The sequence below is a fragment of the Meles meles genome, chromosome 8 (genome assembly GCF_922984935.1).
Source record: "Meles meles chromosome 8, mMelMel3.1 paternal haplotype, whole genome shotgun sequence".
Lineage (NCBI taxonomy): Eukaryota > Metazoa > Chordata > Mammalia > Carnivora > Mustelidae > Meles > Meles meles.
The window spans coordinates 9,782,688-9,996,528 of NC_060073.1; the positions used below are offsets into that span (position 1 = coordinate 9,782,688).

The following is a 213,841-nucleotide window of genomic DNA, read 5'->3' on the forward strand; positions in this document are numbered from 1 at the left end:
TGTCAAAAGCCAGTGACTATATTTATGTGGGTCTATTTCTAGACTCTATTGTGTTCCATTAATCTAATTTGTCTATTATTTTGCCAATGCTACACTGTTATAATTAGTGTAGCTTTATAGTTATGTCTTGAAATTATGTTATTTTTAATAATATTACAAGAAATGTTTGTCTTAAAAATCAGAAAATATAGATAAACAATTTTTAAAGACAAGGATTTTAAAACATTTTTTTAAAAATCTTATCCTGTCCACCTAGAAGCAACCTCCTTTACTAGCACTGTGAGCATTCTTCAAGATACGTGTGTGTGTATAAACACATGTATAATTAAATGGAATAGCCCTAGTCTCATGGAGATCCCAGTATGGAGGAGACACAGCACTACACAATAGTCACAAGATAGTGAGTTTATAAGGAGATAATATGTTCTAGACTGACCTGAGAGCCCCGAAGGTAGGTGAAAAGGGATTGAGGTGTGATAGCAAAATGTTTTTGGAAGTGAGAAGAGACTACTGAAGGCACAGAAGTGAGAGAGAACTTGGCAGTTATGAGGATCTGAAAGAAGTTCAGTAGGTCTGGAACGCAGAGACTAGTCAAGGGCTGGAGGAATGGAAGGGAGAATTTCTGGCAAGATGAGAGGGAAATGGGGCTTAAAGACTAAGAAGGATTAGCTCACAAAGGGCTTTGCAAGTTATGTTAAGGAGTTAGGCTTTATCTTAAGGCGGTGAACGCCAGGAGGTTGACTGGCCATGGAAAAAAGGGAATTAGAGAGTGGGAAGACGGGATGTAGGAGGTAACCCTCCTTCATTCCACAAATATTTATTGAATACCTACTATATGGCAGGTACTGTTCTACATGTCAGAAGCAGAGCTATGTACAAGAAAGAAAAAAGTCCCACTCTCGTGTTCTTTATATTTTAGTTAGGGAGACAGATAACAAAGAACTAACTTCAGAGAAAAAAAAAAAGTGCTGTGAAGAAACAAAAATCAGAGAATAACTGACAGAGGGTAGGAAGAGATAGGGTGCCAAAGGGAGACGGATTATGCGCAGTATTAGAGAGCTGGAAGCAAAGATATGGTTCATCCCTTAGAGGAGGATGCAGTCTTGCTGGTACAGAATATGGTTAGGAACTAGCAGACCAGTGTGTATAAAGATGCCCTTAAATGGAAGCACATAGATTGTTAGTGTAGCCTTCCCACTTGGTGACGTAAGCCTGAGTTTAAAAAAGCAGTGATGTGGGGCGCCTGGGTGGCTCAGTGGATTAAGCCTCTGCCTTCGGCACAGGTCATGATCTCAGGGTCCTGGGATCGAGCCCCACATCGGGCTCTCTGCTCAGCAGGGAGCCTGCTCCCCCCTCTCTCTCTATGCCTGCCTCTCTGCCTAGTTGTGATCTCTGTCAAATAAATAAATAAAATCTTAAAAAAAAAAAAAGCAGTGATGTGGCAAGAATCTGGTTTTCTTCTCAATTCTGGCAGGACCTTCCTTGTGCGGTGGGATCAGGGAGGAAGTGAAAAGTTGAGACAGATGGGATGTCCACTCTACAGCTACATCATTTCCTACAAATCCTGTATCATAGGCTACATAAATTAGGAATTTAAAGTAGAACTGTATGTCTCTGTGAATGTGTGTGCATGTGTGTTCTCTTTTTGCCAGTCTCTTATCTAATTTGGAACACTGCAGGAAGGTCAGGAAGACCTTTTTGAGATAAGCACATTTATTTAAGCTAAGAACTGAGTAAGAAGGAGCCACATTATAAGATGTTGAGGGGAGAGCATTCCAAGAAGAGAGAACAAAAGGGTGGTGAATTTGGAGCATCTAGGCTACAAAAGGAACTATGAGGCTGGAATATATAGTGACTGCATGAGAACCAGCCGTAAATGTGGTTTGAGAGGGAAGCAGTGCCCAGAACACTCAAGATCTTAAAAGTTTTGACAAGTATTTATATTTCAAGTACACTGAGAAATGACTGGAGGATTTCAAGCAGGGGAGAGGAATGATCTGACATTTTTTAAGACAATTACTTTGGCCTATATGTAAAGAATGGATTGTAAAGTGGGAAGATTGGAAACATGGAGCCAGATTCAGAGAGTACTGGAGAACTCCAGGAAGAAGATAGAAGTGGCTTTAATAAGGACAGAAATGATGAAGATGTAGGAAAGTGGATAAATTCAAAATCTTCTGGAGGTACAATTAAGACCTACGAATGAATTGGCTGTACCGGGGAAGCAGTGGCAGTGATGATGGTGGTGGTGGTGGTGAAGGAGTAAGAGAAATTGAAGAAAACTTATGGACTTTGGCTTAAGAACTAGGTAGATAATGACACCATTTACTGAGATGGGGCAGTGGAGCTGTTGTAGGTTTGAAAAAATCAAAAATTCCATTTTTAAAAAATTTTTTATTTATTTATTTTAAGGTGGAGGGGCAGAGGCGAGGGAGAGAGAGAATCTCGAGCAGACTCCCTGCAGAGTGCAGAGCCCAATGCAGGGTTCAACTTGGGGCTTAAATTCATGACCTTGAGATCATGACCTGAGCCAAAATCAAGAGTTGGATGCTCAAAAGACTGAACCACCCAGGTGCCCCCCAAATTCCATTTCTAACATTCAGTTTGAAATAACTATTAGACATTTACATTATTGCATATATTATTAAGTGTGTATATATAAAAATACATAAAATATATATTTATATATATATATAATTTTTGGATTTTTATTTCTTCGTGATGAATTATTTATTAAGAAAATCCCTCTAGCAGCACTCTTAATTTCACAGTTTATTTTATCTGCTATCAATTAATATAGCCACTCCAGCTTTCTTATGATTAGAATTTGCATGGCATATCTTTTTCCATTCTTTTACTTATCTGTATCAGTATATTCAAAATGCACTCTTGTACATAACTGAGTCTTGCTTTTTTTTTTAATATTTTATTTATTTGACAGAGAGAAATCACAACTAGGCAGAGAGGCAGGCAGAGAGAGAGAGGAGGAAGCAGGCTCCCTGCAGAGCAGAGAGCCTGATGCGGGGCTCGATCCAAGGACCCTCGGATCATGACCTGAACCAAAGGCAGAGGCTTTAACCCACTGAGCCACCCAGGCGCCACTGAGTCTTGCTTTTTTGTTCAGTTTGATGATCTGGAATATATGGTCCATTTACATGTAGTGTAACTATTGATATGACTGAGTTAAGTCTATCCTTTCATTATTTGTTTTCTCTTTGTCTCTTCTATATTTTGTTCCTTTATCCCCCTTTCTTGCTTTTTTTCCTTTTGTATTTCATTTTATCTCTTCCACTAGGTTTTTAGATATACTTCTTTCTTTTAAAGGTTGTGTCAAGAAATACAATATACATCCATAACTTAGCAGTCTATCATTAACTAATATTTAATATTGTATCTCTTCACATGTAGCGCAATAATCTTACATTGTTATAAACCTCACAATATAGTATATTTTTTTTCTTTAAACAGTTATCTTTTGAAAGAAACAATAAATGAGAAAAATTTTTAACTACCCACACATGCACCATTTCTGGTGCTTTACATTCCCATTTCCATCTTGCATCCTTTTCTCTCAACCTGACGAACCTGCTTTACTATTTCTTTTCTTTTTTTTTTTTTTGTAATGAAGTCCTACTGGTGAATTCCATCAGCCTTTTTGTATGAAAATATTTTTATTTTGCCTTCATTTTTTAATAAATTACTTGTAGTTTTAGGTTCACAGCAAATTGAGTAAAAAATAGAGAGTTCTCTTATATCCCTTAAACACCCCCACAACCACTATTGGTCTTCATTTTTCAAAAATATTTTCACTGGGTGAGGGAGGAGTCAAGATGGTGGAGAAGTAGCAGGCTGAGATGACATCAGGTAGCAGGAGATCAGCTAGATAGCTTATCAAACCATTCTGAACACCTACAAATCCAACAGGAGATCGAAGAGAAGAGCAGCAATTCTAGAAACAAAAAATCAACCACTTTCTGAAAGGTAGGACCGGTCAAGAAGTGAATCCAAAGCAACAGGAAGATAGACTGTGGGGGGAGGGACTGGTTCCCAGCAAGCAGCTGAGCAACAGAGCACAAAATCAGAACTTTTAAATGTCTGCTCTACTGAGGGACATTGCTCCAGAGGCTAAGCTGGGGTGAAGCCCATGCGGGGACAGTGTGGTCTCAGGTCCCATGGGATCACAGAAGGATTGGGGTGTCTGAGTGTCACAGAGCTCACAGGTATTAGAGTGGGGAAGCCAGCTACAGAGACAGAGCCGAGGAGTGAGCTCTCAACTCGGGGTTACCTTAAATTTTGATCTATGGCACAGGCCACTGCTCTGTGAGCGGGGACCCCACAAGACACGGGGAGACTCCCCTGGAAGAGCACAGGGATCTGCAGGTTCAGAGACTTCAGGCAGGGCTGTGTGCCAGAGACAGAGACACTTGGTCACAGGCTGGTTGAGCTCGGAGCACAGCCAGAGGCCAGGGAGATGGGAGCACTTTTCGCTGAAGGCACACTGAGGAGGGGCCCCCCAGCTCTCAGCTCCTCTGGGCTGGAGATTGGGAGGCCGCCATTTTCATTACCATCCTCCGGAACTCTACGGAAAGTGTTCAGGGAACAAAAGTTCCCTAAAGGAACCCCAGCGAATTACTTAGCCCTGCCCCTGGTAAGGGTGGTGCAATTCTGCCTCAGGCAAAGACACTTGAGAATCACTACAACAGACCCTCCCCAAGAAGATCAGCAAGAAACCAGCCATGACCAAGTTCACTTACCAAGGAGATCAACAGAATTCCAGAGGAGGAGAAAGCAAAGCATGGAATTCATGGCTTTCTCCCCATGATTCTTTAGTCTTGCAAAATTAATTAATTTTTTTTAATTTTATTTTTCTCTTCTGCTAACTTTTTAAAACTTTTACCCTTTCCTCTTTAACGTTTATTAACTAGTTTATCTTAACAATACCTTTCAAAAAAAATCTTTTTTTATTATTATAAAAATATAATTCATTATTATATTCATTATTATTCATATTTATATGAATATATTCATATATATTCATTATTATATTCATATTATATTCATATTTTATTATTATTCATTATATATTATTATATTCATATTTTATCTTTCCTTTTGTCTCACTTTATTTTTTGTACACACATAGGGGTTGTTGTTTTTTTTCCCCCTAAAAAAATCTGGGATACAACTTCTTCTAATAGATCAAAATATACCCTAAATCTAGCACAGGGCTTTGTTCTAGTCTCCAGCCTGAGCAAATTCTATGTTCTTTTTCTTTATTCTCCCAACCAACTCATCTTATCAACTCCTTTTTTAGAAATTAAAAAAAAACATTTTTCATTTTATAGTCATATTCCAACCCTTCATCATGTTGACCTTTATATATGTTTTTCACTCCTTAAAATTTTGGGAGGTAGTTTCTTCTAAGAGATCAAAATTCTCCCAAAATTAAGTGGGTGACCCTATTATATTCACCAGTTTAATATATATTTTTTCTTTTTTATATTTTTTCTTTAATTTTTAATTTTTTTCTGAACTTCTTTTTACCCCTTTCTTCCTCCCACGATTTGGAGTCTCTTCTTTTTTGGTTAAAGCACATTTTACTGGGGTTTTTGCCACCCTTTCAGTATTTTATTTGTTCCTTCATATATTCTTATCTGGACAAAATGACATGGTGAAAAAACTTACACACACAAAAAAAAAGAACAAGAGGCAGTACTGAAGTCCAGGGACCTAATCAATATGGGCATTGGTAATATGTCAGATCTAGAGTTCAGAATGGATATTCTCAAGGCTCTAGCCAGGCTTGAAAAAGGCATGGGAGATATTAGAGAAACCCTGTCTAGAGAAATAAAAGCCCTTTCTGGAGAAATAAAATAATTAAAAACTAACCAAGTTGAAATCAAAAAAGCTATTAATGAGGTGCAATAAAAAATAGAAGCTCTTACTGCTAGGATAAATGAGGCAGAAGAGAAAATTAGTGATAAAGAAGACCAAATGACAGAGAATAAGGAAGCTGAGCAAAAGAGAGACAACTAACTACTGAACCATGAGGGGAGAATTGGAGAGATAAGTGATACCATAAGATGAAACAACATTTGAATAACTGGGATTCCAGAAGAAGAAGAAAGAGAGAGGGGAGCAGAAGTTATATTGGAGAGAATTATAGTAGAAAATTTCCCTAATATGGCAAAGGGAACAAGCATCAAAATCCAGGAGGCACAGAGAAACCTCCTCAAAATTAATAAGAATAGGTCCACACCCCATCATCTAATGGTAAAATTTACAAGTCTTAGCGACAAAGAGAAAATCCTGACAGCAGCCCGGGAAAAGAAGTCTGTAACATACAATGGTAAAAATATTAGACTGGCAGCAGACTTATCCACAGAGACCTGGCAGGCCAGAAAGAACTGGCATGATATATTCAGAGACTAAATAAGAAAAATATGCAGCCAAGAATACTATATCCAGCTAGGCTATCATTGAAAATGGAAGGAGAGATAAAAAGCTTCCAGGACAAACAAAAACTAAAAGAATTTGTAAACACCAAATCAACTCTACAGGAAATATTGAAAGGGGTCCTCTAAGCAAAAAAAGAGCCTAAAAGTAGTAGATCAGAAAGGAACAGAGACAATATACAGTAACAGTCACCTTACAGGTAATACAATGGCACTAAATTCATATCTTTCAATAGTTACCCTTAATGTAAATGGGCAAAGTGCACCAATCAAAAGACACAGGGTATCAGAATGGATAAAAAAACAAAACCCATCAATATGTTGTCTATAAGAAACTCATTTTAGACCCAAAGACACCTCCAGATTTAAAGTGAGGGGGTGGGAAACAATTTTCCATGCTAATGGACATTAAAAGAAAGCTGGGGTGGCAATCCTTATATCAGATCAATTAGATTTTAAGCCAAAGACTATAATAACAGATGAGGAAGGACACTATATCATACTCAAAGGGTCTGACCAACAAGAAGATCTAACAATTTTAAAATCTATGCCCCTAACATGGGAGCAGTCAACTACATAAACCAATTAGTAACAAAATCAAAGAAACACATCAACAATTATACAATAATAGTAGGGGACTTTAACACCCCCCTCACTGAAATGGACAGAACATCCAAGAAAAAGATCAACAAGGAAATAAAGGCCTTAAATGACACACTGAACCAGATGGACATAAACAACCTAACCCTACACTTAAAGGAGTTGGAGAAAGAACAACAAAGAAAGCCTAAACTCAGCAGGAGAAGAAAAATAATAAAGATCAGAGCAAAAATCAATGAAAGGGAAACCAAAAAAAAAAAAAAAAAAAAAAAAGAACAAATCAACAAAACTGGAGCTGGTTCTTTGAAAGAATTAATAAGACTGATAAACCCCAGGCCAGACTTATCAAAAAGAAAAGAGAAAGGACCCAAATAAATAAAATCATGAATGAAAGAGGAGAGATCACAGCCAAAACCAAAGAAATACAAACAATCATAAGAACATATTATCAGCAACAATACGCCAGCAAAGTTGACAATCTGGAAGAAATGGATGCATTCCTAGAGACATATAAACTACCACAACTGAACCAGGAAAAAATAGAAAATCTGAACCGAACCCATAACCAGTAGGGAAATTGAAGCAGTCATCAAAAATCTCCCAACAAACAAGAGTCCAGGGCCAGATGGCTTCCCAGGAGAATTCTACCAAACATTTAAAGAAGAATTAACTCCTATTCTCCTGAAACTGTTCCAAAAAATAGAAATGGAAGGAAAACTTCCAAACTCATTTTATGAGGCCAGCATTATCTTGATCCCAAACACAGACAAGGATCCCATCAAAAAAGAGAATTACAGGCCAATATACTTGATGAATACAGATGCAAAAATTCTCACCAAAATACTAGCCAATATGATCTAACAGTACATTAAAAGGATTATTCACCACGACCAAGTGGGATTTATTCCAGGGCTGCAAGGTTGGTTCAACATCCACAAATCAATCAATGTGATACAATACATTAATAAAAGAAAGAACAAGAACCATATGATACTCTCAATAGATGCTGAAAAAGCATTTGACAAAGTACAGCTTCCTTTCCTGATCAAAACTCTGCAAAGTGAAGGGATAGAGGATACATACCTCACTACCATCAAAGCCATCAAAACCATCTATGAAAAACCCACCACAAATATCATTCTCAATGGAGAACTACTGAGAGCTTTTCTGCTAAGGTGAGGCACATGGCAGGGATGCCCGTTATCTGCTATTCAACTAGAATAGTACTAGAAGTCCTAGCTTCAGAAATCAGACAACAAAAAGAAATTAAAGGCATCCAAATCAGCCAAGAAGAAGTCAAACTATCACTCTTTGCAGATGATATGATACTATATGTGGAAAACCCAAAAGACTCCACTCCAAATCTGCTAGAACTTGTAAGGAATTCAGTAAACTGTCAGGATATAAAATCAATGCACAGGGGTGCCTGGGTGGCTCAGTAGATTAAGCCGCTGCCTTCAGCTCAGGTCATGATCTCAGGGTCCTGGGATCGAGCCCCGCATCAGGCTCTCTGCTCCACGGGGAGCCTGCTTCCTCCTCTCTCTCTGCCTGCCTCTCTGCCTACTTGTGATCTCTCTCTCTGTCAAATAAATAAATAAAATCTTTTAAAAAAAAATCAATGCACAGAAATCACTTGCATTTCTTTACACCAACAAAAAGACAGAAGAAAGAGAAATTAAGGAGTCAATCCTATTTACAGTTGCACCCAAAACCATAAGATACCTAGGAATAAACCTAACCAAAGAGGCAAAGAATCTATACTTAGAAAACTATAAAGTACTCATGAAAGAAACTGAAGAAGACACAAAGAGCATGTTCCATGCTCATGGATTGGAAGAACAAATTTTGTGAAAATGTTTATGCTACCAAAAGCAATCTATACATTTAATGCAATCCCTATCAAAATCCCATCCATTTTTTCAAAGAAATTGAACAAATAATCCTAAAATTTGTATGGCACCAGAAAAGACCTCGAATAACCAGAGGAATATTGAAAAAGAAAGCCAAAGTTGGTGGCATCGCAATTCCAGACTTCAAGCTTTATTACAAAGCTGTCATCATCAAGACAGTATGGTACTGGCACAAAAACAGACACATAGATCAATGGAACAGAATAGAGAGCCCAGAAATAGACCCTCAACTCTATGGTCAGCTAATCTTTGACAAAGCAGGAAAGAATGTCCAATGGAACTAAGACAGTTTTTTCAACAAATGGTGTTGGGAAAATTGGACAGCCACATGCTGAAAAATGAAACTGGACCATTTCTTTACACCACACACGAAAATAGACTCAAAATGGATGAAGGACCTCTATGTAAGAAGGAATCCATCAAAATCCTTGAGGAGAACACAGGCAGCAACCTCAGCCTTCTACCTCAGCCGCAGCAACTTCTTTCTAGGAACATCACCAAAGGCAAGGGAAGAAAGGGTAAAAATGAACTATTGGGACTTCATCAAGATCAAAAGTTTTTGCACAGCAAAGGAAACAGTTAATAAAACCAAAAGACAACTGACAGAATGGGAGAAGATATTTGCAAATGACATATCAGATAAAGGGCTAGTATCCAAAATCTATAAAGAACTTATCAAACTCAACACCCAAAGAACAAATAATCCAATCAGGAAATAGGCAGAAGACATGAACAGACATTTCTGCAAAAAAGGTATCCAGATGGCCAAGAGACACATGAAAAAGTGCTCCACATCACTTGGCATCAGGGAAATACAAATCAAAACCACAATGAGATACCACCTCATGCCAGTTAGAATGGCTAAAATTAACAACTCAGGAAATGACAGATGCTGGTGAGGATGTGGAGAAAGGGGAACCCTCCTACATTGTTGGTGGGAATGCAAGCTGGTGCAACCACTCTGGAAAACAACATGGAGGTTCCTCAAAAAGTTGAAAATAGAGCTACCCTATGACCCAGCAATTGCTCTACTGGGTATTTACCCTAAAGATACAAATGTAGTGATCTAAAGGGCAAGTGCACCCAAATGTTTATAGCAACAATGTCCACAATAGCCAAACTATGGAAAGAACCTAGATGTCCATCAACAGATGAATGGATAAAGAAGATGTGGTATATATACACAATGGAATACTATGCAGCCATCAAAAGAAATGAAATCTTGCCATTTGCGACAACGTGGATGGAACTAGAGGGTATTATGCTTAGCGAAATAAGTCAATTGGAGAAAGACAACTATCATATGATCTCCCTGATATGAAGACGTGGAGATGCAACCTGGGGGGTTTGGAGAGTAGGAAAAGAAATAATGAAACAAGATGGGATCGGGAGGGAGACAAACCATAAGAGATTCTTCATCTCACAAAACAAACAGAGTTGCCGGGAGGAGGGGGGTAAGGAGAGGGTGGTGGGGTTATGGACATTGGGGAGGGTATGTGCTATGGTGAGTGCTGTGAAGTGTGTAAACCTGGCAATTCACAGACCTGTACCCCTGGGGCTAATAATACATTTTATGTTAATTTAAAAAAATATTTTCACTGGGTGTAGATTCCTAGGTTAACAGTATTTTTGCCAATGTCCTCTGGGTACCATTATTTCTGGTGAAAAATCAGTGATAATTCTATTGTTGTTCTCCTGTCTGTAATTTATATTTTCTCCTCTAGGTACCTTTAGGATTTTATTTTTTACTTTTAGAAATTTGACTATGTTTTTGCCTAGGTGTGATTTTATTTGTACTTTTTCCTGCTTGGTGTTCACTGAGCTTGTCGGATCTGTGAATTGTTATTTTTCTTCAAATTGGGAAATATTTCAGCCATTATTTCTTTAACTATTTTCTTCTACCTTAATCTTTTCTTCCTCTTATTGTAGGACTGCATTTATATATGTTAGGCCATTTGATACTGTCCAGTGGTTATTGTATTTTTGTTTGTTTGTTTTCCTGTTTATTTTTCCCCTCTGTGAGCATCACTCTGGATAATTCTTATGTTTCTATTGGGGGGCATGGGTGGCTCAGTGGGTTAAGCCTCTGCCTTCGGCTCGGGTCATGATCTCAGGGTCCTGGGATCGAGCTCCTCATTGGGCTCTCTGCTCTGCGGGGAGCCTGCTTCCTCCTCTTGTGATCTCTATCTGTCGAATAAATAAATAAAATCTTTTAAAAAAATTCTTATGTTTCTATCTTCAATTTCACTGATTTTTCCTTCTGTAGTTTCTATCTGCTATTAATTCTCCCCATTGAATTTATATTTCAGAAACTATATTTCTCAGTTCCTGAATTTCTATTTCTATTTTTTTTATTGTTTCTATTTCTTTAGTAAGATTTTCCATCAGCTTACCCAGTATGGAAATCTTTTCCTTTAAGCCCTTAAGTATATTTATAGTAGCTGTTTAAAAGTTCTTGTCTTCTGTTTACAACATTTGTCATCTAATGGGTCAGTTTCTATTTTCCATTAAAAAAAAAAAAAACCTGGTTATTGGTCACATTTCTCTGATTTTTTTCATGTCCAGAAATTTCCAATTTTATGTTGGACTTTGTGAATGCTAAATTATTTTTAGTGTCAGGATTTAGTTGCCTTCCTTTAAAAGACGTTCTTTTTATAATTTTTTTTTTTTTTTTAAAGTAGGCTCCATGCCCAAGACGGGGCTTGAACTCACAAAGAGTCCCATGCTCTACTGACAGAGCCAGTCAGGCACCCTTCTTGTATCATCTCCTAATCAATAGTTAATTTACTGGCAGGTAAGCCTGATTCTTTTGAGGCTTTTTTTTTGTTTTGTTTTGTTTTGACAGACAGAGATCACAAGTAGGCAGAGAGGCAGGCAGAGAGAGAGGAAGGAAAGCAGGCTCCCTGCTGAGCAGAGAGCCCGATGCGGGGCTCAATCCCAGGACTCTGGGATCATGACCCAAGCCGAAGGCAGAGGCTTTTAACCCACTGAGCCACCCAGGCGCCCCGAGGCTTATTTTTTTTTTTATTTGTTTATTTACAGTATAACAGTGTTCATTGTTTTGGCATCACACCCAGTGCTCCATGCAGTACGTGCCCTCCCTATTACCCACCACCTGGTTCCTCAACCTCCCACCCCACCCCCCCACCCCCCCCACCCCATACCCCCCCCACCCCTTCATTTATTTTTAAACTTTATTGGAGAGGCACTTAGGTGGCTCAGTTAGTTGAGTGTCTGCTCTCAGTTCGAGTCATGGTCTTGTGGTCCTGGAATCGAGCCCTGCAGTGGGTTCTCTGCTCAGCAGCAAGTCAGCTTCTACCTCTGCCTCTTCCTCTCTGATCTCTCTCACTCTCAAATAAATACATAAAATCTTTAAAAAACAACTTTGTTGGTAAGGTCTAGAATGACACATAGCTTAGGGCAAAGTACTGCTACTCCTAAAGCATGGCCTTTCTGGGTCCTCAGCTAAATGCACAGAATATTTAGGGAGGTCTCTTGACTCTGGCTAGTAGGGACTCCTATGTCCACCAGTACTATGAGACCAAGTAGCTGTTCTCTGCCAGACTTGTGAAGTTTCATCCTGTACATTGTCTTTAGTATTTGCCTAAAAACTTAAGACCCATATGCAGATTTCTGAATTCTCTCTAATAGCATGACCCACAAACCCCAGCTGTCTCATGTTTCAAATGTTAAAATAAATCTCTGCTGTGTTCTGCTTGGATTCCACCTCATTACAGCACCAGAAAGTATCATCAGACAGAAAGCCAGAGAGACAGTGGGGTCGCCTTTGTATATCTCCTTTCTCTTGGGCATCACAACCTTGCATTGCCTATTGTACAATGTCCAGAAACAATCACTTCATATATTTTGTCCAGCTTTATGGTTATTTATGGTGAGAGGGCCATACAGTGTAGAATTTCAAATGCCATATTTATGTAACTTGTTCCCTACTTTGATAGACATTTAGGTTGTTTGAAATGGTAGTGTAGCATTAATGATTAAATATGTAGCTCTAGGTTAAATTCCTAGTTGTGCCACTACTGGCTGTTGCTCCTTGGGGGAATTTACCAGCTAATTTCCTCACTTAAAAAATGGGATATAGGGGCGCCTGGGTGGCTCATTGGTTAAGCCTCTGCCTTCGGCTCAGGTCATGATCCCAGGGTCCTGGGATCAAGCTCCACATCCGGGCTCTCTGCTCAGCAGGGAGCCTGCTTCCTCCTCTCTCTCTCTTTTTGTCTCTCTGCCTATTTGTGATCTCTGTCTGTCAAATGAATAAATAAAAAATCTTTTTAAAAAATGGGATATAATGAAAACAACCACTTCATCTGAGATGCTTAGAACAGTTCCTGGAACACAGCAAGTACTAAAAAATTATAATTACTATAATTACATAATTAATTATAATTAATGTAATTATATAATTAATTATAAAGTTATATCATATTCTTACTATTACCAAAAAAAGCTACAATGAATACTCTAACATTCTTTTTGCATTCTATGCAAGTCTATCTCTATTATTCCTGGGTCAATGGATATATGCCTTCATGATTTGATAGATATTTGCCAAATGCTTTTTTAAAACACTGCACTAGGGGTGCCTGGGTGCTCAGTAGGTTAAAGCCTCTGCCTTCGGCTCAAGTCATAATCCCAGGGTCCTGGGATCGAGCCCCGCATCAGGCTCTCTGCTCAGCAGGGAACCTGCTTCCCCCTCTCTCTCTGCCTGCCTCTCTGCCTACTTGTAATCTCTCTCTCTCTCCGTCAAATAAATTTTTAACAATCTTAAAAAATAACAACACTGCACTAATTTACCATCTCATAATGTTTTTTCAAACTCTAGCCAAGTCTTAGAGATAAGCCAAACCTCTAAATTTTGCCAATCTGATACAAGTGCGCCCCCTCTTTTAATTATGGGACGGAGTACCCTTTCATGTTTATTGGCTCTCTATACATTTTTTTCTTATGACCTCCTGTTGGTGTCACTCATTTTGGTTTATTTTTTTCTTACCGATTTTATTCATTCACCCAACTAATTGTATTGAGTACATATTAGGGATACCACAGTGAGCAAGACAAAGCCTCTCCCTCATGAAGTTTATAATACAGGCAGGGAGATAGAAAACTGGCAGAGAAGGAATAAAATAATTGCAAATCTGGGAGCACCTGGGTGGCTCAGTTGGTTGGGCGTCCAACTCTTGACCTCAGCCCAGGTCTTGGTCTCAGGGTAATGAGTTCAAGCCCCACACTGGGCTCTGCATGGGTCATGGAGCCTACTTATAAATTAAATAAATAGGGGCACCTGGGTGTCTCAGTTGGTTGAGTGTGTGACTCTTGGTTTCACCTTGTGTCCTGATCTCAGGGTCATGGGATCTAGCCCCAAGCTGGGCTCCAAGCTCAGCATGGAGTCTGCTTAAAGATTCTCTCCCTCTGCCCTCCCTGCCCCACCTCCCAGTTCTCTCTCTCTAAAATAAATAAATAAATAAATCTTTTTTTAAAAATTAAATAAATTAGGGGCACCTAGGTGACTCAGTCAGTTAAGTGTCAGCCTTTGGTTTATGTGGTAATCCTGGGGTCCTGGGATCAAGCCCTGCTCAGCATGAAGTCTGCCTGAAATTCTCTCTCTCTCCCTCTGGCCCTCCCCCCTCCTCTCTCACACACCCTCTCTCTCAAATAAATAAAATATTAAATAAATTATAAATATTATAATAAATTATAAAAATTTAAATTTTAAAATAAAAATTTAAATAAATTATAAAAATTTTTAAATAAAAAAATTACAAGCCCTATGAAGAAAACAGATGATGTTAAAATCATGAGAAAGCAGCAATAGGCAGAATGGGGAAACCACCTCCTTTAGAAAGAGTAGGAGTCATGGAAGGTGCATTTGGAGAAATGGAATTGATACTGGGAACAGATGGTTGAGGAGATAAACATGTGAGCAACAGTGGGGGCGGGGGGGGTGTCCCACTACAGGCAGAAGGAATAGCCATATGCAAAAGCTGTAATGAAGGAATGCACTTAGCCTGTTTCAGAAAGAGAAAGCTCACTATGGCTGCAGAGTACTTGGTGAGGGAAGAAAGCCATCAGATGAGACTGGAGAGGTAGGCGAGGGCCACAGGAGTAGGAATTTTATTTCAAGGGCTATGGGAAACCAATGGCAGGTTTTAAGCAGGAAACTCACATTATCTTAAATTCTTTTTTTTTTTAAATTTATTTATTTGACACAGAGAGATCACAAGTAGGCAGAGGGGCAGGCAGAGGGAGAGGGAGAAGCAGGTTCTCCTCCGAGCAGAGAGCCTGATGCAGGGCTTGATCCCAGGACCCTGGGATCATGACCTGAGCCAAAGGCAGAGGCTTAACCGACTGAGCCACCCAGGCGCCCTACATTATCTTAAATTCTTAAAGATCATTCAAGCTCTTCAGTGAATGGATAGGAGGGAATCAAATGTGGATAAAGCAGGAAGCCTAGTTAGGAGACTATTATAGGAATCCAAACAGGTGACAATAGCTTGGATAAAGTGGAGACCCTGGAGATTGAGGAAAGGGAGGAGATTTATGATATTTCTAGAGGTACAGCAGGCAGGACTTGGGATGGATCAACCATGGGGACTCATGAGAGTGAAGTTTCAAAAATGAGTCCCAGGTCTTAACCTTGTTCACTGAGTGAAAAGAGCTTTTACGGTGATTGGAAAGACAGGTTTGGGAGGTGAAGTGGGAGATTGGAAGGTTTGGGCCTAGACATCTTCATCTGGATATGATGTTATGACATCCCAGCGGAAGTGGAAAGAAGACATTGGATATATGAGTAGAGGCTCCAAAAAGTGCTCTGGGCAACACATACAAATGTATTTCATTTCATTTCATTTCATTTCAAAGACTTTATTTCCCAGAGACAGGGAGAGGCAGAGGGAGAAGCAGGCTCTCCACTAAGCAAGAAGTCCAATGCGGGCTCCATCCCAGGACCCTGAGATCATGACCTGAGTGGAAGGCAGACGCTTACCCGATGGAGCCACTCAGGTGCTGAAAACATATAAATGTAATGAGAAATGCTCTCCATGGGGTGTTTGTGTGGCTCAGTCAATTGTACGTCGGCCTTCGGCTCAGGTCATGATCCCAGGGTCTTGGGATTGAATCCCACATCTGGCTCCCTATTCAGGAGAGAGCCTGCTTCTCCAGTCCCCTCTGCCGTTCACTCTGGTTGTGCTCTCTGGGTTTCCATAGTTAGCCTTTTTGGATGAAAGCTTTTGTTTTGGTTGAAGTGTTGGGGCTACCTGGGTGGCTCAGTGGGTTAAGTCTCTGCCTTCGGCTCAGGTCGTGATCCCAGGGTCCTGGGATCGAGCACCACATCGGGCTCTCTGTTCCGCGGAGAGCCTGCTTCCTTCTCTCTCTCTCTCTGCCTGCCTCTCTGCCTACTTGTAATATCTGTCTGTCAAATAAATAAATAAAATCTTTAAAAAAAAAAATGAAGTGTTGAGCACGTTGTAAGCGTTCAACTCAATGACTCACTGCTAGGATTAACATTAGAAAAAGGACCCTGGCCTGAGAGCCAGAGGTTTTGGGTTCATTTCCTTATTCCTTATACTAGTATATAAGAAAAAAAAAAGAAATGTATTGGCTCACCTAGCCTGGAAGACTAGCCAGACAGATCACAGAATTAACCAGCCCCAGAAAGCATGGTCTCTGGAGGCAGCAATTCAATGTCTCTGCTCTACTTTCCCTGTTGCCCAGATTCTCTCTCACTGTAGAAAGATCTCCATGTGACAGAAAACTCGGCTGTGCCTGCGAGCAACCCTGGCAGAAAGAATGCTCCTCCACCCCCTGCTTCCATGAATCAATCCCAGGGAACGACTCAACTGTCGTGGGCTGGAGGTCACATGTCCAACCCTTGGGCCAATGACTGCTGTCAGGGAAATAAGTCGGTTGGCCGGGTCTAGGTCAGAGATCCAGCCGGAAGGCACTTGGCTTCTTCACCTTAGACAGGAATCTTGAGGCCAGAGTAGTTGACCTGACGACCAACATTATACAGCAGGACGTGAGCAGAGGACGAGGTCCGAGGCCTTTGAAAGGCTAGTCTTTATCTTTTCTATTCTACCATTGCCTCCCTTCCTGGCTACATCCTATTGGAACTTGATGGATTCTTGTCTAACTCGGAAAGACATTTAGAATAGAATTTGACTGTAGCCGGGTATCATCGTTATTGGGATAGGATGAGGGGACTGGAGATTTCGGAGGGAGACCGAGCTTGTCATGCTTCATTCCTATATGTGAGAAGCTCACAGGATGGGTGGGGAGGCAGCTGGTCCGAGAGCAGTTCCTTTCCTGTTCTACAGATAACAGCTGCAGTGAAACCGAAGAACACATAGTAAGTTCTCGATACATAGACTTTGATGACAAACTATCTCACGACGAAAAAGGCCTTAAAATGTTCTTTATCATTTGATCTCCTAATTGCACAGAGCTTATCCTGATGCTCATAATATAAACGAGTATGTTTGGTTTTTAAACAAAAGTTCATCACTGGCATATTTATGCAAGCCACAACTTCTAAATTAATGTCCAACAATAGGGAAAAAACTGAATATATTAAGGCGTATGCATATGATGCCTTGCTACACTGAGGCAAACCATCTTGTCATCATGATTCTAAGCTTAGCCTTTCTCTTTGATTTGATTTTGTTTTTTTTTTTTTTTTTTAAAGATTTTATTTATTTATTTGACAGACAGAGAGAGATCACGAGTAGGCAGAGAGAGGAGGAAGCAGGCTCCCCGCGGAGCAGAGAGCCCGATGTGGGGCTCGATCCCACGACCCTGGGATCATGACCTGAGCCGAAGGCAGAGGCTTTAACCCACTGAGCCACCCAGGCGCCCTGATTTTGTTTTTTAAGATTTTATTTATTTGACACAGAGAGAGAGAGAGAGAGAGAGAGAGACAGCAGCAGAAGCAGCAGAGGGAGAGGGAGAAGCAGGCTCCCTGCTTAGCAGGGAGCCCGATGCGGGGCTCGATCCCCGGAACCTGGAACCATGACCTGAGCTGAAGCCAAATGCTTCACGGACTGAGCCACCCAGACACCCCAAAATAGAGACCCTTTATACTGTAAAGCATGGCATTAAAAGACCAGCAAAAAGCTGACCTGCATGCCCAGGAGCAGTGTAGACCAACTCCCTGGGAGGAATCTGAAGCTCTGGGACCTACCTTTTAGACCTGCCTTCTCCCATTTCACAAAGGTAAGCCAGAGGGCCCATGAGGAAGAAGGCACTCCAGACAAGGAAGGACAAGCCCGCTGACCCCGCCACATCTTCTCTGAACCGGGATGGCCTTATATCAAACACATGCATTGAACCTACCATTTAGGAACTAAAGTTATAATTAGGTCTAGAGGTACATTCCAGCTCCAGATCTCCTATTTTTCTATGTGTGACTGCAGCTCTTTGGATCTCGGTAGCCTTACCTATTAAAGAGTGGGTTTAATGTGTCTATCTGTCAGGTGCTTATACTCTAGACAATCACAAGATCCATTTAGAAAATTCCACAAGCTCATCCTCTGTGGGTCCCTGGCCCCCCAACCCCACTCCCATGTTCTTAGAATGCAGTAAACTGAAAGAATATTCTTTCTAGACATCCCTGTATCTCTAATAAAAGTGTGATCTCAGTGAACCATGAGAGACTATGGACTCTGAAAAACAACCTGAGGGTTTTGAAGGGGCGGGTGGAGGGAGGTTGGGGAAGCAGGTGGTGGGTAATAGAAAGGACACGTATTGCATGGAGCACTGGGTGTGGTGCAAAAACAATGAATACTGTTACGCTGAAAATAGACAACAACAACAACAACAACAACAAAAAGTGTGATCTCGGGGCACCCGGGTGGTTCAGTGGGTTAAGCCTCTGCCTTTGACTCAGGTCATGATCTTGGGGTCCTGGGATCGAGCCCTGCATCAGGCTCTCTGGTCTGCTTCCCCCTCTCTCTGCTTCTCTGCCTACTTGTGATCTCTCTCTCTGCCAAATAAGTAAATTAAATCTTAAAAAAAAAAAGAAAGTGTGATCTTAGGACTCTTTCTCTTTGGTTCAAGCACTATACATCATGATTTTTTACTGATGTAATACTTGATGTAAGTTAGCTATGACAAGTGAGTTTTTGGTAACACAAGGACTGATTCACTTAATTAGCATCTACTGTAAGGTATTATTCACTGCGTCCCCCAGAATTATCTAATTTCACGGCAACCCAACCACTAAGAAGACAGCTTTCATCGTTCAAGGTCTGAGGCAATGTCAAGGGACAAGAGGCTACAGAGGAGCCAAGCACCGCTGATACACTTTCTCCTCTACTTGTTGACTTTGTGAAGGATTCCGTCCGTTGTCTATGACAGCTGTGACTCTTGACAAAACACGGCAAAATCTGAACACACACCTCAGGTGGTTCCAATGGCCTTTCACAGTCATGTTACTGAAACATGGCCTGATGAGAACTGGCCTTAGGGCCTTCCGCCGATTTCTCTATTTCCTTAGTCATTTTTAGCCTAAATGGTTAGAGGAGTATTCCCAAGTCCCAATCTGGAAATACACATAGGATTCATTTCCTGGATAAGGCAAGTTAATGGGATCAGCAGAGGCCAGGAGGCAAAGCATTTGTCCAGTTAGACCCTGGGTCAGCCTGGGGATGGATTTTTTTTTTTAACCTCAAATTTAAATGGAAAAAATTTTTTAAATTTATTTATTTCTTTTCAGCGTAACAGTACTCATTGTTTTTGCACCACACCCAGTGCTCCATGCAATACGTGCCCTCTCTATTACCCTCCACCTGGTTCCTCAACCTCCCACCCCCGCCCCTTCAAAACCCTCAGGTTGTTTTTCAGAGTCCATAGTCTCTCATGGTTCATCTCCCCTTCCAGGTTCCCACACCTCCCTTCTCCTCTCCATCTCCCCAGGTCCTCCATGTTCTTTGTTATGCTCCACAAATAAGTGAATCCATATGATACTTGACTCTCTCTGCTTGACTTATTGCGCTCAGCATAATCTCTTCCAGTCCCGTCCATGTTGCTACAAAAGTTGGGTATTCATTCTTTCTGATGGAGGCATAACACTCCATCGTGTATATGGACCACATCTTCCTTATCCATTCATCCATTGAAGGGCATCTTGGTTCTTTCCACAGTTTGGTGACCGTGGCCATTGCTGCAATAAACATTGGGGTACAGATGGCCCTTCTTTTCACTACATCTGTGTCTTCGGGGTAAATACCCAGCAGTGCAATTGCAGGGTCATAGGGAAGCTCTATTCTTAATTTCTTGAGGAATCTCCACACTGTTCTCCAGAGTGGCTGCACCAACTTGCATTCCCACCAACAGTGTAAGAGGGTTAGACTGGGGATGGATTTTTTCCAATCTCCATGGCCATGTATGTAGGAGTACGAGCACAGGGAAACGAGAGGGCAATAGGGTATCCACCTGCTGGTTTATATGCCTGCTAACCTGTTATTTTTTTCAGGCTAGAACAATCAGTTATTTCCACAAATGTATCGATTCCACACAGAACCCCAAACTAGGGTACTTTGAATATACCAGGTAGCCTGAAACAGAATTCATAGTCCCTGCCCTGGATTAGAATCTAGTTAAGGAGGTAGCCAAAATACAGAACACTGACATAAGAACACTTGCAAAGGAAAGAAACACGAAGGCAAATCTAGGTCATACAAACTTCTTAATGTTGAGAATTAGAAAAAGGAGCAATTTGCACCTATCCTCTTGACTGCTAATCCCTAATTTGTCTTTCTTCTCCAGTGGCCTTAAACTAGGCATGATCCATAGGATACTGGACTTTGTATTCCCCGTGCCTACTAAAATAACTGACAAAGAGCAGATACGCCACAAATGTTAACGAAACACTTGATGAATGGTTTTAGGAAGGTGGGTTTCATCAAAGAATCACCCTAAAAGTGGCATTTTAAAACAATAAACATTTTTTTCCGAAGGTAAAATACTTGCTCGTAATAAAAAAATTCATAAAGTGTTAAAGAAAATATCAATGACTTTGTTCCACGCATCCAGAAAGAGTTACTATTATCATTTCCTACTAGTCTTTTTCTAGAGGGATGATGATCTCCTCAGCCAGTAAAATTTCATTGCATTATTTTTAATGTCTGCTTAATATTCCACTGACCGGCATATCGGGGGTTGTCATTTTTTGCTGTCATAAATACTGCTTCAATGGATATTTTTTGGTTATAAATATTTTTCCCCAAAAGATTTCCTTAAAGCAGAATCAGATCTATAAATATAGAGAGCAAACTGGTAATGGCCAGAGGGGAGGAGGCTGGAGACTGGGGTAAAATGGGTGAGGGCAAGTGGGTAGACAGGCTTCCAGTTATGGAATGAATAAGTCATGGGGATAAAAGACACAGCATAAGGGAAAAATTCCCTTTGGCTATATCCCGAAACATGAAATTACTGGAAATATTTCTAAGGTTCTAAATAAAGTTGCCAAACTAGTTCTCCAGAAAGTCTCATCAATTTACATTCCCACAAGAAGTATATGAGACTTCACTACAGGAATAATGGTTGTAACAAGGTCTTCCTTCTTCTTCAGTGAGATCAAGCAACTTTACAGAAAAACAAAGAATGTTAAGTTATGAAATGCTTTCACCTTTGGCAGATTCTTTTCCTCTGTTTAATACCCATGGAACTGTTACATAACTTTAGTGAGTATATACTACTCTGGGTTCTGCTCTTTTCACTGAGAAGTACTTTCTACCTATAAACATAGTTCACATCATGGTCATTTGTTGTTTTTTTTTTTAAGATTTTACTTATTTATTTGACAGAGAGAGATCACAAGTAGATAGAGAGGCAGGCAGAGAGAGAGAGAGGGAAGCAGGCTCCCCGCTGAGCAGAGAGCCCGATGCAGGACTCGATCCCAGGACCCTGAGATCATGACCCAAGCCGAAGGCAGCGGCTTAACCCACTGAGCCACCCAGGCACCCTATCATGGTCATTTTTTTTTTAAAGATTTTATTTATTTATTCAACAGAGAGAGAGAGAGAGAGAGATCACAAGCAGGCAGAGAGGCAGGCAGAGAAAGCGGGGGGCGGGGGGGAGCAGGGTCCCTGCTGAGCAGAGAGCCAGATTTGGGGCTCAATCCCAGGACCCTGAGATCATGACCTGAGCCGAAGGCAGAAGCTTAACCCACTGAGCCACCCAGGAGCCCCATGAGGGTTTTCTTACCATTGGGATTTGTAGCTGTTTCCAATCTTTACTACTAAATTAGCAATAAACACCTTCATAGTTTCCCACTCCTCACTTTCCCAAGAGCAAAATTACTTGATTGAAGATACAAATCATTATATACCTCTGGTTACAAACTGCCAAGCTGCTGGGCAAGATTTGTTTCATAAAAAGGAAAACTGATGAACAGAGGGGCAGCTGTCTATCATTCTAGAACAAGGTGCAGGGCCCCGGAATTTTTTTTTAATTTATTTATTTCTTTTCAGCGTAACAGTACTCATTGTTTTTGCACCGCACCCAGTGCTCCATGCAATACGTGCCCTCTCTATTACCCTCCACCTGGTTCCTCAACCTCCCACCCCCGCCCCTTCAAAACCCTCTGGTTGTTTTTCAGAGTCCATAGTCTCTCATGGTTCATCTCCCCTTCCAGTTTCCCACACCTCCCTTCTCCTCTCCATCTCCCCATGTCCTCCATGTTCTTTGTTATGCTCCACAAATAAGTGAGACCATATGATACTTGACTCTCTCTGCTTGACTTATTTCACTCAGCATAGTGAAATTGGATTTCATCCAGTCCCGTCCATGTTGCTACAAAAGTTGGGTATTCATCCTTTCTGATGGAGGCATAATACTCCATCGTGTATATGGACCACATCTTCCTTATCCATTCGTCCGTTGAAGGGCATCTTGGTTCTTTCCACAGTTTGGTGACCGTGGCCATTGCTGCAATAAACATTGGGGTACAGATGGCCCTTCTTTTCACTACATCTGTATCTTTGGGGTAAATACCCAGCAGTGCAATTGCAGGGTCATAGGGAAGCTCTATTCTTAATTTCTTGAGGAATCTCCACACTGTTCTCCAGAGTGGCTGCACCAACTTGCATTCTCACCAACAGTGTAAGAGGGTTCCCCTTTCTCCACAACCTCTCGAACACACATTGTTTCCTGTCTTGCTAATTTTGGCCATTCTAACTGGTGTGAGGTGATATTTCAATGTGGTTTTAATTTGAATCTCCCTGATGGCTAGTGATGAGCATTTTTTCATGTGTCTGATAGCCATTTGTATGTCTTCATTGGAGAAGTGTCTGTTCATATCTTCTGCCCATTTTTTGATATGATTATCTGTTTTGTGTGTGTTGAGTTTGAGGAGTTCTTTATAGATCCTGGATATCAACCTTTTGTCTGTACTGTCATTTAGGGCCCTGGAATTTTAACCAGAAGCCAGGACATCTGAGCTTCTTCACAGGCACTTGGGAAGTCCCTTCCCCGGAAACTCAATTCTCTTATCTATAAAACGAGGTATTTGGATTGAGTGGATTAAGGTCCTTTTCTATGAGAAATCCAGTCATACTTTTCCCTGACTCCTAGAAGCTCAGTGCATGGGACAAGGCTCTGCTTCCTTTCTCTTGGCTGCAGAGTCCCATCAGAGTATCCAAATACTAGTGTCCTCAGAGGACAGAGAGCAGAGCCTAGGGGTTCAAAGTGCAGGCTGGTTTGAATTTCCGCCCTGTCACTTGCTAGCTGTGTGACAAACCACCTAAGGTCTCCTCTGTCTGTAAGGTTAATACTAGTTTCTACCTCGGTGGGTTGTGTTGAGAATTACATGAAGTCTTGTTTGTAAGACACTAACAGTGCCTGGCACATAGTAAGTGATTTATAGTGTGTTTGTTGAATAAATAAGAGAAAATTCAGCAGTAAACTCTGGGTCTCTCCATACTGCAACATGGAGAATTTAGCAGTAAACTCTGGCTGCTTCCTCACTCCTTCCTAAAGCCCAGAGGTCTGAGCCCCAAATTCTTCTACTTAAAAGGGATTTTAGGAAGGTGGGTTTAATCAAAGAATCATCCTACAAGTGGCATTTCAAAACAATAAACATTTTTTTTTCTGAAGGCAAATACATGCTCATAATAAAAAAAATTCAGAAAGTATTAAAGAAAAATATAAATGACCTTGTTCCATGGCTCCTCCTATGGTTCTGGGGTGCCTCCAGGACAAGGTAGGGATGCCTCTGCTTGAAGACCCAGGTTCTCCACACACAACCTCCCTGAAGTCAGGAGATGCTGAAGACATCCTTTTATTTAAGGATCCCAGTTAATTCAGAACAGACCAAAAATTAAAACAAAAAAGATAAACAGAAGTACAAAAATTGTGGGGGCATTTTCAACGTTATTTTGGGCAAAATAAAGGATTAACATGCCCCGAACCCAATTAATCATAATTATAACCGCCAAGGGTTCTCACACTGTTGTTTCCGGGCCCACAACCAGGAGCGCCTTGGTGGTTTATCAGATGGATCTGCCTTGGGTCGGCGATGAGACTAACAAGGGCGCACAATGGGCCTGCGGACCAGTCCTCTGGGGCAACCTCGACAGCCCCTCCCCAACCACCCAAGCGCCGCAGAGACTGTGATCCAGCCCGCGGGGCCCCCGAGAGCCATAGCCGCGAGTCGGGAAACTGAACCCCGCAGCGAAAACTCCACCGAGTGGGCGCGCCCACCCTCATCCTCCCCTGCGGGCCCGGCCGGAAGGCGGGGGCTAGTTCCCCGCGCCACGCGGCTCGACCAATGGGAGCGCGCGCAGCAGGGCTCAGTGGCCCGCGCCAGCAGGGCTCCGCGGTCCGCGCAGAGGGTGCTGAAAACCCGGCGCGCGTAGGCGGGTCGGATCCCAGCGCACGCGGAGACGGCGCGTGCTACCCACACCCGCCTGCATCGCGGGCCTCACCGCCCCTGCCTCGATGGACTCCGAGACCCCTACCCAGGCGCCCGCCCAGCGCTACTTCACGTGGGACGAGGTGGCGCAGCGCTCCGGGCACGAGAAGGAGCGGTGGCTCGTGATCGACCGGAAGGTGTACAACATCAGCGAGTTCTCCCGCCGGCACCCCGGGGGCTCCCGGGTCATCAGCCACTACGCGGGACAGGATGCAACGGTGAGCGCTGCCAGTCCGCGACACGGGAGTGGGCGGGGCCGGGCGGCTGTCGCCGGAGGTCGAGTGCTCGAGGCAGGAAGTTTGGCACCCAGGGACGAACTCACAACTCATTCGGGGAGGAGCCAGCAGGCGCCCAGCATACCCGTTGCCCACGACTTAGCACGGGATGCAAGGGCAGGAGAATGGCCGTGGAAACGGGCCAGAATCAGGACAGTGGGGATGGAGGCCGGCAACGTGCCCACACAAAGGACTGCGCCGCCCGCGCGCGTGCGTTCGGTCTCTGGCCGCGTCCTTGGTCGCCAGACGTAGGCAGACCCCAGAGCAGGACAAGCAGGGAGGAAAGGCAGCGTGCTGGGAGCCGGAGATGGCGGTGCGGCTGAGGCCGAGGGAGGAGAGGGGTCAGTGGCAGGAATAGGGAGTCTCGATCCGTCTCGGTGGGTGGGAAGGAAGAGCAGAGGGCGCCTAGGCTGCGCGCGCCTGCTTGCGAAGGGAAGCGGGAGAGGGAAGCGTTCTCGGGGCCGAGGCGGGAAGCCGCCAGGTGCCGGCTGCGGTGGGAACCCCCGTACAGGGTGAAGGAGGGGCCTCGCCGCCGGAGAGGACTAACCGCTGCTGGTGCACAGTGGGTCATGGAGCGGCGTGCAGAAGGTGGGGGAGCCTACGTCAGCTTACACTTAAGAGAAAACCCGAATCATGGTGGAAGGTCACTCGGCCGCAGGCCAGCGGGGTCTCCAGCTATTGGCCGCAGCGGACAGCTGTTTGCACTCCTGGGCTGTGGTTCCCATCCTTTCTGGCCTCACTATGGGGGTCAGCGCGCCATCCAGACCCAGTGTTGCTCTTCCCTTTCTAGACCACCTGCTCTCGGACGTAAGGCAACTGGCTCCTCCTGCCGTGGTTGGAGAGCAGGCGATCGCCTCGTGGGACCCTGTAGAGACTTTGCTCCGCCGCGTCCCCTCCCCCTACATCGTTCCCGGGCCCAGCGGCATGACCACTTCCGCTGTCCCTACCCTCTGCCTTTGCCATCCGGGAGGGTGCCTGGGCCCACAAGAGTCCCCGTTATGTCGCAACGGAGCATAGACGTATTGGCCTGAGGACCCGGAAACCTCCCTGCGAGGCGACCAGGCGGGGGCGGGGGGCGGGTAACGCAAGAGCTTATAGTGGTGACCCTGAGTGACCACTCGGAGGCCGGGACTGCCCAGTGGAGCGAGGATGTGGGCTAACGCATGCGCAAACGAAGGAGGCACCGACGCAGGGTCCTCACGCAGTGTGCTTTGGGGCGGGGGCTGGGGCCGGCGGCAACGGGGATAGCGATTGGTCCAGATGTGTGGTGCCACCGGCCGCCGGCTCCGCCCCGGCTCCCGTCTCTAGTGCAGCCTCCGCGTTTCCAAGGCCTGGGGCCGCCTAACCTAGCCCACCTCACCGAACCAAAATGAGCCACTCTGGGGCAGGGGGTGGTCAGAGTCTTAGGGGAAATATGGCACCCTACGAGGTACAGCGGCAGAGAGAAAGAGGAGAAATGCAGAAAGTCCCAGTTTAGAGGTAGGGAGTCTTCCTAATGACGTTTTATGAAGAACTCTGGCTCAGAGAAGGTCTGTTAAAAGTCCCACGGGTAAAAACAGAAGTCTCCTAGCCCCACCCTCCCCTTCTAGTTATTTCTCACCTAGATCTTAAAATCCTGTGCAAAAGCTGTCCATAGACACTCCTAGAGGGCAGGACAGCCCAGAGAGAGAGGTCTTTCTGTGGTCCCCCTACCCACACTTCCTATTCCTTGCTGTGGTGCCCTTTTCACTAGAACACATGCTGGGTGTTCCTGAGCTGTGCACACCTGGGAAAGGTCTTAAGCACCCTCAAAGGACAGCTGACTGGAGGGAAGTGCTGTCTCTTTGAACCTGGATACAGCCTCTTTGCTAAATTAGGAGGATGGCCTCTGGTGTGAGCCCTCCAGGATCCCGGGGAGCCCCGGGCTGGCTTCCTAACCACTCTGTCTTCTCCTATCCTTGCAGGATCCCTTTGTGGCGTTCCACATCAACAAGGGCCTTGTGAGGAAGTATATGAACTCCCTCCTGATTGGAGAACTGTCTCCAGAGCAGCCCAGCTTTGAGCCCACTAAAAATGTGAGACTCTGCTGTTTGGAGACACTTTGGTTGTTGAAGGGTAGCGGGGAGAAGGGAGGCCTGGATAAGATCACAGTTGATCACAGTCTGTAGTGTTGTTTTGTTTTGTTTTTTAAGGTTTATTTTATTTGAGAGGGAGAGAGAGAGAGCAGGAGTGGGATGAGGGGCAGAGAGAGGAGAAGATTCCCCACTGAGCAGGGAGCCTGATACGGGGCCCGATCCCGGGACTCAGGGACCATGACCTGAGCTGAAGGCGGATGCTTAACTTCCTGAGCCACCCGGGTGCCCACACAGTCAGCAGTTCTTGTGAAATTTTGAGGTACCTGCTTCTCCCAGTCACTGGGACGCAGGTCTAAGGGAGCAGGGCTTTGAAATGCGTGCCTCTCACAAGGCTACCACCACTAGCCTCATCCAGACCTATCAAACACTTAACTCCGCGTGCGCTGTAACCCCATATAACCCGCGCACATTTACAGATGAGAAAACTGGGGCTCAGGGAGGGTGAGCCACGCGGCCAAGAATCACAGGGTTAGTCAATGGTGGAGCGGGGATCTGAAGCGAGTCTTTAACTCCAGAGACCACGCGCTCTTAGACCTGACCCCACAGCACCTGTCCTCTTTCCTCGGTGTCCTGGTAGCTTTACCTAGGATTATGGACTTGCCACAGCTATCTGGGGGTAGGGGGGCCCTGGAGCGAAAGAGGCCCCTTGTCTCCAGCAGTGTTGGGTTACAGCTGGAAAGAATGACAGCCCCTCCCTCTCTACTCTTCCACAGAAAGAGCTGATTGATGAGTTCCGAGAGCTGCGGTCCACAGTGGAGCGGATGGGGCTCATGAAGGCCAACCATGTCTTCTTCCTGTTGTACCTCTTGCACATCCTGCTGCTGGATATAGCTGCCTGGCTCACTCTTTGGGTCTTTGGGACATCCCTGGTGCCCTTTCTCCTCTGTGCAGTGCTGCTCAGCGCAGTTCAAGTGAGAGCTCTGGGCTCGTCAAGAGCACGGCCGTGCTCAGCATCCTTGGGGAAAGGAAGCTCCTTGTGCACCTCAGGAGGCCAAGGAGTCCAGCCCTGTGACCAGGGCAGCTGAGGATGTGGGGGAGAATTCGTGCACAGAGACATCTTATCATCTGCGCCTTTTACTCGCTCCTTGGCCACCTGTGCGCTCTCGTTTTGCTCACCCAAGTGTAGGCCAAGTGCGCCAAGAATCAAAATTCTGATTTCTCGAAAAGCTTGGCTTTTTCCTCACCAGCACGTTGCCCAACACACTCACAAAACTTGGGCCCTAATGATCAGAACCCATTTGCCAGGCCTGCCCCTCGCCTCTGAGTTTGTCACTGTGTCCTTTTTTGTAGTCTGGATATTCACTCCATCATAAGTCCGAGAACTCCAGGGAGTTCTGTGGGGGCTCTTCTAGGGAAACTGAAGACTAGGGAAAGGAGAGTGATTTGCCCCGTCTCTCGCCTGAGTCAGTGGTAGAGCTAGAGTTAGGACCCAGGCTTCCTGACTCCTTTCCCGACATGCTCGAGGTACTGAGGCAATGGCAGGGCTAAGGTGGGCAAAGGAAGGGGATGAGGCAGAGGAGACACTGAGGTCTTTGAGAGGGAGCCTGGGCTAGAGGGCGGCTCTCAGCGCTAACCTTTCTCACTCAGGCCCAGGCCGGCTGGCTACAGCATGACTTTGGGCACCTGTCTGTCTTCAGCACCTCTACGTGGAACCACCTGCTACATCATTTCGTGATTGGCCACCTGAAGGTCAGTGGGCTGGGGAGGGGCGCTTGAAACTCCAGTCAATGAAGGGTTTTCTTGGGGGGTGGGGGGAATGCTAGGCGTTCGTGCTCATGTCCCTGCTTTTCTGTAGGGGGCCCCTGCCAGTTGGTGGAACCACATGCACTTCCAGCACCATGCCAAGCCCAACTGTTTCGGCAAAGACCCGGACATCAACATGCACCCCTTCTTCTTTGCCCTGGGGAAGATCCTCTCTGTGGAGGTGAGCAGAAATACCCGTGGGAAGGTCTTGGGAGAATGGCAGCCAGCCAGAAGGGAGGGCTCTGGGGAAATGCTCACAGCGCGGTCAGTGTGGGTGAGACGCTGGGGCCAGGCTGGCTCCCAGGCAGTTGCGGGAAGCAGCAGGCAGTAAATACGCTGCCCGGGACAGAGTCATCTGTTCTCCCTGGTGAGTGCAAGCCGATGGCTATTGCGTAAAGGCACCTCATGCTGCAAAGGATCCGAACGATGATCAGATTACTGTGCAAATCTCTGCCAGTCGAATGGGGGATGCTTTTTAGGCACTCCTACCCCAGGTAGTCACCCCCGCCCCTTGCAACCTTGATACCCTACTGTGTGCAATCTTCCCCTTTAAGGGCTGGGCCCACCGTCTTACTCTTCTTTGATGCCCAGTGCCTGGAACATTCATTCAGTCGGTAATTCTTCCCACCCGTCTGACCCCAGCCCGACTTCCGGGGTGGTCAGTGTTGGGTCTGAGTTATCCCCTGGGGCTATGAGCAAAAACTGCTGGGCAGCTACTTAAGGACGAATGCCTGAGGGTAGAGAGCGGGAGAGCTTCCGGTGAACAGGAGGCTTTGAATGGCCAGCAGAGTTGTTGGTAAAGTTACTTTAAAAGCCTTTGTGCCCAGGCTCTAGGCTGCAGTCTGAGTCCCACCAGGTCCCGCTCCCCACACTGTATGAGACTTCAGCCTGCCTGGAATTCAGCCGTTCAGGACTGCTCCATCCCAGGCACGAGTGAGTGCAGGGTCGGCTGACTGTCCTCCCCCTCTGGCCAGGAGAAGGACTCTGTGGAAAGGCTTTTACAGCATTGGCTGTCTTGGCACAGGAGCCCCTTGTTTGAGGCTTATGCCCCACCTGTCCACAATGTCCTAACTGCCCTACCTTCTAAGCAAGGACTTGGTTTGTGCGCGTCCGACACTGTGGTATGGTCAACAAGTGCGAGGCTGGTCAGCCAGCCCCGGGCCCCCCTGTGTGGGGAATTTGTTAGAGCATCATTCCTGGTAGCACTTCAACTGTCACTCTATAGGGTTTGGAAAAAAAAAAAAAAAGTGGGAATTTAAGTGGAAGAGACCCTTCTCACACCACTGCCTTTATTGCTTCTGGGTACTAAGGTTTTCAAGAAACTCCCATTTGCAGACACTAAAAATATAAAGTGATGTAGGATCAACAGACATTTTTCGGTCTAGTTCTGAGCCTGAGGATGGGCTGCCTATTAGTAAATGCCTTGGCTGCAGGCTGCCTGGCCTTGGCTTTGGCCCCTCTGGATGCTGATCCCCAGGCTGGCCCCACGGCATCCACCTCAGTGCCTCCCGAGTCTCCGGGGGAACAAGAAAACGCAGGGGACACCTCACCCTAAGCACAAACTTCCTGGCTCTGTCCGAGAGTTGAAACACGACAGGGCAGTTATAAGGATCAGAGCAGCATCTGACTGCCATTCAAGGAGGCAGACAGTTCCAAAACAGGCCAGTGTTCTTCCCAATCACCCCCACAAACAAGACAGGGGCTCCTTTTCTAGTTTTCCCCTTAGGGGATGGGGTGAACCTCACCCCAACATCCAGTTTATCAGGAAGCCTTGTTAATACTGTCTCCAAAACACCCCAAGTGCACTGACTTCTCCCAGCTCCACGGCTTCCCGTCTCTACCCATGTCCATCTTGGAGCCTGATTCCTGCTCCAGCCTCTTCACTGCTCTCCCTGCAACTCTACCTCCCCCCTACAGTTCATTCTCGACTCCCACAGGCAGAGTGAGCCCTTCGAAGTGCAAAGCCAATAATGCTACAGCTGTTGAAAGCCCTCCTGTGGCTTCCCATCACCACGGGAATAAAACCCAGGCTCGGAATAAAACCCAGGCTCGTTACCAAGGTCTTCCCTGGGCTCTCTAAGGTCCACTGGGAAGTGGCCTTCCCTCGTTTTCCAGCCTTACCAGTCCTTCTCCCCTGTTGCTTACTGTTTGCAGCCACACTGCCCCTCTTGTCCCTTAAACATCCCATGCTTTTGTGCTACCTGTTCTGCCTGCATTGAATGCTCTTGCCCTGAATCTCTGCTTTGCCGGTCCCTTACCATTCAGGTGTCAGTTCCGATGGCAACACCTCAGAGAGACCATATCTGAACAGCGGAGCCAGGACGCTGCCCCCTCACTTTGTCCTGTCTTCCTGTTTGTAATCTGTAATTACCTTGAGTTCTGTCCACACGCTGGTCACCAGCTTCCTCTCCTCAAATCATAAACTCTATGAGAGTAAGAACGTTCGTGTTGTTCACCTCTATCTTCAGCACTAGAACAGGGCCTGGTGCATAATAGGTGCTCAGTAAATACTTGTTGCCTTCCGTCAGTTAATACAGAAAGAAAGCTTCGTCTAGCCCAAAGGCCTCGCACAGAACAAAGAGGAGCTGGCGTTGCACTTGGGAGTACGGGGCCTCCGGGGCTCTGGGTCATCCGGTTGCCAGAACTTCCTGGGGCAAGCGGGGCAGAAGGAGCCATCGAGCGAGACAGCAGAGCTTTGCTGTCGTGATTTGGTGCGCCCATGCTAGGCCTTCAGGCTGACTGACTTGACGGTACCCGCTTGTCTCTTCAGCAGCTAGGCTTGCAAGAAATCACTACCCTTCGGGAAAAGCCTTGCCAGAACCTTCCGATTGTCAAGTTCTGTTCCTTTCCACGGATATTTGCCGAACTCGACTTAGCAATCAAGGGATTTTATAAAGCTCACGTTGTAGTCAAGAGACCACAAGAGGGTCTGGACGGATGGATGTAGAGGGAATACTGGCCTATGTAGGGTTATAAATGGTTGTCTATGGTCAGCTCGGTTGGTCGAGTGTCCAACTCTTGATTTTTGGCTCAGGTCATGATCTCGGGGTCCTGGGATCAAGCCCCCAACCAGGCTCTGTGCTCGGTGGGGAGTCTGCTTGGGATTCTCTCCCTGTCCCCGCTCCTCCGCTCACTCTCTAAAATAAGTAAACAAAACTTAAAAAAAAAAAAATACTAGATGGGAAAAGGGGAAGGATGTGGAGAGGCCTGGAAACCTTATGACTTACGTCTCTTTCGATGGACATGAGGTGTCCTGAGGACCTGCAGACTGTTGTGCTCGTGCCTTGTGTGGGCAGCGGCCACGGAGCGGTAGGCCATGGTGTGTGCACACCAGGCCCATCACAGCCAGGGCCTCCCTGCGCCGGGCGCTAGAGGCAAGGCCCGGCCTGCTGGAGCAGTCTAACAGCAGCCACAAGCTCACCGTGGAGTAGGCCTAAACTCCTGAGCAGGGAAAAGCCAGGCTCACAGAGGGAGGGGAATGGGGTGACTGGTCTGCGGGTACTGATTTGTTTGCGCTTTTCCTCACAGCTTGGGAAGCAGAAGAGAAAATACATGCCATACAACCATCAGCACAAGTATTTCTTCCTGAGTGAGTGCTTCTTCCTGAGTGGGCATCCGGCACAGGGGACTGTCTCGGGATGGGGTCGCTGAAGGGACGTGAGGAAGAAATGACTTTCTGAAGGATTGTGGTCTTTCCAGTAAAGACTGAAGGAAGCACCCTGTCTCCGACTGGGTTCCTCTCTGCCCGGGAGCAGGTTTCCATCTCAGCTGAGCGAAGTTTCCAGGCTAATGTTTGGTCAAGGGTCATGGGTATCCAGGGCGAAGGAGGTCTTCCACAGGAACACTGCGCGGTCAGGGGCAGCCATCTTGAGTAAACCTTAGACCCTGAGAAACAGACTTGGGCCAAGATGACTCCGTGGAGCAGTCCAGCATCCAGGGGGATAAAGGCAGACATGGCTATGGGAGGACTGGCCTCAAAAAGGCAGTGGAGAGGCTGTTAGAGCTGAAAAGGAGGACATTTCTGTGGTTGTCTTAAGCTCTCTCTGAAGAATGCTCTATATTCCTTACTTTTCAAAGTCTTCATCATGCCTAAAATTTGAGTTTTCTATTTCCCATAAAAATTCAAATTTTTACAGGAAGGGAAAGGAGGATTCCACGGATCCCATTTTAGTTCAAAGGAATTTATCCTGCCTATTACGAACTATCACTCCTGGAGAAAGGGGAACAGGTAGAAGGGTAAAGCAGAAACGTCTGGAAGAATTTTAGAATCCGTGGCCCAGCGGGATAGAGGAGCCGTGGGTGAGCACGGTCCTGCGGTGATTATAGGGAGCGTGAGGACCGTGCAGAGAAGGGATACAGGAAAGGAAATGGCACAGCATTAGTAGGGGACCCCTTCTTCGACTCCCAGCGTTCAGAGAAGCCCGTCAGCCCCTTCCCAGGCCTGCCCTCCAGGGCTTCGGGTTGGGCGGTGCCGGCTCATTTTCCTAGTCGGAAAAAGTAAGCTTTCAGCCCACGAAGCCTCAGCAGGGCCTCCTGCTTCCCTCCCTTCACCTGCGCGGCAGAGCAGCGGGGAACACAGGGCAGGTGAGCGCGAGGACAGGCAGCAGGGCAGGGTCTGTGCGTGGAGCTCCAGTTTCCCCAGGCTGCCTCGTTCGTTCCCCTGGAAGAGAATGGCACTCCCACCCACACCCCCCTGGCGTCCTCTTGGGAGGTCTTGCCTTCTTCAGACTTGCATTCGTGCCCACCTTCCGGGCCTGCCGGTTGCAGTGCAGCAAGGAAAGCCAAGGCAGCTGGAAGGGGCTACAGGACGAGGCGGCAGGGGCAGCCCCAGGCCAGAGGCCACCCCTCCGGCGCAGAAGTGCCCTCATGCTGCTCACACTCCCTCCCTGTCTCCATTTCCTTCCCAGTTGGGCCCCCAGCCTTGCTGCCTCTCTACTTCCAGTGGTATATTTTCTATTTTGTTATCCAGCGGAAGAAGTGGATGGTGAGTATCCATGGCCCCCAAGTTCCACATCCTTTGTGTTCAGAATCCCGAGGGAAGGGAATGGGGGTTCTCCAGAGGAAAGCTCACGGAAATTTACTCCGGGCCTAATTTAGAGCAAAGTTAATAGAACCGAACACAGACCTTCCACTCTAGGTGGACGACCTGGACTCAGCAGACAGCCTAACTCCCAAACCCCTATTTCTTTTTTTTTAAGATTTTATTCATTCATTCCTCTGTTCACGAGAGAGGGAGAGAGAGAGTGCACACGCGTGAGCACGCACAGGCAGGAGAAAGGGCAGAGGGAGAGGGAGATTATCTCTGCAGTAGATTTGGTGCTGAGCGCGGAGCACCAGGCTCAGGCCCATGACCCTGAGATCACGAGCTGAGCCGAAACCGAGAGTCGGGTGCTCAGCTGACTGAGCCCCCCCACCCAAGCGCAGCCCCCGCAACCCCATGGCCTGTTTCATTCAGCCGGTACCTCCTGAAGTTCTTGTGCTTGGTATAAAGCCAGGAGCCAGGCTTTCGGGTGGGGAAGAGGTCAATGCAGAAGGTTCTGGGATTCTAAAGTGGCCCTGCCGGCTCCTGGCTAGATAAGAGGCATCAGAAAAGGCTTCCGGCGCGAAGTCACTTCTGTAGCTGGCCTTGGAGGGTAGGCAGAGGTGGGGTCGGGGGAGGGTGGACTCTGAGCAGAGAAGCTGGGAAGTGAGGGGCAATTTTGGCCACTTGGACGTGTTGTGCACTCGTGTCAGGGGAGAGTTGTGATGCCGAAGGAGAGCTGGATCAGGGCACTGGCACAGACCGGGCCGCCGTCCTGGGAGATTGATTTGGCAGCTTGATGAGGGGATAAAGAACGTGGACAGGCTGGGAGGAGCTGGAGGCCGGGAGAGCCTGGTGGCCTTGGCACCTGGGAAGGAAACAGGCAAGAAGGACTGGGGGCCACCACCAGGCATGGAAGGAAGGTGTGGCGGCCCGAGAAATCGCAGGACTAGGTCGATGAAGAGACGCTGCGGGTGACAGTGTTCCAGTCCGGGTCCCTGGCAGAGTGGCTGTACCAGGGAAACAGGTGAAACGGAAGGGAGAGGAGGAAGTGCTTTGTGCCAGTCATCGAGCTGTCTGCCTCTCCATGCAGGACTTGGCCTGGATGATCACCTTCTACGCCCGCCTCTTCCTCACCTACGGGCCGTTGCTGGGACTGAAAGGCGTTCTGGGCCTTTTCTTCGTGGTCAGGTACTCTTTGACGGGGAAGGAGCCATGGCAAAGAAAAGCCGACATGTGGGAGAAACAGAGTCTGGTCTGGGGGCTGCACTGGGGCTTTGGGCGGCAGGGGTGTCTCGGGTGTTGGCTTGGGGAGATGGCCAGGCCAGAGCTGTTACCTGAGGGAAAAGAAGTCTAAGTCGTACTGTCTTTGTGTGCCATATCCACCAGGTTCCTGGAAAGCCACTGGTTTGTGTGGGTCACGCAGATGAACCATATCCCCATGCACATCGATCACGACCGGAACATGGACTGGGTCTCCATCCAGGTAAAGGACGGTCACTTGGAAGACCTGGGGATGACACGACTCAGGAAAAGGATGGGGGCGGGGGCAGTTAACAACTCAAGTCCCCAAACAGCACTGCCTCGTTGGCTTGAAGCTTCACTCCTGCCACCATGTGGAGTGACCAGGAACTGTCCCACACTCCCTCCTCTCAGCCAGCTTTGCCTGGAGAAGGTTGCGTTGGCCTTTCCATCTGGTACCCAGAGCCACACTCTCCCCTGCCCTCTTCCTCCAGCTCCGTGCAACGTGTAATGTCCACAAGTCTGCCTTCAACGACTGGTTCAGTGGCCATCTCAACTTCCAGATAGAGCACCAGTAAGTGGGGAGACCTGAGAAGCAGGGTCCTTGGGAGGGTCCCTGTGGGGAAAGTGGGGAGGTTGAAAGTGCGGAGTAGGAGTCACTGACTGTCCCCTTCTCCCTGAAGTCTTTTCCCCACAATGCCGCGACACAATTACCATAAAGTGGCTCCCCTGGTGCAGTCCCTGTGTGCCAAGCATGGCATAGAGTACCAGTCCAAGCCCCTGCTCTCAGCCTTCGCCGACATTATCAAGTGAGTACCTGAGCCTGGGAAGATGGCTAGTAGGGTGGAAAGAGGGCAGGCAATGGGGTGGGTGATGTGTGGGGTTTCCCAGGCTGCTGGAATGGAGGCCACCAAGACAAAGGCAGGATGCTCTATTGGTCTTGTGGCCAAGTCAAGCCTTTGTTCCCAGTGCCGTGGCCCGAGCTATTTCTCAGAAGCAAAGGGGAGGAAAGGGGCCATATGGAAATCGGCCTCCATTCCCCTGTAAGAGCCTCACTACTCCATGTTTTAGGGTGGTTTGTTTGGCTTTCGGCCCTGGCTCTGCTCTCTTTCACTTCCTGCTCCCATCTTGCCCCCACAGCTCACTGAAGGAGTCTGGGCAGCTCTGGCTAGATGCCTATCTTCACCAGTAAACAGCGGCCCCATCTGGAAGAGATGCCTGTCTTCGATGATAATGCCAGCCCCTCTGGGAGATGATTTTCTGGCAGAGGGGAGCTTGAGGGAAAATGCCACTTTATAATATTCAGAGGGGGTGGGTGTGAGGCGATAAAGGCTCACCTCAAACCCCTCCCCTTATCTTCCAGGCACAGACGTAAGACCCAAAGACAAGCAGGGCCCCTGGAGGGAGGGGTGGAGCTATTGGGGCAGAGATGTAAGTTTCCTTTCCTTTTTCTAGTTTGGCAGAAACTGATGCTTGGTGAGCAAAGAGGGAGTCCAAGGGTGTTGGAAGAATGGGGGGACCTACCAAGCCCCCAAATCAGTAAGAGATTTAGCATTAAAATTCCAGCCACGAAAGAGGTGAGCCCATCTCACTGGTCTGCTTCTCAGTGCCTTCCCCACCCGCTACTGTCTGAGAAGACGGAGCAACTGGACCTTCTGAGCAAGACTTACATTTGAGGCCTGGTGCAGTGCGCTGCCTGGGAGGCTCGGCTCACTCTACAGCAAGCTGGGACCCAGGTCTGCCTCAGGCTCCTGGAGAAGCAATTTTACCCCTTCTAGAAGCAGGCAGAGCAAAGCCAGGACTGTGTTGCTGGAGCCATCTGACTTTGAAGGCTCCTGGCATTATTGATTTTGAGCTTGTGTTCCACCGGGGAGCATTAGGTCCTAGGTCTTGCCAAAATAGCAAGGAGAGTTACTGGTCATTCAGAATACCCTCCACCTTGGGATCACCTCTTACAATCACCACCCAAGGCACAACACACTTCTAGGATGGAGAGTCTACTTCTTGATTCTTATCCATAAACAGCCGAACAGACGGGACAACTTCATCTCCTCCCTAGAAACAAATGGAGGTTCCCAGCGGTTGCCCTTTGTCTTCCTACCTGTAAGTCCAAGTTTAATAAAGTAGTAGCACAAGTGAGCACATTGGGAGACCCTAAATTATCAGTTAGGAGGCAAACACAAAATTCAGTCCAAAAGACTATAGGGGTTGCTAAGAAATTTCCTAAATTTCTTAATTAGAAATTAAGAAGCAATTTCTTTTTAATTTCTTAGAAATTTCTCAGAAGAAGCAATGTATTGCTTCTGAGTAGGAAGTGAAGTAAATAATCAGTTCACATTCCTAAACCAGAGATAGGAAGATAAAAACAGTTTGTGAACTATGAACTCTGCAAGCGTCTTCTCAGCTGGACACCAGGTAGGAATTTAAGATAATCTCTTAAAAAGCCTCCCCGCCTAATACTGAAATACAGTTTTTTACAAAATCTTCTGGTTCTTAAAAGGTAACGATTTATCTCGTGTCTCGAGCAAGCAAACAGAAGAACGTGTCCAACAGTCTTGCCGTAAGCCCCAGGGCTTGTCCTCTGCTTTGGCAGCCTCTGCCCCGCCCCACAGCCACAGCTTTCCCTTGCAGGTGAGGGCGTGATTTGCCTGTTCAGGAGAGCACCTACTCTAAGCATATTGCAGATTTTGGATCTGGAAAGGAGGAAACTCAAACTAGAAGGAAAAAGCAGAGCCACAGTTTAGTTGAGTCTACGTTTAGTTGTGGGAGAGAACAAAGGTCATGTGAAAGTGAGCTGCAGTGGGGTTAGAAACACCCCTGTGGAAAGGCTGCAGGGATGACTTTCGCGGTTTGTCAGAACACAGATTAAATGAACAGCACGAGGGCAGGCCGGGTTACAGAAGAGTTCAGCTCTCCTCCATTTGGGCAGGACTTGGTTTGAACCCACCTGGATAGAAAGACTAGAAGCAGGACTGAAAAGTTCTACTTTCATTGGCTTCCTCACACCAGAACAGGTGCTGATCCTGCCCCGTCCCTCTGGTCCCTACTCCCCAGGGTTTAGGGAGTCCTGTCACCAGCCTGTCCAGCCACCTGGCTGCCAGTTGGAGCAAACCCAGCAAGGCTTACTGAGCCAAGCCTTGCGAGCATTTCACCACTGTGGCCTTCTCTCCTTAACTTAGACTAGGGTGGTCTCACAGACCACAGAGGGACACACCAGCGACAAAAAGCCTCAGACTGTTTTAACAGTACAATGAGTGATCTCAAATCCAAGCAATGACATGAGAAAAGAAGCTTAAAGAGGACAATCTGTGACCTCCAGTCACAGATTGTGGCAAAACTAACATCCGAACTCAGTGTTTTAGAATTCCAACTACATGTCTGTTACTCTCATCTTCCCACCACGTTACTGGAAGCACTTTAACTGGCCCCCACATCTGCATCCTTTTTGTGTGTGCTAATTTTGTTACCACATCCGGATGAAGTAAAGCTGCAAAATAAAGTTAATTTTGCCCAAATGAAGGCTATTCTATTCACTTGTCGCGACCCACGATCTTCCGCACATGCCAATGGGACGCCCTGGGCCTGTGCTGTAAGTTACTACCTACCTCTACGGCTGGAACTTTCGGACCAGGAGTTCCCAAATGGACTCTCCTTTGCACGAGGCCTTTGGGCAGAGGAGCAGCAGGACCCTCCAGAGGGACACCAGGGCACAGGTAGACCATGGCAAGGAGAAAGCAAGCCAGCCCCTTCTCAGGACCCCCCATGTTCAAGTGCTCACTAGCCAGGGGCACATGCTTCTCCTTTCATGAGGCAACAACCTCACCCTTTGTCCTTGTTTCTAGTCTCAATACAGAGGGTCCCTAAAAACCTCTTGTTTTGCCTGAATCTCTCTCTGCAGGTGCGGTGCTTCAGAGCTGGACTACGATGCCTTTTTAACCTCAGTCTTGCTAGAACAGCTCCCTTTGAACAGTAACATTAAAACATGCTAGGTAAAAAATTGCAGAACTGGTCTTGCCTGCAGTGTGCAGTAGTTAATCAACTAGAAAAGACCAGACAACTCAACTTGAAAAACCAAGAGGAGGGGCGTCTGGGTGGTTCGGTTGGTTAAACGCCTGCCTTTGGCTCAGGTCATGATCAGAGTGCTGGGATCAACCCCCCACGCCCACCCCCGGCAGGCTCCCTGCTCAGTGAGCAGTCTGCTTCTCCCTCTGGCCCTCCCCCACCCTGCTCATGCACACATGCGCTCTGTCTGAAATAAATCCTTTTTTAAAAAGATTTTATTTATTTATTTGAGAGACCAAGAGAGCATGAGAGGAGAGAAGGTCAGAGGGAGAAGCAGATTCCAATGCAGGACTTGATCCTGGGACTCTGGCATCATGACCTGAGCCAAAGGCAGTTGTTTAACCAACTGAGCTACCCAGGTGCCCTGAATAAATTTTTTAAAAAAGAAAACACCATGGGGCACCTGGGTGGCTCAGTCGGTTAAGCATCTGCCTTCATCTGCCTTCGGCTCAGGTCATGACAGAGTCCCACATCTGGCTCCCTGCTCAGTGGGGAGCCTGCTTCTATAGCTTCCCCTGATTGTGCTCCTTCTCTCTCTCTCTCTCTCTCAAATAAAAATCTTCAACAAAAAAACTGAAAAAGAAAAAAGGAAAACCACTCTACATGTCTGACTACCAGCTACAGCACTGAGGCCATCACTCCCTCCCTAAGAAAGTCTTTCCATCCCTGGGTCTGAGAAAACCCATTCCGTCCAATGATGGATACAGCAGTAACCAAAACCAAGATCCCTGCCCTCCGAATAGAACTTTCCGTCTACACCAGTGGTCTGGGAGTCCCCTAGTTATGAGAGCACTGCTGGGGAGACTAGGTCCCACTCCTCCTTCAGCCAGAGCAGCTCATATCCTGAGGTTCCACATAAGATTGCACTCGAAAAATGTTGCCCCGTGAGAAATTTTGAAGGCCACCAAGTCTTTAGTCTTCTGCCTGCTTAATCTGTTAGAATATTGGCAGTTCAACTTCAGATTGCTTAAGTGTGCCTGTTCAAAGGGCAGTGACAGGAATGCTAAAAAATGAGAAACTCCCCGCCAAGGTTTGTCAGGATTATAAAACTGTTAAAACATTCCATCTCCATGGGAAACAGCAACCTGAATTTGATGTCACAAAAGAAACACAAAAGTAATTCCTGAAGTGTCGTTTTTTCACAATTTAAACTGGTAAGGAAAATGCCTGGATGCTATGCAGTAGCTGATCAAAACTGTGAGGCTTTCTCAAAGGAGCTCTTTTCTCTCACACAGTAGGTGGGAAACTAGAAACCCATTCAATTTATTCACATTTCTTCCCTGGTTAAGTTAAACTAGGCCATTCTCCAAATGGCTTAAGTACGGTCAAAGCTACCTTAGCCATTCTGTGGGGTGTGGCGCCACCTGGTGGCCACTCTCAAACCTCTTGTACCGGTACACTTCCCGAGTGTTCTCTTCAGCGCGAAAAGAACATTATACTGCCTGAAGACTGGGGACTCGAGATGTTTTCAAACGTTGTCAGAGAACATGACATTCTGGTTGGTTTTTATAATTTTATTGACTCTTTTCTCGGATCTTTAAAACAAAAATACAGCACATGAAAATAGCATCTTATCCCAAAGTCTCAACTCTGCTGACTGCCTCAGGGAGGACATTAGAATTTCGCCATCTTATGCCTCTAAATAACCACTGTGAAGACTCAAGTTACATAGCAAGTTCAAGTTTCTGCCCCCACCCCAGGACACACAGTAATCGGACCCTTCTTGCCAACTCCAGGGACTCCAGCTCTCCCCATCTGTTAAGGCTCCGTCTTCCTGATGGCTGTCCACAGGGTGGGTCAAGGCTGAACCAGAGATTAGTGCAGTCCGGTGCCACACCCACTCCTGTCAGCCACCAGGTGGCCAGCCAGGAAATCATTTTTGTCCAGTCGGCTGTCTCTACGGTCTATCTCCCACTCCCTCCTCATTAACAATAGATTCAGTGTCCCTTAAATTGCCTGAGAGCTGTTTTGAGCGGGACATACTCTCCTGAGCTAAAAAAGAAGAAAACAAAGTAGCTCTGTGGCGTTCCTGCCAAAAGATCAAGTACAAAAGGGAAAAGCACTTCCGAGAAGGCTAGAGCTAGAGAAGCAATGCAATCCCCTCCCCGCCCCCCGCGGGTTCTCTAGCGCTAGTTCCCGAGGGTACGAGAAGGCAAACATTCTGGGGTCAAGGCGCTAGGAGGGGAAACGTATTTATTTTCCCCTTTTGAGCTTCCCTGCTGCCCCAGTCTTTGCCTTCTTCTTAGCAGATCCCTTGGGCTCTGGCTCCTTGCGCTTAGCTGAAGAGAGAGAGCCAGTCACCTTGAAGAAATCATCCAGGCGACCCTGGGTGCTGCCTTGGCGGCTCTTGCTCAGCCGCCTGACGCCACTGCGGATTCGCTCCTCAGAGAACTGCTTTTCGCCACACATGAACTTGACGAGCTCCTCTTCATTTGGCTCGCTCCACTTCAGCTCCACAGACTCTGGGTCAAGCACCTCGGGCTCCAGGAAGAGCTGCTGGGCCTCCTTGTGGAGCCAGTTTTCCGGCACCGGGTACTTGCTAGGGTCAAGCTGCCGCACAATCTCCTCGATGCTCTTGTGCTTCTGGATGAGGCCCACGGCCCGCCGGGGCCCAATACCCCGAATGCTCTCGCAGTAGTCGCTGCCCAGCAGGATGCACAGATCTACAAACTGCTCCTGGCTCAGGCCCAGCTCCTGCAGAATCCGGCTCAGGTGGAATTCCTGGATGGGCAGCTTCTTGGCCTCGCTGGCAGTCAGGTGCCGCATTAGCACGGGGCTGCCAAAGGTCAGGCAATCCATGTCCTCGGTGGCCGCGGCATAGACTTTGCCAGCCTTCACGAGGGCAGCACAGCTGGCCTCGGCCTCACTGGGCGCATCAAGGTACGGGACGCCCATGAGGCTCAGCAGATGCTTGCACTCGTCATTGTGCTGCTTGGTGACCTTTACCAGCCTCTTCGTAAACTTTTCCACCTCCTCCTCGGCCCCAGCAGCCTGAGCCTGCTGCAGCTGCTTCTCCGCCTCTGCCCGCCGCTCGCTGCGTTTGGCCAGCTCCCCCGACTTGAGCTGCGGTGGCTTGCCGTCGAAGACATACACGGGCTTGATGCCGTTCTCCATCATGCGGATGGTGCGGTAGAACATGCCCATCAGGTGGCTGGTGGTCTCACCCTCCTCATTCTGCAGCACATCCCCACCCTGGCGAACAGCAATCAGGAACTGATAAATGCTCATCGAGGCATCAATAGCCACCTTGCGGCCAAAGTAGCTCTTGATGTCATTCTCCCGGATGGCACCGGGGGCCACATCGGCAATCAGTTTGGCCAGGCCTTGAATTCCCATAGCAATACAGAGAGGGACAGCTGAAAAAGAAAGGAGCAAAGTGAGAAGAGGAGGAACTTAAAAAGAATGCAAAGGATCACGGTGCTATCCCACCAACTTCATGCCCTCGACTGAACAAATGGAGCACAACAAGAAGGATGCCAATTTGGGACCGCAGAAGATGAAAAGGTGAACAAGACAAGGTCGCCATTAGCGAAAAAACTTACCCTCTAGCAAGTGAGGCCACTCAATTAATACTAAGGCTTCCTGGGTATCGGAGGGGAAAACTGGGTGTTAAGAGGAATAGGATCCTGCTGGTGTTGAGGGATTTAAGGTTTCATGGATAAGGCAGTAAAAGGGCTCGCACGCAGTAAGGGCTACCACTGGCGTGGGCATCGAAGACCCCACAAGTCCAGAGGAGGGTGCCTACCCTGGCCTGACGAACCCAGGGACCATCATGACAGAACCATGCCCTGAAGGACAAGCAAATACTGGCTAAACAGAGATGACGAGACGACACAAGTACAAAAGCGACCATAACAGAAAGCTGAATGTGCACAGTGGCCAAATAAACACAAGTTTTCTATCGTCTTGCCATCTCACTGACAACTCACACATTCCTCCTCTGTACCTTTATGCCAGTCACTGAACACCCCCAACTCATTCCTCTGGCGCCCCGCCTCTTCGCAGCGGTGACGGTTAGTTTTATGTGCCAACCTGGCTAGGCTGCGGCGCCCAGTTATTTACTCTAACACCTGGCTAGGCTGCGGCGCCCAGTTATTTACTCTAACACCAATCCAGGTGTTGCTGTGAAGGTGATTTTGTGCCATCACATGGGTGGGCCTCATTCCATCAGCCGTAAGGCCTTGGCAGCAGTAACGGTTTCCCAAAGAAAGTCTGCCTGAGGACTGCACCATCAACTCCGGCAAGGGTGTGCCAGCCCCATCATTTTCAACCTTGCCATTTCATTGATCCTTGATCATTTCAACCTTGATCATTTCAACCTGCAGTCATCTGAGCCAATTCCTTAAAATAAATCTCCTTACATCTGTCCATATCCTATACCTTATTGTTTCTCTGGGGAATCCTGACTGATACAGCAGCCCTAAGAAGGACTGGCGAAGAACGTACGTGAACGAGAGTTATGTGGCTTTCTCACACACTGTGGCTCAAGTCTCCCTTCAGGGCCCCCTCAGCACTGCACCTGGTTTCTACTTCTACCACGATGTTGCTAGAAATTTTAACTCTTTCCCTGGTATTTTCTCCCCACCACTATGTCTGAAGCGTGAACCCCATGGCTCCTACCTGACCCCAGGTCCTGATCTAGCAAGCTGGCAAGCTGGAGTTGCTTATTCCCACATGGTACTTCTGTGGTTCAGGCCCCTTCACGAGTATGTCCTAGGGCAGTGTTTCCCAAACTTCGGTCAGACCCAAACCACCCTCACAGATTTTTCTGGCCACTCCCATCTAAAACCTGTACTTTCATTCACATAATATTTTCTTTAAAGGGACACCATTGTTTTAAAAACGAAGGTAAGCTGAAAAAGAGAACTCCTCTTAAGCAGTAATGCCTGTGCCATATCAGTTATAGTTTAACGTGTCAAATGTGTGACTGTTAAAAAGGATTTTTTGGATGCCATTTAAAGTCATCGTGTGGGGCGCCTGGGTGGCTCAGTTGGTTAAGCGAACGCCTTCAGCTCAGGTCATGATCCCAGGGTCCCGGGATAGAGCCCCCGCAGCCCCCGAAGCTGACTCCCTGCTCAGCAGGGAGTCTGTTTCTCCCTCTGACCCTGTCCCCTCTCATTCTCTCTCTCTCTCTCAAATAAATAAAATCTTAATAAATAAATAAAGCCATCATGTGTCCACTGGTGGCATGTGTCCAACACTACAAGAAAGAAACTAGACCTTTTCGCTGCTCCCACTTTTCAGGATTCCTTCTAAAGCATCATAAAGCTACGACCCCTCCCCCCCACACTTAAGTCCAAACACCTCAACCTGGCGTCAAGATCCTCCGTGCTTTGCTTCCCAACCTACCTTCACAGCCCGGGTTAAAGCCCTGCCCTTTCTCACTGCTGCTCAGCCGTGCCCTCCTCCCGCCATCCTCTGGCTCCTGCCATACACGGGGTGCCCGGAACCGTTCCTCCCGCAGAAGCCACTCGATCATCGGGTCCCGCCTCAGGCCGGCTGCTTTGCTAGAAGGCTTACCGAGGGGTCCGTGCCTACCGGCCGGCTAGCCCCCCCACAGTCCCCCACAGCGGCAGGCGGGAAAGAGATCTAAACCAGTTAAGTCTCCAAAATGCTTCTCATCCAGGATCTTGGTCAAAATACCCAACGGCCCCATACAGTGGAAGCTATCTCCCGCCTTCCACAAATGAAGGGAGGTTAGGCGACCGGTCCGAGTCGCAGAGCGGGAGGGTGGCGGGCCCGCGCTCTGGCCTCCGCCCCGCGCGCAGCAGACGGCCCCCCGCCTCTCGCCCCCCGCCCCAACACCCAGAGTGAGGTGGACCCCGCCGCCCTCGGACACACTTCCCACGGGGTCTCACCTCGCCTTTGGAGCGCGAGGCCTCGACAGGGGCGCTGGGTCGGGTGCTGCCCAGGACGCCGCTCAGCCCCGCACCCTGCTCAGCTCCGCCGCGGATCCTGTCGCGCTCCGCCGTCTTCCAAAGCCCGCGCTCCCGTCACGTGACCGCCGCCGCGCACAGCCTCCTGGGAAGTGTGGGGCTGGACCCGACTCCCTCGGCCAGTTTCCCTTGGGCCAAACAGTCCCGCCGGGGGAGAGCGAACCCTCTCAGCGGCTCTGCGGTACCCTTGCCCCAGCTCCACAGCAGGCGCCCACAGGCCGCAGCCCGCTCTACACCCTAACCCACAGGCCTACAAATCCCACAATGCCACTCGCGCGGGGAGCACTTCCTCTTCCGCAGAACAGTGCGCCTGCCCCTGCCGACGTGTTATTCCGGTGGCGGAGCGGTGGATGACCCCGTGCCTGGCAAAATGGTGAGGGGGTTGAGGGGCGTTCTGGACCGGTCTGGGAGGACCCCTTGGGGCCCGTTCCACACTCGGTTTCTCTCGCGAAGGCCTCAGACGCCCGAGATCCAGACAGCAGGAGGCTCCTGTATCCTCCGGCTTGGGCTTAGGGGCGGGAAGGGAAGCCCCTTGCCTGGGACTCGTTAGGCTGAGGTTTTCATCTCTTGACTTTTAAGGGGTGAGGCGTGTGAGGTGCATTTTTAATACCTTGAGCTTGTATCTCTGTTACCTGTGATTAAGCTGTTCTGTGTGGAAACTTCTTCCTCCTGTTGAACTCCTACTCATCCTACGAGGCCCAGGGCAGATGTTCAACCTTCTTGGGGGTGGACGGCCGACTTGGCCGCTCTCTCCTGGGAGCTCCCACAACCTCCGTACAGACTTCTTGCCACATGTCACGGACTTCTTTGTTATCTGCCACGCCTCCTAGTGACCACCGTCTGACGTGCCTCTAGCTCTGGGATGATGTCTATTCATCTTTGTATTCCCAGTGCCAAACACAGGGCCTGCAATTGGAGGCCCAATGAATGGCAGCGATTGTCTTTATCATTTTGGGGGGGAGGGGGGCCAGAAATGTTTACTGAATTGAATTCCAGTGTCTCCTAGAACAATGAGGTCAGTTTATTTCTCTAGAGTTGTTATGTTCTGGACATTAGGAGCGTTGGCTGGTGATTGACAATGGACATCAGCGTTTGTACAGAACTTTATCGTTTACAGCCCTCCTTCCCCAGCATTATCTCACAATCTTCCCCGTAAGCTTGGGAAGGAAACAAACACTTTTTTGAACGGCTGCTCTATGCCAAGAAGTGAGCTAGTTGCTTTGACGTTTGTCATCTTTCTTAAATCATACATCAGCTCTGTGAGTGGTGTTATTATAACTGTTTTACTGAGACTCGTGTTATTCAGTAGAGCCAGATTATTAACTGAGGTCTTTCCTCGTGGAGCCTGAGATTCCGTTAATAGCGAAGTGGGAAGAATACAGGTGTAGAAGTTGAGGTTGGGTCCCGGCCCAGGCTCTGAATTACAGCAGGATTCTGAGCTTGGTGTCTACAGACATGGGTCCGTAGAGTTTCTAAAATTACAGGCAAACTTTTTCTTGCTTGTGGTTTACCCTGGGCGGGGTCCATACTTTTTATCCCATTTTTTTCGTAGTCATCAGTGGTCTCAACAAATGTTAGGGACCACTGATGGATAGCCAATCAGTCATCTTCTGTGTCAGCCTCTGACTCTCGGCTGCCGTTCTTCTCTCATATTGAAAAAGCAAAAGTTCCACCTTTAGTTTAAGATACCATTGATATCATTTCCAAATGGAATTGCTTGATGTTGGTTCTGGAGGACTTCTTTATTTCCCAGGCTTAAACAGACCTTTTACAGTCCTAGAAGGAGGAGGCTCCTTGATGACCTCACACTCCCCGCGCCCTCCCCCCCCCCCCCCCCCAGATTGAAGTCCTGGGATTCTTTGATAGCTCTGATCTCATGTCCTCCCCAGGAGCTCGAGGCCATGAGCAGATACACCAGCCCCGTGAACCCTGCTGTCTTCCCTCATCTGACCGTGGTGCTGTTGGCAATTGGCATGTTCTTCACGGCCTGGTTCTTCGTGTATCCTTTTACTGAGCAGCCAGTGAGGCCAGAATTAGCAATGTGGGGAAACTGAGGGAGAAACGGTGCTGGGTATATGCACCCTGCCAGCTCTGCTCCGGTGTGGGGATAGGGGGAAGGAAAGGAAGTTGGAGAAAAGCTGTTGATGTCCAAGGTCAGGTGCTGGCCTTATTTCCCAAGTTCAGAGAAGCTCCGTTTGCTCTTCGGATTTCCAGGATAGTGAACAGAAGACCTGGCTGGGCGGGAGGTTGGGGAGAGGGGATCTGAAGTTGGAAAAGTGGCAGAAGAAGGATATGCTCAGGCGGCAAGAGAGCTGCGCAGACTAGTTGCAGTTCCACTGTCCGCTAGCTGTGTGACCTGGGGCAAGTGACCTAACCCCTCTGGGCCCGATTTTCTTCATGGCTGATTGAGAGCTGGTATGAAGCAACAGAGCCCAGGTCATCTCTCAGGCCCCACTTCCTGGCTACCCTGAGCCAGGCAAGCCTTCTGGAAGGCTCACTGTGTACCTTTTTCCTGGAGCTGCACTGGCCAGGCTTCCTGTCCTACCCAGTGCATCCTTTTGCTTCTCCTTAATCACCCTGTCAGTTATGAGGTTACCTCCACCAAATACACCCGGGATATCTACAAAGAGCTCCTCATCTCCTTGGTGGCCTCGCTCTTCATGGGTTTTGGAGTCCTCTTCCTGCTGCTCTGGGTTGGCATCTACGTATGAGCTCCCAAGGGTAAGAGCTGTGACAGGGTGGGCACCAGAGAAGTTTCCCACATCCCCATTAGCGGGGTCCTCAGTCCTGTGCGACACTTTGGTTAATGGTGACAGACTGCAGAGTGGAGAGGGACACCAGGCACGTGTGCCTCTCTCCCTGTCCCAAATGAGGATCTGTGCCCTGTGTTGTGATTCTAAGTTCTGCACACTGCCCAGGGCCTTGATCGGGCTTTGGGATATACTTTGTAGGGCTGTGGGCGCAGTCTTCCCATGTTAGACATTTGCCTCCTTACACATCATACACCGTTGACCTGGCGAGGCTTGCTTGGGAATGGATTAAAAGGGGGTCAGAATCTGGCTGCAAGGAGTACCATTGTGGTTAGTTTGAATGTTTTCAGTCATTAAAATAAATCTTGACTAAGTGATTAAAAAAAAAAAAACCCAAAACCCTTGGTGCAGATAATCCACCAAACAGGTCACTGAGAATTGGCTTTGGTGGCCCAGCTTCAGAGCTGTGGGCCTCCCCAGTGAGAAGAGGAGGTGGAAAGAAGGGTCATAGTCTCATTTTGATACCTCCTTCTCCTCTTTCAGGTTCCGCCAGGCGGCTTCACTGAATTCCTGCTTTTGTAAATTAATTTTTTTACTGTCGCTGAAAGTGTCCCACCCGCTGCTCCCAATAAAGGCAGATGTGTGACCGCCCCGTCTGGTGCCCATTCCGCAGAGGTGGGAGGGCAGTGGAGTTGTGCCAGGCCCCAGGTGCCTTCCCCGGTCCCACCCCTTCCTGTTTTTCTTCTGCCTTTCAGTTGGTTCCTGCTGCTGGGAAGCCCTGCTTTCTCTACCTGTGAGGGGTGAGGCGGGTATGCGAGGGGTGTCTGTCCTTGGAATTTAAAGCTCTGTGGATAGGAAGGGGCCGGGCCTATCCTTCTGCTGTTTTGAGAGCAGACTTCTCTGGAAACTCGCACCAATCAAGTCTGCCCTGAGCCAATCGCATCCTCTAAATATAGCCACCCTTCTGTGTGCTGGGGACCTTCCCAAGGCTCAGCTTGTCCCCAGAGGAGTTTTACCCTAGGATGGCTCCTTTAACCCGGGTGGGCCAGCGGTAGGTAGGTCCATGGGATGTGGCTAAGGGAGGGGGCTGCTGAGTCCTGTTCCCAAGCCTAGCGTGAAGCTAAGAAGGATAACGGGATACAATGCATCCATCTGGCCCAGGAACCCCAGAGACTCCAGCTGGTCTGAGCCCCACAGATGACTCCATCTCCTAGCACAACAGTCTCAAGAAGAGATGGGGAGGCGAGGTCAGATACAAAGCCATATTTTTACATTTATTTATATACGTATATTTACTTCGGAAGAAAAGGACAGGAGGAGGAAGAAAGCAGGCCCAGGGCTGCTTCCCTCTGCCCACTGCAGAGTCAGAGTTGGTACACGATAAATAGAGGAGTCAGCACTCAGGGATGGGGGCTGGGGGTTAACCGGGAGGGAGGGGCGCTCTATGCACATGCAGGCCTTTGTGGAGGGAGAGGATACGATACGGGCAGAGAGACTCGTGCATTGAGAGGCCCTATGTACAGCTTGAAGCTTGGGGGAGATTAGCCCAGTGGCTACAGGAATAAATGCCAAAGGGGAGAGAGGAAGGGAGGGTTGGCTGCTGGACCCCACGTAGGGAATGGAGCCAAGACTCCCACTTACCAGTGCCAGCCAGGCAGCTGTCAGCCTCCAGCAGGTGACCCACTCCCCTTCCCTGAAGCCCTTTTACCTTCATGGGCTTAAGGCAACTTTGGTCCGAGGTTGACCCCCCACCCACCCACCTCCCAAGCAGCTTGGAGCCCCAGCTTGGCCCCGATCCTTGCACTGAGGATCCCTCCCCAGGCATGGAAACAGCCAGCTGCTAACCAGACTGGGGCTATGCTGTGGCCAGAAGGGCTCCAGGGGGCAGTGGAGGGTCACTTTCCAGTTAAGGACTGAGGGGCCACAGTCCACGGACAGGCACCCTCACTAAGGAAGCCCAGAATCCTATTACAAAGGGTGGGGTTCACCAGTTTTAAGGCATTTCAGGAGGGTCGCCCCCCCGCCGCCCAGTGTGGGGGGATAGAGAACAGAATAGTCCTAAGTAAGGCCCGGGCCCCCTGCATGGTGTGGGGAGCCATGCAATTCCTATGTCAGAATGAGGGAGCGCAGCCACACTGGGGAGGGAGCTGGGAGGTGGGGTGTCCCTATCCCCCAATTCCCCTGAGGATAAGTGCTTTGAGACCCGTGGCCAAAGGGGGCCTGCGCCTCACAGGCTTCTCAAAGATTTCCATTCCCCACAGAAAGGTCTCCCACTCAGAGCTGAGAATGAGACGTCGGAGAGGGGTAAGGCCTGGTTCCCAAAGAGGTGGCAGAATACCGTGGGGCAGGGACGGCGATTCCCGTTCCCCTTACCGAACCCGTGTAGATGGACCTAAATGCTTCCCACACTCCTTCTGTGAGCCTGGCTTTGGCCTCAGAACGCTCCAGGCTCCCACTCCCACTAAGGACGGTTCCTGCAACACGGGCACTTGAGTTAAGACTTCGGTAACACAAGCCCACTGCTCCACCTCCAGGGGGAGAGGGCGGAGATGGAGTCTCCTGCCAGCCGTGGGCTAGTCGAGCCCAACGTGGGAGCCCTCGGTCTGGGGAGACAAGGTCGCCAGCAGACAAGAGAGGAGGGAGAAGCCAGAGTGGTGGTGGTCGGGAGTGAGATGTGTGTCTGAAGCCTCCCTGGGACAGACCAGAGCCAGGGCCCTATCTGGTGAAGTGTCTCCCGAGAGCTCTGTACTTCTCCAGCCTTTCCTTCTCCATCCTTCCACTCCTGCCCCGGCTTAAGTGCATTTTAGTAATTACTTCACTAATAACAGCAAAAGCTTGACTCCACGTACCAGCCAAGACCAGCCCGCCGCCTTGCAGGGATTCCCGCTCCTCTGCTCAGAGATAATGATGGGTCCCAGCTGTGACTATAAGCTCTGGAAGCTTCTAGGAGCCCAGGCCGTGGGGCTGCAACACTCATGTGGGGCGGGGGAGGCTCACGGGGAACTTCCCTTCCAGGATACTCCAGGTTCAAGCGTCCAAGGCTGACCGGGCCCCCTGGTCCCCCGCACTGGTTCAGCCAGGCACTAAGTATACGTAAGGCACATGGTCGGTCTTTCCAGCCCATCCAGGGCTGGCTTCAGTTGCCCTGGGAGCTCTCGGGAGCCAGTGATCCCAGGGAGAAGAGACCTCCTGGGCCACACTTAAAGCTTCAAAGTCCCAAGTCCAGCGTAACAGACCCCAAAAAGTCCACCACCTCGCCACCCCCCAGGGAGCAGCTTCGAGGGTAAGAGCTACATATTCTCTGCGGACTCACGGATCCAGCCAAGTCTTTTAGGGCTCCAGCCAAGTCAAAGGCAGCAGGTCCCCACTCCAGAAGAGGGGTGGCTCACAGTCTCAAGAGGGGAGAGTAGGCGGATAGGCTCTGGACAGTCACAGGCTTACCCTTGCCTCCAAGACCCCTGCAGCCAGTCCTCCAACCACCGGAGCTGGACAGACACAGAAGGACTGGTCCTGTCCCGGCCCCAGGAGGTCTCCCTGGCTCCCCATGCAGCGTGTGAGGGGCGACCAGCAGGAACAGCAACTCCAGTGTGAGGACTTCCAGTTTCCCCAGTCGTGTAGAGGGCCAAGCCCAGATCAGTCTCTCCAAGGGATGTGCCAGTGAACAGCAGAGAGCTGGCCGGGTGGCAGGCTCCAGGGTAACGCGGCCGCGTCCAATATGGAAGGGGCACACGGGGCCCCGGCCCGGCTGCGGTGCCGCCTCGGGGAAGGCAGCTCAATCACACAGGCGGTAGAAATGGAAGTAGTAGTCTGTGGCTGGCCGGGCCAGGGCCTCCGCACTGCAGTTGGCCTGACCCTGGGTGAGAGGGCAGCAGGAACAGGTGAGGTGGCTCTGGGGGCGTGGGGCAGGAAGCACTCCCCTGCCCCCCGCCACATTACCCGTCACCATGCCCCAAGTCTTGCCATGTGCTCCGGGAATCCCCATGTCCTTTTCCCAAGCCCCACGCTTGAGATGCAGGGGTCCGGACCTCTGGGGGCAGAGGGCATGCCTGTACTCACCAGGAGTGCCACCCGGAAGTGGTAGGTGAATTCTCGGAAAGACAGGATCGTTACTGGCCACTGGTGGGAGGTGCCCTGGAGAGGGGAGAGGGAGGGGTGAAGACAGCCCTGCGGCCCTATCCCGACCAGCAGCCCTGAGCATGGTCATTGCAGCCCTGGGCGCCAAGGCAAGTGTTACAGAGGCTGGAGTCAGAGCTGGGAAGAGAGAGGGGAGGCAGCACCCCTTTATGCAGACTCTGTGCGGGGCACCCGTAGGTCCACAGCAGCCCTCCCCTGGTTCCTGCCTCGTCGCTTGCTGCCTCCCCTCTGCATTATACTCCAGGCACAGCAAGGTATTTCACGAAGCCCATGCTCATTCCAACCCGAGAAGATGACGCCGCGTACAGATGAGGATGCTGAGCTATTGCTTGAAATCACAGGCACTGCGTGGCAGAGCGGGGACTGATACGGGTCCCCGCGCTGTTGTGCTCTCCCCCTTGCAGGGAGACTGAGGCTTGCCAGTGTTCCTGCTGAGGCTTTGGCATGGCCTCCCCATACGTGGAGTTGGGCTTGAGCTCCACATGGTGTGAGCAGCTGGCTGGGCTCGCCCCCTCCTTTCAGCCTCCGCCTGAGCCTCTTGGGAGGCTCCCCCCCCCCAGCCCCTCCTCAGGTTACTTTCTGCACATCTTTTCTCCCCAGCTAGGGAGTGCATTGTTCCAAGGCAAGGACTGGGTCCATCCCTGCCTCCCACTGTGTCCCCGAAGCTGGGCCCAGCACAGGGCCTGGGACAGAGAGACCCCAACACATTTTCGTTGAATCAACATAAATTGGTGAGGAGATATTCCCTTCGCTTGCACGGAGAGTCACAACTTTGGGTCCCCAAGGGGGTCACGTGGCCAGTGAGGAGCTGGACAAGGGAAGGGTCAGAGGCATTTGGCAGGCCTCCACAAGGTAGGGTGAGGGGTCTTCCGGACAGGAGGACTGAACCACACCGCTGCCCAGCCTGAGCTTGAGGACCGGGCTCCTGTTTCCCGGCTCCTAGCGGGACAGGCTGCTGCGTGTCCACCTCAGCCGGAAGGCCACACTCTCCCGGGCCTCCCCACCTCTGCACCTGCCCTTCTGCTCCTGTGACACTGGCCTCTTTTCTTTCTCCAGGCGACCCCAATGACCTCATGCTGCAGGTGTCATATTCATTAAACCTGACTTTCGGGGCGTCTCTTCTGACCCTGAGCACAGACAAGGTTAGCTCTCCCTGCCAAGGACCCGTAGAATACCCTCCCCATTGCCACCACTGCGTTCATCCCAGGTTAGTCCTGGGATGAACGCATTTTTAGAACTGTTTTCTTCCCTGGGGCTCTGGGCAGGGCAGGGCTGGGGGTGGGAGATGCTCTGCTCCTGAGGCCCACGGCCTAAAGTGTCCCTTGTGGAGATGCCATCCCTCTGCCTCCCAGCCCTTTCTCTTCACCTGTTTGGGGGCCCAGTTGTGCCAGGGACGGTGAAGCTCTGGGGCCTGCCTGGCCCACAGCTTCCCAGTTGCCTCCTACCTGGGTGTCCTGGTGGGTGTGCAGGCTCTGTGGGAAGCCCCCCTCCTCGCACGGCTCCTCCTTCGACGTCAGGCTGCACAGCGCCACAGACACGGGAGACGAAGAGCTGGGGGAAGGCCGATTAGCAGGGAAGTGGGGTTCCAAGTTCCTCAACCTGCCCTGCCCCCAGGCAGCCCTCCCTCGCCACCTCCCCTGCCCTGCCCAAACAAGCCACGAGTCCTCACACAGCTGGAAAATGAGCCCTACCGGTCAGGCCCTAGACCGCCGCCCTTTCCCATCTACCATCCCGCACGGCCTCCACACCCCTGCGCAACAGCAGTTTCTAGATGAGGAGCCCAGAGACCGCCAGGGTCACACAGCCAGAGCAAGGGATAAAGTCTGCATCCCTCCTCAGACCCCTTCCCTGAGCTGCCAAGGCCCCAAGCGGGCACTCACTTCATCTGCAGAGTCAGGCTGAGGTGTAGCGGGGTGCTGCTGCTGACAGGGATGCGGTAGGTGAAGTTTCCAGGCCTGCAGGGGCAAACGTGGCTCCTGAGACCAAGGCTACCCTGCTGGAGCCCCTTGCCTGGATACCCCAGCCCCCCGGTCTGTACTGGAGCCCATGGAAAGGGGCTGCCCCACCTTGGGGCAGGGTGGGGGAGGGGGACGGGAGGGGGACAAGACGGGGAGGACATCTGGGCCTCCGCTCTGCCTGGGCTCATGTCACCTGAGGGAATCTGTCCTTGGGGTGAAGGGAAGGAGCCAAGCCCACCTGCAGGCATCCCCTGGAGCGCAGTACTGGGAAGTGATGGGCATTGAAGTCTCCAGCACCTGGATGGAGGTCAGGGAGGGCACTGGGTCTGCAAGGAGAGAGGCTGTGGGGGGCAGGGAGGAAGTGACAAGGTGGGATACAAATAAGCAGCAGCCAAGTTGTTCCTTGCCAAGCTCGCATTCAGTCACTCACACCTTAGCATAAATAAGTTCCAGGTTATTCTTTCCAGACTCCCCCACAATGGGCAGGGTCATGCCACTCTTTTCCGTGGCAGCACTACAAAGAGCCACTTCCCATGAGCCTGAGGTCTGCCTCCTCGGCAGAACCCAAACCCCAGGAGCAGGGAAGGGTCTTCATGTCCTTTCCAGAGGCATACAGGAGCCCGCACGCAGCCCAAACACGTCTCTTCACGTTCAGTTCGGCGGCATGAAGTTGGTAGCCGGAAGTTAGCCGCGGTGGGAGTATTCACCACAGATCAGGACTCTTTCCCCAAGAGCCCAGTGTTAAACACCTCCCAGTGCCCCACTCATGAGGGCTTGTGGCCTTCTGTGGAGGAACCCCCGACAGATGGCGGGCTGGGCCGGTGGTTCTGAGGTGTGACATGGCAGGTGAGGGAGACAAGGCTTTCTTGGCCATCTACGGGCTGGCTGCTGCCTGACCCGCACCCACTCCCCCACAACCTAGGAAGGGGAAACTGGGTCCAGAACATCTGCTGGACCGGACACATTTTTGGCTTCGTGAGGCACAACCCAGGCACGCAAAGACCCCCACCCCTACCCCGCAGGATCCAGTACGCCCTTGGGTCACGGACAGATACCAGATAAAGAGAAGATGGAAGGTACCCTTCTCATTTCTCTTCTGGGCAAACTGAGGTCCTTCAGAGACTCAGCTCCAATGTCGCCTCCTCCAGGGAGGCCTTCCTGATCACCTCCCCACCTCAGCCTGGACGAAGTGCCCTCCCCAGTCACCAAGCTGCTAGCGCATCCCCTCAGTGCCCTGTCACGCTAGTACACTACTGTGTTCTCAGGTGTCTGAGCCATCTGGGGTCAGGGCATGTCTGTCTTCATCACCCCAGCACCCTGTACAGAGCCAGCCACAGAGCAGCGGCCCTGGAAATGGCTGGCCCGGTGAGCAGCCCCCCGGTGGGGTTTACCTATCACTTTGTACTTGAATCTCAGCAAGTCACAGTTTCAAAGCTTTTTTTTTTTTTTCTTTAAGCCACAAAAACCATCAAATGAAAGCTGATAAGGAGGCCCCTTTCCAAGAGCAGAACCACTGGGCTGAAGCCCGGGAGGCCCCTGGCCTCTGTAACGTCCAGGGCCCTGGCATCAGGCAGACGTGGGGTGGGATTCCAGGGCTGCTGCTGCCCCGCCACACGACCCGGCTCCGGTTTCCCCATCTGACCTATGGGATGATCTCTTCTTTGCAGGGATGCGTGAGCCCTGCATGAAGAGAGCTACATAGGCTCCTGGCCTGATGGCGGGACTTTGCAATGCCCAGCAAACGTCTGTGGACAGTCCTGCGCTGGGCCTTCTGCTGACTGGGCTGAGATGCGCCCAGGCCAGTGAGCCTTGCTGGCTGAGCTGAGATGGTGGGGAGTGAGGGGGGGAGTAGGGCAAGTACCTGGCTGGCTCCGGGCCCGAGTGGGCTGAGCAGGGCTCAGGCCAGGCTGGGGAACCCCTCGGCGGGTCCGGCCGTGGAGACCAAGGCTGGGGCTGTTCTTGGATTTGCCCTGCCCTCCAGGGAAGGGGACCACAGGGCTGGCCAGAGGCTCTGAGCTCTTTGGATGCTTGGAGTGGCCAATACCATTGGCTGACAGGCTCCACGACTTGGCTCTGATGTTGGTGACTGGCAGCAAAGCCATCTGGCTGGGGCCTGTGGGGAGAATGAGGGATAAGCTGAGAAGAGGGACCTGGCTGCCTCCTGTCTGGCTTTCTCCAGGACTTCACCAGACTCTGGGTGACCCCCATCTGTCTCTTTATCCCCTCAGAGAGACCCACCAACCTTTCTCCAGACCCTCATTCTGGGCTCCAGGATACCCTCCCCCCAATAAGTCTTTGGGGCCTTTCTCCGGACTCATATAAAATCCCTTCAGCGCAAACCCTGGAGCCGAGAGAGCCATACCTGAGCTGTTGGTGGAGGGGCTGGGACTGGGGCTGAGGCCGTGGCCAGGTTTAAAGCTGGGGCCAAGACTAGGAGCTGCGGTAGGGCTGGGAGTGGCCGAGGAGCAGCAGACGACCGGGCAAGGGTGGCTGGAGCAGAGGTCCAACGTGGGGATGACTGGCCCCGGGGCCGAGCTGGTTGGGCCAGTGGTAACTGAGGAAGCCAGAGGCTGTATGAGCCAGAGATGGGCAGCTGAGCCCCCTCCCAGAACACAGCTCCCTGCCCCCATCCCCACCCTCCAGACCCACTGCAGGCACGCACCCAGCAGCAGAGAGGGTGGTGTGCCTGGCACCCCAGTGGTCACGGGGGACTGTCGGAGCTGGGTGGTCCCGAAGCTCTGACTGGACCTGCTGGGGAGGGGTGGGCAGAGCTCAGAGGGACTGCAAGAGCCTGGACAGGGAGGCCTGGGAGTCCCAGAGAGGTGGACAGGGATGGCGGAAAAGAGGCAGGGAGCCAGGAGCCAGAGGTAAGGAGGGAGGGGGCTTGGTCCAGACACGTACCATGGGCACATGGCCTCGCTCCCCCCAGGGTGCTGGGGCCGGAGCAGGGCCAGAAGACAGGAAGTGGACACGGCAAAAGAGCTAAGGAGCGGCAGAGAGGAAAAAGAGGGGGACAGGTGCAGGGGAGGAGAGAGAAAAGACATGGTCAGAGAGAGCCCTGGAGCTGAGGTGAAAGTGGGCAGACAGAGCCCAGGGTCCCACCCTGGCCTTCCTTCCCCGCCGACTCCCCCCTTCCAACCTGGGCCCTTCAGATGCCCCCTGACTCGCAGAGGCCCAGCTACCTCAAGGAGCACTGAGTAGAAACGTTGGCTTCAGCGGGGACCATGGCTGCCCCTTCTCCAGGGAGACCTTCCCCACCCACCCCTGCAAGCCCCAGCAGGCTGAGAGCCAAGGCGCCGTCCCTATCAGAGAAGACAGCTTCCACGGCTCCCCTGCCCCCCGGCTGCCCACCAAACCCCTCCTGTCCTCGCAGCTTGGCCGGCAGCCAGGTCTCCAGGGACATACCCATCGGTTTCTACCAGGTCCTCCTCGGTGCGCAGGCTCAGCACATACAGTGTGGACATGGACACCACGCTGGGAGCCACAAAAAAGGGCCATGGTTAGAGCTGGAGCCATGGTCCTGGCCCTCTCCCTTGGGCAGGGTCTTTAGTCCTTGGCTCCAGGGGCTGGGCTCGGGAATGAGTGATGTCTCTCCACGGGTCTCCCCAGTCCCAGGGCCACAGGACAGAAAGAGGCAACCCTCTTCCCCCTCTGAGACCTCAGGCAGGTCTCATCTCCCAGCCACATCTTCCTCTTCCTCCAGGCCTGGCCCCAAGGGCAGCTCAAGTTCCCCAGCCAGCCACCCCTGGAGCCCAGGGCACAAGTCACCTGAAGGCCATGACCACCACCAGGGCGATGATGGTTCCCTGCAGAAAGCGCTGGCTGATGCAGGCCTGGTCTGGGACCACAGAAGATGGCTGAGGACCGAGAGGAAAAGGGGAAGAAGCAGAAAAGGCCCAGACTTAGGGAGCCCATGATGTCACTTGGTGTGGGCTCTGCTGTCGGTGGGGGTGCTAAGGCCTATGATTCCTACAGTGGGGGGTGGGGGCTGGGGAGAGGAAGGGAGAGGAAGGAGAAACGGGGCCAGAGAGCCCGAGCTGGGAGAAGGGAGGAGCCCTCGCAGTTGGCAAGCCTGGAGAGGGAGGGCCCAGCCCAACCTGCCTCCCACCTGCACCCAGCCTCACCTTGCTGGCCACCTTGGGGGGCCTCTTCTTGTGGGGGACACTGCCCGCTCGGCTGAACTGGCTCCCCGCATGGCTGCAGCAAGAGGGCCAGGGTCAGAGGTGCCTCTGGGAAGGGGGTGTCCCCCTGCCTGGCCCACGCCCGCACCTGAAGGCGCCCGAGCTGCCGGTGGACTTGAGGCTGTCCAGCCGCCGCAGTCTGGCCAGCCTGTGGCTCCAGCGCTCCAGCTCGTCAATGCGCGTCTCCAGGTTGTCGGTGAGCTTGCACAGCTCCTTCACGGCCCCCACGTTCTCCATGAAGATGCGCTCCTGCCGCGGGCCACGGGCGAGGTCAGCCCCCCGGGAGCCCTGGGCAATGGGGCGGGGGGTGGTGCCCTCCACGCTTCCTTACCCAGGCCAGTCCCAGCGCCCCCACCTCCCCGTGCCTGCCTCCAAGCGGCACCCCCACCTCTGCCCCGTTGCTTGGGCCATCTGGCCCACCAGAACTGCGCTTCCCACCCCTAACCCCCGTCAGAACACTGTCTCTCGGAGGTGCCGGCCTCTCCAATCTCGTGAACGTGGGGTCTCAGGCTTCGGCTCCTCACTATTCAGCCTAGGCGAAAGCACAGGACTTCATCCTCACCATAAGCCACACTTAAGTTTTGCAACAGCCACCTGAGAAGCTCTGGGCAGTGACTATCTTTAGCCTCCTTTCCAAGGGGAGGAAAATAACGCCCCACGGAGCTTCCTCTTGCTGTGGACCACACAGAGTGCCCCCAGTCCCCGGGCCCTGGAATGCGACCCTCTTCCGTGAGGGGTGGGGAGGGGGCTCTGGACACACAGTGAGAAAAGACCGGGCTGCCCTCACCGGCTCCACTGTGCGGGAGTTGAACGAAGCAGGAGTTAACCGCCCTCCAGCTGGCCCACCCCTGCCCTTGGGCTCCTGGGATCCTCCCACCCCCACACACCTTGTTCACCACCAAGAAGTTCTCGATGGTTTTCCCATTGGCAAAGACGACGTCTCCAGTGTCCTTTACGGCCTCCGGCAGGATCTCCTTCACTTCCTGAGCGATGACACCTGGGGGGTTTGGGGGGGTAGGGTGGAGAACACCCACAGAACCAGCATGTAAGGAGGGGGCCCAGTTTGAGGAGGGCCAAATTCTAGGGGCCAGAGATTTGGGACCCAAGGTGCTCTGGAGCAGGGGGCCCCATTCCCCGGCTCTGGTGTGGGGTTCCCCGGACTGGAGCAAGGGTGGACTCCTGGGAGGAAGGATCCCAGTGGAAGTGGACAGAGATAAAGGCAGGATTCACCGAAGGAGCTCAGGATCCCGGGACCAGGATTCTGAAACTTCTGGTGTCAAGGAGGGTAGCCACCCAGCCCGGCGGGGGGGGGGGGGGAGGCCCGATTTTCCAAGGGCTGAGGGCCGGGTTTCTAGAGGGCGGGATTCCCTGGGCAGGAATTCCAGGGAGTCAGGGGGAGGAGTTCCTGGGAGTGGGGTCTCCAGTGGGCTGGGATAGGGGGCGGGGTGACTGGGGACCGAGGTTACTGGGTCCTGGACCCCAGCCCCAGTCCACGCAGGCCGGTCCCTACCTGTCTCTGGCGCCGTGGCCTCGATGCCCGCCGTGGCGGCGAACTCCGGCTTGTATCTGTAGTGCACCAGCCGCATGCGCGAGATCCTCTTCAGCTGCTCCGTGGTGTCCACCTGCGCGGGAACCAGGACCGAGACTGAACCCCTCCCCAGCCAAGGTGGGCCCCGGAGCTCAAGATGGAGGCAGCTCGGGCTCCGCTATGTAGCGGAGACCTTGCAGCACCAGGGTCCAGTGACGCAGAAATCTAGGGCCTGCCTCCCTCACCAACTAACCCTGCCGTCCTGCCCTTCCACCAGGCCCGGCCCCTCCACGGGCCCCACCCCCACAAGCCATCGGCCCCTCCCGCAGCTCTCCCTGCCCCACGGTCCTGCCCCTCGTCCACAGCCCCGCCCCCACCTCCTGCACGTGCTCCTTGGCCCGCAGGTCCGACGGGTGCATGAGAGAGCCCATGACCTTGACGTTGCCGTGCACGACCAGCGCCTCATCAGGCCTGTCGGTGTTGATGCCCACGCGGCCATGGTGGAAGACAGTGTCGGGCACCTGCGCCCGCTGCCACAGCACGTCGCTGTCACTCTCAAACTGGCCAGGGTTGGAGGCCTACCACAAGTTGGGGGTGGGGTTGGATCAGTCCCAGGGGACGAGGGACCTGCAGTGACCCGGCAAAAGGGGAAACCGTGCAGCCACCCCTCTACCTCCAGGCCAGGATCCTCACCCCACCTCGCCCAAATTAAATTGCCCCTTGCACTGTGGCACCTTTCAGTCCCTTGCAGGATCTCAGAAGGCTACCCAGGCCTTGTCCACCTCCCCCCTTGTGAAGGAGACACTGTGGCTCAGAGGGTGGGAACTTGCCCAAAGTCACCCAGCTAGGGCCCAGCAGGATCAGCACTCTAGCTCCCGACTCCCCAGAGCCCCAGTATTTTTCCTGGCTGCTGCTTTTCCCAGCTCTTGATCCCCTGGGAGGAAGGAGCCCTCACCCTCACGATGATGCGTTCTGAGATCTGGGCAGCCAGCGTGTAGTTCTGGTTCTGTGCGTGGGCCTGGAGGGCCACCACCAGCATGAAGTACCTGGGGTGCACAGGGGTTTAGAGGCACCCAAGGTCCTGCCCCACCTGCCCCCATCCCAGGTCTGGGGTACAGTGCCCAAGCTCCCAGCACCCCCCGCGGGAAGAGGGCATTAACACCTTAAGTCTCCACTAGGGGCAGAAACTCCCCAGGGCCCACTGCTAGGACCCCAGGGAGCTGCTAAGTCCATTAGCCGTAGGTGTGAGGCTCAGGTGTCTCTTCTGTACAATGTGTCAGTGTGTGGGACACTGCGACAACGGGCGGTGTCTTCCTGCCCCTCCTGCTCAGACCTGGAGGGCCTGGCCAGGCCGGGGCGCAGCCCGCTCACCTCTGGTCGGGGTTGGGTTTGCCCTTCTTGCGCATGTTGTTGGCAGTGGTCTCGCTGAAGTGCAGGCGCCCCACGGTCACCTTCGTGACCTGCTCAGGGGGCAGGTTGACCCTGCAGACGAGTGGCGGGGACTCAGGAGGCGGGGAGGGGGCTTCAAAGAGCCAGGCCCACAGTCAGGAATGTGTAGAAGGCAGGTACCGTGGCCCCCTGGGCTCCCAGGCCAGCTCCAGGATTGGCCTGCCCAGCTAGAACCACCGCCCAACCCCCAAGGTCAGACACTCACGTGACAGGGTTAAAGGGTCGCTTGCTCCGGTCCGACTGGGACTGCTCGATGTTGATCGACTGGTTCAGGGCCTCCAGCTGAGAGAGAAGCCGAGGCCGGTGACCCATCAGGGCCAGGGTCCCTGCCTGGTTCTGCCTCCCTTTAGCCGCTCAGCCCAGGCCTGGCCCAGCCGGCGCTCCCCCGTAAGTTGAGGCATGGCCCTCCCCTCAGTGAGGGCACAGACAGTCACACGGCTCTCCCAGCTCCGCACGCACCCACTCACGCCTTCCACGGACACACGGCCCCCACCTCCACACACGTTCCCCAAGCCGACCTCCATAAACACCCGCTCCCACCCAAACCCGCGCACTCCCCAGACCCTCTCCCACACCCACATCCCTGCAGCCCCTCCATGAGTGACGGCTGAGCTGCACCAAGGCCAGACCCGGCCTGGATCCCTGCCCTGAAGGAAACAGGCAGCTGTGTGCCCCCAGGGAGCTCACGGGCTCCAAATCAACCACTCCTGGGGGAGGGGCGCTAGAGAGACCCCAGGGAAGGAGCCTCAGGACAGTTGTCCCCAAGGACTAAGGACTGCAGCAGAGGGAACGGAAAGGCCAAGGAGCGGTCTGCCAGGAGAGGAGGGGTGGAATGGGCATTCTCCGTGTGTCCCAGAGAAGGGGAGCTGCCTCAGCAGAGCAGGGGCTGTGAATGGGCACAACAGGTCTGGGGCACAAGCTATGGCAGGGCCGCAGGGAAGGGCTGGTCCCAAAGGCCTTTGTGGGCTAAGCTCAGAAGTCAGGGCTTTGCTGGGAAGGCAGCAGGAGCTCTGGAAGAATGGCAAGTGTCAGGGGTGCCTGGGTGGCTCAGTGGGTTAAATAAAGCCTCTGCCTTCAGCTCCGGTCATGATCCCGGGGTCTGGGCTGGGGGTGTAGCCTTGGGGTCACTGGGCAGAGAAGGAATCAGGAAGCACAGCTGGGAAGGGGGCTTTGCTTTGGGGTCTTTCAACTCCCCAAGGACTCCTGGTTCCCCTCCACTCCCCTCCCATCCTTGCTGAGCCCCCAAACCTGCCTTCACTCCGTGCAGTTTCAGGTAGAAGCAGTCAAGGGGCTTGAGGCCTTCGGGCGTCTTGACGTACTTGGGCTCGCCCAGCAGGCCGATGTACACCGTGACCTGGAAGTGGTTCTTCTTCTGGCACACAAACGCGTCATCGCCCACAGAGAAGTTGAAGCCCTTGTCGGCGTCTACGCGGTAGGTGAGCATGGGCCTAGGGGCAGGGGAGGGTACTCGCCAGAGGCTCCCCCGGCCAAAGCCAGGCCTGGAATGTCCCTCTCCAGTGTCTGCCTTCCGAAACGGTTTCCTATCCGGTAGCCACCCCCCGGATCCTCAGACCACGCATGGGGCTGCCCCCCACCTCTCAGAAGTGGAAACTGAGTCCCCGGAAGGATCTGAGCTCAGGTCTGCCAACTCTTGGGCCAATATTCTTTCCTCTGTGTGGCTGGGCCCAGCCCACCCTGGTGATGGGGCACATGGGGCGACACCCCTGAGGCCCACCCAAGGGCAGTGGACTCCTGAGGAGGGGGCTTCGCAGCCCCTCATCACACTTGGCTCCTTCCCAGAGTGCTGCCTGAAGCCCCCTCCCTCGCAGGAGACCGGGGTGAGAGGGGCTGCGTCTGCAGAGCTTCAAGGGCCTGACAGCTGGTTGCCATGGAAACGGTGGGACCAGGCGCCGGCTCGGCACTGGCCCAGCCCCAGCCCACTGGCTTGCTCAAGCCCCCGAAATCCTCGTCCTGACTTCTCCAGCTGCCCAGGTGGGGAGAGGGGCGCTCTGGGCAGCGCAGACTCAGCCTCGGTCTACCCATCTGTCGCCGGGCAAGGATTCCAAGCATGGATTCTCTGGGGGGGACCTCCGGGTGGCAGGAGAGGGGGCAACTATTGGCCCATCCTCACCCAGGTCCCTAGGCACAAGCAGTGCTCCCGATGCCCGGGGTCCCCCGGAAGGAAGACGGGCAGAGAACGAGTCCAAACCCGGGGGAAGAGGATTGGGGGCCTGGCTAACATCTGCAGAAGGCCTGGGGCTCCACCCACCTGCCGGCCCCGGGGGAACACCCAGGAAGTACACTGGGGCCCCCAGCTGCCAGCTTCCTGGCCTTAGGGCCTGAGATGGCAGGGCTGGCCTGAAAAGCGTGGTGGGAAGAGTGGGGGGATCCTCCCCAGGCCATAAGGGTGGGATCCCCGAAGACCTCTCCCCCCCAATCCGGACAGGATCTCAAGGGAGCCTTCAACCACGACAGCAGCTGGATCCCCCACCCAGCCCCAAGGGCTTCTGGCTTCTTGCCCTCACAGCCTGGGGCACCCAGCTCCAGGAGGCTGCTCTCAGCCACCCTGCCCTGGCCTGGCAGTGTCCAGAGAGCCTCGCCCTCACCCCCACCGGACCTCTGCAGCAGTGAGGGGAGTGGTCCCACAGTGCTGCTGGCCTGGTCCCAGGAAGCCGAATCCAACATGGGTGGGTGCAGAGGGAGAGCTCGGAATGCCCGCCCTAACAGCCTGTCCTCCCCCACCCGCTCCACCCTCTGTCCCAGGGAGGGGGCTGCTGGGAGGGCTCTGCCAACACAGCTTCCTGCTACCTTCCTGGAATGCAGAAGGAGTGGGGGAGGAGGAGCCAGAAAACACCCATCCACCCGCTTCTCCCTCCCTAGGCTCCCACTGGCCCCTCCCTGACAGACACCACCTCCTTAAGGAGGCCTTGGGTAGGCCCACAAGTCCGGAACCCCGAGGGCCTGTCCTAGTTCTGCCCTGAGCCTGCTGCCCTCCTGTAACCGGGGCCCATGTGGTGCCCAGTGTGCTCCCAGGCTCTGTCTGGGGCCTTGACGCTGGGGGGCGGGGGGTGTGGCATGCCCCTGATGTGGCGGCAGGAGGGGGGTGCGGGCCACTCACAGCTCCTTGTAGTTTGCGTCGTACAGCGTGGCCCACTTGTTCTGCTGGTGCGGTTGCCACTTGATGGACTGGTAATTGGGGTCCAGGTAGGAGCCACTGAGGCTATCACTGTCCTGCAGGAGACCTGGAGGGAGGGAGCGACCACGTGGGCCCTGCGCCCCACGCCCCCACTGCAAGGGGAGCTGGCCCGCTGTGAGCTCCGGCAGGCCAGGCACATACCTGGTGAAGGTGCCCCTGGCGGGTGCCAAGGCGGTGTCTGGACCCGGGCGATGCTAAGGGGCAAGGAGCCGGGCCCCGGTGAGAGGGGGCCCTGGGGAGGCCAGGGTGGGGATGGGGCTCGAGCTGGGTGTGGGGGCAGCGTCGCTGCGGTCCCGGGCTCCTGTTTGATCATTCCATTCAGCATCTGGGCATTGAGGGTGTTGGAAGGTGATTCGGAGTGCTTCCTCTTCTTGGAGGGGTGTGCGGGGAGTCTGGGGGTGACACAGAGGCCATGGGGGGCTGGCTCGTTCCTGAGCCCCTTCCCCTCCTCCGGGCAGTAGCCCCCTTCCCCTCTTCACCCCATTTCAGCAAGATATGCCCAATCCAGAGGACACCCCTCCAGAAAAGGCCCTGGGCTTTACCTCCTCAGGGCTCCCCCATCGCTCTGTAAGGCCATTCCCTGCTTCTGTGACTCCTCTCCAGCCCCCGGATCATGGGACCAGGAGGGCAGAAGCCACACCTGACTTGTCTGTGTGTCCCCATCAGGCCCGCTGTGGGCCTGGTGCACAGAGTCCCCGATAGTCTGTGGAATGAACAAGCCGGTCCCTTCCCTGGGGTGTCATCCTCAGGGCCACCCTTGAGAGTGGGGACTCCACAGAGAGCAGCCTCCGAGGCTGGAAACAAGCCCCACGGGGCGCGGGCTGCCAAAGCTGGGAAGGAGAGTTTCTTGGGGAAGAGGCTGTGGAGTCTTGTCCTGAACTAAACCTTCCATGACATCTGGATGTGTCAAACAAACAGATAAAAGGACAATTCCACTGTTTGGGGTCAGAGCTGGAGCCCCCGACTCCCTGAGAAGGTTGGAAAGTCACTGGTGTCTGGGGAAAGGCACAGCCCGAGGTTCGTCCCGGCTCTGTCCCATCCTAGTTCCATGCCCCTGACAAGCATTTCCTCCCCTTGGGAGTCTCAGTTTACCTATCAGGGCAATGGGGGTGGCCATGCTCGCCAAATAAGGTCGTCAGAAGCACATGGCCACAGCTACAGAGCTGTTGAGTGGGCACCTCCATAGGCACACGCTTACCCCCATCTCGTGGGGGCAGAGCTCACCCCAGACCCCAGCACCATCTCTGCCCCGCCCGGGCCCCCACCCCCCAAACCCACCTGCCCCGGGCTTACTCAGCTCCGTGCTGCTGCAGCAGCTGGTGTAGCATCTGGGACTGCTGAGTGTGGTGCAGATCGCTGGGCACGAGCCCCTGCCCCATGGCAGCATAGGAGGGCATCGGGGGCTCAGCCTTCATGTACAGGTCCCGCGGCAGGACGGGGTAGTGAGGTGGGGGGGGGCGGGGGCGGCGGGGGGCCTGGGAGGTGGGCCGGAGGCGGAGGCGGGTGCTCCAGGCGAGGAGGCACACCCACGTGGCACAGGGTCTCAGGGGTTATGGTGCGCAGGAGATGGGAGTCTGCAGGAGAGATGGTGGAGGGTGGGCATCAGAGACCTACGTCACTCAGGTCCCTGGGCACAGGGTTTCCCACCTTCTCCTGAGACCAGCCCCACAAGGGAGGCGGGCTAGGCAGCCTGAGGCTGGCCACTAGAGGCCCCGGCAGGGAGACAAGCCCCTGTCCAGGGGCGGGATGGGCAGCTTTAGCTTCTGCCCTCTCCACCCCCCCACCCCGCCCCTGGCCATCCTAACTGGCTCCTTCCCCCCAAGCCTGGCTGCCCAGCGTCTTCCCCTGGCCCCTCTCAGTCCCGATCCTCCTCTGGGCCTCAGGAAGGAGTCTCAGGGGGACCCCAGCACAGTCCGGCGGCAGCCCTCCTCCATCCGGCAGCCCCTCTAGCAGGCTCCCAGGGGCCAGCCCCCCAGCTCCCTTTGTTCCCCAGGAGGCATTCCAGAAATGTTTTTGGTAAGATAAACAGAACTCTTGACCCCTTTCTGGGCTGTGGGGAGACAGGCTGCTGCCCGAGATCCTTCTGCTTTTGGCCACCTGGGGGCCGCAGCACCCCTGGCACCCTCCCCCACCAGGGGAGGTGGGCCCAGGAGGTCAGCCAGGCCTGCACTCAGGCTGCACCCACGGCCTTCCCCAGCCGTCCACTTACCGCCGAAGGGTGCGTCCATGATGGCGCAGGCAGGCAGGCGGGTGGCATCGCCAGCAGGGACAGGTTCTCAGAGGCCCGGCCAGGCCCCCCACCCGCCAGTGGGGAGACAATAGCCAGCGCCGGGGAGTATTTGACCAGCGATAATCTGGGCCTGTTGGGCGGCCGCTGGCCCCCTCCCTCCCTCGCTCCCTCCCTCCCCGATAAGGCCGCCCCAACCACTTGCCCAAACCCCAGGGGGGGAGGGCGGTGCCCGCTGGACTCACCATTCACCTGCTGGGGGGAGTAGGCCTCAGAACCCGAGTCTGGGGGAGAATCCGGCAGTGTGCTGCAGGGGGAGGAGGGCGCCGTTGGGCAGGCAGCTCGTCTGAGGGGCCGGGTCCCCGAGACCCCAGACACTGCAGGCCTGAGGTTCCCCTCACTGCCCACCCCAAAGGGAATTTTTCTGCGCGAGCCATCTTAGGGTGCCAAGCAGGGTCTGGGGCAGGGTCTTTGGGCTCCTGACCTGTATCCCCTCAGACCTCCCGGGCACTTGGGGACCAGGAAGCAGTGTCCCTGATGATGGAACAGGATTCAAGGACACAAGGACGGCACAGGGATTCAAGGAGCAGGGTCAGGCCCGCTGCTCCCTTCCCAGACCCACTGAAGCCCCACTTTCTGGAAACTCTAGGGGAGAGCTCTCTGGGGCTCTAAGGGACTGGGCCGCCCCCCCAGGGGCAGGTACAGGCTGGGCAGGGAGCTAGCCTCACCAGGTCTGGGTGTATTTTTTTCTTGCAGGTTATCAGCGGTTCAGGCGAAAGAAAAACTCAACCATGAGAGATTAACACCCTGCGTTCGCCCGGTGAGGGGAGGCTGTGGCCCGGCGGGGACCCAGCTCTCTGGCTGTCCTGGTCGCACGTCTGGAGAGACTGCCCACCTCCATGCCCAGGCACCGACACACCCCTGGACTGATTCCAGGGCCCTCAGGCCCCCCTGGATGAGCCACTGGCCCAACCCCTCGGGCTGTGAGAGAATGACAGAAAAAGCTACCCCCAAGGGCTGCCTGGGGCCTCTGCCCTGCGTCCAGCATCTCCTGACTGCTCCCTGCACAGTGGCCATCGGGTTTTCCGGCGTGGAAAGGTCCCTGCTGTGAAACGTCTCAAGTCGGTGGGACCTCGTATTCCTTCCCCACAACTCCTCGTGCTGCTCAATTGTCCCCCATGTGGTGATTTATTGATTAATATGTCCCTCCCCAACCGGCCTGCACGATCCTCCCCAGGGGGGACAGACCCTGGCAGGTGCAGGGGTGATGCAGAGCCTTGGGTCCCTCCCAGGGGGCACATGGTCTCTGCGTAGTTGTGGGCAAGCCCCTTCTGTCCCTTAGAAATGGCCTCAGTGTGCCGCTGGGATTCTGCCGGGGGGCAGCACAGCCTCACTCACAGGCCAGCTGGTTCCGGGGTCCCCCCAGGGGCTGGTTACTTGAGAGGCTCAATGAGCTTACACAAACAGAGCCACAGCGGGGACAGCGGTAGGGGACAGCAGGGACAGCAGTGGGCATCCAGCAGGTGTTTCTCACACGTTCGTTCTCTTCCCTCCCGTCTTTGCCCTTCGGGGTCTGGGCTCAGGGACAGCCCCTCGGCTGGATGTCTGCCCTGCGCAGCAAAAGCTCACCCCTAACACCTTAGCTCACCTCCGCAGCCCTCCCCCAGCAAGCCAGGTGACAGGTCCGGTGCCCCCCGCCCCTCCGCCACTTGCTCTGGGCTTCCTCCCCTTATTTCCACAATCCCGGAGGGCAAGCACTTTGAGCTAACCCTACAGGGTCCCCTGCTCCTGCCCCACGCTGGGGAACCCAGAACCTTCTTCGAGCCCCCCTGCAGAACCCAGCAGACGCATGTTCCTGCCTGTCCTCACGAGCACAGGTCTATGGGTGGCCCTTGAGTCTGGCTGGGCTGCTGACCGCCAGCATCCTGTGGTCACAGCCGGGCCCCCGGTGTAGACTCCTCGGAGAGAGGACAGAAAGGGCCTGGGAGGCTGGCTCGGGCAGGGGGAGCTTTAGGTACCACATCTGTGCCGTCGGGCCGGTCACCGCGGCCCCAGCAAATAGTAGCTAGACGCAGGAGTGGATGGCCCGGGGCAGTGAGGGGACCTTGCGTGCCCTGTGTGTGTGCACACGTGCGTGCCTGCGTGTATCCGTGTAGGTAAGTAGCCGTGTCTCTAGGCTCGCCTCCTCCCATCCCCTTTACACAGCTGTCAGAGAATTTTCGAGTGCTTACATCAGCCCTCATCACTCCCCTGCTCGGAATCCTCTGGGGCTGCCCACGGCCTCGGAACAAAGCCACGAGCCCCTCCCCAGCCACCCCTACCTACCCACAGGGCAGCCAGGTTACCATGGCTGGCCAGGGCACCGCCAGCACCTCCTTAGCCCATAGACCCTGCCCCCTCCCGCCGCACACCTGCCTCCCACCCTCCCCGCCCTCACTCACCCTGGGGCATAGGGAGCCTTGGGCTCTGCCTTGATGGGGGGCCCAGAGCCCCCCAGGAAGGGCTTGGGAGCGCTAGCCATAGCATTGTTGTTGCAGTTGAGCGGGGCGCTGTAGCTCGGGGCGGGGAGGGAGCCGTGGCGCCCCGGGGACGGTCCGCCCCCAGGGGGGCTCAGGTGGTGGCCCCCGCTGGAGCCGGGGATCCCCGGCGGCCCGTGGGGGTAGGAGGCTGCACCGGCTGGAGCAGAGATGTCAGGGAAGCAGCTGTGGAGAAAGGAAGCAGCTCAGCGCCAGCCAGGACCCCAGTGGCTTGTGGACCCAGGGCCGGAGCACACCCCCCAGGTGAAGGGCGGAGGCCGAAGGGCATGGGGGCAGGGCCACTCACAGGTCAGAGGCGTCCTCCTTGCTGATGTACTCCTCCAGGATGCTGGTGTCTATGTTGGAGGGCTCCAGGGCCCCATTGATGTCGTGGCCTGCAGGGGAGGGCCGGATGTGAGCACCCCTGGGTCTCTGGGCCCTGCCCGATAGCTCTCCCCAGGCCGGGGCCTCCCGCACATGTGCCCCCAGGCTCCTCCCCACCTGCACATCCGTGTCCAGGGAGAGTCCGACAGTGCCCATCACCTGACGCCCTCCAGGAGGCATCGCAAGGATGCTTCCCTGGCCCCAGCCTGCCCAGTGTCTCTGAGGAGGGGAGGAACCCAGAGCACAGATCGGCGACAGACAGGCCATTTCCTGTGACGTGAGCAAGTCCTCCCTCTTGTCTGTAAAATGGGGTCATTATTCCCAAGTCTTATGGGGAGCCGTGAGGAGTAACTGAGGTACTCTATGGAACCGAGTGCCCGGCGGTTGCCCACCACCCTTAAAGGCTGGACCCAGACTCAGTGACTCTGTCCCGCCCTGTCTCCTTCCAGACAGCCCAGCTGCCAGGTTCCCCAGGAACATGACACCAGGCTGGCCTGAATCACACGTCCTGGGGTGGGGGTGGGGGGGCAATGAGGCCAGGGAGCCTCCAGCACCCCAGGCCCCAAATGCAGATGGAGAGGGAGTGGGGGCTAGAACCAGAAGTGTCTGGCTCAGCCTCCGGCAGAGCTCGTCACCCCCATAACAGGGTCTAGGGTGTCCAGCCCTGGTATTCCAGAGGAGGAAACCGGCCCAGAGAGGTAAGGGCTTTGCCAGGCTTCACAGCAAGGAACGATGGTGGTCAGAGCTCCGCTCCTCCACGGCCCTCTCCTGGGCCCTCCCTGCTGGCCCCAGCCCCGCGAAGGGGAGGGACTCACAGAAAAGGCACCCAGGACTCTTGGGCATGAGCAGGGGAGGAAAGGGGGAGGTGCTGGCCTTTCCCCTCCCAGGGTCACCTTGCAGGGGGGAGCAGGAGGGCGGGGTGATAAGGGGGCTGACGTAGGAGATGCGTCAGCCCCGATAATGGAGGACGGCCCCACCCACACTGCTGACCTGGGCTGACCAGCCCCACTGAGGCAGGAGGTACCCCTCCCACAGGCCCCTGGAGCCATGAGCCCCGGGTCTGCACCTCATACCTTCTCCCGGGGGAGCCCTGGGAACAGCTCAGGAAGATCCAGGAACAAATCCTTGGTTGTGTCCTCCCTGCTGTGTGACCTTAAGCTGGTCACATACCCTCTCTGAGCCTCAGTCTCCTCATTAGTAAAATGGGGACATGAACAGCTAATACTTTACAGGGCTGACTGTGAAACAAGTTAAGGTATGTAAGGTGCCCGGCGCATAATGGGTGCTCAGCGAACAGACTGCCTGTCCTCACTTCACAGACCCAGAGCCCTGGGGTCCCCACGAGCCCCTGGCCCAGGCCCCTCCCTGGCCCCAGCCGGCATTTCAAGAATGCTGAGCCCCGCTTAGGTGATTAATGAGTGGCTAAGCCCTCCTAGGAGTCACGCGCTGCCCGGGACAGGCCCTCCTGCTGGCCCCCACCCCTGGCTCACCCGGCCAGGAACCAGGGACACCCCCCGAGCGCTGCCAGTGGCCATCCAGGGCACAGCGTGGCCCGGGAGAGAGAAGCTTCTCAAGCTGGGAATGACCAGTCTGCTCATCAAGGTTCTAGGATTCCCGTCTACACTCTGGTCCCCATCGCATCCTTCCCTGTTACCCGAAGATCCCGTTTATTAAATGCCTACTGTATGCCAGGCACTTTGGGAGCCAAAGACGTTAACAACCATAGGAGTTTATTACATGCAAGGCATCCCATGGATTCTTCATGTGCGGTGTAACGCTTAATCCTCCCCGTCCTGAACGGCGATGATAAGAGGACACCGATCTCTGTCTGCAGGACTCCTGCGGACTAAGCGAGCGACTGAGCGCCTGCCTACCAGGTCCCGGCACTATTCTTTACAGTGCTTTACATCATTAACACCATCCCATTTATTCAGAGAGGTCAAGTCTCTTGCCCGAGGCAACACAGCCAGGAGGATTCAAACCCAGGCACAGGGGCCTGACTCCAACGGGGACGGGGACGGGGTGGTTGGTGGTGAATGAGACTTACTTACTTAATGGCTGTTACTTACTTACAGCCATTCTGGGCCACCCCACGTTATGGGCTGGTGGGGGGATCGTTCCCTCAGGGGCTAGAGAAGGAGGGAGCACTGGAGTATTACCCCCGCCCTGGCTGCTGAAGCTGCAGGTTTTCGAGACTGAACTTGGAATCTACAGTGAATGATGGGGTGACAGAATCATGGTGTTGCTATTTATAATACGCCAGGCCCCCTCCTCCCCTCCTCCCCCTCCTCTGGCCAGGAGCGCTCCTAATCACCCCTAATCCTCCTGCCCACCTCCCTTGGGATGGGGGGGCCTCAGGCAGAGGCATCCTGGGAGACCCTAACGAGAACCAGATGTGGTTGAGGGGAGGACAGACCCTCCCGTGCCAGGGGCCGGGAGGACGGGAGGACAAAGGAGGGAGGAGAAAACCACTGGGGCCGGGTGGGGGAGAAGTCTCAGGTTTGGGGAGTTGGTGGGCCTCCTGAGGAACACTAAGCCCACATCTTGTTGTTCTCTGGGACCCCACAAGGCCTGCCTGATGTTCTCCCCACACAGCTCAGCCTAAAGGGTCTGGCCCCCCGGCTGCCCCAAAAACCATACTGGAAACTTCTAATCAGACATTTGGGAGGACAGGGAGAGGGTGGGGGCTTGCTGGAACCCAGAGGTTCCTGACTGGGGGCAGAGCCCCCAGAAACCCAGGACAAAGGCATCAGCACACTTTTGGGTGTCCCCTGTCCTTGACTGCTCCCGAAAAGAGTTCTGGAACATTCTGGAGCCAACAACAGATACCTGCCAGGCAGGAAGCTAAGTGTGGCTCCTGCTGAGCCTCAAGATCTCCCTGGGAGGTGGGGAGGCTGCCCCAGGTCCCACAGTCAGAAAGCGGCACCACCGAGTCACAAACCAGCTTCCCAGTCCACCCCCTCCTCAAACCCTTCCACAACTTTCCACTGCTCAGGATAACAAAGCCCTCCCGGAGGTCCACAGTGGCCCCCTGCCTGCCCCCTCCAGTCTCCTCTCCTAACCAGTTCCCTGCAACTCTCCCTGTCCTGGGGCCTTTGCACATGCTGTTTCCTCTGCTGGAGGAAGCCTGTTCCCATTCACTGGGCTTGCATGTAAGTTTCTCGGAGAGGCACCCTCTGACTCCCATTCTCGTGACTGGCGGCCTCCCTTCTCATTCGGCTCCTCACTCGGCTGCTAGCACAGACCTCAGAGGAGGGTGGAGGGTCTATCCACTGCTCATCCGCTGCCCACAGCTTACTCTCCAAGTAGCCACTCTGTGCAGATACTCTACATGGCGCATATCTCACTCCCGTAACAACCCTCCAGGAGAGGTGGTTTTCTTGCTCTCCATTTTACAGAAGACGAAGCAGGCTCAGAATGGATACAGGCCTTGCCCAAAGTTTACAGGTGTGGGACCTGGGATATGAGGCCAGCCCTGTTCTGCCTCTCTGGGGTATAAGCATCTAAGCATACAGTAGGCACGCAATAAATGTTCATGTGATGAATGAGCAAAGTGGCACACGGGACACTAGAACCAGGCCTTCCGGGGTCTGGGGACCTCCAGCCGGCCGTGTTACGGACAGAGCCCAGGGCTAGGCCGGGCCCCTCCAGGTACCGTCCCGTCCTGTTGAGCTCTGCGCCCCAGCTGCTCCTCGAGGATTAATTAGGGCCTCTATTACCTGCTTTTAACAGGAGCCAGACACTGCCCTGTCCCAGACAGGATGGGATAGGGGCTATGGAGAGGAAGCCCCCTCCCCTCTTCTCTCCTCCTCGCTTTAAGGCCACCCAGCTGGGCAGGAGGAGAACCAAAGGGATACAAGCCAGGCGCAGGATGAAGGCGGGTCAGGGCCCAGGTGGTCCTCCACCCTGGACCCCTCCCTTCCCCCTCCTCATGCTCATGACCACCCCCCCACCAGCTGTGGCCGCTGGCTGAGTCTGAGCCATTGTCCCAGGGAACGGGGGGAGGGTGGGGACCCGGCACAGTGGGAGGCTTGTGCCCTGCCCACACTTCCCCCCCACCCGTCAATGGGGCACTTGTCAATTCATGTCCCAAACATGGCGGAAATCCCGTCGGCCACGTGGCTGTGGGCAGGGGAGGCCAGGGCCGAAGGATGCTGGCCAGGCCTAGCTGATCAGAACCTGGGGCTGACGGGGCTCAGGGCCCAAGTCTGTCCCCCTATTCGGCCCTGAGTGTCCACCCCGGGCATCTGAATCTGAGGGCACCCTGGCTCCAGGCCATGGCTGGGAGCCAGGATGGTGGGCGTCAGGGGACAGCACACCCTAGCACTCCCCATGATGCCCTCAGGGATCCCTAGGGTCAAAGAGGCCAAGCTGCTACTGTGGACCCTGCTTCATTGCTGTGCGACCCTTGGCAAGTGACCCGACCTCTCTGTGCCTCAGCTTCCTTCTCTGTCAAGTGCAGCAGGAACCCCTGCTTCACGGAGTGGTCCTGAGTCTTCAACGACAGGCAGGAAAGCTCCTCACCCCCAGAGGCCATTCCTCAAATAACAGTCATCGCTGTTTTCATCCTCTTGGGGCTCCCCTCCCCTCTCCTGCTCAGCCTGTACCCTTCTCTCCCATGCCTCTCCACCTGACTGCAGATCTGCCCCAGAGTGACTCTAGAGGGGAGGGCGGGGGGCTCCGACCTTCTCCTGAGTCCCTCTGACGCATGACGGGTACCGTGCTATTATTCTGGCACATTCACAGCACAATCCATCTTCCAGGCCTTGGCTATAGCCCCCCACCCCCTACCCCGGTGGGTAAGCCCTTGACTGCCGCCTCCCTGCTCTGGTAGTTCCTCCTTGATCCCCTCAATCACAGCGGGTCCCCAGTACTGTCGCTTAGTTCCCAATGTGGCCTGAGCTAACGGACGTACTCCAAACTAGTTCATTCTGGGACAGGGCACAGTGGGCTCTCGCCTCCTTTGGCTTGAACTTTCTATCTTTATTAATGCGATTTGTGATTAATGTAATAACTGCTAGCCGTGCCCACTTCAGGCTTCAACCTGTGACCAGACCTCCCACTCAAAACCCCTTCCGGTCAGATGCTTGACTTTGCAAGCTGTCCTTTGCATCTCTGCACCATGTCCCCAGTTAGCTGGGGTAACAAGGATATGGCTCCTTAGTCATTGCCATCAGGTCCTTAAATCTGAGCCATGGTTGCCTTTATTTGCCAAAAATGCAAAAGTACCCCATCTCCTCCAGGGGACCTGGAATCTCCGGCCACCCCTGGGCTACAGCTCTGTCCTCCCCTAGACCCCAGACAGCTACCACCCTGTCCTCAGGTCAACACAAGGCTGAAGTCAGAGCCCCAAGAGGCTCCTAAGCCAGAACTGAGCCCAGAAGCTGCAACGTGTTCTGTGGGGACCCACATTGGTCCCCAGGGATCTGCAGTTTTCTCTGGGAGTCCCCCAGCCCTGACGCTACAGGGCCAAGCGAGCTCCCACCTGATGGCCCCACCCCTCTCGCACAGGCTGGGGAAGGCCTCAGCACAGGGGAAGGGTACAGACCCTGCAGCTTGGGGCGCAGGCACATCTCTACGGGTTACCCATGTCCCTCTGGATTCACACCAGCATGTCCCCCACACACGTGTGTACACAGGGGCACACTGCCCCTGACCCACACATGATCGTGTACACACCCACACACACACAGTGGCATACCCTTCCCACACTGACACACATGTGTGCTCATTCATTCATTCAAACAATTACTGAGCATATGCTATGTGTCGGGCATGATGCTTGGCTCTGGAGCTATGGTAATGAACAAAACAAACTTCCTGCCCACGAGAAGCCGATGTTCTGGAGACAAGACAGGCAGGTAAAATTCCATAGCATTTCAGAAGGTAACAAATACTATGGAGAAAATCAAGCAGAGAGCGGGGGCAGGTGGGGCAGGAGAGCCGGGAAGAGCTGCAGTTTTCAGCAGGACAGTCGGGGAGGGCCTCCTGATATCCCACCGGGATATCTGGGAAAAGCATTCCAGGCAGTGGGGAGCCAGTGCAAAGGCCCTGCGGCTTGAGCATCTCTGTGCTTATTCCCATGTCGGCGCACCTCCCAGACTCGAACGCTCGTGCACACGAATGCTCACTGACCCAGCGGCAGGCCCAGGCCAAGAGCACTCCAGATCGGAGTCAACTCAGCGTCGCAGACCCTCGGCAACTCCTACCCCAGGCCACAGACCCCACAAGGAAGAACCACAGAGGGAAAAGAGAGTCCAGGGACTGAGATGGTCAAGAGGAGAGTGAGGAAAGGTCCCAAGGGAGCAAGGGTCCCCAAACTCCTCAGAGGGGCTGATCCTGTCATTGTACCTTATGAGGGCTGGAGGGACCCAGGTCAGACGCAAGACAGTGCTCTCCCACTGATGTGTCCTGGAGACAGGCAGAGGACAGGATGCCCTGGGGCTTCCACAGGCCAGGCCAGTGGAGGCTCTGAACCCAACTCCCCCCACCCAAAGCTGGGGTTCTGCCCTTCCCTCCCCTCCCACTCCAGGCCTTCGCACTCCAGGGGTCTCAGGACTCGGCATCACACAGCACACAGCCTTGACCATCTGAGTGAGGGCTCCAGAGGTCCAGAGAGGTCAAGGGGCTGAATGGAAGTCACCCAGCCCAGCCATCTGTGGTGGATCAGGACCCCTCAGCACTCGAGGAGAGGGCCCCTCCCTGCCCCGCTCTAGACGGACACCCAACTGTGACAGGCGCCCACCACCTTCATCTCGGACCTCAGCACTTCTCTCCTGGAATTGAGACACCACCTGAACTTCCACTGAGTCCCGGGACTCCCAGGAGGAAACTTTTGCAAAAACCTCTGGCCCGTGTATACAGCAAACAAGACAAAGGACCTTCAGCCCTGTCCCCCCTGCTGCCAGCCCGGCCCAAGCTCCCCATGGCTGAGGGGCAGGGAGGGGCCCCAACTGGAGGCATCAGGGCCCAGGAGCCGGCATCAGGGCCCCACAGGGCCAGACCTGCAGGAACCTCGGGCCCTGCCTGCAGAGCGCATCCCATAAGGCTGCTGGTTCCCCCCAATCCTTGGCCCAAACGGCCCAGAGAGGGTGAGGGAATTTCCCAAAGCACACAGCACCAGCCACAGGCCCCAGCCCAGGGTGGGGCACTGACCTACCCCGCGGATCAATACATCCTCAAAGTGGGGGGCAGGCCCCGGGGACAGTAATCACCGTCCAGGGTGACATTTCTGGGGCGTTACCACACCGGGCACTTACCAGGCCTCAGAACACCCAGTTCACCCAACCCTCACAGAAACCCTGAGAAGCAGGTACAGGGGCTACAGCTGTATTCCCATTTTAAGGATGAGGAAGTATAGACACAAAGAAGTGCAGAGATCGGCCCAGGAGAGGGACTGTGGGCACCACTCCGGGGAGTACATAAGGCCATGACTTACCTGATCCCCAGACCAGGGGCTACCCACACCCAGCAGGGGCTGAAGACTTTCATAGGGGAGAGGAACCCCCCCACACACACACAGCCAGGCTGTGAGGGAAACTGAGGCCCAAAAGCAGGTGGGGCGGGGGTGGGCTGTGAGGAGGAAGAAGGCGGGAAGGAAGGGCAGGCAGCCTGGGTAGGGCAGGGCCAACTCCCCATTAATGATCCAGTTAATGATTTCTGCTCCCCGTTCTTATCAGAGGGCAAAGTCCAAGGGCAGCAGCCAATCAGCAGCTGCCAGGGCCCCCCCAATCCTGTAAGCCCTTGAGAATCAGAGAGTGGGGGCCAGGTCCCCAGGAGGAGGCCAGACTGCCCAGAGCAACCCACCTGTCTATCCCGCAAATACCCTGCTTGGCCCTGCCTAAGAACCCAGGGGCACCCTGCTAAGACCCCCAGACTCAGGAGAGGCCCCACGGCAAGCAGGTTGGAGATAGACAGCCGGCTCCTCTCCCCCACCCCCCACCCCCCCACCCCGCACTGACCCCAGGCCCTCCCAGAGAATTGGCTTTCTCAGGGGCACCCCCCACCCCGCCTTTGTTCACAGAGTCATTGTTGCCTCTGCTGACCCTGCAAACGTTTCCTGCACCCCCCCAGCCCCATGCCACCCTGTGCGCCGGGCTGGGTGTTGGGGACATGGGGATGAGTCAGATCCCCCACTACTATTTCCCCTCCAGCTGGACTCAGGACCCAGGGAGGACGGGCTGGGACAGGACTCTGCCCAAAGGCACCCCATCTCATCTTCTCGACAGTCAGGGGCCCAGATGCCTCCCTCATCCACCTACTCCTTGGGGCACCACAGACAGACAGACAGACAGGCTGATGTAGGGCCCAGTGCCATGCGATCACACACCCCAACTCAGCCCCAGACTCCTGTCCAGGGTAGGATATCCTCTCCCAGAATCATCGGGTGCCCTCCCCCTGCGGCCTCCTCCTGCTCTCTGGAGGCAACAGGCTGGTCCCCACCAAAGCCCACCCTTCCTCCCCCAAGGCCCTGGCGGCAGAAGAGAGAGCTGGGGGTTTGGTAGCAGCCCCGGCTGATGCTGGCTAACTCCCTTCTCTTGGAATCTTGGTCCCCTGGGAAAGGGGATCAGTGCCAGCCCCTCCGTCTGTGGCTTTCAAATCAGGATCCCGGGGCTCTGGGGGCTGTGGGGAGCCCTGCCCTCCACAGCCCTTGTGTATTAGGAGGCCACGAGTTTGCCTTTCTTTGGTGGCTAAAAAGAACCTCATTGGAAGCCCCTGGTCTGGTCCCAACCTCCTGCCTACCCCCAGGAGGGGAGATGAGGCCGAAGTAGGGAAGTCACCATCAGGTCTGGAAGGAGTGAATGCCCTGGTGGGACATGAGGCCAAGTGGGGGTCCCCCACCTCTCAGTGGCCTTTTTAGCACCTGCTAGAAGCCCCGTCCTTCTAGGTCTCCGAGTCTTCTTCCAGGTGGCCCTGGAACCAGGGGTCAGCACCCTCTGCCTTCCATGTTCTCACACGGCCCTCCTTCCCAGGGCTGGGAGACGAGGCTCATCAGATCCGAAGGCATCATCAAGACCTTCTCTGTCACCCCCTCCTGTCTTGCAGGTAAGGGAAAGGAGTCCAGAGAGGGTGGGAGCTCAGCACGGGGTCACAAAGCTCTCAGCGGCAGGGCCCAAGCCCGCACCAGAACCTCTAAGTTTCCGTAGGGCTCCTCTGATGCCATCTTGCCCCTGTCCCTGACCGGGCTCCGGGAATCCAAGGCCCCAGCCAGTCAGGATGCTGAGGAGTATACCAGCCACCATGACCCTATTACCTGCCGGGAGCCAGTGCATCGTGCCTGGAGGGTCCCCTCTCTGCAGGCCCTGTGCCCGCCGATCTGGGCGGCGGGAGGCTCCTTCTAGGGGATTAGCAGGGCGATCACGGGGGCCCGGCTGTACCAGCCTCGAGGGGGCCGCCCTGTCCCAGCCTCCCACCCAAGGCCCAAAGCGCCTTAGCCCCCAGCCCACCACCCCTGGGTCGGGTACAGTCTGGCCCACTGCACGGGACAGGACCCAGGAGACAGGCCTGGGGTTCCAAGAGAATGCACCACGGCAGACAAGGGGTCTGGTTTGGCCCCTGCCCTTCAGCAAAGCCTATTTCCGTCTCCAGCGCAGATCTGAAAGCACAGACCCTGCCCCTGTTCCCACTGTCCACGGGGAGTGACCAAGGTCAAGTGAGGACCAGAATGAGAACTCAGGTTCCAGCCCCAAGGGCGAGAGTTCCGGAACAACATACCCACACTCACAACACTCACTGGCGTTCACACTAACAGTCCTGAGGACACCAAGGCCTGGCCCGGAGGCCCCCCCACACCACAGCAGACCTGCTCCCTGCCAGGCGCCCCCCACCCCAAATGCCCCAGAGACTCCCAGAGCCCCAGCACCAGCCCACCTTCCCGCTCATCTCGGGCTCTGGGAACACTGCTTCAGCCCCGGGCTCCCTCCACCCGCCTCAGCCGGCAGCCCCACACCCCCGCCCTGCTCCCCACAGACATTCTTGAGTCTCCTCTTATCTCTCTGGAGGGAGCCGCACAGCCTCCCCGCCAGGCCAGCCGCATGGCTGAGCTGTGGCGTCAGCGCCCACCCCCCACCCACGGCCAGGAGGGAAAGTTTGGCTCAGGAGATGGGGAGCTTGAGCTCTGCCTGGTTCCAGGGTCCTGGGGCAGGCCGCATGGGGACAGCTGCAGGAAGGAAGGGGGCCTGGCCCATGACCGTCCTGGGAATCTAGTGGGTTCAGGACACCCCCAAAACAGCACCCTTTTCCCTCCTTCTCAGGGGCGCCCAGCCCCCACAAGGCCCCTTGAGGGTTCATAAAGGATGAACAGTGTCTAGGGAGAACCAGAGCCCTTGGGACTGACGGGGGCGGGGGTAGGACAGCCTAGAACCCCTCAAACGGCCCAACTGCCCCAGGATCAACCATTTCATCGAGTCCAAGGCCGATTTCTTGGGTCTGGGTCTGCTGGGCTATCCAGAATCCTGAAGTGAGGAGGCCTGAAGCTAGGAGATGGCCTTACCTATTCAGCAACCGGAAGTGGACAAAGGCTGCTAAGCACCCCCACCCCAACCCAGGCACAAAAAGGGAGCCACTGAGGCAAAGGAAGGCATTCCTCTCTCCCTCCAGGACTCGCATCTGGGTCCTAGGCTGGAAACTTGGGCTGTGATCCACGGCCTCGCAGCCCAACAGCCCCAGCACAGCGGTGTCCCCATGGACCACCCCATCCCTGGGGGCAGGTGCACACTGAGGACTAGGCTGTGTGCTTAGGGACTAGGGCGAGAGGGTGAGGACAGAGGCTTGGCTACCCAAGTTGGTGGAGAGGAGCCCAAGAGGGGCCGGAGGGGAGGGAGATGTTCCAGGGAGGGTCTGAGAAGCCAAGTGGGCTGGGACACGGCAGCCTGCTTCTCTGCCTCCCCTTCCCACATTCTGTCCCATTCCTCCAGGGTCCAGCACCTCAGAGGAAGAGGAAAGACCTGGAGGAGGGGCAGAGGCTACCCAGGAAAAGGGGACAGGAGTCTGGGTAGATGTAGGAGCTGACCTCCGAAACCACAGCGTGTGTGTGTGTGTGTGTGTGTGTGTGTGTGTGTGTGTGTGTGTGTGTTGGAGGGTGGTGGGGGCAGGGGTAGAAGAAAACATTGTAGATTGTGTGTAGATGTTTAGATCCCAGTCCTGACGAGGGTCCTATCCGGGTGGAGGTGAGGGTCACTCCTGGGATGGGGGTATCAGCCAGAGGAAGCGTAGCTCCAGGGCCTGGTGTGGGTAGAACAGCCCCAAGCAGCCCCAGAGGGCTGGCAGGATGCAGTTCACCCCTTTGGGAGGGTCTCAGAGTGTGGAGGTGTCTGGCAGTGGGGATGCTGACTTTGAGAAGGTTCTAGCCCAGGGAAAGCATTTCAGGGTTGGGGGGAATCCAGCCCAGGGAGGAATGCTGGGGAGGGGTTCCAAGCCCTGAGTAAGGGAGGGATGGCAGCTTCAGGGGGAATTTCAGCCTTGGGGGAGGGAGCAGCCTTGCAGAAGGTGGGTGGGGTGACAGGCTTGAAGGGGGTCCTAGTCTCAGGCAAGCACAGTGGGGAGGTCTCAGCTCCTAGGGGTCAGGCTGGGCATAGGCTGCCCACCTGAAAAGGGCACAGGGGCCTGAGTCTTTAGGCAGGGGGCCCGACCTCTGGAAGGCATGCTGGAGAGCTGGGGGGCCAGCCTAAAAGGCATGGAAGATCCTAGAAGGCATGCTGGGGTCAGAGCCTCAAAGGGGGTCTGGGAGTCTGGGTCCGTATGAGGTTCAGGGAAGCACGGTGGAGGGTCCCCAAACTCGGGAAGTGCGCTAGGGGTGGGAGGTGTCGGGTTTTAGGGGGCACTGCAAGTCCTGCAAGGCATGAAGAAGGACCAAGCATGGGAGGGGGCACGGATCCTAGGAAGCTGCGTGCTGGGGGGACCGGGAGGGGGTGCCCAGCTTCAGCGGAGGTGAGCAGTAACCTCCCGGGGAATCCCAGCCCTGGGAGCCAGCCCCGCAGGCAGCCGCCAGTCCGGAGCGCCCCGGCCCAGAGGAAGCATTCTGGGGAGTCCCAAAGTGGTCGAAGCAGAGTTGGGGGTCCCAGTCCCCGGGGAGCTTGGCTGGCGGTTCCCAGCACGAGGAGGGTCGCCGTCCTCCACCCCGTCCCCGGCCGGCCCGCGGTCCCTCACCTTCGAAGAAGCGCTGCAGCGCCTCCGTCTCGTCCACCACCTCCATGGCCGGCCTGCCCCGCGCGCGCTCGGCCGCGGCCCCGCTACAGCCCGGCCCGGGGGCGCGGCATCGCCGGCGCGGCCCGCGCGACAGTCCCGGCGCAGCTCCGGCCACGGTCCCGCCCGGCCCGCCGCCGCGCTCGCCCCTCGCGCGGCCCTGGCCCGGCCCCCGCCCGCCCCCCGCCCCTCAACACCCCGCGCCCCGCCCGCCGCGCCCAGCGCCCCCTGGCGGCCCGACCGGCGCGGCGGCCCCCGGAGGGCAGGACACGCGCGGCTCCCCCAGGCGGCGCTGGGCGCGGGGTGACTTCACCGGCCGGGGTAGGGGTCCGCGACCGCGCCCCCGCCCCGCGGTCCTCGCCCTCCCCTTGGGCACGGGAGGGTAGCAGGCTTCTGACTCTTAGCTTCTCAGAAGACGCCCGCGATTTCCTCCCCTGGCCCCCGACCCTACACATCTGGTGAGCAGACCGCTGGCAGGTCTCCCACCGAGGACATACTATTGAGTGCATTTTGCCGACGAGGAAACGGGCTCGGTCTCAGGAATGAGCAGTCCTGTGCTGTCGGGTAGGACTCTGCCTGATGATGGGGATGTTTCTCCGGGTGACCCGCTGATCCAGTAGGGCCGCACTAGCTGCACGTGGCTGCTGGTAAGACGGAGGAACTGGCTTTTCAATTGTATTTAATTTTCAGTAGCTCAAGAGTAAATAGCGACGGGCAGCTACGGTATTGGATCTGCACGGCATGGATCTGAGGCTTTCAAGGTAATTGGGGTCAAAGCGTGCATTCGGAGCCAGATCCTGGCCAAACCTGGAAAGACAGCCTCTTGGTCACTGTTTCCCTGTTTGGTAGTGGGAGACCCACAGGTTCTACCTCCTATCCTAGTGTGCCCAGGATAAACCCACCATCCCCTGTCCGTCTGTCCCCATCTCCGGAGCTCCTCCTCATATCTGTTTGGCCCTACTGCACCGCCTCTGTCCTCAGTGATGGCCTCTAGAACCTCCCAAGTCACTCTTTTTTAAAAAAGATTTTATTTATTTGAGAGAGAGAGTGCACCAGTTAAAGGAGAGAGACAGAAGGAAAGGGAGAAGCAGACTCCCCTCTGAGCACGGAGCCCAATGTGGGGCTCGATCCCTGACCCTGAGGTCATACCTGAGCCATGATCATGCCTGAGCTGAAGGCAGACACTTAACCAGCTAAGCTTCTCGGGCACCCCTCAAATCACTCTTTTTAAAATGTCAAACAGATCACGTCATTCCTTTGCTAAAACCAGTAGTTTCCTGTCGTGTTCAAAACAATATTTAAACCTCTTGTCCTGGTTTCTGAGGCGTTCTATGCTCTGCCCCTGCCCTAACGTACCACTGGCCTCAGCTCCTCCTTTTCTCTCCATTGCTAAGTCATAGCCCCCAAGGCCTCCCTGCCCTCACTCAAACATGCCATGCTCACATCTGCCACATGCTGTTCCATCTGTTTGCAATGCTTGTCCCCGCATGACTGGCTCCTTCTCACTCGTCACCTCTCTGAAGCAATTCCCCCTACCTGCCCTTTTTTCTGACCACATAAAAGATTTTTTACTCAGTTCTTGTGATTATCCTTCTGGCTTTAGATTGGAAGCTCTGGGAGGGTAAGAGGTTTTTCGGGCTTGGTCATTGCCATGGCTTCAACACCAAGACCACCAGCTGGAACGCAGTTCATTCTGAGTAAATACACATGAAAGGAACGGACCATGGTGTCTTCACACCGCAGAATCCTAGATCTCTGAAACTTTGGAAGCAGAGAATTCTGGAATCTCGGACCCAGCGAATCATCTCACTGCGAAGTGGTGCCGCTACAGCCTCCCGGGATCCTCGGATAAGCAGTCAGAGCTAGAAAACTGATCCCGCCCGACCACTGTTTGACAGACGACAGGACTGGGACTGAGACCCCAAGGCCCAGAGGGGCGGGAGGACCCCCAGCTGACTGAGATAGCAGCCCTGGCAGCCAGGAGGGGGCCGCACTGCCCAGCCAAGGCCCCCCACCCCAGAGGAGCACGGGGGGCAAGCCGGGCTGCTCAGTGGGCACGGGGGTGAGAGCCTGTGAAGTTGCTCCCACCCAGGCAGCCCTCCCCTTCCTCAGCGGCCAGCCCTGGGGGAGGGGTGGCCGGTGCCTGAGCCCCAGATGTGGCCCAGTCAGCAGGCCGGTGGTGGCCCACTGAGGAGGGTCAATGCCACAACAGTTCTGGGGCTGGGGGAGGGGGCGCCCAGGCCGGCGGGCGCCTCACAATGAGGTTCTGTCCCTCCAGGGGCCGCTCTCTGAGCATTTGCTCCTCCGTATATAGAATGGGATTTTGCTGGAGGCCCCAGCTGTGTGTGCTGACGGTGCTCCCCCCGCAGGGGCCGGGTCGAGAAGGGGGGAGAGGGCCACACTGAGACGCCTATTCTTTTCCCCGCTGATACACCCCAGAGGTTTTTTCGCCCTCCGCAGCCTCCCTTAAGACAATTGTTATTCTCTGCTCTGCCCCCTCCCCCACCCGGTCAGGCCTGCCTGTGGACAAAGTAGACACCCGCCTACGCCATGTGATTTTTTTTTTTTAATGAATTTATTTTAGGAGTTGCCCGGAACCAGCTGGAAAACTAGCTCCTTTATAAGCCTTCACCTACCCACAGGTCTTTCCAACATGGTTCCACAGAGTGCTGAAATGCCCACCATTTGAGGGCCATGGTGATGAGCGAAGCATTGCCCCTGTGTGGATCATCAAAGGAGTGGGATATGCATATTTTGTCCCCAACACCCCAACTCCTCAAGTTGGATCATTAGGCCTCTGGGGTGGCTTTGAACTTGGATGGGGTGGGACGGAGCTTCCTGCTCATCCAGTGGGAGCTGGCCTGGCCAAGGGTGTTCCGGCCCTACCCTCTCCCCTGATTCCACTAGGCCACTGAGCAAAGGAGGGATTCCTCCAGGGGTTCCCATCTCTGGGTTGGGGGAGAGGAGTGGCTACAGTCCCAGACTCTGGGCCTCAGCCAGAAGCTGAGGTTGTCACCCTCAAAGTCCAGAAGGAAGCCTGTCTGGGACAGGGCTGCAGCTAGGGCTGGTAAGGGAGCCCAAGGGAACTGTGCATTACAAGGACTTTGAGGGAGCCATCCACAGAGAGGAGCCCCATCTGCACCCTGTCCCCACCAGGCCATAAGGAGTGAACAACCTGGACTTCCTTCCTGGCCGAGCAGGGGCAGCTGTCCTGTGGTCATCTCAGCCACCCTCCAGGGCTCGGAGGGTTCCTCTGTAAGTCAGCCTATTAATCCCACCTCTCGGTGAAGGTAAAATGGCAGGAAGTGGTCAGTAAGTGTTGCTCTTCTATCCCAGGACAGTTCCTGGTGCTTAGGGCTGGGCCAGCAGCAGGCAGCACTGGGGAGAGGGAGGCAGGGACAGAGGGTAACCGGAGGCAGAGAGTACCCGGCTGGAGGCCAGGCCAGGAGAGGGTGGGGCTCATCAGCTAGCCAGATGGCCAGGCCTCCCTGTTGTGGGACCCCGACCCACCATGGGCCCCCATGGGCTCCTATAGCCCTGGCACCCGCCCCTTTTGCAGGGAGGAAGGCCCATAGGGTGCTGAGTGGGAACCCAGCGGCAGTGAGGCGGGGGGGCGGGGTGCTGCTTCCCCGGACCTGGGTGAGAGGGCTGGGGGGAGCCCTGCAGGATAAGCTCCCTCCCACCTCCCTCCCAGCTGAGGTGGACAGGCCCGTCCACAGGGCCTGCATGGGGGATGGGAGGCACAGCGCTGCTCCAGCCCTTCCCAGAACTGCCCTCATGAGAGCATTTTCCCACACATTCTGTGTGACCTTGGGCAAGTCACAACCTCTCTGGCCCTCGGTTTCTTCGGCTTCTGCTCCACGAATTGGACAGGACAGTTTGCAAACTCGGTGAGACTGAGTTCTGAGGAAGAACCTTGGGAAACCATCGAGTGAGGGTGGAGGCCAGAGTCTTCAGCCAGGCAGCCCGGATTCTAGTCCTGCAGCTGTCCCCACAGCCCGAGTCACCTTCAGCAGGTCTTCGGCCTCATTGAGCCTCTTCTGTTCAAAGAGGCTGGGGATGAAGCCAGGCACCGTTGTGCCACCAAGTAGGGTCCCTCGGGACTCTCGAGGGGGTAAGAGGGTGGGCAGTACGAGGAAGGGGAAGGTCAAGGTCAGGTCAAAACTTGGCTGGCCCAGGGTCTGGGCCCACGCTGCCATCTCCCAGGGACGGGCTGGAGGAACAGCGCCACCTGCTGCATGAAGGGGGCGGGCGGGCCTGGCCTGGTGTGGGCAAGAGGCCCCAAAAGCTTCCCGCCCACCCAAGGCCTGCAGCGGCCTCACTGTCCTGGAGCCTGCACACGCTGGGGTCCCTGGTCAACTCTTCTGCACCCTTTTAAAGAAGCACTCAGCAAAGGTTTCCAGTGGCCCCCGCCTTTCGGTGCTACGCTGCTGGGGCGTGTTAGGGGAGTCCTTGCTCCTCTGCTCTGGTTCTCGGTATTGGGGGGAAAGGTTGGAACTGTCAGATCAGCGCCCCACATGCTGGCTCTGTGGTCTTGGGCAGCTGACTTACCCTCTCTGTGCCCCAGACCCCTCAGGGAGGAGAAACGGACTAAGAAGTCCCATCTTTCAAGGCCCTGATGGGGTCATGAACATGGATCTCCCAGTACACCTTCCACATGGGCAGGGCTCAGCAAGGGACTGCCCCCATTTGTGTGGGGCTCTGAGAGTCTTCTGGTTCCTCACTGTGGCTCAGACTGTGGTCCTAGACCGGGGTATCGACAACGGCACGAGCCAGTCTCAGGGGGCCCCTCCCACCCCTGAGCTCAGCAGCAGGCCCCCATCCCATGCCCCCCGAGCTGGGAAGAGAGGTCACTCAAGGCAGCCAGCGTGATTCTACACGCAGTTTATACACAGCTCTATACAATATACAGAAACCTTTATATACAGATATATTTATAGAATAAGCTATATTAATTTGTCTCTCCTTTTTACAGCAGTATTAGTGTGGATCTTTCATACAGTAAGTACAAAAAGTTGCGGGAGAATGGCACGGACAGTGCCTGAGTGTCTGGGGCCCAGTTGCTCGCTACCGATTGCATATGGAGGTCACTCAGACCCCAGGGGAGAACAGGCCAGCTCTTGGCTGGGAGTTTGTGCTGCGTTCTGGGAGCAGACTGGTGGGGGGGGGGGGGCGGGGGGGGCGGGGGGGCGGGGTTTGAGCCACCCTAGGCTCAGAGGCCCCCAAGTGTGGCATGGGGAGGAAGGGAGAGGGGCGCAGCAGGCCCATTCTTTCAGGGGGTGTGGTGGGGAGAGGGGAGGTTCCGGGTGGGCTGACCCTCCCTGCGGCATCCAGGGCTGAGTCCAAGCCTGCCCCAGCCCCAGGTCTGGAACCGTGTGTGGCTGCAGCCGTGGGGGTGGGGAGTCTGTCCCTGATGGCTCAGTCCTGGGCATGGGTGGCCACCACGCCCCCTTAGAGGTGCCGGGGGCCACCCTGGCAGAGGAGGAATTAAAAGGCCAGACACCAAGTCTCTCCCTGCAATTGGCTGAGGTGCTTGTTGGAACTTTACTCTGATTTATGATTTTTTTTTTTTTTTCTAAACTCTCAGAGCCACTGATTCCATCCTGCTTCTGCTGGGCCCAGGCTCTGCCCGGCAGCGGGCCCCTCAGCAGGGGCATCCTGGAGTCTTGTGAACGGGGGGTGTCAGAGAGGAAGGGAGGCCCAGCTCCCCGGACTCTGGCTCCATCTGTCGCGGTGGGCAGGGGGTCCCAGAGCAGCATCCAGGCCAGTCCCAGCTCTGTGGGATGGAGGTCAGGACACAGGCCCCCGATACCAGTGATCATGAGATTGGGGGGGGGTGTGGATCTTGGTCAGGGAAGTCTAGCAGCTCCAGAGAGGCTATGGGGTGGGGCAGCATGGGGGAGTCTGCCTCCGGGGAGACGAAGGCACAAGCAGGCGGTCAGCGCTGGGGCACATACCAGTTTTCCAAACACGGGGTCTGAGAAGCAGGTGGGACACGGGGGATGGCAACGTATGAAACTGAGCTTGTCCTGTGCATCCCCCCCTCCCACACCACCGCCCAGGCCCCCATCCTAGTCTATGTTCTTGGTGGGCTGGGAGGGGCAGCAAGCAGGTGGGGTGGGAGCCCCCGCGGCCCCTCCTCAGGGGTGCTTCACATGCACATGCGCACACACGCCCGCCCCCCACGCCGGCATGCACCACCTCCCCCTTGCGTCCCCAGCCCAGCAGGAGGCCTCCAGCTAAGGGGGGAAAGCCCTGGAGCCCCTGGCCCTCCTGCTCCCCCTTTAGCTAGATCTTGCAATACCCACCCCACCCCCCTTGGCTCCACTTCCTGCCCACAGGACAGAGGGGGAGGGTTGGGGGGAAGAGAGCTCCACTGGGGGAGCGCTGGGGCCGGTGAGGAGGGGGAACGGAGGGCAGCGGAGGCGTCTGGCTTCAGACCCCAGGGCCTGAGGCTGCCTAGGCGCTGGGGCGAGGGGATACAGAGGGGCTACATGGGGCCCTCAAAGGAAGGGGGACTTGGGTGTCCTCCTTCTGCCCAGGGCACTGACTCTGAAGCCGGCCGTGGTCATACCTGTGCCTTCTGCCCTTTGAGCGGCCAGGACCCCTGGGGTAGAAGGCAAGACAGGAAGTGATGGGCGGATGGGGCAGGCCCAGGTGCCCAGGACCCACTGCCAGAGGGATCGGCATGAGGGGCACCAAGCAGGAAAGGGGTAGTCTTGACCCCACCCTCCTCCAGGCCCCTCCAGGCCCCGTGGCTGCCTTGGGCTCCGTGGGGACAGGCCCCCTCCCCTCCCTGCTCAGAACCCATGATAGGGTAGGGGTGGGGGGGCACTCGCAAGCCCAGGAAACCTCCTGAGTCTGGCCCAGCAACATCTGTAAACATACACAGCACTGCGGGCCACCTTGGCGTGGGGTCACCCCAGGGGGCTGGCCAGCAGGCACCAGATCTGGGGGGTGGCCAGTGTGGACACCAGCCTGGACCACAGATATGAGTATGTGGGGAGAGGGCTGCTCTCCATGATGGCCCTGGGAAGGCAGCCAGCGGGCAGTGATGGGAAGTCGGCATGCCCACTGCCCGTCCTGTGGGGGACAGGCAGGCTGAGAGGGCTGAGGGCTGCCCAGCCCACCCGGCAGGCCTCCCCAGGCTCCTCCCTGCTTCACATCCCTCCCCCATCCAAAGGACCCTTATCCCGGCCGCCCGGTGGTCCTAAGCTGAGGTAGGGCTGCAGACCCCCAGCTCAGCAGCAGTGCCCCGTGCCTGAGGCTAAACTGGCCCCTGAGCGGGGGGGGGGCTTTCCTCAAAGCGGCCTGGCCCTGGGGGCAGCCACCAGGAGCCCGAGGGGCCCCCTGCTCAGCCCGGGGCCTCAGCTGGCAGCCACACCGGGGTGCTAGCGCGCCGAGATGACCAGGTCGTCCTGCTTGGCGGGGCTGGCCCCGTGGCTGGTGGGGGTCGAAGTCCGGATCTTGTCCATGGCCAGGCACTCCTGGCTGCTGAGCCCCGTGGGCGTCAGGTCCATGAGCTCGCCAGAGGAGCTGAGCGGGAAGGAGGGCGAGAGTGAAATGCCTGAGGAGGGGTCTGCGGAGCCAGCGAAGAGCCTTGGGGGCTTGGGCACCAGGTTGGGCTCAAACTGGGCGCGGAGCAGGATCTCTTGCTGGCTGGGGGACTTGGGGCCCTCGGCATAGTCGCTGGTGGGGCTCTCGGGCACCACCATGCAGTAGAGGTCCTGGAAGGAGCTGCTCTTACTGTCGAGGTTGAAGAGGCTGTCGATGAACTCAGCGAACTCCAGCACCTGGGGGCTGGGCGAGTCCCCTAGGCGCCCGTTGTGCAGGGCCAGCTCTCCCCCGGGGGCTGCCCCTCCGCCGCCCCCCTCCTCCTCATCCTCATTGGCTGCCGCGCTGGGGGGCCGCTCCGGGGTGACGCCCCCACTGCCCAGGGCCGCCTCCAGGGGCTGCGTGTCCTGGGAGTGCTTGGACAGGCTGTCGGCCGCCAGCAGCTCGGTGCGCGAGCTCAGGGACGGGTTCTCCTCCGGGATGGCGGGGTCGATGTAGAAGAGGTGACCCTCGTCGCGCTCCAGCACGGCGTGGAGGCTGGGCGAGCCGCGGATGCTGCGGAAGCCAGACGAGCGGCGGGAGTCGAAGCTGTACAGGGACTCGGTGTCAGACAGGCTCTCCATGGTGGCCAGGGGCGCCCGCCGGGCCTGCAGCTCCGCCGCCAGCCGCTCCTGGGTGGACAACAGCAGAAGCTCCACGGGGTCCTGGCGGGCCGCCGCCGCAGCTGCCGCCGCCGCCGGTGCCACTGGGGACAGCAGCCGCCCCTCTGAAAAGCCCTCCAGGCTCATCTCGGACTGGGACTTGCTCCTACAGAGGGCAGGGCGGGGCTGTGACACTCAGGAGGGGCAGAGACCCTAGGGTTGGGGGAGCCCTCCCACTCCCCGGCTGCAGGGAGCTTGGGGAAAGGAGGAGGTTAATTTACCAGTTGTTCAACAGTGTGACGCTTGTTTTAAAAAAACAGCGCACGAGAGCCCAAGACAGAAGGCAAAAGGGCTGATGCTGTGGGTGGGAGCACTGAAGGCCTAAGGCCCCGCTGAAAGCCCTAGAGCGGCTGCTGCAACATTCTGCACTCAAGGGAGCCTGGGGCCCAGACTGGCTGTCCCAGGTCACTACCAGGCGTTGGTGGAAGGGGAGAGAGAGGAAGGGGGAGGGAGAAAGGGAGAAAGCACTGCCTAGAGCTGTCCCCACTGGTTCTCACACCCTCGGGGCCAGCGCCCCTTGATGTGTCTTGGAGGGGCGGCAGGTGGCCCAGATCACTTTCTTACACGGGCGTTCCTCCCGCCTCTGCCATGGGTTAGTGCCCTCTGCTGGACGGACAGGGAAGTGAAGGGGGCGGGGGCAGGGGAGGAGGATGCCGGACATCCGAGCAGACATGGTCAAGCAGCGGCCACAGGAAATATACAAATGGTAGGGAGAGATGTCCAGGTGTCCCCGCCAAGAGCCTGGAGGTGGCAACCACCCTTTGGAGCAGCCTCCCAGCCACATCTGTGACCTGGCCTGGAAGGGTCCCTGCAGCAGCGAGGTGGGCCAGGAAAACTCCCAACCTCAGAGCCAGCCCCCGTCAGAGCACATGCAGGTCCCAGAGCAGGCACGTGGGGCCCGGTGTTACACGTGTAGCGTGCAGGTGTCTGTCTCTGTCCGTGTGGTTCGGTCTGGGCACAGGTGCAGTCCTGTGCTCACGTGCGTGGCTGCCCACCCTAACGGCCCGTTGGTCCGGGTGGCTTGGCCTCTGACTTGTATGTCCTCTACATGAGCACGTGTGTGAGGGGCTCTGTGTGCTCAGAGCTATGGTTTCTGAACACGTATGTGTATGCACGTGTCAGCATCAGCACGAACACACCTCTGTGCGTGTGTGTAAGTCCACGGGTGTCCACCTGTGTGGGCTAGACGGCTGTGAGTGCATCTGTGTGCTGTGGCTCCAGCTCTGTGCATCCCCAGGCAACCACTCTCCCCTGGGGGCTTCAGTAATGGCAAGTAGGGGGCTGTGGGAGCAGCCCAGGGGGTCCTGAGCAGAGGGTCAAGTTCAACCTTCCTGTGCATGTGCGCAGAGCTTCGTAGACACCTGTCGGCCCAAGGCAGGTGCGGGATCCACGTGCACACAAGCTTTTGTGCCCTGGAACACCTCTGGGGCGTGCGTATCCTTGGGGGCAGGCTGGGGCAGCACAGGCAGGACTCACCTGATGCTGTTTCGGTGGTCCGCGGCGGGCAGCTCCAGGGCGAGGCCAGCAGGCATGGGCGGCCCCGTTGGCAGCGGCTGCTGCTGGAAGATGAGCTCAGGAGTCAAGTCCACCTCAGTAGGGCTCACCATGACCTTAGCAGCGGAGAGCAGGGCCGTCTTCCCCTTGTTGTAGTTCTCCAGCACCTGGGGACAGGTCGGGCAAGCTGGTGGCGGTGGTGGGGGGTGACAATCATGTGGGGGTGGGGCAGCAGGCCAGGCATCTCGGGCCAGAGCCTCATGGGGCCGGCTGGGCCCCGCTCCTGCCCAGGTCCCCGCTCCACCAGGAAGGCCTGGGCCTGCCCCACCATCACGCTAGGCACCGCAGCTGGTGTTCTCCTTCACTACGGTCCCCCTCCCGTGGCCAGGTGATGGCGGAGGGCACCCCCGCTCAGCTGTGTCAGGCCAGGTCCCTGGGAGTCTCCCCAACCCCTTCCCACCACAGGGCCTACATAGCCATGGGGACAGCAGGGGTGCAGGGACCAGAGGACGAGTTCTGGCTCGCTTCTCTGAGCATCCGCATCCTTGCCTGTCGTTCGGGGACGGCGCAGGTGCTCCGGGCCGCAGAGCACAGCGGGGCTCTGAGGAGGCATCACTGCCCAGCCTGCCCGGGGGCTCACCTTGTTGAGCCCCTCCATGACCACGTAGGGGAGGTGCTCGTGCAGCATGGCCGGCGAGATGATCACTTCGTTGAAGGCTTTGTTGTCACCCCAGATGGCAAAGTACGTGGGCTCCTCCTGCTCACAGCAGCTGGGGGGCACAGGGGCCGGAGGGAGGCTGAGGGTGGGCGGCAGCCCGGCTTCGGCCCCCAGGTCCCTGGTCTCCCTGTTGGGCCTCACCAGGACCTCAGCCACAGTGCCTACATAGCCTGCCACCTGCTGGAGGCCTGGACCACGCCTGCCCCGCCCTGGGCAAGGCCTGGCTCACAAGCCTTCTGCCGCTGGGAGGGAGGAGCCAGGCCCCGCCCTCTGCAAGAGCAGGAAGAGGGAGAAGTCCGCTACTGCTGGCCCGGTCCCCTCTCCCCTGTCATCCCCACCCCTGCTCACGAGAGCTGCCAACCAATCCCAGAGGGGATGGCACATAACTGAGGTGGGAGCTGGCTGGGGCCTCAGGGTGACCTCCCCAAGGGCATCCACTTTTACACGGGCCATAAGTGGGGAGAACTGCCCTGGGGGACACCAGGAGATGGCGGAGGGCACGGGGGACAAAGGGTGGGGTCCTGCTCTGGATGGGTCTTTTGTTCCACCTGCAGAGCCCAAGGATAGCACAACGCAGGCCAAGAGTGTCCTGGGCCATCACCTCCCCGCCTCTGCCCCCAGTCCCCGAGGGGTGGGGGGTCACTAAGCAAGGCCAGCCCCATCCCCCGTGCCCCTGGCCAGGGTCACAAGCAGCACCTACCAGCACTGCTCTGCTGGGTGGTTGTGGACCACATGGATGATACGGCCAGGCGGGTAGAGAGGGGTGCTGGCAGACAGGGCGATGGTCAGATCACTGGGGTGGGTCCAGAGCCGTGTGCTGGCGAGGGTGGCCACCTCGACCTCCTCAGGCAGCTCTGACTTGGGGATGCATTTGGTGGCCCCCACGATAATTCGCCACTGTGTGGGGGCAGGGTTTGGGGAGACAGGGAAAGAGTTGAGCAGGGCTGGCTGGTGGGCAGCGGCAGGAGGGGCCTCGAAAGTGGGCTCAGAGGTGACCGGGGGGAGCCAGGATGGCCATGGGGCAGAGGGAAGAACAGTGCCCACCTGCGGAGGCAGTGGCTGAGGCATACGGTGGCCACAATGGCCAGAAAGATGCCAAGGACAGATGACGGGACAGTGTTGAACTTGAGGGCTAGAAAGGGGCTGGAAGACCAGTCACCTCTTCATCTAGAGGACGGGGAGACAGCCCAGCAAAGGAAGGGACTCGTTCTAGGTCATGCGCTGAGTCAGAGACAGAGCAGACCCCAAGTTCATTCCGGCTGCACCTACGAGGCCCGGCTGCATCTGGGGTGGCCTCTGGCCACCCGCCTCCCAGCCCTGATGAGTGTGCAAGCCTGGGTCGGATAGGAGCAGCTCTGCCTCCCAGAACCAGGCTCCTCCAGGCATGCCTGGCCCCCTAAGTTTCTGCTGCCCTGCCCACCCCTGCCACCAGGTGCCAGGCCCAGGGCGCTGCCTGCCAGAAGGTCATGGGCTCCAAGGCTGAGAACAGTCCAGACTGGGCAGAGATGATGGGTGGGGTGGAGTCGGGGGTCAGAGAGGACATAATACTCCAGGGCAGCCCCTTCCTGCCTGCCTCAGGGAACCTGGCCACGGCACCCACGTGCCACGGCGCCCACGCCGGCCTGGGACAGTGAGGCCAGCTTGGCACAGGAAGGCCCCTAGTGTCGACGGCCTGATGGGACAGGAGGTGGGGCTGGGCCAGTCTCTAGCCCCAGCGGAGCCTCAGAACACACTGCACCCAGACTCCCTCCGGCAGGGGCATCTGGACTCACGGAGCCTGGAGAGCCCAGCAGGCCCAGCAGCGGCCTCCCCGTCATGAACTCGAAGCACCGAGCCTTGGGCCTGCCTTTTCGTGACTTTAGGCAGCTCTGGGGGATGGCGTCGGGACTCAGGAGCCCTGGGTCCCAGTCCTGACAGCTTGTGTGAGCAAAAGCTAGTCCCTTACCCACTCTGGGCCTCGATTTCCCGCCTCTGTATGAGAATAGGCTGTGCGGGAGACGAGATGGGTTTGGAGGTGCTGAGAGTTTGATGGGCCAGGGTTCCCGTGACACCAGCCACACATGGCCTGGCCTCACATGGCTGGGCCCTCTTGTGCTTTGTGCCAAGGGACAGGCAGGTGCCCAGGGTCCAGCATGCCCAAGCAGGGTGGGGGGGGTACCGGGGGGGGGCTCACTTTGGGCTTGGTGCTTCGCTGTAGGACGTCTAGGAGCTGTCTGCGGAAGCCTTCCAGCTGGGAGAGGCCGATCCTGGGGAAGGAAGCAAGCCAGGTGTCAGCCTCGCCGGGCCAGGGACTGGGAGGGGTATGGGGTGTGGGGGCAGATAGGCAGGCACACGGCAGCCACAGAAGGAAGAAGACCACGCTGTTGGGATCATGGGGTGGGAGGAGTGGGCAGGGGTGAGTCCGCAGCTTAGCAGGGCCTAGCCAGGGAAGGGAGGTCAGGCACGGTGGGGCCACCTGTCCTCACCCTCTGGGGGCTCTAGGGGCTCTGGGATTCCCCGGGGAGGCGGGAATCTGAGGGAAAGGCCCAGAGGAGGCAGGTACAGCTAGCCGGCACAGTGGTGAAAGGGAGTGACTTGTGACTTGCAACTCGCCTGGGGACAAGATCTTTGCCCAGAACCACAGCCGTCACGAATTCCTTGGAGTACTCCATGGCGTCCTCGCTGCAAAGGAAGCCGGGGGTGGGGGCGCTGAGGCAGGGGCGGTGAGGGAGCCCTGCTCCAGCACTCCTAGGCTTAGTGTTGGGATTCACGGCCTTCTGGGGAGCTCCCAGGGGCCAGGCTGGGCTGCCTGCTCCCGGTCACACCTTTCCTGCCAGTGAGGCTCTGCCAGGCACAGATCCTGGGGTCTGCCTGGCATTTGACGGAGCAGCCCTCCCTCCACTTACCAGGCCATTCCCAGGCTCCCATGTCACCGGAAGTCAGACTGCCCAGGCCAGCTCCCAAGTCTTTGGCCCCCGTCAACCCCAGCCAGCAACCAGGCCCCTGGCCGCTCACCTCAACAGGCCCCCTGGCGGGGAGTAGGCAAAGCACTTGAGGGTAGGGTACTGGGGGCGTAGCAGGAAGGAGAGGATGGCGGCGGTGCCCGCACCCAGGGAGTGGCCCACCACAATCAGGCCATAATGTTTGGTTCCTCGGCCCTGAAAACAGAGAGATGGGTGAGAGCCCCGCCCCACGGACGCTCTGGACTAGTTGCTACCAGGCGGGCAGAGGGGTCTTCCCAGAGTCCTGACACGGAGTCTGTGCTGTGTGGTCCCTGGGGCAGGGGAAGAGCCAAGCTGGACACGCTCAGAGCAACTTCTTGGGGAGAGTCTTCGAATAAACTCCTATGCATCCTTCAAGACCTTGTGCGGACTTCCTGATACCTTCTGATTTTCTGGGAGAGGCTCACTCCCTCCTAGACGCTTGCATCTATACACACGGAAGACCTTTATACATGGTGGTTGTACTCTGCTGTAATAGGTACGTACTACGGAGATTATCCTGTAGAACAATCGTTGGTTCACCTGCCCCCGTCTCTGTGCCCCAACAACTAGACTGGGGTCTCCTGAGGCCAGGGACCGCCTGGCTTTGGGAAGGGCGGCTGCCAGCGCCGTGGGGGTGCTGGGTGGGGGGTAGGATCCACATCGCTCTACCCAGAGCGATACCCTTCCAATGGGCTCTGAAATTACTTCTCTTTGTTGCCTGCTCTGTATTTTGAAGCCCCTGCCCAGAACCATCTCTGTACCCCCAGTGCCCGGCATGGAGCAGGGGGGTCACACCTGGGTGGGGCGTGGCAGGGGAGCCCAAGAACTGCTGGTACAAGAGAGAGGAAGGGGTCACCGAGCAGGTGAGGAGGGGGCTGGAAGCCAGGCATCCAAGGAGAGTGTAGGGGCCTGGCTTGTGGGGCGTTGTGGGCGGGAGGTGGGGGGCACCACCACGCACACACCCTGCCCCCAAGTGTTGCCTCGGGGGCGGCAGCGCGGGCATGGCCAGGGCTCAGCGGCAGGGAGGATGCCTCACCAGGTCTCGCCCAAAGGCCTGGGACAAGACCATCTCCTGCTCCAGCTTCTTCTTGATGTACTCAGCCGAGAGGACCATCCCCTGGGTAAGGAGGAACACAGGTGGGTGTCACAGGGAGGGAGATCTTTTAGGCCTTTTTTTTTTTTTTTGAAAGATTTATTTACTTATTTATTTTGAGTGTGAGAGAAAGCGAGGGCATGCACGCAGGGTGTAGGGGCAGAAGGAGAGGGAGAGAGAGTCTTAAGCAGACGCTGTGCCGAGCATGGAGCTGGACATTGGGCTTGGTCTCACAACCCTGAGATCATGACCCTGAGCTGAAAACAAGAATCAGATGCTTGGGGATACTTGGTGGCTCAGTCAGTTAAGCATCTGCCTTCAGTTCTCCCTCTGCCCTTCCCCTGCTCATGTGCGTGCTCTCTTTCTCTCTCAAATAAATTTTTTAAAAGATTCTACTTATTTATTTTGCAGAGGGAGACAGAGAGAGAGAGGGAGTGCACAGGCAGGAGGAGCAGACTCCTCACTGATTAGGGAACCCAACAGGGGCTTCATCCCAGGAGACTGAGATCACGACCCGAGCAGAAGGCAGACACGAAAATGACTGAGCCACCCAGGCACCCCTTAAAATAAATCTTAAAAAAAAAAAAAAGATAAAAGATTAAAAAAAAAAATCAGAGGCGTAAGCAACCACCCTGCCTGGGCGCCCCAGGAGTGAGGCCTTTTAGGGACCAGCAAAGACGGTGACTGTAAACTCACCAATCCTGTCCCGACCATTTCCCCTTTGGCCTGCCTAACAACCTGGCTGTGGGGGCTGGTACACACTTTATCACAGCATTCCCATTTCACAGATGACAAGACTGAGGCTCAGAAGAGTTGTGCATCTCACAGAAACCAGTCTTTTCCTGTCTGCCTCTTTAGGCTCTTCTGGGACAGGACCTGAGCTAGGCAGGACTTGGGGATCCCGGCGGGTGGGCCACAGTGGACTTTCTAAATGAATGCACGCTCCTCTGACCCATCTCTCTCTGGGGGCCCAGCAAGCAGGGAGGACAGCCACCCCAACAGCAGGACAGGTGTGTGCGCGCTGGCAGGGCAGGAGGAGGCAAGGGGCCTCCGGGGCCCGGAAGGGGGAGTACCTTGTGTCCCAGCCAGGTGCCGTGGTGCCCCTCCACGGGGAGGCGCTCGGCGTCACCGGTCAGGTCCGTCAGGGCATCCTTGTGGACAGAGAGGACAGGTGAGGGCTGGGGTGAGGACAGGAAGAGGAAGGTGGGCAGCCCTCAGGGGCTGTGAGGGCTGGGCTGGGAGCCACAGGCAGCATACCTTGGGCGAAAGGGTTCCCCGGATACTGATCACCACCTTCTTCTTGTCATGGTCCACTGCCACGTAGAAAGGGGTCTCGTAGACCTAGGATGGGGGCGGCTCATGAGTCAAGGGGCCCTGGGATGGACCCGGAATCAGAGAGTGACCTAAGCAGGCCTCCTGGCCAAGGAACCAGCTCCTCTCTGGGCCCCTGCAAGGCTGCTGGGGCTCCCTCTAGGCTCCCCTGCAGCTCAGGCAGCCTGAGTGCTGCTGTCCTGCCTGCGGAGTCTGGAGTGACGGCTGCCCCCTTCCCAGGGCCTCGCTGCTGAGTCCCTGCATCCCTTCCCCCAAGGGCTGGGCCGAGAAGCCCCGGGGCTGGGTGTGGGGCCAGGGACCACTGCCTGGTCCCCGAGGGGATGAGGAGGGGAGGGGGTCCAGCTGCGCCCCTGCAGCCTGCCGAGGACAGAGGCCAGGGTGAGGGAGCGCTGCCCACAGGCCCGGCGTGACCGCTCACCGCGTCGTGGCAGGAAGTGTACACGATGTCCACCGCGGTCATGTTCTCATCTAGGAAATGGCGCCGGATGGCAATGGCGTTGCAGCCGCAGCAGTTGTCCTCCTCGATGGTGACTCCTGGGGCAAAGCGGGGCCGCGTGGGGCACAGGCAGCACCTGGCAAGGGGTGGGGGGCAGGGAGCTCAGAGACCCCCAGAGCAATTGTCCCAGCCAGCCTCCCCAGAACCTCCCTGGAGAAGTCCCACAGCCCTCACCGTACTCGGCCTCCTGGCGGGACGGGACCCGGTGGGCCTCTGCCTCTCCCTGCAGTGCTCTTCCCGCCTCACCCCTGGATTGCTCCTCCCTCACTGCTGGGCCTCCCTGGCTCCTCCTCTGTCGTAGCTACGCCCTCTGGGCTACCGAACCCCCTGACCTGCTCCCAGCCTCCAGATGCTCCCTTCCCACCTCTCAGGGGCTCAGACACACCCCTCGCTGGCCCACCCCTGTGTGCTCCCAGAGTTCCCTGCGCCCTGCTGCTCATTGCCCAGCCTTGTCCCTGGAGCTGGCTTCAGGTCCCCTCTCCACTTCACGTCCCACAGCCCGTGGATGGGTCGACACATCGGCTCACTCTGTCTTCCAATTCAGAACAGACTCCAGCCACTTTCCCCGCGCCCACCCACCCCTCCGCCATCATCTCCGCCTCGGAGCATCATGGTGGCCGCCCCGGTCTCCCTCATGTACTCCTGGTCTCGACATTCTCAATCGGCAGCCAGGGCGACCCTCTAAGACGTTAGCCGAGCCATGTCGCTTCACCGGAAACCCTGCAGTGATGCCTTTCCTGCCCAGGGTAAGAGCTGGGGTCCTTGCAAGGATGCACAGGCCAGACTGCACTCGGGCCTCTGCTCACACGTGTGTCACAGGGACGTTCGCCCGGGACACCCCATCCAGCACCGCCAGCCCCCTGCCTGCGTTCCCCGGCCTGACACCACGACCTGTTTCTATTTCTCCCAAGTGTCCCTCTGCTCCTACAGGCCCCGCGTCCTTGTCTGTGTGCTGTCTGTACCTCCCTCCAGGCCGTGGGTCCCCAGGGCAGGGCCTACTCTGCCAGGGGTACAGCCACGTCCGGGCACGGGGCCCAGTCAGGCCTCCCCCAAACGAACAGCGAGCTGAGCATCTGAGTGGGGGACCCTGCTCGGGGTGCAGCTGCTCCTCAGGCCGCCAGAGGGAGCCAGCGGCCAACAGATGGGCCGCGGAGCCCTTGGCCAGAACTCAAGGCCCCTGTGGGCTTGCTGCCTTGAGAGGACAGCTGAGATTTTTAAGAAGAATCCTGAACTTCAGAAATGCCGAGAGCTTTGTCCTCACCTAAGCCGCACCTAAGGGACTGTTACCTACTTCCCAATGAGGAGAGGCCCCTCTGGGAAAACTCAGGGTTCAGCCGAGTCTGGGAAGCAACGGGGCCTGTAGTGGGTGACCACCGCAAGGCCCGTGGGGGGGCCTCCACCGACTGCAGGGCCAAGTGGGGGCCAGCCTGGGGCTGGGGGCCAGACTCCTGCTCTCAGGCAGCTGCCTCTTCTCTCTCAGCATGTGGCCGCCACTATGCCACCTTCAGGGACAGACACCTGGGCTCGAGGACCTGTCCTCTTGCTCCTCGCAGCCTCGAGAAGCTGACAAACCGCAGTGTCCCCCCACCCCTGGTCTGCAGATCCCCGAGGGCCCTGCCTGCCCACGACTCCCTGGCTTCTGAAATACCCCCCAGGCAGGCGGGAAGGGCACCGCTTGCCCCAACCACGTCCCCAGCCTGCCAGTAACGGAGCAGGGCCCGTCAGAGCCTGGGTCTCCAGACTCCTGGTCTGATACTCATTTTGACAAGCCTCTCAGTGGCAGCAGCAGCGACTCCCGAGAACAGGAGGGGGCACAGGATGCCCGGGCCACTCGCTCTGCAAGCCACTGGGGGATGGGGATAACAAGGTCCCAAGAGCCACACAGCTTTCTGCAGAAAGGAAGGGCACCGCAGGAGGGGTGTGGCTGCCCCAAGGGCAGGGGCATCACAGACAGAACACCAGGCTTTCCAGACCAGGGAGCCAGGGAGCTGTCCTCTTTCTGTCTGGGCCGGTCTGAGGGTGGAGACACCAAGGACGGGGAAGGGGCCCTTCCGGAGCTTTGTCCTTCTCTGGCCCAGTTAAGACAGAGAGTCCTCCCGGCACACAGAGGGGGGTGGTGGGCTGGTCTGGGACAGGTGCCTTGCCAAATCCCTGGGAAGAGGGTCAAAGTCTTTCACTCAAGGGCCTTCTCGATGCCCTTCCAGAGGCCTCCATGAACTGGGCCTGTACTAGGCATGTCCTTTCTTTCAGCAAGGCAGAGCACAGGACACCAGCGGGAAAGAAAGATACAGGCAGAAGGGAGTGGTGTGGTTGAGGGGGGCAGAGAGGGACGGGAGGGGAAGGGAGCTAGCAGGCCAGATGCTCGCCAATCCTCATTCCATCCTCTCAGAACAACTCCAGGACGTACGTATCGCCATCCCCACTTTACAGACAAAGAAACTGAGTCTCGCAGAGGTAGACCAACTTGCCTCTGGCTGCAAGTGACAAAATCTGGATTCAAACCAGACACTGTGTGATTCCAAAGCCCGTGCTCTTCCCCACCTAAGGATAATGCAGCAGTAGAGGGAGGCTGAGGCCCAGAGGTGACCTGGAAGAGGAGCCACGGAAGCCACAGACCCTGGGGGGCTGGGCAGGCACAGTCTGTCCAGGGAGAGTCTCCCACACACTGGCCCTCAGGACCTCAGGACCTCTGCTTGTCTGCACACGCTGGCCAGCCGGACGCACGGGACGGGGGTACTCACGAGCAGGAGCGCGCCAGCTGGCAGAGCCCACAGGCAGGCTTCCGCATCAGGTACATGGGCCACCCGTAGGCGGCCAGCGCGAAAAGCATGTAGTAGCAGACCTCTTTGTAGCGGAGCATCTCTTGCTGGAAGAAAGGAGGTGGAGGTGGTCACTGCTGCCCTTCCAGCCTCCAGCCTCCAGGCCCAAAGGCTCCCCTGGATGGAGGAGGGAGCGGCCCTCCTGGCCTCTCCAGGGACTATAGGCCCCCCACGCTCCCGCCTTGAAGGAAGGACTGCTCCCCTCAGATGATAATTGCATTTCCCTAATTATCTCCATGCAACCAGGGCACGGAACCTCCTGGGACCCGTCCTGCTGCTCCAACCTTAGAATTAATGATTTGGGGACAGAAAAACACTCGGAGCCCTGGATCGATTTCCAGAGAAGGGAAGCGAGGGGGAGGTGTGAGAGGGCATCACAGGCCTGGGAAGGAAAGTTTAACCCTGAGAGGCACTAAGCCCTCCAGCTTGGGGGTGTCCAGGCCTTGAGCAGCAGGGCCAGCCCTGTAGACGCTGGGTGACCTGACAAGCCATCAACACCCTCTCGGCCCACAAGTTCTTTGTCTGCAAATATGGGGAGACTCTCGTTTGATGAGGCAAGTCACAGGCTCCCCAGGGATGTCTGGAGCAGACCGGGATCTCTGTAGAGAAAGGCACCAGTCTGACACCCGGCGTCTGAGGCCAGTGGCTACTGTGATCAGCCCGATGGGCTGGAAGGAGGTGGGAGGCACAGGTGTCCCGGCAAAGCGGCTTCCCGGTGTCCCGGGTGTGCCAGACGCTGGAGGGCTCCTGCACTGAGGGGGAATTAGTCACCTTGTAAAAGTTAAAGAGGGTGATTAGTCATCTTCTGAAGTGAGGCAGGGAGCACCTTAATGAGGGCCCAGAGGGGCGGAACCATTGCCGGGCAGGCTCTATCTGCTCTTTAGGAATGAGCTGGAGAAGGTAATTATCCTCTCCGGCTCCAGCTGGAGGGCGGGGCGCCAGCAGGCAGGACCTCAGCACCTCAAGGCTCCACGGCCTGCCTCTGCTCCCTCCCCCTTCACATGGTGAGAGCGCCCGGGGTGCCTGGGGGAAGCGAGGCTGGGCTGGGCACCTGCTTCGGGCGCCGTGATTGGAGGGGATACACACACCCACCTGGACAGTGCGGACAGATGGAGACTGGAGGTTTATCTAGGCAATTTAGGTACAAGGGAGGAAGCCTTTGTTAGGTCCCCGGCTGGGGAACCAGACTCGGAATGGTTCATTTCCTCCCCACTGGAGCTCTGGCTGGAAGGTGTGCCCAGCACCATTCCCCATGCAGAAACGTCCTCCGAGGGGACGGAGGCCTTGCTCAAGGTCACAGCGACAGTGGTGGAGTGGAAGCCCCCGAAATCGCTTTGCTCCTGAGGACACCGGCTGCAGTTTCGGCCTAGGCAGCACAGTGCCCTTGTAGTGGGGAAGAGCTCCCCTGGCCACAGGACAGGCCCCACCTTGACCTGTGAACGGCGGGTTTCTAGTACAGATGCCTGAGAAAAGGTTCCACCGCTCAAAAGAGCTCGAAACCAGTGTGTTGTGTCATGCTGCCTTCTAGGACAACAGCGGCTACAACCGTCTGAGCAGCTCGCCCCCGTGAACCTCATGATCTCAAGAGGCCGGGGCCGGACATTCGGATGGTGGTGAAGCCGAAACCAGGCTTTTGACAGTGGGACCAGTGTGACAGGGATGGTCCTTAGGAGGAAGGGGAGGTGAAGGGGTGGCGAGGAGGGAGGCGATGGGGAGAGCTGCAGGGGGCCCCAGAGGAGCAGGTGCAGCCCATGCTGTGGGGGCGGCCGGCAGGTGGTCTGCTCAGGCCACCCCCGCAGAGGGAGAGGCACCCGGGGTGGGGGGGGCGGGGGTGTCTGACTCACCGAGTTCTTGAGGTCGAGATACTTGGTGTTTCTAGTTACTGGCATCCCAGACAGGAAGGTCAAAATGTCATTATTCGCCTGTAAAACCAGGGTGTGAAGGTGGCTGTCCCAGGTCCAGGAGGCACGGCTGAGATAGGGGGTCCAGGCCCCCCGGGCTCTGATTCTGTTGCTTCCTAAGGGCCTGAACACCCAAAGGAGGGTGTGGTTTCTAGCTCTTCCATGACCCAGCCATTGTCCCCAAATCTGAGGTCTCCTCACATGTCCAGTTGCTCCCTTTCCACTGAAAGCATCAAACACCCCCCTACTACCCTGTGCCAGGGACCTTCCTGCCCAGGCTGAGGGTACCACGCTTTGGAGAGGATGCTGGGAGACCCCAGCGGGGCTCAGGGTGCTGGTGGGGGGTGGGGACGGAGGCGAGTGCGGAGGGCCGAGGCACCGAGCATCGCTCACGAGGGCCCTGTGGTCAGAAGACTCCGCGGCTGGCCCAGCAGCGAGAGGGTCCTCAAGCCAGAGCCAGGAGGAGAGGAGGCATCAGGGGGTGACCAGAGGGACCCCAGGGAGCGGGCATAGCAGCAGCAGGGCAGTGGGGAGAGGCCCGAAGGAGGGAGGGCGCTCACCTCGTCCAGCACGGCGTTGCGCTTGGCCCGCTGCCGCTGCCGGAGCAGCACCAGGCCGGCGATGATGTCAGATGGCACAATGTCGAGGTCTCGGAAAAACTCAGCAAAGAGGTAGGCGATTTCGGAGTAGGCATCCTGTGAGGTCCAGGGGGAGGGGATGGGAGGTGGGGACAGGGGAGCGGGAGAGAGGGCGAGAGACCGGGCGTGAATCCCACTGGGCTGGGGCTCTGCTCCAGGCTCAGTGCCAGCTCGCCCCGGGCACCTGCTCGGCACCAGCCGGGCCCCATCCCGCCGGGCCTTCTGCAACCGTGACCCTGAGGGCCCTAGCCTAGGCTCTGGGCCGGGCCCCACAGACCTGGCCAGAGCTGTGTGCGACAGACAGCCAGCGAACCTCCACCTCCCGGCCCTCTTCTGTCCTCAGAGCTCCTATGGCACTCACCATCACCGCCTACCATGCACAGACGCCAACGTGAGCCATTTCCTGTTCTTTCCCCAGCCACTAGGAATCAAGGCCTGCTCGGCCCGGCTTGTTTCTCCTCCGCCTGTCTCTCTAGCAGAGAAGCCAAAACTGAGCTCCTGGCTGCCGCCTCCCCACACTGAGTTTCTTCCCACCTCCCACCAGCTGTGACCTTGAAAGGCCTCCTACAGGGCGGAGTCTCTGGGGTGGCATTCTCCTCCCCCTCCTGCCCACAGCTTCAGGCTGGAAGACCCTCATGATGGGCCTGGAGAAGGCTGTGACGCTGGGCTGGCTGCCCCTCTGGCCTCTCTGTAAACCTGGTCCTCGGGCCCGCCTGAGCCCCGGGCAGGAGGCAGGAGGCGTGCAGAGGCCACCATGCCCGTCAGTGGGCCAAGCCTCCTCCCCGCCTCAGGAACCTCTTCCCTAGCTTGTTGGGGAAGGCTGTGATGGGTGCAAACTCACGGCCAGTGGTTCCCTCTCTCGGGGTTTCACCTGTGAGTGCCTGGCACTTGTAAGAGAACAAAACTCAGGGGTTGCAAACTCAGAGGCCTGACGAGGCCAGACAACGCTGGCTACCACCGGGCTCCGCTGCCTGCCCTGCGAGGGGCCCGCACGGCTCCATCTACAAATGCGGAACTGTACGCGAAGGGGCTGATTTGTCACCTTGGCACTCAGTTCGGATTTTAAGCCGCACGGCACAGAGTGATCAAAACGTGCTCTGCACTGCACCCGACCCCCAGCGCTTGATGGGACCCAGATCCTGGGCCACCCCTCCCTGCAGCGCTCTGACATCAGCCCCAAGTCTGCATGTACCCGGGAGGGGTGGGTACGTTCCCCTAGACCACCCCCCAGAGAGGCCCGTAGGGGTGATCCCCGCCCACCAGGGAACCTCGGGGGAGAGGAGGGCTTTCTTATACCTGATTACTCACTCTACAGTTCACCAGGGGCTGCTGGAGGGAAGGAGCCACTCAGGCTTCCGGTGGCTTCCATGGAGGGCACTTGCTGTCTGGCTCAGGGAGGAGTGGTCTCCTGACCTCACTGGTTCTGCCACTAACTAGCTGTGGGACGCTGAGCAAGTCACACCACCTCTCTGGGCCTCAGCTGTCTGATCTGAAAAACGAGGGGCAGGGGGTGGGGGGGGACACTAGATGGTCTCTAAGGGCCCTGCCAGTGTGCATGGGGGTCTGCCTCGAGGACCCCAAGGGCCCTACCTCCCCCCAGGGGCCACCCTCCGCTGAGCTGGCCTTTCTCCAGCAGCACTGGGCCCCTCCGTGCCCTCCTCCGAGCACCAGGTACGGAGGGCTGGCTGTGCACATCTGGGGCTCCGCACCTGACCGCCCTGACGAGACTTCCAGAGGCCTCTGCAGCTGGGAACACGCTGCTTTTCTTTGCTTTCAGGTAACCCTGATTTTTTCGTATCTCCTCTCCTAAACTAAGTTCCGAGGGGGTGGATGAAAGGTCTTGAAACCTTTCCATCCCCTTGATCAAGCCAGGGAGTGGCTGTTCCCCGGGCTGGAGGGAGTCGGTAGGCCAGTGAATGTCAGGTCCTCCCCTTGCTCCTGCTTCAAGTCAGCGCCCTTCTAGCAGCCCTGCTCCACCTGGCTCTGCCAAGGAGCCAGGGCTCCTAAGTTCCCAAGTGGCCGGCAGCAGGACACAAGCTGGTGGGAGGCGACCCCCCCGGTACTTACTGACTGCGAGTCCTTCGTCCGAGTGCAACAGAGGAACACTTTGAGCCGGCGGGACCAGCTGGTGGCCTGGCCCTCCTCTAAGCGGTGCCTGCAAGGGGAGAGAGCTGGTATGTGTGAGGTCAGGGGGTGGGGCCAAAAGGGCCATGACCCAGCTGTGACTGGAGCAGGGCGGCCTGTTCCCATGATCCCACCAAAGGGCTCTCCAGCAGGGAGTCTAGGAGGGACTGGGCCTGGGCCGGGCCAAGGTCCCCCCCTCCTCCCCCGGCGGGACCCCTGCTGGCCTGCGACTGCATGTGGTCAGCCACACTCCCAGCTTCTCACCGACTGAACACCAGCATGCCCCAGGGAGGCTTCATAGGTGGGAGCCCAAACTGGGGACCGCTCTGTGGCCCAGGTGTCCAATGCCTCGAACTAAAAGCCCTGGGACCCTGCAGCAGGGTGCTGGGCCTCTTGGTCAAGTCACTGGAGCAGACCTGTTGGACAGACTTGCTTCCCCTTGGAAGGGATTTCAGATACACAACCCTCTGCACTGGGGGGAAGTTTAATGGGCATGTGAGGTTCTGCATCTCCCGACTCCTTGAATCTGTTACATTAGGGGGGAAAAGGGCCCACACCTGTCATCTGCGTGGCTGACGCCTGTCCATTCCCGCCCCCAGCCCCAATGTGTCTAGCTGCTCTGATGGGGGGTCGGGGAACCCAGGACACTGCACTGGAAGGCGGAGCAGCTGGCCAGTTAGCCTCAGAGGTCCTTCCAGGGCTGGGAGCCCAGAAATTGGTGTGTTCGTTTGTTTTGTTTTTAAAGATTTTACTTATTTTTATTTGAGAGAGAGAGAGCATGCACACACATGACAGGGGCAGAAGGAGAGGAAGAGGGAGAAGCAGATTCCCTGCTGAGCAGGGAGCCTGATGTGGGGCTCGACCCCAGAACCTTGAGATCATGATCTGAGCTGAAGGCAGACGCTTAACGGACTGAGCCACCAGGTACTCTGAAATCAGTGTGTTTCGAGCATAAATTTAGGAGACCCAACATTAAATATGTAAGCTTCCAGACTGAACAAGCTTTTGTGACATGTGCCTCCCCTCCCTCTGGTCCCTGCTGATGCTGCCGCTTGGTGGTCTAGAGGGGAAGGCATGGGTGGCCTTGAATGCCTGCAAGGCACTTAGTATCCATCAGGAGTGACAGGCCAGGCCCTCCTTCCCGAGCCCTCTGGCTTCCCTCTGCAGCAAAGGGCTGCTTCCTTCTGGAAGTGGACCGCAAGGACAGGGAAGGCCACAGGGCTTTCCAGAGCTAGAGAAGGGGTTAGGACAGGATACGAAGGGTACAAGGGAACTGGTGCTTCTGGGATCTACCAGTTCTCGGGGACTTGGGCAGTCTTATCATAAAGAGACATCCCCCTGCCAGGGGCTTGGTGAAGGGAGAGCAAGCTGACAAGCCACAGGCCAGGATCCCAGAGCATCACATTCCTTAACCCTTTCTAATCTAAGGGGCTTTTCAACATTCCAAGAGTATTTCCTGCTGGGCCTCTGGCTGAGGGCAGTGCTGACTATAGGCTTTCCTGCATTCCCCCATACGCCCACCAGGAGGAAGATGGAGCCAGGGCCAGGTTTGGCCTGATGCATCAGTTAGGCAGCAGAGACCAACACAGGCTGAGAAGAGAGTGAATCTGAAGAGCAAGTCCATGGACCCGGCACCCCACTGGGAGTGCAGACACCCCTGCAAAGATCCAAGGTCAAGGCTCCCCGTGAGCAGTGCTGGGAAGAACCCATCTCTCCGGCCCTACCAGACTTCACGGAAGGGAGAGAAGGCCCAGGACTTAAACAGGTTCCTGACTTCCAGATGCTAAAATAACCTGTCAGTGCAGCACGGGTGGGGGCGTGCATCCGTCCCCAAACCTGGAAGTGGATGAAGGGCGGGCAGGCGTGGAAATGTCCTTGTTAGAAACGCTGCTGGTTTCAGAGGGTCAGTGGGGGGCCCGTGGAGACCAGGCTGAGAGGCAGCCGCATGAACCCAGTGGCAGCCAAGGCTGCCCTCCCAGCCCCCCCCGCAGAGAGCTGGAGAAGATGCAACAGGTCAGAGCCCATGAGCTCTGAGGCCTCTTGCTTAGCCCCACGCGGCCCGAAACCGCAGGAAAACTTTCTAATTAAAACGACAGCCCCCAGCTGCAAAGGCATTAGCTTCCCTGGCCCCAAAGGCAATTACCCAGAGTCAGGGAGGGGAATTTTTTTTTTTTTCCCCAGGGCCCCAGAAGCCCAGAAACCAGGTTAGATGGGGGCGTATGCTCAGAATGAGCAAAACGGGTTGGGTGGTGATGGCCTGCTATGCTGGGAGGGAGAACGGGCTCTGGGGCCTTGGCTCAGAGACCTGGTATTTTGGGCTGGGAGGTGGCCAGCCCAGGCGTGGGTGTGGCTCTGGCCGCTGCACTGAACTGACGTGGAGGGCGTAAGGGGAGCTCAAAGCAGAATTCCCACTGGGCCTGGGGGCCTGGGCAGCCACCAAGGTCCCCCAAATCCCCTGTCCTGGGGATGGAGTGCCGGTCTGCTCCCCATCAGCGTGACCTGCGGCAAGTGACCTGCCCTCCCCGGAACTCAGACTCCTCATCCACAGAATAGGCCTCCGAAGGGCACCAGGGTCGGCAAAAGTACTGAATGGACTGATGGCGGGAAAGGGCTCATGGCAGGGCCCAAGTCACAGGAGAAGCTCCGTGCCCCACCCATCTTTTTCTTTCCCTAAACAGGAATTACTGTGACCCTGGATTCCCTCTTTTTCTTTACCACGGCACAGCATTCTCCTTTCTTCAAAACATTGTGCAAAACCTACCCTCTCCAGGAAGCCTTCCTTGAGTAACCTTCTCCAGCCCCCTTAATCCCAGAGGCCACCCAGCCTAGTGGTTAGGAGCAAGGGCCCTAAAGCCAGACCGCCCGGGCTGGGGCTTAGCCCCGCCATTTCCCAGCTGGGTCCCTGGGGCAAGTCACACAACTCCGTGTTCCTGCTCTGTCTGTGTTGAGGGGGTGATGCTAACAGCCCCCTCACAGAGCTGCTGTCGGTGAGGGCGCGTGCTGCTTGGCCTGGTTTAGGCCTGCTTCCTGCTACGATGGTCACAATGGCCCCATTGGCCGAGCACGTACCAAATGGTGAGCAGAGCACCAACCGCTTTGTGCTCATTCAAATCTCACGGCAGCCGTCAGAGGCAGGAGCTGTTGTGATTCCCACTCTACAGACCAGGAAACTGAGGCTGGGAGAGGCTAAGACTGTAACATACACGCATGGCTCGCGCATGGATCCCACAGGCCAGCATGCGGTCCGGCCTGCCGTTGGCGAGGCACGGGGCCAGCCTGACCGGCCCTCCGTGAACCTCCGAGGGGCTGCCCGCCCACCCTGCCTGCTCACCGGAGGTTGTAGGTCCGCAGGTTGCGCTGCCGCCTCTTGGTGGCTCTCAGCTTGACGAAGGTGCGGCCCGTGGGGTCGAAGACGCAGAGGACGGTGATGCAGACACTGAGGATGACCACCCAGTTGCAGACGACCATACCTGCGGGGCAGCAGTGGGAAGCAAGAGACGGTGCTGGGGGAGCCTCCCTGGCCCAGGGGCACAGTTGCCTCCTGCTCACAGTCTGCTTTGGGGCCCAAGAGCGAGGCTCAGCAGCCCCTGGCCCTAGCCTCTGGCCACCTGATTGTCCCGTGCTGAGCCACGACCCCAAGGCCCACCCTCGGCACAGAGCAGGCAGCTCTGGGGGCTCCCGGTGAGGAGCCGAGGGGCCCTCCCCTGCTGCCCACCCCTGCTCCACACCAGGTGCCCCTAAGGGGGCAGGCCGGGCCTGGGAAGAAGCCCACAGCCTCGGCGACCACCCTGCCCGGCGTCCACCCAGCAACCGCTTCCCTTGGGATGTGCCTGAGCTTCCCCCTCTCCCAGCTGACCCCGTCCCTCCCAGCCCTAGAGCCGGCTGACATACCGAGGGTGACGTTCTTGGCCGTGAGGTCGTTGCACGAGGCGTAGTACTGAGTGAGCCAGACGATGCCCACGATGGCATAGATGAACTCGATCACCAGGATGGCTGCGAGGGGAGCAGGGAGCAGGCTGGAGGACGCTCCAGTCCGTCCGCCTGTCCGAAGGACCCTCTGCAGCAGGGGCACCAGACCCCCGCCCCCCAGCACAGGCCCCGCTGCAGAGAGGGCCCAGGGCGCGTGGCTGTCCCACCACCGGTCTGTCCTTCTACAGTGTACCCACCACCTGTTCTAGCTTAAGCACCCTCAGGCCCCGACGCCTCCCTGAGAGGGTGACTGGAAAGGTGGAGGATGAAGAGGCATTTCGCTGTCCTTTCGGGATTTTAGACTTATGTCCGTGAACTCTGGTATCAGATGTATCTCAGGCAAGTTACCTAATCTCCCTGGGCCTCCGCTTCCTCATCTGTAAAATGGGGTGACAACGTCTGCGTTACAGGAGCGCGGAGAATGAGATGAGAGACCGCTATTTCCCAGAGGAGGCTCCGGCACTCGGGGCAGGAGGCGAGAGGAGCCCCAGCAGGCCAGGGGGGCCCCCGGGGGCACGGGCAGCCTTTGAGGCCCCAGCTTCGCAGGCAGCACCTGAAGCAGCTGAGGTCCAGGCTTTGGAGACAGACAAGCTGGGTTCTAATCTCAGCTAGCTGGCGCTCTCTCTCTCTCTCTCTCTCTCTCTTGCTCTCTCTCTCTCTCACACACACACACACACACACACACACACACAGGCCATGTGACCTTGAGGGCGCTAATTAAGCTCCCTGGGCAGGGGCGGGGGTGGCCCAGATTCCTCATCTGTAAAGGGAGACCAGTAATGGCTCCTCCCTCAGCTAACAAGGGGAAGGGCTTAGCACAGTTCCCTGAAGCAGAAGAGAAGTGTTCGCTTGGAAAGATGGGACTAGCAGCTGAACCCCAAGCCCAGAAAAAGGACACAGGCAGGCCCTCTAGGGAGCGGCTCCGGAACCCTGAGGGGTTTCCAGGGAAGGGTGGAGGCTTCCAAAGCAGCAGAAGAGAGGCACTTGGCCTAGAACAGGGGCCGACAACTTCCCCTGCAAGGGCCAGAGTAAATATTTTAGACTTTGTGGGTCCTCGTCTCTGTCCTGACTACTCAGCTCTGCTGCAGAACCAGTGAGTAGGTCAATGAATGAATGTGGCTGGGTGCCAATAAAACTTTATTTGCACAAACAGACGGCAGGCTGGATATGGCCCTCGGGCTGCAGTCTGCCCTCCCCAGTCCAGAGCACAAGCCCGGTAAGTCTGCTGGCTCTCGGCTGGCCGTTGGTGCTGGCCCAGGGCCTGGCCCATCAGATGGGTCCCACAGATGCTGGCCAGCTGAGTGATGGAGCAGGAGAGGGGGGTGGAAGGGAGTGGGGAGCAGCCCCCGCCCCCCGGGGGCGGCCCTTACCCAGGCGCACGTAGAGCACATACTGCATGGACTCGCGGGGCTCTGTGTAGAGGATGCCCCCGCGCATGCTCAGCCAGATGATGGCCATCTCGGCGATCATGCAGCTCAGCAGGATGCCCAGGTAGCCGCGGCCGTGGTCCACCAGGTTCAGGGAGCAGGCCTCGTTCGGGTTGTAGACCAGGCCGAAGAGCACCACAGACAGGATCACAAACCTGGAGAGATGCACATGTGACAGGGGGCCAGGCAGTCCGGGTGCCTCCCGTGGCCCCTGGCCAGCGGGACGCAGCAGGTGGACGGCTGCACTGCTTTGGGCTCAGGACCACGATCCACCCGGCCTCTGAGGACATGGGTGGCCATGGACAGGGACACGAGGGCAGGGAGCTCAGCTGCTGGCCGTGGGGGGACAGCGGCGGCAGCCCTGCCTGGTGATGGTGCCCAGTCTGGCAGGGGACCAGGCAGGGTCTCTGTGCTCCACGTGGGTATTTCCCTAAGTGATGGGTACTCCAGACACCAACTCTTAGGAGCCGGGAGCACGACAGGGTCAGGTCAGACGGCTAGAAAGCCTTCTTCCAGGCCTGCGGCACGGCCCTAAGACTCACCAGGTGGTGTGCAAGAGGAAGAGGAAGATGGCCGGCAGGACGAGGTCATCACTGCCCACAGACCAGCGCCGCCGAAACACCACGATCCCGGGCATGGCTGGCAGCTCTGCAGAGGCTCAGCGGGCCTGGTGCTCACCTCCTGAAAGACAGCGGAGGGCCCTGTGGCTGCCACTGGGGCACCCGGGGCCACTGCACTCCTGGCCGGGTGTGGCCAGCACAGAAGCATCTCTCCCAGGCCCCACAGCCCAGCTGCTTCCAGACCATTGCAAATGCTGAGCCATCCCCGGGCAGGACACATCTCCAACCCTACCCGCCGCTCAAAGCCACTGTAAAGGACCTCAGCAGCCAGAGACAGGCTGCCGCCTCACCCAAAGGCTCTCGTGCCCCCAAGCCTGGAGCCAGCCCTTTGGGATCGGCTCTCCCAGGGGTTACTACAACAGTGCTACTCAGTTCCATTAAAGACCTGGGCTTACCCACCTGCCTCCCCCTCCATGGGGTCAGGGGAGCCCCCAGCTCCCCTGTTGCCTCTTCTCCAGGAGACCCGGCCCAGTGTGTGGAGCCTGGGGGGGGGGGGGTGTGAGGGGGGCTTTCCAGACCAAGCACCAGCAAAAACTGAACAAAACAGGTTGAGGGCTGAAGCACTTGGGGAGGGTGGGGGGAAGGGTACACATGGATCTGGCAAGTACGGAGGCAGGAGAGCGCACCCAGCACATAGCAGGTGCTCAGGAAAGATATGCTGAATGAGGTCTTCAGTTTCTTGCTTTGCTGGAGCCCTGGGACCATGCTCTGGGACTTGATCTTGCACTCACCAGACAGAATGCCCGGCCACAGCTATGCCTCTTGGTAGGGAAGGACACAGCCGGGACTCAGGGTCAGGGGCACAACTGGGGCTACCCAGCCCCTCTGCTGGAAGGGCATTGAGTCCTGCAGGGTACCCTATCCTCCTGGGACCCACATGTCCCGTGTCCACCCTGAGCCATGCACACTTCGCTGCCCGGTTCAGAGCTCTCTGAAGCTGAATTCGAGTCAGCCACAGGCAAGCTCGGGGTGGATCGCCTAAGAGTCCAGGACCCCCATGCCCCAGAGCCCTAGGAAAAAAAGGAGCACTGCAGGCCAGGAGGCTCCCCACACAGGGTGGGGGGGTGGTCCGGGAGATACTGGTGAGGGGCTCCAGGGTTGCCCTGTGCTGGACTGTGCAAAGGAACCCCTGCTGCGGGGGTGGGCGCCCCGCTGCTGGGCAGCTGCCCCCAGGCTCAGAGGCTTACATGGCACCTGGTCCAGAGGCGGGCGGCAAGTCCTCCTCTCCCCGGTGACGGCTCCGGGGAAAGCGAGTGTCCTCGGAGACCAGCATCACTTGGGAAGCAAGTGACCAAGTATCCCCCGGCCGGTGGGCACGGCCCTCAGGTTGGATGAGGGGCCATGGGGCCGGGTGGCCAGCCGGCATGTCCAAGCCGGCCCGTCTCTGTCGTGCTCTTTCTGGTGCGGCCACTTCAGCCAGCCGCTGCCAGGCTGCTCCCTGTGAGCAGGCGGGCTAGGCTGGCGGGGTCGTGCCTACTCCTCCCCCCTCAGGAAGTGATGTCATCCCACTCTCTCCAAGGAGGAGTCAGAGCGCGGATTCTGGGAAGTGGGGAGAAGGATGAAAAGCCCAGAGCCGGAGCCGGAGCCGCGTGGTGGAGTGGCCAGGCAGGGGCGGGGGTCTGGGGCTCCAGCAGGGTGCATCCCTGACAAGCGTCCCTGACCAGCGCTGGCCACCCCCGATGGGAAGAGCCAGGACACCGTGCGGTGGCAGCCTGGCTGGGGCAGGCCAGAGCTGCCAACAGCTGGTGTTTCAGCCCCCGTTTCTCTACAGCCCCTCCCTGTCTCCAGGTGGCTCTGCTGAAAAATGCTGGGCTCAGGGGGCCCCCTCACGTGAACGGGATGACCAAGAGGTCAGGCCAGCGGGGGTGAGGGGGTGGGGGAGGTCCCAGCAGGTGCAGCTCCCAATCCCTTCTAAACCCCTAATCTGAAGGACCCCTGCAGTGGCGGCTGAAGGGGAGTGCCTTCCCGAGAGGGGCTGGGACTGGGGGCTGGAGGCTAAGTGTCCCGCCCAGAACATCTTGTCTACAATCCTCTGGATGGGCACCAGATGTCCCTCCGCTTCACTTCTGGGAGTCCAGACTGGCTAATGCTCCTTCGCCCCATACCTGCAAGCGCACACGGCCCCGCCCTCTCTGCTCCCTGGCAGGAAGGTGGGGAGCGCCTGGCTCCCAGCCCTGCAGACCCAGCTTGAGACGGGTCAAGATGCCCGAGAGATACAGCCAGTGGCAGCCTCTGACCAGGTTCAGGGGGGCGACCAGCCTGAGGCCAGCAGCCGTGGTTAGCGCCGGTGCCCACCTAGATCATGTGACCCCACCAGGTGCCCCACTTCAGGCCTGGGCACCACACCCCGCTCCTCCAGCCCGTCCCTGCAGCCAGCGCACCACTGCAGAATCCTAGGCACAGGCCTGGGTGCCCACACTGCCTGGCTTCGAACCTGGGCCCCACCACCACCCGCTGGCCGTGGGACTCACGATCTGTGCCTCAGTTTCCTCATCTGTAAAATGTCACTCGACCCCGCCTGCTAAAGTTCCGGTGAGGACTGCAGGGGACACCGTCTGCAGAGGCCCCAGACGTGCTGGATAACGCCAGGGACGGCCCCATGGACCAGCCGCCCCTCCCCCGCCTGGGCCAGTGGATGCTCCAGCTGGTCAATGACAGGTCACGGGTGCGTGGGATGGGGGTGACAGGGCCCGTGCTGCTGGGGGAGGATGAGCCACTCCATTCCATGCGGACTCATCCATCTCAGGGCTGCTATTTTTAAGGGCCTGAAAGGCGCCCTTTCTCTGAGACCCCAGCCCTTCACAATGGGGGCCTGTTCCCCTGCTGGGATGTGATTTCATCTGGAGGAAATGTCTGGGGGGGCGGGCAGAGGCTACTTCCTGGTCTGGGGCTGCCACAGAGCACCTCCTTTAGCTCTCCTCCCTGGGGCACAGGGTCGACACCCCCCAACAAATGCATTTATGGGTCACACGGTCTCCCCCATCTGGGGGCACCTCCAGGGCAGGCGTGGTACCCCCTCCAGCAGAAGGGAACAGGGGCACCGCTGGGGGCTCCCCATGTCCCCCAGTTAGACCCCAACTCAGGCAGGTCTGAATGGGGTACCAAGACCCTCCTCACGTAGATAGTTTGACTTGAGTGGCCCTTGGGGGTCCCCTTCTGCCCCCATCCACAAAGCCCCATTTCCCTGCTGCTGGTTCAGGCCCCTAAGTTAAATGTTGGCCATTTGGGGAGTTCCTCTTCCTAAAGATACAAAAGTCTTTTTAAAAAAAATGCACATGCTATCTCCTACTTTAAAAATCTCCCATGGCTCCCCATGCCTGCAGGATAAAGTCCAAGCCCCTCGGGCATTGGCTGAGGGTCTTAGTCTCTGGCTGGCAGGCTGTGCAACCTTGTGCGGGTGCCTGGCCCCCTCTGAGTCCTGGGCCAGAAAGATACTCTCCAACCCCTGGGGATTCAAGACACAGTCGGCTACAAGCACGTTGAAACCACCTTCAGCCGGCCAGCTCCTTCCGGCCAGGAAGGCACTCTGCCCCCTTCTCCTGCTGCCCCACCTTCCCTTCCCAGCTCCCCCCAGAACTTGTTGTCTCCCTGAAAACCCCTCACTGGAAGATTCCACACCTTGCTTACTCCAGGCCAGGCAAAGGCCTACTCATCCTTCCAGGCCAGCCAAGTCACGGCATCTTTGAAACTGTCCCTGACAGCACCCACCCCCAACCCACTCTTCTCACGTCGAACAGGCTACCCCGTATGGGATCCCCAGACTGCTCATCCCAGGGTGGCCCTGGGCACAGTGGCGTAGAGTAACCTTGCCAACTCCTCAATGCCTATCCCCACCGTGGCTCCAGCAGAGCCCCGACGGGCCTGGGTCTTGCAGCCCTGTCTGACTGTGCCCCTGGGGTTTGAACACAACTTAGTTCAAACCAGCCCCTCTCCTCCTGAGCCGCTGCAGAGCCCCAAACCACCGCTCCATCCCCACGAAGCCACTGCAACAGCTCCCCTCCCACCACAATGGCCAGAGACCTCTTCCCGCATATCCTTGGCTTTTTTTGGGAAATGTTCCACCCCAGTGCCTCCCCTGAGCACCATCTAACAGTCTGGGGCTTTGCTTTCTTGGTCTGCAAACCGGGGATGACACTACCCCTCGAAGGGCTATAGTGGAAACTGCCTGGGGTCACACAGTCGATCCGTGGGGCTGTCATCATCGAGCTCCTGGGGGGCTCTCTGGGGACTTGTTGGCAAGGTGATCTGTGACTGGGGGCTGGGGTCTGGCCAGGTGCTGCTGATTCCCACGGTTGGCTCCAGCTGGTGGGAAGGGCTGGCCCGAAGAGATGTAAGCCTGGACAGGCTCACCTGTCCTCACCCCAGGCCTTGGGGGTTGGCTGGTTAAAGCACCCTAGGCTGGGCCTCCCCCCTCTGATCCTAAGGTCCCCTGGGGGGTGGCCCTGGGAGCAAGTTTTGGGGAGAAGAGCCCCTTCACAGGGGTACTAACCAGCAGGGTGCCGAGATCCCCCAGCTGAGGGAGGAGGAGGGCACGGCTACTGTATCTACCCCGCGGATGGCCCAGGGCTGGTGAGAGATGGGAGCCGGGCCAGGTCACTGGAGCCCAGCTGAGCCCAGCCCCCCTAGGAGACAGGATGCATGTCGCGGGCTGGAGAAAGGGACAACCAGCAGGTCTGGGCCATGGGTCCCACCATCAGGTGAGCACCTCCTGTGCCCCGAGTTCAGGACTAATGACCTTCCACCCTCACAGCTGGGAGGCAGGGATACAAGGGCCCTCAGTCCACAGGCTCTAAAAACAGACTGTGCCCGAGTGCTGGCTCTGGACTGACGGGCTGTGTGACCTTAGACAAATTACTTACCTCTCTGTGCCTCAGCTCCTCATTTCTAAGACAGGCTAAGAACAGTACTTATCTCAGAACTGTCACAGGGTAAGATGAGCCATAGGCTGAGGATAGCAGCGGCCACACAGGCAGTGTCCAGCCAGGGCCCCTCCGGCAGCACTACTCCAGGAGGTGGCCCTGGGCTCAGACCCCCCCCCCCCCAACTCCTTCTGAAGAGCGGGAGCCCTGCCGCCGGAGACCCAGGCCATGCCTGCTGCCACCCGAGACTCACATCTAGCGCAGCAACGTCAGGTAGAAGGGGCTCAAAAACAGCCCTGCTGCCCCCTTCCATGGGTGAGGAAGCAGGTTCAGAAAGGCACCTGGGGCTCCCGACTTCCCCATACATCTGCCCTATGGCGTCACGACCTGGACACACAGTCCCAGGGTCCCCGAGCTGGCTCCCGCCCTTCTTCCTCACACACAGCCCACTCCAGCTCCCCACGAGCTCTCCTTCAGGCTCTGACGCGTGACCCTGTCGGAAGCTGGCCAGTCCACGTGAGATCTGTCCCCAAGAAGGCATCACCCACATGTTCCGTTTCAGAGTCGTCCATGGCTGGCTCTCCACCTCCTGTGGCAGGGGCCCCACTAGTCTGCCAATCAACAGGCAAAAGACAGGAGATCTCAGACCCAAGCCCACTTGCCTGGGGCCCCTCCAATTACCCCTGCCTGCCAAGGTTGGCAATGGGGCCAGTCCTAGCCACATTCAGAGCTGCCAGGCCCGGACCAAGAGCAGTGTCTCTGGGGTGCCTGGGTGGCTCAGTGGATTAAAGCCTCTGCTTTCAGCTCAGGTCATGATCCCAGGGTCCTGGGATCGAGCCCCACATAGGGCTTTCTGCTCAGCGGGGAGCCTGCTTCCTCCCCTCTCTCTGCCTGTTTCTCTGCCTACTTGTGATCTCTGTCTGTCAAATGAATAAATAAAATCTTTAAAAAAAAAAAGAGCAGTGTCTCCAGGCCAGAGTGTCACTGCCCCCCTCCCAGACTTCAGTTTCCTCTTCTGGAGAATGAGGAGCCTGGGCTACCAACAGACGGGGTGTGGTTTTGTACATAGGTTGGTGTTCACTCGATTTCACAACAAATGGCTGCGTGTGCCTTAGAGGAAACAGAAACAGTGAAGAGGTGGGGTACGAACTTAAGAACAAACCAACTTCAGCACAAAAACTAAGGCAATTAAAACAGAAGGTGGGGGGAGTTGGTTGCACACAGGCACGAAGACATAAAGGGTCTCATAGACCATGTGTAAAACTAGTACTAGACGCCAGCCATGCTTCCCGGTGGCCAAAGAGAAAAAGGAAACTGGGCAGTCTGTAAGGTTTCTTTGAGCTCTGCGGGGTGTTTTGATCCTTGGTTCCCTGAGGGGAGGGCCCAGGACTCCCTCCCTACCCCACAATGAATGGGATTCCCCATTTGAAAGGGCTTTGAAATGGGAAGGTGCTTCCAGATGGGAGAGGGACAGGCACCTGCTGCCTTCGAGGTTCTCTGGGTCTGATTCAGATGTTCTAGGATTAGAGGCTGGAGCTCTTCTAGTCTTGGTGGGGAAGGGCGTCTGACCTGGGGGGATGACTGCAGTGGGGATGGATCCAGGGCAGCCTGCCGGGTGACTGGTGGCCCCCCAGAGGCTCCATCCTGGCTGGGACGGGCTCACTAATGGGCCACCGCCTTGCCAAACTGTGCTGGCACCAGGGCTCGTGCCCTCTTTAGCAGTGACCAGAGCATGGGCTTCGGTGGTGGTCAGACCCCAACCCTGCCACCTTATCAGCTCCGTGGCTAGTCAGAGAGCTAGTTAACCCTCCTGCTCACTCATGTGGCATCCTCGAGAGCACCTGCAGAGGGAGGGGGTCAACACACAGTAACCTGGCTCTGATTTCCTGAAACTGCAGGCCGGTTCCCGTGTATCAGGCTGATGGGGAGGAGACAGGCTACCCGTAACGTGGGGACCCAGTCGGTTCACTTCCTCTAGCATTTGTCAGTGGCCTACCGCGTCTTGGGCCTGGTCTAAGCCTTTCGTACCCATAACTCAGTCCTCAGAACAACTCTGGGAGGCGGGTACTGCTGCTACCTGTGGTTTACAGATGAGGTGAAGTGACTTGCCCAGGGTCACACAGCCTAATTTCAGGGCCCATGTCTTAACCGCGCCATGCTTCTTCTGGGGAGCAGGCCTCGACTACATGCCCGCTTCTGAACTCACAAGCTGGCTTCAAACCGCCCCCTCACAGAGTGAGGTGGCAGGGCCCTGGAAACCTCAGAGCAGTGTCCAGGTCCCTGCGTGGCTGCAGACTCACCACCGCGTGGGAGAGTGGGTATCGGCCGACCGTGCAGACGCGGCAGCGTGAGCCCCACGGCCTGCCTGGAGGTGAGCAGGCTGCGGGGCCGGGAGAGAGCACCGAGCAAATGCTGTAAATGTGGCCTCATTCCAGCCTCACCAGGCTGTTACCCCAGCCCCACAGATGAAGAAACCAGGGCTCGAGGACGTGCAACATTTGCCCAAAGATCCCACAACAATGTGTTGGGAACTCAAGCAGTCTCCTTGAGTTACTTGAAAGGAAAAAAAAAAAACCAAAAAACTCCTCCTCCTTCTGTCCGACTCCTTATTGCCACGCACAGACACCGAGACCCGCACGGTCCTTCCCTGGCCCCCATGCCCCTTCTCCCGGCCAGGTCTGTGGCCCCACACAGAGGCTGGGCTCTGGAAGGCACGGGAAGGGGGAAGAAGCCAAAGGAGGTGACAGAGAGAAAGCACGCGTGGGCTGGGGGCCGCGTGCGCCACCAGCCTGGGCCCGGGTGTGTGCTACCCAAGTTAGGGGCCCAAAAGCTGTTGCTTTTCACGCCTCAGCTGTGCCCGAGCAGAAGGCAGAGCCGAGCCTGCCCAGGGCTGGGGCTGGGTTTCAGCACACGATGGGCCCTGGGACTAACGCGGGGTGCCTGGCGCGGTGGGGAGCAGGAGGGGCACGCCCCTGCCCCATCCCTTCTGTCCCCAGAGTCTTTGACTAACAAACACCTCTCCGTCCCTCCCCACCAGGATGGCCTCCTCTGCCCCGCACTACAGCTCTGGGGGTGCCATGAGACTGTTCTGTCACCTGAGGGGAGACAGAGCCTCCGGGAGATTACATAATCTACGGAGTTGGGGGCCAAGTCCACCTGCTTGCCGACCAGAGCCCTTCCCACGGAGCAGCGGTCTGGGCTCCCACAGGGCTCAGAGAGGAGAATGAAAAGGAGGAGCCCCCGCTGCTGGGCCCAGAAGTGGCCCCGACAAGTATTTTAACACTTGCTTGTTTGTTTTAAAGATTTATTTATTTCAGAGACAGAGAGCAAGCATGTGAGTGACGGAGGTGGGGGGGGGAGAGCAGAGAGAGACTCTGAGGCAGACGCCCAGCTGAGAAAGGATCCCGAGATTGTGACCTGAGCCGAAACCAAGAGCTGGACACTTAACTGACTGAGTCACCCAGGTGCCCCAACACCTGTTTGTTTATTTTTCTTTAAAACCTTACATAGCGCTTGGTACATGCCAGATATGACAGCGAGTTCACAAATACTGCCTCCTTTAATGTAGTATTTCTAATAAGCCCATGAGGTTAAGGGCTCACCTTACCCCATTTTAAGGATGAGGGAGCCGAGGCTCAGAGAAGTTAAGCAACTTGCCCAAGGTCACTCAGGAAGTGGCTGAGCCATGCCGGGAAGCCGCAGGCTGTGCTCCCAGGCCTCTTGAGGAGCCCCCCTCCGGGCTCCATTTATCACAGAGGCTCCAGCTCTCATCCTGACGCTAATTATTTTCCGCTCTTCTACAACAAACAGGACTTGCCATCTGCCACCGGCCCTGTCACTGACACCAGCCAGCTCCCTGAGAATCAATTGGGGCCTTTGGTCTCCTGCTAGTTGCTCAGGGAGGGAACTAGCTGCTGAGGAATGAGGAGGGAGGGCCCGGGCCCTCCTCTCACCCCATGGCCCTCCCCCGCTCCTCCTTCCCAGAGGTTAAGCCAGGGTCCAAAGGACCCGTTTCCCGTAGTGAAAGGGGTCCTCCAGGTTCCGGCCAGACCAGGTTCTGCTTCTCAGTTCTTCTTCAGGCTATTTTACTGAAATTAGCAAAGGGCCCTTGCCCCACACTCATGCTTAGGCCTGGCACAAAGGTACCCTGGAGGGGCCCAGGTTGCACCTTCTGATGACGCTGCCTGGCTGTCTCCAAGCCCCGGGCCACTTCCTCCTGGGAACCGGGGTGTCTGGGGTGGGGGGTGGCTCAGGCTGGCAGGCTCCGGCCCCGGGCTTGTTTCCACCCAGGGGGAGGCCTTTCCCGACCGCCCCATGGTCCTCCCACATGCTGAAACACGCCTTTTCCCGGCTCCCCTGGAGCCCTCCCTCCCTCCAGTGCTTGGACCTGGAGGGTGATGGTCCCCCAAGGAGCCCACCGCTGCCTTCCCTCCAGCCCTGCAGTGAATCCTAATTCCATCCCTTCCAGGTTTCCGTGACCGTCACTTCTCTGAGCCTCAGACTTCCCATCTGCAGAACGGGATGGTGCAGGTGGCCTGCTTCGGAGGGGGTCGCAAGGAGGAAGTGACGGAGTACACACGAAGCACTCGCTCACAGACAGCGCCAGCTGCCGTCATGTCCTCTATCATCATGTCTCCTGAGTGCTCAGACCTTTTCCTCCCTGCACTGAGCTCCTACCCCCTGAGGTGGGGCAGGGGCGCTAATTTCTCTGCTATCTAAGACGACCCTCCTAAACAGAGGGGCCCAGCTCTATCCCTGGCTACCAGGCTGACCCATATCTCCCTCACCCTTGCAGCCTCCGTGTTGCCCTGGCCTCCCTCTCCTGGGACCCCCACCTACTCCCCCTGAGGCTTCCCTGGCCCGCCTCCTTTACCCGGAAACGAGCCTGGCAGGTGGGACTCGCCATCCCATCAGCTTGTACCATGGGACTGAGCCAAGGATGTGCTTGTGTGCTCTTGCTAGAACTCCCTGCGTCTCTGTGTGGAGTTTCAGCACGTCCCACTGCTCAAACTCAGGACACCCCAAAGGGCAGAGGCCCACTGTTCACACCCCCCTGCCCAGTGCAGCATCCCACTCAGCTGCCCCCTGCCCCTCCCTGTCCAGTCTCACACAGGGCCTGTGTGAAAGCCCCTTGCTGGGAGCCCCCCACCCCCCCACGGTACCCTCTCCCAGGTAGTTCAGCGCAATGCCCGGGTCTGGTTTCTCAGAGCTTCCCAGAGAGGAGATTCCCCGTCCCGGGTGCTGGCAACACCTCTGAGAGGAATTAGCACCTTCTAATTCATTAGAGGTCCCCTCGTGAGGCTGTTAATGAGACTGCTCAGTGGGCCACACCCAGCCCGACAGCTCGCCCCACGCCCAGCGTACCCCAAGAGGCACTGTCCTGTTCGCCTCCTCAGGCTGTGGGCTGGGTCTCGGGGTCGAGCCTGCGCTGGGGACAAGGCCTCCCAGAGTCCACATGGGCCATGGGTCCAGGGCGGGGCCGGCTCTGTGGGCGGCATGGCCATCTAGGGCACAGGACAGCCATCTGGGCGATTGGGTTTCACTTCTACCATTCCCCGGGCATCAAGGAAGCAGACAGGCATCGAGTGACAACGTAACACTAGCTCCTTCCCAGGGGAGGAGATCTGCAGGGTTCCCGTATGTAACGGCAAGAGCCAACGTCCTCTGCCCCAAAGAACCTGGATGGCAGGGACAGGGTCGGGGGGCTTTCAACAGCATAAAGGCCCAAGCCTGGGCCCCGCCCCTAGGGGGCCCTCCACTCCTGTGTCCAATGAAGGGATGTCCATACTATTCAAAGTGGGGCTCTGGAAACCCTCAGGGACCCCCAGATAAGGGGAAGTGGCCAAGCAGGCAGGGCTGGGGCTTCCTGGGGCTGGCATGCTGTGTCTGTCGGAGTTGATGTTAGCTGCTTTACATGTGGGGGTTCCCTGCAACATTTGATTGGAACAAAACAGTCTCGGTGCTTAAAAACATTTGAGAGGCAATGGACAGGATGACCTCTCAGGTCCTCTCTGGCCTTGACTTTTGGAATTCTACCTGGTTTGGGTGTAGGACGCCAAGGAGAGGGTCTTGGGGCTCCAGGCAGGAGCCCAAACTAAAATCCGCCTGGCCTGAGCTCTGAGAGCAAAAGGGGGTCACAGGAAACATGACAGAAGGAGCTCTGACTGGGACCTGCGGCTGACTGGCTCCCTGGCAGACACCCCTCCCCACTCCGGGGGCATGACAGAACTGGACCCAAGCCTCAGCTACCCCCGGGGCCTCCGGGAAGGGGCAGGGGCTCAGAAGGTCCTCTGCCCCTGGGTGGAGGGCAGGGTGAGACGTGCTTTTGTCCTCCACTCACTCAGATGTCCACTGAGCTGCGACCTTCAGGGACCACTTGGCAGGACAAATCAACTACAGAAGCCTCCGCTTCCTCCTTTGTAAACGGGGACAGTGCTGACAGTGCCTCCCCAGGGCTGCTGTGAGGACACAGCTGGGCAGTGCTGAGAGCAGGGGCCGTCCCAGAGGAGGTGTTCGCTGGCATTAGCTACAGTTAACGGTTTTAATGAAATCAACCCCCTCCTCAAAAGCATCTTATGGCTCTGAAATGCCCTTTAAATAAGATTAAAGCTGCCACCACTGGCTGTAAAGCTCCACCAACCGCCCTCCCCCCCTGCCCCCCCAACCCCTGTCCCGCCCGTCTCTGCCCATCGGACAAGCCCATTTCCTGCTCCTGACTCTGTCTCTCATCCGCTGGGAACAGAGCAAGCCCAGGGGTTTCCTCCCCTCCAGCTGGCCCACTCAGTTCAGCGGCCCCTCCCTAAGCAAGCTCAGGGCCCTTGCCCTGCCCTGTCGTGGGCTGGGGGAGCCAGGGCCCCCATTCCTGCGGGCTCCTGGTCTTGTCTGCTGCACCTTCTCCTTCATGCCAGGGCTCCCTGGGAGAAACTGCAGCAGACCCTGCCTCTCCCCTGGCCTGGGGGGATGGGCCTGGGAGCTGCAGCAACAGTCTGGAAATGGGGAAACCCTGGGAGAGGAGCCCAGGCCCCCACTACGGGGGTGACCGCATCAGGCACCTGATAAGCATCAGCCTTCTTCTGTCTGCTCACGCCTGGGCAGGACCAAAGGACCCGCTTTGTATGTGGGTAGGTAAAGGCTCCAAGAGAGCAGGGGCCTGGCTGGCTCGATCCAGGACTCGAGAGTCTGGCGTCACTTTCTTTCCCAGCGGACTCACCCGCAAGGCCTGGGGCCCGAACGTTGTCACACTGTCACTTTGGTGGCCTCTGCTTCCTGGCCTGCTCCCTGGGTGTGGCAGGAGGGAGAGCTGGGGCTGTGCTGGGGACCCCAGGCTGGGATGGCCGCCCTTCTAGCCTGCTTCACAAGGACACAGCAGGGAGGTAACAGGCATCTGGTACAGCCTCTTCCCAGCCAGCGTGGGGCAGGTATCCACCGCCCCCTGAACCGCCTGCTACGGGGAGAAATGAGGCAGGCCTTTCACTGGCCCCTGCCGGCTCCAGGAAGGTCTGCAAAGCCGCTGGGGGCTCCGAGGATGAACGTCTCTACAGGAGCCGACAGCACCGAGAGAGAAGAGCGGGGCCAGGCGCTGAGTGCTAACAGGAGGCCCACCTGGGACCGTGGAGACCGACAAGGTCCTGGCCAGACGGGCAGAGGCCGGGGCTCCTGCCAGGCAGAAAGTGGCACCGCATCTCCTCCAGGGCTTGGGGAGGCAGGGTGACCGTGTCTGCACTCGCAGCGGGCCCAGCCCTTCCCTGCTCGTCCCAGAAAGGCGCCGGCGTGGGGGGGGTGGGCAGTGAGGGACTCAGGGAGAGCCAGGGGACCTGAAGGGGGGTGGCCTGCGTCCCAGCTCCCGCTGACTTCCCCACCCTTGGTGGCCACAGGCTGCTATAAATATCATTCCTGCCTCTGGATGTTGCAGGAGGTGACCTAGAATCGTGGGCTCTGGGGCCTCCCGGCACCCCTCCCTGCCGGTTAGGCCGAGCCTGTCTGACTAGAACATCCTTGCAGCCTGGGAGCCGGCTGACACGAAGCGGGGCCCTGGCCAGCAACGGGAAAGCCCCAACACTGAGGGAGACAGCTGTGGCTTCCGGCCCCCAGCCTCCCATGGCCAGCATTTCTACCATTTTATGGCAAGTGTTGAGGACACCAGGTCCCAGCAGACCAAAGTCTTGGCGGGCCGGCAAAGGAGATGCAGCGCCCCAGGCTGCCGACTCAGCCCCAAGGCCACCCACCTCTGGCCTCAAGCTCAGCAGGGAAGGCTCCCAAACCACCTGACCCCGGGGCTCCTCCCCCACTTCCTTGCTTCCACTGACGCCGAGACTCCACCTGGTTTCCGACTTCTCATCACACTGGAAGCCTCCTGGAGTAGCCCTCGTAGTGCTTCACTAGAAAGTGTTCGTTCTTCCAGCCGCTAGCATGAGCGAGCCCTCTTCTCCATGACGGACCCCTGGCAGGCCCAGGCCCCAAGCCCCTGGCTTGCCCAGCCCAGGAGCACAGGACAGGAGGTGGCCCCGGGCCCCGCAGCTATGAGGACCCTCAACCCTCCCACATGGCCAGGGTTTGGTTCCAGGCTCCCTGGCTTGGGGCAGGGAGAATGCGAGAGGAAGAAAGACCAGGGGGCGCCCCAGGAGTGGGCTCCGGGCAGCACAAACACAGGGGACAGCTAGTTAAAATGAAATGTGTGCGTGCGGCCGGTCCCCATCCACCCAGAGAGTCATCGGAGGACCTGCCACACGGCGGGGCTGACATGGGGCCAGGCCTCTCAGAGCCCATGGGCCAGAAAAAAATAAAGACCTGAAGCTAATCTTTATGTACAGTCAGGGAAAATTCCATGACGCGTGCTCCTAGGGGGCGACCCGTCAGAGCCTGAATGAGGAGGCGAGGACCAGCTGCCTTAAGAACCGGGAGCAGGGGCTGAGGTCTGTAGGACAAGGCAGAGGGAAGAGGCCACAAGGGGAGAGCAACAGAGGGGACGCCCCTCAGCAGGAGGGCCCGTGTAGGAGGACCTGGAAGGACTGAGCAGAGACCAGATGAACAGGACAGAAGCAAAAAGGAGGCCCGAGCTGGAAAGGCCAGTGGGCCCAGTGGGTCTGAGCTTTATCTGGAGAACAGCAGGCGTGGGGCTGGAGAGAAGTGGGGGCCCGCACTGAGGTCCAGCAGGCAGCGGTGACAGATGGGACGGGGCAGCAAGGGAGAGGGTGCTGTCAAGGACGCCCCAGCCAGATGGTCCGGGTAACTGGACAAACACCGGGTGACCCTGATTCTGGGGGCCCCTCTCTCCCTGCAGGTAAAGAAGGATGGATGGCACTCTGGTTTCCCCTGACCCCGGAGGAGCACCATTCGAACCCAGGCCTGGGGCAGCCCTCTCCACCGAAACATCTACATCCTCTTCTGGACTTCCAGTTCAGCCTGGTCTAACCCTCAGGTGGGCAGCAGGCCCAGGTGCCCGCCAGCCCGCACCTGCTCAAGGGGGGTCATTAGCTCTGCTCCCACTGCTCAGGGGGCAGGTGCTGAGCTGGAGTTTGGAGGCATTTCCCCTGAACCCTCAACTCCTTACTCTTCCTGCCACCAATCTCTGATCACAAACACAACCACGGGGAGAGGGGCCTTCACCCAGGCGGGGACCATGGCAGAGCTGAGGCCAACCCCACATAAAGAGGGAAACAGAGGCTCGGAGAGAGGATAACCACCGCCATTTCGTCTCCCCACTTAGGCAATGAAGACAGGGACTCCCCCGAGGGCCTGGCTGCCCTCACCTCCTCCCAGGCCGCCTTTGCGATCACCCCCCAACGATCGGGCCTTCTCTGTCCCTCGCACAGCCAAGTGCGCCGTGTCTCAACAACCAGGCCCTCAGGCCTCCCCTCGCCTGGACATCCCCCCTGTCCCCTGCCATGTCTGTGTGGCTGGCTCTGTGTTGTCACAGTTCTTAGCTCAAACCTCGCTCCCCTGCCCCGTCTCAGGTGTGCCCATCTCTGCCCCTCTCTATCACCTCTCTGTCCCTCCTGCATTTTGCTCCGGACACTCACCAGCATCCAGCACTCTCGGGCTTACAGTCTGTCAGCCTCTTTGCTACCTGCCCCCACCATAGGTGCGGCTCCCAGGGCCGGGGACCTGCAGGAGGCAGGACCCCACCAAGTCCCTGCTGCTGGAAGAGGAGGAGCTGAGCAGAGCCCAGCCCAGAACCCAGGGCTCCTACCCCAGGCCCGCTCCACCCCATCCACTGGCCCCATCTGCTGGACTCAAGCTCCATCCCGAATGGCCCTCCAGCAGCAGCAGGTGGGCCTAGGCCTCCCTGGCAGCTGACGACCACGCCGCGGGTGAGACAGGGGAGAAAGGTACCATCTTCATTTTGCGGATGCGGCAAACTGTGGCAAGAAGGGGGTGTTGGGTGATATCCTGAGGGGACACAGAGAGCGCAGCAGAGCAATGACCAGGGCCTGCCCTATGAGGGGCTCCTCTGTGCCTCCATGGGCCGTTCTCCCTGCCCGTCTGCAGGAGGGGGACGTGTGGTGCCCCACTCCGCACAGCACACGGTGGGGAGGAAGGCAGCACCTCCGTGGGCGCTCAAGCCCTCTCCCAGCGCCAGACTTCCCCGTGGGACCCTTGTGGCCTACAACCCGGGAACCAGCCTGCCCGTCGTCAGCCAGAAGGAAAGGGAGGCTCCGGCTTCCCCTCTAAGAGTCTCAGCATCTTCATCCGAAAACAAGGTGAGTGACCAGAGCATTTCCACTCTCCCCAGGACCTGCCTATTTAGTCCCCGAGCCTCTGGCTTGGGAATGCGGCCCCTCGGAAGACTCAGACGTACTGGAGCCCCTCACGGCACCCCGGGAGGGAGACGTGGCCAGAACGGCCACACTACAGCCCAGCGGTTTCAGCGTACCAGCCTGGGAGGTCAGCCAGAACGAAGTGCAAACCCTAACCAGTCGCTGACTTGCCCGTGACCGAGTGACCGCAGGAAGTCTCTCCACCTGGGTTCCTCTCCAGACGACGCAGACAAGAGTGAGGCTGCCTCCCGGGCCACCGAGGGACCAGATGGCTTGGTAAAGGGCCTACCCTAGAGGTCCTCATTCTGCTTCCCTCCCTATGACCGTCGTCTGCTCTCTGCCCACTTCTTTGGAGTGTGAGAGCAAACAGGACGTAGCTGGAGCTTCCTGGAAGGAAAACTCTATGAAAAGCCCTGGCAATGGGCTGACTTCCCTTGAAGACAGAGTCCTGGGCCTCTACATCCCTGCCCCCATGGGCCTTATGCCAGATGCTCTCCTCCTGGCTCACGCAGGCACGACCCCAGAAGGACCAGAGGCAGGGGCAGCCCGGACGGTGAGGGACTGGTTTCTTGACCCATGGCCCCCTGGACCAGCTCGTCCACCCCCCTCTGCCCAGAACCTCCTTCCACCTCTTCCAGGCCTCGGGAGGATGCATGAGATCACGTCTGGGAAGTGCTTAGAGCTCCCCAGAGAGAAAAGAACAGAGGGATCCAAGGTGGGATTAATTATGTATCAATGTACTCGTTTATTAACACTTCGATTTACTGCAAGGGCCAGAGTGGGACAAGTGTAGAGCCTGGTGTCCGAGAACCCAGGCCTGGTCCTGGGCCCAGCCATGAGTCCATGTGAGCAAGTCGCCACCTCTTGGACCCCGGTTCCTGTGAAAAGGGGATCAGTAACGTCTATGCGATGTGGGGTAAAGTATGACACAGACGGGGTTCCTTCCCTGGGAACGGGGTCACCAGGTATGGGACCCACAGAGTTGCTGGGAGGAGCGACAGTCAGGTGCGGGGCATGACACCCATCAGGGGTTGTTCCTGTTGTCGCAGAAACAGCATGTGGTGTACGAGGACTGTCCATCCTGGGGCAGCACCCATCCCTGACCTGCTGGAGGGACGGCTATGCAGGGCCTGGCGGCTACAGTGACTTCAACAAGTCACAGGAGACCAAGGCAGCCCTTGCTCCGTGCCGGTCATCGTCCCCAGCTCAGAGGTGGAAGGCCCTGGGCTCCCCACAGCTGGGAGCCAGACGCACTCAGCCAGCTCCCCAAGGGCCAGGATGGGAGTGACCAGGCAGCCTCTAGCCAGCAAGCTGTGCCCACCTGGGAAGGCTGTCCCCAAGCCTGAGTGATGACACTCTCTGGGCCACTCTCTGTTTACGGAGCTTTTTGCCCATGGAGGGGGCCACGCAGCCTCTTGGTGACAGCTTGCTTGTCCGCACACCTCATCTGACAGGTGTCAGGTGGTGGGGAGACTACGGGCCAGAGCAGTGGGTCTGCTAAATGCCACCGCACAAAGCAGGCTGGATGCCCCATGGCAGGCCGAGGTTCTGCACCCCTGCAGGACCAGAGCCCCTCCGTAGGCTGGCCGAAGGCAGGACTGCCGGGAGGGAGGTGCTGGCCCCCTACCCAGCTAGGGCCAGTCTCTCCCTGGGGCCCCAGCTGCAGTGAAGAAAGGGCCTCTTCCCTGGGATGCCAGACCCACCCTGCCTCAGTCTACCTAATCTATTCCCATCGGCCGCGAGGACCATGCCCATGGCCTCTTCCCATGGCCCTAAGGAGGCGGCAGTACGTCCGTGGGCAGTGACTGCCCACACAGCAGAGAGCTCAGTCGGAGCCAAGAGACAATGCTGGAAGCCTGCTGTCAGGAGGGCAGGCAGAGAGGCAGGCCAGGGCCCAGGAAGAAATGGTCAAGTTTCTGGGGCTGATTCATCTGAGAAGGGGTGAAGGGCAGGGCAGGGTGGGGCGGGGATTGGCTGAGTCCAGGCAAGCTCTCCTCCTGGGGAGGAAGGGCGGGGACCGTTGAGCAGGAGCAGCTCCAGGAAGGAAGGGGGGCAGATGGCCCGTGCAGGATACTCCTGGCCTGGGCCCCGTGCTCCTGCCCCAGGCACACAAAAGTCCCATTGACGCCGCCCCTCGCCCCCACACTCTGAGGCCAGTGCCCCACATAAGGGCTCTGGGGACCTCTTCTGCTCCTTGCTGCCTGTCCAGCTGCCACTGCCGTCCTGGCACGCCAGGCACGCCAGGCCTGGCCTGGCCAAGTCACACGCTCCGCGCAGGCGAGGCCAGGCCTGGCTGGAGCAGCAGCGGGCCCAGAGGGCGTGGCTCCTACGGACAGGGCGGCCCTCATGGGTCATGCAGAAAAGCTGGGAGCCCAGAAGTGGCGGACCACCTGCTTGCCACTCTCGCCCAGCCTCACCCCACCCCATCCTCCTGGAGGGCAAAGCCCTGGACAAACAGTGAGCCAGGTAACCAACACGGCAGGTGCAAGGCTGGGCAAAGCAAACACCCCCACTCGGCCAGGCCTGCGGCCCTACGGGATGGCCCCGCTGCTGCTCAGGTCCCCGGGGAGGAACCTGAGTGTGAGGGGAGGGGAGGTGGCAGCAGAGGCCAACGGGCAGGGCACAAGTCTGCAGGAAGCCGGGCTTATCACGCTTGGCTGCCAATCCCCCAGTGCCGTGAGCCTTCTCTAGGGGACCGGGAACGTCATCCAGAAGGACGTGGGCTGAGGAGGGTCAGGCTGGCCTGGGCCTGGAGCCTCTGCTTGGCCACAGCCTGGCTGGGGGAATCGGAACAAGTCTCAGGACCTCAGGCCCAGCAGCGTCCGCCTGAGCAGCCCTCGGGAAGGGTAAATGGGACGAGGCCTATGAGGGAAACATGTTGAGTGCAGTTTGGCACAGATGAGGGTCTCAACACAGGGAGGTTGTGCCCAGAGCCCCGCGGATGTAGGGTAGAGCCAGGGCAGGTCCCAGAACGGGGGGCGGCACTCTGGAAGCCGGGGCAGCTCAGCCTCCAAGGGCATTAGCCACTCAGCTACTCTGTGATCCCCTGGCCTCAGCCTCCAAGGCAGATTTGTCCAGGGCGGCTGCTCCCACGGGCCCCCACTCAGCATGGCTGCAAGCCAGGTCCCAGAGTCCCTGCACCACCCCTGCTCCCCGTACAGGGCTCCCCACCCAACAAGCAGCTGGGGGAGCGAGGTTTCCCCTTGCTGACCCCACCCTGGGACTGAACGGCCCCTGCTGATGAGGCAGCTCGCCCTTCCTCTGCTTGGCCTTTTGCCACAGCCAAGCGCACTGCGGGCTCAGAGCTCTTCATGCCTCTGTCCCTTTGCACAGAATCCCCCCTTCTAATACTGCTCACCTGGGAACTCCTCAGTCTTTCAGGGCTTAGCCCAAACACCACAGCCTCTGTGAAACCTCCAGAAGTCTGCAATGCCCAGAGCAGACCTGATTGGTATCCCTCCATTCCTCCTGTGAGCACCCTGGCTCCTCACTATGCTGGGAGCTCCCGGAGGGTAGGGCTGCACCCTCTGCCTGTGTCCTCAGCACCCGGCTCAGGGCCCGGTGCTCAGCAGCTGCCCGAGATAACGTCAGGCCAGACCCCGGGCCCGCTCCCTCTCTCCTCTGAGATCCTGCTGCTGCCCGTTGGGCCAAAGGGACTCAGCACACAGGAAATAGGGCAAGCCTGGCTTCCCTGACAAGCCAATGGGGACTTGTGATCTCCTCTCCTTTGGAGACTGTCCATGCTCTGAGCACCTAGCTTCACCCACAGTCACAGGTGGCTCTGGGGGCTTGTGGGCTGCCTCCCGGACTTGGAGAGCAGACACCAAAGTTAACAGGCGGGGTGAGCAAAGGGAAGGGAAATGCAACCGGCACTGCAGGGAGAAAGGGAGTTGCGGCTGCCATCTGCTGTGAACAAGATGTTTGGGGACACGCACTCCTCAGTTCTGAGGTCTCCCCGCCAACTCATGAAGGGTGGGCCGCTCCTCTGCAGATGGGAGCCGGCGGCTTGGCCAAGCCCAAAAGGTGCCAGGGCCCCCCTCCTGCCCACCCGGAGCCCCGGGCTGCCCCCCCCCCCCCCGACCTCTTGCCACTTACTTAACCTGACCACGGGGCCAAGAAGCCAGCCCAGGACACAAGCCATGCCGCCTCCTCCAGGGAGCCCCCCCTGCAGGCTCTAGGGAGGCGACTCCACAATAATGACGATAACAAGAGTACAATTCCAGCCCGACTACCTGTTTGCAGGAACTCTGGGCCATCATCTCACTTGTCTCATCACCCCAGAGAGGAAGGAGGAGGAGACAAAGAGTCCAAGGGGTCGGGGTGGGGGGGAATCCTTGTCTTGCCCCTCAGTGTGTAAGTACCTGGCTACCTAGGTGCCAGGAGAAGGTCCTGGGGCCCTCCCTGGTTCTCTAATGCTGGGGGCTTAGAAAATGACAGAACATTTGGGTATGAAGGAACCTTCTAAGCCCAAGTCACATACAATCATTTTAGGAAGGAAGGTGGGGGCCAAGGACGCAGATCCCCTGCCCTAGGCAACACGGAGGTCAGCCATAGGCCAGGAGCACACCCTGAAAGCCTGCCCCACTGCCCCGTTCCTGGGTCCTTAGCAGGCTCCCGGGCAGGGCTGTCCTGTGTCCTCCAGAAAATGCTGCCCTTAGAGGGCTGGGCCTGCCCTAAGGGCCTGCAGCGGGTCAGGCCCAGCCTCCCCTGCACCCTGCCTGTCCACGCCACAGCCAGTCAGACTCACTGCAGCCCGGGCCTCTTGGGTGCGCCCCCAGGAGGCTGTCACTCAGGAGGCTGGGCCCACAGGCCACATTCCTTCCCTGGGCCACGGTGCCCTGTGACTGCTCATGGAGGGATTAGTGTGGCCAAAGGGGCCAGACGTGCCTGCAGGGGTTTAAGTAGCCTGTTCATAAGACACACTGGGGCTGCCCTGTGGCACCTGGCCAGCAGAAATGGCTCAATTTTTCACCAGGCCAGGCAGTGAGTAGGGGGCTGAGGAGTCCGTCCACAGGGACGGAGCTGTGCCAGGGGCCCAAATGACACCCCGTGAACCTCAGCCCTGGCAGCTCGGCCCCTGGGGGCTCCCGGCCCCCGTGGGTCCAGCCTGGAGAAGTCAGGGGTGACTCTCCTCCCATCGACAAGAGGAAGGCAGGGACTCTGGGGCGATCATTCCGAACGGTACTTCCCATCCCAACCCCCAGCCAGCCTGCCCCATGCCGCTCTGTGGCCGCCACCCCCACAGGCCCGCTCGCAAGGCGCACGCTCCGCCTGTCCGCCTGCACAGTCCTCCCCCAGACCTCCCCAACACCGCAACTGCGACACCTCCAGCCCGCTGCCAGCTCTCAGCTGAGGGCGGCTCCAGCAGCTGGGGCCAAGGAGGGCCCCTGAGATGTGCTCCAGGGCATCTGTGGGCCTCACAGACTTTTGTGAATTCTTCTGGTGGAGGGCAGGGAGACAGCCTACAGTTTCTTCCCTTTCTCCGAGGGTCCTTGGCCCCTGGCTGGGTCACCGCCCTGGCCCCACTTCCTGCCTCCCACTATCCCCCTCTTCCCCTGGGCGCCTGTCTGTGAAGCGCCTGGGGATGGAGGGAATCAATGGCTTCTCTCTTCTCTGGAGGGAAGGCATTTCACCCCGGGGGGCGGTGAGGGGGACCCTTACAGGGAGGTGGGGGGGGGGAGCCCTGCTGGGGCTCAGACCCCGAGATGCCTCACCAGTCCTCCGCGGTCAGGAGGAGGTCCGGTCGTTGTGCTTAATGGAGAGCTTAGGGTCTCCCGCTCCCTGGGGGGGACAGGCCCCCCTATTCCCAGGACACCCCCCCCACCCCGCCCCGCTATTCAGACACCTTCACGAGTCACTCCTGCCTGGGCTGCGGCACAGCCAGGCCGGGGTGAGTCAGCCAGGGAAATCCCAGCCGGGCGCCCGCCGCCGCCGGGTGACAATTCCGCCGACACCTACGGAGTGGGGCGCCCAGCCCCTCCCGGCAGAGGGCGAGAGGAACACCCGGGCTCCCCCACCCCCATTTCCTGTTCCCTGAGAGGGGAGCCTGGCGGCGGTGGTGGTGGCAGAGAGGAGTCACAGTGCCAAGGAGCCGTGCCTTAAAGCCTGGTCCTCTCCGTTGCTGGGAGGCCTCCTCAGGCCTCGGGGCCCTTACTCTCTGCACAGGGGAAGAGGAAGAGGCTGGAGCGCAGTTGCCACAGCAGGGTGCCGGCTCCTGTCCTGGGACCTGTCCCCCCAACGACTGGGTATCCTGCTGCCAGGGTCTCAGTGCCCCCAGGGTCTCAGCGCGCCTGGGTCACCCCCCCCCCCCCCGCAACCGCTCATGCCTGGGAGGCCCTGGTCCCTGACTCCCACCAGGCACCCCCGCCACATGCTGCCCCACAGCTCAGGGAGGGCAGGGCCAAGAGGGCAAGGCAGAGAACAGGCCAGAACAGGGCCAGCCTGAGAGCCTGAAAGGGGAAGAAGGCCAGAAAGGACAGGCACAAAGGCTGCTCCCAGCAGGACATCCTGTCCCTCAAGAAACCGGGCCTGGTCCCCGCAAACCAGCCAGACCGGTTGGTGTTAGCAGCCACTTCATTGCTGCAGGCTGTCTGAGCACACGGGAGGGGGTCTGCGAGATCCCGCCTGGGACAGCTTCGGGGTGGGTCTGTCCCGGGGCACATTCTGGCCAGTGCCTGCTGTCCACCCCATTCCCTCATTCCCTACCAGTCGGACTCCTGCCCGAGGCACAGGGCGGGGGGTTGTTCTGAGCATGTCCTCCCCCTACCTCAGTGGGCTCCGAGACCGGAGCAGGAGAACAGACCCAGGGCCCAGGACTGCCAGCTGGGGCTTCGGATGCACTCAACGGGACCTTAAGAAGGAGATTCTGGGGGGTGCCTGGGGACTCAGTCGGTTGGGCACCAGCTCTTGGTTTTGGCTCCCATCAAGGTCTCGGGGTCATGGGATGGAGTCCCACAGTGGACTCTGTGTTCAGCGCGGGGTCTGCTTGTCCCTCTCCCTCTACTCCTCTCCCTACTCATGCACACACGCTCTTTCTCAAATAAATAAATTAAAAACGAAAAAAAAAAAAAAAAGGAGATTCTGGGGATCAGAACATGGCGGTGGCAAGCCTTATTCCCAAGCAGCTCACAGTGCGCAAGGAAACCCTCACGCAGGCCAGAGGCCATGAAGCTATGATGCTGGGGACCCCTGTCAGCCCACGGTGGACAGAGAGGGCTTCCCACTGGGGCTGGGGGCTGAACAGATCACTACCAGGAAGAAAAAGGCAGGAAAGTAAGGCTCGCTTGTTCTCTCTTGTCCCATAGAAAGCCTCCCAGGACCCCGGAAGCAAATGCACCTTGATCCTGGGCCAGACCCCAGGCGGGCACAGAGCTCTGCCTCCCTCACCTCTGCCTTTGCAGGGTTGTGTACTGAGCCCCACCATTAGCTCCCAACTCCTGCCTCTGGCTGGGTGACAAAGCTGCTTTCTACAGGCTCCCTGGGCCAGGAAAAACACACTCAGGAGGGCATGAAGGGCAGGCTCACCCTTGGTGTTACCTGGACAGGTGACCCTCCACAGGTGGGGAACTGAAGCTCAAGTTCAGGTTGCCCCTACCCCCCCATCCCCCACCCCTTTGATCCTCCCACACTGGCAGGGCTTCCCCTCTCCACCATTCCTTCTGAAGCTTGGGCCTCTTCCACTCGCCAGGCAGGGAAGCCGGTGGTGGGAGAGGCCCAGAAACCCATCCATTTCTTTGAAAGAAGACTGAAAAGATGTGGCCACACAAACCCCGTGGGTTTTCTTAAATGTCTTTAAAACAAATGGCTTGAATGGATTTCTCCCACCCTCCCCCTCCCTGAGCCACTCACTGGAAAACAGCAGCTGAAAGGGCCAGAGACTCGGCACTGCTCGGGCCTGATGGAAGCAGGTCTCGGCCGCCAAGGCGGGCAGGGGCCACTTGGGATCAAGACAGCCCAGGGCCAGGAGCAGCTGGAGAGCAGACACCAGACCCACGGGCAGCACAGGGGCTACCGGGGCTCACAAGAGACCATCAGATTCAGGACTGCCCGGTGCCCCCTGGTACTGGGGCCTGCTCTGTTTCCCAGCACCACAGGTCCCCTCCCTGCCGCTGCCTCTGTCCCGGAGGCCGGGCCCTGCGCAGCTGCTTGTGCACAGGCTCTCACGGGGCAGCTGGGACAGACAGGTGGGGGCTTCCTGGACAGCACAACTTGCTCAGAAAACCAGGCACAGGGTGGGCAGGAGTGGGAAGGTCCGTGACTCCCCACAGGCTGGAGCCAGAAGGGCCTGGGGGGAAGCAGAATTCAAGCCTCCACAAATCTTAGAGACAAAAACCCTAAGCCCAGAGAAGCCTGTGGGCGTGCTATGCGTCTTGTCCAGTCCCCGCCCGCATCCAAACCACCATTTAACCACGACTTCCCAAACAAGTCCTATGTGCCAGACTCTGCCTGCCTAGGTGATCCCCTGATGAAAATCAAACTCTGCCGGAGGCTTGCAGGCTGGGGCCGGGGTGGGGGGGGGGCGGGGGGGGACGCTCCCCTTGCATGAAGGGCTCTCCACGTCTACCACTGCCAGGGAAGACTCGAAGCAGAAAGGAAGTAAAAAAAAAGTGGGAGAAACACTGGGAAGGATGGGGCGGGGGTGTTGAGGTGAGGGGGACCACGGTGAAGGTCACCTCAGCAGGTTGCTCCAGTGGGAGGAGCATTGTCGTGACAGTCTGTGCCTGTCACAGGCAGAGGTGACCCGAGAACCCTGGGCCACCCACGCTTATCTGTGTCTACTCCGTTCTTCTTATTACCAAATGCATGTTCTCTGTAGAACACAGAAACAAAAAAAATAGGAGAGAAATAGAAGTCACCATGATCCTCCTAGGAAAATGATTAACTATTAACATCCGTCTAATCTTTCCTCTGTCCAAATATGGGATCCTTCTGTACCTGCCACTTTTTCCCACTGAGTAGAGAAGGTGAACGTTTCTCCTCATGACACATGGCCCTGGCCCCGCCGCCCCTCCTCGTTGTAGATCACACCAGGTGCCCGGCGTCCGTGAGTTCATTAGACCAATTCCTGACCAGTGGCTGCTCCCCTCCTCTCACTATGCAAACACCCCGTCACTGGGCCCAAAGCAGAGCAGCTCCAGGCCCCCAGGAGGCCTCCAGGTGGAACAGGCTCCTGGTCCCCACCTAGCACTCCTTCTCTACCCCCCAAGCAGAGGCAAAGCCTCCTGTACAAAGTGGGGACGGGTGGGGCAGGAGGAGGCCCTGCTCTTCTCCACAGTGAGTCCCAGTGACTGTCAGGCAGCCAGCGAGTCCCAGGGTCTCTCACCTGGAACGGCAGTGAGGACAGGGATAAATGCAGATTCCCAGGCCCCGCCCAGCAATTCTGAATCAACTGGTCTGGGGTAGGGCCTAGGGGTCTCTATTTGGAGCAAGCCACACCATGGCTGACTCCAGGCTGTTCCAAGGCTCGGGTGAACCAGCCCGCACTCCAAAAAGCCCTGACCTTGAGGCTGAGGCCCAGCAGTGCCTCCCTGACCACAGCAAACACAAGGAGCACCCGGGAGCTGATTGAAACACAGGTCCCCGGGGACACAGATTCTGTGTCGCTAACTTGTTCCCAGGTGCTGCTGCTGCCGGCCCACGGGCCACACTCAGGAGCACCGAACTAAAGCCAAGAGGGCAGCAGGTGCAGGCGGTGGGGCACTTCGTCTGGGGGGATAATCCTAGCTAGCTCTCACGGAGCTCTTCGATGGGTCAAACACCATGTCCCAGACGCTCAAGGTGTGGTCCATGAGCTGCATCCCTGAAGCAGATCTGGGACCCCAGCCAGCCTCCGTGGGGACCTGCGTTTGCAAGCTCCCCAGGTGATCTGTGTGCCCATTAAGGCAGCGTCATGCTGAGCCGTTAACAATCAGCATCCCACACCAGCCTCCTGACACTCCCCAGAAGTAGGTCAGTGATTCCCTGATTTTACAGGTGAAGCTGAGAGGTTCAATGACTGGGTTATGGTCTCTCAGGTACCAAAAGCCGGAGCCACGCTGGGAAGGAGATGGCCCAGCTTCAGAGCCTGAGCTCCTAACCCTGCCTCCCAGCACTCCCGGGGGGGCTCCGGCTGAAATCTCACCACCCAGGTGGGCTCGAACTCTCTACTCTACGGAGGGAACCTGGAAGACTGGGGAAGTCGCTCTGTAGCTCCCCCTGGGACACAGCGAACCTGAGCACCAGCCCATCCTCCACAGAGTGTGTGCTGGGTGAGGAGGGAGCTGCGTTCCGAGCGCAGGGCCAGCGTGGGGGTCCCCCCTCTGAAGCCCACAGGCCCTGCAGACACAGTGGGGGGGCAGGAAATGGGAAGTGGGGCGGAGGAACCAGGAACTCGGTTTGGTCTGAGGACGTTCTTTTTTCACAGCCAGACTCAGTTCTGTGTGCCTTTTGAAAGGAAGTAGAGAACAGCTGGGCTCAGCCCAACGAGGCTGGCCTCTTTCAACCTTCCAGTTGCTGCCATTTCCAATTACAACTTCAGAGGGCTCCTATAATGTATGCATCCCAGGATGCACTGCTCCAGCTGCTTTATGATGGGAGTTCGTTACACCATTAAGGTTAAACTTTTATAAAGTACTGAGCAGGTGGTGGGTTGGGCGCCGGCTTAGTGACCCACTGCCTGGAAGCCTGCTGAATAGGGTTCACCCGGGGGAGGGAGGGAGCCGGGCTCTCCAAAGGGGCCAAGAAGTGGGGAAGGCGGTTCCAGAGAACAGGGGCCCTCCATTAGCCCATTTACCAGACTGGTACAATAGGGCAGGCAGGCAGCATGGAGAAAAACCGGCGACAGCTCAGTCTTACTGGCAGGGGGCATGCAGGATGAGTGGAACAATTCTGTGTGTGCCAAAGCCACCTGCCAAGACCGAGGGGTAAGGGGTGGTCTGAGGGGGAGGTGGCTGCAAGCCCCTGATGGCCTACGGGGGGGGGGGGGGGAGGGGGGAATGACAGGGCTTCCTGGAGGTGGGGGAGGCTGCTCTCCCAGCAACAGGGTGGCCAAAGAGAGCCTTCCTTTTGCAGGAGCCCGCTCGTCCAATGGCTCAGAGGGTCCCCCAACCCGATGCGAGGTGAGCCCAGACATTTGAGGGTCTGAGTCTCAGTCTGCCAACGACAAATTTACAGCCCTTAGCGGGTCCCTTCAATTCTCTGAGGAAGCTGAGGTCCTTGGCCTGCCCCTCTCCTGCAAAATACGAGGGCCTCCTTCCTGGCGGTGGGCACTGCCCGCGTCAATGGTCTTTGCATTCGACAAACTACTAGGCGTAAAGCACTCAGTACAGCGTCCGGCTGAGAGGACTGGCAGGAAGCGTGTGCTCACGTTGCTTTTATTCCTCTGTCCTGTTGTAGTTCAGTCCCCAATCTGTGAACTCCCAGAGGACGAGGCGACGAGTTGTTACCCCTGGCTCCAGGCACAAGCTCAGCCTGCAGCAGGTGCTTGAGAAATGTCCCAGGGAGGTCCCGGTGGACAGAGGGGGGAAACCGTTCTCCCCAGCGTGGCCCCGCCCCAGGGAAGGAGGTGGAGGAAGACCAAGTTCTTGTCAAAGGTATGAAACTGAAGCAACCTCCGGAGACAAATTCCTTGACTTCCCAGAAGGAAAGAGACTCCAGATGTGCCTGGTTTTCTGGCTCCAAGAACTGGGGGTTGACTCTGGCCTCCTTCTGCCCTTAGAACCGAAGAGGATTTGCTGGGACTGGATCCTCCAGCCTTGGTCAGGGCTTTGGGGCCCCATACGGTGGGTTCCCCATGGCTTCCCATCTGCTCCCTTTGGCAGCAGGGACCTCCTGCAGCCCTGGGAGTGGCTGTCCGTCTGCCCAGCAGGCTCCCAGGCCTGGAGGTGGACACTACAGGAGTCTGAATTCATTGAGGTTGCCAATGCTCTTGGCTGAGGGGGCCGAGTCGTGACCCCCATCCTCAGGATGCACAGTCGGACCCCCGGGCCAGCTTCCCACAGCCGAGTGCAACTGGAGGGGCTCAGAGGCCACCACTCTGCCCAAGAGGGTCAGAGGGTCTCCGAGGAAAGACACTGGTTTCACCCAGAGGCCTCGGGGGAGGAAAAGTTGTACAAAGAAAAGCGGCAGGAAGGAACAGGTGCCAAGGGGAAGGAAACCAACCAGGAGAGGAAACAAAAGGAAGGGGGAGGGCGGGGGAGATGGGAGCCAGCCTAAAAGAGGATTGGGGCAGGAACAGGGTAAGATGCCAGAGGGAAGGTGGGACACTGCCAGCCCTGAGAAGTGGCCCAGAAGCGGGAGGGGAGAGGCGGAAGGCCAGGGGGCCGGCCTGCATTGCAGGAGCCGTGTTAGGGTTGCCTGGCTGCGGAGGAGAAAGGGAGCAGCCTCAGCAAGGGGAGGGTCCTCTCAGCTTCGTGCCTACCTGCGTTGACTGAGAAGAGCTCAAACAGTGGTGGTGATTAACGACAGGAGGTATTGAGTCCGTGCAATGTTCCTGGCACCGGGCAGAACTTCCAAGGTTGTATCTCACTGGAGCCTGACAGTGACCCCAGATGCCATATTCCACGAGAGCCCCCATTTTCGAGATGAAGAAACTGAGGCTCAGAGGTCCTGTGACCTGCCCAAGCAGTAGTGGACTCAAATAAAGCTCCATCTTTATGCTAACGTCCACGCTTGCAGGCCTATGCTACGCTGAATTGAGAGAGCGAGAACGAGTCAGAGATGGGTAACGAAAGGAATCGAAGGGTGATGGCGGGCAGGTGCGCACTGGGAGGCCACCCCTGCAGGGTAACTGCTGCCCGCTGCTGAGCTGGGACGGGCCCGGACAGCCCTGTCTGCTGCCGGGCCCAGGGCTGCTGGCAGATTCTGCGGCTGGCACGAAGCTGCAGCCGGACAGCTATCCCAGGGCCGCGTGGGCGCCGGGATGAGGTGGGAGTTGGCCAAAGGGTGAGCCCGGGGAGCCTGATGTAATCCCCAAAACGGGAAGTGCAGCGGGACGTCACCCACCAGCAGCCCGGCCACAGACTCCAACAGCCATGCCAGGCCAGCCTTACCCCCACCTACTGTCTCAGACCTCTGCCCGCCTCTCCAGGCCCTGGGGGCCCTGGCAGCCCGCGCCGTGCTCCCCAGGCTGATGAGAAAGCAGCGGACTCCTAGCCAACGCCCTGGGAACCCTGCCATGGGGAGGCAGCCAGCCTCACCGCTTTCCGGAACAAACGCAGGGCTCACCTCTTCACCGGGCTTTCCGCATATTTTGAGGGGTGAGGGGAAGTCCAGCAGCTGCTTGGCAAGCTATCCTCCTCCCTCACCAAACCTAGCCTGAATTGGCCTAGTCAGGCTACCCAGACGAGAGGGGTAGGAGGGCCCAGAGCCTCCAGCAGGGTCCCGTGAACTTGCACACAGCCCAAGGACCCAGTGCACGAGAGACCACCTCCAGGGACCCAGGGACTATTCAGCCAACGGGGACACCACACTGCGGCCTGGCACCCATTCTAGGGACCTCCCACCCAGCTCTTGGCCGTGCAAGGGTCCTAGAGCAAGTCCTTGCCAGCTGGCAAGCCACGGAGCGCATCAGTCCACCCAGGGCGGCTGAGAAGGTGGGTACAGATCCCCTGGCCTGCGTTTCTGCGTCCTGGCGCATTCTCGGCCTTCGTGCCCACTCGCAGAACTCACGCACAAGCAATCCAACCCCTGATTCCTACAGCGTCTTTCCTACCCTGCATCACCTTTGACCACAGGCACAGCCAGTGAGGGAGAGAAGAAATGCCACTGTTGCTAAGATCCAAACAGGGCAACTGAGGCTCAGGGGCTGAATGACTCACCTGAAGTTGCCCAGCCGGGCCAGGAGCAGAATCCCGGCCCAGGGCCCTCCACGTGCCCTGCTGTCTCCCTAAAATCACCCATCCCATGTGAGTGGGCATTCCTGGTCTCCAAAGCAAGGGAGGGTTGGCCCCCATGCAGGCCAACACTTCAGGCCAGACGTGAGAAGGAGGACGATGTGGTCACTAGATAAACATACAGACGTCTGATAAACAAACAGGCCCAAGGAGATGGAGAGGGAGGGAATCACTCAGCGCCCTGTATCTCAAGGCTGCCGGGGTCCAAGTTCTGGTTCTGCCACCTATTCCCTGAGTGCCCAGAGCACGGGGCTAACTCATTTACAGAATGGGCTGACATCACCTGCCCCTGGGGGTGGCCATGAGGATTAAATGAGCTAATGCATGACAAGTGCTTAGCGCGGCCCGCCTGGCATCTTTACTCAGGAAGCACTATCTGGTCCTTACTGTTAGTCTTCAATGAGGCCATGGGTTAGGGAGGGGGACAAGCCACCAACATTTAACAACACATACTCTCGGGGGGCGGCGGGCCCCACTGTTAGCTAGGCCGGTACTGGAGTTCGGGAAGCAGAAGAAAGGCTTCATAGGGAAACGGCCGGTGTAGGGCCCAAAGGAGAGGCAGGGATTGGAGAGGGGAGGCGAGGGGCCTGGGCTCACACCTGGTTCCCCATCTCCCTGCCACGTGTCCTCGCTGAGCCTCCTGTAAGCCAGAGAAGTGGAAGAGTGAGCAAGAATGCACCGTGCCCTGTTCGGTCCCCCAGGTTCCTAAAATGAAAACCATTATTATTACTACTGCGTTGTGGCTGAGCAAAGGCTCCCAGACACAGAAGCCCTGGGGTCTGCTCGGCCCCCCAAGACCTGAGAGAGTCTGATGGAAGCCGGGCTCTGTCCCCAGGGGTGAGGGGCGTGAGGACCAGAGCAGCAGCCCCGCAGCGCTCACCCTGCCATGTGGCCGGCCCGGCAGGAGCAGCCGTGTGCTCAAAAGTACAGAATGAATGGTGTATAATGAAGGCACATCAATAATAAATGAACCTCCAGTAAGTCCAGGAACATCAATCATAAATTAATTAAATGGCTTCAGGAGAGGCGACGACAAGGGGCTTTCTCGGGATGAATGAGAAGCGCTGTCCTGCCTCCCCTTCCCCAGCCCCCGGCCCGGCAGGCTCCGCGGCCAGGAGCATCTCTGGGAGCTGGAAGTGGCGGCCCCCGAAACACAGGTGAAGACAAGCCCCGCTCTCCTCCCACCTGCCCCCTGGCTCAGAGAACTCACAAACGCTGCAAGGGTTTTGATGAAACTTCCCAGAATAGTAACCTCCTGGGCTGAACTCAGGCAGGCGAAATTTCAAGGGGTAATTTGGTGAGAAAATGATCAAACGGCTGGAAATAAATGCCAGGAACACTGGAACCCCCTCGATGGGTCCTCAGGGATGAGAACAGCCTTGCAGGCAGAACAACCAGCCTCCTGGGGTCCCTGAGAGCCTCTCCTCCTGCTCCCAGGCCGGAACAGACAGGAATCAAGACAACTGAAAGGCACGTGTGGGAAATGCATCCGGGGCCCAGCTCTGATCCGGGGCCTGGCCTCCGGGCCCGTTCCTGGGCCCACCCTTACTGACCAAACTGACAGATCTCTTGGGTTCTATCTCCCCTCTGTAATCAGGAAGACTGGTCCTTCCCTTTTCCTCCGCAGGGCCCTCCATACCTGAGAACTGCCCTAGCGCCAGCTGGCCTCCTTACGCCGGGCACCTGATGCCAGATGTCTATGGAGGGTGGGGGGGGGGGTACCTGCCTGCCCCTACCTTCTCCCTCAGAACACTTCGGTGGCTCCCCATGTCTTCCACAGACCCAACCCACACCCTTGCTGTCACGCTCCCGGGGACCCAGCTCCAAGTCACTTTGCCAAACCTAGCCCCCCCTGCTTCCATATTGCGCCCTACACTCAAGCCAGACCACAGCCCGGCAGCGCCTCACATTTCCAGCCACGTCTCCCATTGCTGCCACTTCCTCTACCATCACTGGATGGCCCAGATTAAAGGCCACTGCCACCCAAGTCTCTGTTGACCTCCCTAGTTCAAGTTCCTCAATCTCCTTTGACCTCTAGTGGCCCCTCTCCAGGAATTGCCGCAGAGACCTTCACCTCCCTAACTTCTCAACTTCCTAACTTCAGACTTTGAATGCCTGGAGGGCAGAGTCTGTACCTTACAGGCTCGGGGGTGCCGAATTCTTCTCTGTGGCCTCACTGAACCCAAATCACCATAGGTGCTCGAGAGAGGACTACTGATGAATTCCAAGTGGAAACGGTCCTTAGGGGTCCCGACATTACTTCTGTGCAGGATTCTGTGGACAGATAAGCAAGATTCTATCCAGGCCAAGGGTTGGGTGGAGCTACCTTCTCCTTATCAAGAAAAAGGTCATGACCTATGACATCTTCCTTGGTACCAACACATGCAGATCATGATGTAACTGCTTTTCTGTAGAAAACATTCTACTATAAGAGCAAAAATGCCTGTTTTGTGTGTGTGTGTGTGTGTGTGTGTGTGTGTTCTTGTTTCTGGCATGATCTTTCCTCTCACCAGACATTACTAGGTCGTGGAATTCTTCCAACCACCCTGGTTGGAGGTTTTACTGTCCCCATCTCAGATGACAAGACTGAGGTATAGAGAGGAACGAGGATTCGAATCCGGGTCTGGTTGACTGCAGAGCCCCCAAGTCTTAATGCTCCCGGCTACCAGGCTCTCTTCTGCCACCCAAGCGAACCATCCCCAGCTGCCTTCCAGGGCAGCTGGAGCGGGAGCCCGGGAGCAGGCGTGAGTGAGCCCATACCGGTGCTGGAGAGCCACACCTCCAGCTTGGGCTTCCTTCTAAGGAATACGGAGGAAGCAAGAAGGCTCCTCCCGGAGGAATCACAGCCGGAGACGTTCCCCACTCCCCAGCTGGAAGGCACCCCCACCCCTGCTCCCACTGTTCTCTCCTGCTCGGTGGAGACCAGCAACGCCCCGCTCCTCACACCCACTGACACTGGGCCAGCCAGACACAGGAGCCCACAAGCTCCCACACCAACAGCTCCACACCCCCTCAGCCCTCACTTCCCACAGGCAGCTACGGACACACGCGGCTACACACACGTGCAATCCCCAGGCAGCCCCACCCCTGCTCATCTCAACCACCCGGCCCTGGCTGTGGGCAGGGTTTGGGCGGGTCGCCAAACACCCTCACCTGCGGCCACAGACTCCCCTCCGCCTCACCTCCTGGACCGCTCCCTCCACCTCCACGGCCAAGGTCCCTGGGGGTCCTGCCTGCCGTCTCCTGGGTCTTCCTAACCTACACGCACACTCCCCAGTCTGCCCCAGAGAGATCCAGCCCCATCAGAGTCGGCATCAGAAAGGAAATTTGAAAATCAAGATAAACGGTTTTCAGCCTTGCCCGCTGGGGAGGTAACCACATCCGGCAATGTCCCAGGCTGGCTCGGTGGTTCTAAAAGATTTATCTTCCTCTGACCACACGCTCATTGATGTCTCCCCCAGTGCTCCTTGCTCAGTCCACTAGCGCGTATCGGAAAGCGATTCCAGTGCGAAGCTGCATTCAGGTGGGGGCGCTAAGCCAACAGGTGATTCAGCCCGAGCCCCCGTCTGGTCCCTGGCAGGAGGGCTGGGGGAGGAGTGGCTTCCAGCGACAGGCGGTGCCTTTGGCGGTGGCCGGCTGGCCTGGCATGCTCAGCCCTGGTCCAGAATCCTCTGTCCAGAGATGCCCGATTCCCTGGCACCCCGAAGCCGAGGAACCGGGCACCACGATTTATGAGGCAGCTGAGGAACGAGGGCTGCCAGGAGCTGACTTAAGCAACTTTTGGAGAAACATGGACAAAGCAATGGAAACAGCACTGAGGACTGGAGTTGAAAACGTCTCAGCTCCAGAGAGCTGCTTGCCCTTGAGGTCCGCGCCTGTGGGACTGGCCCCCTGCCCCAGCTGGGATCTGCTCAAAAGCAGCATCTGTGCCCCAGAACAAGGGCTGGTGACCTGGTTGGACTCCCCACCGGCTCGGACCCTGAAGACACGGAAGAAAGCTCAGCTCTGCTTTTGGGGAACGGACGCCAACTTCTCCCCGTCTCCTAGCTGCCCTTCCTGCCACCCGGCTCCGCTGTGCAGAGTCCCAGCACCGCAAGCAGATGGCAAGGGGCAGCTGCAAAGGGCTCCCGAAGCCCAAGACCATAAGGCTGGGCCACAAATCAAAGCAAACAGGCAGAGGGCGAGTTGAGGGGCCGTGAGTGCTGAATATTCACAACGGAGAGGCCCCAGGCATAGCCTCCTAACGGGCTTACCCTGTGGAAAGCTCCCCAGGCTGGAGCTGAAGTGTGGGCCACTCCCAGAGGAGGCCGACAAGGGCGCTGCACGGAGCCTGTGAGACCAGCCTCGGACCCCTCCCACCAGCCTCGGAAGGCTGGTGTCCACCCAGCAGCCACGGGGGCAGGGTGAGTCCCACAGCGTGGAAAAGGCAGCTCACCATCCCGGGTCTGGTGGAGCTGTGTCCTCCTTCTACCCACGAGGCTTGACACTGCAGCCTGGACGTGGGGCAAAAAACCTTCTGCCTCGCGGAGCAAGCAGGAGCTTGGGCTGCTGGCTAGCACAGACCCTCGTGCGGAGGGCTTGAGCAGTGGGCCGGAGCCCGTGGGGTCTGCTGTCAGGAACCAGCCCCTGGAGGCAGGAGGCAAAGCAATCCCCAGCCTCCCTCACCTTCTCCATGTGGGAAGGCCCTTCAGAAAAGTGGGGCCATGTGGGGTGAGACGTCCTGGGGAATCTGCGCCACACCCCTCAGAGTGCCCATATTCCCCTTCTCCTTGTCCCCCGTGTCCCCAGCCTCTCTGGCTGGCCCACCGGCCCTTGTGCCCACTCTGTGGCTCTGACCCCCTTTGCTTTCTGCTGGCCACAGCCCCCAGAACGCTGATGCGACGGCTCCCTGACCCCATCCTCAGAACCCGGAGCCAAAGGAAATTCTCAAGAGAGGACACACACGTTTCCAAGTCTCCCTGCCACACGGGTCCCCCAGATCGGTCAGCCACAGACACGTCCCGGCCCTATGCGGCCACGAAGTGCATCTTCAGTGCAAGCGAGGGCTTCCTCTCGCTCAGGCCGCTCCTGCAGGACAGACAGCACCGTTGCTGCGGCCACGTGCTCGGGACCGTCCTCGGGAGACCTGGGGCCCGGTTCCAGCTCAGCAGCTGACTCACAGTGTCAACAGACCCCACTTTTCCCCCACCAGGAGCCTTTACACTCAGGGCCTCTAATTCCCTGTGACAGGCTCTCGACCTTCCGGCTGCCTTCCTCCCCAGTCACATTGCAGGCCTCCGCTTCCAGCGCCTCCCACCCTGGTCACCCTACCTGGTGAGGATCTCTGACCTTTGCTCAGCCTTTCACTGTTTCCATGAGCACCATCTCCTTTCCTCCTCCGCGACCACTTGGTGACACGCATCTGAGAGGTAAAGTCACCCGCCCAAGGTCACACAGCTGAGACTGGAGGGTCAGTCCTCTGGCTCCACGTGCACCAGATGACACGCCCGCTTTAAGGAATCTCAGCAGCGTCTCCAAGCACCCACCTTAGCAAACGAGACCACCCTACTCTCCCACACCCTCTGCGCCGTTCTTCTGGACTCCTAACGGCCTTCCCCAGGCCCAGCCCAAGTTTACCCCATGGATTCTTCTACCCCGTTCCCACTGCCCCCCAAAGAGCCACAAAGTCCTAAAGATGTCCCCCGCATCCAAAGACTTCCCTGGAGCTCTGCAAATTGCCCCTCTATGAGGTAGACACCACATGACGCTGAGTGAGACCCTCACCCAAGGCTTCCCAAAAGACCCGTGGGAGCAGATGCATCCTGGCACATGCCCACTGGGTGCAATGTCATCTTTCAAGTACCCCCCACCCCCAGCCCCGCAACGATCCTCGGGACCCAAAGGCTTCCAAGCATCAAAGAAGAGAGGCAACTCCCAGATACCCCGGAGCGAACCATCAACCCAAAGTGAAGACGGGGCCTGGATAGGACAGACAGATGGTGTACCACCTTTCCCCGGGCTCTGACACAGGTCACCACTCAGTCCTGCACATGTCTTGTGACCCATGTTCAAGTATAGTGATCGTGGCTGAGAACCATCCCCCCTTTCCTCCTTCTCTGAAGCCAGATGAACACATGAGCCCAGGACAATGCTAGTACCTGGTCAGGTTTCCATCTGGGTCACCGCTGGGTTCCTCGTGGTAGAAGCACCTCCTGGCATCTCTCTTTCAGATCCATTATAAAGGACACCGGTACCTTCTCCCAGCCTTTCTCCTTCCTCAGTCCGGTGTACCCAAGAGGCATTAAAAGTGGGCCCCGGTGACAGAGGCCATGTCCCTCATCATCACTAAAGTGGCAGGATGGACATTTACCCTTCCATCCACCAGGCTCTGGGAGCCACGGAGTTTCCAGGCACCATACGGTGCCAAGGCCATCTCTCCCAGTCACACCAGGAACTCCTGTCATGCTGAGGACACCAATTCTCCAAGTCCAAGTGCCGTCATGCCAGACCATGTCAGGCCAGAACCATCCAACACCCTAGCGCCCATACCAGGTGCACTGCCACACGCCTACGAACTAGCCACTGTCACCCCGAATCAGTCTTAGTGCTGTGCCCACCACCTACCTGCACGGAGGACGGCACCCGCCTTACACCTGGGCGGCCACCACCACACCAGGGTGGGGGTGAGTCTTCTGACCCCCGTGCCAGGGAAACCACGCTGCCTGTGCCAGCCCCACGCTGCCCACGCCCGCGCCACGGGTGTCACCATCCCCGCACCGGTGCCAGGAGCTCCACGGATCTCACACCTGCCTCCGGCGCTCGTGGCAGCCGCACCTCTGCCGGCGGACCCGTCGGGTCGGCCACCGCGCGCCCTGGACACTGCCCAGCCCGTCGCGCCGCTCGCACCGCGCCCGCGCCCGGGGCCCGGCCCGCCGTGCCGCGCCCGCTGTCCCCCTTACCTCCCGCCCTCCGCAGGGCTCGGCCCGCCGCCGCCGCCGCGACCGCCACCTCCATCCTGGGCTCCCCAAGGCCCCGATTCACTAACGCCGCTTCCGCAGGGCGCCGGCGCCGGCGCGAAGGCCGCCTCCGCCCCCCGGGGGACGCTGCGTCCTTTACGTAAACCCCACTCCGCCGCCAGCGGTGACCATGGCGACGGTCGTGGGGCGGCAGCGCCCCCTGGTGCCAGGGAGGGGAGCGGCGCCGAGGCCGGGCGAGCCGAGCCCTTCCGCAGGCGCTGGCCGGCTGCGTGGGGGCGGTGGGCGCTGGGCTCGGACGCAGCTGGGGCTCCGTAGGCGGCCAGAGGGGGCAGGACCCGCCGTGCAGCACGCGGGGAAGGGAGCGCCTGGGTCCACCTCCTTCGGGCCCCGCGTGACCGGGTTTAGCGTGGGAGAGGTAAAAAAGCAAGTAGGATCACTGGAGAACTGGTTCATTTAGGGGGAGGAAAGAGAGAGATGGGTTCCACCTCCTCGGGGTGACTGAGTGGTCCGCGAGAGGTCGGAACACTCCATCGCTTGTGTCCTTCCCCCATTCCTCATCCCCCCGGGGCCCAGCATCCTGCCTGGCATCCAAAGGGGCCTGTCGTCAATTGTGAATTCCTGGTAAATGAAGAAAATCTCCCCTCCTATTTGGCCTCACACACACATACCCATTCATTCAAGCTGTAAATCACTTAACACACCTTCCCTCAGAGCTACTCTTGAGATGGGAGCACTATGGTCCCCATGTGCTAATGAGGGTGGGGAGCGGGGAGAGGGAGGGGGCAGAGAGAACAGAGAGAAGCAGAAGCCAGTCCCTGCCGTCAGGAAGCTCAGTGTACAGGGGGGACAGGCGCAATTCTGGTGTTTGCGGGTGGGAGCTAAGCAGAGAGCCTCCTTACAAGGGGCACTTGTAAGCAAGCCCCGGGGGAGGGAGTTGGGTCTGGAGGACTGGATGACTCAATTGGGTCTCAAAGTTCCAGTAGAAATTCTTCAGAGGCAAAAAGGGGAGTAGTGTGTTTCTGCAGGGGAAAGGCCTCTAAAGTGTTTCCTGGGCCCTGGAAAGTGTTTCCCATCCCAGGAAAACAGGGTGATGGGCTGTGGCTCAGTGCAAATGGGAGCCACGGTGGAGAAGAAGCAGCTGGAAGGGGGTCTGACGTGAAGCATCAGCCTGAAAATGACCTGGACACTCAGGTCTGAAGACTGAGTCCAGAGCAGAAACTACTTCTGGAGGGAATTCTGTGTTACTTGTTATTTTGAAGGCAAACTCCAGCTTAGGTTAAGAAAGAAAGAAAGAGAGAGAGAGAGAGAGAGAGAATGGGATGGGTGGGGGGACAAATATTGGGGTGGAATTCCTGAGAGGACTCAAGGAAATGTTACACACACACACACACACACACACACACACACACACAGCCTCAGGAAGAGCAGGAATCAGGGCAGCTATAAGGACTGACTATATCACCAACAGTTTAGGGATCTTTACCAGATCCTTGCAATTAATCAGAATCCAAACTGCCAAATCTACTGTGTCTTGGTTCCAAGTTCTAGATTCCCAGAAGAAAGAATCCTACTGGTCCACCTTGGACCATTGTCAATCGTAGTAACTACACTCCATCCCTTGGCTGCCCCATGCACACGAATTCACATGCATCCACACACACACATACACACATACACACCCTTCTTCCATTTATCCAAACGAGCTCTGATATTCCATGGTCAGGGTCATGGTTAAGATCCAAGTCCAAGATTTTCAAGGTGATGTCCGTTTCTCCTCAAGTCTACTCTCCTCAAGTGAGTCCATCTGGGCATCTCACGACTGAATTAAAGGGTACATTTAACCACCAACAACCTGTCTTTTCAGTTTTCCTGATTGAAGTGTATCATTGACTCCATCTGGGCTGTGTTAGAAATGCAGAGTCTCAGGTTCAGGGATCTAAGCAGGTTAAGATCCCCAGGCGATTTGTGTGTACATTAAAGTTTGATATAAATATAACTTTGACTTGACTGTTGTTATAAATATTGGGGGGAAGGAAAAGGAAAGATACGACAAATATTTTTTAATTGCGATCATTCCTATTTAAAAAGAAATGGAGGGAGGGCTTAATGATTTCATCCTCAGCGACCCTAGTAACCAGGAAGAAAACACAAGGAGGGGGCGGAACTCTATTTTTGCAACAGTTGCAAATTCCTAAAAGGTGTTTATGACTTCTGTCTTCTGACTCCTTATTTCACGTTCCACTGGCCTCCCGCCTGGGTCTCCTTTAGTCAGGGTTCTTCTCCTGGTGGACTGACCTGTCTTCATCCTTGGGGGCCAGAGCCATTGGTGATCCCAGTGGTAAAGCATCACGACATGCTTCCATCTACATTTACCACTGGGCAGGATGATGTAGGAGGTGCTCCTTGGGGACCCTTGGTTCCACCCCTACACCCTCTCCGTGTGTGTGTGTGTCTGTGTGTCTGTGTGTCTGTGTGTCTGTGTGTGATGAAGATCCCCAAATGGCCAGGTGGCGGTCTCAATTTCCAATTCAATGGAGCCATGATGGTGCCTCCTAGTAGAACTGTTCCTTCCTTCAGTTCTAAAGACAATCAAAACCCAGAGCTGTCTGAACAGGAAGCAGACAGAAGGCATTCTGGTGATGGCGAGAGTCACGACCATTATTTCCACCCCCACTTCTGGGACCTTTTGGAAGAAGCATACCAGAACAGGTGTCTGGTTCAGAGCACGTATTCCCTAGGGGCCTGGCCCGGTCCAGCTGCCAAGTTGAACTCTCTCTGCTCCAATGCCCTGCTTGCCCTTTCCCGTGATTGCCTTCAGGCCCAATCCTGACAGTTTGCCCAGGTGTCTTTGGAGACAGCCACCAGCACTGTGAGCAGACCGAAGCCGGGAATGGGGGAGGAGGACAACAGTGAGGCTGCCAGAAGGGGCCATAAGCCACAGACTGGTCCTGGTCCAGCTGCCAGGCTGTGTTCTCTCAGCTCGGTGCCAAATTCCCATTCTGGCCTCAGTTTCCCTCTGGGTCCCAGTGGGGATAATAACATGGCTCCTCCTCCAAGGGGGGCTGTGCAGATTAACTAATTAGTGAGTGTGACATCGTCTGCTTCCACAAAGGGGCTGATTAAATGCTGAGTGTTGTTATTAGAGCCATGGAGGGTGTGTGACAGGCAGCATCGACTGGAGACCGATCTGCTCCCCTCGCCTCCTTCCCACCCCCTTCCTCCGTCTGCCCTGTGCTCTGCAAGCTGAACATTTTGCAAGACAAAACCAAGATGATTTTTGGCACCCCAAAGGCATCGTATAACTTTTGCACATTTCCCCTGTACTGGAATGTGAGTCATGGCCGAGCTCCGTAGCGTCATCTGTCGCCGACAGCTGGCACAGCTGGGCCCTGCCCCAGACTCTCAGCTCCCAGCAGCTGCAGAATGGGATGGCTAGGCCAGCGATTGCATCAGGGCAGAGCTGCCGGCAGGAAGACAACTGCAGCATTCCAGAGCTGGGCAGCAAGCCCCCGATTGCACTGTCCCATGGCGTGGGGGACTCAGTGACCACCTTTCCTCACAGCCTGAGGGAGGGAGGGCCAACACAGCACACGGGCTTAAGGCTGGGGGTACTCAAAGCATGCAGAGTTTTAAAGTATAGAGTATCTGCTCATGGCTGCAGAAGATCGAATGACTCTATTTTAGCTTAGAGGCAGGATATAGGATAACTGGATGAAATCACAGCTCGGGGGCATGGTGACTTTAGCTCTAGCTTGTTCCCAGGTGCAGAAGTCCAGGGAGGCCCCTGAGTGTAGTTGTGAATGTGACTGTCCCCATAGCCATTGTGAGATGCCGAGTCCCCTTCCCTGAGGGTTTGTCGGGTCCTGGCTCCCCCCCACCCTGAGTCCCAGCACCTGTGTTGGGGTGGGAAGGAATCACTTGGTCCCATCACCAGGTAAATAAGCCTGCAGCTGACAACCAAGGGGAATATTATTTACCCAAATAGCACGAACTCAGCCTGCCTGGGGAGGTGAGAGAAAAGCTCTGGGGAGGCTGAGCTGTCAGACTCCCACAGGGAGAGAAATGAGCTAGTTGGAGGACCAAGGAATGCATGTGAATTGGAGTTTAGGGCACCTGGACCCAATTTGGGATTATCCGGGGCCCCTACTGGCAGGATTTCAGCCCTTGTTCCCTCTGTAAACTGCTGCTCTCCCTTCCTTCTTGTTTGTCCTGCTATGAGATACAGGAATGGGTCATGGGGGCAAATAGCCTGGAAATGGGGGCTGAACCACCCAGGGATTAAAAGGCCAGCCACCACTGGGATGTGCTGAGGTCCTGTGCAAGAAGCAATTTGTAAAAGAAGGAGAAGAAGATGATGAAGAAGAAGGAGGAGGAGAAGAAAAAGAAGAAGAAACAGCAGCAAGTTGTTCCTGCAGATTGGAGCCTACAAGCCCATACCTTCTACCTGAGCAAGCGCAGTTTGCAGTGTCAACAAACCCATACAGTGATGCGGGTAGTCGTGGGGTGGAGATGCTGAAGGAGGCAATGGCGAAGGTGGTTTGGGTGAAGGTGATAGGGAGGAAAAGGAGGACGCATGGCTTCCAAGGGGAAGTACTAGGAGGCTTTTCTATTCTTGCCTCATCCTCCATTCACGTGGGTATCACCAGCATTTGGACTGTAATTCCCAGAGGATTGGGGGATCCTTGCATCTCATTAAACCAGCCTGTTTGTAAGTGTCTGCTCCCTGATGGGTATTGTAGTAACTAGTTTTTCTCCTTGAAGCACTGGGGAACTACAGGAGTGTAAACAGATATCTCAGGGGAAAGATTGCGTGCTTACTGACTAGGGCAACTCATCTGCACTTTCTGGACACAAATAACAATAGAAGAGAATCTGTCTGCTTGAGGAAGTTCATCCATACACACATTCACCTGGCGACTCATTCTCCCAACTGCCTCTTCACCCGTCCATCTTGCCACTCACCTACTTGTCCACTCACCCTCTCTTCCACCCAATCTGTCCATTACCCACCCATCCATCCACCCTTCCATCCACCATCCATCCACCCTTCCATCCACCATCCATCCACCCTTCCATCCACCATCCATCCACCCTTCCATCCACCCATCTATCCATCCAACCAACCACCCACTCTTCTATCCACCCACACAATCCATCTACTCATCTATCCTTCCACCCATCCACCCATCTGTCCATCAGCTCTTTCCTACATCCTCCCATCCATTTATCCAACTATATTCCAAATCAGGTCTTTTGGGTTCCTCCTTCTAACTGTCTTTGAAACTACCCACTTCTATCCATTTCTACCAGTACCACCCAGTCTGGGACATGTTTGTCCTCTTCAGGGCAGCTGCAACAGGTTCCTCTCTGCTCTGACTGCCTGTCTATTTTCAATCCAATAAATAGAGTGACGTTTTATAAATGGACATCAGATTATGTCATGTCATTTCTTAAAATCTTGCTGTGGTTTCCTATTGCTCTTAAAATATATGCCCCTCCTTTTTGTTTTTGGAGTTTACAGTAACAGGCACGGCTTGCAGAAGATGCAGAACATTTCCAGTTCCTGGTGTGCTCAGTACCCACTTGCACCGCCCAGAAGTAATCACTATTCAGACCTCTATGTCATAGATTCGTTTTGTCTGTTCCTGAGTTCTTACAAGCGGAATCATTTTTTTAAGGGATTTACTTATGGGGTGTCTGGGTGGCTCAGTTAATAAGCAACTGCCTTTGGCTCGGGTCATGATCCCAGGGTCCTGGGATCAAGCCCCGCATCGAACTCCCTGCTCAGCAGGGAACTGGCTTCTCCCCCGCCTGCCTGTCCCCCTGTTTGTGCTTACTCTCTCCCTCTCTCTATCTATCTCTCTGTCTGTGTCAAGTAAATAAAAAATAATCTTAAAAAATAAAAGACTTCCTTATTTATTTGAGAGAGAGTGAAAGATTTCGGGAGGGAGGGCAGAGGGAGAGAAAATTTCAAGCAGACACCAAGCTGAGCCTAGAGCTGGATACAGGGTTTGAGCTCACAGACCTGAGATCCCACGCCAAAACCAAGACTTGGGTGCTCAACCAACTGCACCAGCCAGGTGGCCCCCTACAAATGGAATCATATACAGATGGTCCCCAGCTTACCATGGTTCAACTTAAGATTATTCAACTTTCTGATAGTGCGAAATGATGGTTTCTACACAGTCAGTAGAAACCGTACTTCAAGTCTCCGATTTTGATCTTTCCCAAGCTACCAACATGCAGTGTGATCCTCTCTTGTGATGCTGGGGACAATTCGATAAATTACATGAGGAAGGCAACAGTTTACTATAAAATAGGCTTTGCCTGAGAGGATTTTGCCCAACTGGGAGCTAATGTAAGTGTTAATGATATTTTCAGTTTATGTTGGGTTTATTGGGCATAACCCCACAGTAAGTCAAGGAAGATCGGTAGTACATACTCTTTTCTGTCTGGCTTCTTCTGCTCAACATTAAGTCTGTGAGATTAATCCATGTTATTGTGAATCAGTAGCTCATTCTTTTTTTATTACTGTGTAATATTTCATTGGGTAACTGTACTATGACTTGTTTGTCTCTTCTGCAATTGATGGATATGTGGTCTCTTCCAGTTTGGGGCTCTAAGGAATAAGGCTGCTAAGAATATTCTTGTACAAGTCTTTTGGTGGACATGATGCTTATTTCTCTTGGACGGTGTGATGGGTTGAATTATGGCCCTCTAGTGACATCACATCCTAATTCTCAGAGCCGGTGAATGAGTTAGATTACACGGCAAAGGGGGAATTAAGGCAGAGGATGGAATTAGGTTTGCTAATCAGCTGACCTTGAGATGGGGAGATGATCCTGGATTATCTGGGTGGGTCTACTGTTAATTACAAGGGTGTCCTTGTAAGTAGAAAAGGGAAGTCCAATGAGTGAAGTAGAGAGATGGCAGCAAGAGAAAGACTTGAAGAGCCACTGATGGCTTTGAAGATGAATCAAGGAACAGGATGGAGTCTAAGAGCTGATAAAGGCAGGGAAATGGATCATCATCCCCCTGGAGCCTCCAGCCCTGCTCCCACCTCGATTTTAGCCCAGTGAGACCCATCTTGGACGTCTGACATTCAGAGCTATAAGATAGTAGATTCGTTTTTGCTTTATCCCACCAAGTTTGTGGCAATGTGCTATCACAGCAATAGGAAATTCTTACAGGTGGTTGTGTAGGTGTGGAATTGCTAGATTCTAGCATGGGCTAACGACTCAAATTCCTCTCACAGTCCCCACCACCCAGCACGTCTGGTCCTGCCAGCAGGTGCACCCCCATCTCAAGCCACTCTCTGCTCTGTCCTCCACTCTCCAGGCCACATGAGCTACACCAGCCATGCTGTTCCCCAGAGGTCTCTCTGCAAGTGCCCGTCCCACCGCTGGGTGCACCCCCAGCTCCACTCCTTAGATGCCAGCGCCCAGAATATGTCCTCAAGGAGGGAGATCAGTTTCCTGAATTGATGTGTTCTTTTGCCATGGCATGTTCCTTTAAGTAATGGAGTCTTGCCACCTCCTCTCCCCAACCCAAAACTTGGTGTGGGCAGACTCTGGGTCACCGCAGTGTCCAGAGCACGTACCTGGTGCATAGTAAGCCCACAGCAACCACCTGCTGAGAATTGAATGAACACTTTCTGTTTGAGAGTCAGGGCGAATAGATGCAGGGAGGAAATCAGAGAGGAGGAGGAGGGGAGAAGCGTGAAGACAGAAGGAGAGAGAGCAGATGAGACTGAGAGAGAGAGGCATACACCTCGGAGACCACCAGCCCATGTTCGGCCCTCTGCTGCGGTCTGGTTGCCAGTAACCCCAGGGCAAGAAGACTCCGGAAACACTTTTCATGCGAATCAGACCCCCAGGAGGGAAATGATCAAATGATCTCTTCGTGAGAAAGGCCCTATCTCCCTTTACAGACAAGACAGCTCGATGATGCCTTCCCAGGGACCTGTGTGACTCATGCTCACTGCCTTGGAAACAGTCAGCCTGGCCCCCGAGGCAGGAGGGATTTATAAGTAGGTGAGGTGACCAAGACTCAGAGAAGAAGAAGGACGGGTGACTTGCCTCCCCTCCCCCACACGTTAGAATCAGAGCTGAGATCGAAAACGGGTTGGTGGTGGGGTGAGGTGGAGTGGCCAGATTTAGCAAATAGAAAAACCAGATGCCCAATTATATTTGAATTTCAGGTGAGCAACAAATAATTTTTTTTAAGACAAGTATGCGCAAATATTGCAGGGACATATACAGAATTACTGCCTTTTATCTGAAATGCAAATTAACCAGGCATCCTGTATTTTATCTGGCAATCCTAGGTGGGGGTCAGGGTCAGGGCAGGGCTGAGGGTGAGGTGGGGATTAATCTCTCCTCCAACACCAAGCAGGCCTTTCCGGGCACCCATGTCCCCATGCTGTTCGGAACACACAGCCTGCTTGTCCCCTGGATACCCTCTGACCTCTTTGGCCTCCTTGAATCGGCTTCCATGGCCTCTGAGCAGACTCCAGCCTTCTGACATGTCACTGGTCCTCGGCTCGACGCATTAACCCAGGCTGCCTCCCAGTTACAGCACAATTTCTGTGGGATGAGACTCGACATCGGGAGTTTTGAAAGCTCTCTGGGCAATCCCAGCCTGTACCCGAATTTGAGAACCACGGTGTTAGTAGGACCCCCATTTGTTCAGCCTGGGGCCTCCTGGAGGAGCCCTGGGGACCTCTCAGGTCTCCACTGCTCCCTTTTGCAAGACACTCTGCGCCAACCACTTCTGCCCTCCCTCCTCTCAGCCCTTTCTGGTCGATTGTAGAGAGTTTCGGTTTCTGAGAAAGAAGGTTTCTGTCTCTCCCCAGGCTCATCAGGAAAGCAGGGGTAGGAGCCCCCCCCAGCCCCATTTGGGATCCCTGTGCCCCTGATGTGCCGCCCATAGGTGACGGGGTTTGGAGCACTCAGGGGGAGCCACTTGGGGTCCCAGGCTAAAGGCCAGGCAGAAAGCTAGGTGTCCTTTGAGCTGATTTTTTGTTCTTGGAGCCCGATCCTTGAGGTGGGGTTGGATCCATTGGCTGTTGGTCTCTGTATCCCCCACATCTCTCCCCCATGGCACACAGTGTACTTGTGACTCTCAGTGTCTACCCTTCCCACTAGACCCGACCCAAGGAGGGTAGAGGACCCGTCTGTCTTCTGTGTCCCCACAGTTTGGCTGCTGGCCAGACCAGGGTCTCAATGCATATTGGGGTGATTGGTAGATGAACACTTAGCAATCATGAACTCCAACCCCCGCCCTTGTACTGACAAAGAAACCAAGGCATGGAGAGGGTAGGGGACCTGCCCTGGTTGCATTATGGAGCATTACGGAGCCCATTAGGACTAAAACTCGAGGCTCTAGTTTCCATTTCAGGGCCCCATCCACTCGGTACCACTAGGTCCCCCCAACCCCCATCCCTCCTGCCCCACCCCCCTCAGTCTGCTGTGGGAGACACCAGAAGTCCCTCTAGCCAGAAGCCACCTCTGCCAGACAGACTTCTGGACGGTGGGCAGGGTGTGAGGTGAGCCGGGACTTCTATTTTCACAGGCCTGCCAGCGTGGACTTTGCCCTCTCTCCTGCTTCCTCTGGGAAAGTACAGGTTGGCTCACAAGCTCCCTGCTTCTCCCAGGCCAGCCCTGGAGGAAGCTCAGCCAGCAGGCTTTGGGGCCAAGAAAGCTGGCTCTAAAGTCCAACCCCGCTCCCGCTTTTCTGGCTGTGAGACCCTCTTTGAGACTCAAGTTTCCTAGTCAGGAAAATGGGTCTAATCGAACTGCCCTGGGGAGGCAGCGATGAGGATTCCAGGCCCGGTGCGCTCAGCACATAGTAGGTGCTCAGCCAAGGGGTTTTCCCTTTGTGGCAGGCTTTCGGGGACAAACGTGAACAGAGTTAGCAGAAACTCCGCACTGGTCCCGAGATCAGACAGACTGACGTCACGCATCCCCTCCTGAGGTGTGAGTCAGAAGGTGACCTCTTTGGTAAATTTACTTCTGACAGCGCCTTCCTAATGGGCTCCAAAGTCACTTTCAGAGACTTCCCTGCCTTTTGAAGTCGGTGTCTAGAGAGTAGACAAGCTTTTGCTCCGTAGGGCACTGAAGGCAGGTTTGCCATGGGTCTCCCTGGGAGAGAGAACCTGGGGACAGAACCAGCCAGGCTACAGCCTCTGGGGTCCATTTAAGAAACCGCTGGGCTGGCTTTGGATTGCAGACCCCCTCTCCTTCTTAGTTTTTCAAACAACTTTTTAGGGGCACCTGGGTGGCTCAGTCGGTTAAAGCATCCCACTCTCGATTTCCGCTCGGGTCATGATCTCAGGGTCGTGAGATTGAGCCCCCCTCCCACCCCACCCCCGCCGGGGCTGGGCGTGAAGTCCGCTTCTTAAGATTCTCTTTCTCCCTCTTCCTCTGCCCTTCCCTGCCTTTCTTTCTCTTTCTCCCTCTCTCACAAAACAAAAACAACAACAAAACATTATTTGTGTATAGCCGACACAATGTTACATTAGTTTCAGGTGTGCAACATAGCGATTCCACAAGTTTATACTTTATGCTGTGCTCACCCCGAGTGTCGCTGCCATCTGTCATCTGTCACCATCCAAGGCTGTGACAATATCACTATGTTCCCTATGCTGTGCCTTCTAGTCCCATTACTTATTCAGTCCGTAACCGCAAGCCTGTGTGTCCCACTCCCCCTCACCCATTTTGCCCATCCCCCCATCCCTTCTGAGCCGTTAAAAAAAAAATTGGGGGCGCCTGGGTGGCTCAGTGGATTAAGCCGCTGCCTTCGGCTCAGGTCATGATCTCAGGGTCCTGGGATCGAGCCCCGCATCGGGCTCTCTGCTCTGCAAGGAGACTGCTTCCTCCTCTCTCTCTGCCTGCCTCTCTGCCTACTTGTGATCTCTCTCTCTGTCAAATAAATAAATAAAATCTTTTAAAAAAAAATTGTGTGCGTGTGTGCTAAAATGTACATAACATAAAATTGACGATTTTAACCATTTTTAAGTGTACAGTTCCGGGGCACTGAGTGCATTCACACGGCCGTGCAATCATTTCAAGAATTTTCTCGTCATCCCATCCTGAAACATAACCATTAAGCCCCAAGTCACCATTCAACCACCATTCTGCTTTTTGTCTCTATGAATTTAACTGTTTTAGGGACCTCCTACCTGTAGACTCATAAAATATTTGTCTTTTTTGTGACTGGTTCATTTCACTTAGTGTAATGTCTTCAAGGTCATCCCTATTTTTTTAAGTTTTTTTTTTCTTTTTTTCTTTTCTTTTTCTTTTTTTAGCCAGTGGTGGACAGGGGCAGAGAGAAAGAGAAAAATCTTAACCAGAGTCCACAGCTAGTGAGGAGCCTGACACAGAGCTCAATCTCACAACCCTGAGATCATGACCTGAGCCAAAATCAAGAGCTTCACTGACTGGGCCACCCAGGTGCCCCAAGGTCATCCTTATTGTAGCAGGTGTCAGAACCACATCTTGGGGCACCTGACTGGCTCAGTTGGTAGAGCACGCAGCTCTTGATCTAGGGGTCCTGAGTTCGACCCCCACGTTGGGTATAGAGATGGCTTAAATACATAAACTTTAAAAAGAAAAAGAACTGCATCTCTTTTTAAGGCTGAGTAATTTTCCATTGCATTTATAAGCCACATTTCATCCATCAGTGGGCATTAGGTTGTTTCTATATTTCGTCAATAATAACAAGAAGTATATAACATGGGTGTACTGATATCTAGTCAAGTCCCTGCTTACAGCTCTTTGGGGTATGTACTTATGGTAAAAGAGAAACCAAGGCATGTTAAAAATGTTAAGAGTTTGAGCAAAAATTGACTTGAATCAGGCAGCATCCAATCTAGCAGATAGAAAGGAGCCTGAGGAGCTGCCCAAAATGGGGCACCGGGATGACTTAATGGGTTAAGCATCTGCCTTCAGCTCAGGTCATGATCTCAGGGTCCTGGGATCAAGCCCCTCATTGGGCTTTCTGCTCAGCAGGGAGCCTGCTTCTCTCTCTGCCTCTGCCTGCCATTCTGCCTGCTTGTGCACTCTCTCTGTGTCAAATAAGTAAATAAAATCTTAAAAAAATATATGAAAGGCATTTATAGGCAGGAGGGAGTGAACAAGGAAAAGTGGATTGGTTACTGCTAAGTTCCTTTCCTCTAGGGGATGTCAGGGGGCTATCAGGCAGATTCCTAACAAGGGCTGGCCAGGTGAGTCCTTTTTTTCCCCTTAATTTAATTTAAGTTAGTGGACATCCAGTGCAGCCCGGGTTTCAGAAGCAGAATCTAGTGATTTATCACCCCTCAGGTGACTCCTGATTTCCTGGCCTAAGATTTTACTTCTGGGAGAGCCAAAACCATCAAGAAGCAAAGCCTCGGTTTGGTGGTTGGGGCTTAGCATAAGTTATTCCATTTGGGGCCTTTTGTCTTGTTTTTAATATTCGGAAGTGGCATTGCTGAATCCTGTGATAATTTCATGTTTAGTTTTTTAAAGGTTTTATTTATTTATTCAACAGAGAGAGAGAAGTAGAGAGAATAAGCAGGGGGAGCTTCGGAGGGAGAGGGAGAAGCAGGCTTCCCTTGGAGCAGAGAGCCCAATGCAGGGCTCAATCCCAGGACCCTGGCTGGGCTCATGACCTGAGCCAAAGGTCAAGGAAACCACCACTATGACCTTCTGTCAGCACGGATAACGTAACCTGTTCTAGAACTTCAAAGGAATGGAACCACGGAGTATGTTTATTTTTGTGATTGGTTTCTTTCATTCATTGTTAGATCTGTGAGTTGCAGCCATAGCATTCCAGCAAGCGGTGGCTTACTCTTTTTCATTGCTATGTAGTATTCCATGGCAGAAACACACCAAATCTATGAGGATCAATCAAATGAAATTGCTAATCTCTAACCTTCTTATCTACGAAAAAGGCCATTTCACAAGGCTCAGCCTAATATTTATTCATTCTATGGTTGATGGATATTTGCTACTGTGAACATTTGGGTATACATCTTGGTGAGCCTACACACACACCGATTGCTGTTGAGTGCATTCCTGGGGATAGATAGCTGGCTTATGGGATATGTTTTTGTTAGGTTTGGTCATTTCTACCTGTTTTACAAATGATTTTTACCAGTTTACACCCTCATTCACGGAGTGTGAGAGTTCCGGTTGCTCCACATCCTTGCCAGCATTTGGAATGGTCAACTCTTTTCAGTTTTAACTAATTTTCCAGGCCCCTTTTGAGGAATGGGTCTCTGATTTGTTCCCTTCCCCCATCCACTGCAGTGGCTCCCTTGGTCCGAGCTGATTGCTCTGGCCTGGCCTCCAGTCTAAAGGCAGCTGTGTATGGGCTGGACAGGTCAGCTTACCCCCTGGAGGGAGCTGGTCTAAGCTCCACCCCCGCTGAGCTGCTCCATAGTGAGTGTATGGTGTTGGGAGTCCTGAGAAATAGATGTTCAATCATCCAGATGACCAGAATATGTTTCTCATAGATGTTTGGTCTTCATCCGCAGCTCCTGGCTCACAGCTCTCAAAACCTTTGGTATTTCCTGAGCAAAAGAGCCTTGGGAGCAACGTTTGTTGTAATATTTGGCCTCTTGTCCTTAGTTCCTGAAATCCCTTCAGAGACATAAAGGTGAAATGGATGTCTTGTTATTCATAACAAGCCCCTTTCAACCGTACCTGTGTTTATGTTAATGAGGTGACTTTCAGAAAGCACCTAAGGGCAACCATACCTACCCCCTAATTTCCAGGGAGGGGAGAGGGACCAGAGGCCAAATGCATCACCAGTAACCAACAAATTCATCAATCACACCTACGTAAAGAAGCCTCCATAAAAACCCAGAATCGGAGTTTGAAGAGCTTGGTTGGGGAACCAGAATGCTTCCAGGGTGCCATGACACTGGGCCCCAAATTCCACAAGGACAGAACTTGCCCGATGTGTCGTTTCATCCGACTGCTGATTTGCGTCTTTCACATCCTTTGTAATGAACTGGTAATCTAGTGAGCATATGGGGTTCCTGAGTTCTGTGAGCCACTCCAGCAAACTCATGGAACCCAAGGAGGGGGGCGTTGTGGGAACCTCTGATACATAGCCCGTAGGTCAGAAGCACAGGGAGCACCCTGACTTGGAGTTGTCACCCACAGGGGAGCCTAGTCTTCTGGGACTGAGCCCTTCCTCCGTGGAATCTGATGCTCCCTCCAGGTCGACCATGTTAGAACTGAGTGGAACTCTTGAACACCTCGCTGGTGTAGAATTGCTTGTTGGTGTGGGCAACGTCCCTCGCCCTTCCCCCACACATTCAAATTGGGCCCAGGAACGCAAAGTCATGTGGCGTCAAGATCACCCAGTCAAAGCCCATCTTCCGGGCACCTACCAGTAGGGAGGAGGTGACGTATCACATATGGGGACTGTCGCGGTGACCCAGAGCCTGCCCAGGGGTGTGCTCTGGGGTCTGGGGGATTGAGTGGCGGACATAGTTCCCACCTGTGGGCTTAGCCAGCCGTGTCTGTAGGTTTCCCAAGCACGGCGGCTGGAAAGCGTTTGGCTTTCACGTATGTAATGTTTTCCAAATGCGTGTGGATGCCATCATGATTAATAACGTTCAAATTCACTAAAAGCTTATCTGAATTCACAGTGGTCTTTTGTGTTCTATTTTCTCAGCCAGTGGATACGTAAGATACAGTCATTAGCAAACGGGGCGGGAATAGGTAAAATGGCGGACGGGTTAGTGTGTAGAAAACAGAAGTGTTCACATGGGCTCTGGGTGTAAGCTCGTGCTGCCGTGTTTTGGGCTTCTCAAAATGGGGTGGGGAGGGCACGATGGAACGCTTGGCTCTTCCGTTTCCCTGGAGTCAGCCCTCCCTGAAAGACTCCATTGAATGGCTTGCATTCCTCTTCTTTGTACCAGGGGAAATCCAGCATCCTTCTCCGTGTCTCCGAGCATCTCTAAGGGATGCTTGTGATCAGTCTCCTGTTACCCTTTCATGCGGCTCTTTGCTCCCCTCCCCAGCTCCATCCCTGCTGACGCTGTTTGCCTCCATGGTGTCTCACCAGGACACAGCCCAGGCCCTTGTTGATGGGGCGATGGAGCAGGACCCCAAGAGCCAGACTGCCAGGGTTCAAGGTCCAGCTCTGCCATTGACAGGCTGGCTGACCTTGGACGAGGTGTTCTCTCTCTCTGGCTTGGGCTTTCTCCCTATAAAACAGGGACAAGTGGGGCCTGTCCTCACTTGTCAGTTGATGGGGGTAAAGCCCCCAGGGCCTGACAGTTAGGGTGCATGAGCCCTCATTTTTTTTTAAAGATTTTATTGAATTACCTATCTATCTAAGAGAGAGAAGAGGAGAGGGAGAGCTTCTCCAGCAGACTCTGCACTGAGCGCAAAGCCTGACACGAGGCTCACTCCATCCCACAACCCTGAGGTCACGACCTGAGCTGAAACCAAGAATTGGATGCTCAACCCACTGAGCTACCCAGGCGCCCCAATCCTCCTTTTTACTTATTCCCCACCAAGCACTACTGTGTGCAACCGATTTTATGGAAGGTTTGGGAATGGAAGGGGTAGGGATTACAGCATCAGAACAACTCACAACTGAACCACAGATCTTGCCCTGTTCAGCATGGCCATCCCCATCAGAGAGAAGGTTTCCCAGCCAGCCGTGTCCTCTGGCTCAGGGCTGATACCATTTCTCAGGCCCTGCTCACCAGCCCCCTCTCTGGACCTTCCTCCCAGTTCCGCAGCCCCCCACCTGCCTCTCAACCACCAGGAGGCAAAGTTGATTCTGCAGAGTGTTTACATTTTGGCCTTAATTACTGTCAATATCTAAGACGATGATGCTCAAGGAGGCCAAGACAGCCCCTTAGGAGGAGTTTGGGAAATCCGTAAGGGCATTTCCTTTGTCATAGTGTGTGTGTGTGTGTGTGTGTGTGTGTGTGTGTGTGTGTGTAACCTGCTTATGTAAAAACACAAAATAATTTTTGCATGCTTTTAATACACACGGACTTTTCCAGGAATCCAACTATTATGTACACGGAGAGGGAAGATTTTTCCTTTGTTTTGTTCAGAATTTTGCCAAGACCTGTTGCCCATTTCACATCAGCAGCGACAACACAGCTCGCGGGGTCTGAGTCACCCCTGGAACCACCTGGGTCCGTCTGCCTCTGTGGCTGTGGTGTTCCCGGTGGCCCCACCTCTAGGAGCAAGCCTGGGGCCACGTCATCCCAGCTCCCGCTGCAGACGGCTTGTGCATTTTCATCCCGAAATTATTTTATTATAAATTACTCTCCTTTTATTTCTTCTTCATATTATGGTTAGAATATTACATTGATTTTTTTTAAAGCTTGTGTGATTATTTATGAATTTCATTTCAGCTTGGCGAAGGGCACATTACAAAATATTTTTATCCAAAGGGGGCTTGGGGCTGACAGGGTTGAGAGCCACCACCCAAGCCCCCCCCAATCCTGGGCACAATTTAAGAAACCCACTTTGGAGCCCCTGCCAACCAGGAGTGATTTGTTCCTGAGACAAAGTTCTCTGTTCCCCTGAATGTGGAGGCTGCTGTCTTTTATGCTTTTAAATGACTCTTTTTCCTTTTCTCTGTACATGTTCAGAGGTAACGATCCCACTGCGGCTCTCCCTGTTCCTGGATCTATCCTGAGAGAGTGGCTCTACGAGATCTTCCAAATATACAAAGGTGACAATGTTACATCTCAACTTAAAACCCTTCTGTGGCCCCGGGTGCCCCCTGGCTCAAGTCTGAGCCCCTCAGCCTGGCCCACAGAGCCCCCCGTGAGTCATGCGCAAGGCACAGTCTCATCTCAGCTCCTCATTCTCTCCCATTGGGTCACCAGCCTCTGCCTTTGTCCCCCCAAGTCTCCTCTCCTTGGATGTACTGTCCCTACTGTCTGAACCTCCACTTCTGGCTGTACCCAGGGACTTCCTATTCTTCTCCTCTTCAGTAGAGACTCAATTCTGAGGTTCCATCTCTAGACCATGTCTCTAAGGGATCGGCTTCCACCAGACCCTAGAGGTGAGCCGGGGGCTTGGGGGCCACAGTGGGAGAGCAGCATGGTGGGTTTTAGAGAGTCCCAAAAAGGACACTCCTCTTCCCTATCCAAGTTTGGAACCATCTGAGAGAGACAGACACACAACAGCCAGACAAATAAAGATCAAAATATTTCCCTATGACTATGACTTCAGATTTGTGGCCAAGGGGCTTCCTACCCTCTCAACTTTGAACGTGATATTCCCTCACCGAAACCACCCAGACCCTGGCTCAAAGTGGGGACACAGGAGGCTCCCGACTGCCCAGCAGGAGCAGACCAGTAAGGGCTTCCACAAGAGCTCCTCCCAGCCTGGGCCGTCTGGTAAGTCACTTCTTTGCAAGGGAGGAGGAGGGCGAGGGGCCTGAGGGTTACTGTAATTCAGGGAACACTCCTCCATAAGGACACATGGTGGGAGGGAGGGAAGGAGACTATGGCCCCAAATGACAGCGCTCAGGTCTTGCAAATGGTGTCCCAGATGGGGCGGGAGCTGGGAGACCTGGCTAAGGCCAGAGGAAACCAGCAGAGTAGGGACTGAGCAGAGAATGTCTCTACTTTGAATTTTTGAAAATCACCAAAGCTGTGTCATATATTGTAGGAAGTTGGAGCACACCGATGAGCAAACGTAAGAAAACACATCCCCTCTATTCCTACCATCTGGGCTGTACCATCGATCACCTTAGCCTCTGTCCTCCCAGATCTTTTTATGCATATATAACTTTTTTTTCTTATCAAAACGAGATCATAGTGTCTGTGTTGCATTGCAGTCAGCTTTTTGGTTTTTATCTCGACCTCTCCCTGCCAAGACGTTTTTATTTGTCTGTGCACAGCCGTATTCAAATGCCCTCACTGTCCCCTAACTGTCCTTTAGGCTGACTCATGGGAGCAAAGGTGCAGTCAGGACCCTGTGGTCTGGAAGATCCCTTCCTTATGACAATGACACGGGGCCACCATCAGGATTTGTCTCCTTCTAGCCCCTCTTATCTTTTTTTTTAAAAGATTTTATTTATTTATTTGACAGAATGAGACACAGCGAGAGAGGGAACACAAGCTGAGGCAGAGGGAGAGGGAGAAGCAGGCTCCCCGCCGAGCAGGAAGCCCTATCCCACGACACTAGGATCATGACCTGAGCCAAAGGGAGATGCTCAACGACTGAGCCACCCAGGTGCCCCTCTGCTCTTGTCTTGTTAAGTGCATTCCTTCTTGTCCTGTATTTCCAGTAGAATTGCTGGACTCCGATGATGGGGCCCAGATCGTGGGTGATGCTGGCCCTTCACGGTGCATCACACAGAAACCCCCTGACATGCATGACACTGAGTTGGGGTGACGATTTCTTACGGGGCTGGGCTGGAGTGCTTCCCTGCTTGAAGAATGCTTTGAGCTCCTTGTTCTCATTTCAAATGTGAAAACTGAGTCCTGGAGCACGAGCCCGGGCAGTGAGGGCTGAGATGAGGCTCACTGGGGGGCTCTGCGGGCTAGGCTGAGGGTTTCAGACTTGAGCCACGGGACACCTGGGGCCACAGAGGGTTTTGAGTCGAGGTGTCACACTGCCACCTTCATGTATTTGGGGCAGAGGGCCACTCCCTCCGGGGACCTCCCTTGGAGATTCTGCACAGCTCTGAAATGTAGGAGTTACGATTCCATTTCAAAGAAACTAGGGTTTGTGGGGCTAGGGGGCCAGAGCGGGAACCTGATCCCTGCCTCTGGGTCCTTTCTCTTTCCCTAGGCTCTGCCTGCCCTTCTCCAATGGGAGAGGCCTGGGCATACCTGGCCCTGGAGCCCTCTGGGCCCAGCCTGTGGGTCAAGCCCAGGGCATGCCACTGCCCTGAGGAGGCTTGGCACCTGTCCCCGCCTTTTGGACGGACAGGCCTTCACTCTGGGCTGGGAGGCAGAGGGGACACAGAGATCTGGACCCCGGAATGTGCCAGCTCAGCTGGGCTCAGATTTCCCTCTGGGAAGGAGGGAGTCTTTCTGCAGGTGGCAGAGGACAGAGGTGAGTCTCTGGGGCTTGGAAGGCAGTCCCGGCTTTGCTATCCTGCTGTTCCCTGCCCCTCCTTCCTGCTGGACTCTGCTTTGACTCGGGAGGAAACTGAGTCTCAGGTGTTTGGAAATTAGCTGCCCCTGGGACACACAGCTAAATGTGGCAGGGTCAGGACTTGAATGCAGGACCCTGCCTCCCAACCCAGCGAGGCTGCCATCACACCCCACTCCCCACAAACCATTCCAGTGGAGGTCCCCACTCACCAGCCAGTCCCCAGCCCAGTTAAAAGCCAGAGAAAGTAAAGAGAGCACTGGATAAGGAGTCTTAATCACTGTCCAGTCTGCTTTCTACCTCCCTGTGCTGTTCATTCATTTGCCGGCATTTATCGTGGCCTGATGTGCACCAAGCTTACATGAAATGCGGGCAATATGGAGACCAAAAAGTGTTTTGGAGTCAGATGAAATTGCTTTCATACCTTGGCTCAGTGACTCACGCGCTGTGTAATCTTGGACAAATCAGCTGACGTCTCTTAACCTCAGTCCCTTAGCCACCAAACAACGATAAGGCTCTCTGGCTGCTTGTTGAGAGAATGGAAAGCACAGAGAATATTTAATAATTAAGAGCTCACCCTTATATTGTGTTTGCTACTATGTGTCAAGCACATGCCATACATTTTCCACAAGTTAATTTGCTTAATCTGCATGACAGAGGTAGGTAGTATTGTTCTGACCCTCATTTTACAGATGGGGTACCCCAGACCCAGAGAAGTTTAGGGACCTGTTCAAGATCACACAGCACATAAATGGTGGAGCTGGGTTTCAAACCCAGTGGGCAGTCTGACTCCAAATGAACCTACGATTGTAATCACTGTGCTTCAACTGAAGCTGGGCCCCAACCCTCATAAACCCTAGATGCTGTCATTGGGTCCCAGGAGGGGAACATCCTTGGTTTAGACACTCCTGCCATTGTGCTGGGCCCCTAATGTCCTCTGGGGCCAAAAGAGCTTGGGGCTGGTATGTCTGCCCACAGCACAGTCTGCAAAGCGTAGCAGTCAATGCTGATGGCAATACTGTTGCGCAACCAAACACCCCAGGACCCAGGGGTTTAAAAAAGACAATCGCGTATTCTCCTGTCATGAGTGGCAGCTTGGCTGGGTCTGGTTAAGCGGCGAGCCCAGATGCCTGGCTCATCCTGGGGCCCAGACTGAAGGGGCAGCAAGCATCTGGGACATGTTCTTCCAGCGCCTGTGGCAGACGTGCAAAGGGACAAGCTCAGCCATAAAAGCACGTTTCCAGCCTCTGCTCAGCTCATAGCCCGCTGGCGGAAGCAGGTCACGTGATCAAGCTCAACATCAAGAGCACGGAGTCCATCCAGCCACCACGAGGCCACGGTAACGGGCTAATGCATAATGCAACTACGGGACAATGAAGAGCTGGAGTCAAAACCACAACTTTCCGCACCGGGAAGGGTCCAGAACTGGGTAAGCTGGCCCGCGGCTATGAACTGAGCCAAGGTATGAAAGCAATTTCATCTGACTCCAAAACGGAGAGCGGTCTGGGCCGATTACGGTTTGGGAAGCTCCCAGCTTGAATAAAAAACCAAAGACAGGCTAAGAAGGCTTACAATAATCGTGGCATATTTTAGATGTTTACATTGAACAAATTAATGCTTTTAGCACACACACAAAGTGCCAAGCAATATAATTATGCTATTCACAAGAAAATTATAGGACTTATTAAAATTATTAATTGCTGCTGTACTGTGGGCAGCGGGCGGGGTCCAGCCGCCTGGTGCAGGTGGGAACTTTCCTGGTTCAGTCTGGCCAGCTCTCTGTCACTGGACAGATGATTTCCTTGGGAGACGATGCCAAAAGCCTGACCTTGAGGTCCTTACCATGCATTAGAAATACCTAAGAAGCTTTTGTAAAATGCTGATCCTTGGGTCCCACCCACAAAGTTTCTGACTTAACAGGACTGGGGTAGTAGTGTCTGGGCACCAGATCATTTTTCTTTCTCTTTTCTTTTTTTTTTTAAATATTTTTATTTGGGGTGCCTGGGTGGCTCAGTGGGTTAAAGCCTCTGCCTTCGGCTCAGGTCATGATCTCAGGGTCCTGGGATCCAGCCCCGCATTAGGCTCTCTGCTCTGCGTGGAGCCTGCTTCCTCCTCTCTCTCTGCCTGCCTCTCTGCCTAGTTGTGATTTCTCTCTGTCAAATAAATAAAATATTAAAAAATATATTTTTATTTATTTATTTGACAGAGAGAGCCACAGCAAAAGAGGGAAAACAAGCAGGGGGAGTGGGAGAGAGAGAAGCAGCCTTCCTGCCAAGCAGGAAGCCCTGATGTGGGGTTTGATCCCAGGACTCTGGGATCATGACCTGAGCCGAAGGCAGACTGAAACATTAATGACGGAAACACCCAGGCACCCCAGGTAATTTTTCGAAACTCTTCCTGTGTGATTATGATGTGCAGCCCCAGTTTTGAGAACTGCCAGATTGTGGGATGGACAGGTCTAAGCCAATTTCTGCGAAGGAGACGGGCGGTGAGGCTCGCTTGCAGCTTTTGGGAAAGACTCTTCCTTATTCTTTTTTTTTTTTTTTAAGATTTTATTTATTTATTTGACAGAGATCACAAGTAGGTGGCGGGGGAGGGGAGGAAGGAAGCACGCTCCTTGCTGAACAGAGAGCCCGATGTGGGGCTCGATCCCAGGACCCTGGGATCATGGCCTGAGCCAGAGGCAGAGGCTTTAACCCACTGAGCCACCCAGGTGCCCCAGACTGTTCCTTATTCTTGAGACAGAGCCCCGGGAAGCTTAGTCGCTCTTCTGCTAGACACAGACAAGGAAACATACCGGCCCTACTGCTATGTGGCTATATCTCAGCCACAAGGGAACCCAGCATGAGCACAAAGAGGATACAGAGGAAGATGGAGAAATAGCCAGAGCCTTGATCACACCGTACCTGAAGCCTTACCAACTTCAACTGGTGCAGGCCAATAAAATCTCCTCTTGCTTCAGCGAGTTTGAGTTAGGTTTGTGTCCCTTGGGCCTACAGGCCTTGAATAATGAAAGCACTTTTCCATGCAAGAGAGATGCTGCATGCCAAAGAGGCCTCAGCATAGAGATTTACATGTGTGCCTGCTTCATAAATGTTAGCAATGGCGAATCACCCCTGCAGAGGGGCTGCAGAGAATGAATGTCCCAAGAGAGGAAGTCCAACATGATGCCGCCTTGCTGCATCTAGGCCTGGGGCCTGCGTATGGCAGGTATGGGATAAATGTCTACCCAGTGGAATGGAAACTTCAGGCTTTCCTTTCCCTTTCTGTAGTGCCCGGATCTCGGCCAGATGCAAGGGAAGGGGGTAATCTGATTATCTGATTAAAGTAATATGGCCCCACGTACCAGCAACTGAATGGCTTAAGCCGCTGGGGCAGATCTGGGTGAGTAAGAGGCTTACCACCCCAAGGGTGAGCTAATCAGGCTGGCGAGAGAGCAATTAGTTAAGCAAATGCGTACCAAATGCATACCTACTATGTGCCAGCACCGTGCCACGCCAAGGCAGCTGAGGAAGCCCCAGGCCCTTGGTCCCCAGTAGAAAGCTTGAGGGGTCTTTGAGGAGGGGAGGAACACCCTCGCCCATACGATTTGTCCTCTTCTGCATACCTGAGCCAATACAACAGAAGTGACACCCCCGAGAAGGTCTGAGGCTTTACCCCTGAGCCAGAGCACCAGACAGACTGATGGTGCAGCCCCAAGGGGGTTGTCCCCAACACCCAGAGCTCGCCACAGTCCCCCAAGCCCTCTCCTCCCCAAGCTGTCCCCATGCCCCCGCCCCTGGGGTGGGGTGGGGTGGGTTTTGGTGGAGAGAGCGGGGACTGGAAGCCACCACCTTGGGTGTGGTCTCTTTAAAAGCTATCTTTTTTTTTTTCATCAGGCAATATGATCCTATGGTTGAAAAATGAAAACAATCAAAAAAGGCAGAGGCTGGGAAGCCTCCTTCCCACCCCTGTCCTGTTCACCCCATTTTCCTGTCTGCACAGGCAGCCCTTCTTCAGTTTCTTGGTTATCTCAGCTGTAGCCTGTTCTATACTGGACTGGATGGGAGATATTTTGATTCTCGATTCTCGCCCTGCTGTCCAGCACCTCTTGGATGAAGTACAAGCAGATACAAAATATTCTTTCTCCCTTCCCTTCTTTCTGATACAGAAGTAACGTTGTGAAAACACTGTTCTGAACCATGCCCTTTTCATTAAAAATATTTCAGTGCTCTTTCCCTAGTAGTCTAGGACGCTTCCTTGGTCTTTTTTTTTTTTTAACAGTTGTATATTATTCCTTCCAGGGTTTATTCAACCAAAATCTCTTTAAAATGCATGCTGAGGTGGTTTCTGCTCTTTCGTGGCCATCAACAACGCTGCAGTGAGTAACCTCATACAGCATCCGAGCACAGCTCGACCTGTAGGATGAAATGTAGACTCAGGATTGCTGAGTCAACAGGCAACAGCAACTGCAGCTTCGAGAAATCCTGCAAAATTGCCCTCGACTGGGGGTACCCCGGGTTGATCACCGCCAGCAAAATATGCAAGCTGTTTATTTTTTTAAAGGGAGCCAAATAAAATAATTCTCTTCCTGAGAACAAAAACACGCTCCTTTGTAGAAAATTGGGGAAACAATCACAAAGCAGAAAGCAAAAATGATCCCACTGCAAAGGGGCCGAGAGCTTCCTTCCCTATTTGCCACGGGGCGTATTTCCTTCGAGTCTTGATTCATACTTCACGTACTCTGCCCTAACCCGATTTCTTGGCCGAGCCAATAGTCTGTGAACGGTTTCTCCCCTTGGTAAACATTTTGCCCACCCTCAGAGAGGGGGTAGAACAGAGACGTTAAGCGTGTGGATCGTGGTTCAGATCTCAGTGCCACCACCTTCTAGCTGCTGGACAGCGAACGAGCTCCTTCCTTAACCATTCCCTGCTTCTGTGTCCTCCTTTAAAATGGGAATCCTAAGAGCATCAGCCTCACAGGGGGGCTCTGAGGGTTGGGTGAGTCTGCATGGGGACATGCGCACACGGGCTTGGCGTCATAAGGGTAATAGAAGTTGCTGAGAATGCGTCATTTTTGACTTCATGGTATCCCCTTTGGATTGCATGACAAATTATATTGTCAGACACTGCAGTGACCTCTGCTTTCCATTGTTCAGCCATGCCTTGACAATGTAGCTTTGCCTAGGTCCCTGCTGATTTTCTCTGAAAGATGTGGAGGGACAGGGGTGCTCAGGGGTGCCCACTGTGCCCCTGGGAGGTCTCTAGGGTTGATTTTCACAAACTTCCCTGCTGGATTTTCCTTCATGCAGGCTCCAGAGGCAATGTCCTGACTCCCGGGTGCCTCTCTTGGCTCCCCCCCCCCCCGCCCACCTGGGTAAATCAAGTCTCCTCTCTTGGCCAAGAGAATATGAGAACCTTAAAACCATCTGTTAAGGGGCGCCTGGGCGGCTCAGTGGGTTAAGCCTCTTCCTTCGGCTCAGGTCATGATCTCAGGGTCCTGGGATCCAGCCCCACATCGGGCTCTCTGCTCAGCGGGGAGCCTGCTTCCTCCTCTCTTCGCCTGCCTCTCTGCCTCCTTGTGATCTCTCTGTCAAATAAATAAATAAAATCTTAAACAACAACAACAACAACAAAAAGCCATCTGTTAAGTGATAAATGGATTTTCAAGTGTGGTCCTTCCAGGCAAGAGAATATTATCTGCCCATAAAATGGAATAAAGTAGTGGGACATGGATGAACCTTGAAAATACGGTGTAGGGCGCCCGACTGGCGCAGGCGGAAGTGCGTGTGACTCTTGATCTCAGGGTCATGAGTTTGAGCCCCATGTCAGGTGTAGAGATGACTTAAAAAAAAAAAAAGGAGGGTAAACAAAAGAAGCTGGACACAAAAGACCATATATGATCGTATGATTCCATTTCTGTAAATTGTCCAGAATAAGGTCAATCCGTAGGGCCGTTAAGTAGATCAGTGACTGCGAGGGGCTGGACGGAGGGATAATGAGCCCAGCCTAGGGACTTTTTAGGGTGATTTCAATGTAGTAAGGGATGGTTGCACAACCATGTGAACATACTGGACCGTACACTTTAAAGGGGGAAAATCTCATGTAATAAATAAGGAGTGAAAGGTAATTGAGAAGACCTGGGCCCAGAGGGAGGGAGGAAAGCTCCACAGGCTTCATCCCTAGCAGAATGAAGTCCAGTCGCTATACCTGGGCCTGGAAACTCCTCCTCCACCCTCGATGCCCATGAGAACGACCTGGGAAATTGAAAAATCCCAGGGCCGGGGATGTACTCGGAGCAAGTGAACCCAGCGCCCGCAACCAACAAACACTGCAAAACATCTGGCCTGACCCAGGAGAGCTCTGAAGCCCAGAGAGGTGAGTAAATTTGCTTGGCAAGTCACGGGCAGCCTCTAGGCAGATGGACAGCCTTATTACCCCAGAGCATGGGCTGTGGGGCCAGGTAGATTAGGTGCGCGTCCCCACTGCGCCTACTCACCCGAACCTCCCTGAGCATCGGCTGACCCTATCCACGGGCTGGACATCAGTGAGATGCCGCCTGCAAAGGGCTTCTTCCAGTGCCCGGCACATCGCGAGCATGGTTTCAAGCAAGTACCTAGCAGTTTGCAACGTGCTTTGAGGGGAGCGAAGGGGTGTGACCCCCGGCTCAATGCACCTGTCCTATTTTGTGCTTTTAGTATCATAATTATTTTATTTTACTTTATTTTATTTGACAGAGAGAGAGGGAACACAAGCAGGAGGAGAGAGAGAGGGGGAGAGGGAGAAGCAGGCTTCCCGCCAAGCAGGGAGCCTGATGTGGGGATCGATCCCAGGACCCAGGTATCATGACCCGAGCCGAAGGCAGACGCTTACCGACTGAGCCACCCAGGTGCCCCAGTATCATAATCATTTTTAAACTCTTGCTCATTCCAGGGGCTGTGTGGGACACCACTCCCACGAGGCAGATGTGGAGAGCAAGACACGGGAGATGCTGTGTCTTGCCAGAAGGCTCTGCACTGATTCCTGACTTCTCTGTGACTGTACGTGGGGGTAGGAGTGGGGTAGCCCAGCCTCAGCAGCTCTGGAGGAGGTGGGCTCCTCTGGGGTGAGAATCACGTCCTCTTTGCCACCGCAGCATCTAGCACGAGAGCCCTGTCACTTAGCAGGGGCTCAAGAAACGTTTGCTGAGAGCAGTAGAGGGAAGACCCAGGCGGGGAGAGGCGCCCCACTCCTTCCTGGTGGGAGGCTTCACACGGAGAGGTGCAATCCCCCATGAGGCCACTAGGGGTCTCCACGCTCCGCCAAATGGCGACTCCAGGGTCCTTCCTAGGGCTCCAGCTGGTCGAGGTGAACTCGGAGGAGGGGGAGGGAGAGGACGGGGAGGAAGAGGGCCCGGCTGGATGGTGACGGGCCAGAACGTCCTGGCCTCGCCTGCGGATGCCACCGGCTCCCCGCTGGGGTCAGGCCACAGACCACAGTGAGGACCCGCTTCTGAAACTGTCAGGCGCTATGTCAGTGTTGCGGGGAGGGAGCGGTGGCTGCGAGCGGCTGAGCACCTACTATGTGCTCTTTGTGCAGGTTTCTTTTCTTTAATCCCCACCGCTACAGGCTGTGAAAAACCTTGTTTCCTCTGGTTTATTACAGAAGAAACCAGCTCCAACAGGGAGACGCAGCAGGGCCATTGGCGGGGCTGGGGTTCCCACCTTGGGACGGCTTCACTTGCACACTCCCGCACAAGCCACACCATACACACGCGCTGGTGCGCGCACACACACACATGCACACCAGCCCCCAGCCGCAATCTCAGAGCCCCTCAGGGTTCGCCCTGAGGGCTGAGCCGCAGGACTTATCACAACCTTGGTTGTTCTAATCTCTCCATCTCTGTATTCTTAATTGTCTTCCCTCTGAATACACTTTGTAGCAAAGCCTTGTCTTCTTGGGTCCTGGGAGAATGCTGCTTTTCCTCAAATGAAGGTTCAGTTATGATTTTTTTCCCCCTGTTATTACCAAAGTAATTTGTACAAAAGCAATTGCAGAAAACACAGAGAAGCCAAGTGAATGGAAACTACCTCGTGCCCACCTCCCGGGACAGCGCAGGCTGACTTTTGGGCCGATGTCCCTTCTTAGCCCACACTTCTCCCACCACAGAACCTGGAGTCCCCTGCTGTGTCTGAGCCCGTTCTGAGAGCCGGAACTCCTAGGCTGGGAGTCTGAGGTGGGCTCTTTCTCTCGTCCTGCTTCTGGGTCCTGTTCTTCCTTGGGCAGAGCCTTCTCATCCTGGGGGGCCAGGGGGTGCGCGTGGAGATGATCTCCAAAGGCCCAGACACGCAAGGACTCTGGGGCTGTTGGGAAGGCCTCCAAGCCCAGGGCAGACTCAAGTGCTTCCATCATGCAGGACAAGTGAATCTGGGGCTGGGTTACCAAGAGGGGGCTCTCAGGAGCTCACCCGCCGCAAGGAGGGGCTTCCTGGAATGATCTGGAGACCAGGGGAGGCAGGAGTGGAGAAACCACTGCCCAGCCCCAGCGCTGAGCAGGTGGATAGCCTTCCCCAGGGCAGACGGCTGTGCAGCTATAAGGACCCCCATGTCCTGGGCCCCAGTCAGGGCCAGCTCCCCAGTGCAACAGGGTAGTCACACAGGGCTACATGCTTGGTTCGCTGCTCTGCTCTTGCTGTCTTGCAATTCTTAATAATTGCTTTAAAAGCCCCCCCTCCCATTTTTATTTTGCACTGGGCTCTGCAAATGACGCAGCCAGCCCTGCTCCTGGTAATGATACCTATTAGTGACATGGAGCTTGCTGTATGTCAGGCCCTCCATGCTTTCCCTATTTATAATTTGCCTGTCCCCTCACAGCAGCCAGGTGCAAATTGCCTCGTAGACTCGGGCAGCCCCCGTGGTGATATGTACTGGGTCCTGGGCTCCGCATATACGCTCTTAAGGCGCTCTGCCTTCCAGAGATGTTGTTACCGTCCACAGTTCATAAATGAGGAGCTGAGGCCCGGAGGGGTCAAGCAACTCACCCAGTGAGGGGTCTGGCGGCTCTCCGAATCATGCTGTAGCTCCCACACGCCCTGCCCTCTTATGGGGAGCCTGCTCGAAGCCGCTGTACCCTTCCTGGCTGGCCAGCCAGGGGGTGCCCCAGGAGCTCCGCAGCCCTGCCCCAGCCTCCACCCCACCTGTGCTGGGTGCCCAGCGGTGGCTGTCAGTTTCCATCCCCGCCTCCGCTGCCTCCTGATCCCCCAGCGGTGGCTGTCTGTGGCCACCTCTGGAGCCCAGGTGTGCGATCTCCTCCCCCTCTCGGGTGCCCAGCCGTGGGGCTGGGAAGTGTCACTTTCCCTTCCATTCCTCCCCAAGGTGCTGGGCTCCCCACACATTCTGGGCTGCAGCTGTGGCTCAGGGGTGCCCTGGCTGTCAGTGTCGTGACTGCTAAGATGACAGCCCCGACGGAGGAGCCCGATGCCAGGGATGAGCACAGGCAGCAGGAAACGGGGTAGACAGACCAGTGCTCAGGAGAGTCACACGCCTCAGCTTCGGAGTCTCAGCTCCCACGTTTGTATGAGGGTTGAAGAAAGCAGGCTTGGGGCACCTGGGCGGCTCAGTCGGTTAGGCCATCTGCCTTCAGCTTGGGTCATGATCCCAGGGTCCTGGGATTGAGCCCCGTGTCGGGCCCCCTGCTCAGCGGGGGGCCTGCTCCTCTTTCTTCCTCCCCTTCTGCCTCTCTCCCAGCTTGTGCTTTCTGGCTCTCTCTGTCTTTCTGTCAAATAAGCAAATAAATAAATAAAAACAAAGAAAGAAAGGGAGGGAAGGAGGAAAAAAGAGGACTCACCAGTTAAGAATTCAGGGCCTGGCAGACACAGTCTTGAGTTCCAGACTCTGGTCCAGCACTTAGCAGATAAGACCTCAGACAGGTTATAAAACTGAATTTCAGTGTCTCCCTCTGTAAAAGGACATCAAGGACAGAGACATCTCTGTTAAGCACTCAGACCTGACAGGCTGATTTAAATTCAGATCCTGATGCCAGCACTTAGTAGTTATGGAGCAGTGCACAAATCAGTTCACCTTCCTGAGCCTCCGTTACCCCACCTGCCGAATGTGAAACATCCCTGTGGCGTCCTCATGGGGTGCTGGGAGGACCCAGCCTCTCCCCAGTGCCTGCTGCTTCATAGGTACTCAGGGAGCCATCACGTAAGTGCACCCTCTCTAGGTCATCGTGAGGACCAGATGGGGCATGTCGTGAGAGCGGGTACCCTGCTGGAAGGGTCTGGGTCAGGCCAAATGCAGGGCCATTCTCCCTGAGCCAGGCTGCAAAGGACACAGTGGTTTCCCCAGGCAGATGCCAAAGGCTTAGGAATGTATGGCTAAGGCTGGGGAGAGCTGACCACGAGGCAGGTGATCAAGGGGCCAGGGGCTAAGCCAGCGAGGGGTGCCCTGGGGCAGATGGCCTTTGACAGGCATGTAGGGACAGACAGCCTCATTCAAAGGTCAGTGGCAGGGGATGGCAGAGAAAAAAACCAATCCTTCTTCAGTCTGGGCCACCTCCCTAGCCTGCCAACGACCCCTCCTTGGGTGGGTGGGGTGGGGGGGATCTCTGGGGTCAAGCCTCCTTCCCCCAGCTCCCAGCAGACCTCATGCCTTAAACTCGAAACTGGGCTTCCCAAACTCACTGTACACACAGCCAGGAGGGGCCTGGGAGCCCAGATTTCTCACCAGCTCCCAAGGGTGTTGATGCTGCTGGTTTGGTACCAGACTGGAGGAGCCAAGATCCAAAACATTATATAAAATAGGGCATTGGGGGAGACTGGGTGGCTCAGTGGGTTAAGCCTCTGCCTTTGGCTCAGGTCCTGATCTCAGGTTCCTGGGATTGAGCCCGGTATCAGGCTCTCTGCTCAGTGAGGAGCCTGCTTCCCCCCTCTCTCTGCCTGCCTCTCTGCCTACTTGTGATCTCTCTCTAAGTCAAATAAATAAGTAAAATCTTTAAAAAAAAATAGGGCATGAAAAGTAATAATCATTTGGGGGTGTTGACTTATTAGCTGGTCTGACTTCCATAGACAACAAGGGCCTGTATGGAAGAAAATTCTCCCCTGCGCTCACAGGGAACACGTACTCAAGGTCAGAGGTCCTGGGATCTGATTTTTGCTGCTAAGAGCAGCGTGACAGAGTGGGCACCTTCCAGCTTGCATAACATGGACAGTGGTTTCCAAACTCCAGACCTCACACCAGCTGTATCTGAACTGCTAGAGGAGCTTAGAAAATACAGATCCTGGAAAAAAAAATATAGATTCTGAGTCACAAGAAGACAAATACCAGTTAATTCCACTTATATAATTTCACCCATCTAAAGAGGTGACATTCACAGGACCAGGAAGGAGAACGGAGGTTGCCAGGAGCTGGGGGGCCTGGAAGGGAGCTGCGTAACGGGTGGGAAGCTTCTAGAAAGAGTTCTGGATCTTGGCTTTGCAACAAGGTGAATGTGTTTAACACTACTGAACTGTTTGCTTAAAAATGGTCAAGACTTTTATGTTGTTTTTTACTACTAAAAAAAAAAAAAAAGATTCTGGGCCTGACCCCTGAGACCCTATTTAGGTGTAACTGGGGTAGAGCTTAGGGATTTATTAATTTTTTTTTTTTAATTTCCCCCAAGGGATCCAATGCACAGCCAGGCTGGGGAAACACCGGCTGTGGGGAGGTTGTACCCTGAATATCTTGACTCTGCCCACCTCCCCACCTGCCTGCCCCCACCACTCCCTCTCCCTGTCGCCCGCTCTCCCCCAAAGCTGCCCCAGTGACCTTTCTCAATCTCAAATCCGATCCTTGCTCAGCTTGGTTAAAAGTGTTGCGAGGCTTCCTGGTGCCCTTGGTACACACCAGAAAAGACAAGCTTCTCAGCAGGTCCAGGAGTCAGGTGCATTCCCGGAACATTACATCAGGAAGCCTTCTGAGTGAAGGCAGAGGTCCCAGCTAGTGTCCCCGGGAGCACCAGGAGGCAGAGATTAACTTTGTCTCCGGAAGAGCGGGAGGAGCGGCAGGAAAGCTTCTCAGAGGAGGCACAAAGTTGGGCCTTGGGGGATGAGCTGGAGTTTGTCACAGACAGGGGTAAAGGCAAAGGGGGACACAGTGGGAGGGGGCAGGCCAGGGACAAGTGGCCAAAGCAAGGAGGGTATTGACCCAGAGAGGGGAGGGGAACAGAGGGGAAGGATGGGAGATCAGAGCTGGCAGCCAGAGAGGTGGGTGAGGGGTTAGCAGGGAGAAAGTAAAGCCCCATTGAGCGGGGGTACCAGGAGAGGCAGGGGGCAAGGGCCTCCTGGATGTGGCTGTCCAGGCTTCGGCTCAGGTTACCAACTTCAGGCCCAGTGAGCTGGTTTGTGGTGGGGATTTGGACAAGGCGATCTGGCCAGGAGCAGGCAGAGCTCCCTTTGCTTGGAACCCCCATGGCTTCCCCACTCTACAGGGCTAGCTCTCAGCCTACTCCCCAAGGGCCTGCCTGCCCCTTAGACCCTCCCCTTTCCTTTTGCCTGAGTGTGTTTGTGGCTGCGTGTCTGTGCGAGTGTCTCCCGGGTCATGTGGTCACGCAGTCCCTGTCTTTGCCTTGGGTCTGTGTATTCGAGGAAGTTTCTTAGAATCTGGATGTGTCACTGCAGGTGTGGGTTGATGAGTGAGGCCCCGTCAGATTCTGGGGAGCCCTGGGGCCTTCCCGGGGACATAAGAGAGGATTCTGGGGCGGCATGGAGAGGGACCCAGCACAAGGGAGCTGGGAGAGCTCCAGCCGCTCAGTCTGCACACAGCTGCTGGGCCACCGCACCTGGCTGGCCTAATTCCCCGCCAGTCAGTCTCTCCATGCCCCAGATTCGCCCCCAACAACACCCAGAAGGAACTGGGATGCGGGAGTGGTTGTTCCCTAGGGCCCCTCATTCCATGACAGATCAGATAGACCGGCCCTCTGAGGCTGGAACTCTGGGCTGCCCTTTAACATCCCCCTTCTCCCCTCAGTAGCCCCCACAACACACACACACGCACACACGCACGCACGCACACAGTTCCCAACCTGACGCTGCAGCAGGATCCCAGCACCAAGGCCGTGGGGGCTGGCCGAGCAGGTCAGCCTTGCTTCCTGGCAGAGGACCCGAGGGGCCCCCGCTGGAGGGATATCACAGCCACCTCCAGGCTCACGCAAGACTTCTGTCTTTTGGAAAGAGATGGGAACAGAGATATCCCTGCAGGTGCTGGAAAAGACATCACTGTTGGCAGGCAGGTTGATTGGATGCGGTCATAAGCTAGCTAGTTCCTGGGACAGGTGTGTTAATAGCGCTAAAACATCAGAAACCGCCCAGAGCCACCAAGAGGGCTTAATAGGCCCGGGGAGACCAAGGTCACATTGGACAGCACCCAGGAGTGGAAGGATCGCTGGACCAGAAGGCTGAGCCCCTGGCTCCTCACCCTGGCTCAGCCACCAGCTCACTGCAGCTCGTAGAGCAAGAGCAGCCTCTCCAGACCTTGGAAAACATTATAGGGTGTCGGCCACCCGACAGGAGCCTCGCTGTGGTCCTCTGCGGTGGTGGTGTGCTCATCATCTGTTTTGTGGATGAGGAAACTGAGGTTCCCTGATGGGGGTGGCTTTTGCCACAGCCAGCAGTGATGGGTGGGTGCTGGACCCCAACTCCAAGCGGAGAGCTATGCTTAAAGGGCTGGTGGACCCGAAACCCTTAATTGCCCTCCGCCAGGGCAGACATTTTCTTGGTGTCCACTAGGAGGCGCCCTAGACTGTTTCTCCTCCTTGGCACGAAACACCTAGATTCCAGGCGGGCCAGGTAGTCACCCCCACGCGACTCAGTGGTTTCTAAGTTCCCTGGAGCTGGAGGCCAGCTCCTGGGGAAAGGTTGGAAGGCACACTAGTCCTCCCTCCCCCTTATACCCCAGCCCCATGAAGGAAGGAGTCTCTTGCCCTGATCATCCCAGGGTGAGGGAGGGAAGAGAGGGGTCTCGACCCCCAGGGAGGTTCGGGCCCATTGGTCCCTTGGGAGCCCCATGTGCATACTTGAATCAGAGTCTCAGAGAGGGTCAGTGGCTTGCCGGAGCTCACACAGCCAGGCCTGTCGGATTCTAAATGCTGGATCCCGGTCCTGGTTCAGGAGAGGCTCAGGGCAGGTTTGCTAGACTCAGCCTGCCACGTGGCCCGTAGCAAAGAGGAGAATCCTGGCCCGGGCTGTGAGCCTCCGTGGTGACCACGAGGCTGAGTCTGCCACAGAGTGACTCTCCAGGCACTCAAGGGTCACGGGCTCACTCCAGGAGGTCAGGGCCAGGTTTGGAGGCTCACGAAAGGGCAAGGGGGAGGCACTCCACTGGCAGCTGGGACAGGTCCTTGGCATTGGCGTCACTGTCTTTATCTGAAAGTGGGTGTGTAGGTGGGGGCTGGGGCAGAAGGGGTCACTCTGACTCAGAGCTCAGATTCGTCAGTGTATTGGGGGTGGGGGGCGGAGCCCCTGGGGAACCAGGGTGGGGAGAGGCCTTGAAGGATGAAGGTGGGAAGCCTACGATCTGGGGATGGGGAGGGGCGATGGCCTGGACAGGCTGAAGGACCCAGTGTGAGTTGGTGTTGAGCTAAGAGGTTCTGTGGAATCCAGGAGGGGCTGAGCTGGCTGAAGGCAGGCGACAGGGGACAGTGACACGGAGTGTGGGGCTGCAGGGCCCTTCTCTCCCTGCTTGGCTTCCTGGAGGGACGATGCCTCTCCGCCACCCACGGCAGGTCGTCTGGACTGCCAGGGAAGCAGGAGGGAAGCTGAACGTCCACGGAGAGCACCCCCTTGACTCCCCGAAGTTACAACCAGCCCTGCCTCCTCACCCAGGCGGGCCCTTTCTGACTAGGACCCTCCCCAGCACAGAGACATTAACCTCACCGCCAGTTCTCAGGTCAGTAAGGTGATGGTGACGGAGGCGGGGTCAGGCCCAGGCCTGGGCTTAGGAGTCATGGATGGGCACACTTAGGCCCCAGGGCACAGGACAACTGCCCCCCCCCACCCCAAGTCAGCAGTGGTGAGAATGCTTCTGCTGTGACTGAAGGGACCTCAAGCCAGAGGAACTGTCCTGGAAAATCCCAGCCCTTCCCCCAGGCAGGTCACAGAACCTGCTCTCCAAGCCTAGGGCCCCTCCCTCCCTCCCAGCAATGTGTCCAGTGGCACCTGACTTGAACGGGCTATAAATAGAGGGATGACGGAAGGCTCCGGAAGCCCAAGGGAGGGTTGAAGAAAGGGATTCTGGTTCCCCTGAGAAGGGCGCTGTGAGGCTGCCCTGAGAAAGCAACATTTCCATGGTGACTCTTTGGGGTTGAAGAAGTCCACTGGCAGAGGAGGTCCAGAAGGGGGCATTCAGGCAGAGGGCATGATCTGGGGAAGCAAGAAATGAAGGAGGCAGGTAAGAGTGGTTGGGCAAAGGCTGCATTTGTGGTAGATGAGGAAACCCAAGGGTCAAGGCCTTGAATGCCAGAATAAGGGCTTGGGGTGTTGCTTTCAGGGTGGTTCTGGCTGTGTGACTGGGAGCTAGAGTAACAGTAACAAGGCAAGGACAGTACCAGGTTACCTGAGGTGTTAGGGACAGAAAGCACATGGCCATTGCTCCCAGTGAGTTGCACCCATTGTGCCTCATCTTCCTTTCTGCTGGCTGGAATATGTATGTGATTGCGGGAGCTGGAGCAGCCATATTGGATCATAAGGTACGGAGCCGCCATGAAGTGACCTGGGTTCTGATACCTGTGGAGCTGCCGCATCAGTCTGAGACTCGATTCTGCCAAATGTTGTTCACTTGGGAGAAAAAGATAACTTCTATATTATGTGATGGACTATTTCTTTGGACTTCTCTATCTCCTTCAACTGAATAGAAGCCTAAACAACATTGCAGGTCAGCAGTGAACCTCAAAAGCGCTTACACCCCATTGTTCTGCCACCGACATCCATACACGAAAGTAAGCAAAGGAAAACCCCAGGGGTATTTACACCTCTTCAGCCGTAACAACAGGCATGCTGCAATTCCACTGCAGGCATCTCCCCAGCTGCCCAGACCCTTCCAGAGTCTTCCTTCCCCGCAGTTTCAATAGGATGTTTAGAGATGCGCCGGAAGGAAGGAAGGAAGGAAGGCAGGACGGACGGACAGACGCTTTTGTTGCAGATAACACACACACAGTGAGAGAGCTTGGCTCCCTCTGCCAGGACCCCCATCTAGACATGCCTGGCATTCTGGATGCCATGACCCAGGCCCCTGTCTCCCGGCCTGAGACCCACAAAGGAACCCGAGATAAGAGCCCCTCGCTGATAGACGCATAGATAGTATTCGTGAGAGAAGCTTCAGTTAAGCCCCTTGGCGTTCCCAGGTGGGTCGTTCCCCAAAACACAAGGTCGTGTGGTCTCATCTCTGCCATATCTCTGGGACATACTACTACTACTATTAAAGTTGTCATTTAATGAAGACTCGGTCGTGTTCACCTCCACAAGGGGACAGGACAAACGCCCCCTCTCTGCTCCTCGGCGGACACGGAGACAGAGGAGAATCCAGCTGGTGGCTCAGGATTTAATGGAGCCCTTTACGGGAACAGGCCTCTCCTTGCGTAAACGAGGGAGCCATCCTTCAGGGCCTGGGCACTGCTCTGCGCGGTCATGCCACTTACTGGATCCAGGGCGGGAGCGGTGTCGAGAAAGGGAGGCAGCTAGGAAAACATTTCCGTTCTCCTCACCGGGGGCTCAGCTCAGGCCATTCTGTCTCTGAGCCCTGGGTTTGTTTGCTTTCAGTAGAGGCTTGTGGGGCTTCCGGAGCTAGCTGGCCAGGCCACTCCTGCAGTGGGAGGACTGGGGAGCGGGGTGGGGGGCAGCTGGGGGTGTCTGCCAGGACCATCTGGGGCTGCGGCAGAGGGCCAGGCCCACACCTCCTCCCCGTGCTGAGGGGGCTGCCTCCGCCACTCCTCCTTATCCTGGGAAGGCCTCCCCAGGGTTGGGGGACAAGGTTTCCCAGCTTGGGGGCAGAGGAGAAGGGGGACCTGCACCAGGGGCGGCAGAAGGAGGCAGGGGGCTGAGGTTCAGAGGGCACCGTGCGGAGGAATGCTGGGAGCCTGCTGCCTGGGTTTGATCCCAGCTCTGGGGGTCCCCTGAGACTTTAACCTCTCTGAGCCTGGGTTTCCTCCTCCAGACGAGGAAACTCACAGTACCTTCATCTCAGGGCTGCTACACACATGAGCGACTTAGTGCGTGTCAAGTTTGAGGACGGTTGCCTCATGCATAAAAGGGGCTAATAGGGGACGCCTGGGTGGCTCAGTGGGCTAAAGCCTCTGCCTTCGGCTCGGGTCATGATCCCAGAGTCCTGGGATCAAGCCCCGCATCGGGCTCTCTGCTCCGCAGGGAGCCTGCTTCCTCCTCTCTCTCTCTGCCTGCCTCTCTGCCTAGTTGTGATTTCTCTCTGTCAAATAAATAAAATATTTTTTAAAAGGGGGGGGCTAATAGAGTATGAGCTCCTGGTTTGTAATTACTACTACTACTACTACTGGGGGAGGTATTATTACAAGGGAGAAGACCCAAGTCAACGAACCCCCTCAGTGAGAGGAGCTTCCAGTGAAGAATCAAACTTTCCAGGCGCTACCTCAGAAACGGTGTCTCCGGCGACCACCCCGAGGGGCCTCCCGCCTTCTAAGTCTGTCAAATGACTCCAGCCCATCCCGGACAAGGTCTCGTCAGAGGAGGCAGAGGAGGGTAGTGGTTTCCAGCACAGACTCTGAAACCAGATTGCCGGGGTCGGAATTTAAGTTCGGTCCTTCTGGAACATTCCTTAACCTCTCTGTGCCAGGGTGTCCTCACTTGTGGCCTGGGATGATGAAAGGGCCCTATCAGTGAGGGAATGAGAGCTGGTGAGGCCTGATGACAGCCTGGCACTGAGAGGCCACGGGGAGACCATATCGGTGCAGCAGAGGTGGGACGGTGGCCCCGTGCCACCCCCCATCCGGCGTCCCTGAGGTATTGTGCCTGTGAGATCCAGCGTGGCCAAGAAGTGGGGACAGTGTGTGTGAGTGTGTGTAAGTGTGTGTGTGAGAGAGAGACAGAGCGGGGGGGGAGATAGCTGCTCAAGCAGAGAGGCCATACCTGAGTGGCTACCTCAGGCACAAGGGGAGGTTCAGGCTCTGTCTAGCTGTGACACGGAGCTAAAGGCCACGAGGGACACAGGGCTGGGACACAGTACCATCTCTTCATCCCCTAGGAGGCCCGCGTTTACCGCCCCATTCTACAGAAGAGAAACTGAGGCCCAGAGACCCAGAAACGAGGGTATGGATCCCAGGCTTGACTGACCCCGACCCCAGCCCTGACCGGGACCGCCTGGCCTCCTGGCTCTGGGGTGAAGCCCCCGTCACCCGTCTCTGGGGTGCACACTTTCCCACACCTGACCCTGCTCCAGCTCCATTTCTCTTCCCACCTGCTGCTTCCCCCTCTGTCTCTTTACCCCAAAGAGCAGAGATCGTAGTTCCCGCCGGCTCTGTCCTGCAACCTCGAAGACTCAAGGAGGCAACAAGCAAGCCCTCGTCTTGTAGAATTTGTCCTGAAGCCTGGGAGTGGGTCATGGTCGGCCCCAGACATGCTCTGCCCCTAGAGAACAAGGAGGGACCTGCATTAGAGCCAGCCAGGAGGACTTCCTGGAAGGAGTGGGCCTTAGGATGAGCTTTGACGAGGTGAGGCCCCCTGCCAAAGCAAAGCTCAGGAGGGGGTAGCTGCTGAGGTTCAAGTCCAAGCCCTATAGTCAGCAAGCTGAGTTTGCCCTAGAGCCTGGCAGCTCACTTCTCTCTGCCTCAGTGTCCTCTGAAGCAGAGGCAGGCGGACATGAAGGAGGCGAAGGAACAGGGCAAGGCCAGAGGTGTGGGTGGCCCCTCCCCGCACCCAGCAGCTCCGATGCCAGCCGCGGCTGAGTCTGCTGGGCTCTCGCTTGACGGCCTGTGCTTGGCTCTTTTCATCTCATTTCGATTTCCTGACCACCTTACTTGGGAGATCCTAGGATTGTCCCCACGTTCCAGATGAGAAAATATCCGGGGAGGCTGGCTGACTTGCCCAGTGCTGGCAGGTAGTGGAGTGAAAACTGAGAACCCAGGCTTGTCTGACTTCCAAGCCCGTGTCCCTAACATTCTGGCCACTTTCTCTGACCCCCCCCCCCGGCTGCCCCAACTTTACAAAGGGCAGGGGACTGGCAAGTGGCATTCTTCTGCGTCATGACTTATAGCTCCAACTGGCAGCTGCAGAAGGAAGGGTCCCTCCCGGAGTCTAGTGTCCCCCCACCCCCACCCAGGCCTCTCGGAGATGTCCCTGAACACTCCCCCAGGGCAGTAAGGGACAGGTATTAGGGGAGAAGTCCCATCCTGGGACTCATACTCCTGCTTCTGCTGAGGATGGAGTTTGGTGGGGGAAGAAGCTGGGTCCCCAGTGCCCAGGCTCCGCTGGCTAAATTTAGGCACTGGGATATAGAAGGAACAAAGGTAATTAAGGGGTGTTGTATCACTTTCCAGCTGCTTCTCACGTCCTCTGGGCAGTCACACGCCACTCGGGAAGGAGGGAGGAAGCATGGGTGACACAGAGGGGAGGAGTGGGGAGGAGTGGGTGGACCTTGAGGGCCGGAGGAGGAGGGGGAGCCCACAGCCTTCACCCCAGACTCCAGAGCTCAAGGCACAGTGTCGGGTTGGGCCCGAGTATCGTCCCTGCCCTGGGACCCTGGGAGGCGATTTTCAGCCAAACATCCCAGGGGCTTGCTCCAATGAATATCATCCATAAATGAAAAGTCCTGTCCTAAAAGTAGTGACCCCCACGTCATGGGAAGTGCTCTGCTTGGGGCAGGGGTGGTTAGGGGGCAGAGAGTACACCATAGCTTTGCATGGGTGTTCTCAGCAATCCTTCTAAGAACCCTCTAAGGAAGGCGTGATAGCACCTGTTTTAAAGAGGAGGAAACCCAGCAGTCCACAGCTCAGGTCTGCACAGCTGAGGCATGGCAGAGCCTGGGCGTGAACCCGGCAGCCTGGCTCCCGAGCCCACGTCCCTAGCCAAGGGCTGTCGCTGACTCGGAGCACCATGCCCAGTCATCACTCTGCGCCAGAAGAAGGATTACCAGGGAGGCTTTGCTGTAGAGCCGAAAAGAGGAGGCATCCTGGGGGATAAGAACAGCCTTTGCAAAGACAGAAGCCTGGTGCAGAAGCAAGCATGAGGCTTCTGTCCTGGGGTCGTCCTGATCGTCGCCCTAGTCCTATCCGTGTACAAACCAGACCTGAATCACCCAATTAAAAAGTGGGCACGGACGTGAATAAGCATTTCTCCCAAGAAGATATGCAAATGGCCCGCAAGCCCATGAAAGATACCCAGCACCATTAGTCATCGGGGAAATGCAAATCAAAGCCTCCCTGAGCTACGGCTTCACACCCACGAGGATGGTTATAATCAGACAGACAGACAATAGCAAGTGCTGACAAGGATGTGAAGACATCAGACCCCTCGCGCCGTGCTGGTGGGAATGCAAAATGGGGCAACCGCTTCGCAAAACATTTGGACAGTTCCTCGGAAAGTTAAACAGGGAGTCACCATATGGCCCAGCGATTCCATTCCTAGGTATGTGACCAGGCGAACCGAAAACAGATGTACACACAAAAATTACACACAAATGTTCACAGCGGCACGATTCACAAGAGCCAAAAAGCGCAAGCGATCTAAATCCCCGTCTGCTGATGAAGGGGTAGATGAGGGGGTCTATCCGTAGTAGGGAACACTATTCGGCTTTTGCGAAGGATGCCGTCCTGACACCCGCTATGACATGGGTGAGCCTCGCAGACAGGACGGCAGAGGAAATGAGCCAGACACGAAAGGCTGCACCTTGTATGACTCCATTTATATGAAGTATCCAGAATCGGCACGTTTATAGAAACAGGAAGTAGACTAGTGATTTCCAGGGGCTGGGAAGAGGGGAGGGTGGGAAGTGGCAGCTAATGGGAACAGGGTTTCATGGCGGGGGCGGGAGAGGGTGTTGTGAATGTTCTAGAATGAGGTGGTGGTAGGCGATGTATAATTTTATCCACACGCTAAAACCCAATGAGTTGCCTATCATTTAAAAAAATATATTTAATTTATTTATTTGACAGAGATCACAAGTAGGCAGAGAGGCAGGCAGAGAGAGAGGAGGAAGCAGGCTCCCTGCTGAGCAGAGAGCCCGATGCGGGCTCTATCCCAGGACCCTGAGATCATGACCTGAGCCAAAGGCAGAGGCTCAATCCAACTGAGCCAACCAGGTGCCCCACAAGGTGCCCATCTTAAAAGAGTGAGCTTTAAAAAAAAAAAAAAAGATTTTATTTATTTTAGAGAGAGAGAGAGAACGAGTGGGAGGAGGGGCAGTGGGAGACACAGATTCCCCACTGAGCAGAGAGCCCAGGGCTCGATCCCAGGACCCTGGAATCATGACTTGAACTGAAGGCAGACGCTTAACCGACTGAGCCACCCAGGTGGCCCTAAAAGGGTGAGATTTATGGTATAAGAACTATTGATCAATAAAGGTTTTATTTTAAAAGACAGATCTGCCTCTAATATTTGCAGGAACACAAATGAAGACCCACATACCATATGCCTAAATATTCAAAAATGAAGCAAACAAGCCGTGAAAATAAAATATGTTCCTGTCTCTTACCTTGACAAATATACCTCCGCAGTGGTGAAGCTGAAAGTGTGTGTAAAGCTCTGGTTTTTATACACTCGAAAGCTGGTGTGTTTGGGTGTTCTGTTGATGGACCGGCTGTGTTTGGACAAGCAGCAAAATAAAGATATACATAATTCATAAATTATTATGGTTTTGTTCCATAAAAATGTTCATGCCTTCATTTCACCAAAATTACTAATTCGTGTTCCAGTAACAGGCGTAATCTAGAAAGACTAAAGAAATAAAATACAGTTTTCATCCAAAAGATCAATTATGGTGACTGTAAAATTTAAAAAATATTTTTCAAAAAGATGTTTTTCTAAAATAGTCCAAATTAAGGGTGCCTGGGTGGCTCAATCAGTTAGGTATCTGCCTTGAGCTCGGGTCGTGATCTCAGAGTCCTGAGATCAAGCCCCACGGAGGGCTCCCTGCTTGGGGGAGGGTGGGGGAGCTTGCTTCTCACTCTCCCTCTGCCTCTCCCCTTGCTCGTGCTCTCTCTCTCAAATAAATAAAATCTTAAAAACAAACAGTCAAAATTATTGTTCAAAATGAAGAGACAAAATACAACTACATCTAATATGACACTTTATAATTTCTTTTTGTATTTGAAAAAAGATTTTATTTATTTATTTAACAGAAAGAGAGAGCGCGAGCACAAGTAGGGGGAGCGGCAGGCAGAGGGAGAAGGAGAAGCAGGCTCCCTGCTGGGCAAGGAGCCTGACGTGGGGCTCGATCTCAGGACCCCAGGGTCACGACCTGAGCTGAAGGCAGATGGGTAACTGACTGAGCCACCCAGGCGCCCTGTGCTTATCAGGTTTAGAGAGGCGAATTGACTTGCCCAAGGTCACATAGCAACAAAGGGGTGGACTGGAGCCCAGGCCTTCTAAGACCACAGGCAGAACTTTTTCCACTGCCTCCGTAACATGATGGGACTTCTTGGTTGACAAGCCGCCTTGAGAGGGACTCAAAGCTGGAGACTCCCAAGGCTCCAGGGTCCAGAATTCTTCAGGAGGAAGGGAGACATTGACCATAGTGGGAGGTGAAAGAGGCCGTCCCTACTGTCACCAGCTCCAGGGGCAGAGCTGGTTCCTCAGAGTGGCTAGCTGGCAGGCGGCTAATTACCCTTGTCACCCACTCTCTTCTGCGAAAGACAGCCATATAATCTGCACATCAGCGGAGAGAGGAGAGGCCCCTGTTCACTACCCCCCACCCCGGCTGCGGCTGACACTTGGCGGGGGGGAGGGGTGTCAGGACAGCCGGTGAGGGAAGGGCAATGGGGGACAGCTGGTAGGCAAATGGACAAGTGGGAGAAGAGTGGGGACTAGAGGTAGAGCGAGGACGCCAGGTGCCGCAGCACTTCCAGGATGGGTAAACTGAGGCAAGGCAAAGTTAGATTCCTGCTTCAGGGATGACTTCTCTGGGTGATGGGTCTCCAGGCTCTCTGTGAGGCCCTGGTGGGGAACAGCCAACTCCGGGGGACGGGAGGGTAGAGAGCAGAGCAGGGCATGTTTCAAGTTGAAGGAAGCCCAGAAGGGAGAGAAAGCCCCCCCACCATGAGCAAAGACATGGGGAGCTGTCAGTTGTCTGCGTCAGTTTCACTGCAACATCCAGTGAGGGGCTGTGGGGGGCCCAGTGCGGGGCAGTGAGGGGTGGGGTGGGGCCCGGGGGGGGGAGCTGAGGACATAGTGGGGGCTGTTGGGGGCTCAGGGTGCGGGGCTGCCTTTCGCTCTGTTTCATGAACCCCTCCGGCAACCATGGGATCGTCTTCCCGCTTCACAGGAGAAGGGGCCAAGGCTCCGAAGTCCAAGCCCTACTGAGCAGCGGAGCTGGATTCGGATTCCCACTCGGGTCAGCCTCCCTCCCCGGTCGGGGCTCTGAGCCCCCGCGGGCATCCGCTTTCCGCCATGGGAAGGATGGGTGAGGAGCCAAGTACGGAGCCTGGACTTCGCAAACCAGATGCACTGAAGGTCCCATGAGAAGAGAATGACCTGGTCCCATGTGAATTTAAAGGATCCTTAGTTCTCTTTCTAGATGCCCCCCACCCTGATCCTTTACTTTCCTGCTTGCTTCCTTCATCCAGGCACAGAGCGGCGGCTGAGCCTGTGGGATCCGAGGCCAAACCAGCCGGTTCAAACTCCCTTCCTGCCAGATTCCTGCTGCGTGACCTCGGGCAGGTTGCTCAACCTTCCTGTCTCTGTTTCCTCATCCGTGAGACAGACATCAGGAGAGCTGCTTCACAGACTCGGTGCGGGGATGAAAAGAGGTATATAAAAAGGCTTGGAACAGTGCCAGGCAGGTAGCAAACACTTAATAAAAGGCCAGCTACTATTTCCGGAGTTGCCATGTCTTGTGACTATATATTCATTTGTTAACTCGCTTCATGGGGCTTGTCTCCCTTTGCTGCTCCAGAAGTCCGGCCGCCCGGGACCATGTCACCCGCTGTACCCGCTTCTGCCGTCACAAAGTACCACCGACCACCAAAGCTGGATGGTCTACAGCTCCGGAGGCCCGGAGTTAGAAATCAAGGGCTCAATGGGGGCGTGCTCCCTCTGAAACCTGTAAGGGAGAATACCCCCTTGCCTCTCCCTAAGCTTCTGGTGGTTGCCAGCCATCCTCGGTGTCTTAAAAATCCCTCTCTCCACTCCCTGCCTCTGTGGTCACATGGCCCTCTCTAGGCATCTGTGTCTTCACATGACCACCCTCCTTCTAATAAGGAGACCAGTCATATTGGATAAAATGCCACCCTACTTTCATATGACTGCATCTTCACTCGAAGACATCTGCAATGACCTTATTTCCAAATCAGGTCATACTCCGAGGTCCTGGGGGTTATGGCTTCCACATACCCCCTGGGGGACATGATTCAACCCATAACATTCATCAAAGCATCCCCAGTATCTGGCCCAAGAGATAACCGTGGGATGGACAATAAAAATTCGTAAATGGGGTTTTCTCATTGTGAGTCGATGGGGGCGTGGCTCAGTCTCCCCATCTTCGTGCAACCGGGACTCAGGGCAGACCCTGCTCTCCTGGAGAGTCTGTAGATGGACTGTAGTTTAGATGCACCTTAGGGAATGTGCCCAGCCAGCTGGCTGACCAAGCCACCCGTGACGAGGGTCCTCTGGGACCTGGAAGGGGTAGGGGTGGGCTGGGTAGGGTTTCTGCCCCTCAAGAGGCAGGCCTGACTGCTGAGCCTGGAAAAGCTGACAGTGTGCTCAGCATTGCTGTCACTCAGCAGAGATGGGGCACTCCCTGGGGAGACGTCACAGGCATCTGGGGGCGACTAATAGCTCAATGTCACTGCTAATCCGGGGGCTCGGGCAGCCCACGTGTCAAGCAATGACTTGTACTGGGAGGTGGAGGGGATCCTGGCTGGGGGTGAGGGACAGCAGATGCTGAGTCAGGGGACTGTGGGCTCCCCCTGCCTGGTGAAGAGAGGAGGGCAAGCTGGTCTCTGCAGGACACACCTCCAGGGCCCCCTCCCCAAAGGCCCCTGACAGTGGCCCCCCTCCCCTCTCCTGCTGTTGTAAAAGCCTCCAGCATCTAATGTCCAGCCAGGCTGAGTCTCTGGGACTAGAAGGGGAAGAAGGACCCAGGCAGCACCTGGAAAGGTCAGCGGCCCTTGGGGCCAGGAACACCCATGATCCAAATGTGGAGTTTACATTCCCAGAGTGCCCGCTGGCCAAGCTGGCTGCCTGTCTGGATGGCAGCCAGCGGAGTCCCGGGCCTTTTCCTGGTGGGTAGCTCTGTGACTCCTCCCTGCCATGGGTACCTCCCCAAGGAGGGCCCTGGGGTGTGCCTGGGGGAAGGGGTCTCAGTGGGGACAGGGCAGTGCCACTCTGGCTGGCTGGGTGGGGCCCATCCTGCCGGACTGGGGCTATCTGCCTGGGATTTCCATCACCTGCGCTCCTGGCTCCGTGGCTGGAAAATCCCAAGGGCTGAACATGGGAGGAACCACTGGACACCAACCAGTCCCTTTTTCCTTTTATGTGACTTCACCCAGGGCCAGGGCTATTCAGAGAGACTTTATGGATCTTCCCATGCAGCGGGGGATGAGGGAAAGGCAAGGCAGAATCGTGCAGGCCGACTACCGACCAGGGGCTTTCCGCGAAACCTCCTACCAACTGCTGTTCTCATCTTGCTGTCCCAGGAGAAGAAACCGAGGCTTGGAGAAGGTAACGCCCTGACAAGACCATCCCCCAGAGCAGGGCAGAGCCGGGACTCAAACCCCCGTCTCCAGCATCTCCTCCGTTGCGGGGAGCAGCACTCGAATCTTCGCTCAGCCTCACGCTCCTGGCCACCTTCCCTCGAAGGTGCTTGGCCCAGCAGACTTGGAAGCATGTCCTCCACACCTTGCACTAGGCACTGAGAATCTGCGTGCGTGTGTGTGTGTGTGTGCGTGCGCGCGCGTGCAGGCACGTGTTCCCTGCGCGGTGTATGACAGTATGGGGGAGCACCAGGCTCAGGACCCGATTTTCGCCTGGCCTGCTGAGTGACCTCGAGACCCTCCCCCGAGCCTCTCCGAGCCTCAGACTCCTCAGCGACCAAGGGTGTGGCTCTTTCGAAGTCGGAGACCCTCCTGCTTCTCTGTGGGCCGGGACCCCTGGGGCCGAGGCGGTCTCCACCTCTCTTGGCTCTTCCAGCTCCCAGCTGCCCCCCCGCAACCAGTGCGGAGCCTGACACCCCTGGGTGCCTGATGTACCTCATCCTTGCTTGAGCGACAAACCTGCCATTTGGAGTCCCCGAGGACACCGTCCACAGCCTCCTCCCAAGCCTTCCCAGGGCGGAAGGCTTCTTGGGGCTCAACCTTCATTTGCAAACTTATTCTCTCTCCCACACGCGCACACACACCCAACCCCCCAAACACACACACACACACACACAGACAGACAGGTGCGCGCATGCGCACCTTGGCCCTGGGGAGTCCTTCCCCTCCGTCCATCACCGCGCAGTGCCCTCAGCCACTGGAGTGTCAGAGCCTTTAATCCTGTTGACATTCAGTTAACGAGCTTCTGCCGAGGCTCACAGAACCTCCGGCCCCACCCAGGCTGGACCGGCTGGGATCAGAGTTCAGAGTTGGCCGGCCCTCTGGAGCCTGGGGGAAGGGAGCCAGGGGAGAAGGCCTTAGAAATGAAAGCCTCCAGTTGTCCAGGAGGGTGGTGTCCGGGGGAACGGCTCCTCCGGCTGCTGGAGTCTCCTCGGCCTCCCTTGGAGCAGAGACCAGCCCCGGCAGAGCCCGCAGATCTGGGAGCACTGGACAGTTTGTTGGAGGCCGTGGCCCGGTGAGGCCCCGGGGAGGCCGAGGCACCAGCCCAGGGCCACGGGACACTGAGGCAGACTCCTGAGTCTTGGCTTCGCACCTCCTTGCCCACCTCTGGGCCTGGCAGCGGAGAACGCAGAGACACTCACCAACTGGTTGCTTTTGTGCCAGAGGGACCTGGGGACAGACTCGGAGAGCAGAGGGGCCAGGCCTGTGGGGCTCAGCACCCAGGATAGGCTGCTGGGGCTGTGGGTGGCCTGGAGAAGGCAGCAGGGAGGGCTCCGGAAAGGGAGAGGCCTGGGGGAGCGGCCTCTGGAAGTGGCTGCCGGGAAGTGAGTCTCCATGAGTGCCAAGGGGGCTGGTGCGGGCTCTGCGCTCTGGGGGGGCCGACCTGCCTGGCGCTTAGGGCCCCTGGAGCGCACCTGAGCCTCGATCCTGGAGGCAGAGCTGGGGCTCTGAGGGTCCTCCTCGGGGCAGGCCCTACCCCCAGGTAGGGCTGTGGGACCAAGCCTGCTCCATCACACACTCCTGGGAAGCCACAGCCCTGGGGGGTGGGGGGGCCCGGAACCCCGATGGGGTTAAGGGGGGTAGTCCCCAGGCCTGGGGAATCTTCAGCAGCCCTTCGCTGGAAGGCAGCGTAGAATGAGGAAGGAGCATGGGCTCCAGGCAGACAATCTGGGTTCAAATCTCTGCCCTTCAAGACTGTGGGACCTTAGGAAAGTACCTAACCTCTCTGGGCCTCAGTTTTCTCCTATATGAAACGGGACCCGGCTCCCTGCTTCCAGTGGTTCCTTGTGAGAAGTGAGCATAACGTCCCCTGTAACATGCTTGGCACAGTGCCCTTCCGGCTTAGTAAACAGCCACCAACATAATTGCTGTTTTAAAATTTCTAACCACACCAGGGGTGCCTGGGTGGCTCAGTCATTAGGTGTCTGCCTTTGGCTCAGGTCATGATCTCAGGGTCCTGGGATCGAGCCCCGCATCTGGCTCCCTGCTCGGGGGGAAGCTCCCCTTCTCCCTCTCCCACTCCCCCTGCTTGTGTTCACTCTCTCACTGTGTCTCTCTCTGTCAAATAAATAAAACCTTAAAAAATAAAATACAACAAAATAAAATTTCTAACCACACAAATATACCATTATTCAAAGATCAGATTGGCGAACCTCGCCAAGTTTGATAAAACTTTGTGCCAGCAAACCTATGAGTGAACAGGCAAAGGCAGACCAGGCTGGGGCAAGTGCGGCAACCCGGAGAGGACCCTGTGAGCCTCTCTACCCCCTTCCGGCTGCTGGTGGACACGGGGACACGTCCAACCCAGCCGTTCTACTGTTCCACTCCTGGGACTCTAGCCACAGGTTGCCAGCGTGCAGTACCAGTGGCCTGCGTACAAGGTTATTTATTGCAACATTTAATGTAATTGCCAAAGACTGGAAACCAAGTAAATGTGCTCCAGTTAGAGTCGCTTAAATAACGCATGGTCCCACCATGCAACGAAGTAATATGCAGTCATAACATAAGCATGAGGAACGGTTTTTCAGCTGACATAAAACGACAACCAAGATATATTTTGAAGGGAAGACGGTGGGTACAGAACAGGATGTGTATGCATTTTCAAAGGCTGACACAGGAGGGGCGCCTGGGTGGCTCAGGCGGCTGAGCTGTCGGACTCTTCATCTTGACTCAGGTCATGATCTCAGGGTCCTGGGATCGAGCCCCGCATTGGGCTCCCTGATCAGCGGGGAGTCTGCTTCTCTGTCTCCTTCTGCTCCTCCCCTCTCACTCATGGGTGCTTTCTCTCTCTCTCTCAAATAAATAAAATCTTTAACAAATATAAAAATGTAGATTATTTTTTAAGTTTATGTTTGTAAATTATTTTTTAAATATCCATTTTTTCATGAGCCCCTCCTGGTTGAGACTGAGATTCAAATGAGTGTTTTGCTTTGTATGGTGCAGGGTAGGGGGAATGGTGACTAGGGACCCTCAGAAGCTGGGCCCAGTGGTCTGGGCAGTGAGGCAGGACCCCCAGGAGCTTGGGTGGGATGGCGGGCCTGGGACCTCAAGGCCACTCCAAACCCGGGAGAAGGTTGGGACCGAGGCATTGCCTCAGCCCCATCAACCTTGGCCCCAGAGCCGGTGTGAAGTCCTAGAGGAAAGGTCTGCCCTCAATGCCTTGGCCCCTGTTTGGCTGAGACTGGCATGGAGCTGGCGCATGGAGGGGGCAGTGGGTGGGTGTGGATGGGGGCAGGAGTCATCTGGGGTTGAGTTTACCACTGCCCCTCTTGGGAGGAAGGACTGAACATTTCTATCCTCCCAACAGGTGCCGTCAAGTGCCCACCCCTCCTGTGAGCATTCCGACTCTGTCGGCACCAAAGTATTCAGCATATCCCACCCGGGAAGGTCTTCCCACTCACTGAGCACCTGCTGTGAACCTGTGCCAGGTGCTTTCTTCCACGATGGCACAAGCTGGGCACAGCCAGGACCACTGTCTCACCCGCCCCAACTCCCTGGGGCAAGGGGTGCCATCCTGGCACTGGCCTCTTGGCAAGCACCCAGGCCTGGCTGTCTCCAGCCTCCCTGGCTGGACCCCCTGCACACTCCCAGGCTTTAATGAGCCCTGAACCCAGAGCGCCTGTGCCCCCCGGGGCGTGGCGGCATCACAGACACCCATGCAGGGCGGGCAGCGGGAAGTCTGCTGCCAGGAGACCGTCTCCCTGGATTCTGACTCTTTGAGGAGGCAGCACAGTGGAGAAAGGAGGGTGCCGCCCACCCCTTCCCGGAGATGGTTGATGCTGGGCTCCCAGAGATGGGGGCTGGCATTCTGCCAAGACTGGCCACTGGGGGCTGCCTGGTGTCCAGCAAGTTTTTCCTGGCCCTGTTATCAGTGATGGGACCAAAGCAGAGAGACACTGAGGGCGGGTGTCTTCCTAGGGACAAGGGCCCCCGGTGATGGCTTTCCCCGCATTGCCTATACGAGGGGATCTCTTCACTGGACTTCACAAATGCAGCAAGGGCTTTCTGACCTGTTGTGACAGGTGGTGATCAAGACCTGCTCTGCGCTGGAACCTTCCCACGCATGATTGTGAACCCTGAGAAGCTAGGAGGGATTTTCCTGCCTAAACAGAGGCTCAGAGAGACAGTGAGGCGTCCTGAGGTCACATACCTGCCTCCAGAGCCCCTGCTCTCTTTTCTGTGACCCCCGCACTGCCTCCTCCCGCTGTGTTGCTATAGGTGCCCGCACATCCTAGTCAGCTCGGGCACACAGGCTGGATGGCACCAGGACCTGCGGAACCTATGGGAAGGAGCCCTGCGGGAGGAGAGCACAGCCCATGCAAAAGCACAGAGGTGGGACCGTTCTGAAAGTGGCCAGTGAGCGTGAGACATGAGCCGAGTCTCCACAGCGTGGAGGACAAGCCGAGCATGGGGAATGGAGGGCGGCTGGAGGCTAGCCAGGAAGGATGGGGTTCAAATGCCAAGACAGAAGCCTATGTGGTGAGCTCAGCAGCGCCTCCGGAACCTCCCTGGGGGACAGGCGTGATGAGAAGTGTCTTTCCAGAGCTGATTTCCCCAGGAGGAGAGCTGGGTGACAGGCAGAGAGGCTCTGGGCCAGTGACAAGCAGAATGGGGCGGTTGAAAGAGAAGGGTCTGGAGTAAGGAGGCAGGATGGAAGCCCAGCTGTACTGCTCACAAGCTGTGTGAGCTTGAGACAGTTGCTTAATCCCCCTGGGCCTAAATCACCTCATCTAAAAATGGAGTTGACGCTGAGACAACTCAGAGGGCTGCCGTGAAGACAAAGGGAGCTAAAACATGTCCTGCATTGACTGCAATGCCTGTTCAGACATCATAAGCCCTAAATCTCAGCACCGTCACCCTGGTGCTCCGTCCTAAGCTATGGGACATGCTGGCTCTGTGTTCCTGCTGCGGAAGGAAGCTGATGGGAAGACCTGAAACCCAGTGGGAGAGGGGGAACCGCCCTTGCTGCGGACCAAGGTGTCCCTGGCCCAGAACTAGGTGGCCCTCCGCCCGTTCAGACCCCTGGTAGGTGACCAGACAGGGAAGGACAGGCACCGGTGGCTGGGTCCCTGCCACAACCTATCCTGGCCCCCATCCCAGTTTTTAAATCAGTTTCCCTAGATAGAGATGACCGGACCCCCTTATCAAGGCTCAGAGCCAGGCTCTAGGGTACGCACCCCCCCCCCCCGCCAGGCGCATCACCCGCCAAGCCCAGGAGAAGGGGGAGGAGTGATATCTCGGGAGTGGGAGGTGGGCATGCCTGGGAGACTCTAATGAGGCCTGTGAAGGCCAGGGAAGCTGCCGGGAGGGGAGGTCGCGGGGAGGGCAGGAGCAAGGCGGGACTGGCATGACAGCAGGGACGGAGACACACGGGCAGCCCTCGCTGGTGGTTGCTCGGATGAGCAAGTGCGTACCCAGTCATTCGGCCTAATGACTCTAATCCGCTCATTAGCACTGCTGGGCTGGAGGGTGACTCAGGCCTGAGCGCCTGAGCTGCCCAGGGTCCCTGCCTTTCTTACCCCCAAGCCCGCAGCCCCCCCGCCCAGCTCACATCTGTGCAACAGCTGGGCTCCAGGTCAGACACTTCTCGGCAGGCCCGGCACCATCTGCTGCCCCTGGGGGAGTCAGGCACCACGGAGGGTGTGTCGGGGGGGGCTGGGCCCCCTGGAAGGACAGGGTGGAGTGAAGAGACACCCGGCCTGGTATTAGGGATACTCGGAGCCTCACTGCTCTCCACAAATGGGGCAGGGGTCCAGGCTGGGGGCTCAGGAGGCCTGGGGTCTCTCCCTGGCCCTGATGGATGCTGAATTACTTGTTTCCCCGACACTGAAGCCTCAGTGTTCCCATCTGCATGATGGAATGGTTCTCTGGCTCCATCCCCGCTTCTCCAGACCTCAAGCATGAAGGTTTTGGTCTCCTGAGGCTTGTGTGTGTGTTGGGGTGGGAGTGGGGGATCCATTAGAGGACCCTTAGACTGCGGATTTCTTTGGGGCATGAATGGGGTACAGGGGAGAGGGACGAGAGACCGAGGCTCCACCTGCCAGCACCATTTAACTCCACCCACCCCCCCGGGCTCCCTGCCAGATCTGGGGTCTTTCATCTCCTCTCTCCTACTCTTGCCTGGATCGTGGGCCTTTTTCTCTAGGGCTGTCCCTTCCTAAAAATGGGGGGAGCTGTCAGAATCCTCGGATTAATAACAGCAACCTAGTCTTATGCAGCTCCCCCCCCCCCATACCCCAGAAGGCTTCATGCTAACTGGCCTCACAGGCGGGCGGCTCTCCTTGCTCCCAGTCCACAGATGAGGGACCTGAGGCATGAAAGCTTACATAAGACCACATGGCTAACAAGTTGAGCCACAGTTAGTGTGACTCTGCAGCTCTCCAGTAGAGCCATGGAGCCCCACGCGGCCCCGGCGTAGGATCTGGAACCTTCTACAGAGGGAACTCACTGAGGCTGGAAAAGCTGGTTGTCTCCGCTGCCTTCATACCCACCTGGTGTGGAGTGGGCCCTGAGTAACTGTTCGGCGCATGAAGGCATCACCAGGCCAGCTGCTCAAAGCAGAACTGCTCTGACCGCAAAGACAGGGGTCCTGCAGGAAAATGGTAACCTGCTTCCCTTCCTGCCTCTCATCTTCAGAGTAAGACTGAAGCCGCCAGAGGGAAGAGACCGACCCAGGGTCACCCACCAAGTTGGTGGCAGAGTCGAGACTAAACCCATGTGGCAGGACTTTCCCAGGGGACCAAGGAGCTGGCCCCAGCGTCCCTTTCCTCTCCGAGAGCGGGCAGCCACTCCCCACCCCTTTTCCTAGACGGAGCCAGAGGCTGGGGAGGAGGCCCAAGCACCTCCATTAATGGGTCTATGACGTTCCAAGGGCTCTGTCAGCCACTGCCCTGCCTGGCACTCTAGGGGACGTGCTCCAAGGAAAGCACCACGCGGGTGCCTCTCAGGGCTGCCTCCTTCCCCAGGGCCGGCACACCCCACTCCCTCATTCCATCAGCAAACACTGGGTCTGGAGAGACGGTCTAATTGGCTGGCAGTGTTCTCCTCCAGGTTCCCCTCCTTGCCTAAACAGACAGCCCTGTTTGTCCTGCCTGCCCAGCCACCGGGACCTCACTGCGGCCCAGAACCCTGCCCTGTGCGTTACTCACCCGCTCCTGCTCCCACAGAATCACTGTCAGACCTGGACAGGCCCGTGGAAAATGTTGAGGAGAATCCCTAGCCATGGACCCGAGCAACACCACCTCTGCTTTCTCAATGAAACCGTCGGAGAGGGGGAGCATGGCCCACAGTGCAAGAGCACGAGGGCAGGGCCAGCACACCACCTTTCCTGCTGTCTGAGCCCGGCCTCTGCTTCTTCACATGTGCTGTTCCTTTCACCAGAAAAGGGCCAGCCCACTGATGCATGACAACCGCATCTGCACCCCCACAGAACCCCGTGGCTGCCTCCATTAGAACCCCCGATACCCACTACCCTCTGTATCATCGTGTAAGCTCCTAAAAGCCAAGACGGAGACTGGTGCCCGTCAGGTCCCCCAGCTCCCAGCCCAGCGTGCCCGGAAGGAGGCCTGGATCAAGGGTTGGCAACCAAAGAATCAGCGGGCGTGAGCCAGAACAGATCTTCGCAACCCTGGTCCCCGGCCCCTCAACTGTCCAGGCCTGCTCCCCTGGGCCAGGACTATTCTGGAAGGCCTCTGGCTCCTCTGCCCTTGTTCCAGGATCCCAGCAGGCCTTTAAGACCCTGGTCTCCCTTGCTTCCCCATGCCTGGGCCCAGCCTGGGCAGAGCCTTCTCCGGGCTGTTGTGCGTGAGTCACGGGCAGACTGTAAACAACCCCACCGAGCACTGGCTGTACCACCCAGGCCCTGGCACGCAGCCTAGCCGCGCTGGGGGTGATCTAAAAGAAGACATGGCTAGCTCCCACGCACCCACTATGGAAAGGAGAAGGTGGAATAGAAACAGGGGTGGCTTCCAGATTTGCATATCAACACGTGCCTATCAGTCTGCAATGCAACCTCAAGGAGGGGACTAAACAGACCGGGGAGGATGGGGGGGCCACAATTAATCAGGAGGGGACCCGCCATGGGGAAGTCAGGTGCCTGCCAGGAGTTTCACAGCCCCCGATGTTTACTGAGCACCTTCTAAGCCGCAGGCACTCGTGCAGCGGCTGGGATGTCTCAGTGAACAAAACAAAGACCCCGAGCTGTGGAAAACGGGGAAAGGAGAGTAAGGGAAGCTGTGCGGCACATGCCTCATTCATCATTTGCAAGATATTGTAGAAGGATGGAATCTTGCAGAACCCAGCCCCTTGACAGATGGGAAAACTGAGGTCCAGGAGAGCTGAGGATGTGCCTGAGATCGAACAGGGGGAGGCAGGTCCCGAGGCCAGCATGGGGCTCAGAGGTGAGGTTGGCCCCAATGTAGTCCCTGTGCAGCCTCATTTCCCAGTCCCTGTGAGGGGTGGTGCTGGGTAAGGGCAGGACCCCTCTCCTCTGTCCCTGGAGGCGGGCACCAGGGCACTCAGCGGCAGCAGAGGCTCATCGGAAAACCAGGCTCCAAAGTCAGTCCGTGGTGGGTCCCCAGGGCCAACCGCCTGTCCCCCCATCTGTAAATGGACAGCTCGGACTCCAAGCTCCTGAATGGCCTCTCCAGGCCCAAAAAAGATGTCTTACTTCCCTGGGTGCAGCCAGCTGGGGCCCCCGGATGGGATGGCGGCTGAAAACTCTCTCGCCTATACCATAGAGCCCGGCGCAGAGCTCTAGGAATGCAGAATGGCTCCGTTTCCCTCCGCTTCAAAAGCTTTGGGCACTGCAGGGTCAGACCACAAGCGCTGACATTTCAGACGCTCACGCTCTGCTAAGTGAACATTAGACACAGATTATTTAGCCTCTGAAATCTGTGGCTACCTCCTACGTGCTGTTTGATAAGCTTTTATCGTTCCCTCCCTCTGATGCCGTGTCCCTGGGGCCTGGGGCACCTTGTTTGACCGGAGCCAGGAGCCTGACAGGTGGGGGTTGTGGGGCAGCGGATGGCCCAGAGCCCAGGCAAGGAGCTGCTGTCTTGCTGTGTTACCTTGAGCACAACACCTGCCCTTTCTGGTCTCACCTGGAAACGGGTCTCCAGAACTCTGTGACCTGGCTTCCCTGTCCAGTGATCCCTTCATGGGTCCCCTCTTCTGAGTGCAGTCCCAGGCTTGGGACAAAGCAATGTATTTTGGGGTCACTAAGCCAGCACCCCCAAGCTCTCACTGTTGAGCCAAACTTTCTATCGTCTAGGCCCCTCGCACCTTTTCCCAGAGCTTCCTGGGATCCTTTGCCCAATACTACCCCTCCCTCCCTTCTCTGAGTTCCCAGCATGCCCTATCCAGGTTCACTCTGGATGATGCCCCAGACCACTGTGCCTGTGACTACTCCACAGGGCTAGGGTTGTTTTTTTTTCTTTTTTTCCCACCACTGGACCCCTTCACAGGCCTGGGACAGAGATGATCTCTATAGATGCTCATTCAGTCATTCAGACATTCAACAAACAGCTCTTGGAGTAAACTGTGAACCCTACTCCATACTATTCCATACTCGGATCCTGATGTTAGAGACTAATAAGGCAGAGCCTTGCCCTCAAAGAACTGCCAATCTAAGGGGAAAGAAACACAACTACATGGCAGGTGATTAGTGTCCTGGGCAGGGAAGCCTAGGGAGCAGTGGAACACACATCAGGGCTCCTTGACCCTGGGGAAACCAGGGAGAGCTCCCTGGAGGAGGCAACATCTAATTATGACTTGGAGTGTCCGAAGGAGTTAATCAGGTGGAGGAAAGGGTTCTAGGAAGATGGAACAGCCCAGGCAGAGGTCTGAAGTGGAGAAGAATCACGGGGAATTCTGGGAACTCTCAACAGCTAGGCTAAAGTCTGCTCGTCCCTATCACCCAGCTCCTTCCCCTCTGGCTACCAAAGAGAGGGGAGATCGTTCCCTCCCACTGGGTAAGCTTTCCAGTCCCCCATCCCTGCCTGAAGAAGACAGAGGATCCCCAGGAGGCTGGCCATTTGATCCCATGCCCCCTGAGCTATCAGTCATCTCTCTTCCGGCTCCTCAGTGAAATGGGTGGGACAGGGCACTGAATGTGGGGACCGGAGCCTGGGTCTGCAGGGGCAGATAGGAGATCCCCTGGCTGCTAGTGCCCCCCAGTCTGAGTCCAGGCCATAGAGCCCCATCTCTCATCTCGGGAGTCTCTCCTCCTGGGCCTCCCTCCCTCTTTGGATAGGGATAAAAAAAGAAAAGAAATGGTCCTCCCACCACCTGGCAGGCGTCCCGTGATGAGAACTGCCTTTCTGCGGAGCCCGGTCTCTGTGGAGCCCTTGCTACCGCCCCGCCCTACCTGTCGTGAGCCTCAGGCTGCCCGCCTCCTGTCTTCTCCACCCGGTGACTGGCTGGAGGAGGAGGAGGAGGAGGAGACCTCCCTGACTCAGAGCCTAGCTGTGGGTGAGGACAGAGGGGTGATAGGGAAGCCCAACCAGCAGTGTGAGGCAGGTCATCCTTCCCTTCCTGGTTTATGGGGAGAGCATGGGGCCGGAGTAGAGTTCACGGCCAGCAGACAGGCCGGGACCTGTTTCATTCCTGGGAAGGTCTGGGCCCCCATGAAGGGCTCAACAGGCTTTTAGAATCAGATTGGCAAAGTCAGGGGCATATCAGAAATGGTTTCATCCAGTAAATGTGGAAATGAGGCTTAGAGAGGGGCTGGGCTTCCCAAAGGTAATGTATCAAGTTAGAGGAGGCAGTAAGGGCTGGGACCAGCACTGAGGATGGAAAACAGGGTCCCCTTGAGGACCGTGGCCAAGACAGCCCAGGCCAGGCTGCTGCGAGGTCAGGGTCCAAGCAGTCCATGACTTCTGGTCCTTCCTCATGCTGCAAAGGTTGGTTCATGGCTGAACTGGGTCTCTGTCCTCCCACCAGGGTACAGTGCTGGGGAGAAAAGGAATTCCTGCCTGGATCTTCTGGCCAGACACACTGCTAGGTCTTTTGACATTTCAGAATTGCAGAAATACTGGAACGAACTTTCTGGATCACCTGTGGATGAGGGACTGAGGCTCAGGGAGGGGAAGACCATCCCAAAGCCCAAACCCCAGGGAGTGGCCAATGCATGCCTTCTGACTCCCAGTTTGGGCTCTTCCCACTTTAACAGTGGGTAAGAGATCAGGCTGAGGACAGAGTCGGACAGACCTGGGCTCGAATCCTGACCCTGCCTCTCACTGGCCATAGGACCTCACTTCATTCCCCATCTCTCTGAGCCTCCGTTTATCCACCTGTAAGTCCTTCTTCTTTTTTTTTTTTCTTAAAGATTTTATTTATTTATTTGACAGAGAGAGACACAATGAGAGAGAGAACACAAGCAGGGGTAGTGGGAGAGGGAGAAGCAGGCCTCCCGCCGAGCAGGGAGCAGGGCTCCATCCCAGGACTCTGGGATCATGACCTGAGCTGAAGGCAGACGCTTAATGACTGAGCCACCCAGACGCCCCCCACATGTAAGTTCTGAGCCCATGGGGTGATATAAGGGTTGAATGCAGTCATAGGAGCCCATGAGGGTACATTTGGCCTCCCGGAGCCCTGTGTTGCTAGCCCCTAGAACGGTGCCTGACCGACAGCAAGCCCTCCATAAAAGGGAACGGTTGTCATCGCTCTGTGCCATGCTCCTTCTGGCTCGGCATCACTGGTAGGAGAAGAAAGGGGTGATTTCTTTCATCCTAGAGTCCCCTGAGGGGCAGCTGGGGAGTCTGACTGTTGCAGAGGGAGGCAGCTAGTACCCCAGGAAGAACCGTGTGCATCTTTGGGCACACCCCAAGCCCGTTGTTTGATTTCTCCAGACGGCACAGGGAGGGCATTGCTAAGTAATGCCCAAAGTCCCCCAGCTCCAGGGACACCTCCTGGACCCTGTGACATGGTCCTACCTGGGGACATCGACCTTTCCCCTCCTGGGTACACAGAGGGAGGGGCCAAGGGGCGGGGCCTGATGGGAGGCAGGGGAAGGGCCATAGTCAGTTTCCCGGAGGGTCCCAGAGCCCAGCTCTTCAAGAGGCCTCAGCTAGGCATGGCAGGGCAGGTGCCCATGCCAGCGCTGTGAGCCCCCTCCTAGGGAGTCCAGCTCCCATTCCATGGTCTTTCCACTGTGTATGGCCAGCCCGTTGCAGGAATGCAAGGCCACGTTGGCCCCCAAGGACCCTCCTGCCTCCTCCATACACACGTATACACACACTCTATGTCCCCAGCGGAGCCCCTGGCATCACAGCCTTGAGGAAGGGACTAGCCAGCAGACAATTATCTAGGGGGTCCCAAAGGCCCAGATCTGGAAGTTTGCAAGTTCAGAAAGCTCTGGGATCTGGAGAGAGAAAGCAACATCCTGTCGTGACTCCTTGGAGGAAATGGCCTCCAGGGGCCAGGGAGGAAAACAGGAAGGGCCAGGCTGAGGAGGAAGTCCCCGGGGCAGGGTGGGGGGGAGGAGCTGGGGAAAGCGGGGCCAAGTCCAGCCCTGCTCTCCCACCCTGCAGTGGCAGGCCGTGGTGAGAGAAGGCCAGTGTGAGGTCCTGGCCTCGGGCTCATTAGGGACTGTCCTGGGCTGCACCGGTGCGTCTGTCCCCAGCGGGAGGCTGCCCACCCAACAGCTATGCAGGGCCCCCGCCTGCATGGTGGAAGCGAGCACGGGACCTGGGGGCACCCAGTCTTCCATCAGCCAGGACACAGATTTGACACTAGCCCTCCTCAGCCCACTCCTCTCCCTCTGTCCATGCCTTCTCGCTTCATTTACTGAGCCCTCATCTCGGCCAGGCACCGGGTACAGAACAGGAGCAGCACAGGGCATACTCCTCCCCTTGTTCCTACTTCACAGATGAGGAAACTGAGGCACAGGGACATGAAAATACATGCCCAAGTTTCCCCAGCAAGGGAGTCATGGTGAATTCAAACGCTGGCTGTCTGACTGGTAACAGAAATGCTGAAGGAGAGAAGAGGTCCTCTCTTGGGGCAACCAGAGCAGGGAACACCTGGAGATGGGCCGACTGGGGGAGCCCGGGGAGCCCGGGGAGCTGGGGAGGTAGGCGGCCGAGCCAGCCGTGGGCCCCGGGGAAGGCAGGCGCGCCGCTGCAGAGCCCTTCGCACCCGCCGTCCGGTCCGTGGGTGACTACTGCTCACGATCTCGCCGCCCCCACCCTCGCTCTCAGCTGTTGACCTTGTTCCCCCACACTCTCGAACACAATCCAGTCTCTCAGAAGAGATCCGCGGGCACATCCGCCCCCACCAGCATCTGCACCCACACGCTCTGCCGCCCTTGTCCTCTGAGCCACGAGTGCCCACGCGCCCACCTGCCCCGTGGGCCCCGCAGAGCCCAGCCCTCCACTCCTCTCGGCTCAAGGACACCGCCGCTCCAGCAGGTCTCCCCACGCCTTCTCAGCCTCCGCATCATCCGTCTTACCCTCCGCCCGAGCACCCCCATGAGCCAACCAGCTCCCCACTCTTCTTCCTCCTGGTTCACTCAAACCTGTCGTGATCCCACCTCCCTGCTGCTCCCACCCATTCCCTGATCCCCTCTGCGGTGACGCTCCCCTCCTCCTGTTCCTCTGAAATCACTCCAATCTGGCTTTCAACCCCTCCTCCCACTCCACCGCAGGTGCCCATCCACACCTCCAATGGCCTCCTGCGGGGCTCAGTCTGCCTCCTGTGGGGTCCTCCCCACCACAGGCCCTCCCCACTGCACTGGATGCAGTTTGGCACCCCCCCCACCCCCAAACAACTCTTCCTGGTTACCTTCCGGGCTTGTTGTGCTCAGTTGGTTCCCTGTGACCTCTCTGTGCGTTTCTTCTGGGTCTCTGCTGGTTCCTTCTCTCTCCCAGCCTCCAGCCTGGTCCTGGTCTCTTTCTGTACCGGTCCCCTGGTCATCCCTGGTCTTGCTGCTTTAAGCACCAGCTGCAAGCTGATCATGGCCAAACTCATACCTCCAGCCTGGACTTCAAACACCCAACAGTTGCTTCGACGCTTCCTCGCTGGAACAGACAGCTCGAATCCAAGGACCACTTGTGAACCGGAGCTCCTTGCTTGCTGGAACTGTCCATTCTCCACGGGCAGCCATCTCCCTGGGGGAGGAAGGGGTGAAACCTGGCTCTTGGGGAGCAAAAACTCTTAGATACTGCAATGGTTTGTGACTCTCCAAAGGGCCAGAGTCCATAACCATATATGTACTACAGTACTACAGTATTATAACTTAAATTCTGGTATTAAAATTGTACAGGCGACAACGGGAGAAAAAAGTCTACAAAGGCTCTTTCTAGGTGGGGATAATGAAAAGAAGACAGAAAAGTGCTGCTCAGATACGAGCTGCCCATTCTAATCAATGGCGGTCCTAACCTTCCACTGCTCCAGTCGGAAACTTGGAGATGATGCTGTCTCCTTCCTCTTTCTCATGACCCACAACCGATCCATCAACAAATCCTGTTGGTTCTGCCTTCAAAATCCATCCAGAGTCCACTACTCCCCACCACCCCTATGGTCTGAGCCACCATGGCTTCTCATGCGGGTCATTGCAACAGCCTTCTAACTGGTCTCCCTGCCCTAGGTCCCTCAACACACAGCCAGCGTGCTCCTTTGATAGTATAAGCCAGCTCATGTCCCTCCACCTCATAAGACACTCTAGAAGCTTCCCATCTCCCACAGTTCCTACAGTGACCCACCCTCCCCACCCCACCCCCCTTTCTCTCTGGACCTCTTCCCCCATTCCTTTCTGCCTCGCTCACTCAACTCCAGCCCCACAAGCCTCCTGGCTCTTCTTCAAACTCTCCAAGCACAATTGTACCCCAGAGCCTTTGCACTGGTGAATCCCTAGTCTTGGTATACTGCTACCCAGATAGCCACAGGGCTAAACCCCTCACCTCCCTCAAGTCTGCCCAGATGTCACATCTTCAATCCATCTCCAGCCTTCCAGATAACCCTTGCTTCTCCCGACCCTTTGTTTTCCTACCACACTCATCATCTCCTAACATACCAGGACATTTACTTACCTTTGCCTCTCTCCCCCTGCTAGATGCCAGCTCCCCATTGGGATCTTTATTTGGGTCACTGCTGGAGACCCAGCGTGGGGACAGGGCCTGGCACACAGTACATGTGTCTGATACCCCGAGCCACCGGCCCAGTAAGGTTTCTGACTTTTCCCACACCAGGTTTCATCACCTCTCCCATCTTTGTACTCGCCCTGCCCTCTCTCTGAAAGGTGCCCCCCAAACCATCCTTTCCCCAGCTCTTTCTACACCCCACAACCCTCTCCAAGATCACTTCGTCTCTCTGGGTAGGGCAGGAAGGCCCTGCCTGCCAGACAGGAAGGGAGCTTTTCCTCAAGAGTAGTGGGGACCCATGGAAGGGCCTTAAGTTGGAGAGCAACTTGGTCACACATATGCCTAGATGTGCACAGGACAGTGGATGGGAGGGGAGGCAGCTGGAGGGGGAGGAGGGGGCTCAGGGCCTGGGGGGGGGATAGGGGTGTTGAGAAGGACAGGAGAGATAGCCCAGAGGGGAAAGGCCAGGACTTGTTCCCTATTACGCATGCCAGGTAAGAAGAGGGGAGCACAGAGCTGAGGGGGTAAAGGAGGTTTTCGGTAGAAGCTTCTCTTTCCCCCTGCTACAGTCCCCATCCCCATCCACTGGGGACATTTTGTACCCCAACACTTCTAGCCAAAAAGGGAGAAGCTCATGGGGCTTTGGAGAAAAAAACAGGTGCTCCCCAGGGGAACCCAGACCCCAGAGCTGAATGGAGGGGAGGGAGGGGCCCACACAGGGGGGCCCACACAGGGTGGCCTCTGCCCCAGGATTTACAGGGGAGCTTCCGGCCGAGAAGTCTACACTTGTCTCCCTTTCTGCGTGGCCTTGTTTGCCCAGAAAGATAAACAAGGCAGGGAGCGGCCTCTGTGACATCACCTGGACCCGTGTGCTCAGCCCAGGGTGAGCTGGGCAGGAGAAGACACAGAGGGCGGCTCCTGGGCAGGCACAGCTGTCCCACAGAGCCACTCCCTGGAGGAGCCAGAGACATTCAGGATGGCTTCATCCCACATCCTCAGGTGGCAGATGGGGAAACTAAGGCCCAGACAGAGAATCAAGTTGTGATAGGGTACACCTGATTTTCTGGAAAGAACAACTCACTAGTCTGATGGGAATCGACTAATAATATCAGTGATATGTACACACATATCTATATCCTTTCTTCCCAAGGTTCGGAGCACTGCACTCTCATGAGCTCATTCATCCACAAGCCATGCCCCTGGGGTGAGTGACAGGGCCATCTTGTGCAGACGTCGTGACAATGTTCTGTCATTGCCCGCCCTTCCATAACATTGCCTTCTCCAGCCTCTTCTATATCCCCTTCTCCCCACCTAATTTAACTCAGCAAAGATTTAAGAGGCTCCCGCTGGGTGCAAGCCCTGGGCATTTGGGAAGCTTCTGGATTTCTCCGGGGCCAAAGTCACAATTCCGTCTTCTATGGTCTCACGGCACGCTGTTCGGATCCACACTGCACAGAGATCACATCGTTTCCATACATCTGCAGTCCTGGGCTTGGTCTTACTCCAGCTTGTGTTGTCTTTTAGAAGCTAGGACGGGGCCTGGCATTCTGGAGCCTGGAGAAATGCTTTCCCAGGACAAAGTTATCCCTGCATGTGCCCTGAGCCTCTCCCCATTAGTGTCCACTGTATGCCGATTACCCAGAGGAAGAGCCCAGAGCAGAGGTCCTATATTTGCAGTACCTAGCACAGAGCAGCTACTCAGTGTTTGCTAAATGGATCAATTAAAAAAAAAAAAAGAATGAAGATGAGAACCCTAATGGACCATCTTGCCTTTAAAGGAGCTCTCAACCCATTGCACAGGTAGGAGGGGTGGGCAGAGAGCAGGACTGGAGAGATACACAAACACTACTAAGTGGATAGTTCCATCAGCGCTGAGTAGTGTTGAGTAGCTGAGACTTCAGACTCACCTGGGAGAATCAGGGAGGTCTCCTTGGAAGAAGTGGCATTTGAGATGGAGCTCTGAAGGGTAGAAACACATGGCAGAAATTCAGGAACAGTTTTTAACCCAGGGCAGGGCATTGGGCAGGGTTCACGTACTGGGGAGTACTCTGTTTCAGGCAAAATTTCCTGTACCTGATTCTAAGCGCTGGGGAGGCCATCAAAGGCCTTGGGTTGGGGGGAGGGGGCGGGGTGCTGGCCAAAGAGCTGGGGAGCCACACGAGGGAACAAGGGAGGGCACTGGGTTGGAATGGAGGAGGGAGGCAACTGGTTTGGAGCTGCTGCTGAGGTGGAGGCAGAGGTGGAGGGTTTTGAGAGTCTGAGTGAGGGAGGCAGCTGCCAAGGTTAGGATGTGGGCGTGAGAGGGTCCACAGAGAAAGGGTCTGAAGGATCTGAAACCGATCCAGTGTGGGGGAAGAGCAGTAGGAGGCTTTGGGGACCTGATCTGGAGCTTGGGAGAGGGATGGGGCTTCAACAGACACGCTGTGGTCCCAGGGAGGAGCTGCTGTAACGCAGATTATGAATTTACTCCACTGGGGGAGGAGGAATGTTTCACTGAGGCAGACGCCAGCCTGGGAGGGAGGTCAGGGCCCCAGAGACAGAGCTGGGAGTTAGGCTGAAGTGGCAGGAGCATGTGAGCTCACAGGGGAGAGAGTGTGGTGTGAGAAAGCAGATGACAGCTGAGGACAAAGCCACAGTTGGGGAGCAGGAAGAGAGAGGATCCAGGAGGAAACTGAGCAGCCAGAGAATTGGGGGGGTCCCAGTCTTTTCCAGGGCTGTCCCACCTCTGTTCCCCGCTTATCTCCCATGAGCCGGGCCAGACTGGGCTGAAGGGCAGAGGCCAGGGCCTACCCAGCCTCCAGAAAGCTCCAAGGTGGAAAAAGCAAAGCCTAGTGGTTGAAGGCTCAGACTCTAGAACTGGTCAGAGCAGAGTGGGGCTCCCAGCTGCCTCCATCCCTCATCTCTCTTGGCTTTGTGACCTCGGGCAAGTCACGCCCCCTCTGACCATCAGCTTCTTCACCTTCAGGAGGATTTCACAACCAGATTTCTCCATGGGGCTGCTGTGACTACCCAGTGGGATAAAGCTTGTTTCACACTTGGCACTTGGGCCGTCAAGCCCTCAGAGTTCAATAAATGGTGGCAGCTGCTATTACAATTATTACAAGGCCAGGATGGGATTCTGATGCTTGGTCTGGGCAGCCCAAGGATCCCAGCACCCCAAGGAGCCTTTAAGAGCGAAGGGGCCAGGTGACCTGAACTCGCCCAGCTCCAGGAGCGCTGGGCCCCTCCCATCATCCTCTCAAGCTCAGAGCCAGGCATCCTGGACTGGGGTTAGTCACAGCACTCTCGGGTGCTGATAACCCTTTCACCTGCTGAGAAATAGGACCCCACCCCCACTGCAGTCTTCAACTCCAGCTGGGGCGCCAGGTTGGGGCATCAATCCAGTGCTGGGGTTCCTTCGGGGCATGTCGCTGCCCCCCACCCCCACCTAGGTGCTGGGTGCTCCGGCGCCTCCTCCTCCCGGGCGGGGGCTGACGCGCATCCTCTCCCGCACACCGTAATTCACCAGCTCACACCAGCTCCGGGCTCTGCCGCGCCCCCTCCGCGCACGCGCATCTCCGCCCCGGCCCCCGCCGGGCGGGAGACTCTGGCTGTTCTGGGTGGGTCCGTCCAAGTTGGCGAGAAGGGCATCGGCGCTGGGGGCCCCCGTCGCGGGACAGTGGCGGCCCAGAGTCCAATGCCTCGTCCCCTGCCCCCCACGGATTCTGCCGCTGGGGCCCACCCCAGGGCCTTCTGCACGGCCCTGCAGGAGCAGGAGCGCGGGGGCAGAGGGACTCCGGCTGTGATGGGGGCTTGGGGAGCGGGAGGAGGTCTTGAATCGGTGGTGCTGGCTCCTGTCCCTCATATACCAACGCCTGTACCCCGGACTTTCAAAGCCTCAGTTTCCCCTTCTTGGCCTCAGGCTAAGGGATCCCATTTACTGGACCCTGGAAACAGGTTAATCGATCCCGTGGGCGGCGTGCCTATCTGTGCAGCCTAAGATGGGCGGGAAGAAGAGATGTGTTTCCCCAGGGTCCGACCCCATCCTACCCGGACCAGGGCGGAGGGGTTCCCTGGGAGGAGCTGGGCTTTACCAAAGCGGCCCCTCTACCAGCTGGGGTTAGGTCTGGGGTCTCACCGTTGCTGGCCGGAGCTATCTAGCCCTGGGAGGCCCCTATTAACTAGGACACTTCTGGGGGTGGGCCATGGCTGGCTCGAGCTGACCAGCTTGGGTCTCTGGGGGAGGTGGCCACAAGGTCCAGGGCTTTGAACAAACCACAGAAGGTTTCTGCAATATCAAAAGAGCTCTTAGTCACTAATATATGGGGGGAGGGGGCCGCTGTTGGTGAAAGAGCCTCTGCTTGGTTCCCATCAGCAGAGGATCAAAAAGCATTTGGTCAAAGAACCTTTAAATACCTTGAAAGGCAGGTGAAGCCTGTTCGGTAGCCTCCAAGAGGTACTGAAATGCTGGTCCTGAGCTGCTGGCAAGCTGGCTGCAAGCCCAGCAAGTGGAAGGGGAGGGGGCTGCTGAGCCAGGTGGGAGAAATGGTGGGAATGGACCACCAGCCCACCCACCCTTACCTGGGCACGAGAATCACTGTGGGGAGGTGAATAGGGCAGAGAACCGGGCACAGATGGTCAGAGTTGGAAGCAACCGTGTAGGCCTCTGAACCAGGGATTTTAATCTGAAACCTATAGGACCCTCTCCCACCCAATTATGGACAAACTGTGTGTCTATAGTTGAAAAGGCATTTTTCTAGAGAGGGGGAGTTCCATGAAGTTCATTAGACTCCCCAAGGAGTCCAAGGCGGAATCGAGATTAAAAACCAACATCCTTGGGGCACCTGGGTAGCTCAGTGGGTTAAGACTCTGCTTTCGGCTCGGGTCATGATCTCAGGGTCTGGGATCGAGCCCCACATCTGGCTCCCTGCTCGGTGGGGAGCCCGCTTCCCCCCGCCCTGGCCTGCCTCTCTGCCTACTTGTGATCCCTCTTCAAATAGATAAATAAAATCTTTATATTAAAAAAAAAATCCTTGTACTATGGATTGGTAAACTGAGGCTCAGAAGGATTGAGTGATTTACCCCAGGTCATTCAGCTTGTAGCTGGCAAGCCAAGGTTCTTCTACGGTGCATCCTGATAAGGGAATCTCACAGGTTCCCATGGCTCTCCCCCTATGTCAGGGTCCCACAGTTTCCCAAGACTGAGAGGTGGGGGTATCTCAAAACAGAGGCCTAAGGCCAAGATTCTGACTGAGCCTGGGGCTATCCCACGCAGCAGCTGGCGAGGAGAAGGGGCACCAGCTTTCATCTTTTGGAGCTTGAGGGGCTGAGCCAAGCACATGGAAGAGGGGTGGGTGGCAGGGTAACAACTGAGAGAGAGAGAGAGGAGGTTTCAGGGAGAAAAGATGTGGGTGGGATTGGGATTCCAGAAGGGGCTTCTGGTCCTGAATCATGACCTGAGGATAAAGAACAGGGACCCATGGCTCTGGAAGGTCAGCTTGGGGCAGAGACCTTGGTGCCTGGGACAAGTCCAGTGCCTCGGTGCAAGGGAGCCATGAAAGACACCAGGTCTTTGCCTTGCTATCTCCCCACTATATTCTCCATCCCCATGTGGTGTCATTACAGCCCTATTTTATGGACGAGAAAACTGAGTCTCAGAGATGCCAAGTCACTGGCCAAAGCCACACAGCTGGATAG

The 213,841-nt window shown here is 56.1% G+C and overlaps 5 protein-coding genes across 11 annotated transcripts; 2 read left to right on the top strand and 3 right to left on the bottom strand.

Moving 5' to 3' along the window:
• The first annotated feature begins 24,758 nt into the window (after nucleotides 1-24,758).
• On the top strand, nucleotides 24,759-38,799 carry FADS1 (fatty acid desaturase 1). 3 transcript variants are annotated; one of them, XM_046014488.1, is made up of 12 exons: nucleotides 24,759-25,108; nucleotides 27,109-27,219; nucleotides 27,993-28,190; nucleotides 28,867-28,968; nucleotides 29,075-29,203; nucleotides 32,551-32,611; nucleotides 33,930-34,006; nucleotides 35,136-35,233; nucleotides 35,432-35,528; nucleotides 35,779-35,858; nucleotides 35,968-36,093; nucleotides 36,425-38,799. In XM_046014488.1, exons 1-12 carry the CDS (start codon nucleotides 24,917-24,919, stop codon nucleotides 36,474-36,476), a joined length of 1,323 nt encoding a protein of 440 aa, XP_045870444.1. In that variant the 5' UTR covers nucleotides 24,759-24,916; the 3' UTR covers nucleotides 36,477-38,799. The 3 variants fall into 3 exon arrangements, with proteins under 3 accessions (XP_045870444.1, XP_045870445.1, XP_045870446.1); XM_046014489.1 differs by lacking the exon at nucleotides 24,759-25,108 and adding an exon at nucleotides 25,225-25,375; XM_046014490.1 differs by lacking the exon at nucleotides 24,759-25,108 and adding an exon at nucleotides 26,481-26,644.
• Nucleotides 38,800-40,839: 2,040 nt separating this feature from the next.
• FEN1 (flap structure-specific endonuclease 1) lies at nucleotides 40,840-45,469 on the bottom strand. Its single transcript, XM_046017845.1, has 2 exons — nucleotides 45,205-45,469; nucleotides 40,840-42,702 (listed from the first exon to the last, which is right to left on the bottom strand). Exon 2 carries the CDS (start codon nucleotides 42,680-42,682, stop codon nucleotides 41,540-41,542), a length of 1,143 nt encoding a protein of 380 aa, XP_045873801.1. The 5' UTR covers nucleotides 42,683-42,702; nucleotides 45,205-45,469; the 3' UTR covers nucleotides 40,840-41,539.
• A 61-nt stretch (nucleotides 45,470-45,530) lies between these two features.
• On the top strand, nucleotides 45,531-48,680 carry TMEM258 (transmembrane protein 258). The gene is made up of 4 exons (XM_046017846.1): nucleotides 45,531-45,655; nucleotides 47,172-47,281; nucleotides 47,867-48,003; nucleotides 48,576-48,680. The coding sequence occupies exons 1-3, from the start codon at nucleotides 45,653-45,655 to the stop codon at nucleotides 47,991-47,993; spliced, it is 240 nt and encodes a 79-aa protein (XP_045873802.1). The 5' UTR covers nucleotides 45,531-45,652; the 3' UTR covers nucleotides 47,994-48,003; nucleotides 48,576-48,680.
• A 607-nt stretch (nucleotides 48,681-49,287) lies between these two features.
• On the bottom strand, nucleotides 49,288-81,919 carry MYRF (myelin regulatory factor). The gene is given in 28 exon segments (XM_046016425.1): nucleotides 49,288-51,885; nucleotides 52,089-52,163; nucleotides 53,612-53,717; nucleotides 54,047-54,121; nucleotides 54,363-54,465; nucleotides 55,986-56,237; nucleotides 56,487-56,678; nucleotides 56,787-56,872; nucleotides 57,026-57,106; nucleotides 57,530-57,598; nucleotides 57,893-57,981; nucleotides 58,249-58,321; nucleotides 58,394-58,554; nucleotides 59,193-59,302; nucleotides 59,816-59,927; nucleotides 60,211-60,411; nucleotides 60,789-60,879; nucleotides 61,205-61,315; nucleotides 61,488-61,564; nucleotides 62,535-62,730; nucleotides 64,401-64,524; nucleotides 64,620-64,870; nucleotides 65,772-65,935; nucleotides 65,937-66,052; nucleotides 66,951-67,012; nucleotides 69,147-69,407; nucleotides 69,529-69,616; nucleotides 81,753-81,919. Coding segments are annotated over 28 exon segments (3,453 nt in total). The 5' UTR covers nucleotides 81,799-81,919; the 3' UTR covers nucleotides 49,288-51,804.
• Nucleotides 81,920-86,657: 4,738 nt separating this feature from the next.
• On the bottom strand, nucleotides 86,658-148,179 carry DAGLA (diacylglycerol lipase alpha). Of its 5 annotated transcripts, none has more exons than XM_046017478.1 (21): nucleotides 148,063-148,170; nucleotides 143,260-143,398; nucleotides 111,560-111,698; nucleotides 110,961-111,172; nucleotides 109,513-109,614; nucleotides 108,953-109,091; nucleotides 105,565-105,652; nucleotides 103,420-103,554; nucleotides 102,803-102,880; nucleotides 100,881-101,005; nucleotides 98,062-98,215; nucleotides 97,569-97,652; nucleotides 97,385-97,462; nucleotides 96,255-96,335; nucleotides 95,250-95,392; nucleotides 94,848-94,916; nucleotides 94,429-94,501; nucleotides 92,956-93,152; nucleotides 92,178-92,307; nucleotides 91,520-91,704; nucleotides 86,658-90,149 (listed from the first exon to the last, which is right to left on the bottom strand). In XM_046017478.1, the coding sequence occupies exons 3-21, from the start codon at nucleotides 111,652-111,654 to the stop codon at nucleotides 89,180-89,182; spliced, it is 3,138 nt and encodes a 1,045-aa protein (XP_045873434.1). In that variant the 5' UTR covers nucleotides 111,655-111,698; nucleotides 143,260-143,398; nucleotides 148,063-148,170; the 3' UTR covers nucleotides 86,658-89,179. The 5 variants fall into 5 exon arrangements, with proteins under 5 accessions (XP_045873434.1, XP_045873432.1, XP_045873435.1 ...); XM_046017476.1 differs by lacking the exon at nucleotides 148,063-148,170 and adding an exon at nucleotides 144,278-144,378; XM_046017479.1 differs by lacking the exon at nucleotides 148,063-148,170 and adding an exon at nucleotides 144,307-144,351.
• Nucleotides 148,180-213,841: the final 65,662 nt, after the last annotated feature.

Excerpts from the sequence above, each read along its gene's own strand:
- FADS1 (XM_046014488.1), top strand. The coding sequence starts at position 24,917 with ATGGACTCCGAGACCCCTACCCAGGCGCCCGCCCAGCGCTACTTCACG. Across the intron at positions 29,204-32,550 it reads GGAAGATCCTCTCTGTGGAG|CTTGGGAAGCAGAAGAGAAA; the intron begins GTGAGCAGAAAT and ends TTTTCCTCACAG. Across the intron at positions 35,859-35,967 it reads AACTTCCAGATAGAGCACCA|TCTTTTCCCCACAATGCCGC; the intron begins GTAAGTGGGGAG and ends TTCTCCCTGAAG.
- FEN1 (XM_046017845.1), bottom strand. The coding sequence starts at position 42,682 with ATGGGAATTCAAGGCCTGGCCAAACTGATTGCCGATGTGGCCCCCGGT.
- TMEM258 (XM_046017846.1), top strand. Across the intron at positions 47,282-47,866 it reads TTCACGGCCTGGTTCTTCGT|TTATGAGGTTACCTCCACCA; the intron begins GTATCCTTTTAC and ends TCACCCTGTCAG.
- DAGLA (XM_046017477.1), bottom strand. The coding sequence starts at position 111,654 with ATGCCCGGGATCGTGGTGTTTCGGCGGCGCTGGTCTGTGGGCAGTGAT. Across the intron at positions 103,555-105,564 it reads GGACGAAGGACTCGCAGTCA|GATGCCTACTCCGAAATCGC; the intron begins GTAAGTACCGGG and ends TGGACCTCACAG. Across the intron at positions 102,881-103,419 it reads GCAACGCCGTGCTGGACGAG|GCGAATAATGACATTTTGAC; the intron begins GTGAGCGCCCTC and ends CTGGTTTTACAG.